The sequence below is a fragment of the Ylistrum balloti genome, unplaced genomic scaffold, assembly GCF_031769215.1.
Source record: "Ylistrum balloti isolate Yb309-2 unplaced genomic scaffold, AGI_CSIRO_Ybal_v1 Utg370038, whole genome shotgun sequence".
Lineage (NCBI taxonomy): Eukaryota > Metazoa > Mollusca > Bivalvia > Pectinida > Pectinidae > Ylistrum > Ylistrum balloti.
Window position 1 is genome coordinate 2,627,502 of NW_026782097.1, and position 288,358 is coordinate 2,915,859.

The window sequence follows — 288,358 nt, forward strand, 5'->3', positions numbered from 1 at the left end:
AGGAGTGAAAGGTGTAATCGAGTCAGCTCAATCTTTTATTATTGCGAAGCTCTAGGTCCATCAGTACAGTATATAAATGCGCATGTCCTATTCTAGTATAATCACCAATGTTCAGTATATTCACTTTGGCGATGTTTCAATATTTTCTATGACAACTAAACAGCTGTATTTGTCACAATCTTACTTCCTATATATATTTGTATTGTTGTACAAAAATATTTTGTATTACTTCTGTTTATAATGAAAACGATAGCGACAGCTTTCCGTTTATAAACATTAGAAGAATGTTAAAATATCAACAAAACGGTCATAAGGACAAAACATGCTAATAACTGTAAGATATCAAAGATATCTCGAAAGACGTTCAACGAAATTAAGACCGGAAAAAGTAAGCGTTTTTCTGCTTAATTGTGGATACGCACCATGTAAATCTAATAAAATCAAAGCAATGTCAAGTATAGACAATGAAAAGCACTGTTATTTTGGGAAGCAAGTGTGTACATATCTTAAAAATAAGTTTCACCTATGGTATTGAAATTGGCGGAAAGTTGTACCTTTTAATTGCGTTGTGGGTTAAGGTCGAGGCTCACGTAAAAGAGTAATGGGTACTAGTGATATCATATCCAATTCTAAAAACATTATAACAAAACGATGGATGATTCTAAATATCATATACCTTATACATTTTCAGCATAACTATTTTCAATTACCTCCACATGAATGGTATGTAGTAATAAGTCTTTCATGCAGGCGAAATGGCTTTCCGGAGGTATACAGGGTAAATATATTTTGATAGATCTCTCATTTTCTACTTTGTTGAGACACTAGACTTTTATAATAGTTTTTATTTTATTTCTTTTCTTACCTTATCTTGGGGGTAATATAGTGTCGTACTTCTATTGAAATTTGACTGTTTTTTACTCGCCAATTTTGACAGCATCCTCATCTGCTCTGTCTGTATCGGTCACACTAAATCTTGTGACATTGTAGTTATTGTCTTGTAGATTTATCAATTTATACAACTCGCTGTCAGCGATAGAGTCCATCTCTATGTGGTCGTTTTCAAGTTATGCTATACGTGTTTAAAATAGTACACATTTGTTGCTAGTCCGTTACAGGAATCTTATCATAAATCTACGATGAAGTTTCAATATCTATCTAATTCTGGTGATTTTTTAGATCTGTATGTTACAGATCTTTAAGTTTGGCATTTCGATAAATCTGTATACATCATTAAGCTTCATCATACAGGTATCCATATACATGTATGTAATCAAATGAGTAATTTTTGCATATTTTTGTCAATGTTATTGTGTTTCCCTGTCTAAAATTGCATTTTTTCATGTGTTATTTGTATCCTTTTGATAATGAACAAAGGAGATAAAAAGTAACATGAAAATATTCCATTTAAAAGAAGTGTGTACTTGGCTATCTTAGATTAAACAATGAACTGCGTCAGGCATAACATAGATTGTTGATTAGCAAAAGTTGTTGGCAACTTTGTCAACTTACAACAAATAGTTTGTTTTTTTTACACAGGATGATTGAAGGCATTTCAATCCTTGTCTGAAATCAAATTAACGATAACAAGGGCAACATTTACCATTTATATAGGAAATAGTATTGGGCGACCACGTTAAGACCAGGTGTTATTATACACAAGGGTGGCACAGAGGGTTTGAACTATAACTGGATTCGTTAACGTGATATTGAATTCCGACTATATGAACATTTTTTTTTTCTATAAACATTGTTATCATTTTCGAAATTAGGCAAACAGGTAATGTGATGATAAATACAACTTAGCATACGCAATGTAAACAATGGTTTTATCAAAACCTTAATTGCATACGGTTTCACGGTTAATATTTTAATAATCAATTCGTTGGTCTTACATATACACATTTTTACGTTAACATTATCATAATTGATATTATCTTTAGTGAATGGAAGGTCAGATACGCATATTGTAAAGTATATAATCAATAAAAAAATATCTCTCTCGCATATTAAAAGAGTTTTGGTACAGGTATACCGTAGTCGATGACAAAGATTGTTTCGTATGCATAATTGCTTGCCAACAATCCACACGAACAAAACAACTGTACTTCAGATTTTTTCTGGATACGAGATGCTATGCCAATGTCACACACATGATACCAATGTTTTCTAGGAGATAATGAAAGTCCAATATATACATATTACCATTATTGGAGTGGAGGTGTTCATAAACACACAATGACATACACCTCGGTGTATACCAAGAGTAATATAAGTGTAAAATCTATCATCATACCAGATAATAAACACCAATAATATTATGGTGAGATATATTTGTTTACGATATAACCGATATTTTAATGAACTACGTGTATTTTCAGACAACTAAGCATTGGCAGGGCAAAGAAGCAAAGAGACAACTGATTTAAAACGAAAGACTACGTCTATTAAAAAAAATATATCTTAGCTGAACACCTGAGACGTAATAATGTAGATACACAATACAAATCGATATACATTATTAGCATCTTACTTATAATGCTACTGTATATTGGTAATGCTCGACACCAACAATATTTTTATTAACCGAGAACTGTGTGTTGTTAACGAAGAATGGCCGGATATTCAAGATGGCAACAAGTGGCAATATCAGATTTAACAATTGTGATTTGTGACCCCTATTTCTACAGAACTGCGTTCGGGATATTTGTGCAACTTGTTTGAAATGATAAGTATAAGCTGAACATGTCGCATTTTGTGGTGTGAAGAAATGCCGAGATCTTGTTCATGCGTTTCTTGGTAGTTGCATTATTTAAATGAACCCTGTTCTTCACACACGATTACGTTGTCTATATTCTCTGAAAGGCCACATCCTATACATAAAACGTTGAATCTCATGGGAGCCAGGATTCTTTAAAGATTAGTTTTCGTTCTCCTATCTCCCTCACCCACCGGAATGCAGCTCTTTTGCTTATAACAAATAATTATAATGCTTTATGTATATATAAAAATGAGTGTCTGTACACTAAGGCTGGTCACGTGTGGCACAACGTAAGCAAAATACTTTAAAATACAAGTATATATAACTATTCCGTCTGTATCTGTTAGAACAAACCTATATATATATATATATGCCTCAGGAAATAAATGTAGTTGTATTCTTAGATACGAAGACAATAAATAAACCCTATCCCACACTTATATAGAAGTCATTACTAAATTCTTTGTATGATCCCTCTCTGCTATCTGAAGAGAAGTACATTAATTCGTTATACAAAAACCGCCGTGGATGACAAGTGATAGTCCGCATCAAATTTGTTAAATAAAAAACCGCTGGAACCAAAATTTGCTACTAAATTTACATAGAAAGACAAATGTGTTTTACCGTAATAACGTTAAATCTATCGGTTTAATCTTTGCCACACTGTACGAGAAAAGTTGAATGGTTTACTGGTTTGTTTTCATACTTTATGAAAGCATCAGCATCATTCCATGAAAGTTCACTTCCCTATATCTGGATCGTCAGGAGTGGGAAATTAAATTAAAAACGTGTTAGTATCAATGAAAAACCGCCCTACAGTTGACAGTGTATAGTTGATCTCGGTGTGGAAGTAATGCAGCGTAATACATAGCTAGAACATAATACATTTCCTACCAGGAGGTAAGGTTTAACAACACAATCGCTTCACAAGCAGGCAAAATCGATACATTTCTGTGGAGAAAACTATTAAAATTATGCAAAAATACTAGTTCTAGGTACATCGAATTACGCATATGTTCTCCCTTTATTTTGTTATTGATAACAACAGCGTGTGTCCAACATATAAACGCCTTAGACACGATATGTAAATATATCGATTTTGATACATACAAGGAGCAGTTTATATTCGATTTTTTAGAAATATTGCTATATTTCAATCATATAAACAACATGATCATTGAAGCCTAAACTGTATATCGAACTTGTTATACTGTAAAAGGCAACTGAAGGGGCAGTGAAAAGTGAATTTTACATAAAGGTTACTAGACCGGTATATTTGATATCATACAATCATTATGTCAGTACATACATGTATAACGATTCAAATGTCTGAAATTTCTCTAGTCAAATTAATACCGGGTAACTTCACCTTAAAATTCATTTATCTTACAATTCACTATTCAAATGAAAGTTTCTGTATTACATGTAAACAACTATCGCATCAATTCATAGTGAAAGTCATCTATCAGAGCCTTCACTAGGCATTGAAAATTCATTCTACCACAATGAAAGTCATGTAACGACATTTCTGAACTATTTTCCATCTGTGAATTTCGAAATTCGTGCAAATGTCCAATGATTTATTGCATTGTTAAGTAGTGCACTTAGTTAGCCACAGTTTGCTGCATATCTTCGTTTTTCATAGGAATTTAGAAACATTCAAAACAATATAAAACATGTTTTTTTTCTGTTTCTGGTATACTGAAATTATATATTTACATAGTCTTTTGGGAGTTGACGTCTCCTTGACTCGTCCTCTTTATGGGCGGTATCTCACCAACAAACGTCAGTTTTCTGGTGAAGTGCAAATGGAACGCTAAACACATCTCAAAAGAAAAAAATTATCTCATCTATTAATGTGGTGCAAATGCAACTACTACCCAATCGCTAATCGATGGCCTGCTTTCATAAGCAGTAGTGCATTGGCATGTAAATAAATCCTATTTTCGAGTCACTATTCTTGATAGTTATACACAATAAACCACTTGTGTCAATAAGGAACAATACGGTTATATGGCATATAAAATGTTAGCATTGCGAGGTTCCTACATTTACTTGCAAAGGTTTTCAATATCAACAATGTAACATTGCATGATTCCTGCATTAGCTTATAAATGTTGTTAATATCAACAATGTAGCATTGCATGATTCCTGCATTAGCTTACAAAGGTTTGTAATATCAACAATGTAACATTGCATGATTCCTGCATTAGCTTACAAAGGTTTGTAATATCAACAATGTAACATTGCATGATTCCTGCATTAGCTTACAAAGGTTTGTAATATCAACAATGTAACATTGCATGATTCCTGCATTAATATAAATGTTGTTAATATCAAAGGTATTAACTTATAAATGTTGTTAATATCAACAATGTAGCATTGCATGATTCCTGCATTAACTTATAAATGTTGTTAATATCAACAATGTAGCATTGCATGATTGCATTAACTTATAAATGTTGTTAATATCAACATGTAGATTCCTGTATTAACTTATAAATGTTGTTAATATCAACAATGTAGCATTATGCATTAACTTATAAATGTTGTTAATATCAACAATGTAGCATTGCATGATTCCTGCATTAACTTATAAATGTTGTTAATATCAACAATGTAGCATTGCATGATTCCTGTATTAACTTATAAATGTTGTTAATATCAACAATGTAGCATTGCATGATTCCTGCATTAACTTATAAATGTTGTTAATATCAACAATGTAGCATTGCATGATTCCTGCATCAGCTTACAAAGGTTTGTAATATCAACAATGTAGCATTGCATGATTCCTGCATTAACTTATAAATGTTGTTAATATCAACAATGTAGCATTGCATGATTCCTGCATTAACTTATAAATGTTGTTAATATCAACAATGTAGCATTGCATGATTCCTGCATTAACTTATAAATGTTGTTAATATCAACAATGTAGCATTGCATGATTCCTGCATTAACTTATAAATGTTGTTAATATCAACAATGTAGCATTGCATGATTCCTGTATTAACTTATAAATGTTGTTAATATCAACAATGTAGCATTGCATGATTCCTGCATTAACTTATAAATGTTGTTAATATATCCACTGCTTTGATAACGATTGGCAATCTCGATTATAATGTCATATCATGACTTGAGATCAATTTTGAACAGTAAGGTAAGAATTTAAAAAAATGAAAAGTGTGATTGCCCAGTGTTTCTTCATCAGAACTAATCCTGATGCATTTTCCAGGCTATATCGTCAAACCACATTTGACAGCATTGTTTCCATGGGAACTGTTTAGAATGCATTGTGGCTTTAAACTGATATATGAATTTCAACTAAACTCGTAGTGGAGCAAATTGACTGATGTATTTATAAGAATTAGAATCTAACTTAACGAGACAGTTCTGCGGATTACAGTGTCCATCGAATGTGAAATTATATTCCAAGAAGGTGCAAGTAATGGGTTTGTGCAGGGCCTAATTTAGTCACCAAATTATTGATATCCAACCGTAAGAATAGTGCGAGTAATGCTACTGTAAATGAATCTGCTTGGTGTGACGTTTTACATCCGGAGGTATTATGTATCACACGGTACATTCGGTGTTATAAATGTGAATAAAATCACGAATTTTAGTTGGCGGTATCAGAAGTTCGAACAAATGAACAACCCAATACAATGGGAGAGGAATTATCATTAATTTGTAACGATAATATCAATCATTCCTATTTTACAAATGCAGGTCGGAGGTCAAACGGTAGGTCAAGGTTTTGTTTACGACACATACATACAAACATTGGTGAAGCCATGACCCAAATATGAAGTTTTGGCCCAAGCAGGACAAACCTTTTATTTGGCGTAGGTCACGTGTCAGAATGTTTATCAAAGTGGTCTAGATTGGTACAAGATAGATCGCCTCACCTTATATAGGTTGACCCATGAACTAGATATGAAGTTCCTGTGACAAGTAGTGTAGGAGATGGAGCGCGAACAAGATAAAGTACGGAATGATGGACACATCGTTAACCTATACCCCTACCCCCGTCCCCACCCATCCCAATCCCATCTTCATCCCCGGGGATCTAAGAAAATTTCATAAATCACAATTCATTAATAAAGTTAGTGCATTCAGCACAAACAGTAAACATGTGACATTGGGATTTGTTTACTTTGTATTCAATACATTTGGTAAAGATCGTTTAATTGTACATGGTCTATTGATTGAACACTAAACTGTCACACAAGACTTGGCACTATCAAGGTAATAACGAGAGGGACTGCTCTCTACAACCGTAAATCCAATATTAGAACGTCACTGGTACCCTCATCGGACGTCAGTATTCTTCTCAGTCACTTCTTCTTTGGCCACTCTTGTTTGTAAGTCTTTTGATGTTGTGGTGAGAAAATCGATCAGATCGATCAACATCTGGAGATCGATGAGGAAAAAGCCATGGAATGGGAAGTCAAGGTCACTGACTACGCAGCAGAGCAGAGTAATGGAGACAACAGTGACAATACACATTGCTAATTCCATTCGGTACGAGTCGGCTTGGATCAGGAGCACACCAAGGAAACTGAAATAACCTAACGTCTCCAGGAAAATCCATCTGTAATAGGTATAAAAAGGTATACGTTATACATTCACCTCAAGTGAATGGTGTCTCCAAATAAGCAATCATTAAAAAATAATACGATGCTGTATATTGGTTTCTTTGAAATTATGGCTCTTTGGTGCCAGTAATGCAAGTTAACAACGAACTGTTTAAGATAATACGCATTAGAGGGCTCTAAATGGTGTTACGTTTACATTTTGAATTACGGTTTTATAAAATTCCAGCATATTCGTTTTAAAATATAAACCAACCCTGTTTAGAACAGGGGCATCATGACAAGCAGGGAGATCACAGGCCTCTTTTATAGGTGATAACTTGAATACTCTAGTGGATAAAGCAAGGTTTAAGGGATCGCTTAATTTGTCAACTATAATTCACATAGGAGAATCTTGGTTGTACTCTGTGGTAATGGCGGCCTTACGATAAAGTAACGCGATGTTCTGGCTTGCAGTATGTTTCAATTGTCCCCACCAGATAAGGTAATTAAGCATGCAATATACTAGTACTCACTTTCCTGAAGAACTAAGGACATAAACCGATACAATCATTTGAATCGATTTGTTATTTCCATACTGGCTGTGAAGCTTCTAGAAACGATTATGCAATTTTTTGACTCATCGGTAAGTAATTATAGAGATTTTCTTACCTTGTGTTCCCGTCGTGGTACGTACTGTCCACAATACCGACTATACGTTGCGATGGGAATTCTCTGATACTTACTGAAATACATGCATATGTTCTGTGACACAGCCACTCTCTGCAGACATGACGTTGAGGTCATTGAGGCAGTGTAACACCTCAGTGAACACTGTCCGGTCCACTGGAGATTGCTTTTTGCGCTGGTCATTGTTCAACGGCTTCAGCAGGCCCCAGATATTTACTGTCAACAAACGGGGACATAGAATCACAGACAAGCAGGAGAAACGATATAACAACGGAGTACAAACTATAAATTATTTGCTAAAACTTTTCGAAAACAAATGCAACTTCTCTCAACAAAAGTTTTAAATGAAGAAAACTTCTACATTAAATTTGATTTTTAAAGTTATAACCTTATGTACAAATAATGATTCTACAAATAACATTCAGATTCACATCAAGTCTAAGAATTTCTAATAATTTCAAAAATCAAAGGTTCAAATTGTGCTAAAATTGAATACTCAACAAAAATATAAAGTGATAAATGGTGTAGAAATTAAAAATAAATATATCGAGGAAAAAAACTCTTACCTGGTACACACAGGTTTTCCATGGACTGTATACGGAATATTATATTGACGATTTCGTCTTTCAGTGTGTACAAAACATGAAGAAACGTCCGGGGAGAAATGGATTCCATTGCGTCTAATAACAGCACCAATTTTCGCATGCTTAACGTCTGACCTTTTAGTTTAACGTCTATACTTGTATGTTTTTCAAACACTTCTTGGAATGCGAAACCGAACATGATAGCATACACCATTCCTGACGGTACTAAGAAACATCCCAAAGAATCGTTCACATTTGGGGGAACTGTAAAGTATGGTTTTGGCCAGAAATAGTTGACAATTGGTGAATACATAAAGAGAGTTAGGGGGCAGAATACAAGTGTGAGAGCTGGAGGCATCACCATGTATAATAAACTGAGGCCGTTGTTCTGGAAATATCGTAGCTTATCAATTGCATACTTATCTCTTTCAGTAATAAAAGAAGGGAGTTGGTCGGCATTACTGTTGGCAAAGTCTTCATAGCTGTACACAAATTTTGATGGATGGACGCTTTTTCGAGTTGGTCGTTTGAATTGTATTCTCTTCCTTTGCCACATAAGATAAAGCATTAGAAATCCTGAAAATACATCAATAACAATTAGGTTTAGACATTCCCGGTGATCATATGTATAGTGCAGCTAATATCATTTATCTGACATCGATAGTATTTGAGATATAACAAAAACTATACAGCAATTTTGTTATGAAATGGTACATGTACATACAGATAAGAAGTGTAAATTCTATATATTTTTGCCTAGCTAATTTAGACACACTTCTAAAAAATACTAAATGTATCATATTAAACTAAGATTCAAATGATATTTAATATAATTCCATTAATTGGTTACACATACAAAGTTTATTTTCCACTTGTACATACCGAGGGCCCCTAACATTAACAAAGCGGAAGGAGGCCACATTATTTCAGAAACGGTTGGCTCTGATAGTGCTTCCGCCTCGGCTTCTACTTCTGGTGTTGTTATTTCAGCAAATGGTACCAAAGTAATATCTGATTCGGGAAACGATACTCCGGTAACTTCTGAAAATATCTCTGGTTCGTTCTCAGATTCAGCATTCACTTCACTCTCATTATTTGACGTTAATTCCGATTCCGGTTCCGACGTGACTTGATACTCCGGTTTCACAGTCATTTCTGTTTCTGGTTTGGATGTTCCTCCATCCTCTGGCTCAGTAATTACTTCTGGTTCTGGTTCAGCCGTTGTTTCAGATTCTGGTTCAGCCGTTGTTTCAGATTCCGGTTCGGCATTTGTTTCAGATTCTGGTTCAGCCGTTGTTTCAGATTCTGGTTCAGACGTTGTTTCAGATTCCGGTTCGGCATTGGTTTCAGATTCTGGTTCAGCCGTTGTTTCAGATTCCGGCTCAGTCGTTGTTTCAGATTCTGGTTCAGCCGTTCTTTCAGATTCTGGTTCAGAGGTTGTTTCAGATTCTGGTTCGGCATTGGTTTCAGATTCTGGTTCAGCCGTTGTTTCAGATTCCGGCTCAGTCGTTGTTTCAGATTCTGGTTCAGTCGTTGTTTCAGATTCTGGTTCAGACGTTGTTTCAGATTCTGGTTCAGTCGTTGTTTCAGATTCTGGTTCAGCCGTTGTTTCAGATTCTGGTTCTGTTGTTGTTTCAGATTTTGGTTCAGCCGTTGTTTCAGATTCTGGTTCTGTCGTTGTTTCAGATTCTGGTTCAGCCGTTGTTTCTGATTCCGGTTCAGCCGTTGTTTCAGATTCCGGCTCAGTCGTTGTTTCAGATTCTGGTTCACTCGTTGTTTCAGATTCTGGTTCAGCCGTTGTTTCAGATTCTGGTTCAGCCGTTGTTTCAAATTCTGGTTCAGCCGTTGTTTCAGATTCTGGTTCAGTCGTTGTTTGTGATTCTGGTTCAGCCGTTGTTTCTGATTCCGGTTCAGCCGTTGTTTCAGATTCCGGCTCAGTCGTTGTTTCAGATTCTGGTTCACTCGTTGTTTCAGATTCTGGTTCAGCCGTTGTTTCAGATTCTGGTTCAGCCGTTGTTTCAAATTCTGGTTCAGCCGTTGTTTCAGATTCTGGTTCAGTCGTTGTTTGTGATTCTGGTTCAGCCGTTGTTTCAGATTCTGGTTCAGTCGTTGTTTCTGATTCTGGTTCAGCCGTTGCTTCAGATTCTGGTTCAGCCGTTGTTTCAGATTCTGGTTCTGTTGTTGTTTCAGGTTCCGGTTCAGCCGTTGTTTCAGATTCTGGTTCAGCCGTTGTTTCAGATTCTGGTTCAGTCGTTGTTTCAGATTCTGGTTCAGCTGTTGTTTCAGATTCTGGTTCTGTCGTTGTTTCAGATTCTGGTTCAGCCGTTGTTTCAGATTCTGGTTCTGTTGTTGTTTCAGGTTCCGGTTCAGTCGTTGTTTCAGATTCTGGTTCAGCTGTTGTTTCAGATTCTGGTTCAGTCGTTGTTTCAGATTCTGGTTCAGCCGTTGTTTCAGATTCTGGTTCAGCCGTTGTTTCAGATTCTGGTTCTGTTGTTGTTTCAGGTTCCGGTTCAGCCGTTGTTTCAGATTCTGGTTCAGCCGTTGTTTCAGATTCTGGTTCAGCCGTTGTCTCTGATTCCGGTTCGGCCATTTTTCATAACCTTGTTCTACAACTATTTTTCATTTGCGATGATTTCTGTTTTCGAATCTGTTTAATCGACTGTGAGAAGTTTTGCTGTCAGTTCTGACATCATTAAAAATGATACTCATGGCTCGTTTAGATTTTTACAGCAAATAGACTTGAAGTTCATTACTTCAATAATAAATTAGTGACTCCCATTTGCACTGGAATTGCTCCTGAAATGAAACAAGGAAAGCAGCGTGTCCCGTTATCATTTTTACTATTTTGCATTAGGATAATGAATTCATGCTGGTAGTATTTTCATCTTTATTTTTGCAGCCAAGTTTCAAGACCAAACACTTTATTTGTAAATTTGAGTCCCACATTGATGAAAAAATGGACATCTGAATGATTCAAAATATTTCTGAAACCTTCAGATGATGAAATCAAGCTTCACGATGGGGAAGGTACACACGTTACACACGATATACAAAAGTACTCACGAAAACGATTGTCAACGATCTTTTTTTCATTATACATTTTCATATTTATTTTATACTCACTCGAGGTTTTCAGAAATGGTACATAATTTAAAGATTTACACTTCATAAGAACGTTATGCGGAGAAATGGAAAAATATCAAATGTTCTTCTGCGCCTTTACAGCTGAAGTGTTGAGGTGTATGTGCTTACATATTTATGTATTTCCAATGTAATGATGCATTTTTGTTATGACGCGACGAAGGGGCGAAGGAATTATTGCAATACAATTCCGTCGGCTATATTTTCTGAATGTAGTAAGCCTACCGCACATATTACGTTACTGTTACTTTTCCTAATCCCTTTATTTCCTTTGGCGTATGGCGTCCGCCAGTTTAAGAACGAAAAGTCGCATGCGCTGAAATTACCTCTTTACAAGAGAAAACACAATTTTTTCCTTGATACAACTGAGTATTCTTATTTGTACATATAAACGAAGTTTTTCTGTGGGCATACATGTATCAGACTCTAAGCTATGGATCTACTTACCAGTCTTTTTTGCGTAAATATCTTGAAAAATAATCACCATTCCGTAATACTCACAAGCATCTGATACCGGATATGACGTCACGCATAAACATTATGACGTTATTATAACGTCATAAAAGATAGACATGTGAAAATAGCTTAAGATGTCTTACATGGTATAATGTGTTTTATTCGTCGTTTAACTACATGACAAACATATCTATCAGGGATTCATCTAAAGATTTTTAAACTGTATTGAAACATTCCGCCGAGGTCGCATGTGCTTATCCAATGGGCATGTATTTCTTATAGGGCTGATTTACATGTACACATACTTCAGCACCATCGAGTTTTGTATAGCAATGGACATACTCTGCATCGATGGTATACGTGTACAAAAAGCCCCAACCCCAGCCCCAGCCCCAGCCCCAGCCCCAGCCCCAGCCCCAGCCCCAGCCCCAGGCCCAGCCCCAGTCCCAGCCCGCAGGAAAATATGTCTTTTTCGATATACAGTGACATTTGTTTCGTTCTCGTGCTGCAAAAAGACGATAATCAACGGCGCAAAAATACATCAGTTATCGTTACATCACAGAATCGAGATTTTGTGTGAAAAAAATGAAATAACAAAACGGCATATATCAGCCACTATTTCAAACAGTAGGTGGCGACATTTGGGCTTCATGGGCAACGCCCATTGCACCAGAACAGTTTCAAGATTAAATGATAGAATTGTTATATATATTTACTGTTTCCAAATATTTATATTCCACGTAACATTACATCTAAATGTCTTTCATGTTTTTCACAAGTTGACAAAACAATAGGATTGTAAAAAAAAAAAAAAAAAAAAACACCGCGCATTAACATACAGAAAAGTAGACAAGGACATACAATGTACACTGTCTAATCGCCTCAGCTTTTTTATTGATACAGACAGGGTTGGAAAGCTTTATATGGAAACTAAGTTGAAGTGTTAATATTATACTACACGTATCGCTAAATGATAGGATAAACAAAGATAAATAATTAATTTTTAAATACTTGAAATGAAAACGGAGGTGACATTCTAAGAAAATGATAGAAAGTACTCGTGCATGTACTGTTTCTCCACGTAGGCAGTTAGTGATTTGACTTAGGTATACAACTTAATTACATAGCCTTGTATGTACATTACAGCCTCACACGTGTTTTCTATTTCCATTACCTACAAATATATTTGTACGTATATAACTTCAATATTCATAAAGGAGTCCGTGGGTTTGAAGACAGGAACTTAAATAAAAGACGGCATGTTATCGTCACATGAAATGGAGAAAAAGTTTTTTAAAAAAATGCATTCATATTTCTTTTCGTAGAATAATGATCTGGAAAGAAGTCGTGAATGCTATAAGTCCTTTGGACTATCTATTAAAAATTAATTTCATGTAGGAAAAAATTAATGCATTCCATAAGGTTGTTAACCGACTGTACTTCTATACATGGTAGGATGATATTTTAAACGGCAACATGGCCACCGGCGTTCCTCTATGAAATAAAACAGTTCTTTGGTTAGTTAGCAGTCAGCAGAAATTTAGAGGTCGCAAAATTAATAGAGAAGCTCTGGTCTGCCTAGCCAAGACATACAATACATGTACTAGTCAATTACAAATATAACTAATGATATAAACATATATGTACATTAATGAACATCAGTCAGATGTACCACGCCCAGGTTACGCGCGTGCATTTGAAGCTCCATCACCATGGAGCTGATGACGCTGAGGTCGACTCTAAGGAAACCATGGAAAGGTGAGTCGAGATCACTGACAGCAAAACACAGGAGACTGATGGAAGCCACGGTGACTACACACATTGCCAGCTGTATATGGTAAGACTGGGCACTGACCAGGAGCACGCCAAGAAAACTGAAATAACCCAGTATCTCCAGGAATAACCAACTGAAACAGAACAAAATTCAAAATAGCTTTTGATACTTGGCTTTTCTATACTTTCTTTATAACTCGCTCGAATATCTATAATCCACGTGCTTTACACAATGTACCTCGTTCTGAAATAATACGCGTGCTTACGGCGACAATAAAATATAGCACGAAAGGTTTCCATCTGTTTGTGATTACCCATTTTTATATAAGTACCTCGGTCATTTCTTGCTCAACATACATTTTCTGCCTGATGTAATCGTAATTCATTAATGCTTTCCAGACCAGTCTTGTGTTTTCGTTTGAATGAAAATCATCTTTCTTTAAAATAACTATCAATTACAGTTTGTTCTTGATTTTTTATGCATGTGAACTACACGATTTCGGAATTAATCTGACTTACTGACGACAAACGGAAGCAGCGATTACTTCTCACTCTAGAATATCTATTGTCGGTGTATATAATGTAAACTATCTGTTATTTTATTTTAGCAGACGTTTTAATCAAACTACTCACTGAAACAATGGCATGCCCGCTTGGGTCAGACCAGAGTCTGTTAGAGTCCGAAGTGTGCGGAGACATCGCATGATTTCCCGGTATAAGGCAACGTCGATTGCGGAGCCCTGCAAATGGTCCATATATGTAACGGTGTTAACCTTTCTTGCCCTGTTGTGTCCTGATATTCTGTCCGCCTTATCCATCGTCTTGTTCAGCAGCGATAAAATCGACCAGGTATCTAGACCCAGAACAAAAACAAGGCCAATAATGTAAACACCTGTCTGTATTTGGTATCAGGTGCTTTGTGAACGTACACACGCTCAAGATCATTAAAAATCCATACACATATGAATAGCATTAAAATACAGTGTATGCTGAAAAGTGAATAAAACGTTATCGTTTTTATAGTATATCTTCAGTGATACAAGACGAAAAAGTTGGAAATCTCTAGAAGAACAGGACCACTTACCCTACAATAGCTCTAAGTGAAAAAACCAATAAAACAAAAAACGAAAAAACGTCATAACGATTATTAAGTAGTATTTCCATTCTGTTCTACTTTGCTAAAGATTGTAAGAAATGGCACGAAGGGTGCCTGGTCCATTATTTCCTGTGACACCGATCAGACACGTGGTAGTTCTCTCTGGCTCATTATTCCCGACGAGCCTTACCAAGCCATTATGTGCCGTAAAAGATTTTTAAATGATTTTTATTCTCCAATACTTCCAATACTTCAAGAATTGTGACGATGCATATATATACTGCGGGCATGTCATATTTATCCACGTGGATACGCTTCAGCTGATGTCATGGTTAACAGACATTACAATTTGTACATGTGCTCTATCGTGGATAAGACAGAAGTACAGACACCAACCGTGACTTCATGGATGATATGGGAAAAACAAATCTGATTAATTAACTTAAAAAATATCAAGATATCAAAATTTCTTTCATTAGACAAAGGACAACGTACTTCCTTAACGATGTAATAGCCCTAGGGAGAAACGATCGTTGGGTGGACATTATTAAATTTAAATCTTTTTCTCACGATGTTCCGATTCCCCACCGATCAAACAAGGGGACAAATGATTAATTTGTATCACCCATAATGATTTGTTTGTTGATATGAATTCATACAATGAAATGGGACCCCCTCCCTAGGGACCCCCTCCCTTAACAACCACATGGTGGGATGGTGAGACAAAGACAAAGAAAACCTGCCATTGTACGATAATAATGAAAACTCCTAGCCTTAAATCTTGAATTTAGCGGTAGGAGAGGGGGAGGATACTTACAAAGTATTGAAAGATTAATATCGAAAAAAAGGGTAATTAAAATTCAGTTACATATGTATATGTAACGGTCTTACCAGTCCTGATCTGGTCGTTTATGCCTTGGACCTGCAAAAGCTCGCTGATCAATTGTTCTTTTAAAATGTCAAGAACTTCGAGCAAGGAAACAGCTGATAAGCCATTCAAGGTCTTTAGGATCCACACAAGCTCCCTCATAATCCCGACCTTCTCTTGGATATTGTCTTCGATCTTGGTATGACGGTGGTATACGTGTTGAAACGCGAATCCAAACATGAAAGCGTACACCATCCCAGCGGGAACAAGGAAACAGCCAATAGCATCATTAATGTTCGGCGGCATTGGGAATTCAGATTTTGGCCAACAGTAGTTGACAATAGGTTCATACAAGAGAAGAGAAAGAGGACAGGCTATTAGAGACACGCTAGGCGCGATGCAAATTTTCAAAAGTCCATAAATATTGTTTTGGAAATTTTCCAGTCTTTTCAGAGCATAAAGGTCACGTGCCGTTAGAAATGATTCATTCTTGTTTGGGATTCCAGTTATATCCTTTTCAATTGATATCACTTCGATTCTTTTGTTGCAGGTAAATACAGCTAATAGACGCTGACGATGGCTAACACAGTAAAGTACCAAAAACACTGAAACAAGAAATACACGTATGTTATCAGAATCATATACTTGTTACCACAAAGTTTTCATTCATTCATGTGGAACATACGGTGGCCTATAAGGGAACGAGACATAAAACAGCGCTTCTAACGATTGTAATACAATGATCAATTACAAATAAGAAAAGAACATTGTTCGCGCTTTATGTTAATAGTTGTGGCAAGTACTTTTATATTTCTACGCCAGCTATAGCACAAATGTATGTACATGGAAGATGACAAACATCGGGCTCCGCAGGTTAACAGCGTCGGTGTGCAGTGCACATGTAAATAGTTTTATTTGAATGACAAAATGCCTGAGAATGGTGTGAATACACATACTTTGTAATTGCTAAAAGAAGAAGAAATAAAAATTATATTAGTATTTTTACTATACGCTGCTGATTAAAACTAAAACTATTTCATATTAATACCAGATACGCTGTTTAATAAGAGTGTATGTTATGTTGATTAACATATCTTGCCATGTTTTGACGACAGAATCCATGTTTTCTATTTCATAAGCAATTAATGAAGTGAGTCTTGTAACACCATACAACAAGATTATACTAAATAATTATGTCAAATAGGCTCACTGACCAAGAAATCCAACAATGAAGAGGGTTAGAGTCGGAATGAATAATTCGATGGTCGTTGGTCCAGGCATTGGTGCCGATTCCGTTGTACTTTCCGGCTCCAATTGTGATGTTGGTGATGTTGCCATGATGAGATTGAAAATTGTATCTATCAATAAATATAGCGATTCAAAATCAACATAGAAATATTTTCAGCAGATATATTGGATCTGAAATAATAAATCATGAAAGGAGTTTATATATATATATTTAATCGCAAAAATTAAAACTTTGAGACGAGTTTCATGAAATATCACATAAAATGAAAAGAATTATAAAATGGTTTCCATCTCTAGTTAAAGTGTTGATAGGTACAGGTCATCATGTAGGTCTAAGTATTTGAAAAGACTGAAAATTTATATCTGTGTGGATTATCTGTCTTATTTTTTGTTTATATTGATTCTGTGTACATATTCAAAATTCGTCATGTCTATCTCGGATTTGTAAAGTCGATTGATAAAACAACAGACACTCATCAAAAGGTATCATTATGTTTCTTTCGAATGGAGATAGGGATATCGTATCATTCTCTAATTTATCCAGTAAAGGAATGAGACAATACTTTGTGATATAATTTTATTAAGATGTGGTATTATTAACGGAAGTTGACCCCTGGATTAAAAATACCACATACTGTAACGGTTATCGTCTTCATCGACATTCTTGCTGGCATAAACGACAAACTTGCTTGATTGGAGAAAAATTAATCGGAATATGTCACAAAAATATCATTATATCTCAAATGAACGTTTTAGCATGTCGTTATAACACGTTTCTCGATGTCGATCATCAGTATCAACCGGAAAGATAGCCGCCATCTATGACGTAACGTCAGAGTTCATGATTATACTGAGGATAGGATCACGACAATTATCCAATTAGTAAAGCCTTACATAACCATTATTACAGAATTCGGAATACATTACAAATGAGGTGTTCTTGTTGATTGTGTACAACGTATGTATTTGTAATTACCTTACTTGCTTGTTGTCCATGATATATGTATTAATTATTATCTACAGTTAATATATCATATGACATAAACAAAAACATTTGTAATAAATTGTCGTATTACGTTGCATATTATATTATTTACATAAAATTTGGAATTTTGGTATTTGTGACACCTGAAAAATCAATGTAAATATTAACCCAGTAATAAAAATGATTCACAAAATATCATGTATTTGTAATTAATTACGTTTTCATTTTATCCTAAGTGTCTATATTTTGTCTATTGTTTAAAAAAATTATATTGAAATACACTGTATTTAGGAGATATCTGCTGAGATGTATTAGCAGATTAACCTCGTTTGTGATAGCTGCCTTGCAGGAAGATTTAACATGATCAGATATACACTTGGTTAAAACATTTCACCAAGATGAGTATCAAACAGTAATTAATGAAAGATTGATCCGTCTTCACCAGCGAAATCAAATAAGTAAATTATACCTACCTGCCGCTTAACGGGTGATCTCTTCCGTAAGGTGATGATTTCTACCTTCCAGCTACAAGTGCTTCCATCCGTGAGGTTGTGGTTTCTTAATTGAACAAGTACTGGGTTTACAGGTTAATCATGACCATTATGTGTGACGCTCATTATAACAATAAGAGGTAATTGATTGGAACAATATGAATAGATTGTATTTAGTCGATAGTCGTTATCACACTTCATCAGAAACAAATATTGATTGGATGAAAAGGTGTGTTCAATAGGAAAAGAACTGTTGTCGTAGACTCTTTAATGTCCACAGAAGAAAAACGATGCTGTCAAAATATTGCTTTTTATTACTTGTAAACACAAAGAACACTTTTATAGATTGTGTAAGGCATCCCGCAGAGCGTCTATCATCTACAATATACCTGTCGTTGTATTACAATAAAATTAATGACCTTTGATACTCGAGCTTAATGTAATTACCACTTACAATGTATTATCACCAGTACTAGTTATTAATAATGTTTTTTTTATTCTATGTAGGTTTAAGATAACTTTATACAAGATTGATTGCTACTTGATATTAATTGACGTGAATTCAGGGTTGATTACTTTTCAGGTATTGTGTAGTTATCGAAATTTTAGGAAGAAAGAAACACGAGGCACATCTGTATTGTATTACAAATAGGAATGGGAATCACTGGTAGTTATATTTTGACTGTATTGAGCGAATCGTATAGGAAGCTACTATAAGCAGCCTGTCCGTCGTTGCATACATATTGTAAGATTAGCTTCATTATGTTTTATTATATTAAATGGAAGGGGATAAACAGTAATTATATTTCTTTACTGTCGATTACAGTAATTCTTTATGCTACGAAAAATCATTATAGTGCTTTCAATTTGCCAGACTCAAACAAAAATATTGCAGGTTAAACAAGTTTAAGTGTATTCCAATATTTGCACAAGAATGCTATTAGCCTTTGAATTTTTGGCACAACGATGTGTTGGAATTGCACTATCGATCACAGTTTTGATACGAAGTCGTTCGGTGTACATCAGTATACTGGTATATTTACCTGGACCTATATGAAACTGAACTACCTTTATAACAGTACTCATGAATTATACCTCAATCAATGCATACAAAAGTAAGTATCTACTTTGAATAATCACTGTCTAGTACCTGTAAAAACTGCAAACGCACTGTCTATAGTAATATATGTTAACATGTAAACATGCATATCACATGTAAACATCCATATTAACTCACAACCATTTATCAAATATAAGATATGATATAACGTACCAATATATATTCGATATATACATGTAACAACCCGAAGATAATATTCCGATATAAATACATTAGAAGCCAAATATGGCATGGAAACAATAATATATATTAACATACATGTTGAATTCCTAGCAATTTATAATTCTGTTTTACAGTCTTATATAACATAATATATATTCAACTGAGACACCTGAAAAAATACAATGAAAATAAGACCAGGTGTTCCGGAAGCGTCTTCAGATTCATCGACGACACCCGCCTTGGACGATCCTAGTAAGTAATGTCATGTTCTCAAATCAAAACAAGGTAAACAACAACTGAACCAACGGCAAACTAACAAGCATCAAACACGTCCAGATTCATATCACGCATAGAAATAGAGTAATGAGATCACTATGGCGACCGTACAACTTCCCCATAATTTTCATCAACCTGCATACTTCCAAATATTTTGTAATACGAGATTGTCCGCCAATTATGGGGCTAGTGCACCTCCCCATCTAGATGTTGTCAATTCTTTCGATCACTTTTCTTCGTCATCCCACGTGCTTCACAATTTATGTCCCTATCATCACCGGCAATTCCTAGAAGGACAAGGGAGTTTCCTGGTGCAACTTTATTAATTACTTGCCTCTACTGCATCTAACTCTAAATCTGTATTAGAAGGTGCCATTCACTTAGGTGTCTTTTATATAATCATTGTAATTGCGAAGCATTCATGGATGCACACAAGATGAACGTATACGTATGTATATTTAGATTTATTTCAGTGAAATATGTACATTTATACACTTAGATCATGTTGTTTTAACTCGGTAGCTTTGAAATATGAGTTTGTATGAAATCAGATGATGCATTTTCGTGATTTTTCGAAAAATACTATTTCGAAGATAAATGCAGCTCGATATGCGGTAATTGTTACAGTTAGTGGACCTAAGATATCGTTGATTAAGACCATCAAATAAATGAATAACAAAAAAACAATTATTGATTTCTCAGTATATTACATCAGGAATAATCCCTGACATATGCAATAATGCATCAATGTATTAAATGTTGATACATCATATTGTAGAACCGAAAAAAAATCAATACCCACTCTACAGAAATGTCAGTTGTGGTTTCTCGGCTCTGATCGAGACACCACAATATTATTTTCTTATGTAGTTGAAAGTCAGTGGTCTTAGTACATCTAATAACCAAGGAAACAATTCTAAGTAATGTTTGAGTTATCAATAACGCATCACATCTTCCATCATGGATGTCATTTATTAGTTACCTTTAAAACTCGAAGATAAGCCGCGGCTTATGTTTGTGTGTTTTCAGGATAAGCTTGTCCTTGAGGTCGGCTTGCTTTCGAGTTGTAAAGGTATTCTTAAATACTATAATGGCTTTGAGAAGTGTGTTCATATGTCATCTTAGATTACAGCTATTTCGAAACTTATGATATTCATCGTCGGTTAAAGAAACTACTTTTTTTAAGTTTTGAGAACTGCAACGTTGTGAAGACTTTGGGAAAGTTGACTTTAAGTTGAATAAAGGAATAAGGTATAATTTGTAACACACAGAAATGGCTCACTACCTATATGTATTATTGAGTAACTTCTTATTTTCAGAGGGTCCTTGTGTCATTCTAAGGATCGATTATCTACCTTTAGACTACTAGAGTGACAAGGTAGATAAGACCTATTGATCTGGTGTATAAACCTTGGTAATATTGACTATGTCACAGATGTGGCGACATAGAACAATATAAATAAAGTCATGTATACTTTACTTATTGTGTGGGGATATAGCTCAGTGATCGAGAGGTCCCTGGTTCGAACCCGGGTGTCCCCTAATATTTTACTTTTGAACACACTAAATTATGTTAGCTAATGTTACTATCGGTACAAGGAATGTTTTGGTGGAAACACTTAATTTTCTTCATCAGGCCACAGAAGATTGTGTATGCTACCTCTTCTAATTTGGGAGTATTAACAAATCAAATACATACAAAGTAATGAGTTTAGGGCTCAGATCAATAACGCATTTCATCCAGTCGGTTGTTGTCTATTTGTCAAACACTTCATGTGAGACAGTCACGCAACAAACTATCTTCATCAAACTATGTGATATTGTAACTGTATGATTGGTTAAATTGCATTACAGGTTGATATCAATATAGGATAGGGTGATCAATAACATTCGCTTAAGGACTTTCTAAAAATACTTTCTGTATGTGCACGTACAGAACATAAACAACAAAGCCTACTTTTACACTTGATAACCCAGATTTTTATATAAGAATTTGAAAAACAAACAAAAAAAGCAAATTATTCTATAACCATCGCTAGAACAACAGCAAATTCAAATTACCTGCCATATTATACCGAAGGTGGCTCCACTTTCACGTCATTGAAAACACCACGATAGCAAAATAGTTCCAAGTGCAAATGATTAGTAACATAGATGAGTGTTTTTTTTTTAATTTATTTATCACGTTTATATAAGATTAAGAGATTAAGCACAACTGGTGCAATGATGACCGTTTACTCTTGTGCAAGCTTAATAGCCATGCATACATATTGATAAATACACACTTTATGGATAGTAAGCTACATCTGAGACTATGCAACGCAGGTGTAAATATATAATTACACTCTCTGAACATACTGCAAATATATCTGTTTGATTATTTCATATTGAATATTAATTGTTTCGGTATTGGAATCTTGCGATGTATATTCAAATCTTTTCGTAAATCACTTTTGAAAACTTGTCTTTTCACAGCTGACTCATTTCAGATGTATATCCGGATTCTGCATTTAGCGTATTATTTGAAATGGCGGTAAACAGAAGTGTTTCTCAAAGTGTTGTGGAATTACGTGATCAGTTTATGGGCTAGAACAAGATAGAGGTTTTAACGTCAAGAACATGTGTATGAAGTAAAACAAGACACGCACCTTGTTACGACAAACCCGGAAGACTTTATCAGTAGAGTAAACCACCAAGCACTTTCACATGCTTGTATGAAAAGCATACTCATGAATAGCACATTTTAATATAATAATATTTAATACTGGAAAGCCAAAACTGTTTCGTCCTTCCTGGACACGGTTAGCGATGTCAGTGCCTACACATTGAAGGAAGCTAAACAACTAAAACCAAATAAAACCTTCCTTGTGTGCATCCAAGTGGGGTGACAAAATAGATCGAATCTACATGTCACAGATGTGACGGCATTTCTGCAGTTCTGTAGAAGTTCTACTTTTATTTGCCTCATATGATCATGCAATGCAATAAAGCAGGCCCTAAGCACTCTTAACGGAAAGCAGCAGAGAAACCAACCTCGACCTACAGGAGGTAACCAACAAGTAATCGCTTTGTCCGGAAAATGAAGTGGCCATTTAAGTTTACTCCTTGCTAGTTCCATCTTTCCACACTCCCTTTAGACCTCAATGAGCTTTTAAATGTAACCTACGAAAAGACATTTCACCACATGTAAAAACCATGATAAACGGAATTTTATGCACAAAACAACTCCTGCTTTGTTCATATATGTAAAATTTTAAATCTACTTAATTATAAATGTAGTATAGAATCATGTATTTGTCAGTACATTTACTGGGGACTATCTTGTCTTCATTTACAGATGTACAATTCCGGTAAATAGTTTTATAACATCATGTCATGAAAAACTTGTTTGATCGTGGATAAAAAACAAGAGCAATCGTTATAAGATTGCTAAAGCATAAATATGATTGAGGATAACTGTATTCCTAAAATCATTCATAGATTCACAATAGAAGGAAAAGAAAACATTGGTGAACAAATACAAAGAGAGTTGGACCAAGTGTTCCGCAAATGTACGCGTCTTCTGCTTCGTCAATGACACTCATGGTATTGGTAAATCCAAGTAAGAAATGTCACATTGTGATATGAGAGCCAGGTTTATGACAACGAAATATCCAGACATCAAACACATCAAACTTCATATCGCACAAGGAAAGACAGGGAAAGAACATATTTCCGAGTGAGATTGTAATGGCAACCATATGCTTCCTCTTTATCGACTCTCAAAACCATGTGTTGTACATCCATCTGCCAGCTATCAATAATATCTGTCACAGAAATCTTGACACTGGCAGCAAGATCTCGAATATCGAAATAACGAGGTTTCATATTCTTGATTTTCGGTTCTGGTTGGTACGGTGGCTATTGCATTTCTTGAAATTTGACGAACTATCATCGAAATATCTAGAAATGAATGTGAAGGATATGATAAGGTTTGTGATACTTATTTTGATAATCTCTTGTACAAATTAGATTAGTTCAGTGCCGTACGAAAACAAACACGAATCAGCCATGAGAAGAACATAGTAAGTCCCTATTGGTATACCAGTTGCTATTAGATTTTTTGACTCCTAAGAAGTTGCAAGAACGCAAAACCCAACTAAATCACCGTTCGACATACTGTATGTTTCAAAACCGATTGGTGTTTTTTTACAACAGATGTTTATTACATAGGATATGTCAGAGCGCGCCCTTCCTTAATAATACAAAAAACATCAAAATTTAGGGGACACCCGGGTTCGAACCAGGGACCTCTCGATCTGCAGTCGAATGCTCTACCACTGAGCTATATCCCCATACAATCCAATGGAGAAACTTTATCAGTGAAATTATAAGGAAATGTAGAATATGTAGGGCATATAATCCACCATCTGTTGACTATGATTAAGTTATAGATGATAGCATTACTGAGATGATAAGAATATGTTCAATACACCAGAGTATAGATTTGTAATGGTTACCAAGTCTTTATCAAATTTCTGTATTGAAATATAAGGTTTTACAGTGAAAATATAATTGACATTTTCATTGAATAAGCAAAATGTTTTATTTTCCACTCATTTTTGATAAATCGGATAACAGCAGTGGCAGGAAAGATATGAAGGATTTCAGGAACGACAACTCTGGTAGAAATAGCCTTATAAAATGGTGAAGGAAACACTCGTCTCACTGGAGTGTATCGATCAGAGTCGATATTAATTAAATCTACTTACTTCATATTGATTTATTTTAAGGATTGTGTTTAGCTGGGAAACTATACCAATACTAAATTGAGTAACAAATCCAAACTGGGATAAATGAAAGGTGTAAAAAATGTGATAGATAGAATATTCCTTGTTTCTTGATCAATAACAGTTAAAACCTATCGGCTGGGATGGAAGTGGAATGTATATTTTGAACCCGTTTCAACCCATGCTGCGCAAAAATATCATCAAAATTTCGACCGCTTTCGATGAAATTGAACTGCTGTTCATCAGGAAATAAAGATACATACTGTTTTTCTGCTTTCCCTGTCCCATCTGACTGCCACACACCTCAATCCTAGTGTATACCCTCCCAAACTCACACCTCAATCCCAGTACACCCCCTCCCACACCCATACCTCAATCCTAGTACACCCCCTCCTAAACTCACACCTCAATCCTAGTACACCCCCTCCCACACCCACACCTCAATCCTAGTACATCCCCTCCAACACCCACACCTCAGTCCTAGTACACCCCCTCCTAAACCCACACCTCATTCCTAGTACACCCCCTCCCAAACACACACCTCAGTCCTAGTACAACCCGTCCCACACCCTCATCTCAATCCTAGTACAAACCCTCCTACACTCACATCTCAATCCTAGTACACCCCCTCCTACACCCACACCTCAATCCTAGTACACCCCCTCCTACACTCACACCTCAATCCTAGTACACCCCCTCCTACACCCACACCTCAATCCTAGTACACACCATCCTACACACACCTCAGTCCTAGCGTCCCCCTCCCACACCCACACCTCAATCCTAGTACACCCCCTCCCACACTCACACCTCAGTCCTAGTACACCCCCTCCCACACCCACACATCATTCCTAGTACATCCCCTCCTACACTCACACCTCAACCCTAGCACAACCCCTCCTACACTCACACCTCAACCCTAGCACAACCCCTCTTACACTCACACCTCAACCCTAGTACAACCCCTCCTACATCCACACCTCAATACTACTACACCCCCTCCCACGCCCACACCTCAATCCTAGTACACCCCCTCCCATACTCACACCTCAGTCCTAGTACACCCCCTCCCAAACTCACACCTCAATCCTAGTACACCCCCTCCCAAACTCACACCTCAACCCTAGTTTAACCCCTCCTACACCCACACCTCAGTCGTAGTACACCCCTCCCTCAATCCTAGTGTATCCCCTTCCAAACTCACGGCTCAATCCCAGCACACCCCCTCCTGCATGAGTCATACCACAGGCCTAGTATCCACCCACACCCATACCTCAATCCTAGTACACTCCCTCCCAAACTCACTCCTCAATCCTAGTACACCCCCTCCCATGCCCACACCTCAATCCTAGTACACCCCTCCCACACTTAAATCCTAGTACACCGCCTCCTACACTCAAACCTCAACCCTAGTACACCCCCTCCTACACCCGCACCACAATCCTAGTACAACCCCTCCCACACTCACACCTCAATCCTAGTACACCCCCTCCCAAACTCACACCTCAATCCTAGTACACCCCCTCCTACACTCACACCTCAACCCTAGTACACCCCCTCCTACACCCACACCTCAGTCCTAATACACCTCCTCCCACCTCAATCCTAGTGTATCCCCTTCCAAACTCACGGCTCAACCCCAGTACACCCCCTCCCGCATTAGTCATACCACAGGCCTAGTATCCAGCCACATCCACACCTCAATCCTAGTACACCCCCTCCCAAACTCACAACTCAATTCTAGAACACCTCGATCCTGCGTCCTCCTCCTACACATTTTAATCCTAGTATCCTCTCACACACTCACACTTCAATTCTAGTACACCTCGATCCTAGCGTCTCCCTCCAACACACCTCAATCCTAGTACCCCCTCCCACACTCACACCACAATCCTAGTATGCCCCCTCCTGCACGAGTCACACTACAGTCCTACTCAAAACCGATAAAAACCACTATACACAAATATCAGTCATGACAAAGTGTTAATCACAGATCATTTCAAAAGTAAACAACATCTTCAATGTTTGACAAGAAGTTGAGTTTAAACAGAGTACATTAAAACAGCCTAATGGGTGTCGTATTGATCCCATATTGTTCACGTTATAAAAGGCAGTGTATATTTCATTTACAAATAAAATATCTAACAAAAGGCAGGATATATAATGTACATGTATAGGAAACACGTGTTCAGTGGCTTAACATGTAAACTGTATGTTGGCAAGGGTGAAGAAAGACAAAACAAAAATGGCGAGCTTCTGGCGAGCAAATTTTGTCATTTTGTCTAGATCAAAAAGAAAATGGTGGGAGGACTTTGGAAAAAGTTTCTCAAAAACACTGGTTACAAAAAAATCCAGACTTCTCAATCAGCAGACGCATGCTCAACCGCTGAGCTACATGCATATGAGCTTTAATCGGGCAACTTTTAATGAAATGTATGAATATAACCCTTTATCGACTGATCACGGTTGATCTTACTGGCAAAATAATCGGATCAGGACTTTAGTTTGCATTGTTCAGTATGTAATAATTTTACAGCGATTACTGAAATGTCCGAGACGTATTTTTTTTCTACTTTTTAGTGTCGTTATGTAGAGATATATAGGGTATGGGTATGACAAGCGTTTAAGTGAATTTGTTTCAGGGTACTGGTACTCATGAGCAAATATGGGCGGGTGCGATTGGGAACCGGAAAAAGGACGTTGGTTCCTAAAAGCAATGGAACTGCTTTGGTGTAGCGGCTATCAGGAACAACCAGGAATATGTAACCCTGGTAAAATACTAGCCGCAATATACCACTCGGCTAGAGAGAACTTCCCTTTAGCTCGATTGGTTGAGCGTCAGACTAGTAAGTCAGGGTCCCGTGTTCGATTCCTAGCGGAGGCATTGAGATGAAAAATGACCTCTGTTACACTTTGAAAAAGCGTTATTCTTACTCTATTATGAAGCTTACATTCTAGGAAAAAATTACCAACATCCTCACAGTAATGTACACAAGCACACGATAGGTTATCAACAATCTTAACACGGAACAAATCACTTTTCAAAGAGCTGCACTGATGTCTGAGTCTCGTATGTAATATATTTAGATTACGTTCGCCAAAATTATAATAAGATGGAGGAAAAGAATTAGCGTCATTAGATAAAGAAGATTGGAGAGTCTGAAAGAAGGAATGATATAATCATGTTGGTTCCGTAAATTACACCGATTGTTGTAACCCACTGTGTTTGGCAAATGGGCCGATAAATAAGAAGGGGTTACATTATTTACCATTTTTAACATAGCTTAGGGAGTACAGCATTCATTTCAATCTGATAAATCCCTGGTTCAAATCCAGGTATCCTCTTCAAGTTAGATATTTTTACACGTCTTTTTAAGAGCGAAACAATAAGACAAAACTTCAACATCTTAGAACTTCAATTATAACATCTCACAACTTAACAGGACATTTTTTATCGTCTATTGCACATGCGGAACTTTGTACTTTAGCAAATATCAGAACGAGATCCACCGAACCGGAAATTTGGTTACCTCCCCTATTAGAAGTACTTTCGCTTTAACGACACAGCTCGGCAGCCTCGGTAAGTGTGCAGGTTACTTCTCGACTACTTTCAGAGTGACGGGTTCAAAGTAAATTGCAGGTATATTTAGGCCTAGTTCATACAGGTAGTGTTCTCGTTATTATCATGGTGTAAATGTGTTCTGTCATTACAGTTCTACAATCTCTTTCCAGACGTTCAATAAATCTGATGAAATTCAAATGAAATAAATGACAGTTCAGGCATAACAAAGGTTTTATACAGCTTTTTCAAGTTATGTCCTGTTCTGATCAACCAGCCCGAGCATTTATTTTTTATTTATCTACTTATTTGGAAACCAACCCAATCAATGTAAATAACAAAGAAATTCATACAAACTGTAGAAGGTGTCATGTCATGAGTCATATTTATCGTCATGTGCAAGTAGATCTACGTGTACTAGTATACAATCCACAGCGTAAATAATATGATTACTGTGCCAAAATTTAGACGTTCTTATTGAAAAATTAAGGCATGAAATTAGATCTAATCATTTCAGATTTTAATTATTATACTATCAAGCCATCTTTTGTAAAACTTGACGTGTGGGGAAAAGAGATCTCTATATTTTTTAAAGAGTTAAGTGATGAACCATTGATTTTTAATTTATTATCCCCTGTCCAACAAAGTTGGTGAAGGATATTCAAATGTCATCCTTCCATTTGTCCATCCGTCTGTTCACTGCTTTCTTCATGGTATCTTTTGAGAACTGGTCGGATTTTTATGAAACTTGGGTGTTATACTTGTTACCTTTGTCCCTTGCCCATGTTCGATTAACGGCAAATTCTGCACATGTTTAATGAGGCTACTATGACCTAATTGACTTATTTTTTTAACCACTCTATGGGAAGTCTTTCTGCACATTATCTTATGAAGGAATGATAAGATTTTTACGAAGCTTGATTTGTAGATTTATTACCTTATTGCCTTGTTCAGGTACGATTATCAGCAAATTCTAACCATATTTTATGAGACTTCTATGACCTGATTGACTGATATCTTTTGACACTCTTACTGAATGCTTAACGCACGTTATCTCTTGAAGGAATAAATGAATTATGATGAGACTTGCTTGGTAGACTTGTTACCTTAATCCCTTGTTAAAGTTTGATTATCGAAAAAATTCTGTGCACATTCACTGAGGCTGCTGTGACCTAATTAGCTGATATCTTTTCCAATTTTCCATGTTGTTCATTTTAAATGTTTATATTTGACAAATTAAAATGGGCGAGGAATCTTGATGACTATGTCCTATATCAATTTTGGAATACTACCTCATCATGTTGGTTGGTTGGTTGACAGGTTTTCTGTCTCTGTGACTCCTCCTTTACCAGTGAAGCATGGTATTGTGAAACATTGGAAAATGTACTGGGGTTAAAATACCATTATGGTGAAGTGAACCAGCTATGTGAATTATGAGATGTTTTTCATGCTGAATATCACATTCTGTGTCAGAACACCTATGCTTTTATTGTTGAAAATGAAAGTTTTTCCTGCACTATCAAATGCCTTATTTCAACGAAATTCCATCAAAAGGTGCAGGAGACTTATGAAGTTCAGGATGGATGAACAGAGGGACAAACAAGATTATTCTTTTATACCCCTCTCAGCCACCCTCGACAATCAACATGGCTGCTAGGGGTTGGGTGTGGTGGGGCGTTAAAAGAAATGGAAAGCAAAAGTAAACAAATAGCTTTTTGGTCAATACATTTTGAAGAGATGCATATTAAAGAGATGCTTACTTGTCCAGAACACATGATCTGACATTTGATGGGTTTTTGTGTAAAAGTTCATGATGTTTCAGGCATTAATTTGCATTCCATGAATTTCATCATCAAAACTGATGATGGCTTGGCATCTGTCATGTTTTCAGGAAGGTGTCAATAGTATATACCAAGTTTCTAAGAATAAGTTTTTGCCAGAATGTTGAAAAAAATAGAGTTGGTAGCAATATCAAAAGAATAAGGACAGTTGTATTTGTCAAGTTATATACATGTAAGTGTACATCATGACTGTGAGATTTTGTTTACAGCCAAACAAAGTCTTGACTTTAGGCATACCACACTATTTGTTTGACCAGATTTGTTTTTGTTTACTTTCAGGAAGTGTGCAGTCACCTTGCTAAAGGACCACGAGGACAAACATGGCAGGAGCTCTTGGTGCAGCTTTTATACCTTATTTTGGTCATCTTGTAGAAATTCTAGAAACCAATCCAGAAATGAAAAAAAGTGCTAAAGGTGTGTTTAAAAGACATACAATGTGAAAATGTGAATGTATGAATACCACATTCAGTTGTTGACTCACTCACCATTATAAAACAGTCACAAAACAAGTTTTATCAACTTGTATCAATAACTATCTCTTAGTTGGCTGCATAATAATGTGAAAGTACCGGTATTTGAGTAGTAATCATTGAATTATATTTCTGTGAAAAAGGTATGGTTTAAACGGCAGGAACATGTATGGCCATTGACCTGCTGAGCCTCTAAATAACATTAAAATATCTATGTCCAAATTTTTTTTTTAAAGATATTATACGAGGGCTGATTTGTAAGTTGTGAGCGTCATATTTATGGGTTTATCATTTGGCAGACATCTTGCATTTTTCAACATAATCTTCAGTATCTATACACTTTTGCCAGCGATGTTTAATGGCCTGAATGCCACTTTAAAAAAGTCCTTTACTTGACCGTTTAGAAAGTCCTCCATGTTATCATCTGACCGATAGTATGTACTCGATATTGCCTTTTTTCAATTTTGGAAATTGATGAAAGTCTGATGGAGCAAAATCAGCTAAAATGGCGGATGCTCAATCAAATCAAAGCCAGTCTTTAATGGCAGCCATGGCAATGACAGACTTTTGAACAGGGACATTGTCCTTTTGTGGAACAACACACCTCTACTGAGTTTTCCATGGAGCTTAATTCTAATATTTTCTCTTCACTGCCTAAAAAGTGATGCGTAATATTTTTTGCAGATAATCAACCATCAGAATACCATCAGCATTCAAGGAAACTGAGGTCATCAATAGTCAAGGAATAGTAGAACTGTGTTGATATTATTTTTCCATGACAGTCCATGTATTTTCTATGGCAGGAAAAAAAGGATCAAATGGTAGATATATAATGTATATCATTAATATATATATCAATGTTGATATTGTTAATATTGATGATAATGATTTTTATTTAAACTTTTCTTAAATTAGGAGTTTTTAAGCAGATGGCATGGGGTGCTGGAGGTACAGCTGTGGGCGGAGTCTTATTGGGACCTGCTGGAGCACTTGTAGGTGGATTGGCTGGTAAGTACAGATAAACTGGTATACCCGGGGGCGGAGGGGTTGGTCCGATATGTAAGGTCCTGCTTGGGAACTTGTAGGGTTACTGTCTGGTAGAAACAAACCTGCTGGCTTGTACTCTATGTTTGGATCAGGTGGGACGCTAGGGGAGAGGAAAGGCATGTCTGATAAGTAAGGACCTGCAGGGGCAATGGTGAGGGAGGGGAGGGACTTACTGGTTTTCATAACAAAAGGTCAAAGGGGCCTGCATTGTTCACTTGGCTAATTCAGCTTTTCAGTCATTTAACAAAGTGGTTCAAATATGACAAATAATTTCTGAAATAATTTCCATGGCCTTTTGTTCAAACAGAAGTCAGATTCGCTATTCATGAAAATTGCTTCAGACCAAACATGGACAATGTCCTAAAACGAAGGATTTTTAATAATTTACATTTCCCCTATGGGCTCCACCTTTCTCTGATGTCGGACTCCTTGTAGACACATAATTAGGTTCCTTTCAACTAGGTATGTGCTTCAGACAGAATCAAGACATTCCAACAAATGGGGGATTTTAGAGAATTTCCGCTATTCACCCCCACCCATATCCCATCCCACATTAGGAGGGATAAAGACCCACCATTTATACAAAATTCAAACTCCTTCACCCAAGTATGTTTCAGATCAAATTAGAACAGAATTCTGATATTTCTACAGAAAAAGTGGATTTTAAAGAATTTCTTTTATTTCCTGTCTTTGGCCTTGCCCCTCCCACCACAGGGAGCCAATATCCATCATTTAAACAAATTCATTCCCCTACACCTCAGATGCTTCAGTCCAAATTGGGACAATTTTAAAAAAATTCTTCATTTCTCCTCTTGCACCCCTCCCTACCCATCCATGGGGAAAAGACCTTTTTTTACCCAAAATTCATTTCATTTCAACAAATTTGGGCAAAATCCAATTATTCCTACAGGAAGCATAGGATTATGTTTAAGAATTTGCTGTGGTTCTGTTATTGGGCCAGCCCGCCGCACCCACCTCAGGGAGCTGATACCAACCTTTATACAAGATTGATTCCTGTTTACCCAAGCATGCTTCAGAAAAAAATGAAACTGAATTCCTTTATTTCTACAAAAATGTTTTTTTGAAAGAATTTTCTATATTTTCATAAACAACCTCAACCATCTTGAACAAGGGGTCAACATCCACTGCCCCTCAGGCCTCTTGGAACTGAGAACAAAACTTTATACAAATCTGGTTCCAATTCCCCACATGGAGGTTTCTATCGAAATTTGGTTAAAATCAATTAAGTAAGTTGATGGCTGCCAAACAGCATCCAACGGACAGCGACGCTGCCCAATGGCATAATCTCTGTGGTCCTTTGGACCAGACTAGCTGAAAATTGCTGTAGAGCTGTTTTTTGTGGTAGCTTTGATAAAGGAAGGTTCCTCTGATTTTGTGAATAGTTAAAGCCCTTTGGTGACCACATGTTAAAGGAAATATCCTAGTGATAAATGTGGTTGGTAGCTACTAGGATGGCAGGATGTTGAAAGATGAAATCGGATCTTGAACCCAAAATATATTTGGTATGTTGTATTTAGTTTGTCATGCGTGTGTCAAGAAGCCAGCTTTACTTTACTTTATTATATTTACATATTTCTATTTAAAATGTGATCGTTAATGACATAGTCTAATGATTGGTGTTGTATGGTAATACACTGCCTATCATAACTACACCATTCGGTCAAAATTGTAGGTTCACTGATTGGCTACATGAAGTCAGATGACTACCAGGCGATGATAGTGGTGATGAAAAACTTAAGTGACAGTGATAAACAGAGGATAGTGAAAAAAGTCCAGGAGTTAGTGGGAAGTGTTGGTGTTGAAGAACTTGTTCGCTTTGTAGGATCACAGGTCCAGCGTGATGCTTTGTTACATCTCCTCCGAGGGGCTCTAAATGACTTGAAGGGCGGATAAGTCTGAACAAATGTTTGAAAATGAATGTCAACTTCTGGATGTGATGATTCTGTGATTATAGTTTTCTGTGTGAAATGTGTAATTAAATGTGCATTTATAAATCATAATTGATAACTGTTAATTGATGTAAAAACAAAGGTAAATGTGTTATTATCTTATCGTACATGCTTGTACATGTGTAGGTATTCACTGTCATGTGACCATGTAGATGAGACATTCCAGATCAGATGAAAGAACAACACAAGATAAAACTTCAGAACAAGGTTGTTATAAACTTTGACTGTTATCAGTTAAACCATTTAATTCTGATAATCACACAAAACAATGAACTAATCATGAACTGGATGTTAAACTGTGTGTCCTTTTAAAGAATAATTCCGAGTCTAGCTTTGACAACTACGAGACTTATGTTATAGATCATAATTGAAATGGAAGCTCTGAAAGTATTCTTTGGTCATTCTAGAATAAAATATGGACACTCCTTGTTCAGTTATGGATATCTACAAAATATGCTATGACATCAGTTGTAACAGTTTAATGAACAGTGACCAATCACCCCTAAAAATGTCTGGGCAGTTGGAATTGTGGATCTTATTCTATATTTGATCAAATATATATATTTTATAGCATTTCAGAATATGTACATTAACTTCATACATGTGTAATGTATGAATGTGATATTGAGGTTGCCAATAAAGATGATTTATGACATATTTTATGTAACTGTGAGGTGCTTTGTTGAAAAGATTAATGATCTTCCAGTAAATCTGTCTCTCTCCATACTTTGTCGTAGTTTGAAAGATTTTATTCTGAAGGTATTTATTTTTTTGTTAATAAAATGACTTCCTAGTCACGTCTAATCATGGACTTAAATATAGATACAAAGGCAACTGCCATTTCACCATGGGAAATTTCTTCTGGGTCATCTCATTTTGCAAGATTTTATGAAGAAGCTTTACGACACTTGTTGTCACTGATAAAATCGTCCCCCACCCCCATCAATGCAGGACCACAGACGTGTTGTGGTTCATCTTCTCTCCTGTGCTGGGAACTGATGAAATGTGAGTTTGTCATATAACTTTTCTTTTACGTTAATTAGAATGTGTTGTGTTATCATTATCAATTTATTTTATCATTTATCAATGATTTAAATGAGGAACTAGTGTTCTTCGAAAAGTCTCTTACTCAACAAGCATATCTTGCAACAATCCATGGCGTTTTTATAATGCACATCTAAAATGACATTTTTCCAAAATGCCATTCGACCGAACCAATTGCGGGAAGGTTCACAAATTTGTGATATATCAATAATAAGATGTAGACATATAACAATGAGAAACTCTTTGATATTTAATTTTATATTGATAATAAGATTTGGGATTAATTTGATTCTTTAGCGGATATTTCAGCAGGTGAAAATTGACTTAAACTCGTCCTTGTAAAAAGGAGATGATGGCAGCCCTCTTGTTAATAACATCATTTAGTTGATGATTTCATTAAGAAACAACTGAAGCATAAGATATGATGATAACATGAAACGATTGTTCTACGAAACATGTTTCACTTTAACAGCATAGCTTGCCTCGATCCATATCTTTTAATGATGCATTTTTATTGATATGAAAATCATCTAAAATTGACATCTTTTCAACATGAAATCTTCGAGAAACTGAGAGGATGTGATGAGTCAGAAATTAAATTCCAAATAAAAGATGAGAACCATATCTACCTTATGAGCTCTGGAATATTTAAACTGTACAAGAAGGCGGTGATTGCATATTTTGAAGACATGCATTAAGATTTGACCGAAATCGAAATAGCTCATGATGCTGTACTACAGCTCCTCCAATTTTGTATAAAAAACGACAAGAATGCACAGGTATATTATGAAGACCATTGCCAAATTATCCACATCATAAACCAATATCCTGATATGGCCAACCTTGAAAAGTCTTTTAAACAGATCATTTATTTACAAGCAAGCTATCAACGATACAAATTGCCAAGACTGAAATGAGAAACTCTCCATCCAACAGAAAGTGTAACAACCAAACTGCTATACACCCACCTAACAACCCCTGATTCAAAAGAATTTACAAGCTAGAATAAGTGCAGCAAATTGAGCCCGTCCTACTTTGCCCTCTGTGGAGGAACAAGACAAAATTACAATCAAATGTGACAAGTGTGGTCTCTGGATTCATTACTGCTGTGAGAGGCGTACCATACACTACTACAATGACCACAGATCCAATATACAAATACCACACACATGTGCTTGTTGCCTGAATCTTAATGATGCTGAAGATTTATCTATCATTGCACCAGCCAAAACATGTCAGGATTCTATGTCCCATACCAGTACAGACACACCGGTCTCAGCAAGCATTTTCACTGCAACCCAAATTATCAATGAACCATGAGGAAGAGGTGTTGATGAAAATAAACCAGAAAAAAAACCGAAGCGTGTAGGATACCCTTCAGAAATTAACTCTATTTGACACACTAACAGCAGAGATTGAATCCCAAACAACCTCTTATGAGGATAAGTTGACCGACAACACCACCACACACACTCAAGGAGTTGAAGCAGTTACACCACTACATAAGCCCCAGGTTCACCAGAGCATCAAATACCTGACTGGGAGTGGAAATTCTGGATCAAAGTATGACAAGGAGACCTTATCCCCTCTACAAACTCAGCACAAACTCCACGAAACACACAATGTAGCAGGGAGGAAGAATAGTCGCAATTCCAAGAACGTCCCACATACAAATCACAGGACAAATGCACCAGGGATAATTCATCTCCAACCCAACCAGTCCCTTTTCAAAAGCATAACAGAAAATGAGTCAAAATCCCAACCTCATGCAGAGCCCACCCACCCAGCCAACCTACATCTCCTCACAAGAGCAACATCTATCCTTATCATTAAAAGGCAATATAAATTATTGTAATACCACAGCATGATTAGCTAGTATTTTGTCTTTTGAACGATTGCATAATGTATAGGTGGGGTATCCTTTGTTATCAAGCAAGCCCAGATCTTTTTGTAGATAAGAAATATAAAGATATTTGCAGATGCCTTATACTGCAGGCACAATAACTGCCATGTAAATCTTGAAATGTGGATTTAACATCAGGATCAAGGAAAGCTTACCTGTTTTGATTTCATTTTCAATTTCAAGCTGGAAATTCTTCAACGAATGATGGACCGAATGGACTTGAACCACTCAGAGAGTAAATATCATGTAGCCTGTTCACTCATTTACTTGTTAAGTTTTCAACAGAATCAAAAAGTGTCTTAAAGTTCATATTCCAGCGGACGGGGTTTCAGGACATATATTAAAATCACATCATCTTAAAACATATTGATGCCAGAAGATCTATAGAAGCTGAAATCTAGAGGTATGATATTAGTTATTTATTACTGTAATTATCTAATGTTCCTTCATTAGAACTAATGTAAATCAAAAAACAAATATGTTGGGAAATATTTCAAACAGAACTGTTCAATGCCATTTTCAAAGATTAAGAGGTTGGATCTAGGAAAAGAAAATTAGAAGGCAATGTGGGTACCGGAAGTAAGGGAATGGGTCTCCTCTCTCTAAGGATTGATGCATCACCCTTAGATGTTTTTCTGCTACTACTGTGTATGTGGTGGAATGCAAGTCAAGTCGCCCCCAAGACAAGTCGCCCCCATATATCAGCACTACTTGGACCCCCGCATCTTGGAGCGTTTACAGACTTTCGATCAGGACCAACAACGACATAGAAGGATGGCACCACCGACTAAACAGAAAGACCCGGAAGTCAAACCTCCCATTCTACGTCCTTGTCATTCTTCTACACAAAGAAGCCATCCTACTGCCTGTACAGATGAAGGTGGTCAGTGAGGGAAAACTAGGAAGATTTCAGCGTAAGACAACCAGACTACTGCAGAGCAGAATCAACGACTTGTGGGATAACTACAGCGATGGCACCATTTCCGTGAACAAACTGAAATGTGGACACATCTACGGAAACCAGTGACAGTGTATAAGTTATCAGTGACTATATACCAGACATTATATGAAGAGTAGAAACAGTGCAGTGTGTTTGCATGTGCATGTTTTATTGTTTATAATATTGTGTTTCTATTTAATTAGAATAAAGCGAGTCCATATATATCAAATCATTCTAAATGTATTACTATTATTGTAGATTTGTTTAGCCTATGGATGTTCTTAAAATAAACTTCATGTATATATTTATTATTATTAGTGCTTAAATTATAAGATATAATATATAATATATGGTATATGAGTACATAATTCTTATAATTGGAATAAATAAAATAGCATCAAACAACAAAATAATTATATTTTTATTCATTATTTTTCTTCTGATGAAGGGGGCGACTTGTCTTGATGTAGGGGGCGACCTGTCTTGAGATAATAGGGGGTGACTTGTCTTGGGGGCGACTTGACTTGATACCATGTGGTGAAAACATGACAAGCTCAAATTCAAAATGACTGTCAAGCAGCCATTGATTGATTTCTGTCAAAAATGTCTAATATCAGATTTATAGTTCAGTGCTGAAATGATCTACATGTAAGCTGGGACACTCCATCTTGCTTGATTTAAGGCTTTGGTTCATCAAATTCCACTGCACTGCATGATAAAACATCTGATTTTAAACTGTCCTGTTCTAATAGATATTTATCAAATGATTTTAAGTGAGTTTGGTTCTTGCAAGAAACACACAAGAGCCAAAACATTTGAAATAACTTATACATGTTTATTGAACCTTTCTAACTTGATAAAGCTGATTGATGCAGGTTCTCTACACTCCGGAGAAGCAAATACATATACATATATCTACAAAACATTAGCTGAAACTCCAGGGATTACACTCACTATATGGCTCTCTGCACCCCTGGAACATGTCATGGCAAAACTGAAGGTTCCTTGTGGACAAGTTTCATTTGATTCTTTGATATACATCTGATGTACATCAAAAGAAACTCCAGATTGCAAACAGCTTTGGAGTTGTGTGTCGCTCTTTTGTAATCTTCAAATCAGTCTGTGATTAGTCAAGTATTTTTTCCCTGGAACCTGCTCTAAACCAATCAAATTACTATACTTGGGCCTCCAATTTTGCCATGACATGTTTCACAGGTTAAGTGTAATAGTGAGTGTAACCCCTGGAGTATCAAGGATGACAACATTGATACATGTTCATTACATTCAATCTAAAAAAAAAGCAAAGCAAGTCACAACATTTTCTGTTCTTCAGAAAATCTTATTTTGTAGAAATAATTAATATATTGAACCTCTATTTATGAGAATAATTGCTTAAAAGTTGAAAACGATGCATTAGTTCACAATGAAGAGTTGCTTGAACCTTTCTGGTCGAGAATGGATCAAATTTAAAGCAGATTTTTTTTTTTTTTTTTTCTAAACGAGGCCCAAGGGTCCTGCATCACTCGACAGTCTGGCCTATGTAGTCATCCTTCAGAGCAGGTGAGCTAAATATTGGTTTATGTGAATCAAATTTGCACAAATCTTCATGTAATAGTAGTTTCTGTGTAGGAAATATCACCAGAAATCACCTTATCATGAGAGAGAATATTACAAAACACAGCACTGCAATCTTTATACAAATTTATAATCTTTATTTACACAATCATGTAAATTATCAAAACCATTAATTACAAAAGACACGTTGTAGATAAAAGCTATTATTAAACTGTTGACTTACTCTCTTTACCATTAATATGAAATTTAGACCCAAAAGCACAATTTTCAAAACAATATATTATAATCCCAGCAACATTTAAATGGAGAATACAGCATTTTTGGATGAAAAAATATTAAATAAGAAATGAAAAAATGGATTTCTACAGTTTAATCTTCATCGGTTGCATCTGCTTTCTCTACTGTGTAACTATCTACTTTCAGGACACCACAATCTACAATAACTACATCCTCTTTTGGTTTATCATTAGTAACAGTTGGATTGTTTTCAATTTTCCTTACGACATCCTGGGGAAAAAAGAAAAAAATTGTATTAAATAATAAAGAATTAATTTAAATATAACTGGCCATACGACCTTAATGCATTACTCTGTGAGGACAGTGTAAAACTTACTATATTTTATAAAAGACTTTCAGTTTACCATAAAAGATGTTGTTTATATATTATTGAAACATTGCCTTTGTCATAAAATCGACTTTCCATACTAATCATTCTAACCAAGTTTAAATCACTTCCATTAGAAGTTAACACAATATGCTCAAAACTTTAAGTTTTTTTATAAACTAAAGTAAACTTTACCCTCTCCATGTGGGGTAATGCGAGGCCCCATGGACATGAAAAAGCCATCATTTCACTTAATTTACTTAAGCACTGTGTCTGATCCTACCATATACCATATCAGGGTCTTGAGATGATTTTTTAAATATGAGCCAATATCAATATTCCGCAGTTGCAATTCCCAATATCCCACACCCACATAAAATGACACTTATCAGTAATTGTGTTAATGACAGCATACAAAAGTTGATATTTCCTTATTAGAAAGTGATCTTACCATTCCGTTACGAACTTTTCCAAAGACAACATGTCTGCCATCAAGCCATGGTGTTTTCTTAGTGGTAATGAAAAACTGAGATCCATTTGTGTCCTTTCCAGCATTAGCCATCGACAACCATCCAGCACCATAATGCTTAAGCTTGAAGTTCTCATCAGCAAATTTTTCTCCATAGATACTTCGTCCTGTAATTTTTTCAGTAAACTGGATTTTAAAAGTTGTTTGTAAAACTTCAATAACTTAAATTCTACTAACATTATTATCTTCAAGATAATGTAGGTAACCACAATGATTTCCTATCTTTCCCCTGTACAGTTGGTAACCACATTGACAACTTACCTCATCCCTGTGCTGTAGGTAACCACAATGACAGCTTCCCTTACTCCTATACTATAGGAAACAAAAATGACACCCCACAACATCCTTCTACTGTAGGTAACTTACAATATCACCCTACATTGTCTCTGTACTGTAGGTAACTACAATACCTCCCTACATTGTCCTTGTACTGTAGGTAACTACAATACCTCCCTACATTGTCTCTGTACTGTAGGTAACTACAATACCACCCTACATTGTCCCTGTACTGTAGGTAACCACAATACCTCCCTACATTGTCCTTGTACTGCAGGTAACTACAATACCTCCCTACATTGTTTCTGTACTGTAGGTAACTACAATACCACCCTACATTGTCTCTGTACTGTAGGTAACTACAATACCACCCTACATTGTCCCTGTACTGTAGGTAACCACAACACCTCCCTACATTGTCCTTGTACTGCAGGTAACTACAATACCTCCCTACATTGTCCCTGTACTGAAGGTAACTACAATACCTCCCTACATTGTCTCTGTACTGTAGGTAACTACAATACCACCCTACATTGTCCTTGTACTGTAGGTAACTACAATACCTCCCTACATTGTCTCTGTACTGTAGGTAACTACAATACCTCCCTACATTGTCTCTGTACTGTAGGTAACTACAATACCACCCTACATTGTCCTTGTACTGTAGGTAACTACAATACCTCCCTACATTGTCTCTGTACTGTAGGTAACTACAATACCTCCCTACATTGTCCTTGTACTGTAGGTAACTACAATACCACCCTACATTGTCTCTGTACTGTAGGTAACTACAATACCTCCCTACATTGTCTCTGTACTGTAGGTAACTACAATACCTCCCTACATTGTCCTTGTACTGCAGGTAACTACAATACTTCCCTACATTGTCTCTGTATTGTAGGTAACTACAATACCACCCTACATTGTCTCTGTACTTTAGGTAACTACAATACCTCCCTACATTGTCTCTGTACTGTAGGTAACTACAATACCTCCCTACATTGTCTCTGTACTGTAGGTAACTACAATACCTCCCTACATTGTCTCTGTACTTTAGGTAACTACAATACCTCCCTACATTGTCTCTGTACTGTAGGTAACTACAATAATACCTTAACCAGTTGTAATTATAGTTTCCTTGATAACATTGACCATCTAGTACTATTGAAAAGAAATAGTGACTACCGAATTCATTAAGTACACAGTTAGTGTTTACCAACCTCCAGTTCCATCACCTCGTGTGAAATCACCTCCCTGGATCATGAAATCTTTTATCACTCTATGAAACTTGCTGCCTTTGTATGTGAGTGTCTTGCCCTGTTTGAAAAAGAAATAAAGTAAACAGTTATTGTTAAACATATAATCAATTTTAATTTACAACTCTTGTTTGAACAAAGCTTTTGTTTTCTTCATTTCTTAAACTTTTATTCCAATATTAAATTTTGATAAAAAAAAAAACAATGTCATATGTAGTACTTTCTGAGATTTATATAATATGTTTACCTCTTCATTTACTTAATTTCTAAAACAAGAATTTATGCACAGTATGCAAGCTGACCTTATGAACTCATGCCAGTAGATAACATTACAAATAGACAACTAATGTATAGATTGTAGACATACCTCTTTTTCCTCAGAACCCATTGCCAATTTCTTGAAATTTTCAGCAGTTTTTGGCACAGTTTTACCGAACAAACCAATTTCAATTCTTCCAACTGGTTTGCCACCAATTTCTATGTCGAAGAAAACCTACCAAGAACAAAAAACAGTAAAACTGATTATTTAACATCACAGAACTAGTAGTGCACAGTTATAAATGATATGTATCTCAAAAAGCAAAGACCTAACCCGTCTCCAGATTGTATACATCCTAGTACCAAAGATATAGTACTTTGACAGGGAATAACTGATTCAGGAATCCTTCTGATTTTTTTTAAGATCTTTTCAACTTTATTGTTTAAAAGAATGTGTTCTACAATGTAAAATTTAGATATTTCCAGAAATTCCTCAAGTCATATTAAATTTCTGTGAAATTAGGACTTGGGCCTCACATGAAGATTTATCACAGTGAAATAATCATGTTTCTATTCAAAATTATTCTGACATTCTAATGCCTTTTTTTATTTGGTCTGGAGTTCTAGTTGATAGGCCATCAGAATAATTTAGATTTGTCATGCTTCATCTTTTAGCATACATAAAGAAACAAAAAGATGAATACTATTAGGAATAATTAGGATTCGTTAATACTGTTTGACTGTTTTATCAAACACTTAATTTTGTATATAAATGAAGTTGCCTTGATCATGAAACAGTTATGAAAGCGTGTTTGCCACATATATGCAGTACATTTACAGTACAAATCTGACAGTAATAACCATACTCCATTTTTTTTTCACGATGAAACATTTCATCCTTTATCCTTCTCGTTGGATGCCGCTCGCTGGAAATAGTCACCTGTGTCACTGGTCTCCCCTTGGCCACAAGTTTAAGGGATTTAACTCCCTTTACACCGGATCTAATTCTCTACTTTCAGTTCACACATTTTACTTTCAGATGCAAATAACGTTTTCTTTTCATGAACATATTTCACTATATTTTGCTATGTTATATCAGTTATTCAATAACATAACACGTTAAAATATTTGTGCATTTTGAAACTAGTGATTAGTGATCACGTGGAACAATGCAGAATCAATCGGGCGAAACAGCCCTGCACGGGTGACGATTTACTTACAACATCGGTCACTTTAGGTCCTTTAGCTTTACCTGCTGACAAAACAGCCGGTAAAAGGAAAAGGAGGACACATCCAATCCCTAGTCCTGCCATCACGACAAATTTCCTCCTACGTAAAATCGCAACAACTTCTCGGGGCGTCAGTTTGTTGTCTTAGCCGGCTAGTTCCGATATACCGGAAGTGTGGTGGCAAACATTGGGCAAGTGACATGTACAAATTTGATTGGTTGAGACGAAGCTGTCTGTTTAAACCAACCGAACTTTTACACGAGTTAAAAAACTGCAGGTACAGGTGGTCATCGGGAAATTTTCCAAAAGAAGTGTTTTGTTAGCAGAGTAAAAAAAAACTTTAGGAAAAGTTTATAACGTTGTTTCTTAAGTCAATCACTGTGCATGTCTTTGAAATAACAAAGACTTTAATTTTATGGAATACAGCCTCAAAATAAACAGATCGAGATACCCCAATCCAGAGACATGTATATGTGATATATGTCTCTGGTTATATATGTCTCTGCCCAATCGAAGCTAAGAATTTTCAACGTTTAGCTTGAGGCTATTAAGACTACTAGAAAGAAATGACCTTGATGATGAAAACAACTTCATTTACATGACATAGAGGTGATAAATTATGGTCCTTTACATGACATAGAGGTGATAAATTATGGTCCTCAGTACTTTAATTCAGATCTTGCACAAAGATCGTGGTATTAAGAATAACTTGATATTTAGTTTAGTTAATTTAAGTTCAGTTTAGTTTAGTTTATTAACAGTGCAGGATCGTTACGATCCTCTATAGGCTACCGGTCTCAGTGATACCATAATAGTGTTTATAATTATTGTCATTTGAGACGTCAGATCCAGGAGAACTACAGAATGTCTTATTTATAATTATATACCGGCTGTTCTTGATTTGCACAGTGTTAATCTAATATATTTTCGAAAGAGTTAGCTGTTGGTGCCGATACAATATACTCCGGAAGATTGTTCCATATTTTGACCCCACGCAAAGAAAAAGAATGTTTCCTGATGTCAAGTTTACAGTGCTGCATGCAAAGTTTTTTGGAGTGGCCCCTTGTCCGCTGAATTTGAATTTTGTCGATCCACAATTTAAGGAAACCAGCAGCGTTACTATCACAACTGTTCGTAATTTTGAAGACTTCAATCATATCCCCACGAATCCTCCTGAATGCCAATGTTTAATTATGCGTTGTCACTATCAAGAAATGGGAAATGCAGAATAGGGATAGAGATCATCACGCTTATCTGTTTCTTCCGTTATATGAAAAGATATAGGAAAACGATCGGTGTTGAACAGCCTGTCGTGACTTGGTGTCCACTTCTGGTGTGTGAATACGGAGGACATGGCCAAGAAATCTCATATCAATGAAAGACAAAACATCGTCTATAAATCTTAATGCGAAATTAAATAACTTGGTTAGGTCTTTTTGGACTGGCTAGATAAGCTCTTAGATAGAGTGAACCTTATTTGAAAAGAAAATCAAGCCAGTCGGTTGAGGGACACAGTTTGTTCATATAGGTAAACCATAGCATGTTGTAGTTCTTGCCGCCAGGAATGTATTCCTTTGACTGGAAGTAACACATAATCCACTATCGATGAGGGCGTGATTCGGTTAATAGCGTCAACAGTTTCAACGTTACTGGTTGCTAAAGGTACTTTCCTATGGAAATCTTAGGTAGATTTCAAGTTGATTTTCATGAATTGTCACCAAAATTCATAGATTCGTGAATTCTGACTTGGTAGACCACTTTACTGGAACAAAAAAGCTATATTTCAGCTTGTTTCTTGATTTTGACAAAACTGGCTATTTGGTGAATATCGCAAGAATAAAAGAGGGGAGTTGTATCCTCGAAAATTACAAGCTCAGTATCCGAAGATGATCAAAGAAGGATTAAAGTCACATTGGAGCATTTTCCTTTTTTGGTTGCTATGCAGTTTTTATAGCCCGTTAAAACAGATGAAAACTTCACATTTCACATCATTCTTTTCTTGACATCCATGTATCCGTAATGAACGACAATAAATTATCTTTATTTTTTTTTTACTTTTTAGGGGAGAACATCCCGAAGCGGGACTGGGATAGGCTGAATGAAAGTCGTATGCATATTGTGACGTCAACAACAGAAAAAAAATGTAGAGTGAGAATATCCCCAATTCAAATTTTGATTAGTGTAATAAATTGTTAATTTCGTGATTTTTTGATAATTAAGTGTCTTAGTCGTATGATAATCAGAATATCATCACATTCATTTCCGTTCCATTTGAGATTTATAAAACTCTCGTGGCTCTTTCATTTGCACATCGGCAAAGATTTCACAGCGATAAAATGAAGAGCTCTTAGACCTGCTGAATAAATCTCAAAGAAATGGAAATTTATGCAAATTTTCTGCATATATAACTGATTTTCCATTGAAGGAATTATGGTTAATAGTTAGTTGAGTTTGGCTTTCCTATCCTTGATAGTTCTGATGTTACATTCACTTTATCACTATCTGCGTCCCTGGAGCATTGATTTCATAACAAGATTGGCATCTTTAATACTCCAGGGATTACGCACCATATCGTTCTGTATACCACTGGAACATGCCAGGATAAAAGGTTCCCTGTGCGACACCTTGTGGATAAGACGAAAAGACTAGTTTGTTCCTTTGATGTACATCAGACAAATCTTGAAGTCGCATAACGGTATGATGTACTGGCTTTGAAGTAGGGTGTCGCTTCATTCTCCTTCAAAGGAGCACGTTAAAGCATGTGCTTTTTTTCTCTATATATATTTTTTTTCCCGGAACCCGTTCTAGACCAATCAGCTTACTTCGCTTGTACCGTCAACTTTGCCATGACCTATGTCAGGGGTGCAGAGAGCGATATTAAGTATTTAACTCCTAGTGTATCGAGGATGCAAAATGAAGGTACAGACAAAGTATTTGATTGGTTTAGAGCAGGTTTCAGTGAAAAATAAACTGACCAATCATCTTAAAAAAAGATACTTACACGGTTAGGGTGTTTGCTGGAATAAAGTCTGTAATGAATGATATACCACGAGTAAATGTAAAGACATATAATAACTATCGTCCACCACTGTAAAACCAAACAAACCATTGAAAACCCGACATGCTGCTGTCCTACATGTAGGCTACATGCACAATAGTTCACGTCGTTTTACCACGGACTTTGATATATGTAACTGGTGCTTCAACGATATATACGTCTTATAAATAAATGACTTCGCCGTAAGACAAGAAATTTAGACTCTAACAATTATATCTTGATTTCTGTTACATATCATGATCAACGATATCTACCTACAAAAAACATGTACATTATGCAATATATCGGGACCGAGACTGGAATGCAGAGTATTTGGCGCTTGCAGTTTGAGGGGATCCAGTCGTTCCTGTCCGAAACTAAATATCGGTATATTATTAATGTTCAGAATTTCATTCACATATTTCCGGGAGAACTGTGCTAAAAATATGAGTGAAATGGATGGCATCTTAATTACAGTTAATTAGTTTACGCTTAACAGGAGTTCTGAAACTGCTTTTTCAGCTTTACATAAATCATTTCCAACATCCGAACAAGTACGTTTGTATATAGTGGAATAATTCAGGACCACCTGAACCGTCTCAACCGGCGCGAATACAGCCTTAGTTTCCGGACGAAATTTCACGAAATTTAGTGTGCGTGAATTATTTCCGGTATAACTTTGTTTTGATTTCGACATGGCTTCGTTTATTCCTTTTGAAAGTATCAGAGTAAAAGACGCTAAGAGGGAGGAAAAACGGAAAGCAAGGGCTGTCGTTTTGGAAAATGTAAGTGCAAATGAGTTAAAAAGACGAATGATATCGTCGGCTTAAATTGACAGACTGGATCATATATTTATATTCGGCTCCAGGTACATTGTACATGTGCATGTACTGGTGAGGTACTAAGTCTATGGGCTCTACTTGACTATCGATGGTCCAGTTACATGTATGTTGCTGATAGCAGACAGACCGACACTATTGCAATTTATATAAGCTGACAGTCGGTTTTACAAGGGCGACTAGTAATATATAAGAACTTCAGAACTTATAATTACCTTTATAATCAGATACTGATAGCTATAATTTAATATTGTTTTATTTTGGTACCTAGTGGCTTTCTTTTCCTTTTACATTTGTACATGTATATATCTTTGTATGGAGTTGGCCAACACCAGGCCGGTATATAAATGTCGATAGAACTTCAAAATAATTTGGACTACTCAAGATCTTTAGGTAGGAATCCAATTTAATAAAACTTTGACTATATATAAACCCTTTTCCTTACTTAACTCAGAAATATTTATTTCATATTTAAGTAAATTTCAGAAAGTGGTGCAGGTAACGAATTGATATTTTCCTATGCTTTTTAAGGCAAAGAAGGACTATGAAAAAGCTGAGTGGAGAAAAGAACAAGCAAAACTACGAGGAGAAGATAAATGGATGTTACCAACAATTCAACAAAGACTTGATAAAGAAGAAAAGGTGATTATAACCACTTCATTTTCAGATGGTAGGATGTTCAAATCACTCTGCATCTGCTGAATGGACAATGATACAGAGGCAGGGCCCTAACTAGTAGATGGGTGGTTCATGAGTTGGTCATATATAAAATTAAGACTTTGTTGCATTCAAGATGACTGCTTCTTCCAACAAGATGACATTTCAGAGAAAGGACCTGTATTGGTGACTATTCCAGTTTCTTGTAATTTAGGGTTAACTGCTCTTGTTATCAGGCATTGAATGTTACATCATGAGTTTGTATGAGAAAATCTTGATGTTTCTAGGATTTCAATATCTTTGAGGTATGAAGGGAGCGCATATAGTCTCCCATTGTCCATCTGTGGTCCATCATAATTTTGTCCAGAGCATAACACAAAAACTATAGGAGGTATCAAAATGAAACTTCATAGGTAGATAGATCTAAACAAGAACAAGTACACTGCACCAGAACAATCAACCTCTTTTGCATAATTTCGAAGTTATTGCCTTTGTTATTTTTCACACACAAATTTTGTGAAGAGCATTACACTAAAACTATAAGAGGTATCAACATGAAACTTCATAGGTAGATAGATCTCAACAAGAAGGAGGGCACTGTACAGGAATCATAACTCTCTTATTGCCCTTTGTTATTTTTCATTCTTAAATTTTGTCCCATTCTGGGAAGATAACCTGTCTCTGATGGCCCTTGTTTCTGTATGTCACTTATTGATATACTTGAAATTGGAAAACATGAAGCACAAAAAGTGGAGAAAGTGGCACAATGTACATGTTCTTCCTTGGTTGTGCTATTTCATGTAATCTGTTTGAAATTGATACAGTGAACTTAGCAGTGCATTCCCCAAATGTTTTGTGGCACCAAATTGTTGTATTTAATTTAACATAGTTGTTACTGATTGTTTGAAATGTTCTCTATTGGAAACACTAAGTATCTTATAACTGCATATCTTATTCTTTTAGGAAATGGGAAAATTTAAAAAGTCGAAGAAACATAAGAAAGAAAAGAAGAAAAAGAAGAAAGTGAAAAAAGAGAAAAACAGAAAGAAAAAAGACTACAGTGGATCTGACAGTGAACAATCATCTGACAGCGTAAGGATGTTGTGGGGTTGAACCTTGTGTTAATGTGAATGTTTTTTTTTCTTTTAGGGATCACTTTATCACTATAAATAGCAAGCATAATTTGATGTAAAAGTTTCTTATTTTATTTAAACTTAAAGTCATTGACCTATCAGTAAGCATTACTCCACAGGTTTCAAACATTACATTCGGAGGTAATAAGCTGATGCCCTGACTTTGAGTCAGAATGTTTTTGGGGGGTTTAGTTGAGGATAAATATGGTTTTAAATGCAAAATAGGTGTATACCACTTAATTTTCTAGATTCAAGTTGGTAGAAAATGGTAGTAAATAAAATAAAGCATTAGTGTTAAATGATGAAAATTCACAATAATTTTTTCTTAATTGTTTCTCAATAGGACAATGATGCAGATATCTGGGTTGAGAAACAAAAGGATAGCAATACGTCTGTAGAAGAAAAGGGAATAGCTGTGAAAGGGCCACAACTCCAGGTGAAAAAATACTTTAAGCATTGTAGTCAGATAGTGTTTGATTATAATGGATACATTGTTCAATTGTTAGTCCCTTAAAATTCTTTTTCAAATTTGTTGATGATATTATATCTGGAATAAAATTTGTTGTCAGACAGAATATATAGAAAAAGAAGGTTTAAAGTGTTGTGTATATTTTTGACACTAAGACAACTGATTTTTATGTAACCCTGTTTATATTTGAAAGCGAGACAGTTGGATGGATGCTCCCACAGATTTGATTCCTTTGACATCACGACAGGAAATAAGGGAGCGTATTAAGCAAGACAAGGAAGAGAAAGAGAAACAAAAAAACCTTCTGGATCAGGTAAACAATAAAGGTCAAAGTCAACTCGATAAAGCCTTCTGGAACATGTAAAAAAACAAGGGTCAAGGTCAACTCAGTAAATCCCTTAAGAACAGTTAAACCACATTAAAGCCTTCTGGAACAGGTAAGCCAAAGTCAAGGTCAACACAATACAGTCTTCTGGAAAGGGTAAAAACAACAAGAGTCAATGTCTATATAGTATAGCCTTTTTGGTCACCTAAAAAACCAATGTCAAGGTCACCTCAATAATGCCTTCTGGAACAGGTAAACAACAAGGGTCAAAGTCAACTCAGTAAAGCCTTCTGGATCAGGTAAACATGAAGTTCATTGCCAATACTTCTGGGTTCGGTAAAAACAGTTGAAAGTAAGCAGCACTTATTTGATAAGAATAACAATGAAGAGAAATATCTTATTTTCCAGTATTCCTAATGATACAATTTGCAAACAGAAGAGTAATAAAACAATTATGGTTAATATACAGAGTTCAAAAGTCTGAAATATATTGTTTGGGCTTTCTTTGGCAGCCAGGGCAGCATGCTTTAGAACTAAATCCATATTGGAAGGAGGGAGGAACTGGGTTACCTGAGACAGAGAAGAAAAAAGACAAGCCTTCTAAAGTGATGGGAGATGGAGGCTTGTCCTGGATACGAAAGTCCTATGATAGGTGTGTCCAAAAGGCCAGGGAAGAGAACAGAACTTTGGAGGATGTTGCTGCTGAAACACATGGAGTGTGTATTCTTTTTTTATTTCAAATTAATTTTCTCAATGATTTGGTTTCTTGGTACCTGAAATAATATACAAGTGACCAATTTCAATCATCCTTTGTCTATTTACATGCATCAATCATACAAAACATATGACATTGACTTTCTCATGTCGCACTGGATAGAGGATGATTTGAAATACCTGGTATAACTTTTGATATCCTTAAAACTTACTTGGAATGGTTGGCAACAAAAGGAAAAGAAACATTGATTCCATGAAACTGATTTATAACATAATATTGGAGAGTTCTTACTTAATATCAGAGGACCCTGCAATGTTCAGAGAGAGTTGATGTCCAGACATTTAACAACGCTATGTTACTTTATAATCCTTGAATTTCAGTTGAGGAGGGGTAGGCGATTATAGTTAACATTGTAGTTTATTGCTGGATGGTAAGATGACAGTCTGCCTGTCAGATAATACAATGTAGATAGGACTTTCAGTTCTTACTTAATCAACAGGTTATGGACAAATTCAAGTGATTGTGTTAGCCAACTAAAAACAGTTCAATACTTAAATTTATAAATTTTGATTTTCGTCTTGTTATGCGAGGCAACCTCTCTATTCTTACAGCTGGCGCTCATGAGCTGGTAATCAGTATCCCAACATATGATCAATGTATAGAACATTGCCCCACTGCTGTGTATTTTATGTGTATATATCCGCCCCACTGGCAGATTGTTTTGGGACTTTTATCTACTATGGGTATAGCATTCCAAATTAACTTTACGGTGCATATTTATTTATATAAGTAGGTATCATTTTGTCCAGGAAGATTTTTTTCCATACTGTACATGAGTGTGGGTATGAAAAGATATTGAAATTAACATCACAAAATCTATAAGAAAGTGTTTTGATTGTTTTAAAATATTTTGTATACAACATGTCTAACCTATGGCAATAACAAAAGGAAGGGATATAATGTGCATGATTGCTTGGAAGTTTGTAGTGTAGAGGTTTAACACAACTTAAATAAATTTTTGCTCTGCAATAATTTTGGTTATGTGACAATAATGGCATTTGCCTTATCTCTGTAACTACTGCATCACGTAAATTTACTTCAAATAACAGATTTAGAAAATCTGAAGTGGTACCCTGTCTCCGGAAGCATGTGACCAACCATCACATTTGTTAGACAATCTTATCTTTAGGAACTCTCCTACAACTTCTGTATGATCCAGTAAATCCTTTATTTTATTTATCAAAGAAATTTTCACTTTTAACAAAACTACTCAACGGCTGCCATCTTGCTGGCATTTCTGATGCAAGCATGAAAACTGAAGTTCCCTAGGCAGATACAGGTCAAACTCATTATTATTTAAAAAGGTAACTAGGACCGAAGGATCTTGTGCTGATTCTCATATTACTGTTTCAGTCCAACTTCGGGTAGTGTGCAAATGATATATGTATATATATCTGTTGCAGAGGCAGTGGTATCTTGCCAATCATATTTGTATTTGGCAGTGCATAGGTGTATTAGAGAAAACATATATAAGTGCTCTTGATGGGATAAGGCTGACTTTGTTAAGGTTACATCATGGCAGTAACGTACCGTGGTAAATATTCCAAGAATCACTGCTTTTACTTCAAAATTTTTTCAGTCATTGGAAGCTTTACAACAGACATTAGCTGCTGCAGAAAAAGCAAACAAAGAGATGAGGAAGGGACAGGAGGAAAATATTAGATCATCTGAATCAAGAGAAAACTACAAAAAGTCACGCAACAGCAACAATAATGGGGATCCAATGATGACTAGTAGGAAAAAGACTTTTTGGAAGCCCGGCAACAGTGATAGTGAACAGACATCAACTTTTCATAGGAGGTCAAGGTCAAAATCAAATGACCGATATAAGTCAAGGAGAAGGCATTCAAAATCTAGGTCGAGATCACGATCAAGGGAAAGGTCAAGAAGGTCAAGGTCAAAATCAAATGGCCCATATCGGTCAAGAAGAAGACATTCAGAATCTAGGTCAAGGTCAAGAGAGAAGTATAGATCAAGAAGGTCAAGGTCAAATTCAAGGGAAAGATACAGATCTAGAAATTTGTCAAGAGAGAGACATAGGTCAAGATCAAGAGATGCAGATAGAACAATGTCAAGGTCAAATTCAAATTCTAGAAATAGGCGATCTGAAAGATCAAGATCACATGAAAGGGAATCGAGGGAGAAAAATAATTTAAAGAAAAGATTTATGAGACCAGGAGATAGTGATGAAGAAGTTAAAACCCCACCAAGGTCAAAGTTTATGAGACCATCAGAAAATGATGAGGAATCCTACAATAAGTCTTATTCAGACAAGAACTCTTCGAGGGGAGATAATTACACACCATCATGGAAGAAAAAGGAGTTCATGAAACCAAAAGAATGTGATAAAGTGTTGTCAAAAATGTCAGACAGTAAACCTTCCAATGATAAACAGCAGCGTTCTTCTTCAGGTATGTGTGAAGTATTATATAGAGAATTTAAAGGGCTACATTTTTGTTTGTTTTTAATTTGGTTTGTACATATTTTAATATCCTATTGGGCTTATTAGGAATACAATTTAAGAATATTTGTCATTTGATGATTTTTTTCTATTCAATATCTTTCTTGATAAATTTCAGTCAGACAGAACTTCAACAGGATATAAAAAAAATGTTAATCTAAATATAATTGAAGACAGTTGGCAAGTCAATCCAATATTAAAAATAGTGGCACTATTAGTTTTTAGTCACACATTAAGGAATAAGAAAAAAGCATTCAAAGAAAGTTTACAATTTGAGAATATATGTATTTAATTTTGTCTCTAGCACTAGCATATTACGCTCTGTTTAGACTTAGAAGATACAATTAAACAAATAGAGCAATAGAAGACAAATATCTATATCAAACATATTCTTGCTTTGGAGCCATGATAGCTCAGTCAGGAGATTGTTGGTTTTCTTGTCTTTAAGTTAAGATCCAAGGTATGTGGTTCAACAATCCCGTCCCATTTCAGTTTGTGAATCTAAATGTGTGTCATGGCTGTGTCCTGATCAATTCATTTACTTTAGTTGTTCTGAATGGCATGCAATGGGCCTCCTGTATGGTGTTCAGTGAGTTTAATTGAGCTGCTCAAATAAGACCGTGCTTCATAATAACCCTAACTATCTAGTATTGAACAAGAATTGTAAAGTTGTTCCCTTGGCATTCTGGTTTTAATGTTGTAGTATCCAGTACATCTTCAGAGAGTAGTGCATCATCTGAATCCGAGTCTGATCAAGAGGAGGCAATAACAAAGAAACCAGTCATCAAACAAGAAATCAAGATTCTAACAGAACAGGAAATGAACCAACTCGGAGCGAAACTAGTCAAAGCAGAGTTAATGGGGAATGAGGTATGTGGGCGATGCAATTGTTAGTAAAAATATTAGCGAAATGGAGATCATAGAAGTTTTCTAAACATTAATTCCTCAAGAAACAAAACGTCTTAAGTGAAAAAGTTACCAAAGGTTAAGAAAGGCCTGTCTGTCTTTTGTTTGTTATCACTTTTCCTGAAAAGTAATGAATGGATCTCTCAAATGTTGGTTTCCCTTGTGCTTGTTTGATTTTGAGACTGATCAGAAAAACAAAATGGATGTCAGGCTGCCATCTTGGATTTTCACAATCAATGTTTTCTAAAATTTTCAAGGCAATGGCATCTAAAATCAAAGCACAGATGGAAGCCTCTCGTAAGCTGAAGGAAGAATACAAGGATAGACCACAACCATCTGTGGAGATGGAAGAGGAAGGGGAGGAAGGGGATAGTGATGTAGTTCTCACCCGAACAGGACGTGATGGAATGGTCCGTCCACTCCCTGACAGCCAACACCCTAAGGAGCACGGCAAACGTAGGAGGAAGAAAGAGAAGGTGTTACATCACAATTGTTCGCTTTAAACAATCTCATTTTGTTGTATAATCATGATGTAAATGAAATTACAATTAATTGAAATAAAACAAGACAGAATAATTTAGTATTTCTACAGATAGTTTTTACATCACTGTATTGGTCAATTTTATTTCAGCTGTATTCACTAGATAGGTTTAACACATTCTATTTTTCCATTTATTGATCTTTGAACTGTTAAGGCCCCGTGTTAAAAATAAATTATCTTTGTGGTATTGTCATGGTGATATGTGTTGTTGCAGGTGGATACTCATGACAAGACCGGAGGCAGACAGAGATACTTTGATGATGATGATAAATTTGATTTGAATACTTTGGTAAGATATCGCTTTGTTATTTAAGTTTAAGTATTTGAAGAAGTTGGACTATTTCTAAGAGTATTATGAGTGCCTGACTGTAGTTTATCGTAGGAATTCCATAGGAAAAAAGTCACAGATATTGTCAACATATAAGTTCAGGGAATTCCATTTCCGAGAATGTCATTGTTTTCCTTTGAAAAATCTCTGCAGACATTATGGCTATTGATCGTGGACAAAGTCCATTGACATTAGAAGACCAAGGCTACAGACATTCATGACAATGTCAGTGGATGTATGAACAATGTTTGTTTATTAACTTTTCCACAGACTTCCATTCCATTATCTAAATTTGTACTGTGTGAATATACATGTAATGTATTTATTCAGACAAATGCTAACATGCAAGAAATGCTGAAAGCTTTGTGGAAAAAAAAAGTACAGGATTGTGACAATGACTTCCAGACACCTTTTACTATAAAATCATTAACTTTGGTTGGGGTTTTATTGTATTTTTTTTATATTTAAACTGATTAGTATAAGTAGATTTGTTGAGCTATATTTATACATGAAGTTAAGTGTATATACAAAAGTAATTTTTGGAAACATTGAGTCCCACAAAGTAAAACATTTTACAGTATACATAGGGTTTGTTTTATCTACAGTTCCATATGGAACTGAAGTATATATATATATATATATATATATATATATAGATTGATCAACATCCCCATACAGTCCATTACATTTTCATTGTTGCAAAATCAGGGAAAATAGACACAAACCATTCCAGCTACATTTCTGTACCTCCAGCTTTTTTACACATAATTGTGTTATCAATATCTTACATTCAAACAGTTAAAGGTTTTATATGTGTGTATATGTACATCAAACTTGGGTATAACTATGACTGGAAGTTTCAAATCTGGAACAGTTGGACATTTGTAACACAATTGATGAAGGGAGGCAATTTTTTACCTGTTCTCTCTCCAGGCCTCAAATTTACTATGCACGACACCAAGTCACTATATAATTGCCTTACCATTACACTGCCACAACATCTCCTAAAAAAGATGTATGGAAGTTGTTGTGGTAGACATCTAGAAATTTTCGACATGCTCATATTAACAAATTGTCTACTACGTGATATGAACACCTGGATCACAATGATTATACATACATGGATACAAATTGTAAAAAAAAATCCGCTCATCAAACTTGGGTACAATTATGACAGGTAGTTCAAATCTTGAACCTTTGAATTAACATCATTATACAGGTATACTTCAGGGCAGTTTGTGCTATCATAGTTTTGTCTTTTGTTTTTTGTACCATTTGAGGGTACTCACACACTTTATTCTCTGAGATAGCCACTCTTCACAGGTACTAACAAGGAAACACTGCCTTAAAATGAGCCTAATTGTACACAAGAGCTAAAATGAATCATATTTTAGAAATTATTTGATGGGAGGTTCACACTCTTTTAATGAAAATGTACATTGCTAATTACTTCACCAATCTTTTCAATAATACCAAAATGACCTCTGCAGGTACGACGGGAAAAAATGGGTACCGCGGAGGATCAGAACTCCATGTTTGCCAGGCTAGCTGGAAGGGTAAGTGTTAAATGTGACAACTAAATGTACACAACTTATACCATAAATAAATAGATAATATCTAGATAATATATCATTTGTGTTGAATAAATTCTTTTCAAAGAAGAAATATTGGTAATGTTTATTATGCCCTAGTCCATAAGATGAAAAAAACACAAGGCAAGAATTTTGGTTTTACTATGCCCCTACTTTACTTAATAAGGTTGGATGTATCAGATTATAACTTTGTCTGTGTGCCTTTTATTAGTCTATGCATACAATGTTTGAGAACAATACATCTTGTGAACCTCTGAACACATTTAGTTCATATTAATTCTTCACCTCATTAGACTTTTAGAGGTCATCAATCAAGGTCAAAGTAACCTTTAACCACTTTTTATAAAAAGCATGTGAACACAATATCTGATAAAACCCTTGAAAGATTAAATTCATATCCACACTGTAACATCAGACCGTTAGGCTGTACACATGTTTAGATTTTGGTGATCATTGATCAAGGTTAAAAGTCAAATGTAACTCTTTACCCATTTTCAAAATAAAACCTTTTGTACAAGAATAGAAATATCTCATGTACACCTCAACAGATTTAGTTAAATATAAAAAGATCAGGGAGTAGAGGGTATACTTATGTGAGCCCCTGCTTAAATATAAAAAGGTCAGGGAGTAGAGGGTATACTTTTGTGAGCCCCTGCTTAAATGTAACAAGGTCAGGGAGTAGAGGGTATACTTTTGTGAGCCCCTGCTTAAATGTAACAAGGTCAGGGAGTAGAGGGTATACTTTTGTGAGCCCCTGCTTAAATATAACAAGGTCAGGGAGTAGAGGGTATACTTTTGTGAGCCCCTGCTTAAATATAACAAGATCAGGGAGTAGAGGGTATACTTTTGTGAGCCCCTGCTTAAATATAACAAGGTCAGAGAATAGAGGGTATACTTTTGTGAGCACCTGCTTAAATATAACAAGATCAGGGAGTAGAGGGTATACTTTTGTGAGCCCCTGGTTAAATGTAACAAGGTCAGGGAGTAGAGGGTATACTTTTGTGAGCCCCTGCTTAAATATAACAAGGTCAGAGAATAGAGGGTATACTTTTGTGAGCACCTGCTTAAATATAACAAGATCAGGGAGTAGAGGGTATACTTTTGTGAGCCCCTGGTTAAATGTAACAAGGTCAGGGAGTAGAGGGTATACTTATGTGAGTCCCTGCTTACTTTACATATGTATTGACTGTTTATGATGAGTCATTAATCTTCAATAAGCAACAGTTCTACAGTGTAAACTTTTGTCAAGACCATGAAGGTATACTGGTGAATGTAACCATCCTTGTCATCGTCAGTCATTGTGTTTACAACATCTGTGACATTGAAACTTCTAATAAGTTGAAACTTGTTTTTTTTTTGTGTTACAATGTGCTAAAGCTTTTCCATGCCATGTTTTCAGGAGAAATGCTTCAAATTTTCATTAAATCTTCAAAGGTTGTGTCATATGTTACCTGCAGGCTATACATGTATTATGTGTTATCTGTAGGCTGCGTTTAGTGTTACATGTAGGTTTTGTTATATATTATTATCTCACCTGGCCCGAAGTGAGCTTGGGGGGGGGGGGGGACTAATATTCATGGTCACAGTTATCAAATTTGTTAAAACATTTAAACAACTTTGTCTCATGGACTTAAAGGTCAAGAGGCATATTTGGCGAGTATGTTTCTAGGATAAATCCTGACAAGGTTTGCAAAAATAAATAACCTTAACTGATATTCAAGGTCACAGGGGTCAGATTTGTTAAAACCTTTAAAGTTCTCCTCATGAATTAAAAGGCCTAGGTGCATGATACTTGACTAGTATATTCCTAAGATAAAGCCCAACAAAGTTTGCAAAAAAAAGGACTTTGACTTATATTCATTGTCACAGAAATCAAATTTGTTAAAACATTCAACACCTCCTCCCCTTAAATAAAAGGCCTAGAGGCATGATATTTGGCTAGTATATATAAACATGAAGTGAGTACTGCAGGCCCATTTGGCCTGTTGCTTGTAGGTTGTGTTAGTCTGTTTTATCAGATACCTGTAAACTATTTTCTTTAGGCTATGTTATCTGTATGCTATGTTATTCATTTTCTTAAGGCCTTCTTATTCTATTACCCGTGTGTTACTATGTTATTTGTAGGCTGTATTTTCCATTTCATTTGGGCTATGTTACTATGTTATCTGTAGGCTGTATTTTCCATTTTCTTTGGGCTCTGTTACTATGTTATCTGTAGGCTGTATTTTCCATTTTCTTTGGGCTATGTTACTATGTTATCTGTAGGCTGTATTTTCCATTTTCTTTGGGCTATGTTACTATGTTATCTGTAGACTGTATTTTCCATTTTCTTTGGGCTATGTTACTATGTTATCTGTAGGCTGTATTTTCCATTTTCTGTGGGCTACGTTACTATTTTATCTGTAGGCTGTATTTTCCATTTTCTTTGGGCTCTGTTACTATGTTATCTGTAGGCTTTATTTTCCATTTTCTTTGGGCTCTGTTACTATGTTATCTGTAGGCTTTATTTTCCATTTTCTTTGGGCTTTGTTACTATGTTATCTGTAGGCTGTATTTTCCATTTTCTTTGGGCTACATTACTATTTATCTGTAGGCTGTATTTTCCATTTTCTTTGGACTACGTTACTATTTTATCTGTAGGTTGTGTTATTCGTTTTCTTTGGGATACGTTACTATGTTATCTGTAGGCTTTATTTTCCATTTTCTTTGGGCTATGTTACTATGTTATCTGTAGGCTGTATTTTCCATTTTCTTTGGACTACATTACTATTTATCTGTAGGCTGTACTTTCCATTTTCTTTGGGCTATGTTACTATGTTATCTGTAGGCTGTATTTTCCATTTTCTTTGGGCTACGTTACTATGTTATCTGTAGGCTGTATTTTCCATTCTCTTTGGGCTCTGTTACTATGTTATCTGTAGGCTTTATTTTCCATTTTCTTTGGACTACGTTACTATTTTATCTGTAGGTTGTGTTATTCGTTTTCTTTGGGCTACGTTACTATGTTATCTGTAGGCTGTATTTTCCATTTTATTTGAGCTCTGTTACTATGTTATCTGTAGGCTGTATTTTCCATTTTCTTTTGGCTCTGTTACTATGTTATTTGTAGGCTGTATTTTCCATTTTCTTTGGGCTATGTTACTATGTTATCTGTAGGCTGTATTTTCCATTTTCTTTGGGCTATGTTACTATGTTATCTGTAGGCTTTATTTTCCATTTTCTTTGGGCTCTGTTACTATGTTATCTGTAGGCTTTATTTTCCATTTTCTTTGGGCTCTGTTACTATGTTATCTGTAGGCTGTATTTTCCATTTTCTTTGGGCTCTGTTACTATGTTATCTGTAGGCTTTATTTTCCATTTTCTTTGGGCTATGTTACTATGTTATCTGTAGGCTGTATTTTCCATTTTCTTTGGGCTCTGTTACTATGTTATCTGTAGGCTTTATTTTCCATTTTCTTTGGGCTACATTACTATTTATCTGTAGGCTGTATTTTCCATTTTCTTTGGGCTCCGTTACTATTTTATCTGTAGGTTGTGTTATTCGTTTTCTTTGGGCTACGTTACTATGTTATCTGTAGGCTGTATTTTCCATTTTCTTTGGGCTACGTTACTATGTTATCTGTAGGCTGTGTTATTCGTTTTCTTTTCCATTATCTTCAGGCTGTTGAGAAGACAGATGATGAATACCAACTGGATGACATGTTCATGTCAAGAGCTTCAAAGAAGCAGTCAGACTCACGTACAGAAGAAAGGGAACGGACTTTAGCTATTGGAGGTAAAGGAACTGCCACTTAAGTTTTACTACATCTTGTTAGTAATCATCAGCAAAAGACGACGATTAAAAATTCTGAAATATTCATGTGTTATAATTTAGTTGATGTTACTCAGAGATGATAGAATTTAATCTTTGTTTTATTTTACAGAGCATAGAAAAATGGCTGCTGCTATGGAAAGATGTGAATTTTGTTTTGGCAGTGTCCCAAAACACCTAATTATTGCAATTGGAAAAAAGGTAATGATGCTCTGTGCATCTATGAATTTTTAAAGAACTATTATAGAGTCTCAGTTTCAAACAATCATACAGACATACTACCTAAGCACTTAATATAGGTATTAAGTCTACAGATGTACTTAAGTTATGAAATATGTGAATTTAACTCATCGTTTTTTTCTTTCTTTATCAAAATGGTATGTCACTTGAGGGTGTTTTGTGACATAGATTCTTAAATAATCCAACTTTGTTAGGTAAGAGGTATTATCATTGAATTGTATTGAAAACTTAGAAAAAAATAATACCGTACTTAACTATATCTTTTGGATGTACATCTGATTGTGTATGTCTAACTATCGTTCCCTGATAGAAGGCCTCTGTTTGGTGGTTTACACTAAGTATATATTTTGTAGGTATATCTGTGTATGCCTAACCATCGCCCCTTGACTGAAGGTGACTGTCTGGTTGGTTTACACTAAGTATATGTTTTGTAGATATATCTGTGTATGCCTAACCATCGCTCCCTGACAGAAGGCCTCTGTTTGGTGGTTTACACTATGTATATGTTTTGTAGATATATCTGTGTATGCCTAACCATCGCTCCCTGACAGAAGGCCTCTGTTTGGTGGTTTACACTATGTATATGTTTTGTAGATATATCTGTGTATGCCTAACCATCGCTCCTTGACAGAAGGCCTCTGTTTGGTGGTTTACACTAAGTATATTTTGTAGATATATCTGTGTATGCCTTACCATCGCTCCTTGACAGAAGGCCTCTGTTTGGTTGGTTTACACTAAGTATATTTTGTAGATATATCTGTGTATGCCTAACCATCGCCCCTTGACTGAAGGTGACTGTCTGGTTGGTTTACACTAAGTATATTTTGTAGATATATCTGTGTATGCCTAACCATCGCTCCCTGACAGAAGGCCTCTGTTTGGTGGTTTACACTATGTATATGTTTTGTAGATATATCTGTGTATGCCTAACCATCGCTCCCTGACAGAAGGCCTCTGTTTGGTGGTTTACACTATGTATATGTTTTGTAGATATATCTGTGTATGCCTAACCATCGCTCCTTGACAGAAGGCCTCTGTTTGGTGGTTTACACTAAGTATATTTTGTAGATATATCTGTGTATGCCTAATCATCGCTCCTTGACAGAAGGCCTCTGTTTGGTGGTTTACACGAAGTATATGTTTTGTAGGTATATCTGTGTATGCCTAACCATCGCTCCTTGACTGAAGGCCACTGTCTGGTTGGTTTACACTAAGTATATTTTGTAGATATATCTGTGTATGCCTAACCATCGCTCATTGACTGAAGGCCTCTGTTTAGTGGTTTAAACCTAGTATATATTTTGTAGATATATCTGTGTATGCCTAACCATCGCTCCTTGACAGAAGGCCACTGTCTGGTGGTTTACACTTAGTATATGTTTTGTAGGTATATCTGTGTATGCCTAACCATCGCTCCTTGACTGAAGGCCACTGTTTGGTAGTCCCTATGCAGCATGTAACCTCTAGTACAGCCATGGATGAGGATGTTTGGAATGAAGTACAGGTAAGAGGAAAGGGTATTGACCTTTGTTGGACAGATGCCAATCCTTATGAACACAAGAATCATGTAATTTATTTTGGGGTTCCTTTTTTTGTTTTTTTTTTTTTTTTGTGTTGTGTTACATCTGTCCTTCAGCATTTGTGATTGGTCTTTAATGGTTCCTGACTTAAACCAAGGTCTTATTATTACCATTGTTAATGTTTTGGAAAGAGTTTAATTTTAATGTTTATGACCTTGAAGTTACCTTTGGTGACTGTGACCTTGACCTTTTAGTGAACAACCTTGATCAGAGTTTTAAATGTTGGTTTTTCTCTTGATGTAGCTGTTCAGAAAGACTTTGACTAAGTTGTTTGAAAACATGGACATGGATGTGGTATTCATGGAAACAAGTATGGGACTGAAGTATTTCCCTCACATGCACCTAGAGTGTGTACCCATGCCGAGGGAGACAGGTGATCTAGCACCTATTTATTTCAAGGTATGTATTGCATGGTTAATGTTGAACTGGCAAATGGAGAAAGACTGATATAGGTATAGATATGTGTATAGTGCATTACTAAAAGGAAATATTTCTAAGCCTTTTTTTCTCTGCCTGTGTGAAACACATCAACTAATTTGGAAACCACCTTATTTAGACAACAGATTTCCCCTGTTTTTAACAGTAGACACAATATATCTGTCCTGAAAATCCTTATTTCTCTCTTTTTTATTGTTTTAGGAATGGTTTGTTGGCTTGTAGATTTGTATTTGTGACATATATCATACTTCATCTCTGAAAAAAATGTGAAAATGAATGTTGGATCAATTTTCAGAAAGCGATTCAGGAATCAGAGACAGAATGGTCACAGAACATAAAGGTCGTAGATCTGAGCCAGAAGAACATCAGAAGGGCTGTAAGTATGTTCTGTATAAATCAACAACTAGATTTAGACAGAATTGTAACTTCTAAAATTCTCTTCTATCTGTAAAGATTTGTACTACCTGAGCAACATATGAACATATAAATCATATGTAATATCAGATTATAGAAAATATTTTAACAAAACCTGTAGTGAAAATCGAAGAGTTTGTTGAAAGTTTATGTCCAGGAGAATTTACATTTTTATCGATAGATATGAATGATGGAAAATTTAATTTGTATCAACAAAGAAACAGTTGTGTTGATGAATATGATTTGAGGAACATATATATAAGTAAGAACACACATTTGCGTTTATGGGTATGATTGAAAGAACAATTTGTAACATAAGTTTACACGTTTTTATCAATGGATATCATAGTCGGACAGGTGGTTTCAGTAAAATCACACATTTTTATCAATAAGTATGACAGGTGGTTTCAGTAAAATCACACATTTTTATCAATAAGTATGATAGTTGGACAGGTGGTTTCAGTAAAATGACACATTTTTATCAATAAGTATGATAGTTGGACAGGTGGTTTCAGTAAAATCACACATTTTCATCAATGGATATGATAGTTGGACAGGTGGTTTCAGTAAAATGACACATTTTTATCAATAAGTATGATAGGTGAATCAGTAAGATCACATATTTGTTTTCATTACAGATACCAAAGGGATTCCCATTCTTTAGTGTGGACTTCGGCCTACAAGGAGGATTTGCTCATGTTATTGAAGATGAGAATGTTTTTCCAAAGTATTTTGGGAAAGTAAGTATGAGAGTTCAATGTAACAAAACACTATTTTGTGTTTAGTCACCTGACTTCAAGGCACCAGTAATATTCCATGTTATAGCATTCTTTACCACGTACCTGATTCTACTGTGATGTAGCTGATCCTTATGTGGTGTATCCGATACCCCAATGACGTAGACGATACCTCATTATGTACATGGTACCCCTGTGGTGTAGCTTATAGTATTGTAGTGTAGCTGAACTCTTGTAGTTTAGCTGAGACTCCTGTGGTGTAGCTATGGTGTGGTGTAGCTGATACTCCTAAGGTGTAGCTGATACTCCTATGGTGTAGCTGATACTCCTATGGTATAGCTGACACTCCTATGGTGTAGCTGATACTCCTATGGTGTAGCTGGTACTCCTATAGTGTAGCTGATACTCCTATGGTGTAGCTGGTACTCCTATGGTGTAGCTGATACTATTATGGTGTAGCTGATACTCCTATGGTGTAGCTGGTACTCCTATGGTGTAGCTGATACTATTATGGTGTAGCTGACACTCCTATGGTGTAGCTGATACACCTATGGTGTATCTGATACCCTTGTGATGTAGCTGACACTCCTATGGTGTAGCTGATACTCCTATGGTATAGCTGATACTCCTATGGTGTAGCTGATACTATTGTGATGTAGCTGACACTCCTATGGTGTAGCTGATACTCCTAAGGTTTAGCTGATACTCCTATGGTGTAACTGATACTCCTATGGTGTAGCTGATACTCCTATGGTGTAGCTGATACTCCTAAGGTGTAGCTGATACTCCTATGGTGTAGCTGACACTCCTATGGTGTAGCTGATACATCTATGGTGTAGCTGATACTCCTATGGTGTAGCTGATACTCCTAAGGTGTAGTTGATACTCCTATGGTGTAGCTGATACTATTATGGTGTAGCTGATACTCCTATGGTGTAGCTGGTACTCCTATGGTGTAGCTGATACTATTATGGTGTAGCTGACACTCCTATGGTGTAGCTGATACACCTATGGTGTATCTGATACCCTTGTGATGTAGCTGACACTCCTATGGTGTAGCTGATACTCCTATGGTATAGCTGATACTCCTATGGTGTAGCTGATACTATTGTGATGTAGCTGACACTCCTATGGTGTAGCTGATACTCCTAAGGTTTAGCTGATACTCCTATGGTGTAGCTGATACTCCTATGGTGTAGCTGATACTCCTATGGTGTAGCTGATACTCCTAAGGTGTAGCTGATACTCCTATGGTGTAGCTGACACTCCTATGGTGTAGCTGATACATCTATGGTGTAGCTGACACTCCCATGATGTAGCTGATACTCCTTGTGAGGTAGCTGACACTCCTATGGTGTAGCTGATACATCTATGGTGTAGCTGATACATCTATGGTGTAGCTGACACTCCCATGATGTAGCTGATACTCCTTGTGATGTAGCTGACACTCCTATGGTGTAGCTGATACATCTATGGTGTAGCTGACACTCCCATGATGTAGCTGATACTCCTTGTGAGGTAGCTGACACTCCTATGGTGTAGCTGATACTCCTATGGTATAACTGACACTCCTATGGTGTAGCTGACACTCCTATGGTGTAGCTGATACACCTATGGTGTATCTGATACCCTTGTGATGTAGCTGACACTCCTATGGTGTGCGGACACTCCTATGGTGTAGCTGATACACCTATGGTGTATCTGATACTATTGTGATGTAGCTGACACTCTTATGGTGTAGCTGATACTCCTATGGTGTAGCTGATACACCTATGGTGTATCTGATACCATTGTGATGTAGCTGACACTCCTATGGTGTAGCTGACACTCCTATGGTGTAGCTGACACTCCTATGGTGTAGCTGATACTCCTAAGGTGTAGCTGACACTCCTATGGTGTAGCTGACACTCCTATGGTGTAGCTGATACACCTATGGTATAGCTGATACTCCTATGGTGTAGCTGACACTCCTATGGTGTAGCTGATACACCTATGGTGTATCTGATACTATTGTGATGTAGCTGACACTCCTATGGTGTAGCTGATACTCCTATGGTGTAGCTGACACTCCTATGGTGTAGCTGATACTCCTATGGTATAGCTGATACTCCTATGGTGTAGCTGATACTATTGTGATGTAGCTGACACTCCTATGGTGTAGCTGATACTCCTAAGGTTTAGCTGATACTCCTATGGTGTAGCTGACACTCCTATGGTGTAGCTGATACTCCTATGGTGTAGCTGATACTCCTAAGGTGTAGCTGATACTCCTATGGTGTAGCTGATACCCTTGTGATGTAGCTGACACTCCTATGGTGTAGCTGGTACCCTTGTGATGTAGCTGACACTCCTATGGTGTAGCTGACACTCCTATGGTGTATCTGATACCCTTGTGATGTAGCTGACACTCCTATGGTGTAGCTGATACACCTATGGTGTATCTGATACCCTTGTGATGTAGCTGACACTCCTATGGTGTAGCTGATACTCCTAAGGTTTAGCTGATACTCCTATGGTGTAGCTGACACTCCTATGGTGTAGCTGATACATCTATGGTGTAGCTGATACTCCTATGGTGTAGCTGATACTCCTAAGGTGTAGTTGATACTCCTATGGTGTAGCTGATACCCTTGTGATGTAGCTTACACTCCTATGGTGTAGCTGATACCTTTGTGATGTAGCTGACACTCCTATGGTGTATCTGATACCCTTGTGATGTAGCTGACACTCCTATGGTGTAGCTGATACCCTTGTGATGTAGCTGACACTCCTATGGTGTAGCTGATACCCTTGTCATGTAGCTGACACTCCTATGGTGTAGCTGACACTCCTATGGTGTATCTGATACCCTTGTGATGTAGCTGACACTCCTATGGTGTAGCTGATACACCTATGGTGTATCTGATACCCTTGTCATGTAGCTGACACTCCTATGGTGTAGCTGATACTCCTATGGTATAGCTGATACTCCTATGGTGTTGCTGATACTATTGTGATGTAGCTGACACTCCTATGGTGTAGCTGATACTCCTAAGGTTTAGCTGATACTCCTATGGTGTAGCTGACACTCCTATGGTGTAGCTGATACATCTATGGTGTAGCTGATACTCCTATGGTGTAGCTGATACTCCTAAGGTGTAGTTGATACTCCTATGGTGTAGCTGATACCCTTGTGATGTAGCTTGCACTCCTATGGTGTAGCTGATACCTTTGTGATGTAGCTGACACTCCTATGGTGTAGCTGATACCCTTGTGATGTAGCTGATACCCTTGTGATGTAGCTGATACTCTTGTGAAGTACTTTTTTATAAATATTTGTCATGTTTTATAACACTTCCTGATCTAACCTCAGGAAATCATTGGTGGAATGTTGGATGTGGAACCAAGGATATGGAGAAAAAACCAGAAGGAAAACTTTGATGATCAGAGGAAGAAAGTTCTGCAGTTTTCTGAGTGGTGGAAACCATATGATTGGACACAAAATGATGACGACTGATGTTTAAAGTATATAGATAATTTGTTAATACTATGTCACTCCTGTCTGTGAATCCATATGTATGTTTCTGGTTAATATGAACCATTAACCAGTATATATATTTCTGTTATAGATAAAAGTGGCTATATAAACCACCAATATCTTTATAATATAAAGTTGTGAAATTATGTCATTGAACAGTGATGTTTAGAGTCACCATTTGTTAAGTGACTTCATAATATGAAAGGTCAGTGAGTGCATCATTGTTGGCTAAGTTTAGGTAGCTTGAGTACTCATATTTTACATGTATATCATACATACATCATTGAGGCATGAGAAGATGTGATATATCATTAATCATCATTGTCTGTCCCAATTGTCTCCTTCCAATCGTGTTTTAACTTGGATGGGGAAGGAGATTACTGTTAACCAAATGTCAGGTGCTTTAACATATTTGTTCAACACAAAGAATAATGTGATGATGAATGATGCTGATGATTTTTTTTCAGAACTAAAAGATTTATGTGGATGTAATCATGTTTTGACCATTTGTATTGGTCAGGATTAGTGATGCTCCAAATGTGTTAGCGATGAATCATAGAAAATAACAATTTATTGAAGTAAATAAAAACAAAAATAAAAACTTCAGTTTTATTCATTATGTTAATGTACAGTGTAGCATATAATACACAGTGTGCAATTTTTGTGCATAATATATATTTGTAACAGTTAAAAAGAAATTTCACAAATGAAACCAGCATTTGCTTATAAATAATTTCTAAAAAATTTCTTTCTATAAATGTTCTTTATCACATAGGTCATTATATAAATATACAGGGGATAGTATGCCTGTTCTTATACATATACTGGAGATTAGATCATACATTTTGTTTATGTTTTCTGTTAAAAGGACAATATACATTATTCCTGTCTCTGGCATATGCATAAAAACAAGCATACCATGCCCATTCTAAAATAATTTCAGTATAAAAACATTGTATTTATCACAATATGAACAAAGTTCAACAAAAACCAAGACCTACACAATTTTGTTCAAAACAGTCCTTCACATTATCTTAGCCAATCAAAATGCTCACTGATGACGAAGAAGCTCCGCCCACTTTCCAGTCATGTAGGTGGAGGAGTATGGAGAAATTGAAATGTTTTTCTACATAGGTTGTCTGTCTAAATTGTTGTTTATGTTGATTCCTGATGTATATACCTGAAATTACATCATGTCTGTCTCTGAATGATAAATGTATCTATTCACTACTGTAGATCAATAAAACTACTGATATCGTGGAGATGCTTTGACAAGAGATCATGACGGAAGACTCATCCAAAGTTGTTGGTGCATTTCTTTCAAATGGAGATTGGGATTTATGTCTCAATTCTCGATATCATTATCCAGTAAAGGTAGGAGACAATATGATACCATGTGACACAATTTTATTTAATTGCGATATTTGTTGATCCCTGGATTGAGAATATGGCTTACTGTTCTGTGTAATGTTTTCAGATTGCAGTGTTCTGTCAATAGATTACAGTGTATTCTCTTGATCGAAATTCGGACATTACCAACAAACTCATTTGAAGCAGAGAAAAGTTCATTGGAACATGAAACAAACATTTTCACCATCGTACATTCCACTTCACATTATGATGACGCATTTTAGCATGTCATTGTAATAAATTTCTCTTGTGTCGATCATCTGCCTCTTTCCAGATGGCTGCCATCTTTAGGCTAGCGTCAGAAATCATAGATATATCGAGGATTAGGTCATGGAAATTATCCAATAAAATTATGCGTGACATAACCATAATTTTTGAATGATGGTTTTACCATCCTAATGTCATCATTGTATACATACACATGATTTACACAATTTTGAACCCTTTTCTTCAGTTTCCCATGATACAAACTCCTTTAAAGTCTGTGGGAGTTCTTTCCCCTTGGTTTCTGGTAGAAGTAGTAGAGAACACAAGGCTAGAATAAATGTGGCACTTAAGGCGACACCCGGGGCCCACTCTGCTGAGGATGCCTGCAGACAAAGATAGGAAAACAATGTTACTTCATACTAGATTACATTAAGTTTTCACTTACATACAAACTCTACTTAAAAAGATTGAATAAAAGAAACACAAGTGGACAACTTTCAATACAATAAGACACAGGGGAGTCAATTATAATGACAGGAGGTATAAAGGCCTTTATGTTCACGTAAGTACTAGATTTATGGACTCAAGCCATATTTGAATTAAGCGGAATTACACTCAATTTTTTTTTTCAATATAAACTAGAGCAAACTTTACCCCCTCCCTAAAGGGAAATGTGAGAACCAAGGGTAATGAATTTCACAATTGTTGTAAAGCAAAATCCTTAAATTATAGGACTATCTACTCCTTATCTAGGAGTTTAGGAGATTGTTTTTGAAATTCGAGTCAATTTGACCCCTTTTGGGCCAGTCCATCAGACTCTGTGGGTCAGCCAGGATCAGTAGGTCTATCAAACCAAACCTGAAATATTTCCTTTTGAAATTAAAACCCTATTGTATGAGGACCACATAAATCACACCTTTGTTTCAGCTTTGACCATGGAAGGTTTATGCAAAATTTCAATTAAATTGGTTCAGGATTTTGCTTTACAACAATTGGGAATTTCATTACCCTAGGTTAAGTCAAAATATCAATTATTTACGAAACACAATCAGACAAAAGAACATTGCAATAAGTAACTATATATTGTCTCATGTGTCCCAAGAAACTGCATACAGTTGTTTCCTCCTTTCTGGACTTGTTAGTACTGGGAGCCTACATACCCCAATTTCTACAAAATTAGCAGAACCAGGAGACACTTAATGCAGGATTGCACAAAAGACAAAAAAGGTGAATGACACATTTTATTACAAATTTAGAACTAGCTCTACATAATGAATAAAACCACATGTACACCATACAGCTACTCTGCCCATCTTGAACACGTGGAAATTCTGGAAATGGTAAATTCAAAATTGACTGTAATTAGACAACATAGTCCCGTTTAAATGTACATGTTCAACAATAGAACATTACAGTTTATGTATTGACAATGTCCATGTTCAGCTGATACTAGCATAGAGTTTGATTTCTAAATTGCATCCATCTGGTTAGAAACATTATTTATGATATCTAGACAAGCTCTCTGCACCTATTCGTTTACTTACTAAAACGCTTAAAAACGGTGCCGCCATGGAACCAAGCCGTGCTGCACACCCGGTTACACCATAACCAATATTTCTGTAATTGAACAAAAAGAAGCATTTCTTAAGAAATGAGACAACTATGTCAATATATGGACCGTACTGTCACATGTTGGTCAGTGAGGTAGCCATCAGTAACTACAAGGAGATATGGCCTCATTAAGACGTCAAGTATTTTCAGAAAGTGCATTGTTTGTGTCGTTATATCTTAAATAAAGCTGTTTATTCTTTCTCTCCACACATTGTCTCACTTTGGCCTTCAGATGGTCATCCCCCGGTGAAGAAGGCTTGGCTAATAATATCTTTAAAAGGTATGTGTCACAGAGATTTGGCTCGATATTATAGTGTCAATATAATACATAAAGTGGACCCTCGATAATCCGGACACCGTTCCTGGCCAAAATCGTCCGGATTACGAGTTTTCCAGACTGCCGAATTCATTCAACTTGTCGAGGTAAATTGGTACAAAAATGTACTGAACACTGCAATTAATTCTCAGGAGTATTTATGTTCACATAGCACTGATTGCAGATAATGGTGTTTAAAATGCGTTATTAATGTGCATTTTTTAATTACAATACATGTATTATGTAAAATTAAAGAATACAGTCGGTTACAACAACCGCATGACACCAGTCGATCTAGATCTGCCCCTCAATTCCGATAGGATAATAATAAAAACTGTTCACAAATTTATTTCCTGTCTTTCTAAACGAATCCATTTAAAATATTAATATCGCCCTTTGTACAATATAGCTACGACATAGGGATCTACCCAAGCTATCTTTGTGATCATTCTTTCTTTACGTTACATAAAGTTTGTTGAAATAATTAATGTAACGACAGTTCACGAATTAAAATGATATTGTCATGCCATGTTCTCTGTGATAACTCCAAGCCAAAAGTCAGTTTTAAATACATTCTGCTCCATTCAAGGTATAAATCTGATAGCACGGAAATTACTAATGCCGTGTTAACTATCTTTAACATGCAAAAGTCGGATAGACCATGTGCCGGGCGTTAGTAAATTTCCTTATAAGTAATTTTTTTTATTTCCTGACTACTTTTATCATGATAGTATGAGAAATACAGACCAATAATGTTTATATATATAAAATTTAAGTTGTTATGCAAAGATATCGAATTACTTAGCTACAAAATAAGGCTACTCTTTACGATGTGTATATTCGGCAGCGTTTACCGTAGTTACAGTTGTACTACCACAAACTGTCACAAACACATAGTGTTTAAAACTGACACGCCCTATTCAGGTAAACGCCCGAGCCGATGACCAGGCAGTGGTCTCGATGAATTGTTTTATTTCCAAATGCAATAACAGCATATAGGTAGCAATGATACATAATTATTTAAATCATATTAAATGTTCAAGATGGCGGAGGGCAATTCCATAGAGAAAGTGAATATAACATATATTGACACTAAACAGATCCAGAAATTAACATATAACAATGTCACGAGAATCAATATTCATAATTATATCATTTGGTTTGTGACGTAATTTATTAATAAAGATGATACGGGGAAGTTATGACGTCACACAGTGTTAACAATGAAAGTTGACTTTCAATCAAAACTCAAAACGACAAAACTTTGGATTATCGGGGTATAATTACCAAAGGCGCTTTCGCCTAAGTTGTTGAATCTTTCATTAACCTCTCCCAAAACTAACATCACAATCACTGAATATAATCTTACAAACGTCGGGAAGTTAACAGCTACATGACGAAAGGAACAATATGGATTACAGAAAAAGTATAGACATTGAACAAGGGAACGGTACATAGAGTGACAGATTAAAATGAAAAAAAGAATTACCCTCGCATGGACACCGAAAAACAGATTACCACAAATACCATACTAACACCTAACCATTAACCTGCAGTCCGTCGGATGGGACTTAAAGTGGTGGCTCGTTTGAGAATGTCCTACTCGCACAATAAAGACCCCTCTGTGGCTTTTCGGAAATGAACAAGTGTGATAACGTTGGCTAAGAAGTTAGGATTAGGTTAGCATTAGGGATTATTTATTAAGTAAGTTTGACGGACTTCCAAAATACTATCAACATAATGGAATTTACATAGTGTAGTACCCCCTTCCTGTTTCTCTCAGTCCTGCTACCGGTCCTCTTAGCGTCGTGCTTACTGTTTGGCTTGGTCTACAATCAGGCCAAGGGGTCGCCTTCTAAATTATAGTTTTAGATAATGTCAAATAACATAGACGGTTCTCTCTCCCTCATCTCTGTATACCACTCTCTCCCATCACTTTCTATTTTTCCTATTTTCCCATCTTTTCTCGTCCGCTGAATGGTCGAAAGGCCGAAATAGTGGACGTAAAACCCGTTAGATAAATAGATAAGCAAGCAGTTGAAATGGTTGGACAGAATGAACCTACAAGAAAAACGCCAGGTTAAGATATTTGGCACTTGCAGTTTTAGGAGTCCATCCATTCCTGTCCGAAATTAATTTTATGAATATCATTAGTTTTCAGAATTTCAGCTTAAAAAGAAGGATAGGATAACTCACATATTCCCTGGAACACTATAATGTATGAGTGAAATGGATGGCATCTTAATTTTAGTTAATTTATTTATGCTTGACAGGAAAATCCGAAACTGTGCGATAGCCTATAGTGGAATAATTCCGTTTCAACTGGGTTAAGAAAATGCAGCCTAAGAAAAGGACTATTCCATTCTCAAAACGTATTTCCGGAGCCGGAATTCGAATTTCCGGACTGATGTAAACAATTAACGTTTCAGAAATGCGTTCTCGAACGTTTCCGTCCGGCTTGCATGTTTTCCGGACTATCGGCATTCTGACTATCGAGGGTCTACTGTCTTCATGTATCATTCGTGCCTAGTCCCTATGGTATGTATCAACAATGGTCTCTCGTAATTAAAGGAGTCTCGATCATTTTATGATTAAGACTTATTAAATTTTTCATGTAAAATCTAAAAGATAAAAACTTTTATTTCCCAAAATTTATGGTTGTTGCCAACATCAAAATTTTAAATGTATATGATGTCAACATGCAGGTTATTGGACTTCTTAGAGTATATGAATTGCATCTAGGTGACAAAGTGTAAGACGTTGGAAAAAGTGACGATGACGACATATTACTTAACATGTCTCGAAAATTAGAATACAGAACAAAGTGTGACATTCATTGAGATCAAAGATAATATTGAAACGTTTTATGTCAACAACTTTTTGGCGTTAAGCCATGTAAAACCAAAGCTATATAAAAATACCTGACGTTGGTCGGATACAGCTCCGGTGTGTATATATACAGCATAGCCACAACACCATATATGAAAAATTTGCCAAGGTAGATCGCAACAGCTCCTATGATATCGGTGGTCTCGTGATGCCCTGTCACAGAAATCGAAATTAATTGGCTGTTTATAAACAGAAGATGTTAATTTAATATGTTAACTATCAATTCTGAACAATTTCATTGCATTTTGCATCATCAATTGGTCATTTTAGTGTTTCGTTAATGATTTCATTGTTGATTTCACTGTTAATTTCGTTGTTGATTTATTTGTCTAAATCGTACTTGAAGTTAGCAGTAATATGCTGACGGCTGCTACTATCGAAACGCCAGCTAGTCCAAAGTATGCCATGGTCAGCCACTTCCTCCCAATTCTGAGAATATAACATGACAAAGATTTGTGATAATGATCATTAAGTCATCGGTTTCAAGTATGTAAGTATGTACATCATTCGCTATTTTTACCAAAATCATGATTTATCTACCTTATTTTCAATGCTTTCATTTTCATTCCGAGTCATCCTCTACCTAACGTAAAATCAAACTCCCCAAAAGTTTCCATCTTAACATATAAAGATATACAGATACTATGTGGTTGACATTTTTGATGGAATGCTCAAACTACATACGAATATTATTTCAATGTATTTGTATAATTCAAAATGCAATAAGTGGATATGAGCTTAACAAAAAATACAGTACAAAAGTGCATGAGACAATTAATTCATATTTATTGTTTACACGTTTTGCAGCTTTGTGTTCTTGAGTTCGATAAAGGTGATATTGTTGAACCTGTCCTCGTCACTAAATCTTCGTCTCTTTTAATTATTTGTTGATACTCATAGTGTTGGATGATATATCGATACACTTTGTAAAAAGTTGGCGCAACAATTCTCATTCCACACACTGTCAAGTGTCAGCATATTCATGATGACCTTGACCCCTATAACCCTGAAAAGGCGTCTAAGATCACCGACAAAGGAGGAGTGCCAATTTGGGCCTTCTGGTGGCCATGACGAATACTTTTTATTTTTTGTCTATTAAAAAATTGAGGTCAGACGGTAATGACGTGGACTTTGATAATTATTGCAATAATTATGAATTTGATCCCCCACTTATCCCCCTATAACAACTGAACGGCCATGAGCTGACCTTAGATTAATGTCATGTTATTACCGTCTGACCTCAAGTTTTTAATAGACAAAAAATAAAAAGTATTCGTCATGGCCACCAGAAGGCCCAAATTGGCACTCCTTTCAGTCTTATGTGCGATAACTTCCCTCCATCCCTACCTACTGTCAGGCATGAGTTTGATAAAAAAAACTTCCGTTTTTTATTTGGAAAACCATGACATTTCAGCTCAATAAAAGGATGTTTTATAGTATAAAGGTAACATTTGTAATGTAAAAAAAAGAAACCAAATACCAACATGTTTACAAAATCTTACATCAAACTAAAAATGTATGAAACGAGAAGCAAAATATGAACAAAAAAATGTTTGCGTGAAGAACCCTTCAAAACCACAAAACCAGGTGTTCTTGAAGAGTAAACGTTTTCTGTTTCATATACATAACTGACCAATTCATATATCCAATATTATCAGGTTATATATATCTGGTGGTACAATAACAGTTTATACCTGTTGATTAATGAAAGCATGATGAAAAGTCCTGGGAACTCGACGATAGCGTTGATGAAATAATTTATATAGATGTCATCTGTGAATGAAGAAGGCACCAGGAACAGTCCCATGTATCCGAAACCAGAGGAGAACCTGGAACCAGCCAAAAGTCCTGATTCATTATTCTATTATCGCATCAACCTTATACCTGGAAATAATGATCATCACACAAAAACAGGAAAATCATGGCTGATCATTTAACAAAACCTTAAACAGGAATGTCATGATTTATCTTCAGACAAAACCTTAAACAGGAAAATCATGATTTTTCTGATGTTTTATTATCACGGGAAATCTTTAAGAGAAAGAAAATGATTTGATTATACCATAGACTTTATTAGAAGCCCTATGAAACGACTTCTCTCAAGTTCATCCAACGTCTGCAGAAACGAATACTTTTTACTTTCGTCTACTTTTTAACGAAAGTTACTGAATCGACTTTTAAACAAACTTTTACTCCAATTAAACGATAGCTATTAAAAAACCCAGAAACATTGATATGAGGAGTTTCGGAAAGAGACTCACCAGCACAAGCACAGAATTACTGTATTGCGGAGTAGTTTTGCATTTCTGAACACATCCAAGTAAGAGATATGTTCAGATTGAGATTTCTTGTCCTGGTGTGAGCGTTCTATCAACAAATCGTCTCTCTCAGCAGAAATCTGAGGAGTATAGGAATTTTCTGTGACTTTCTTGTTTACGGTCTCCTTTTTGAGACAGTGACCATTCCTCGTGCCCTCTGTCAGATTTACGTCATTATAATCATTTGTATCCGTCATTCGTGTATTCACAGTAAGTTCTAGGTCATTGTTATGACCAATCGGCTCGATGGTGATGGTGAAGCCCTCCATTACTTTCTCTAGCAGGTATAGAGCTTTTTCCGGAGGAACATTGTTCCGACTGGCGACCTTACGTACTAGTGCCATGGCTTCTCTTTTCCTGTTGTTGGCCACCAGCCATCTCAGCGATTCGTCCATAGTCCTGTACAAAACACAATTCGGTTGCAATACAGAGTTTACAAGAATGGCTAAGGCACGTGGGCGACTTCTAGGGAAGAGCATATGCACAGCCATAGTTTGTTATAAAACCCAGCTGTTGTTATCTTATGCTGCCATTTCCAGTATTTCTAAGCACAACATTGGTGGAAGGTATGTTTTAATATATGCATTTTTGTGCCAAAATGGTGGGTATTGTAGCCATCTTGAATGCGGATTGGATCCTTATTTAAGTTTGGGCAAACTTCATGCGTGGATCAACGAAATGTAATCAGGGAAAGCTCTGTCTCAACACGTCTTATTTTTCCAAAGAAGTAGTGATAACAAGTTTATTAAAGATGGCGGTTGTGGCGGTAATATCAAATTGGTCCGAATTTTGAATATCAACCGGGTCGATTTTTAGAACACCTGGTCCAAAGGACCGGTTTAGCTTATGACATGGCGCGGCGTCCGTCGTGTGTCCGACGTCCGTCAACGTTTTTACTAAAACTCACTACTAAGTCATGGAAGACTGAACAGATATAGACCAGACTAAGTCAAGAGCATCCTTGGGTGAATGGGAATCAATGTTGTAAAGGCATCAGGTCTCGCCACCATTGGGTAGGAGGGGCGAGGCAAAATAATTGAAATAAAGTAAATTCTTGAAAATCTTGTCCTGTCGGAATAAATAGAAATTGCCAAAATTCGGTCTGAAGCATTTTTGGGTAAAAGCAAATCAATCTCGTATCAAAGTCATGTCTCTGGAGCAGGAGGATAGGGTCCGATGGAGGAAATAGAGTAAATTCTATACTCTAGTAGGAATGAATGGATATCGCCCACATTTGATCTGAAGCATTCTTGGGTGAAGGGAAACCAGTTTTGAGCAAGCGGTGTGTCTCGGTCCTTTGTAAGGGAGGGGCATGGGACCATTAGGGGGAAACAAGTTAATTTTTTTAAAATTCAATCCCTGTAGGAATGAATGGATATTGCTTAAATCTTATCTGCATTCTTTGGAGAAGGGGAATCAGTTTTGTGTTGGCAGTAGGTATCGGTCCCTTGCGATGAAGGGAAGGGGCCCAATTGGGGAAATATATTAAATTCTTTAAATTTCTCCTCCTTTAGGAATGATAGGATTTTGCAAATTTAGTCTGAAGTATTCTTGGATGAAGGAGGATCAGTTCTGCATAAACGGTGCATCCTGGCCCCAGAGGCGGGAAGTATGGAGCACAATGGAAGAAATGTAAGTTCTTAAAAAATCAAAGGAACATGGAATGTGTACATTTTTGGTCTTTAAACAGTCGAATCATAAACGACGATAACGTGAAAAAGATACAGGTTGAATATACGCACATTTGTCACGAAAAGAAATTATGCAAAACAAAACAAATGGTACCCAAATTTTTAAAAATATTTTCTATGGAAATGTTACCTACCAGAATGAGAAAAGACCAAGAATACAAGATAGAGCGGAAACCAGCTGAATATGGCGCCAGGATAGGTCCCTCAGGAAATAACCAAATAAGGTGAGAGAGAGCACAGCCGTCGACCACATGGTGTTAGTAATGATTCCAGCAGAACCCCGATACTCGGTAGGGAACAGTTCCAGACACATCACTGGAGTGGTCGTGTTGAGACACTGCGGGGTAGAAAGCCAGCATTTGTAGATTTCTGCACAGACATGACTTCAAACTGCTTCAGCTATGACAACCAAAGTTAAATAACAGCTGACTTAGAGCAAACATTACAACTAATTCTCAAATTTCAGTTCATCACCAACCGGCACAGAGAAATTGGGTGTAAATTGAGTGGGTTTTTTTTTAAATAAGTAAAACGGCACCAATTATTTTAAAGAAAAAAATCTGGAACAACACAATATAAATTTCACCTGCATCTTCCCATCATACAACTATCAGTTTTAGTTTACTATCCCAATCAAGCTGTGCGCATGTGAGAGGAAACTGATAATTTTCTTGAAGTTTGTAAAGTTCAAGGGCCATAATCTCTACATATATTTTACGAGAACTACTCTCTGCAATAACTCATTTTCGCTAAATAAGTCCATCAGCCAAAGAGTAGATGAGTAGCCAGACGCAATTATATATACCCCGGTCAATTCAAGGTAGGGAAGAAGCGCAAGATTAAATCTTTGCATAATATTGCAAAATAATGAGTAGAACTGCGCCAATTTGAAAAAAAGTGGAAGAAATGACATGATAAGGTTATCAATACCTGTATCACAACGCCGACAAGAAATCGCAGGACACAGAAAACGGCGTAGGTGGGACTAAATGACGCCGAGACACCCAATGCAAAGGCGAGAACCTGTCCAACAATCATGACGGGTTTTCGGCCGTACCTATCGGGTAGTGGGGAGAGAAATATCGCCCCTACGATTTGTCCAACCATGACCAGCGTCTGACTCAGCTCACCCAGACCCTGGTTATCGCAAACAAGATCCCACTGTAACAAATAGTGTTTGTTTTTCATTTTATTGTCTTCTACAGATGGAAATGTGGTTTCGCCAGCTTTTCTAGCAAGACGGAGCGACAGATTAATTATATCGAAAGATTTATCGAATGAATAATATGCTTATTTGTTTTGAGATATTCTTGAATCATTAATATACAGCAAAAGTTCCCGGTTGTTCTTAGTACTAAAATATAGTCATGGAAATGATTTAAATCCAACTTAGAGCTATATCCAGGCATTTCGTAATGAGGGACTGGCCCAATTTGTATACAAAAACCAGGTCACAATGACATGACTGCCCCACTTCGATGACATTTGGCAAATATCTCTCTCCCTCGGTACAAGGAGTCTGATCTACCTCAGTAACAATGTATATTTAGCCAGCTCTACCCGATGGATGATCAGTTATAACAGACAGAAGTCTGCCCTACCTCATTTACAATAGACAGAAAACAAATGGGTCCGATCTCCCTCAGTGACAATAGACAGAAGCCTGTTCTCCTTCACTAACAACGGACAGTAGTCTTCTCTAACTAAATAACAATGGTGAGGAATCTGTCATACCTCAGTTATTTTGGACAGGAGTCTGTTCTAAGTTAGTCAATTAGACAGGAGTCTGCCCTAAGTTTATCAATTAGACAGGAGTCTGCCCTAAGTTTATCAATTAGACAGGAGTCTGCCCTAAGTTTATCAATTAGACAGGAGTCTGCCCTAAGTTTATCAATTAGACAGAAATCTGTTCTAACTTAGTTACATTAGACAGGAGTGTGTACTAACTTAGTTACATTATACAGGAATGTCTCTTTACTTAATTGTGTTGGACAGGAGGATGTTCTAACTGTGTTGCAATAGACAGGAACCTTGTCGTCTAGAACTACCTCAGTCACAATGGTTGAACGACTTTGTTGTGTGCTGAACTGGTACCCGTTCGGACATGACATTTCTGTCTGATTTTCAGTTGTTCCGTCCTCCTTGATCGTAATGTGACATTGGCTATACTCGATGATGTGAGAGCTTTGATTGTTTGAGAGATCGATTCCATATTCAGTCAACGGCTTACTCAAGTTCCGGCATTGGAAATCTGGTGTGTAGCCTACAACATGATAATGACATAGATATTACTTATATCAAAATACAATAATAAGAAAAAGAAGTTAAGAATTTAAAAACCTTTTAGACCTCATTCTAGTTATCAAAACTCTGGACCGTCATAGCTCATTCGGTAAAGCATGGGACCTTGATTCCTCAAGAGAAGTATGTAGTTCGAACCCTAACCGGGGCGATTTGTATATTTCTCTGGAAAATCAAATAACTAACCGTCTTGTGCTGACGTGGTTGTGTCAAAACTAGCAACTATACCACAATTATTTTAGAAAACGTGCAGATGGCCTCTCAATGTTTTGCAGGAAGAAAGCTTGAAGTTACACCTCGAAGTGGCACTTGTAGCGTTCCAGTTTGTTAGAACCTTAAATTATCACAATACTGAAAACATTTGGAAAACATTTGTAACAAACGTGAACGTATTTGACGGGATGTAGAGTGTCAATTTGTTCCAACAACCCAATCTGTTATAGACAATAGTTGAAACAACTTGATTTGCAATAATCGGTGGCGACGGTCCTGTTTTGTTACAAATATTATTACAACCAATTGTAACAAAATGAGTAGCTGTCCGCGAAACAATAAACCTAGTCACCACAGAGATATAGATAATTCTGATGTGATGATCGTACAACGTCATCTGGCTAATTTCACTGTCGGGTACCTGTTAAGGAATAGTCTTTTCAAGACGTCGGACGTATACTATAAGCTACAAAGTCAGTGGTTTTTGAATACAATCTGACAAGTACCACGTCGTCAGGAAATGAGCATAAATAAAAGATAGTTTATAAGCGGAAGTTATTGGAGTGTCTCTCTGACAATGAAAATCAACCTTAGACTGCTTCAATATTTCGATATGAGCAAAACCTAACAGCAAGTCTCACCTCGGTGCTGAATTCAACAGTTCGTTCAACTTTGCGAAGGGCTCACAATTATTTATGACCATACACAAATTGTAATACAAATTTCGAGTATTTCTGAGTTTCGCATGGTACTTGTCTCTGTCTGATTGTATTCATAAACCAATGACTTAAAGTGAACAACATATTTTGTGGCCGTCTACGGCCACCATCTTGAAAAGACAATTCCTTAACAGGTACCCGACAGTGAATTTCGACGTCATAAATGTACATTATATTTAACGTTTTATTGGTTTATACACGTGACTACAAATATTATAATACTGAAAAAGAGAAATATGTCTTTATATGTATTAGCATATTCGTCAAAATACAAGTCGTTATTACATTAGTTTTCGTTTTAAAGTTTTACTATTTGGTGGTATGATGATAAAACTAAACGGAACGTGTGTTATTTTACCAGGGAGTGATTATTACATGTACATCATATCGTGGAACAGGTGGTGACGATTACCCGTACTTAATGTTGTGGTACAGGTCGTGAAGACAGATATTACCCGTACTTAATGTTGTGGTACAGGTCGTGAAGACAGTGATTACCCGTACTTAATGTTGTGGTACAGGTCGTGAAGACAGTGATTACCTGTACTTAATGTTGTGGTACAGGTCGTGAAGACAGTGATTACCTGTACTTAATGTGGTACAGGTCTTGAAGACAGAGATTACCTGTACTTAATGTTGTGGTACAGGTCTTGAAGACAGAGATTACCTGTACTTAATGTGGTACATGCCGTGAAGACAGTGATTACCTGTACTTTCTGTTGTGGTACAGGTCGTGAAGACATACACGTGCTCATGTATTACACGTTGTCAGTATCGTGCTTCTGATCTCGAGAATCTCGGATGAATAGACGTTTTGTGTCACACCTGCTCAATGTGATGTTTCAGCTCTTCTGACGATACCGCATTTGATGTGATGATAAAAGTAATATACAAATCAATATATATGACTCATGGTTTACTCATTAGTGGCAACATATAGGTGGTAGACAAGGCGTCGAGTGAGAATGAATAAAAAAAATGATGATGCTAATATTGCCACCATTCGGAAAGAAGATAACGTCGGAAACAAATTTAGCTGCAAGAAAATGGGGATGGTTGGGTGGCAAATGTGTGTAATAGACAAATATAGTCGTTAATTTGAGAAAATTAGTTTCACTATAAACGGAATAGGATAGGCAAGATTAATGTAAAGTGGAATAAAAGGTTGGGGGATCGGGTCGGTGAGGGCGGAGTAGAAAAAGAAGACCAAGAAAGCAAATAAAGGCGCGAGGGGTTGCAATGATCGATGGATCACGTATCGAACAAAGAAATGTGTTATAAGTAGCGTGAAAGCCAGAGTGAATAGTTTATAACTGTGGGTAATTATTGATACCAGAAACGCAAAGCATCTGGTTTTAGGACATTGTGTGAGCCCTCGGGCGGGATATCTCTATCCTACACCCTGACACATGAAAGAGTCTAGTAATATTACTATTCTAAAAGTCAAAGGTATGAAATCAAATCGAACTAGAAAAATGTGATTAAAACCGTCGAGAACAAAGCAATCCAATGTCCACTGTGCTTGATTTTTTATTTATCTATATTTCGACCTATTATAAGTTAAGTTTGTGCTTTGCTATTGCTTGACTGATTTGCACTTTAAGCTATGTATGTGTAAAGGCATATACGTGTCTGTTTAATTTCTGTTAAAAGTTTTGTATGAAATACCCTATGTATGACCCGAATCTCGATATTCCTTTCGCATGCTCTAGTGACTAGGCTGTCACAGCTAAGATTAATCTAACATCCTATATTTGTTTAGGTATTTATTCATACAAATTATACATACATTTACATACGTCAACCTTTACATTTACAAATCGATAATGATCGGAGATGTACATATATTTACTCAGCATAGAATTACTATTACTACAATTACCATAGGGGTAGACAAGAAGTTATCAAACGTCCTTTACACGTAGTGACATCCGGAAAGAATTTAACCAGACAGGCAAAAATACTTACCAATGAAAACGTGTATAAGGACTGCATGTACCATCTGCATGAAGCCGACTAAGACACATATAACAGTCGTTATTTGATAGCGTCCTAGAGGTTTCAAAGCTAACAATACATCATCCACCGTGGAATTGTCAGTCATAAATTTGGAACGAGATTCCTGTTCGTTTGCTTCCATACTGCAGTTCGTGTGCGAATGGAGTGTGTACGTGCTATTAAACACATGTGTGAACTGTTTGTCGACTCGGTGGCATGTACATGTGTACATATGTAATTTCACACCTTGTGCGTACACCGTTCGTGCCGATAAATTATGGGCAGATGTGTTGACTGCATAAAGAAAATAACCACAGTATGGAGTTTTAAGTTAACATTTCAAGGTAGTTGTCCACCGAAAGGTCGTTATAGTGGACGAAAAGCTTGATAAATAGATAATTGAATTTCAAGAATCCATGGTCAACAACAAACAACATTTCAGGTTCAGCGCTCGTATTTAAATACATCTATGTAAAATGTGAAATTTTACAGTCATTATGAGTATGCAATAAATTATACATCAAAGTCAACAATTAAGATCTGAAACCTTTAAATCAACATTAATTACCGTATTCATAGGCGCGTGTACATACACATCTGTCATCATCGTCTAGTATATAGGCATTATACAAGCTTACGTCGCTTTGATGTTTAAAATATGTAAGAAAAAGACGCATTTTCTGACATCACAAATCGATTTTTTGATATTAAGATTTATTTTCTGACTTCGAAAAACAGTGAATAGATAGTAAAACGACTTGCCTGAAGTTTGACGGATACGGGTAATCGATATAAAACCAGGTGCAAAAATCTCCTTGTAAAATATAATACTGACATACCATCCGTATGTGATATTGAAGTGTCTATATAACACACACGGTAAAGACTTTCTTTGCTACAAGGCACAGGACAATTCGAAGAAATAATATTTTTAATTTTTGACACAATCTTTGTTTTTGTACTGTCTCTTAATTTGTTCAACCTTGCCCATAACCATTGCAACGTACGAGGCGGGGCTTTCATATCTTGCATGTGTGTTCCTTGTGTGACAAGACATTTCCGGTGGTACCAAAATTATTGACCATTTTACCTTGACTATGACCTTTGACCTACATTTGAAAAAACTTAAACATTGGCCTTAACTATTGCACAATGAAGACGTATTTCACAAAGTGTGCATGTAATTAGCACATGCCTTACACAACACAGTTTTAATGTCCCACTTCAGACTTTTGTAGCAACCGGAAACATAGTGTTTCATAAACACATATTGTCTTTTTATCTGTCCGGGTTTGTTACTCAACTCCATCAGGTTGTGCATATAGCCGGTCGAGAAAACAAGGTTATCATGTTACAGATGTTTATAAAATTGAGGTGGTAAGTCAGAATGGTATGTACAAAACACTGTTGAAGCATTTGCACACGATAGACCCTCGATAACGAATTACAAGAGTCGGAAGACGCAGTGAGGTTTTATCAGATTACGTAACATCAAGAGCTTAACACCTACCTTTTCATCGTATCTTTGAAATAGCCTTTTCATTATCCATAAATAGATTTCACTGTATAGGAAAAATTATGAAGTCTCTATGGAGATAATCTCTGCGATGTCCATCAAAAAGCCCCCCCCCCCCCTCATCAGCACGTGTCACGCGAATCACTGACATTCATGACCGAAAGAAATAAAAATCCCATCTTCAAAAGTTGTGGAATTTATTCCTGATATCTTTGTTTAGATAATGATTTGTTGTGTTGGATTGCTTTTGCCGAAATGCCCATCAATTATTTTCTCGCCCATCGTAAACGTTTTATTTGTCGAGATCTCCTCCCAGTTTTCATTTAATCGCTTTTAAACTTGTTAGGATTAATCGCCATAACACGAAATTGTGTTTTCCGGAACGATAGATTGATGCGTCTGTATTTAGAAGAGTTACTGCCCTTTTACGGTTTTCATAATCTTTCCTATCAGTTTTCAATAGATTGCTTTCAAACTTGGTTGCCGTCTTAAATCACAACTTGAAATTGTGCTTTCATGAATACCACTCTGTTTCAAGAATAATTCAAAAAGTTATTGCATTTACTTTTAGCATTTTGATTTTATTTAAAACATTCTCTCAGCAGGTTCCTCCTAATGTGAAAAACATGGGTATCAAAGTAGATTTTAAAAACGACCTTGCGCAAGTATCAACAACAAACTCAATTTCTACATTCATGTCAACCCAAAGGTACACAAGATTATGGGATTCTATGGTATTAAGAACTTTCACGAATATGTGTCCCAGTACACTGTATGTTTCTGCCACATCAGTAAACAAAACACCCATTCGTGCGTTTTTGTGCAGCTTAACCATCGATATCGCTAATTACCATAGGAAATGTCTTCTAGTCTCGACTGGTGGGAATTTCCCTGTACAATACATCTCATAATGGTGTTTAGAGTGAAACAGGGCGACATGTGTTCCAGACAGACACAAGACTCGCAAGACAGTTGTTTCTTTCTAGTCTGTCTAGTCTCGACTGGTGGGAATTTCCCGGTACACTACATCTCGTAATTGTGTTTAAAGCGAAACAGGGCGACATGTGTTCCAGACAGACGCAAGACTCACAAGACAGTTGTTTCTTTCAGAGATCTTCATTGTAGCGTCTGTACCCATAGTAACAAGGCTGGGAGATAAAGGGACACGTTCGACGAGGAAATATTAAAAGGAAAAAGAGACGCAACTTCAACTTTAATAAAAGAAGATTTGTGAGCAATATGCCTAAATGCAGTAGTCAACTTCGAATACTGGACCATCCGTCTTATAATTTTCTGAGATTTTTTTTACAAATTAGGACTTTATTAGGAAGTGATGAATCAGGGTACCCTAATATACTCACAGTTGGAATAACGGCTGTTGTCAGCCCAATCTCTAATATGGCGCGTGCCCTTCCAGAACTTCTCTAACTCTGCGTGGTCTGGTTTGAAAATTGAACATACTTTTTTTTCAATCATTTTTTTTATATTCTAGGGTCCGCAGATATCAGTAACACCTACATTTCCGTGAAGAGAAATGTTTTATTTTCCCAATCAGTGTTTGATGAACGAGATTGACTAAGTTATGACCTGAGGAATTCGAAATAATGGCAGAAATGGCTTGGTAGACATTTCCGTCCGGTTAAAAAAATGCTACTCTGCCGAAATCGCAAAATCTATGCTTGTGGCGGTATACCGTACGAATGATCTTGTCCATACCGTTTGCCCTTTAATGTTGTAAAATTTCCACGTATACATCACGGCGTTCACTTTCTAAAACTTTCACCGCAAGGGTTCCTTTCATGTCGTCGACCACTGACGTACACCGTACGCCGTACCCAATCTCGGTCCGGATCCCAAAACCAAGTCTAGGTTACAGTAAGTATTTCATATCTCATAAAAAAAAATCAAAGAAATTAAACACTTTCTTTAAGAATCTATATCAATATTTTAAAAGTCTTACACATCGAAGGAATTCATTACAATTGATGATTTAGTTCGGCTGTCAAAACTGTTGAACCACTAGCAGTTATTTTAGTAAAGTAATTTTTATACAATAATTAGTTTGAAATACGAATGTAAGAGATGTGTTTGTACACTGTTCCTAGGCCGTGATAAGGTAGGCGATCACATGATCAGCAGTGTTTGTTGACCTACAGCTAATGTTACATTCATCTGATTAATAGTGCACATGTCATGATTATGTGTGATGGGTGTGGCGGTGCTTATCTGTATACTGGTGCCTTTTGTAACATATGTATCACTTGCTTATTCCACTATATCTAATATCTAGCTAAATATGGTCTGCCTACCTGATCTCTATCTGTTATTAAGTATAAAGAAAAGCTCTACCATGGGTATAATTGTCACTCCTCATACATACCCCTGTATGTATATACGTATTAAACTACACCGATACAAGGAAATTGGATTGGACTTAATTACAACTACAAAACTACACAGAAAACATCTCCTTCAAGCTGGCATTATACCGCGAAATTAAACTACACGCTTTAAAAATGAGATACAAATGTACATACTACAAGGTACAGGTGAAATTGTTAAGCAAAATACACAACAATTTCAAACGCATTGATCAGCTTCTATTAAACTGCTCTCAATTGATATTCATGGAAAATTTGAACGTCAACTGGAGCAACGCGTAACTGGCACCTATAAAATTACTTATCTCAACGAAAATTTTGTAAGTGGAATTATTTTTTTATCCTTTCCCCATCACAATTAGATAACGCCAAGTTTGCAATTGAAATAAGTAATCACTCTTGTTTGACTGGGTGGAAGTGTGCGAGAGATCTTATATAGTCTTACACGGTGAAAACTCACGTGGTTTCCGCTCAGGTTTCCAAACTTATCCTTATGTAGATGATGTTACTGGTATGTGCTGTAGTGATTTAAATACAAAATCAGGTTCTACTGTCGTTATATATATTTACATAAATGGCAAAAAACCAAGGACAAACTACATGTATATGAACTACAAAAGGTCAGACTTGTTTTAGATTTGGAGACCGCTCCAGGCATCTTTTTTATTCATTAAAAGGTCTTATGTACGGGGAAATGCATTAAACAAGAGGTTCCAGGGGCCTGTATCGCTCAAGCGCCCGGGTTTGATTTTATCACCATCGCTCTTGATCAAAACAGATGGGGAAGGATTTTCAAATGGATTTGACCCGTGGGAGTCAGACCCGTGATTTATACAAAATTGAAATCTTCCCATTTTTTCCCTCTATTCAGATAGAATCCTGGTATTCCTACATATGAAGACAGATTTTAAATAATTTGCTCGATTTCCCAAATCTGCCACTTCCCAAACACCTGCTCACCCAACCCCTTCCCATCCCCAACAAAATAATTTTCTTTATTCCCCTATTGGGTCTCTTCGGTGCACAGGACGTCGGATGACGGGTGCCACTCCATAACATGACAAAATAAGTCGAAACTACTAAAAAAAATCAAATGGAAATCCATAAATTATACGTTGAAATTGATAAAATATATACACTTTATTGGAAACTTAAAAGTCTTTGAGATATGTCAAGACCGAGGTTTTTTTTATCTATTAAATACGAATAAAAAATATCGCTCATGCGGTGTTTCATAACTATAAAAAAAATTATGAAAAAAATAAAATTCACATATTTCACGTAACAGTGAATTTAAATTGTAAAACTGAACGTGATCTAGAATATCACAATCAAGAAGCAAGTAATCACTTGTTTTCTTGTCAGAAAAAAGACAAATTATACAAATTGGTTTATGAATGGCATATGACAGTTTAAGTGCTTCGTCGCCTTAAAGGGTTGTAAAAAGGGTCGGTATTGTGGCTTTCGTATTGCAATATGATACAATATTCAAATATATAAATGATTTTTTTTTGTAGAACAAACGTGTTCACAATAGAGCTATAACTTTATTTTATGCAGTGACTCATAATTTTGAATAATTTTGAAGCTATAGAACACCACAAGCTTAAGATTACATGAAACAATTTGAATCCGGTTTCCATAACAAAAATCGCTACAAAATTATAAAAATTCTGAGGTTAAATCCCTAAAGTAGCTGGAGAAATTCTCTGCAATATATTACGATACTGAAAATTCATATCAATATCTTGTTACTAGACAAATATTGTGATATGTTGACTATTGCGATATTATTGCCCGTCCTTTTAATCAATTGCTTTGCAACACAATCTAACGTAGATATTCCACAAGCGTTGAAATAGAAGGACAAATATACACAGTTTACGGGTATGTTAACTGGTTTTTACTACCCACGCATATGAACATAGCTTTCTCTATCGAACATACAACAGAAACACTACCCATTCCAACTTGAAAAAGGATGATATGTTAATTGCGAAATAAAGATAAATATAGTTAATGTACATCAATATGTTGAAGCAGAATCGAGTCATTCGTCAATTATAACAGTTAACATATGTTCATGGTCACCTATTTCTATCAATAAACAATTTTTTGATGGCACTCATTCTTAGATAACAGGCATATGGCGAATATCGATATATAGGTCACCAGAGATCACATGTCAAATTTGTCATTAATATCAATCGATATGGTATGCTGTTTATTTGCACATTTATATCAATGTAAAGTTATCTCATAAAGGTCACAAAAGGTCGGAAGTCAAATAAGTCATCAATATTAATCACTATCGTAGACTTTTCATTTGCAGGTCGTATTACAATGTAAAGTTATGTCAAACTTCACTATATTAGTGCCAAAGGTCAATATATGGGTCACCAAATGTCATAATTCCAAAAATAATTATGTATACAAGAATTTTTTTTCACGTCTTATTACGAAGTAATGTTTTACCAAAGGTCAGTATATAGGTCACTAAAGGTCACAGGTCAAACCATACATCCATATCAATCAATATTGCATACTTATTCATTTGGATATTTCATGGTGATAACGTTAAAAACAGTGAATGGACGGCGGGAGTCTACAGACATCAGAAAGTGCCAACCCCATTAACCAAAACATGTGTTTTTTATTTGTAGTAATAGTATACATAATGTCGAAAGGGACTGGGATGTGCCGTCAACAGATGACGCGCGGAACTCTTCAGCAATGAGGCGGCAAACGTTCACACAATATCAACAGCTGTATCAAAACGAATACTTAAAAACTGCTTTGTAACTAGAATTTTACATTATTCCATCCCTGATTTTTTGGACACACTCTCTTTCCGTGAAATTCACATGTCAAACCAGTATTTCCATTATAAAAATGATAGGTTATACACAGGCTTTATAGTAGCTGGCGCCACAAGGAATTATCTTTTATTGAAATAATTTCCTTGTAGAAATTGGAAGTAACCACCGTGTCCGAACATGGAGAGATATTTTACTGAAAAATACCAATTCCTGGATTTTTACTTCTTTTTCAAATTAATATTTTTCTGAAGAAAAACAAATTCGCCGTGTGCGCAGTATGGTGGCAAGTTCATCTTCTATAAAATAATTTTTTTAATAATATATATTTTCATAGAGTTAGCCCCCTGTGACTGGCCTATCAATATCTTCATTCCATAAAGAAGTGCCCCGATCATTTCAGGTGAGCGACCTTATTATCTAGATAAAAATGTATTTAAGAGACCGCTTCGGCCTCTGTCGACCGGAGGGATTATCGGCATATTATCATTCTCGGTTATCGTTTGTAACTTTGTCTTTGTTTTATAGCCTATGTATGAGAATCTAAGTATACCTGTCCTTACTGTCGTTATTACTTCATCGATCATATATCTGTTCCGGTGTTATTCCGATGATTCAGTACAATTATTGTATCGTCGATGTTACTTTCTAGATAATCCCTCTCAGACTTAATATCGTGTAGAAAACAAAAAAAAAATTACTGTAGTCAATCTTAACACATGAATTATTGAACAAGACTCGACAACAATGGGAGCTCTCGACAACGTACAAATTGCCAAAGTTATGGTTCGGTGATCAGGCGAATATCAAGCTGTAGATTTTAACGATATATTATGTACACCTAAAACCCTATACGTATATATTATTTATAGACTTTTTTTTATTCAAGGTTAAAGAGATCTCTTAATTATTTACATCGGTTCCATGTGAATTGCTAAAAGATTGCTGTTTATATATGCCTGGTGATTCTAAAATAGCAACAGAAAGTACATTATTGATATATTTAGCTATATATATACAACATACCTATGAACACGTGTATCAGCATGCCGTACGCTACAGGAAAGAATCCAAGGAGAATGATGGGAAGCTGGAACATCTGATAATAACTCCAAGGTCGGAGAACCCGCCATATATCATCCACCACCACACGTGAAGTTCCTGTTGGATTTATTTCCGACATATTTTCGAAGTCGTCGTCCATATCTGACGTTGGAATATCAATGTACGAGCCTGAATGGACGAATGCTCAAAGACACCAGTATATATACTGGAGTGGTTTGTTGCATGCAACACGTTTGTGACATTGCATATAAAAATTAACGTGACGAAGACATACATACGGATATCTTTTCCGATAATGTTCTGTGGGGAGTGGTTTACAATGTACACGGTGTTCAATTTACAATATAATGTACTCGGGGTTGGAGTTACAATATAATGTACTCGGGGATAGAGTAAAAATATAATGTACTCGGGGATAGAGTTACAATATAATGTACTCGGGGTTGAATTTACAATATAATAAACTCGGGGATAGAGTCACATTATAATAAACTCGGGGATAGAGTTACAATATAATGTACTCGGGGATAGAGTTACAATATAATGTACTCGGGGATAGAGTTACAATATAATGTACTCGGGGATAGAGTTACAATATAATGTACTCGGGGATAGAGTTACAACTCAGGGATAGAGTTACAATATAATGTACTCGGGGATAGAGTTACAATATAATGTACTCGGGGATAGAGTTACAATATAATGTACTCGGGGATAGAGTTACAATATAATGTACTCGGGGATAGAGTTACAATATAATGTACTCGGGGATAGAGTTACAATATAATGTACTCGGGGATAGAGTTACAATGTAATGTACTCGGGGATAGAGTTACAATATAATAAACTCGGGGATAGAGTTACAATATAATGTACTCGGGGATAGAGTTACAACTCAGGGATATAGTTACAATATAATGGACTCGGGGATAGAGTTACAATGTAATGTACTCCGGGATAGAGTTACAATGTAATGTACTCGGGGATAGAGTTACAATATAATGTATGCGGGGATAGAGTTTCAATATAATGTACTCGGGGATAGAGTTACAATGTAATGTACTCGGGGATAGAGTTACAATATAATAAACTCGGGGATAGAGTTACAATATAATGTACGCGGGGATAGAGTTACAATATAATGTATCCGGGGATAGAGTTACAATATAATGTACTCGGGGATAGAGTTACAATATAATGTACTCGGGGATAGAGTTACAATATAATGTACTCGGGGATAGAGTTACAATATAATGTACTCGGGGATAGAGTTACAACTCGGGGATAGAGTTACAATATAATGTACTCAGGGATAGAGTTACAATATAATGTACTCGGGGATAGAGTTACAATATAATGTACTCGGGGATAGAGTTACAATGTAATGTACTCGGGGATAGAGTTACAATATAATGTACTCGGGGATAGAGTTACAATATAATGTACTCGGGGATAGAGTTACAATATAATGTACTCGGGGATAGAGTTACAATATAATGTACTCGGGGATAGAGTTACAATATAATGTACTCGGGGATAGAGTTACAATATAATGTACTCGGGGATAGAGTTACAATATAATGTACTCGGGGATAGAGTTACAAGATAATGTATTCGGGGATAGAGTTACAATATAATGTACTCGGGGATGGAGTAACAATGTAATGTACTCGGGGATAGAGTTAAAATATAATGTACTCGGGGATAGAGTTACAATATAATGTACTCCGGGATAGAGTTACAATATAATGTACTCGGGGATAGAGTTACAATGTAATGTACTCGGGGATAGAGTTACAATATAATGTACTCGGGGATAGAGTTACAATATAATGTACTCGGGGATAGAGTTACAATATAATGTACTCGGGGATAGAGTTACAATATAATGTACTCGGGGATAGAGTTACAATATAATGTACTCGGGGATAGAGTTACAATGTAATGTACTCGGGGATAGAGTTACAATGTAATGTACTCGGGGATAGAGTTACAATATAATGTACTCGGGGATAGAGTTACAATGTAATGTACTCGGGGATAGAGTTACAACTCGGGGATAGAGTTACAATATAATGTACTCGGGGATGGAGTTACAATGTAATGTACTCGGGGATAGAGTTACAATATAATGTACTCGGGGATAGAGTTACAATATAATGTACTCGGGGATAGAGTTACAATATAATGTACTCGGGGATAGAGTTACAATGTAATGTACTCGGGGATAGAGTTACAACTCGGGGATAGAGTTACAATATATTGTACTCGGGAATGGAGTTACAATATAATGTACTCGAGGATAGAGTTACAAGATAATGTACTCGGGGATAGAGTTACAATATAATGTATGCGGGGATAGAGTTACAATATAATGTACTCGGGGATAGAGTTACAATATAATGTACTCGGGGATAGAGTTACAAGATAATGTATTCGGGGATAGAGTTACAATATAATGTACTCGGGGATAGAGTTACAATGTAATGTACTCGGGGATAGAGTTAGAATATAATAAACTCGGGGATAGAGTTACAATATAATGTACTCGGGGATAGAGTTACAATATAATGTACTCGGGGATAGAGTTACAATATAATGTACTCGGGGATAGAGTTACAATATAATGTACTCGGGGATAGAGTTACAATATAATGTACTCGGGGATAGAGTTACAACTATGTTACAAGATAATGTACTCGGGGATAGAGTTACAATGTAATGTACTCGGGGTTGGAGTTACAATATAATGTACTCGGGGATAGAGTTACAATATAATGTACTCGGGGATAGAGTTACAATATAATGTACTCGGGGATAGAGTTACAATATAATGTACTCGGGGATAGAGTTACAATGTAATGTACTCGGGGATAGAGTTACAATATAATGTACTCGGGGATAGAGTTACATTATAATGTACTCGGGGATAGAGTTACAATATAATGTACTCGGGGATAAAGTTACATTATAATGTACTCGGGGATAGAGTTACAATATAATGTACTCGGGGATAGAGTTACAATATAATGTACTCGGGGATAGAGTTACAATATAATGTACTCGGGGATAGAGTTACAATATAATGTACTCGGGGATAGAGTTACAATATATTGTACTCGGGAATGGAGTTACAATGTAATGTACTCGGGGATAGAGTTACAAGATAATGTACTCGGGGATAGAGTTACAAGATAATGTACTCGGGGATAGAGTTACAACTTGAGGATAGAGTTACAATATAATGTACTCGGGGATAGAGTTACAATATAATGTACTCGGGGATAGAGTTACAATATAATGTACTCGGGGATAGAGTTACAATATAATGTACTCGGGGATAGAGTTACAATATAATGTACTCGGAGATAGAGTTACAATATAATGTACTCGGGGATAGAGTTACAATGTAATGTACTCGGGGATAGAGTTACAACTTGGGGATAGAGTTACAATATAATGTACTCGGGGATAGAGTTACAATATAATGTACTCGGGGATAGAGTTACAATATAATGTACTCGGGGATAGAGTTACAATATAAATCGGGGATAGAGTTATACTCGGGGATAGAGTTACAATATAATGTACTCGGGGATAGAGTTACAATATAATGTACTCGGGGATAGAGTTACAATATAATGTATAGAGTTACAATATAATGTAGGGGATCATTTCTTCTCGGGGATAAGTTACAATATAATGTTTCGGGGATAGAGTTAAAAATATAATTTTGTATAACACTTTATAGAGTTACAATATAATGTATGGGGATAGAGTTACAAGATAATGTAAATAGATTTAAAATGTAGGGAAATAGAGTTACAATAGAGTTACAATAATGTTGTCCTTTTAGAGTTACAATATAATGTACTCGGGGATAGAGTTACAATATAATGTACTTGATAAAAGATTATCCATAATAAGTTACAATGTAATGTACTACGGGGTATATATAATAATTAGTTCTGAAATATGTCACGTATTAAATATACGTACAACTGTATCTTAAACTCGGAAGAAGTATGGTTATTCAGAATCAGTACCCTAATTGCTCTGAGGGGCCTCCCGTATGTTGTTCAGTGAGATAGCTACCAGTTAATACAAGGGAATCCCCCTTAACATGGCTTTGCCTGTTCAAGAAATACATTTTGATATAACGTTGGAATTAAACACAAAAGAGCAAAATTTTGAATCAAACTGCTTCATATAGCTGTTTCGTCCTTCTAGGTCTCGTTAAAAAAGTTAATGATTAGATTACTGAAACTTACAGTATGCGACTAAAAAAATCAAAACAGTGATGATAACTGTCAGAAACCAGGTAAGGCGCGGTAATTCCAAAATTCAATCAATTTCTTTCTTTTTTTCAATATTGTATGAAAAATTCCGAGGAACGTCAAGTACATGCATGCGAATTAAAACACGACATGTAGGTTTGCCATGGTAACCACATACAATTTGAAAGTGCAGTTGATATGCGTTTTATTCCGAATGTCATTAGTAGTACGTGGGTCATTCCTTCCGAGATATTCCGGAATATTCAGAGTGAACACATTGTGAGGTGATCCTCCAGGAGTGAAAGCATTGTGAAATGATGCTGTTGAATTGAAAAACACGATGAGGCGACCCTCCTAGAGGAATCATACCGAGAGGTGAACCTCAGGGAGTTCACATATTATGTGTCCATGCGGGAGCGAACGATGTATGGTAACCATGTGGCAGTGAAGACATTCTGAAGAGACAGCGTGAAAGTAATGTTTTCAACGAATTTCGTCAACTGAAATATTTGGTCCGCGTTTTCGCTTTTTCCGTTGTATATCGAGTCTACGCACTAAAACTTATAGATATATTTTTCTACATCCCGCATGCGCCAATTTGTCACACTTGCAAAAGTCGCGTCATCACCAGATGTGATGTAGCAATGCAAGTCTTTTACTTAAATATCAAAGCTGACAATGCAAGTTAAAAAGAATTCATTTTGAGGTGAAAACAAAAGTCCCCTTTTTTCCAGATTCTTCGGAGATGCCACCCCTTGACTAGTAAAACACGTGCAAAGTGATGACCTACCACAGATTGTGTAAATTTGACCACGGAACTTTTTCAAAATCAAATAACTGGAAAATAGTGAAGCTCATAACAAAGGAATTTATTTCTGTACTGTGAAAGAACAGCTGACAATATTCTCAATTTAGATAAATTGGTTTTGTCTCATAGATGATAAACTTTATTAAAAGTAATGACGTAATTATTTTAAGCCTGGCTTTACAAACGTTGAAAAAGACTCTGGGGACTTTATATTTCACATATGAGGACAAACACAGCGTGGTCAGCAACTCCACACGTGGTCAATATAGTTTATATAGACAGATTCTTCGGCGTCTGTCTTCCCTAATCCTCTATATCTTGTCTGCCGTTTTCGGTTTTTGTTTAACCCAATCGTTGTAATCTTCGACAGTCTGTGGCAGCTCCTTCCCGTTCGTCTCGGGTAGCAGAATGGTAAGAAAGGCGACAATGATACAACAAATACCAAAAACCACACCTGGGCCCCAAATCACGTGTGACGCCTGTTGACAAAGAAAATCAACCTGGACTAAAATCTAGTAGCAAAGTGGTGTCTTCTCACTAAGCCAACATTTTGATTTTTGTGAAGTATACCTGGATGCCAAATGACGCTTACGTCTGTATTTACACGTTACAAGATTAAACCTGTGACGGAATTTATACGAAAGCAGGTAATAATATTCTATCGAAATCAGAAAATGTTGAAATGGGCAAACTAAAGAACAGAAAAATCTGGATTACTAGGGAAAAAATGTCAAATTTCAGAGAACAAATCCGAGATTGTTAGATAGATTGAGTTACAGTGGAAGAAACCATAAATGGGTATATTCTGAATAAGACTAGTTCATCGACGCCAGACCCACATTTGATGAACAATAGAACACGCGAATAATGAAGAGGCCCGGCATCTTTCTTCTACTTACGAATATGTTGGAATATGGAGCAATCATTCCCCCGATGCGAGCTGCTGACGAACACAACCCCAGACCAACATTTCTATAATGAATAAAGTGTTGACATCAGCTGAACTTCTATAAGCAAAGCTCATAATTTCAACACCGAAAGATTCTTCAGGGAAAAAATTCAGAATTCTGAATTATTCTTTGAACATCGACATATTGTCCAGCTTTGGATGCAAAGGATCATTTGAGTTGACCAATCATTATAGTGAATGTGAATTATCCTATTGACATACAGGGAACTATTGAATTTTAGCGGGATTTTATTTTCATTAATTTCGAGGGTACTCTTGATCCATGATTTTATAATACACAAACTGTTAAAACTAGTACACGTTTGAAGTAAATTTATTGAGCTATCATTACCCAAGAAAAAGAGTGTCTGTGATTTCTTCAAACACGAAGTCTGAGCCCATCGAAAATATATGATTTCACAGCAAGTTTGCATACTTTTAAATGTTAATAAGAATGACACTTTTACCTGAGATTGGTCGGGTAGAGTTCGGGAGTGTAAAGAAATAGCAAGGCGAAGGAAGATGCAATTCCAAGTTTACCGACGTAGTTCAGGACTGTTGACAGGATCGCAAGAGGACTGTTTACATTATCACCTAATTCATATACAAAAACACCATTTAGATCACGAACCAATCTTATCGGAACAAGGGTGTCCTGAAAGAAGTCAATGAACCAGGTTTCACAAAAGCAAAATTTGACACCGTGTCTAATAGTATTTCATAATATGTAGTCATTTTCACGTCCATTCGAGGAATCAAACCCTGGACGTTTAGGTGAAAGGCGATTGCGTTGCAACTGCATTACCCAACAAGCCCTGTATACTAGTATTTGGATAATTCCAATTTGAACGAGATTTACCGTTTATAACCTTTGAAGAAAACTTCCACTCAATACGAATTGAACATTTTACAGAGGACAAAACGATCTGAAGAATTGAAAAACTGCGTCATATAAAATGATTCGTCAATGTAGAACACATTTTTTCAGCAAATAATTCTGCTTCCTGTAATTGTATGTGTAAAATGTCTAACTTCGTTTAATTTTTTTTCTTTTACTGACATATAACATTTTTAAACAGTTTCTTTACACTTCTAGCATTTGGCGAGGTAAGGTATTTATCATACTTAGCGAATTTTACGTCCACTATTACGCCTTTCGACTTTTCAGCGTTTGAGAAAAGATAGGAAGGGGAAATACATATAGTATGAAACGACGGGAAAGAGTGTGATAGAATAATGTGGTAAAGAGGGGCCGTCTATACCACCAAATCTGTTCTTAAATTCTAATTTTGAAGACGACCTCTTGGCCTTATTGTAGATCTAACATGAACTTGGCGCGTCGCAGCAGGAGGACCGGTTAGGGACAGATAATGACTTTCATTATCTTTGTAATATTTTGGAAATCCGTCAAAATTACTTCATTGATAATCCCTTTTGTTAATCTAACCCTATCCGCTGGGTCGGCGTTAAACGCCAGATCTTTTTCGAAGAACCACAGATGGATCTTTATCGTGCGAATTGGACATTCCCAAGCAGGTAACCATTTGAAGTCCCATCCGACGGACTGACTGTTATTAGTTAGTTGTTGGTAAGGTGTTGGTGCTGATATATTGTTGGCGTCCATATGCAAGTCTTCCATCCATTTCTTCTGTCTGCAACACTGAAAACTGTTCGCTTTAGCTATGTCCATACTTTCTGTTGTTAAACATCGTTCCTGGTATCAGGTAACTGTTCGCTTTTTCGCTTTGACAATGTCAATATTTTCTGCAATTCCACACCGTTCCTGGTATCAGATTTTTGTTCCCTTATCTTATAAGGGAGGTGTGATTGTCGTAATTATTTGTCTGGTAGTGTGCGTATGCCTTTACAGGGTTTGTTTTATGTGATAGTACAAACTAAGAGCACCTGACGAGGTGACGAAGCTGTAAAATACATGCAAAACCATGTGTTGTACGAGTGTGATGTTATCTTATAATATTTTGTTTTCCAATAATATGCGCCATGTGTGTTTTGTATGGCGATACAGATCTTCACTTTACATGGTAAAGTCCTGACGAGATGACGAAGCTGTAAAATACATATAAAACCATGTGTTGTACGAGTGTGATATTGACTTAAAGTTTGTTTTCTAACATGTGTGATGTACGTGTTGTTACAGTGTATAGTTTCAACAGAACGCATTCCTATCGGAACCTCCGGTAGACACAACTGTCTTCGCTGTACTGTATGAGTAAACTATATTTACAACGTATATGCGGGAAATGGGGCACAAAGAAGGACACCTTAGACCTCCTAAGATACAGTCTCCCTGGATATCCTGATACACCAATCTATTATGCATTGTATTCCGCAAGGTTCTGGTAATCAGAAGAGGAGCCCTATCGCGTCCCTTAGAGCGCCCTAGGTATGGGCCCGAGTCTCCAAATCCTGTATCATCACCTTTGCAACTTATTGTTTAATAGTTTGTCTGGTGTATATTTTGTTGAGAAATCGATAGTTTCAAATATATTATTAAGTTGTGGACAATGCCCTGCCTATCTAGTGATTGGTGGAATTTACAAGGATTTTATTACTATTTAATACATTATTCATTTCTGCTTTAGCTGTTCAATGCTTGGGACTGAAGAAGGTGGCATGACCGATTGTTCCCACATAACTCACTATTTTAATGATATGTGTTTCATCGTGATATTGATGTTTTTTATCTTAATTTTGTTTTAGATTTAGATTTAGAATTTTTGACTTAGTGCTCTCCTGGCTAGTTTGTCAGCTCTTTCGTTGCCGGGAATATCAACTTGGGACTTCGTTGTCTATAGATTGTTGTGCCGAAAGATTGCCTGAGAGGATGACTGTCCTGTTTAGTTTGATCTAAAAGCCTGATTGGTAAGCCTAAAGCTAATGCGTTCACTGGATTAAACAGAACAGTAGTTCGCCATTCAACCAGATATCGTTATGCCGATGTCAGGGGAGAGAACTCCAATACCTACTCTACCTGTTGTTGGAATGTTGATCAGTATAGTAATTAACATAAACATTGTACTTGTTTGTTATGGCTGCAATGAATGTTATTTCGCTCCTGTTGGGTTCAGTTTCTTATTGGAAGAATTAACAATTTCGTTATTATGTTTGGGTTTACTGAGAAACCAACGTGGTGAGGGATTTTGGAACGTTTCGTCTATTTGATCATTGTCTTAAATCAAACTCCTTTAATAATTTAACTACCTGACGATCGTAAGCAGATTTCTTTTGTTGTTTTAATTTGTCTCTATAAACGGATTTCCTGGCTTCTTTTATCATTTTATCAGGTGGAATATTTTGTCCCAATGTTTTCGTCCTAGTCGAATATTTGAGAACAAGTTTTTTCTCTTCTGAGATTTAGAGGCAATTAGTCCGATTCTGCCTATAGACTAAATGATGTGCATCTTTAATAGCCCCTTATGCAATTCTAAGTGCCTTGTGTTGAATTACATCTAGTGCACTGAGCACATTATCTGAGGCTAAATTGTGGTTTCCATTGAGGTATGCGCTTGTCATCTAGATAAAGATCTGGTTTTTAAAGTCTGATATCGAAGGACATAACTACAATGTTTTTCCCTTTGAGATTTCAAAAGCCCATTCATTAGCCCAATCTTGGAGTGTTCTGTATAGTGTAACCGTTATTTATAATAACCGTCATTTGTGCTCCGTATTTTAGTGTCATCAGCAAATTGTGCCATATTAGCTTTCTTTGTTTTGCTGTGAATACTTCTGTAGATTTTCGTAAAGTTTATTCATAAAGATATTAACCAGTGTAGGCGAGATAACACTACCTTGAGGGACTCCATTATCTAGTGGTTTTTTTCTTTTGACATGGGGGTATTTCATCTGATTTTATTTTCCTATCTTTTAAGAATCGAGTTATGAATCGTAGGCGGTAAATTGATCCCCTGCATGTTACGTGAGATCAGGCCGGTGGGTTGAGATAAAGCAAGTTCATCATCCGTTTAGTGACATGGGGAGAGTCGGTTTATCACCTGTTCAGTTAGATAAGGTGAGTCGATTCATCATCTGTTCAGTAAGATAAGGTGAGTCGGTCTATAACTTGTTCAGTAAGATAAGGTGAGTCGGCCCATCACCTGTTCAGTAACATAAGGTGAGTCGATCTATAACTTGCTCAGTAAGAGAAGGTGAGTCGATCCATCATCTGTTCAGTAAGATAAGGTAAGTCGATCCATCATCTGTTCAGTAAGATAAGGTGAGTCGGTCAATCACCTGTTCAGCAAGATCAGGTGAGTCGGTCAATAACTTGTTCAGTAAGATAAGGTGAGTCGGTCCATCACCTGTCCAGTAAGATAAGGTAAGTCGGTCTATAACTTGTTCAGTAAGAGAAGGTAAGTCGGTCCATCGCCTGTTCAGTAAGATAAGGTGAGTCGATCCATCATCTGTTCAGTAAGATAATTTGAGTCGGTCCATCACCTGTTCAGTAAGATAAGGTGAGTCGGTCCATCACCTGTTCAGTAAGATAAGGTGAGTCGGTCCATCACCTGTTCAGTAAGGTAAGGTGAGAAGGTTCATCACCTGTTTAGCGAGATAAGGTGAGTCGGTCCATCACCTGTCCAGTAAGATAAGGTGAGTCGATTCATCATCTGTTCAGTAAGATAAGGTGAGTCGGTCTATAACTTGTTCAGTAAGATAAGGTGAGTCGGCCCATCACCTGTTCAGTAACATAAGGTGAGTCGATCTCTAACTTGCTCAGTAAGAGAAGGTGAGTCGATCCATCATCTGTTCAGTAAGATAAGGTAAGTCGATCCATCATCTGTTCAGTAAGATAAGGTGAGTCGGTCAATCACCTGTTCAGCAAGATCAGGTGAGTCGGTCAATAACTTGTTCAGTAAGATAATGTGAGTCGGTCCATCACCTGTCCAGTAAGATCAGGTGAGTCGGTCAATAACTTGTTCAGTAAGATAAGGTGAGTCGGTCCATCACCTGTCCAGTAAGATAAGGTAAGTCGGTCTATAACTTGTTCAGTAAGATAAGGTGAGTCGATCCATCATCTGTTCAGTAAGATAATTTGAGTCGGTCCATCACCTGTTCAGTAAGATAAGGTGAGTCGGTCCATCACCTGTTCAGTAAGATAAGGTGAGTCGGTCCATCACCTGTTCAGTAAGGTAAGGTGAGAAGGTTCATCACCTGTTTAGCGAGATAAGGTGAGTCGGTCCATCACCTGTCCAGTAAGATAAGGTGAGTCGGTCCATCATCTGTTCAGTAAGATAAGGTGAGTCGGTCCATCACCTGTCCAGTAAGATAAGGTGAGTCGGTTAATCACCTGGTTAGTAAGATAATTTGAGTCGGTCCATCATCTGTTCGGTAAGATAAGGTGAGTCGGTCTATAACTTGTTCAGTAAGATAAGGTGAGTCGGTCCATCACCTGTTTAGTTAAATCGTGCAGGTGTGTAGGTTCATCACCTGTTCAGTAAGATAAGGTGAGTCGGTCCATTATCTGTTAAGTGACATAAGGGAACTAGGTTTATAGCCTGTTTAGAGAGATAATGTGAGAAGGTCCATTACCTGTTTAGTGAGATAATGTGAGAAGGTCCATTACCTGTTTAGAGAAATAATGTGAGAAGGTTCACTACCTGTTTAGTGAGATAACGTGAGAGGTTCACTACCTGTTTAGTGAGATAATGTGAGAAGTTCCATTACCTGTTTAGAGAAATAACGTGAGAAGGTCCATTACCTGTTTATTGAGATAATGTGAGAAGGTCCATTACCTGTTTAGTGAGATAATGTGAGAAGGTCCATTACCTGTTTAGTGAGATAATGTGAGAAGGTCCATTACCTGTTTAGTGAGATAAGGTGAGAAGGTCCATTACCTGTTTAGAGAAATAATGTGAGAAGGTCCATTACCTGTTTAGAGAAATAATGTGAGAAGGTCCATTACCTGTTTAGTGAGATAACGTGAGAGGTTCATTACCTGTTTAGTGAGATAATGTGAGAAGGTCCATTACCTGTTTAGAGAAATAATGTGAGAAGGTCCATTACCTGTTTAGAGAAATAATGTGAGAAGGTCCATTACCTGTTTAGAGAAATAATGTGAGAAGGTCCATTACCTGTTTAGTGAGATGACGTGAGAGGTTCATTACCTGTTTAGTGAGATGACGTGAGAGGTTCACTACCTGTTTAGTGAGATAATGTGAGAAGGTCCATTACCTGTTTAGTGAGATAACGTGAGAAGGTCCATTACCTGTTTAGTGAGATAATGTGAGAAGGTTCACTACCTGTTTAGGGAGATAACGTGAGAAGGTCCATTACCTGTTTAGTGAGATAACGTGAGAGGTTCACTACCTGTTTAGTGAGATAACGTGAGAAGGTCCATTACCTGTTTAGTGAGATAACGTGAGAGGTTCATTACCTGTTTAGTGAGATAATGTGAGAAGGTTCACTACCTGTTTAGGGAGATAATGTGAGAAGGTCCATTACCTGTTTAGTGAGATAATGTGAGAAGGTCCATTACCTGTTTAGTGAGATAACGTGAGAAGGTCCATTACCTGTTTAGTGAGATAACGTGAGAAGGTCCATTACCTGTTTAGTGAGATAATGTGAGAAGGTCCATTACCTGTTTAGTGAGATAAGGTGAGAAGGTCCATTACCTGTTTAGTGAGATAAGGTGAGAAGGTCCATTACCTGTTTAGTGAGATAATGTGAGAAGGTCCATTACCTGTTTAGTGAGATAAGGTGAATCCATCATCTGGTCAGTAAGATAAGGTGAGATATTCATTACCTGTGATCTCCAGTAGGGTTACTGACACAATCAGAGCCACTCCCGTCATAGCATGGAACAGAATGCTGCATTTCTTCCGGCCTATTCTGTTATAATGAATCGTTAAATGATAAAGCAAAAAAATGAATTTCTTTAATTAAAACAGAAAATAAGGAAACAGGAAGAGCTGATACTCGATCTAATTCTAATTACTTTTAATTTTGTCGTAATTCAACGTTTTCCATTGACCCGAAAGGACACGTGTGGCAATGTATCAAACTTCGTATAGCATGCCAGGAGAACATTTTAAACCAGATGTACCATAAATAGGAATTACTTCATCAACATGCTATTACTGTATAATATTTAATATCAAAATATCATCACGTTGGTTAGCTGTGTTTTTGGGAAATAAGAATGAAACCAATAAGACGGTGAGAGTCGTGTTACAATAATGCGACCTGATATAACACGATGGCAGAAAAATGTCTCTACACCACTTACCTGTTAACAAGAATAGCGTACAAGAATCCTCCCGGAAGCTCCACCAGTCCGTTAAGAAAAAAATTCAGATGGCGATTCCCGGTTAGAGATGTTGACGTCAGATATAAACCAAAATACGTCATACTGTTCGTACTCCTAGCGAAATAAAGGGAAATAACTGTTTCTCTTAAACCTGAGGCGAATGTTTACTGTTTGATATTTAACATGGGCTTATTTCTATGACTTTTAATCACGTATTTATTTGTCAAGAAATCAGACATCATTTTCATTTCTAGACACGTTAAAACGGTGTCAGTTTCTAAAAATGTTTTCATAAAATAGGAAGCCGTCCAATTATTTTCCCCTGGATATATTTATTTCAAAATGAATTAACATCCTTATTATGAAAATAATTAGTTTTAATTGATTTACAAAAGAAGTTCCTAATTGTAATGGCCTATTGTCATTAAACCCATCAAATGTCTTATTTACGTCTGAAGTATTTCTTACCAGATAAACCATAGTATCAGGGAATGTTTCAGTAGCAGTTTGTGTCGGAACAAGTCTATAAAAGTAGGTTTATCAACACTCTCCGACAGCCTCGTCTCCACGGTGTGTGTATCGTCCTCGTTTTCATCGAAATTGCCTGCATTCCCATTTAAAGGCTGAAGGGCAGGATGTGCTCGGTTGTTACAAGACACAAGATTGGTCAATTCCTGGTCATCGGAAAGTAGTTGAGTCACCCCCGCAACATCAGCTTCGCTAACTTTGTTAAGCCTTGCTACTCTCCGAATTACTTTCAAGGCTTCGTCTTTTCGTTTGTTTGCAATCAGCCATCTTAAAGATTCATCGATTATCCTAGATACAACAAAAAATGGAAAACATTTATTTATTTATTTATTTAATTGTGTTTATGTTTAATGTTATAGCATGACGAACATAATGTTCCACTATTCACTCCTTTAGATCTAGATCTATAACTGCAAGTATTTTCTAAGATGTTCTACATGTCACAAGTTCCACCTGTCAACTCGACGTCAGTTACCGTAATGTGTTACAGCCGAAAATGGACAACTTTATAGGTTTCGACAGTTTGATACTAAGCCTCCATTTTCGACACCATTCCGAAAAAATATTCGATAATTTCTTAAGGTTCCTTACATTGAGTGTCCAAAATGTCTGCGCAGAGCACAGAATTCGGTGTCAACCCAGCAAAAAAGCTTTAGTTAACGTAGAGTGGTCGAGGACGAAGTGAAGCATGTTTGATACTGTTTATTCGTGTTCTTATGGAAAATATTAAATTTGAGCTAACAAAAACGAGTCTTAGCTGCACGTCGAATCCTTTCGCTTTGAAATTCTGCAATTGGTTTATTTGCAATACACCGAAAATCAAGGGCTTATACATCCTACAGATTCTATCAGTGCCATGTCACCAGTAACTAATAAATAGGTGCGCGAGGAAAACATCACCTATTTACGCCCACCTGGACAGGTCCATGGGGTTTATGTGCTCTTACGTCAAGGTCAATTGTCTTAGACAACCATTGAATTTAATGGAGCGTAAAAACTAGGTTATTGGACAGAGTGCACAAACCATTAGTAACGTGTACGACGATGTTAAAGTTGGTAGTGTCCAGGCTACAGCAGCTGTTACCGATATTCAACACGAGGTACAGGTTTAGCGGGAAGAGCGTGATCAACTCACGTTGTTATTTGACCTTCTGTATAGGTCAATGATTTTTTTATTTTTTTTATGGGCTGAAAGGGGAACACCTAGAGAAAGACACCAAAGCGAAACTTCGTGCTTTTCTGGAACATGAGTTTAATGTTGACTTTAGAATGGATTTCGGAAGCGTACACAAATTTGGAAAATTCAACAAGGACAGGTCTCGCCCAATTACAACGCGATTCATATATTAGAAAAACTTGACCTTTGTAAAAAAAATAGTGCATTCCGTCTCCGAGATTCTATTTTCAGCATTAGCGAGCAGATTCCCAAGGCCGTAGAGGATAAATAAAAAGCGCTTTACCCTATCACGACGGATTGGATTGTAAACCAAAGCTAGTGCGGGGCAAACTTTATGTAAACAGCAAATTATATCTGGCCAACTCTGCTAACAACCCTAGTGGTAGCAATGTAAACGAATGCGTCACATCTCTGTAACGCCCAACAGAGCCGGTTCATCCAGTAGTTACGGTTGTCAGAGGATGAACTTTTTAAAAATTAGTTTGTGGAATGCAAAGTGATTTGGATTTTAGCAATTTTCATAATGAACGCAAGTGCCTAACCGTCTATCTACTGATGTCACTGTCAATATCTTGGGTCGCAAGCTTATATAATTATGTAGACGTTCTGGTCAACGAGTCTGTAATGGTAGAACGCTTAGCGATAGTAGCGGTGAATTCGCATTTGTTTAATGATTTGGGTTCAAGTGTAATTGACTTTGAAAATAATGCAGCTGATTAAAAAACACATTTTACAGAGCGACTTTTTAACGAATGTTTTATCATGCGCCTATTGATTTTGAATTTTGTATTACAACTAAATCGACTGTGGATTCTGATAAAAATGACATTTCTGATAATGCTGAAAATTGTTTTATTAAGGTACAGATGTATAAATGGAACGATGGCAGAGAGCAACAAATGTGAAATCATTTAGATAACACGATCGATATATAAAATGGCATTGTGAACGGTATTCAATCCACTACAATAACAGTAGGCCACAGGATTGATGATTACTCATCATGTGTGAAGTATCTCGTCCTTGTAAAATCCAGCCCGTTACTCATTCTGCTAATAAAAGGAGGCGTCAACCTCATAAGCCCCGGTTTGACAATTAGTGCCGACGTCTGTGTACATCTTATGGACCAAATCTAACCTCATTTAATGCTGATATCTCCATCTAACATCTCTTGTCGAATCAAAATGTAAATATAAACATCATCAGAGATTGTCTATCACAGGTACCTCCAATCAGAGGCTGACCCTCTAAGTAAGTTACGAAGGAGAAATTCGAAATCATTTTATCAATATTGCAAGAGAAAATCTAGATCTTGTTGCGGTGACATGAATTTCTCCGTTTTTTTTAAAAACAATTTAAATTTGTAAGCGGTTGTGTTATTGACGATAAGAACTCAGATATTTTGTTTGTAGGAGATAATGTACATGTTTTTGACGAATTAGACGATCCCATTAGCCAAGATAAAATCAGAGATGTTTTAAAAAGGGTCCCAGCCTTGGCACACCTCCGATCTCTCGCGTTTGTTCAGTTGGACTCTCCTACTGGCTACGTCACGTGATGAATTTCATAAAAAAATTGTTTTACTCATACATTACGCATACATCATAGGGAGGAGTAGTTAAATACGAATGAACTTCATATGTTAATCCGTTTCTCTCATGATGAATTTATGACATCAGACGAATATCAGCTGATAATTAAATACTAATTCAATGCGACAATAATTATTTCTTTATTTCTTAAAACATCAGGTGACATAGTTTAATTATTTTTTTTCATTTGTTCCTTTGTCATATATGTAAGGGTTAAAATGAGTAAATCTTTAAAAAAAATCATCAAAGTACCGTTTAACTTATAAACGTCTTTGAATAAAACCCGATTCGCAGCCTTGGTTAATTTTTTTGTGGGTTGATAAAACCATGTATCGATCTCATGAATAAGTTATATAAGTAAATTGTAGGGACCTAAACAAGCCCCTTGAGAAATTTCAACTATTTTTATGCTAATCTAGTAAATTGATTGAGAAAGTACATTTCTGAATATATAGAGTCAGAGACGTATATAAAGTTGATTGCGTATTTAGCGAGTGTGAGAAGACACTTTTTAGAAAGATACGTGGCCCTGAAAAGGGCCATTTGGCCAGAATCTCTATCCAAATATGGGGCTTCTTCAACCATATAGAGCTAGTCGACGGAGTCAATGGATGTGTCTGAAGGCTCTTCAACGTCATCGGCGATGATTTCAACGGTCTCGCCGAACAGGTCTCGTCGAAGGTTGGCAACCATCTTAGCCTTGTTGTGAGCGTAGTCGTAGTATACATTGCGCATGCCTTCTACGATGGCCAGTTTCAGTCTCAGGTTGTACCTGAAAGCACGGTTCGAACTGCGCTTCGCCATGTCGTATCTGATCTGTAGCTGGTCGAGGCGCTGGTTCAGTAGGACGATCTGTTCACAAGAACGACGAAATCGGCGTTCAGCGCCTAACAAAGAGGAGCGGGTTTGCATGTCCCTTTCAATGGCGACTCTACGGTTCGGGTTGGCTCGTGTGTTCATCTTCGCTTGTGTTTGGAGATATGATTTGAGCTGTGTTTTGTCCCCTTTTAAAAGGACCGAATTTGGTATATGACTTCCGGCACCATATGACATAACAGTATTATCATAATACTCATCTACCTGAATTGATTGGAGTGACAGGTGTCTACTCATTAAGACGAGATGCTTAGCAATTTACCTGTTGAACAGGTGAAACCTGCCGAGCAACAGGTTGTACTTTTGTATCCAATTAACCTTTTAATTGACCGTATGGGCGATAATTACCTCGCTGACACCGGGCTACGGCCTGAGTGCAGATTGCTTAGGTAAACAACTTAGGGCTATCGGCACGTGTCTTTATTCCTTTATTTTCCACAAAGATAAACAATTCGATCAGTAATTAATTTACACGGCATGATCATTTGTAATGTATCGACATTTTTGACACTCGAAATAACTATATACATTGTTTTGATTACAGCGTTCATTTTTCTCTTTGCCGAATTATACGTATATTTTAAATGATATGCTATACCACATGTAAGGTATTCCCGAAAGATAACTTTCAAACAATAACGTAAACGGAAATAAAGCGAATAGGGGGAATTCTGTTTTATTATTAATGCTGAAGTCCTCAATACTTTTAACAATAATTTCACTCTTCACTTTAAACATGCATATGTTTCATACATGAATAATCGTTAAACTCTACGGAAGTCTTACAGCTACATGACGAATAATGCGAGTGTCTTTTTACTTCGCAGTGTATCCGTAACCGACTTGGATTTAGAGTTAGATGGAAGGCTTTTCCATCTCAACTTCGAGCAAAAATAACTTGTTTAATTAGATAGATTTCAGAACTTTACTTCTGACCAAAAATGTGCTAAAATCCGTGACTCTTTAATATTTATCACGATGAAATATATTGGATAAGACGGTGTAATGTTATGTATTGTAACGCCACGCTCCAAAATCGTCATTTTCTTGGAAAATTTAGTTTAAAGCTATATTCGAATAAACATCTTACTTGTTATCTCGCTTTGTCTATGATTTCGTTACTACGTTACAACAACAACGTATCAAAACTAGACAGACGGCTTCTGTGGTTACGATCTGACAGTGAGAGTTCTTCCCCCTGGTTGTTTTTATTTGTATGAGAGGGAAAAGAAATGCCCCGAGGGACTACACAAAGCATATGGATTTAAGGAACTTCTTTGTTCAATGTTTTCAAAGACTCGAGGTATTCGACGCGCATCAAGAATAGCGAAACACGGGTGTTCTTTTTTACAATGTGATTGTTTCCAGAAATGTACGCACATAGTCTGTTTGTTTGTATTTATTTATATATAATGTTTCTCGTATATTACGACTTGTTGAGTATATTTTAAAAGAAAAACCAGATCAGTACTAGACATTTAGGATATATCGTATAGATATAATATATTAAATGGCTAATGGGTGTTCAATGGACTTTAACGGTCATCTGACTAGAGCGACTTAACAATGTGCGTTGTAGACATGTATAATATATATACCCGTTTTAGTGGTGGGAACAGTTATTTAATAATTCAAACAATTCTGAACTTTCGCAATATAGGTAACAAAAAACAACCAAGCTTTCTTATTTAAATTTTTTTAACGTTTCAAGTTATTTTCAGTTTAATACCAGTAGGACTGGAAAATACAAAATTGTTTTTCAAAATGACAACCATAGTTAGAGGAATTCGGACTGACTCGAAAGATAAAAATCATCTCAGGATCATTTAGACAAGTTTCAGGCGTGTTTTTGAATTTCAACAAATTTCATTGCAAAAAATGGCAGCAATCATAGCCCACAGTAGTTTTTTCCTAAGGGTCCGGTTTTGTTTGATTGAATTTGATGAAATTTGACAACACAAACAATGAAAACATCCATTAAACTAACTGGAGTGTCACTGATGGAAACTGAGAAGAAGTTTAAAGGCGAAAACCTTTACAGACCTGATCACATGACTTTAAAATCACAAACCGCGAAACAACTGTCTGACCACACCACATTTGCATGTATTTAATACTCTTCACTACATAAGTATACCAGAATAAAATCGTTATCATTGTCACTGCCAGTGATACGTCCTCCTAACAGCACAAGAATTCATTTGATGTATGTAAAAGGGACTGATTTGTATGAAAATGTATGATTTTATTGTCTTTGAAATGTGTGATGTAATTGTCTGTGTGTTGTTCTAGGTCCTTTTTGCACTATTTTAAAGAGGCCCCGTTTTTGTGCACGTAAACGATGCAATGCTCTAAAAGCACAGGCACTCGAGGCCAGGATACTATTTTTAATGACCGTGGACCTCGGATTTGTCAACCGGCATATAAACTTGAATTCTGCTGGTATTTCCTTTAAATAACGTCAGTTATGAGTGCTAAAACAAAAATCAATGTTTAAAAAATAATATCCTGGCCTCGAGTGCCTGTGTCTAAAAGCAAACAAAATAGGGAAAATGTATTTATCTAGAGAAGTGAAACTTACATTTTTAACATAGCTAGGATACTGAAAATCAAAAGACAACAATAATTTCTTTTTGTTCGGTCCTAATTGCGAAAATAAATCCCGTCACCGAATTTGAATAGGTGCATGAGCAGACCAGTTATTAGAATCATTGGACACAAAACAAAAGTCTGAACGTGCGCACGTTCATCGATAGTAGGGAAAACTTTAAGTATTTTAGGTATAAAACAAAATAGTAGAAAACGGTAAACAAAGCGGTCCAGAAGCCACTAGACAGTCATTTGTAAAAAAAAAAAAATGTACATAAAGCACGATGCTACACTCATTACCATCCAGACATTGGATAGTTTCATTTCAGCTTCGATTAGAAACAAAATGCGGATGATAAATTGATCAGTGACGCCGAAATTTAAAGTTATCTCTGATAATTCGACAAATACCCGGATAGGATTACGTCAGAAGATAAATCGATAAAACTGTGTGTTGCTGATCTCCCCTGATAGGTGTCAATTGTTGAAGCATTTTGATTGGTCAAACTGAAGGAAGAGTATAACCCGGTACTATAATGCTTTTAAAACTCAAAATACAATATACAATTTTATACACTGTAAGAGGAGATGATGATGATGATGATGATGATGATGATGATGATGATGTATACTATGTGCGAGTGCGAATGTGTTTCTATATTTTAATGTCTGTATGTGCTATAATGAAAAAGTTGAAAAATAAAGAAATTTATATCTATTCATTGAAACCTCACCTAACGACCATCTCAAAATAACGACCACCCCGCTTATTACGGGCAGTTGTTTTCAGTCCCGTTTTTTTGGCGATACACGAAGTAAACATCATTATCGGATTAACTTGTGTGAAGCTGCATGCCAGACACGTGCTATTGTTTGTTAATTATAAATTGATAAATCTGTAGGTATGCTGTTCAACACTTTAGAAGCCCTGCATACCCAAAGGTGAATTATGTAGTCTTTTTCGGCCGAAATTCTCTTGGTCGCATGCACACACATATGTTCCAATTTTTTTTTACGACATATTTTCACTGTCAAAAAACTTTATCAAGCAATGACGAAACCACGTAAACGAAACGAGCTATCGCGATCGCTAAAAAGGACTTGTGGAAGAGGAGGCTGTCCAGATCCGTAGCTCTTCGCAACATTGTGCACTGGACTCTTTTTTTTTAAGTAAAAAGATATTTTTTTTGTACTGAGTGATACACTGACAGAGTTAATGTTTTTGCGAATTTATGTGAAAAATAAAGCGTTGAAAGACTTTATAGGGACTTCATTAATGTTGTTACAAATACTGAGTAAATGTGTTTATTAATTTATGTGAAAAAAAAATTGAAAAATTAACGTTAAATTCCTATTGAACTTAAAATTGACTGGTTTCTTTTATTCAATGGTTACAATAGGAAAAATACATGTATTTTATGATATAAACTAAAGAATATATACATGTAAATTCTTTAGTCTATTCACCAATTTTATCTTTTTTACATTTATTTAATGAAATTCAACATTTTATATACAGTTTATTTATTATTGTTGAATAATATACATGTACATTACTTAATTATATATATATAATCTTTATTTCAAGCGGAGATACGGTTCTTTGCGGTCAATGTTATCCACCTCACTCTTAAGACCACCTCGCTATTAAGACCACTTTTGTCCAGTCCCCAAAGTGGTCTTAATAGCGAGGTTTCACTGTATATTATCCACACGTAACTATAAACATGGACTCATACAGCATCATCACATCAAACGTTTGCTGCAAACAATACCAATATATATCCTATGATTGTTACTTACCAATACGATGCAAGAGCGTGGAACGACATCAGAGCGGTTGCAAGTTGGATGTACCGCCACGAGAGGTTCCGCATGAAGTATCCTATGCCAGCTAAGATGACAACAAACGCTGTCCACGCGAACTGCCCGAGAGCACCAACCAATCCTCTGTATTGTTGTGGTACTATCTCAAGTGTGATAATTGACATCGCCAGCCCCATTCCCTGTTTACAATCAACATGAGCTTAATGATTAAGTCATTAGAAACATGTTCAGAGGTTACCTTTCGGATAATGTCATTAGAAACATGTCCAGGGGTTACCTTTCGGATAATGTCGTTAGAAAAATGTCCAGGGGTTACCTTTCGGATAATGTCATAAGAAACATGTCCAGGGGTTCCCTTTCGGATAATGTCATTATAAACATGTTCAGGGGTTACCTTTCGGATAATGTCTATCTGAACATGTACAGAAGGTGCTTTCTGAATAATGTTGTTTTTTTCCGGATAATGTCATAATGGATATGTAAGAAGTGTTTTACGGATTATGTGATATGTGTCATACAATGATGGATATATCGTGATGCGTGTTTTACAATGACGGGAGTATCATGACATGTGTCATACAATGATGGAGATATCGTGACGCGTGTTTTACAATGACGGGAGTACCATGACATGTGTCGTACAATGACGGAGATATCGGGATATGTGACATATATTGACGACAGTATCGTAATAAGTGTCGTAATTGACGATGGTATCACGACAAGTGCAGTACAATGACGACGAATGCATCGCGATATGTGTCGTGCGATTGTGTAGAGTATCGTAATACGAGGCGTGAGAAATATGCCGTGATACGTGTCAAAACGGTATTCAAGGTAACACGTGTCGCACAATACCTATGAACGGTAACAAGGGTCGTATCATGATTAATATATAGTTGTACCATATTTACAAATTTTCTGTTCACATAGATGTAAATGTTTACATTCAACTATTTGTGAATGAGGAAACGAGTAATTCTTGGTTTTTATTCTAGCGAGCCCCTGACGAAATTCAATGAACAGTACGTGACAAGTGTCATTAGAAATTGAGACGAATGTAAGATTCTGTTTACCGCATAACTCAGATACTTTGCAAGTATTCGTGGAAACGACATTTTAGCAGACTGATATAAATTAACGATGAGTGAAGTCAACCGCTTTACACAGCCTCGAGAGTTTATTTCTGAAAGAAATTCCTAGAGCCTACGATGGCCGCATCTGGCAATGATAATGGATTTTGACCCTTTTATGGAACACTAGAAGTCTGATTTCATTGAAATGTTTACGAACTCTACATTCATGTAAGCATTAGAACAATTATAGACGAAGTTTGCAACCCCTGGAATTCCGAGGATAGTCCGTGGTGTTCAAGTGATCGTAACCCTTGAAATTCCGAGGATGGTCCGTGCTGATCAAATGATCGTAACCCCTGGAATTCCGTGGATGGTCCGTGCTGATCAAGTGATCGTTACCCCTGGAATTCCAAGGATGGCCCGTGCTGATCAAATGATCGTAACCCCTGGAATTCCGAGGATGCTCCGTGCTGATCATTGATCGTAACCCCTGGAATTCCAAGGATGACCCGTGCTGATCAATTGATCCTAAGCCTTGAACTCCGAGGATGGTACGTGCTGATCAAGTGATCGTAACCCCTGGAATTCCGAGGTTGGTCCGTGCTGATCAAGTGGTCCAAACCCCTGGAATTCCGAGGATGGCCCGTGCTGATCAAATGATCGTAACCCCTGGAATTCCGAGGATGGTCCGTGCTGATCAAGAGGTCCAAACACCTGGAATTCCGAGGATGCTCCGTGCTGATCAATTGATCGTAACACCTGGAATTCCGAGGATGGTCCGTGCTGATCAAGTGGTCCCAACCCCTGGTATTCCGAGGATGGTCCGTGCTGATCAAGTGGTCCTAACCCCAGGAATTCCGAGCATGGTACGTGCTGATCAAGTGATCGTAACCCCTGGAATTCCGAGGATGATCCGTGCTGATCAATTGATCCTAAGCCTTGAACTCCGAGGATAGTACGTGCTGATCAAGTGATCGTAACCCCTGGAATTCCGAGGATGGCCCGTGCTGATCAAGTGATCGTAACCCCTGGAATTCCGAGGATGGTCCGTGCTGATCAAGTGATCCTAAGCCTTGAACTCCGAGGATGGCTCGTGCTGATCAAATGATCGTTACCCCTTGAATTCCGTGGATTGTCCGTGCTGATCAAATGATCGTTACCCCTTGAATTCTGTGGATGGCCCGTGCTGATCAAATGATCGTAACCCCTGGAATTCCGAGGATGGTCCGTGCTGATCAAGTGATCCTAAGCCTTGAACTCCGAGGATGGCTCGTGCTGATCAAATGATCGTTACCCCTTGAAATCTGTGGATGGCCCGTGCTGATCAAATGATCGTAACCCCTGGGATTCCGAGGATGGCCCGTGCTGATCAAGTGATCGTAACCCCTGGAATTCCAAGGATGACCCGTGCTGATCAAGTGATCGTAACCCCTGGAATTCCGAGGATGGTCCGTGCTGATCAAGTGATCGTAACCCCTGGAATTCCGAGGATGGCCCGTGCTGATCAAGTGATCGTTACCCCTGGAATTCCGTGGATGGCCCGTGCTGATCAAGTGATCGTTACCCCTGGAATTCCGAGGATGGCCCGTGCTGATCAAATGATCGTTACCCCTGGAATTCCGAGGATGGCCCGTGCTGATCAAATGATCGTAACCCCTGGAATTCCGAGGATGGCCCGTGCTGATCAAATGATCGTAACCCCTTGGATTCAGAGGATGGCCCGTGCTGATCAAATGATTGTAACCACTTGGATTCAGAGGATGATCCATGGTGATCTACTGATTGTAATCCCAGAATTCCGAGGATTGGGTATCAAATGATCGTTACCACTGGAATTCCAAGGATGGCCCGTGATGATATGTATGAGTGTGTCGACTTGACATTAAGAACACTTCACGCAAAATATTTGATAGTCCATATTTTTACCAAAATTACATATGCTTGGAAAATGTGCCAAAAGTTTACATACCTGTTGAAGTGCGCCAATAACGAAGCGCATGATGGCGAACACGACAAACGTTGGAACAAATGTGAGAGAGAGACTCATGATAAATAGGAGCAGATGTGTGGATACAAACACCGGTTTTCGGCCATAACGGTCAGCAAGGGAGGTGAACAGAGTAGCCCCGACGATCTGACCAGTCATGACAAGGGTCTGACCGAGCTCGCCAACTCCTGACTGGTCACACACAAGGTTCCACTGGAAGGAAACAGTTCACCAGTCAGTTTTATTTATCTCAGATTATAAGGCTTTTGTTGCTAGGGAAGCATCAATAAACTAGTCAAAAGACAACATTTTAAAACGGCATTGGATCAACAGCATCTTAATTGATCAGAAGGGGCATGGATAGTTTGAAAATCAGAGGAAACTCTTTTATTTGTTGACTCAAAAGGGCCGCGCTAATATGGTGGACTAGAAGAACTATGCTTAATGGCCTCTGCTAACTCCGATCGGCCGCGCTTACTTGTTGAATCTAAAGAATCAAGCTTACTTGATGACTCAAAAGGGATCATGAGGACTGCACTTATTTGTTGGATCAAAAGGATCATGCTTATTTGGTAGATCAGAGAGAAAATGTAAATAAAAATACGTGTATCAGAAATGCCACACTTATCAATCAGTGGGTGTGGATTTTGTGTCGGTTAAAAGTCTTACACCTAAGTCAGCCGAGTGGTTTGGAAGGTTCATATGTCTTTGTTGGATTAGGAAATACATACCTGAATACTTCAGGAAAAAATACGCTTTCATGCTGAAAAAAAACAATATCTGACATCCCAACTCTACGGGAACAGTCAGACTGGAAACCGATATTTGTCCTCCAAATTCAAAAGGATTAGAAAAATTGGTAAACCAAACTCGAAACCTTCAAACTCTACATAGACAGCCAGATTAGAATTATTTTCCGTTAAAGCGAAAGGTAAACTAGTATACAAATCCAGGGACCTCCAAACGGTGCAAGGACAGCCAGACTTGAAACCAAAATTTGTTCTCGAAACTATAGAGAAACAGGAAAGCTGGTGTACAAAGCACGGCATCTTCAAAGTCTACAAGGACAACAAACCGGGATAGGAAACCCGGCACCTTCAAACTCTTCAGGGACAACAAACCGGGATAGGAAACCCGACACCTTCAAACCCTACAGGGACAACAGACCGGGATAGGAAACTCGGCACCTTGAAATTCTACAGGGACAACAGACCGGGATAGGAAACTAAGTACTTTCAAACTCTACAGGGACAACAGACCGGGATAGGAAACTCAGTACCTTCAACCTCTACAGGGACAACAGACCGGGATAGGAAACTCAGTACCTTCAACCTCTACAGGGACAACAGACCGGGATAGGAAACTCAGTACCTTCAAACTCTACAGGGACAACAAACCGGGATAGGAAACCCGGCACCTTCAAACTCTACAGGGACAACAAACCGGGATAGGAAACTCGGCACCTTCAAACTCTACAGGGACAACAAACCGGGATAGGAAACCCGGCACCTTCAAACTCTACAGGGACAACAAACCGGGATAGGAAACCCGGCACCTTCTAATTCTTCAGGGACAACAAACCGGGATAGGAAACCCGGCACCTTCAAACTCTACAGGGTCAACAAACCGAGATAGGAAACCCGGCACCTTCAAACTCTACAGGGACAACAAACCGGGATAGGAAACCCGGCATCTCCAAACTCTGCAGGGACAACAGACCGGATAGGAAACTCAGTACCTTCAAACTCTACAGGGACAACAAACCGGGATAGGAAACCCGGCATCTCCAAACTCTACAGGGACAACAAACCGGGATAGGAAACTCGGCACCTTCAAACTCTACAGGGACAACAAACCGGGATAGGAAACTCGGCATCTCCAAACTTTACAGGGGAAAAACGGGATACGAAACCCACGTACATGTATTACCTTTAAATGGAAATATTGATAATGATAATTATTATTATTACAATCTTAACGGCCCGTCAACTCATAATAGGTCATTAGGGCCATCAACCGGTGAAACACACAGCGATCCGAAACAAACTAAAAGGTAAAAGACAAAAGCTAAAAATCTTAAATGTTAATTATCGAGTTATACATGATACAAATGGCCCATCCTTCAGTCAGTGATTTCAGTCCGATGATATCGAATAATAATCTATAGACATACTGACAGCATTTCTACGAGGCTAAATATTTGCGAATTGTTAATACATGCAGCCTTGTTAAACAAGGCGGTATATATAATCGACTTCATGTTTTGTATTTAAAACTTGTTTAAGATTAACAACAACAATCAATGGCGAATCAAATATTATATTTTTTTTCTTTATTAAAAATCCATCAATTCAAGTTACCTCGGAGATAATTGTCGTTCCTTCGTTTTTATCGAAGGAATATCCCTCCCTACAAGGGAGAATGTATTCGTCCTGGGAGGTACCATTGGTTGTGTTTGCTAGTACAGAAATTTCACACTTCCCATAAGTAATCTCGTATGTACTGCTGTTGTCTCCAGCATCAGTAAACCCATACTGTGACAACGGTTCTTGCAGGGGACTGCATGTAAAATCAGGGACGTGTCCTTATAAAAGAGAGAGAAATATAAAGGTGTAGTACATCAGCATCTTGATTGTGGCTTTATAAAGTTGATCTAATTAGAAACACTAGTGAGATAAAATAAAAGTTTAGTCCCAGATACACCTGTTCAAACAAATATCAGCAATCATAGGTCGCCAAAACTGATGTACAGTACACTTACCTAGCGATAGAAAACGTCAAGGAGACGGAAAACCTGCAACGCTAATTTTTTCGAGTGCTGTCGCTACACATTGGGGAAAAAAGCAATACTTAATTGTATTAGGCATAGTTCATACCGAACGTTGTCTACTAGATTTTACTTAACAGAAATACAGTGAAACATTAAAGTTGTACATGTCACTAACATGGTAAATAAATTGGACCAAGTTCGAACCCTCAAAAGTTTTCTTTCAACGCAAATGATGTAAGCGACTTTCCTCTTTTCAAAAATCTTACCATATAACACAAAATTCAGACCCACACAGGCGAACTGGAAACCGGTCACCAATAAATATGCTACGATAAGTTTTTGGTATATACTAAACGATTGTAGACTGTCCCATACATCATCTGCATTTACAGTAAGCCCCATTTCTAATTACAATTCTGTGCGAGTGGAGTGGTTTGGGACTGAATATGCATAAAGGATTGCTTACTTGTTTTTTTTTTTCACCCAGAAAATTAAAGCCTGCTATAGTCTGTTTTATGTTAGCCAGTTCTATACAAAAGCAAACTAGCTAACCTTTTATTATATTTTGTCGAAATCAATCAGTAATGGAGTTTAATGTTTACAAATAGTTTCATTTTTCATTATTTATCTGTCTCTGTATCTACTTACTTCAATCATCTTAAACATAAAACAAAAAACATAACTAAAACTGAAAACGCGACATGACTACGGTTAGTACTGGGTGTTAAATGAAAACATCAGATCAGAAGTGTTTTGAAACGATTTTACAAAAGTACAACGTTGATTTCATAGTTTCGTTACATATGTATAATGTAGTGTTGCTACGTTACATGTTAAGCGTGTACTCTAGATATATTTAACTAAAAAGTTGATTTCATAGTCTCATTATAATCAAATGAATCTCCACGGTAACTACTGAGAACTAACATGCTCTATAATCTTATACTTTGTATGTACACTCGTGTACAAATGTATTGTCTATTATATAATAGTGAATATACGTTCTGAATGCTTTGTATTAAATGTTCCATTTCTGTTGTACTCTTCATTTGGAGGTAATGAAGGGAATAATAATGATAATGATAATAATTAATAATAATGATAATATGAATGATAAAAATAATAAGTTTTTATGGGTGTGTAACACCAGTGTATACACCCCGGAGTAAAACATTAAATTAATATGTTATTCAACCGAGAAACGGGATTTTTCTGTCATCAGCACAAAGGACTTGAAAAGGGTTTAATGATATTAGTGAATATATATATATATATATTTGAAAATAATAAAATCCACACGACAAATGAATTCCGCTTAAGTTTTCAGGCCAAACGGCCATCTTTAGGCGATACATTTATTATAATGTCTAGGTAACGACATTGTGACGTTAGGCCTGAAAACGTTAGCGGAATACATTTGTCGTGTTGATTATATTCTTTTCAAATATTTTTTTTATACACAAAGCATTTTTAAGTTACATATATATATTGTACTCCTATCTAAATAATGATAGAGGTCATACCATAAATGACAACAGGCAAAATGTCCCATACTTTATTACCATACTATAATGTATTACATGAATTTCTTACGTTGATTAAAATCTTGCTTTTATAAATACAACAAACACTAAAATGAATGAACGAACAAAAAGAATTAAACAAATGTTTACAAATTACATATTGATAATAATACATGTTTTTAAAGATAAAAAAATCTTAGTATCATAACTATTTTTATGAAATAGACTATAATAAAAAAAAAAGGGCAGGGGGAGGGGGGGGGGGGGTGTTTGTAACCGAAATATAGTCCGGAATGCTGATCCATGTACTTTAATTTAAATAGGTATTCTAGTTTGAGAGCAAAGACACAGTGGAGAGAAAGGCTTAAAGTATCAAATACCCGATTTACAACAAGCAATGCAGAGTAACGATAATTTGAAAACAAGAGCCCCCTAGGTGTTGTCATCAGCTATTCAGAGCTGATATGTTAAGGCTTATTGTAGCCTGTCGAGAGATCCCTTAGTCCAACTTACCATACAAAACGAAGTTTAATACCACTACAGCAATCTGGAACATTGACATCAAAAGCAAATAGGAGAGCTGACATAATTGATAGGTACCGAAAGGTCTTAATTTGTTCCATATGGCGTCAACGTGTGGAACAACATCCATTTTGGATTTTTAGTGTGTATTGTCGCAATAAAAAATAATTTATTCTACCTATGTTTCTACTGAAAATCGTGCCCTTACATATATTTTGTATGTATGCGGGCATGTACGTGAATCAAATAATCGAGATATACATATATATTTGTTATTTCTTATAACAAGTCGTGATGATGTATCACGGGGACATAAGGAAGGGCAAAACCGATTTCTTGTCTTCATCTTTAACATCGATGGTTCTGTCAGGTATAATATATTACAACAGAAGTCAATGTTCCTGTCAGGTACATATATATTACAACAGACGTCAATGTTCCTGTCAGGTACATATATATATATTACAACAGAAGTCAATGTTCCTGTCAGGTATAATATATATTACAACAAAGACAATGTTCCTGTCAGGTACATATATATTACAACAGAAGTCAATGTTCCTGTCAGGTACATATACATTACAACAGAAGACAATGTTCCTGTCAGGTACATATATATTACAACAAAGACAATGTTCCTGTCAGGTACATATATATTACAACAGATGACAAGTCCCTGTCAGGTACATATACATTACAACAGAAGTCAATGTTCCTGTCAGGTATAATATATATTACAACAGAAGTCAATGTTCCTGTCAGGTACATATATATTACAACAGAAGTCAATGTTCCTGTCAGGTATAATATATATTACAACAAAGACAATGTTCCTGTCAGGTACATATATATTACAACAAAGACAATGTTCCTGTCAGGTACATATATATTACAACAAAGACAATGTTCCTGTCAAGTATAATATATATTACAACAAAGACAATGTTCCTGTCAGGTATAATATATATTACAACAGAAGTCAATGTTCCTGTCAGGTACATATATATTACAACAGAAGTCAATGTTCCTGTCAGGTATAATATATATTACAACAAAGACAATGTTCCTGTCAGGTACATATATATTACAACAAAGACAATGTTCCTGTCAGGTACATATATATTACAACAAAGACAATGTTCCTGTCAGGTACATATATATTACAACAGATGACAAGTCCCTGTCAGGTACATATATATTACAACAAAGACAATGTTCCTGTCAGGTACATATATATTACAACAAAGACAATGTTCCTGTCAGGTACATATATATTACAACAGAAGTCAATGTTCCTGTCAGGTACATATACATTACAACAAAGACAATGTTCCTGTCAGGTACATATACATTACAACAGAAGACAATGTTCCTGTCAGGTACATATATATTACAACAGAAGTCAATGTTCCTGTCAGGTACATATATATTACAACAAAGACAATGTTCCTGTCAGGTACATATATATTACAACAGAAGTCAATGTTCCTGTCAGGTACATATACATTACAACAAAGACAATGTTCCTGTCAGGTACATATACATTACAACAGAAGACAATGTTCCTGTCAGGTACATATATATTACAACAGAAGTCAATGTTCCTGTCAGGTACATATACATTACAACAAAGACAATGTTCCTGTCAGGTACATATATATTACAACAGACGTCAATGTTCCTGTCAGGTACATATACATTACAACAGAAGACAATGTTCCTGTCGTGTATGATATATTACAACAAAGACAATGTTCCTGTCAGATCATAGATGTTACATACATGCGTCAATTGTTATGCTGGCAATATAGATTATACATGCAGATGTCAATGTTTATGCCGGGTACCTAGACACTACATACAAACGTCAGAGGTTTAGTTTAGTAAGTAAACACTTTATACAGACCCATACAAACAAAGTTCATACACTGACATCGATGATGACGGGGATTACATATATTTCTCGTGACACCGGCGGGAAATGCACACGGCACTGAATAAATGCTGTAAAGCAGATATGTAGCGCTATTGAGACGTCATGCATGGCATTGGCGCATGTGGTACAACGCCACTTACTTTAATAGAATTCAGCTTACAACATCACTTTTTAGCGAATTTTATCACATAAAAATGTTTGACATGTGCACATTTACATGAACAGTTTCACGTAATTTTCATCATGTCTATTTATCTACGTCCGACCGTCCGTATGTCCGTATTTATGGGGAGCACGTGTTTTTTGCAAATGACAAAAATGAAGTGTAAACCATATTTATAGACGAGTCCGTACCTATGATGACGTAGATCAAGACGACGGCGGCTATCTGACCCAGACCGGTCAGTACGTACGCCAGCTGACTGACCTGGTAAAATCCGCACGGTTTCAGCGTCTGCCATATTTTATCCACGGAGTCGGGTAACTTTTGCATGCCGAAGATGGTGGTTTTCAATATTTTCCTTTTCTCGATAGCGTGTCAATGTTCTTTATCATTAAGATGTAATTGTTAGCATGGCTCATGTCCCGAAACTTCAACCAACATCGAGTAGAACTGACGGGGTAATTAATTCTTCCGGTAAATGGAAGTGAGAAATTACATCAATATAAGGTATAATTTCTATCTAGCATATTAATAAATTGTCATTTTGCTATGACACAGGCCAAACAGGTATTCACGGGAGGGTGTGTATAATCTGCTGAATCAAAATTTGTAAATGACAGGTCACGACCAGTGACCGACTGACCATCGATATTGACCATCGATAATGTAATTCATGTACGAATATTCAAAGACGCGTGGTCATGTTTAATCCACAGTTTTAATGACTGCCTGACCACGGCCCTGTGAGTATAATTAACCAATTTATATATATACTGAAAGGATAAAGAAACGCAGGGTAATATTTATTCCGATATTTTGATAACGCGTTCTCCAAATAAAGTGAAACTTTGTAGATTGAGTAATTAGATCATATTACACCTTGTCATGTATCGAAAATTTAGTCACGCTACAGTGCGCAGCTCTGGTAAATGGCGGAAGGAAAAAACAAGAATCTCGTGCACCGTGTTGTTCTGGTCTCATGCAGCGCTGGTCAAGTCACTCTTCGTTAGTCCTTATACAGACCAACTGCTTCCCTAAGATTAATTGAGAGTTTTATTCGTTTTAAGAATGGCACGACTCACAGAAGTTCAGAGGGGTCAGGCCATTCAGATGCTGATGCAAGGACAGCTGCAAAATCAGGTTGCTAGGCACTTTGGTGTTAATGTTTCCACCATAAAACGTCTTGTAAGACGTCTTCGGGAAACTGGGCGATTGGCCGATCGACCTAGGTCAGGACGTCCGCGCGTAACGTCACGACGTCAAGATCGCTATATCGTCGTCTCTCATGCGCGTAATCGGCGCCTTACTGCCGTTGCCAGGTTCGAAAGTGCCAGCTACCCCTTGCTACTCGAGAGCAGTTGACCAGAACTCTGATTGAAGAGTGGGACAACATCCCCATAAGACGGATTAATGCTCTCATGAACTCTATGACCAGAAGAATAAGGGCCGTGACCACAGCAAACGGCGGACACAAGATATTGATGACTCGGTTCAATTACAATATCAAAATCCTATGGGTCCATTCAATTTAATCGTTAGTACCTCTAAACCAATTGTCAGATGCAAAATACAGACTTTGGAAATTTTTAAGCTTTAATTTATCTGTAAGTATACAAAATTTCGTTTTAAATTAAGCCCGATATCATACTTAATTTCTGGTTTAAAGTTTACCCTGCGTTTCTTTATCCTTTTAGTATATATATCTTTATCTGCTGGCCTCATCACAATGTAATCGTTTATTTACTGAGATAGCAGACCACCTCCCCTACGTCTTTCTTCTTATTGAAAATGACATAGAGCATAAGAACGGTCATGTCCATTTTCTATGTTAGAGACACTCGTACGGGCGGAGACTTAAACACTCTTCGAATGTTTTTTTCTTCGCAAATTAAGCTTTTTCGCCCATCTAGATTACAAGAGTCACTCATAAAATGTTGTCAAATGCATTAACTACATTTCAAATGCGTGTGCTTTTGTTTTTGTTTTTTTGTTTTTTTTGTTTTTGTTTTTGTTGTTTTTGTTTTGTTTTTGTTGTTTTTGTTTCAAAATAACGTTAAAAGTGAATTATATCCATCCACTTGTAAATATGATATGTAAAGTGTCTTCCGTTATATGTATCATTATATATACATAATTAATGTCTGGTATTATATACATATACATATGTCATGTCTGATATCATATACATATGCCTATGTCATGTCTGGTATCACTATATATACTTGCTTTATGTCTGATATTCGTGGCACAAGATACTGTGTACTCATAAACTCATTACTTAACTATTTATTTTACAAGCTATGGTGAACTGTCCGTGGTATAATACCTTGACCACGGAACGTATATGCTTTGTTTATATGCCTTTGCTGTATATTTCGGTTTATTCATTTCAATCAATCCATTGTTCTTAAACACACACCAGTTCCGTCTAGCCCACATTTTTTACCTGTAAAGAAAGAATGTGGGCTAAGTGGGAATACAGGTATATTTCATCCCATATTACCTTTTACCTACCCTATCATGACCTCTTTTTATTTTCCCCCAGAACTGCGCGTTTTGACTACTACATGTATATCTTAACTATGGTATATTTGACCGATGACCTCAGTTATTGTTTGACGACCATGGGTAATGATCTAGCTCAGTATCGGGTGGCTCTCGGTTGCTTCTACCAGCATACTCTTGGTTTATCTATTTATCAGTAGTTTTTCGTTTACATAAATATATTTTTTCAATGACTGCAGATTTAGAGTGATGTCTATCTTAACTAGATTATGGTTGTCCATTCATGTCTTACTTTCCTACATAACTAGTAATTCAAACGTTCTATTTACACTTCACCTCCTGCTCCTTGCCTTGTTGTCATTCTAACCCCGGGCCCCCTCACCGAAACAATGACAGATCTATCTTTCACCCTAACATTCGTTGCCTAAGAAATGAATTATAACAATTAAACAATATGGCATCTAATCATGATTTTGTCTGTGTCATTGAGACTCACTTTGATATTTATATATGTATGTATATATATATATGTATATAGCTGATGCAGTAGTATTCCTAGATGGTTGTGAAATGATCGGGGGCCCCGGGAGGGGGGATAATTGCTTATACATCCAGTTCCATGTGCACTCGTTGTAGAGCTGACTTAGAATTTCTAGTAGGTGAAGTTATTTGGACAGCGGTCCAGTTTCCAAGGAAAGCTACCTATTATGTACTTTATACAGATCTCCGAATACTACACATTTCTTTTTGGAATCACTTTCGTCTCTTTCAGGAATCTGCTTTTCATGAAACTCCACATATATTGATTGTTGGTGATATAAATGTTGATCTCTTAACCGTAGAAAACACGCATGTACTGTTTCATATTATCCACTCGTGTCATCTGACTGCTGTAATAGACAGCTCGACATGCATTGGACGCACGAGCACTACACGAGAAATGTTGTTAAAAGGATTTTAGTCTGTTTCATACTATCCTACCTGTGTTTTTTACCTGTGGTTACCCGTGTTCTATACTAATATTAGCAAAGAAAAACTGAGTGACATGTATTATTGTATGTATAACATCCTGCAATGATGTATCAAAACACAGTATACATAAATGTTATTTATTCCAATTTTACGTTATTACTGTTTTCATCTCATCTAAAAAATCTATAAATATCATTTATCATAAAGAAAGCTTAAGCACATTATTATAACGGCCATTATTACCCAAGTTATGGATACAAACGTCGAGAAGTGGTGTAAGCCATTTATATAATCAGTGATGATGACTAATATAGGTGAGACGTGATGTAAGCCATCATCATTACATGTATAGATGACGACTACTGCAGGTGAGAAGTAAGTCATTTATTATTATCACTATTGGTACGTGTATCAGTTTTTACTTGTATCAGTTCACTTTAAGCTCTGCAATTTGATGCTTTGCCAGCCCTCCAAGCTAAGTCAGATGTATATAATGCTGATATTTTTTTTCACTACTACCATCTTCGAGACAACTACTGCCATCCCCGTTAGAGATGGCCAGCATCAGCATACTCATCCACCAGACCAAGCCAGCATTGTTGCAGCTAAGATCATGAACAGCATTAAAGACAGATGTGAAACAGAGTTTACGCCAATACCAACCATCCACAACGAAGAAATTACCAAAATCAGATCCGACGAGTGGGATGACTTCAGCGAGAGAATTGTCCAGAAGCTGCCAACTTTTTACAGCGCCCATGCCAAACTTTACCGTGCCAGATGGAAACAGACACCAAAATTTCCCATTACCACCAGAGACATCAACCTGGACGGTATGTGGACGAGGACAACTGCCAGTGAACAGTTTCCTCTATTCGACGATGGAGAAGACTCTCGCATCATCAGCGATGTATAATATGTAAAATTCTATATAAGAATGTTTTAGAATACTCCGATATAGTTTGGGATAACTGCTAAAAAGCCGAAAATTATTTATTTAAATCTATTCAAATTGAAGCTATGAGATTTATAACTGGACCAAGAAATCACATCACACAGAAGTCTTTCCTCTGAAACACATTTAGAAACATTACACACTAGAAGACATAATCACAAGCTTACACTAATGTTAAGATTATCAATAATTATGCACCCAAGTATCTTTTAAATATCATTCAACTTTCCATAAATACAAACCATAATTATGCATTTAGACACGAAAGATTCTTCAATGTACCTTCTGCAAGGACTAACAATTATAAAAACAGTTTTTTCCCTTCCACTATGAATAATTGGAACTCTCTTGATGATACTATTAAAAACTCTATTTTAATCTCTAGCTTCAAATCAAAACTAAAAACTGTATTTCCGTTTATAGTTTCTGATATTTTCTTAGAAATCTAAATATTATTCTTTGTCAGTTACGAAACAGTGCTAGTGATTTAGATTTTGATAAATTTATGGATCAATGGTTGATGATGGTTCTTGTGCATGTGGTGCTGCTACAAAGAACTCCGTACATTACTTCTTCCAATGTCCCCTTCATGTAAATTACAGGCATCACATTACCACTATTTATAATCTTCTCGGGTTTGTGAATCTTCAAGTTTTATTGTATGGTGTCATTGGTATGACGGACGGGGTGAATAGAATTATACTTGAGAATACTAGCTACTATCTTAACGATTTGTAAATTTCAAGTAAAATATCATTGCAAGTTCTAACTGAATTTCATTTATAATACATGTATGAGAGTGAGTGAGAATGTGTTTTTATTTTCATATTTATGCTCATTATTCTTCTTAGCTTCCGTCCTCAATTTATATTAAAATAAACAGTTCTGGCAAGTAACTTGTAACTTGTAGGAAAAGACTTGTATAGGCTATAAGCCTGTTGTCCAATTCCTTTTGTTAATACATGTATACTGTACTTTCTTTTGTAAAATCAATTATTGTACACTGTATTGTATATGTATTAACAATAAAATATTTTGAAATTGAAAATATAAAAATATATTGTGCTGAATAACTTTTTATGAAATGTATATTGCTAAATAATATTATGTATGTAACATGTTAGTGCTTAATAAAATAAATGTAAATTATGCTGAAGTTCTGTATGTAAGGTGACATTTTGAAATAAATTACATCAAATTAATAATTTTGTCTGTTTTAGTGTTACAGTAAAGTTATAAGGTAAATAAGTAGCACAGGTAGAATCTCAGGTAAATGAACTCAGGTGAAATTTACCTTTAGTGTGAAACTGACTATAATTGCTATTCTTTTGTCTTCCCACAGCAACGTTTTCTATCGTTTTCTAAGAAGTGGACAAATCGAGAACCCACCTTCTTGACCTTATTGTACTCAGAAGCACGTGCATTTCTGAATTCTGTGACGTAATTGACGTAGATAACCACGTTTCTGGCCACAAAGCGACGGCTGTTGAAGTGACTGTCATGACTTCTTCTACAAGGACGAAAGAAAAATGTTATAGTGAAGCTAATTTTGAACTTTTAAACTACAGACTCGACGATACTGACTGGTTAGATTTGTTTTCGACGACGCATTCCCCGGACGATAGGTATGAAATATTTACAGATAAATACTTTTGCAGAGGAATGCATCTCGACAAAAATTGTTACGATTCGACCGAATGACAAGCCCTGGAACAATTCAGACTTACGACGATAAATAAGGAAGAGAAACAGACTACTTAAGAAATTAAAAACTAATCGTTGTCCAGATAATCTGACTAATTTCCGGAAAAAACGTAATCATGTAAATAATGTAAAGAAACGTACTAAAGGAAACTTCTATGCGGACATAAAGGATATTCTGGATCGTTATTCTGATTCGAACCCCAGGAATTTTTGGAAAATTGTCCGCAAATTACTAAAAACGTCTGACACTACCAATACTTTACCTCCCCTTGTAAACAATTTTGATGATATTGAAATTTGAAAACAAGGTAAAGCTAATATTCCAAATGATTGCTTAGTTTCCATCTCTACTATTGACAACACTGACATACCAGGCCCCACTTGTATAAAACATCTCAACTTGAGATTTCCTCAAGTCGAGACTTTCCTAAACTGATATCTCCTCAAAAACGGCTTGTATAAAATTTTCTCAAGAACAGGAGGAAGGCATCGGCTAGGATGTCCTGAATTTCCTTGCGTAATTTTCATACAAGATATTTTCAAGGAGATATTAGCTGAGGAAAATCTGGGCTTGAAGAAATCTGAAATTGAGATATTTTATACAAGTGGGGCCAGGAATAGAGTTAAGGACGGACGCTACTTTAACAGATGTGTACCTTTTTAATTAGACGACATTTCTGACATTCTTAAATCATTGCATACTTATAAAGCACTCAATATATTGCTGTACAGCGTTGCATACACCTATGTTTATTTAATTTATCAATATCGGGAGAGCCATATAGTAGTAAGTCAAGACTGGGGGCAAGGTGCATATCAACTACTTGGATTTCATAAAGCATGAGGTTCCTCAGGGGGTCAAAGTTCGGACAGTGCAGCAAGAAGTGGTCAGCGTCCTCACAGGGACTACCACATGAACATGAGGGGTCTAGAAAATATATATGTAACAATGCATCCAAACAGGTAAGTATTCTCCGTAAACTTAAATACATGTTGAATAGACAAACTTAAGTCAAAATCTATAAAGCATACATACTTCCATGATTATAATATCGTTGTGAAGTTTGGAATGGGTGTTCTCTCAGTGACGCAGACAAACTGGAAAAACTTCAGTTAGAATCCGCACTAATTATTACAGGTTAACCAGCACATAGCAGTACAGAATCTCTCTATATCGAAAGTTGTTTAGAACCGCTATCAGAACGACGTTCTAGAATAAACTCACACCTGATTATCTATCCTCTTTATTGCCTCAGTTAGGGTCAGAAAACTCCATATATAACCTCCGCGATGCACAAAACTTTGCCAAATTTCCGGGTACAACTAACGAATTTATCTTTTTTCCTTCTTCTATGTCTCTCCTCAAAGTGGGATAAGATACGGGATGTGATGAACTTTAGAATAGCTAGAAGGCATTGAAAAGTGTACAGTGTAACTAACACTAGTGTTGTCCGGTATAGGAGAGACTTTTACTCTTAAAAACATAAATTGTATATAACACACACACACACACACACACACACACAAACCCTCACATACACACATACACACACATACACACACACACACACACTCACACTCTCTCTCTCTCTCTCTCTCTCTCCATGTACTTTTGTATTTAAAGATGTGGTTATGACTGATCATTATGTATTTTGTCAAACTTTACGTTGAAGGGGCTTCATATAAGTTGGAAAACTCGTGCCCAATCCCATTGAAATTGTCCAACAAAATATACTTAAACCAAAAAATAAACCGAGTAGGTATACAGTGCCACAGTTTAACATTAGACAGGACAGGAAACTCATAATTTTTTATACGAGTCTTGACACAGAAGTTCATCCGAACGCTACATCAGGGTAACCATCGTAGAAGACTTACATTTGAATCTATCATGTCATTTTGTTCCTACTGAATTCCAACTCGCGTGATGAAATTTATTTAAGGAATAGGGGATTTTACATTTTTCATGGATATCTTGTTTATACTGGAACCTTTGTAAGTTTTCTTCTCTCCGTCGTAGACTTCGCTTCAACTCCGTAGACTTCGCTTCAAAGAAAAGTTGTACATAGGGAACTCGAAGCAATCCGATCTTATGTCTTGTCACGGTTAATAATTTCACAATCTACTTGGTACGCTTGTAGAACATGCCGGTCGTTCCGATTCGTGTCTTGTGTCATATTTCCTCTCCATATTTTTATGCAATGTATTTAGTTTTTGTTTATCTTCAAGTTTAATTTGTCTTAACTAACTGATAACACCAATGCCTAAATGACATGTACCACACTTTGTGAAAAATATTTTAAAAACTTCAATTTTGCCCATGCTGGGGGTCGAACCCAATTTGCAAAATGTTCCTAGAACCAAGGACATATATAACATATATATATCGTCCCTGCTAGAATGAAGGGATGTAACTCTTATTACTTTGACATGCGCAGTGAGGAAACAAGTATGGCTGCCGAAATTGGTTGAGTTTTTTCGAAGACACCAGTTGTCCTTCATTTTTGGTACGCTTCTGTTTAGCTATGGCTTCTGAATATACACCAGATGTTATAAAAACGTTGAAACAGAAGGTATTCACTTCAGCTCGTGATGGAATGGCTATTAGCATTTTCGCTATGTTATGGAATGTTGAAAGGGAGATCGTAAAAGAGGTGCTGGAGCATCACTCCGAGGAGGATGGACAGAAAACGACACCACTTATCATTGCCGCAAGAAATGGCGAAGAAAAGGTAGTGGCTGTGTTATTGACTAATTTTTTGGTTGACATAGAACAAACAGGTGTTGTGAAATTTGACGGATTTGTAATTGAAGGGGCCACATCATTATGGTGTGCTGCGGGAGCTGGTCATTTCGGTGTGGTCAAACTGTTGATTGACCACGGAGCAGATGTCAATCACCCAACGTTGACCAATTCAACGCCCCTCAGAGCTGCGTGTTTCGATGGGAGACTAGATATCGTGAAATATCTAATTGAACACAATGCTGACCCAAAGATATCCAACAAATATAATAATACATGTTTGATGATATCAAGCTACAAGGGACACAAGGAAGTTGTACGCTACCTGTTAGAGAATGGAGCCAATCCAGACTGCAGTGCTCATTGTGGGGCCACAGCCTTGCATTTCTCATCAGAATGTGGACATTTAGAAATTGTTCATGAGTTGGTAAAGTTTGGTGCCTCCAGATTGAAAAATGATCACAACATGACACCATTAACAGTGGCAGCTGAATGTGGAAAGTCAGAGGTGGTAGAATATTTAATATCCCTACCTGAATGTAAGCGTGAAGAAAAGATAGATGCATTAGAACTATTAGGAGCTTCTTATGCAAATGACAAAGAGAATTATGATATCAACAAAGCGTTTCTATACCTCCGAGAAGCAATGCATGTTCGATACAGTGACCCACAAAATATTATTCAAAAACCACATTGTGACCCAGTGCAAGCATATGATAACCGTATAGAGTGTAAAGCTCTTGTGGAACTGGATGCCATTCGACAGGATTTTGGAGCACTTCATATGGAATCTCTTGCCATTCGGGAAAGAATTCTTGGTGAAGACAACCCAGAGGTACCCCATCCTGTTATTTTTCGTGGAGCTGTGTTTGCTGACAGTGCCAGATTTGACAGATGTATTTCCCTTTGGCTGCATGCTATGAGGCTTCGACAACGAAACAATAGAACAATATCAAAAGATCTTCTCAGATTTGCACAGGTTTTTTCGCAAATGGTGCACATAGGAGTCAGTTTAGATTTCAAAAATGTGGAAGAAGTCTTCCATCATGCGGTGATAGAACTGCAACGTGACACTGACAGAATTGCTAAAGGGGATGAAGACAAAGATGCCCTTGTAGAAATATATCAAAGCAATATACACACCTGTCTCTACTTACTTGTGATAGCACAGAAAGTGCCAAAATCAAAGGAGAATGATGAACTACACAAAATGGTATATAAATTCCTGAAAAATAAACCAGTCTTGAAAAACAACTATAGCCCTTTACATATGGCTGTTGACAGTGCCACATTAGTAGATGATTTCCATGTAAATGATGTGGTGAATTTCCCAAATATTAGCCTTACCAAGTTGCTCATCGAATGTGGGGCCGATCTAAATGCCCTAGACTGTCATAGAAACAGTCCTTTGCACATAATTGTCAAAAACTCCCATCCAGTCAGTGACTTTGATACTTTCTACCACATCCTTATGGCTTTGATCAATAATGGAGCTCACCTCGATATTTGCAATAGTGAAAGGAAAACGCCCATTGAAATAGCAACATCAGGAGTAGCAGTTGTCTATCTGAGGACTAATAGCAAGCTGTCTCTTAAGTGTATTGCTGCCAAATGTATACAGCGTAGAAACATAAAGTACCAAGGAGTTGTTCCCCTTGTACTGGAGGAATTCATCAAACTTCACTGAACATGGATTTAGATAAACATATTGTAATATTGATTGTATTTGGTGTGCTTTATCTTTAATGTATATATTTTTTCTGGGATAGACCTATATAACGAAAGTATTTTGTAAGTCAAACTTTGTAAACACTTTTGTCCTCTAATGATACGCCTACTACTAGCATTTTTCCTGCTGTAAGCACCAACTAAAATATATAGGTCATATTACTTCTGACTGAGTGTTAGAGGTGGGCTTATTACAACACAATGAAATATTTTGTTGATTTTCTTTGGGAATGAACAGACATATGCCTGTGTGTATATATACAGTTGTGGGATAGCACAACATTATATAATGTGCAATATGTGCACGATGTTTGCATGATGGGATAACTGAACAAAATAAACTATTGCACACCTGTGCCCATGATATGTGGTTCTATCACACAGATGTGAAATTCTATCATGGTTGATATAAATTCAGAAATGGCCGATAGAAAAGTGTGTGATGTTTTTTTTTTTATTTACTAAATATATAAGAATACAAAAGAGTATACAGTTGAAACTCGTCTCGGAATCATATCAGTCGAAATTCTGTTTGAGTCAAAATAATTTTCAAGTCCCGATATTTTTCCTTCTATACCTTTGTAATTTTAGTTTGAATGACTCAAATTTCATTGAGTTGAAATTTTGGTTTGCAGTTCCTTCCAATTGTAAAGCAAAGGAACAGTCATTTGTTGTCTCGAAATTGTCAAATTGTCAAAACATCGGCACTTCTTATGACAAAATTGGTCAATACATACACAGAGTAGAAATAAAAATAGTAATAAAAGGAGAAAGTAAAAATAAATTAACTTGAACTTGTTTATTTACTGCCATTTTTAATAACAGATTTTTGTGTGCTGCCATAGCTCTACTTCGTTCAACCATAACTCGATTTTCGGAAACTGATATCGCCAACCTTATTTACACACTTCATTTGAGTCAAAATTTGGATAAGTTGAAATATTTTCCACAGTCACTTGAATTTCGAGGTAACAGGTTTGGATTGTATCTCCTAATCAAGCCATAAATCTCTAGGTTGGATATACTCTGGTAATTTAAAGTGTTATGTTTACAAAGTGTCACATATGACCAGCCTTAATGTATGGGCATTCAGTATATATACATTATATATGTAAAAATAAAATGGGCATCTCTTTTTGTCTTGGCAATAAATCTTCTAAAATCTTGTACTGTCAGAAAGGAAATTTTGATTTAATTACTGCTGTATTATTCTTGTTAATTTTATGAGTTTGTAACAAAAAATATGGACTCCGGTAAATCTTAAGCAATTTGTGTTTGTTACATGGAAAAACCAACCGGTACGGGTCCAGACTGTCAAGTATACACCTAATACAGGTATTTTTTTGTTGCCTGAGACACACTTAATTGCAGGGTCCAGTGTTATTTCGAAAACTGTCGAATTAAAAGTGACTTTTATAAACACTTACCAATTTTAATATGCCTATGATCAGTATTTAGTCCTGCCACAAGAGTTTTCCATTTGATTTCAATCCATGATATTAGTCGAGCATTTTTACCAAAAATGTGTGATTCTATTACACAGTTGTGCAGTAGATATACTAGATGTATGCACAATGTTCACATTCAATTTTTGATGTGTTGTGCATTACCACAACAGTATTTATTGTATGCCAGGAAGTTTTTGCCCTCATTTAATTTTTGTCTTTTTAATCCATGAACTTTGGGGCAAATTGAAGATGGGGGTAAGATGGGGTTGAAAATTTGTTCAACTTACATAACCCTTTTATATCATTCTCAGAGGGCTAACTAACCATGAGGGGAATTTGTATATACTGTTACCAGGGCAAAATATCCTTTAACTGGTATGCAATGTATATTTGGTTTGGCTTATGATTATAAGCCCATTGATAAATGTAATTTTCTGTTATAAATGCTGTCATACTGTTACACAAAATATATATGTACTTTGACCATGATGTTTTCTGGTTGAATGTGAATTCAAACAGTTTGATATATACCTGAATGGAAAGTGTAAAGCAAAAGTTGATACATGCTCCTGGACCAGTAAATGGTGCAATGGTAATTTGAAATGGTGGGAAAATCTGCCTTAAAAGCAGAAAGCAAGTTTAATTATTTCATGGAGACTTTGAAATAAGAATTTTATAAAGTTTGGTTTTGAACAAGTTCAGATAATGTGTTGGTTTAACCATCTATTTCTTTGACGTTTTGATATCTATTTATTATACATGTATGAAAATAATTTTACTCAGGTGCTAGTTTTCAAATGCCATTTATTTCAGAAAAAAGATGTCCCTGTGCAGAAAGTCAGAAAATATACCAGCAAGGTATGTTTTCCACAAATCTGGAAAATACTATTGATGACATTCAAAACTCAAAATATATTCTTGATAAACTGGTGTATTTGAAAAAGTCTAGGGTTAAATTTCAGTTGTATTCAAATAAGAGCACCTGTTATCAAAATCCATGTTAGGGTACATGTATATATTTCTTTTGTGAGATAGAAATTTTTTATGAATGATTTTGTTTCTGAGAGGGAGAGAGATCTGATGGAAACGTAGTGAGGGGGGTGGCATTTCTTTTCCAATTTTTACTCGCATTCTGGGGACACTCTTTTTTGACTGTGGACATTGGCATGTCACCACTATAAAAGTTGCTTAAATTGTACTGCTATTGCACAAAATGCCAAGAAAGTACTGTCATTAGATCTCCCCACAGACATTTTACTATCTCAATAGTGTCTGCAAAATCACATTTTCGTCTTCTCTCTTCCTTGCACCCATGGATATAAATATGTGCCAACAAAAATTGTCTATCAAATTAGAATGTGACCCAGATTTATTCAGTATTCAGGAGATAAGTTGGGCTGATCAGTGAATTATGCTTGTTACCACCATATCATTGACATTGCTATTGGAAATGACTTTCCCCAAAATGTCTGTGTGAAACCCATATTTTCCCATAGTTGCAGTGATTTTTTTTTTTTTTTTGTGGAGAAATGGAGCTGAAGTTTCTATCAATGAAAATATTGAGAGAAAAAAATTTAAAAAGTATTTAAGGTCACCAAAGATTTGATAAATGAAAATGTCTCTGACATTGTTGCATATATCATTTCTCATTATGAAATGGAAATGTTGACATTCCTGTGCCAGTTTGTGATGTATACTTTACTGAATGTAAAAGGATGAAATTGAAATGATAGATGTACAGGGATTTAACCTTATGGAGTATGTACATGTCTTCAAGTCCATGAATTTTAGTACTACCATTTTGGATTTTGTGCAATATTTAATGCAATGCTGCTCCAACTTCCGGCTTTGTTGTGGATTTTGTTTTATTCCATTTTACCTTGAAATAAAAAAACGTCCAAGTTCAGAATGAAATAGTCTTATTTGATAACTTTTCATGTCCTGTCCAGGAAACTAACGTGCCATAAAGTGTTACCATTGGCTGCGATTCTTTCTACCTCTCCTTCACTCTTTCATGGATAAGATATTGAACTGTGATTTGGTGTATGGTTGTAAATGACAAATTGGAGATGAAGATCGAATTTTTGGGTGAACTTCTTTTTCTAGTCATCCTTTAACTTAAAAAGATGGAAATATTAGTTTAATTTCTGCTAATTTCTCAGGGCTTGATTGAGATTTTGTTCATAAAGAGTATTAGTATTAGTATTATGAACATTACATATGCAGGTCAAGGCATATCTGATTTTTTCCAGAGTTATTGCTCTTGGATTTGGAGAATTCAAGAAACCTTCATTTTCTGCTCTTAATCTCAATGCTGGATGGGGATATTGAACTGAAATTGCTGTAAGTACAAAGGTGATGCCATTGTTTGCATCAAAACAGCTGCTGGGTTACTCTGGTTATCAGCTTGGGTCAAACCAAATACCTGACACAATCTAAAAAGTCATTATATAAAAAGCAAATTACACAAAAATCCCCATATTTTTCATTGGTTACTGGTGGTTGAGAACATGGATGGAGGACTCCTTGCTTGCCATTTGATGATGGTGGACTAAAAAGAAATAGCTTTGCAATACAGGTCAAATAGTTCTCAAGGTATATGAATGGCTTTCTTGGGCATGTTCATTAATTAGCTGGGCGTATTATCTTTAATTTATAATATAATACAACCAAGAGACAAGATTAGAGCACTAGCTCAGCAATGTTAGAGTCCCATATATGGTAATGTGGACAGTTGTAAAGTAAAGCGTGTTCAATGTTGCAAATCTAGAATCTAAGAGATGGTGGCAATATAAAATGTTGACAAATGGAGTGGAAAATAACCTGGAAATAAGAGGACCAGGCTTCAGACATATTCCATATTTTATTTGGCAGACACAGTCATAGATATTGGACTTGGTGTACATGTTACAACATTTTTGTGAACGTCGCACTCTGCATACAATAAAATACTTCAACATTCCAACAATCTGAGCAATAGAATTCTGATACTGATCGCAATAAAACTAATAGTGTAGTGTAGAGAGCTTGACATTTCTCCAAAAGTGCAGGACAAGTATTTTTCCCCAACCCTTCAAAAGTTTGAAATGCTATAAAGTATCATCAGCTAATCAAGCATCTTAGCACTGTCAGTTTTTGTTGGGCAATTAAAATCAAATTCTAGTCATGTAAATTTTTGAATGGGAAGAACTGCACAAAAAAATAAAACAAAATAAAAACTTGTTTTCGCAATGAAGAATTGCACAGAAATTGACAAGAGGCTATTGCGAACCAGTTCACAATTTTTGCACTTATTCGGTTAATACAAAAACCTATACTGTATTACAAATTTTGAAAAATTGAAATACAAAGTTTTTCACCTTAATTTAAATCACACACATATTACACACACATCTAAGCCATATATCACAGTTTGTTTTAAAAGAATATATAAATTACCTTAGTGCAAAGTCTCTTAAAATAAATTAGCTAACTATAATGTACACAGCGCACGAATATTATAATTTATGACACATAACACAAATACTGATTGTGTTATCCTTGTTGCATTAGTTTCGGACCCATACAATTGTATCATGCTAGCTATGCTACTTCGATAACTTGCAACTAAATAAATACACATTTGAATTGAAATGTGTTATACTTCTAAGATTTATCAAATAAACACCAGCATTTTCCATAATATCTTCAGCTGCAACCTCAAATTCTCTCACCTGAAATAACTGACATGTGTATCAGAAACAAAACTTCACATCTGTTTCTGATGACATCACTGAATGGCAGAGACGTTGGATTGAGCCTACAGTGGCCCACAAGTGCACAATTCACAAATTTGCCTTTGAAATATATACTCGTACTATTTCATGGTGAATAGATTTAATTTCAATTTTTTTCCTGACAAAATGGCTGCTTTGAGATACTTAATGGTGTGGAACTGATGTCAAGATGATGTTTCTTATTATGCATATACAGAGTACACTTAGAATATATTGTTTTGTAATATACACTTTTCAATCACACACTAATATATCAAGTGTACAAAACAAATCACATATATAACCATTTCTTTTACACCGATTCTGATTTTAATTTCCAGACCCATCCCTCACTCATAACCATCAGACTTTAAGCCATGAATGCCCCCATACAAACTAAAATCTAATCAGATTAAGCACTTGATGGTATGATAGTATATGTGAATCAAATCTGTTGAAAGGCTCTCCAGATATGACATTAACATATGACAGGGCTTGACAGCATGGAATGGCAGATGGACAAAGGTAACACTACATGTCCCCAATATTGGGACAAATAAACAATACAGTATACAAGCTGATATTGTCAAAAACCAAACTTGTGTGCTATTTTTTATCAACACTGTAGGCAGGATGGGCAAGTACAGCATTATAAAGTTAAACGTAGTGAAGCAATTTTTTGCTACTCAGTTTGAATCACCAATAAGATAATTTTCAATGTTGGAAATATCGTCAGAAACATACTTATGAAAGTTGGTCTTTAACATAAGAACTTCATAAATTTCCTTCTTTCTGTGGAAAGGTATTTGATAAGAAATTTAGGTCTGGATGACTTGTTGCATATTGTTCCTTACATACATCCAAGAATACAAAGAAATAGTTTAAAGACTCTTCTATAGGGAAACATTCCTGTAAGTTGCAGACATCTTTGTGCTCTCAGTTTCTACATGTCTACATATATTCCATTCCTTCATCATCAGACGGAACATCATTTTCCACATTACGTGCCAACATGTAGTTGTCCATATCAATTGACCGGCAATTGTAAATGGCGTAGCGTAACTTTTCTGCCAGAACTTCGCGACTAGGATAAGATGGTAGACGAAGCTGGAAGAAACAGGTCTGTGATGTGGGAAGACAGTCTACACCCTACAAATGGAAAAGACAATTTCAAGTAAAACTTTGACAAAAAAAATCAATTATTTCATTGCCTACAGCAAGAATGTTAATGAGAAATATGCACAGCCTATACAACAAGCCCTGTCCTGATAATGGCAGCAATAAACAGAATGTAAAAGCTGATTTTTTCAAAAGTTCAAATTTCTGCAGTTTTACTGACACTATCAACAGGCCTTGCAACTTTGATGGTCACCTGAGATAAGCAATATTGAATATAAAGGTTAAAGAATAGTTATCAAATGTTGTGAAAGAGAAATTGTGACACTGAATATAGACAGTGTCAATACATGCATACCATCAAAACTGTCATCCTATACTAATAATTCTTACCAATTGGAAATAATCAACATTATGCTTAAAAATGCTATTTCCTATGACATGCCTAAAAAATAGTTCCTGGGGGGTCAACCAGGATCAATATGGGCATATCATCAAGCTGTCATCATCCATTCATAATTCTAACCAAGTTTGAAATATTTCAAATGATCATTAAACAAATTATATTAAAAAAATCCATTTTTCCTATTTATACAATAGTAAAATTACCACCCCCCCCCCACCAACCCCCCCACCCCCCCATTTGTGAAGTAATTAAATTATTCAAAATTGTGTTCATTTAAGACATGTGTCAGAATTTTAATCATAATTTATCTGCCAGAATGAGACTAACTTAATGTAGTTGACATCTATCGACCAGTGGTGAATTATGTATTGACCAGTGGCCAGAAGCATACTGTTGATACTTAATCTACTACACATGATCAATGTTATCACTTCATTTTCTGATTGCACAAGTTCTTACCTAAGCTCTATCAGGGCAGTTCGCATGAAGGTCAGTGTATACTGATCTTGGGGAAAACCCTGTTTATCTATGGTGTAAAATACTTAACCAACAGTTTCATAACAGTTTAGTATATATATAGACCAGAGAAGAGAAGATCGGAGGCTAGATAGGAGAGAGGCTAGTCTCCACTGGTGGGACACCCCTTGCTCGGGCATTTGTCCGAGCAAGAACACATCCACTTCTTAACTTTGTTATGGTAAAGGATGGTTATTGTATATAGCATACCTGCATATTATACATAAATATAAAGAAGAAGAATAAAACACTTTCAACAAGAACTGGACTTCTTCATTATCAACCCTACAACATCTACATCTGAAATTTAACTTTATTTTGTTTTCATCATACATGTCATTGATTTTATAAATTATTGGATTAACATCCATGAGTGATTGAACAAAATCTGTCTAGTGAATGATGGTGTATGTAGATAGAAATAGTCACGGAAAAACAAATGATGAAGGAAACAATTTCTGAAACTTCATGGGTCTCAAATTCTTTGGCACTAAACAGTTTAGCCCTGAAACAACCAGATTATTAACCAGTCACCATACTTATACATGAAATGTACTCTTAAGATGAGGGCCAAGAATTTCTGACTATAGCACGTTTACTGAACTCTTAGCAACAGTAACAATAACTGATACTAACCCTATCAGAATTCATAATCTGGAATCGCTGTGATATATCCGAGGGGTTGGCTGGCAATCGTGTCCTTCCTGAAACAAATCGCAGGAACTGGATCCGTTCGTCATTACTGAAGGCCTCCAGAACTTCCCAAAACCAACGCACCACTTCATTCTTCTCATCTATACCTCGGTATCTGTTAAACATTAGGAAATACAGTCGCTGCTTATTTAGAGAACGTCAATCAGAGTACAAAAAGGAAAAACGCCTACTGTCATGTGACTGTACCACTGTACTCTGTAGTCCCCAAATACCTATTTGACAAATCACAGGTGTTTCAGTTATCCAGATATGCAGTAATGTGAGGTGGAGTGGAGTTGAGGGATACATTTTTGGTGTGAAAACAAAAAAATGAATGGTAACCTTCGAGATAAGAAACAGTTTGAAATTCTATGCTTTTTTTAAACCAATATACTTGTGAAACATGACTAAATCTTTTCCCATTCTGAATTGGTGAAAATAGTGGATGAAAGTTTACGGCCCATACAACACAATATCTGATGTCATTTCTAGCCGTTACTCAAACACAGTAGGTGTGATATTACAATATTACAGCAAAGCATATTGTAAATATCTCGGGGGGAAAATGCTGACAGATTAGCATTCTGAACCCCTTGAAAAAAATAAGTATACAGTGAAACCAGAAGCCCACGTCATCTGATGATTCATCACTATACATATACGTATATATTCAACAGGCAGTGGGGGTGGCCAAATGTCACAATATCCATGTCCCATATGTCTAACAAAACTTATCTACCGTTTACCCGACTGAACGTCCAAATCTCACCTGACAACTTTACGAAGGATATCCACATTCATATCCTCCATTCCACACACCATCTGTTCCAGGACCCGAGGGGACAGTAATGTCAACAGAGGTACAGGTATAATCCATGCCATACCCTCTCTCACTGCTGCAGCCTGTACATAATCACAAACATCACTAGTTACAAGGCTTACATTTGGAGCTAATAAGTTACTTGCTGTTGCTAGGGTTTTGTTTTATGTTAAATGACCTATCAATAACTATGTCATGTAAGGACAGACACTGTTGTATCCTTGGTTACTAGGGCGATGTTTGTAGTTAATATGGTTATATCAGTAATAACAAGGGTTATATGTAGTCACAAGAGATACATCTTTAGTTACTAAGGTTACATCTACAGTTACTAAGGTTATATTTGTAGTTACAAGAGCTACATCTTTAGTTACTTGGGTTATGCATTTAAAGTTACAAGGTTTACAAAATTTGATGTAGTTACTAGGGATACAAAATTAAGTTTTAAAGTACTAAGATAACAAATGTAGGAAAAGAAAAAAAAGAAAAATTTAAAGTGACATCTTTAGTTACCAATGGTTGTTGAAAGCTTTTCAGTATCATAAATATACATAGTTACTAGGGATATATTTATGGTTGCTGTATGCATCAAGAGAAGGAGGAGACATATTTCTTGTTTTCAGCATCAGAAAGAACTGGTTAGCTAGCATTTCTTATCATGCAATACCTCGTCAAAAAAAAGCTTCGAAAAATCAGTTTTTATTGTAACACATAGAACATACATAGTATTGATGTTTTATATATAACCACATATTAAATACTGACTAAATTATTATAACTTAAACATCAAAATAATAAAAAAAAGATAGCCAAATTAGTTCCCATGTGAATATAACAGATCATAAGAGACTAGCCAGCTGTGAATCTTGAAGGTAACCACTCACTTGTCTGTCCATCTCATGGAGTCTGTAGGTAAGGACAGCCTCAACATAATCTCTCCTGTTGTGGAAGTGGAGACGAATCGTACTTCCACCAGGAATCACTGGAATTAGTCGGCCATCTGAACTCTGTCCTAGAAAGCTGTCCAGTGGAATGAACTGTGGTAACGAGAAAATAACAAGCAAGCTATATCAGCTTAAAAGCTACATTTTGACATTTATTTTAACCAATCTTTATTTTCCTTAACCACTCAAGTTTCCAACACTTAAGACCCCTAGTAGCATCACTGACATGTCTTAAAATGATTTTAGTAACGATGCAGTTTTGATTCATCATTCTTCACCATTTTACCAAAACGATGAAGCATCACAGGACATATTTTAAAGAAATATGACAACAGTGGTTTATTCTTCATGGTATCTACTTGAAAATAACAACCTGTACAGTGTAAGAAGACAGTTTGTACTGAAACGTCTCAAAAATTACCACGAGATGACAAAAAATAGGGCAGGTAAACTGCAGTGTATACCTCATGGAAGTTAGTCTCATTGACTCCACTCTTCTGTATGTCAGAGATACCAATCAGACTCTGGATGTAAAGGTGATCTACCTGTAAATAACAAATATAAAGTTCATTAACAAGTAATCTCGTCTGACCTATAGGGTCTACATACAGAGGTGATCTACCTGTAGATACAAATATATAGTTCATTAACAAGTTATCTCGTCTGACCTATAGGGTCTACATACAGAGGTGATCTACCTGTAGATACAAATATATAGTTCATTAACAAGTTATCTCGTCTGACCTATAGGGTCTACATACAGAGGTGATCTACCTGTAAATAACAAATATAAAGTTCATTAACAAGTTATCTCGTCTGACCTATAGGGTCTACATACAGAGGTGATCTACCTGTAGATACAAATATATAGTTCATTAGCAAGTTATCTCATCTGATCTCTACAGTATACATACAGAGGTGATCTATATGTAAATACACATATAGTTTCATTAACCAATCATCACTCCTGACCTCTAGGGCCTGCAGACAGAGGTGATCTACATTTGGGTACAAATATATAGTCTTATTCAATACATCATCACACCTGGCCTCAGAGAGTGGAAGGCTGACCATCCTCCTCCACATCCTCATGTTTAAGAATAATTCCCACAAGTAATTGCCACACCTACTGTGACCTATTTCATCTGCCACACCTACTGTGACCTACCTCCTCCAAGTCCTCATGTTTGAGAGGAATGCCAACAAGTAATTTCCAGACACACGGTGCTAAGTGTAGATCAAGCGGTTTCTTTGTCCGAATGGCCACTCCAAACAGGACTCCCAGAAACTTGAACATAGTCAGGTCCTCATCAGAAGTCAATGACGGATTCAACAACAACCTTCAAGGGGAACAAATTCAAATAGAACTAGAAAATGTCTGTAAGCCACATGAATCATCTGCCACCCCCCCCCCCCCCCCATGTGAAATAATAGTGAAAGGTCCAAATGAAGTTGTTAGGTGGTATATACTGATTTGGGACGCGACGGGACGGGACGGGACGGACGGACATGGGCAACGCTATATGCCCCCGGCCATAAATGGCAGGGCATAAAAAAAATTGCTGCATCGCCAGTAAAACTAATTTTCTGACAGATGAATCATGGTATACCACCACAAATTTTCAAAACAGAGATTTTCCTCTAAATATCTTGTTCTTCGGGTTAATATGTACTGGCACTTAATCATCAATAACAAATTTTTTTGGAACAGAAGTGAAATTTTGTTGTAGTCACAGTTATCATACCAAGGAATTATTATACCAAGGCATCATATGTATCTCAGTATGCTGAGGCATTGTTTCTACAACTCACCTGTCTCGGTTGTTTCCAGAATCGTTCTGAGCATTTGGTGTTTTAATTAGCACTGGGACCACTCCCATCTCTAGCTCCTGTCAAAAAATCAGCAAAGTTTAAGTGTATTATAAACCCATAAGCTAAACTGAACCAATGTAAAGCACTATGTATCAGTACTGCCACCATTATCAGCAACTCTTGGAGAAAATCCTAACTATGAGACAGTCGCAACCTCTTCTGGCTATGAATTTCGTAAAGCATTCTTCAGGAAATCAAAAGGACCCTGTCTTGATCAGGTAAGTTTTTGTTTCAATTATGAAAAAATTAAAATGTCATGGTGTGGTCAAAGTGATCCCAATCTCATGTTTTTACATATTTAGTGTGTTTTTTCTTTCATTATTTTGATCCACTAACCTGACACATCTCCGTAATGGTGTCATCAAACACACCACCAGCGTCGTCTGCTCCTTCCCCAATCAGCTTCACCTTCCAGGCCCGTGCAGGCAGTCTCAAATCATCTGCCTTCAATTTAACCACCTGCTGGGCTATCTGAGTAAACACAGGCTTGCACTTCTTCCCCCTAAACAAAACGTAAAAACATCAGAAGCTAAATATTACATGCATCTCATTGGAAACTGTATGATGATGAATGTCAAGTATGAGAGTTGCATCTATGTGGTCCCTGCAAACACATATATATTACCTTGTAGAGAGGCGTTTGACAGTAATCTGTGGTCCATAATTTTTTCCCTGGACCATGGTCTTGCCGATTGCCCTGACAAGGGGAAGTGTGTAGACCCTCGGGGAGAGAAGTGGACGCAATCTTCCATCCACGATTCCTGCCATGCCAGCCTCGTATTGGGTAAGGGTCGACTGTAAACATTATCTTATACTTAGGATCAGGATGAAGTTAGCAATAATAAAAGTTCCTCAATAAAGGCACATCCTATATTAGCTGTACTTTGGATTAATAATAATAATAATAATAATAAATCTATTCAGGATAAAGATGTACATATTTGTATACAAAACATATGAATATATGGCACATATAACATGTTATACATAATCATGAATAAGTTGCTTGCTACATCTTTAATGTATCAACTAGTGATATTTATAAATAAAGACAAAAGTACATATATCCTAGGATTTCCCAAAAAAGCATTGAAAAGCTTATTTCCATTGGGGCCTTTAGTTTTTTTTTCAATAAAACCAATGATATAATTTATAATTTGTTTAGTTTCTCTATATGTCTTGACTAGATACTTAATACAGAAGATACAAAACCAATGCAAGGAAAATTTGCTTCAGGCATTTGATTAAACTATGAAAAAATTAATCATATGAGTATTTAGATGTATTGTAGGTTACTCACCTGGATACAAGTCAGTGGGAGTAGTCTCCAGGAAGAGTATATGAGGTCAGAGAAGTGGTGCAGAAGTTTGAAGCGTCCCTGTATATCCTCCAGGCTCACTCCTGTCAAGGCTGTATACTGAGGAGGCACACACTCTGGGATGCCCAGCTGGAGGGGAAGAGGTACTCCTGGTTTTCTTTGAGGAGGAGGCTGTGCTGTCCACGAGGCACTGTGGGTCCTACCAGCTGATATCTGAAAGTCAAGGAAATATTTCATTTCTTATCATATGATTAACAAAAGAATTTTACACTATTACTGTACAGTACATTCAATTTTTTTAAAACTCCATAAATGAAAAAGCCCTTCAGCTAAAGTATATTCCTTCAACCTTTACCTTACTAGGTAAACTGCACAGGAGTCTTCAGCAAATAGATACACTTCCAGACAGAAAAAATTCAAGATCCATAGCCACGTTAACAAACACAGGAAAAATAAATCCTAGTTCAAGTTTCTGGAATTTTACAAATTTTAATTGATTCCTCTGAAGCTTATATTAGAAAGTTTCTCTCATCCGATGCTTTTGACCCACAGTCTTTCATCTTTTGAAAGGTATTTTAAAGTACAAAATACAATTTATTGTCATAAATTCTAGTAAGATGATATCAGGTTCAAGCATCAAAATTCCGATACGAAAGTAATCCTGACAAGCCACAGACTAGACCTATAATAGGTTTGTGATGCATCAGATTCTATAAAAAACTCAACGATATCAATTTGAGCAATGCATCTACTAAATGTGACCGGACTGCTGATATTGATAAACAAGAGAAGACCAGGTAAGAGTGATTATGAAATTGTTCTAATGAGAAAGAAGTTTTGGTCAGGACAATCCTTTGACCTCTAACCATTATGTGACCTTGACTTATGAACACAAAACTGTACATAACACAATGCCTTAACACATGTACCTACCACATAAGTATGTGACTTCAATGACCTACCTTCAACTAAGATTTATAACCTCAAACCTTGATGTGACCTCTGAATTATGTGTACAGACATGGGAATTGAATATGCCATACTGCCGTGCTATTTTCTATCCTTTGCATAATTTCAGGAAATCCTACATTCAAGTGTAGAGACATTTCTGTTTGATGCTTTTGCCAGTCAGACAAGGCACCAGTTATGGCTCCTCCACAGGTGTACAGACTTACCTGTTTGACATTTTTGACAGTGAGACAGGGCACCAGTTATGGCTCCTTCACAGGTGTACAGACTTACCTGTTTGACATTTTTGACAGTGAGACAGGGCACCAGTTATGGCTCCTTCACAGGTGTACAGACTTACCTGTTTGACATTTTTGCCAGTGAGACAGGGTACTAGTTGCGGCTCCCTCACTGGTGTGTTGGTATGGCCAATCCCTAACTGGCCCTCACTGTTATTGCCCCATGCCCAGACATCCCCTGTACAGGTTAGAGCCAAAGTGTGTTCTGCCCCACACACCACATCTTCTACATAATATCCTGACAAGGCTGTCACCTCTTGAGGCTTCATGTGGCCACGCCCTCTGAACTCTGGCTGACCAATCAGGCGATCTGTCACAAATGATACAATCATGTAATCAGATTCAAAGAAAAGTTGAGAGCTTTTACACTATATCAGTCTAAAACTATTTTATGTCAGCGCAAAGAAGGACCTCCAAATCATACAACATCATGACCCTTTCACTGCAATAAAATCCAAGTTACCTTGTCCCCAGGTAAACACTCTGCCATCTTTGGAGAGAGCTACAGAGAACTGAGCTCCACAAACCACCTTTTTAATGGTCTGACCCTGGAGTGCCTCTATCTTGGTTGGGAGATGTTTACCCGTGGTGTTCCCCAGGCCCAGCTTGCCATAATCTCCATCACCAAAGGCCCAGACATTTGTCCCATCTGTAGACACGCACAGGGTGTGATTCAACCCACATGCCACCTGTACAGCACCAAAAATCCTTTTGTTAAAATATACTCCAAAGTGTAATATCAAATTTCCCTTTTATGTAAGTAATTAACACTTTCATATCAAGATAAAGGAAGAGATAACTGGACAATATTAATTAGGAAATATGAGCAAAATTTATTAATTGGCATGATAGGTAGGCGGGCTGAATCATACCAGGGTATGTTGAAACAGGTCAACTAATAGATTTTGCTGATATTTTTTGACAGATGTTGTCCAATCATTTAGAAATTTTAGTTTCCTTTTTTTTGACTAGACTCTGTTTTCCTTAGGAATCCATCTGCAGAAGACTACCAGAAACATTGAGAATATTAACCCCTACATTGGATCTCTTTTTTTAGTACTGTACTTTTATAATAAGTAAGAACAAAAAAATATCTATATCTGGTTAGTCAGTATTATTTCTACACCAAGAAAATTTGATAATATAACATTTCTGTTTTAGGAGAATAAGTAATATTTTTGAATTAATAAAGAAACTTACTTGTCCAATCTGGTAGCTGTCTAGTGCTGTGACTCTGTGTGGTATCTTCTTGTTGACGATATTACCCAATCCTAGACGCCCATACTCTCCATTACCAAAACAAAATAATTTTCCATCTGCTGACACCACAGCACTGTGCTTAAATCCACACGAAAGCTACAAAAAAGTAAGAACAACACTGTTATCTAACTTCTAGATGATGCAGCAAAAACGGCTGAAAGTATTGAGCAAGGTACTAAATTAATACAAGAATATCTCTTCTGAAATCAGTGGTATGCAATCACTGACTACTTTTGAAGATGTTGCAAAATGTTTTTACTTTAAAATTATTCTGCAGCTACAGCAAATTTGTGGGGGCGGGGGAGTAAGGAAAAAATACAGGTAAACAAGAAATTATCAGGAAAACCAATGCAAGATGCCCATTAGGCCTGTATCGTTCATCTGGTATAGCTTGCTGAAACTGATTAATTTCAACTAAAGAAAAATATTTAAAACACTTGTATCCGTTTCCCTAATTAAGACACATACTCTTCCCAAAGGGCCAAATCCAGTTATTCCTACAAAGAAAGAAGGATTTTGCTCTATCCTGACCCCTATTTTGGTCCCATCCGCCCCACTTCTCCCAACCTGGGGTCCAAAACCAACCTTACATACAAAACTAATAATCTTCACCAAACAATGCTTCAGACCAAATTTGGGTGAAATCAAAACATTCCTAAAGGGAAAGTTAGATCTTAAAGTGTTTGCTCTATTTCCCTTAATGGGCCTAACTCTCCCGCCCTGTTTCCCCTTCACCCAAGCATGCTTCCAACCAAATTTGGACAAAAACCTGCAATTCATGAAGAACACATACCTGGTAGATTTTTTAAGAAATTGATAGATTTTCCCCCATCAGGCCACGCCCCCTCTATTGTCCGTGTGGACTGAGACCTAACAACTATATAAGATTTAGTTCCCTTCACCATGCTTCAAACCAAATTTGGACAATATTCTGCAAATCCTGAAGAAAGGTGTGATTTAAAGAAATTGATAGATTTTCCCCATTGCACCTTGCTCTTCAGGCCTCAGGGAGTCAAGACCCACAATTTATACAAAATCATTTCCCCTTCCTCTAAGGATGCTTCAGAGTTTAAATCTACTCAGTCATTCATGAGTAGTAGCGATTTATAGGAAAAGTTGACAGAAGCTTGACAATGGATTGATGCCAGACGCTGCAGCATCCCTATGGCTCACTTGGTCCTTCAGGCCTGGTGACCTAATAACCATGGGAACATAACCCTCTGAAAAACTGGCAATAACATTCCTCACCTGTACAATTTCCTCCCTCTGTAGAACTTCAATCTGTCGTGGGCGGCGCTGTCTGTCACTATTGCCATGTCCCAATTTGCCATAGTCACCATCACCCCAGCTAAACACCTCTCCACTCTCAGTCAGAGCGAGGCTGTGACCATCTGACCCCACCGAGGTTGCAAGCTGTATTACCACAAACCCTGGGGAACGAATGAAATGTTTAGCACATATGTGACAATCAGCTGAAAAAAACTTTATCAGAAGAAATCATTAACTGGTAAGACTTTGTCTTCAACCTAGTACATAAAACAATACATATGGAGTTGTTTTTTTAATAACAGATTAGAAAATGCGTGACAAGAGTGAAACAAAGTAACACATAGCTTAGAATAGATGTTCTTATAACAACCCCGGTAAAGGATTTAAGTGTGACATTTGGATGACTTCATGGTCACCTTCAATAGATGCTGCAGTGGGCCAGTACTATACAGGGAAGAGCTGGAGCCACAGACTCTCGCATATCAATGACCAAATATTAAACAAATTGTAGCCCAACTGACTACAGTACATTGTTATTATCTTGTGTATTTTTTGGTCTATAACCAGTTTATTTCCTTTACCCCAGGGATTCTAAGGACACAAATAGAATCTCTAAAAAAACATTGGCCTCTAAAGTATGAATTAAGACACATTGGTCAGCCAGTATGTAACACATCTATTTGAATGCTTTCATTTTATTTCATTTTGTGAGACTTATCACACAGACAGCTTGCACAAACAACATGGAATTTTCATAAATTAATGATTCTATTCCTGTGATGAAAGTAATGTAAAAAATCATGAAAAATCACAATGACTGGAAGTAGGACCCCGTATAGTTATCAGATACAAAATACCCAGTAAGATAACCACATTAGTAATCACACTTAAAAACAGAATTTACAATTTTGCTTAACAGAGAAAAATTGCAAAAAAAATGATGAAAATATTCAGAATCAAATCTGAATGTTTGAGATATAAGATTAATACTGACCCTGTAGTGATGATATGGCTGTAAGGGAATGATGATCATCCGAGTTCCCCTGTCCCAAGCGGCCATAACTTCCCTCCCCACAGGCCAGTACTGTACCGTTATTCTGGATCACAAACGTGCAGTTCTGTCCACATATCACCTGTAAAACAGAAATCTCATCCCCATGTATATGTTATTCCACTCCTTTGACTACTGCTATCAATCTGGATACCATTTAATGCAGATATCCTAATCTTGCTATAGACTTTAATTTAGATATCTTCAGACATGTGCCTCATTAAGTCTAGTTTCAGATCTTGATTTTAATCATTAATGCAGATATCCTACATGTATGTCTGCTTCCTTGATAGTAGTTATTTTTCTATGTAAATGTTAATTGGGAGAATGTGTAAATAAGTTGCAATAGTTTGTGCCTCATTTCCTGTTCTAATGTTGACAATAACTGTTATAATCATATGTCTATTAGCTCACTATACCATAAACCAACAAATATTCATTAGCAATGATTTTTATTATACATGGGTACCAGAACAGTCAAGAGAGTATATTATCGCCATGGCAACACAATAATGATTTTCAAAGACTAAGATTCTGAAAAACATACTCAAGGGAAAAGAACTGCAGGGTGACATATTTGCAATACCTTGCGAACGTGTCGTTCAAAATCAATGAAAATTGGTGAAGCAACTCTCTACGTTACAATGCAAATGATCATGTATTGAATGTTTCTGATTGATGTTATGAATGGCATGGCTGATGGAAGTTTAGAGGGGTCAGGTCATTGCAATGATTATGCAAGGTCAAAGGCCAATATAGGTTGCCACACATTTCGGTGTCAATATTTGCCTTATAGAATGTTTTGTAAGACGTGTAAGGGAAACTGGGCAGGTTGCTGACAGACCTAGGTCTGGGCATCCACACATGTCATCACACCATCAGGACAGGTTTATTTGTCTTGGGCAATCAGCACCTAACTGTCACTGAATCTGTTCTTTATGCCACAGGTACTCATGACCTTCTTATCCATGCAAAAACTGTAAGGAAACGATTGCAAGAAGTTGGTCTGCCGGCACGTCACCTGTTTGTAGCTCTACCCCTTATCACTATTTGCTGCCAGCGTTGTATAGTTTGGGTGGTGGCACATGCCCCCAGAATATTCCCATTGAGGCTTTGGAGGCAGGTATTGTTTACTACTCTGTTTTGAGTAGATGCTCGACATCATGTATACCGACGTCATGAAGAAAGTTTTGTCGACTGCTGCGTAGTATGGACCAATAGGTTTGGGGGTGGATCAATTATGGTGTGGGGAGGAATCTCACATGGAGTAAAATCACCACTGGTTTGGGTAGCGTAATTTAACTGCTATTAGGTATAGAGATGAGATCCTCCAACCCCATATTGTCCCATTATTGCAGTAAAACCTTACATTCCAGCATGATAATGCTCGGCCCCATTTTGCAAGGATCTGTCGTGACTTTCTCACTAACAACAATATCCCCCCCACTGGACTGACCCATACAGTCTTGACCTGTCCCCTATTTAGCACTTGTGGGACCAGTTGGATAGTCAGATTCGATGACGCCAGTCTCCCCGTGTTATTCTTGCCAAACTGAGAGCACCCCTCTTGGAAGAATGGGACAACATCCCAATAAGGAGGATTAACCCACCAATGAACTCCATGCCTAGGAGAATCAGGGCTGTGGCAAGAGTAAATGGGGGACATACCCAGTATAGACTAGCCAGCTCCCACTATCAGTAATTTTCACTTTTCATGTTACAGAGGTATTTTTCAATTCCCTTCAATTACTCCTAAATCACTTACCAGATACAAATCGTTGATTTCGCAGTTTGTTATGTATGGATTAATCTTCATTCTTACTTAAAAATATTGAACATTATACTCGACGTCTTGTCTAGAATCATCTTCAAAGTTTACCCTAAATTTCTTTATCCCTTGAGTATATAATGTTTATATATATTGCTGTTCAATCTTAATTACTGCTATTTCACTGTCTTGAGATAATCTCACTCTTGGACTTTGAGTTTGAATTGGTATGTTGACCCCCAGGACTCCTCGCAGAATTGTAATTAACATCTAGTATAAGGCACGGAAGGCCAGTTTTCATCACCTGGATTGTTTCAGCAATCACATTAACACATTTGTTCATATCAGTAAATTGGCAAAATGACATATTTCTTCTGTACTTACTTTCTGAGCACATGAGAATGAGGAGACTTTTGAGGGTACAAAAGACGCCCTCCCACCCTCACATATCTGGCCGTGGCGTCCACTACCCCAAAGGAATACCTCACACTTCCCCCCTAGCTGCCAGTCCTCTGGGCGTTGTAAAGCCCACAACATGATTTGGGTGTCCATGTTTAAGTCCCAGCAGCTGTTATCCTGTGAAGTACAACAAATGTAAATTTTGTGATATTTGCTATTACTGCTAATAAGTACATGATATTGTGTTTTATTTTTTCGTTTTATTTTAATTTTGATTAAGCCCATTTTCTTACTAGTACATCTATTTATCATACTGCATAACACCAATAATTCCATCCGACAAATATAAATTTTACCTTATGACCATCTGTATCTAAGATGTTTGACACATTCTGAAACAACTCTACATATTCTTTCTTTCAGTACTTCTGAGAAAAAGCAACAACGTTTTCTTAATCTCCAAAATATTCATCTATCTGCATTATTATTTTCTAAATAGTCATAATTCAACTATCCTACACAACTAAAGTGACTATGGAGAACCTGTATGTAAAATAAGTAAGGCTTTAACAGTCATCTGGCATAAAATACAAGATTTTAAATTTTGAACTCGAGAAGAAGTCGAAAATGTGTTTTCAAGATGGTGGCCATGTTGGATTTCGGACCAACCCGAAATTAACAAACATTGGTCAGGATCATGTCACGATCATTTCAGGTAATTTTCAGCTAAATGAGACATGTAGAACTTGAGAAGAAGATGAAAATGTTTACGACAGACGACATACGACGCTGGACAAAAGGCGATCGCAATAGGTCAACAGACCCTTCGGCCAGATGACCTGAAAATCAAAGGAGACTACCACTTTAATTGAAAGTTAGAATTCAGTACACAGAACATGGGACCATGGAGAATCTTTATACACCTATGACCTAGGAATTTCATCAGAGGAATAAAATTCTAACAAAACTGAAAGTTCTTCATCCCAACATAAATACAAAATTCTACTGGCAAAGATCTTGTCACTACACCTGTTTCTCAATCAAAAGGTAATTTCTTTAATGCTAAAATAATTTATTGGATGAATACATAATTGTGACACTATTTGAGTTAGTCTGCAATAAGTCAAGATGCCAAACCATTTCTGCTGACTGTAATTTAGGGGGTGGGTAGGGTTTATCAAAGATTATTGACATAATACTTGTAAATAATGTTACTTAAAAGCTATAGCAATGAGTGGGCTTATTACAAGGCACAGACTTATTGCTTGATAAATCTGGGAAATGAGAAGCGTTACCATTGGAACAGATCCTCCATTCCTGGTGTCCTTATTCAGGATTTTGAAGGAGTCCGGGAACTGCATTCTTTGAGTTAATGCATCAGCTGACTTGATGGCAGCGGAGAAAGATAGAAGCCATTGCCATTCTGGTACCAACAGATCCTGGTCTGTAAAGATAGTATGATGAACCATATATTAAATTGCATGGAGTTTTATCACTCGGAATGGATGAATAATTATTTGCAAAAAGACATTAGACAGGGACAAAGATACAGTGTTTGAAAGTAAAAGTAGGCAAAAAGATGGAGGCTATGGGAAAACAGAACAGTCAGAATGTCTTTGAACATTCTGAATAACTCACTGCCCCATTTAGGATACATCACAGCTCTTTTGGATAACTCACAACCGCCCTTGAGGATAACACACAGCCCACCTTTTAGATAACTCACAACTCACTTTCAGGATAAATCAAAGCCCATCTTTATGATAACTGACAGCACATCTTTAGGATAACACACAGCCAATCTTTTAAATAACTCACAACTCACTTTTAGGATAACTCACAGTGAATCTTCAGGCAAAATGACACTTTCCATCTTAATTTAATATCCAAGTTGATCCTCGGGTATTTTACAGGAGTCCATGCCCAAACCCAAATTAGATTTACATCCCGACATGAGGATAATTCAGCATCTATCCTAATGTTTAATCAGGATTACCCCTTACCTTCTGTATTGTGATGAAGTAGTGTCTGGTTGTGACACAGTACATACTCCATAGACAGTCCCACCCCGAGGGTAGCCAGACACTGTAGGTAAGGGCTGTGCACCAGTTGCTGGCCAGACACAACGATTGGCTGAAACAGAGGCAAATATTTATATATGTATCTGACACTTAATTAGGTCACTTGTTGTCAAATCAGATCATTTGTCTATCTAGTCACTCGACATGCAAGATGGTATTGGATTTGAAGGTTATATGCAGCAGAATTTTGCATTTTTAACAAATTTTATTCATGAGAATGATATTTAAAACCAGTTTTTCCCCATATAATCACATTTTCATGATTAGAAATAAATTATACATAATTCTGCTTGTTTGACAATTGCAGTTGAGTGATATTTCATAAGCATTGCCTTGTTTGTTTATATTGATGACAGTTTATTGAGCAACCTCTAGTGATTGAACTTTTTTCAAGAAGATGTTTGTATATATTATATAAAAATTAGGCTTGCTGACTTAGACTAACCTGGTACAAGCTGGAAAAAACCCCTATGTACTAGATATCATGTCACCACAGCCATCAGTTATAATTTGAAAGTATTCCAATGCAAAAGTTGATGTCATAAGTTTGTTCTTGACAATTATTTGATAGTGTTATCAAGTGAAGTGACTACACTGTATTGCGGAAACTAAAAAAAGTGAGAATCATCACTCTACACGTCTAGGAAAGCAGCATGTTCCTAGTACTGCGTTGTATTCAATAGAGATCCTTGCTATGTAATTAACATATTAGTATGATAAAGGATTGTCAACAACCAGGAAGCTGTTCTTTTATTCCTTTATATGTATATTTGAGGAGTCACCAGTGATTACCTTTTCGTACAGGTACTGGTCTTGAAGCATGGTCGGCAGCTGTTGTAGAAGGCTCAGCAAACAGGGAGCCTGGTTTAATCCCACAATGCCTTGCTGCTTTAGCTTCTTTCTCGCCATGGCGATACATCGGGACTTCTGATGGAGCTCAGCATTATAGTGTAGTATAACCACATCCTGTTAATTATATAGGGTTTGTTTCGTTATATTGATATTAATTTGGTGCAATCTAATGTTATCATGTTATCACATTTTTTGTAAATTAGCATAATCATATCAGATGTCTAAACCTAGAAGTTAATTTCCTCATACGCCAAACTGATATGTATCTACATAATGGAAAAAAATGGATTAAAATCGTAACGAGAGGCAAGGTTTTTATAACATTCAGATGTTATATAATGGTGTCTGTAATATACAGAATGCCTGCATCACTTAATTTATATCATTATATACATGGTAAAATACTCTTGTCTCTCTATTATAATAGTAAGAATATTGCCCCATGACGTGATTCTCATTAGGGGAAAATACCTTTTTAACAGATCAGGTTTTTGCTATTTCCAAAAATGCATTGCATCAATGAAAGAAAAAGTTTGGTTGAAAAGACTCAAATTTTAATTTGTTTGAAAATGCTAAAATTTTAATTTGGTTGGTAACACCAAAATTTTAGCATCTAGTTGCTTTAAATCAACAGAAGGAATATTGGTTGAAAACACTAACATTTTCACAACCAGTTCTTTATTATTGGCCCCCAGGGAGATTAGATCCTTCTTATACATAGTATAATACCAAGTTCTCTTCATCAACCATATTTTATATTGAATTTGATCATAATCCTTTTGTCAGCACAAAGATTTCCAGTATTTCTGTTATATTCTGTATTAGGCTTCACCAGCCCTCTGGCTCCAGCTTGATCCATCTGGTTGTCCATCTTCTGATCCCATTCATGATGAATGCTCCACAAAATATTTTGACAATATTCTGCATCATTTTGCTGCAGGGGATGATCGAAATATTTTTCTTTTTACTTCTGCTTTCAGGATTTGTTTTGCCATCGGGAAACATCCTCTGTTTATTTACCACAAAAAAGTGTTCTACTTAACCTACAGAAATTTTACAATGAATGGTCAAGATCTTGAGGACATTGGGTATACATTTTATATAACCATAGAATAACTTCAAGGATTTATCATCAAAGAGCCAATACACAAACTATAATTTTGTAACATTTGGTTTCATTTCTTTAATCCATTTGTACTGACTGACCTTGATCCTGTTGAAACAAATGGCCAATCCATAATCGGCATACCAGCAAAGGTCATTCACCATTCCATTCTCAATGTGGGTCTGCAGTAAACAGCCATCCTGTATAAAAAGTCAGGTACACAATCTGATTTATCATCTTAATGACCACCGCTGATTTAAGATCCCAGTTTCAATGCAGGCAATTTAATGCTGTGCTATAGATATAGAATTTTGACAAAGAGCAATACCTCTGTAATTAAGGGGTTGCGGGTCATGAATTTGGTACACTGCAAATCATCTTAGTTAAATCAATGTTTACACACAGTTTTGTTATCCAAGTTTAAATGCAAAGTTACACTCCGGACAAGAAATTTTAACATAGGGCAAAAACTCTATAATTGAATGGTTGAGGGCCCTGAATTTGGTACATTGCACTTCCTCTTAGTATGACCAATGTATACACCAGATTCCGTGATCCTTGCTTAACTGTAGTCAAAGATATGCCTCGGACATGAAAGGACTGACGGAAAACAAACGGACTGATGAGGTGGCAATAATTTTTAGGAAGTATAATTAATGTACACTTTACTAAAAAAAAAATGATTAAAAAAGAATCTGTGAAAATATTAACAGCACCAATGCAAAGCCATTAAAGTATACATCAAGCAGAAAAACCATGCCTGGTTATAAACCTGCCCATGTATATCACCATTCAATAAAAATATTATGAGGCATTAATCCCATCCTGTCCTTTTAGTCAAATTCATGTATTGGCCTCTTGGACTTACTACAGTACCCATATATTGTTTTATCTCCAGCAGAAAGCATACTGGTATCAATAGTGAGTTTAACTTGTCAATGAAAAAAGGGATAGCAACCATCAGATCTGAATGTCATTCATTTGTCACCTGACTTTATTCAACCCTTCAAAAATCCAGCACAGAAAATGCCTGTAAGATATGAATACCTTTTATTCTTGTGCAAATATGTATCCTTATGGGATGAATATGCAGATATTTTTTACATTAAGATAAGATGAGGTACTGTAAAATCATTCAATTTGTTGAGTATTTTATTTTTGTTAAATTTGAGCTTACTATTAATCCACAAACTAATATGTCCATGAAATGATGACCATGAAAATTGACATGAATTATAGTACTTGTGGGATTATTGGCAAGAGTTATCGATGAAATCAACTGCCAACAAAAAGTGCACATTTTTGTAAAACCAAGAAACCAAGAAACAAAAAGATGTGATTCAACATTAAGTACAAGCTAAATATATTGAGAGTCTCTAAAGACATGATATTAGCATGGATAAGGACAGGATACCATGGATGGACATCGGTAACATTATATGCTCACTGATGAAATAATGTGTGAATGAAGATACTCACAGACAGACACCAGACGTTGACCCATCCCCTTGTACATCCAGAGGCCAGCATAAGACCATCAGGACTGAAGGTCATGGAGTTTACAGAGGTCATATGCCCCTGTAAAGTCCTTACAGGTTTAAGGGTAATCACCTCTTCCATGCATTCCATGTCTTGGTTCTGTTTAAAGATTGGAGGCAGATATATAGGATTACAGGCATAGCAATCTTTCATCTCCCACCTCAAATAGGAGAACAGTTTCTGGAAGCAATCTCATTCCCAATTCATAATTCATTCTTGTCTTCTCACTCTCACACAGTGTCTACATCCAAACTGATCCAGGAGACACTTCTCACACAAACGCTCCCCCACTTCCAACAGAAAGATTCCCTTCACACTGATCCAGGACACACTTCTCACACACAGCTCCCCCTACTTCCAACAGAAAGATTCCCTTCACACTGATCCAGGACACACTTCTCACACAAACGCTCCCCCACTTCCAACAGAAAGATTCTCTTCACACTGATCCAGGACACACTTCTCACACACAGCTCCCCCTACTTCCAACAGAAAGATTCCCTTCACACTGACCCAGGACACACTTCTCACACAAACACTCCCCCACTTCCAACAGAAAGATTCTCTTCACACTGATCCAGGACACACTTCTCACACACACACTTCCAACAGAAAGATTCCCTTCACACTGGTCCAGGACACACTTCTCACACACAGCTCCCCCTACTTCCAACAGAAAGATTCCCTTCACACTGGATACACTTCCCTCACACAAACACTCTCTACTTCCAACAGAAAGATTCACACTGGTCCAGGACACACTTCTCACACACACTACTTCCAACAGAAAGATTCCCTTCACATAGTCCAGGACACACTTCCTGATTCCCTTCCAGGACACACTTCTCACACACAGCTCCCCCTACTTCCAACAGAAAGATTCCCTTCACACTGATCCAGGACACACTTCTCACACACAGCTCCCCCTACTTCCAACAGAAAGATTCCCTTCACAGATCCAAGCTCCCCCCCTACTTCCAACAGAAAGATTCCCTTCACACTGGTCCAGGACACACTTCTCACACACAGCTCCCCCTACTTCCAACAGAAAGATTCCCTTCACACTGGTCCAGGACACACTTCTCACACACAGCTCCCCCTACTTCCAACAGAAAGATTCCCTTCACACTGATCCAGGACACACTTCTCACACAAACGCTCCCCTACTTCCAACAGAAAGATTCCCTTCACACTGACCCAGGAGACACTTCTCACACAAACGCTCCCCTACTTCCAACAGAAAGATTCCCTTCACACTGGTCCAGGACACACTTCTCACACACAGCTCCCCCTACTTCCAACAGAAAGATTCCCTTCACACTGACACATCACAGGACACACTTCAGGACACACACACAGCTCCCCCTACTTCCAACAGAAAGATTCCCTTCACACTGGTCCAGGACACACTTCTCACACACAGCTCCCCCTACTTCCAACAGAAAGATTCCCTTCACACTGGTCCAGGACACACTTTCACACACACACTTCCAACAGCTCCTTCACCTTCACACTGGTCCAGGACACACTTCTCACACACAGCTCCCCCTACTTCCAACAGAAAGATTCCCTTCACACTGATCCAGGACACACTTCTCACACACAGCTCCCCCTACTTCCAACAGAAAGATTCCCTTCACACTGATCCAGGACACACTTCTCACACACAGCTCCCCCTACTTCCAACAGAAAGATTCCCTTCACACTGGTCCAGGACACACTTCTCACACACAGCTCCCCCTACTTCCAACAGAAAGATTCCCTTCACACTGGTCCAGGACACACTTCTCACACACACAGCTCCCCCTACTTCCAACAGAAAGATTCCCTTCACACTGGTCCAGGACACACTTCTCACACACAGCTCCCCCTACTTCCAACAGAAAGATTCCCTTCACACTGATCCAGGAGACACTTCTCACACAAACGCTCCCCTACTTCCAACAGAAAGATTCCCTTCACACTGATCCAGGACACACTTCTCACACAAAGGCTCTCTTTACACTGATCCAGGACACACTTCTCACACAAACGCTCCCCCACTTCCAACAGAAAGATTCCCTTCAACACAGTGTCGCGACGGATCCAGGATTTCACACACTGTCCAATTTGTAACAGACAGTGTTCTAATGGCTGATGCGCTCACAGGCACCATCCACAAGGAAAACACTGCAACAAACCAATAACTGTATATAAATTTGTAATTGGTATTGTTCCACTGTTTACCAAATAGATTTCACAAGCAAATTAGAATACTGACCACATGAAAACAAGAATCCTCATTAAACGTAATCTGACCGTCCTCATTAAACGTAATCTGACCGTATTGTAACATACATACCCATGAACAGCAGTGCTGGTAGTGAGATCAACAATACAGATATGGGCAGAGTCACATCTGAGTGTTTCTATTTGAAAAAACCTCTTGTATTACCTTGCCAACAGCAGTTGCTTATTCTCTCCTTTGCCTTGAACACTGCACCACATGACTGAGCAGACAGGGTCAGAGTCTGGTAAGAGGTACAGTAAGCACAGTCCCTCTCGTCCTGGTCGCCACACCTTCACACAACTGTCTTTCTCAGCACATGTCAGCAGTAGGTGACCAGTAGGGTCCCAGGAAAGACCATTGATAGAGTTCTGAAAATAATTATGTCCATGCAGTCCTAATTTGTAATGTTGCACTAAATTCTTTTTCTGGAGGACATTAGTGTCTTAATAAGCTCCATCAACATCAGATGTTGTCTCAAAAGAAATGACAACTGCTATAATATCATTGTTCAGTAATAAGCCTACCCCCTTCTTTGAGTCCAAGGTAAATGCAAAGTCTTCTAAGCTTCAGGGTTTTGCATAATTTTGTTAGTAGTAGGCCTGTGTAGTGAAAGTAGGAGGCTGGCCTGCCGTGTACGTGTAGTCGTGTACGGAACATTATTACGGAACTGGATTGGTGTAGGCGGCCAAATGATCAAAGTTGCCGGTCAAATTGGCCGGCAACCGACTCTTATGGAAAACCCTGAAGCTTACAAAAACAGATGTCATTGGAGAATTCAGAAGGGGTAATTCATTATCACATAAATGAGTGAGCCCAAACATAATTTTTTATAAGATAAATGTCAGAACTGCTCAACACCAAGGTAACGATAACAAATCTGCCAGGAGTAGGGAATCCCAAGTTAATCTTTTTCAGAAGGCATATCATTCTATCTAGTGAGGTTCTGTGATGAGTTTCCATCTACCTACCTGGTGAGCCTCAGTTGTGACTGGAGTTTTGAAGTCTGAGCGGTTACCAATAGTAACCACACCATCACTGTAAGCTGCAGCAAAGTTTCTGTCCTCATCATACCATGCCAGCATAGTAACAGCCACTGAATCAAAATAATCAGAAAGGTCAGCAACATTCCACCTACATGAGTTTGAGATATTTGAATGAAACATCAAAACTATTCCATTAGAAATGAATGCATATAATAATGGTAACTATGATTGTAATTATCCTTGATGGGTTGATTTTGGAGTCAACATAAGTGTAAAAAGAACTACAATAACTCTATATTACATGCCGTATTTAACACCATTCCATTATAGTATTATATATGCACAATAATCTAACATACAATATGTCTTTCAACTACTGTATAATGTATGAAAATGCTGGAAAATGTATATTATCATCCCGGTGTTGGAAACAATGTATAAACATAGCCAAATTTAATGCTTAAGAACTTGGGACATCTTTAAAATATAAGACATCCATAAAATATTAGCCTCGCGAAGACATCTGTAAAATATTTCCCTTGCGAAGACATCTATAAAATATTAGCCTTGCGAAGACATCTATAAAATATTAGCATCGCGAAGACATCTGTAAAATATTTCCCTTGCGAAGACATCTATAAAATATTAGCCTTGCGAAGACATCTATAAAATATTAGCATCGCGAAGACATCTATAAAATAATAGCCTTGCAAAGACATCTACAAAATATTAGCCTTGCGAAGACATCTATAAAATATTAGCTTCGCGAAGACATCTATAAAATATAAGTCCCACAAAATCAAGCAATTATACAGTTCCAGGAAGCTTTAACCAATATTCATCTTATTAGAGGAGGATGAAAAAGTAACCACGTAGCAACCATTTCTTCACTCCTTACTGTTAAGGTGTCATGTATGTTAAGGATAAATTTTAGACTGGTCAGAATCAGATCTTTTTGTCAGAAGGTAAAAGTTTTCCAGAGTGACATTTCCTTAGATACGGTATACCTAATTAATTCAACAATATGTACAACTTTTACCTGAGGTGCGCCTGCAATGATCCAGTTCTTTGCGGTTGAAACTAGAGCCACCGAGAATCTCTACAGCAGCCAAGGAACCATCCAATCGCCCCACAAGAAGGATGTCGACTGTCATACCCAGACACCCACCAACCATACTCCTGTGGCTGGGCCAAGTCAGGGCAGACACCCAGTGACTGTGTACATCTAGAATACCCTTAGAGCCTATGGACAGTCAAAAGCATGTAGTGTCTGTCATAATAATTACAATGAAAAACCAATGCCAAAATAGGGAACAAGATAATATACACGTGTAATGTAAATAAAGAGAGTGCTTCTGTCAAGCAAAATATATTTCAGAAGAGCCACAATTACATTCTTCTTCAACTAGTGCCTGTTTAAACAATACAACTGCCCTTTAAAATAATTGATTCCATTATCGATGGAACTGAAGAGCACTGTTGAAGCTAATTTGAACTCTTTCTGACCTCCTCCTTGAGTCCCTAGAGGTCAGAAAGGCATCCCTTGGGGTGAGTCAAGTAAAATGTTTAAAACTGCCATGCTATACTGATAATTCTTATCAAGTTTGAATTATTTCCAATACAAAAATAAGCCGATTACACTGAAAAATGTGATTTTATCAAAAAGGATGTGATATATTATCCCTTTCCAAAGGACAAATGTGAGATCCTAGGGTCATGAAATATCGACTACAGGTACAGCATCATAATACACTTCCCACAAAAGGCCATAAAATCAATAACTGTACGTCATCTGTAGACCTACCTCCAGTGCTCCAAATATTAACAAGGTTATCCATTGAGCCAGCAAGTAAACGGCCATTAGCACTCCAGCAAACATTGTCCAGTAAATGACCATCAAGGTCTTCCCCAGAAAGATCTTCACCGCGATTAAATACACATGTCTGTTGTAGGAACTGGTGTGTTTTGTTGGGCAGGCTCCAAATACGTAATGTACCATCATAGCCACTAAATAAAGGAAAGTATAGAATATACAGGCTTCAAACACAAAGTACCTGGATATGCAATCCCATGGAAGTCAAGTTTGATATCAACGTCACTAACACAGGTAAGCTTGACGAAAACGACACAAAAATAAAAACAATTTGTGAAAATATTACCTGGTAGCTAGCATAGACTTTTTCTGGCTCCATTTACATATAGCAAGTCTATTCTGATGACCTTCAAGCTTCGACACAGGACAGTTGGGTAGGTCACCACCAAGGTCAACTTGGTTGACAGGACGTTCTGATGTGTCAGCATGCGAGGACAGAGACTGAAGGAGTTGTTTAATGGCCCATTCTTTGTGTGCAGGAGGTACCTTGGTGGAGAGCACACATCCAGCTAAGGCATTGATTAGTTGAAGGGGATGGATTCCCTCATCCTCCGGGGGTGGTGGGACTCCCCCAGGGCTGTCTGGATTGGCTGAGGACTCCACATTTACACGAGGTTGCCTTGGGTCTGAAATAAAAAAGTAACATAGATGTAAAACAGATATTGACTGATCAAATGACTGTCCTGATATCAGTATCCTAATATCAGTTAGTTTTATGTACACAGGTAAACACTTTAAGAACTGTGATTTTACAGGATTTCATTGTCCCTATCAGAATAACACAATACCATGTTGCCAAGTGTAGACAACAAAGCAAGCAACAAAGAGACTTCACATCAGCCTAAGAGAATGTGATTTATTGTGAACAACTAAAATTTTGGTTTTACAAAATCAAACTGCTGACAACTGTAAGTTAAAAAGAATTCATTTTGTGGTAAAAACAAAAAAATTTCTATTTCCCAAATATTTCGATGATGTACTCCGCAAGAAAAGGTACGGTTTGCCATTGTTACTCATTTGCTGATATGATGTTTGTCATGTGCTTTTTCCTCCAAAAAGCACAGCTCAAGGTGTGTAAATTGTAATGGAAATAAATATGTATTTCTGTTACTTGGCTAATATTGTGTCTGTCATAGATACATGTTCAATGTCCATTTCCAGGTTCTTCAGATACTCTGAAGCAAAAATGGAAGCCAGGAAATGTATGTTTTTATGCAATGTATTTTATCAGTTGCGTTGCATCAATAATGATAACCGGTTTGATTGGTTGATTGGTTGGTCGACAGGTTTTCCATCTCCGCAACTCCTCCTGTTGCTGGGAATGGTCTTACCAATAAAATATATTCCCATTTTTTTCACCTCAACATGGAAATTTCTCTAGTTTGCAATGTCAGCTTTAAAGATTCATTTTCTTACAAGACTTATTTAACTTGTCTAGAATTTAAAAGTTAACTGAGACACTTTAAATAATGAATTCTAAGTCATATCCTTTATGGTATATGAGCTATCCTCTATGAATTAGATGAAATAAGTGATGATTCAGGCAAATTAGACCAGTGTGTAAAACCTTAAATGTGGACAGCAAGCACACCAACAATACTTTCCATAGTAAATTTTCGTATCTCAAGTTATCAGCTAACCCCTCCTCCCCATCACAAAAATTAATTTTGTTGCAGATAATATATATATATGATATTTACATTTTGGTCCTCTGGCCAACATCTCTGACATCTTGTGACCCCAACCATTCTTTGTGAGAAGTGACACGAGAGATTGCGTTACAGTGAACATGGAAGGTTCGAATGGGGCCAGTTTGGATGTCCCAGGGATCTTCATGCGAACCACTCCAGCACTGCTGCGATGTCCACTAGACTTACCCATGGAAGCATACAAAAGTTCCTAAAATAAAATCATATCTTATCTATCAATTATGTCAATTTTAAAAGAAAAAGGAAGATCTTTTGTGAGATTTTGTCCTCGTCATCATTTGATTTCTAAGTGTTCATTTATTTTAAATATAATAGATTAGAGCACAGATCCTGTCACTAGAAGAACACATCTTATTTGTTGAAGGAACAAAGCTCACTTTGAATACAAACCTGATCATTTTTGTTCATAGAGCTTTTCAATATTAAATTCACTGTCAACTGACAGTGTGCATTTTGATATTTCTACTACAATAAAAGTACTTTATGTAGAGTATTTGCAAAATATGAATCAAATCTATGATTAACCAAATCAGCCAAGAACAAGGTTGCCTGTGGGATTTTTTCCCACAATTTTAAATCTTGGTATAGTTTTACAGTTTATGAAATGACTTTCTCACCTGTGTACACAATCTGACAAGTTGTTTCATGGACACCTGGTTGTCCTGGACCAATGAGCCGAGCGCCTTGGTAAGATTCTGTAGACTGTCTTGTGTCTTGCCTGACTGTGGGTAGCTGATCTTACCAGAGGCACACAGACACATCAACTGTACAATCACCATGATATCAGACAAGCCAATGTACTCCAGGGCTGCTGGTAAACTACAGGATGAGTCACTGAAACAATCACATATCAATGTACTCCAGGGCTGCTGGTAAACTACAGGATGAGTCACTGAAACAATCACATATCAATGTACTCCAGGGCTGCTGGTAAACTACAGGATGAGTCACTGAAACAATCACATATCAATGTACTCAGGGCTGCTGGTAAACTACAGGATGAGTCACTGAAACAATCACATATCAATGTACTCAGGGCTGCCTGGAAAATTACAGGACAAGTCACTGAAGCAGTCATACTCTCTCACCAATGGACATATATTTTGCACAAAAATCCTTGAATTATACCATTAAAACTTTCAGATTCCCAACTTTCGAAATCTGTTTCTTAGTTTGAAAGGATCAAATCTTTTCATCATGTATCATTTGCTTCCCTGGTCAGAGTTAATTTGGCTGAATAGCACTCAATTTGTCAAGTGATATAGGTTTTTAGGAATTTAATCTTTCCTTTTTATGCCTCTTGGAGAAATTTTGGAATTTTTTTATCAAAAAATCCAAGGACCAGGTATGTTTAAAGTAAAATTGGTTGATATATAATGTGTATGAATATGACTGTACCACATCTGTGGGATTGTAGGAGCATGTATAAAGTTAAGGAGCCTGAACAAACCCTGGCTTTTGAGCCGATCTTATAAGCTTCACATGGTTAAAGCAATGCTACTGCAGCCAGATATCAACTTTTGGCATTGATCTAAAGGATCTTGAGAGTGAATCAATGTCATTCATATGAAAAAATCTGATAGTACTTCATACAAGCATGTTATCATGATCATGACGTCTTGGTTATTCAGGAGTTATTTTCAAAATATTTATTTTTTCAGAAACTAATAAAACATTGTAATTCATAATGATAATTCTCAAGAAATGTATAGCTAACCTGCTGGCCAGGACAGAGAGAGCTTTCATCACAATACTGCGGGCCAACATCACCTGTAAAGTTGAGGTGATCCTCTGAAGGGCAATCTGACGGTCACGTGGGTTCTTAAGGTTGGTTGCCTGCTCCCCCAGAGTGCGATACTTACTGTCGGGACGTGATGCTGGAGAAGGGCTCCCTGTAACAAATCCAGGCTTACTGCACTTTTATATGTATCATTGACAAACGTAGTGTCAGCAATACTGTTAAAAAATGACACCTACTAACAAGACTTCAAACATTATTTCTTATGATACTTTAATTTTGTACCACAAAATTTCAGCTGACAATGACTACTGGAAAACAATGACGTATGTATTATTTCTCTTGAAAACATGGTAAATCTATATATACATAGTGGCATCTTAAATTAGTGATGGAAATTTTCACAAGGTTTGAAAAAATTATCAATCTTAGACTACCCATAACAAGATGGAAATCATACTACATAGGTAAGTAATATGGTGCCTTCTTACAGAGCCATGAAACATCTCTGAAACATTTAAATAAAACCAATTCTATAGATTGATATGTTGTAATTTCTATTTCTTTACATAATGCTTTAAAGTGTATGTACATGTAAATGTGTATATGTAAGTAATAATGCGTATGTACATGTATGTATGTGAGTAATAATGTGTATGTACATGTATGTGTCTGTAAGTATAAGTAATAATTTGTATGTATGTGTTTGTGTGTGAAATAATGTGTATGTAAGTGTTTGTGTAAGTAATATTGTGTATGTACGTGTGTATGTGTGTGTTTGTAAGTAATAATGTATATGTATGTGTGTATGTATAAGTAATAATTTGTATGTATGTGTTTTTGTGTGAAATAATGTGTATGTAAGTGTTTGTGTAAGTAATATTGTGTATGTACATGTGTATGTGTGTACATGTGTATGAAAATTAAATAATAAAAACTATTAAAATGTCTTTCCAAATCATGTTATGAAACTTTTGCATCCACATTTTATGCCAAGAAAATAAAATCACCTTTTTGAAGGCAACTGAATATTTTTGATTAATAGAATAGAATACATTTCCAAAGCGTTATGAAAAAAAACCATTGATATTGCAGGTTTTTTGCCTCTAGTTCGATCAGCAAGAGACTTGTAAAGACATCATACAAGGATATTATCTAGTGAACAGCTGATTATGACTTGTTACTCTACATACACAAAGATGATCCAGCATTTGTTACAGAAGCCAGCACCAGTTTAGATCCCAGTGGATCCATCTCTGTAAACTTGAGAGGGTCAGGGCATGGTTTCCAGTCTGTGATGCCTAATTTCGGTAGCAAGTTATCTGTCTCATCTATATGAGTTCCTCCTCGATACCCCATCTGTAATTCTTGCTCTGTCAGCAAAAAACAATGCATGTTTGAGATAATGTTTATGTTTAAAGAAGACACACAGGATATCGCCCATATTCTCTTTTTTTTCATATGGATTTCTCCAACAATAACATTTCCATATTTTTATAAATTCAACACAAAATTACCAGAATGTGAATGAAATATGTACTGTAATGTAAATCGTGACAGAAACAGAAACATCGAGTAATTGATTTCAATGGTCCAAGCACCTATTCTGAAGTTCAAATTTATTATTGTCTACAATGTAGAAAGTCACTAACAAAAGGCTAGATACAGCTCAGGACATTGTTATACTGTTACAGTAGTCGTTGCTTTTTATGGTTCAAATTTTTCAGTTTTATCAACAGTTGGATGCAAAATATGATGTACTTTTAGAGGAAATTATGACAGGGACTGTTGTTTTTCTTTTCCATTTTTATTTCTATAGTATCTAGCTTCCATGAATCAATCCTACCATTGAACTTGGTGAAATATAAAACTTGTCAAAACTAACAACCTGTACAGTATATAGAATATATCTATATCTTTTTTAGTTTCACTTAATATTGATAAAAGTACAGACACTAACTATATAGTAGTTCTGATCCTTGAGTAAACTAAAGCTGAAATAATTTTGGTCCCCAGGTACAAATATTATATTTTAAAGTTTTTAATCTGCATTTTAATACCACTAATTATGATTCCTGGATAAGAACAAAAATTTCACAAGATGTTAAGTTTGTGACTTTGACTGATGACCAAGACTGTAAAGAATGATATCACAACTTAAAATAAACCAAGATTACAAGCTTTTCATAATGTATAGCCTGTTTGTCCTGGGTTTGGCTAGTTTGACAGGGATTAAACTTTATGCTAGTCCTCTTTTAGCAGAAAACTTGAAAGCATATCTCTATGATGGTTTCCATGTTTACAGCGATATATAACATACAATTTCCATTTTTTTTATTCAATGTAAAAATATTTCCTTTGCTGGATTTTCAAAAATTCTTATGACTGCAAACATTTCAAATGAAATCCCTCTGAATAACACAAACTATACAGGAATGATAGAAAGCATACCCAAAGCTGTGAAGTCAACAGAGCTAAGGAGATCTGGAGCCTTATGTGTAGAACTGCTCAGACTTTCTCCCTGTTCCTCTGTTCCCTCTGTGTTGCTCCCTCTGTTGTTATGGAGTTCAAGGTGCCGATCCCGACAGCCTCTACACATAGCATAGCTGGGATAACCTGTGCCACAAACCACTGACCACGGACACATACTATACACACCATTACTGTTGTATACATTGTAACAAGATATCCCTGAAAAAAAAGTGTTGTCAGGTACCATCAAATATTTAGGGCAATTTCAAGACATCAGAGTATGAAAAAATACTGTTTGCAACATCATTGAATCTGCATACATTGATGTTTATCAATGCTTCGAAGAGAGTGAAACTTTAAAACAAAAAAGTGAGACTTACAGAATCAACTATCTAACAGAGTAAATGAATACATTTATTTCCAATATGACACCTTGGGGCCACAGAAGGTCAGAAAAGTGAAGATTTGAAATATGTGAAATAATCGCTACTTGGTGGTTTAGGTTTATATATGTATCATTTGCTGATTCATTCAAGTGTAGCTGCAAATAAGTATGAGATATGGTGGAGTAGGTTTATTCTATGGTGGAGTAGGTTTATTCTATGGTGGAGTAGGTTTATTCTATGGTGGAGTAGGTTTATTCTCTGGTGGAGTAGGTTTATTCTATGGTGGAGTAGGTTTATTCTCTGGTGGAGTAGGTTTATTCTATGGTGGAGTAGGTTTATTCTATGGTGGAGTAGGTTTATTCTATGGTGGAGTAGGTTTATTCTATGGTGGAGTAGGTTTATTCTATGGTGGAGTAGGTTTATTCTCTGGTGGAGTAGGTTTATTCTATGGTGGAGTAGGTTTATTCTCTGGTGGAGTAGGTTTATTCTATGGTGGAGTAGGTTTATTCTATGGTGGAGTAGGTTTATTCTATGGTGGAGTAGGTTTATTCTATGGTGGAGTAGGTTTATTCTATGGTGGAGTAGGTTTATTCTATGGTGGAGTAGGTTTATTCTATGGTGGAGTAGGTTTATTCTCTGGTGGAGTAGGTTTATTCTATGGTGGAGTAGGTTTATTCTATGGTGGAGTAGGTTTATTCTATGGTGGAGTAGGTTTATTCTATGGTGGAGTAGGTTTATTCTATGGTGGAGTAGGTTTATTCTATGGTGGAGTAGGTTTATTCTATGGTGGAGTAGGTTTATTCTATGGTGGAGTAGGTTTATTCTATGGTGGAGTAGGTTTATTAGATATGGTTGAGGTCATATTGACAAGGTAAATAATTTTTCTGCTTCTAAAATTGTAAGAAGGTTATCAAATACATATTCAGCAAATCAAGAAAAATAGAAAAAATATTGTCTGTAGATATCTGTGAATCTTTTTTTTTTTTTTTTGATTATTATTAAATTTGGCTGAAATCTATAGTTAGAAATGCAAAGACAATTTAGTGTTGAATCTGTGACTTTGACATGTAACCAGTCTCAAGACGACTGACGACAAGAATACTTTTACCACATATTATATATTTTTTATTATTGTTTGTAAAATTATAGACACACAGATGGATGGACAGAAAGATGGATGGACTGATAGAAAGGGCATGATTTATGTGGCTTTTTAATAAAAAAAATGTTGGCACTTCATTTTAAGAATAAATAGTTCTCAAAAGATCTAATAATATTGAAATTCAGAACAACTTTGGACTGTTTACAAAAATCTGCACTGCATGAAAAATAGTCATTTTACAGTATCCCAGATGGTTTGGATTATCTGTGGTTAGTAGCAAACACTTACTTCCACAGCCGGGGTGGTCAAGCTGCATGTGACCTAGTAAGTAGTCTGTTTCTTGTTGGCACAGTTCACACACCACAGAAGGGTCAGCTTCAAACTCCATTCTCTGTAAATAGCAGTAAAATGATTACTTCTTTGCATCTGTGGCAAAAATAATTACTGCAACGGTGTTGTTTCTGTGGTAAAAAATAATCACAGTAAGGCCATTATTTCTTTTGCAAAATAATAATAACAAGGGTGTTATTTCTCAAAAAAAAAAGAGGCCCAAGGAGCCTGCATCATTCACACGAATAATTCAGCTATTCAGTCATTTAACAAAGAATTTCAAATATCACAAATGATTTTTGAAGTAATTTTTCAGCCTTTTGGTCAAACAGAAGTCAGATTCACTTTTCATAACTATTGCTTCAGACCAAATTTGGGCAATATCCACGCATTCTTACAAAAGGAGTAAGATTTTAAAGAACTTGCAAAATTTCCCCTTTTGGGCACCATCTTTCAAGCTAAGGGGGCTAAGAACCAATATTCATTTCTGCAGAAAAATCATCACAGCAAGAGTGTTATTACTGCAGTAAAATAATTACTTATTTTCACTATGGAATAAAATAGAAAAAAATAGAAAATTTGAAAAAAATAAATTAAAATCTATTTCATGACTTCAGTGAAAAACAGTCCTCTAGCATTGATAAAACTGCAAAAATTTCAACTATCAAAAAACACAACCTCTTAAGCATTGCAGAGGATCATGGAAGATACTGCATTATACTAATGTCATTAATAATAATTCTTAACAATTCTGGTTGCTCTGGATACCATATGATGGTCCTCCTGCAATATGTTCAGTAAGGTAGCCACAAGAAGACTACTGGTACATAAAAAATGCTCCTGTTCATAGTAAACCAAACAAACAACAAATCACTTATCCCTGCCAGCAACCTAAGTACACAGAGCAATACATTACGTCATCATTACTGGATACTCACAATTGCATTCATGAGGTCCCAGGTGGACTCAGTTTGTGTTGGGAAGAGGTCATCAATACTTTCCAGGTTCATGTTACCACAGAGGACATCAAATGCATCACTAAGCCCATGATTCTCTGACACTCTCTCATACAGGTCTGATGGTCTGCTGGTCTCCATGGGAATCTGTAAGGATTCTGACCGCTCCAACTCACGATCATTAGCTGTAAATATTTAATACAACACTAGCAAATTGTCAACTGAAATTATTCCAAATCATACATGATGATATGATAGGATTTAAAATCAACATAGTAATTGTGATCTTGACATTTCTACTCGAACATGAACAGCAATCATACAAATTTGGGCAAGGAAGCACTGCAGGATGTTTGAAATTGATGTGTTCATGTAAACTGAATTATGCAGAAATCAATTTTCTTCCTAACAGTAACTGTGAATTTGCTTTTTGACCTTTAGGCCTGACAATTATTTCAAAGCAAGCACTTTTATTAGGGAATATGTAGCTTGAAATTTGAATTTAATTGGCTCATTGCTCAAGTTAATATGCTGAAAATCATTTTCTGTGTCCAGAGTTACAATAGTGACTATGACATTTGAACTTCACAAATTGGTGTTAACATGATGCAGAAGTAACTATTTGCTGTTCATCTTAGCAAATGAGGTTAGATCCTGTAAAAGACATTGGGTCACCAGCCAAACCATGAGGGCACTCAAGTGTCTTTCCTTAATTTCATAAAATAAATATTTTCTTGAAAGTACATTAAAGATAATTAAAGAACATCTTTAAAGCTGACCATGGAAGTTAAAATATTTTCATGTTTAGGCAAAGAAAATATCTTTTTTAAAATGCTTTCAAGATCTCCTCCCTAAGCTTACGTTAGTACAAGCTTTGCTTGGAAACTTTTATGGGTATTCAAGAGCACAAAAGTCTTATAACCTGTCAAACTAGTTATTGTTATTTCAATGACTTTGCAATATGAAAAATCTAAATAGGTACATTTCATCAGAATATACAATTCTTAACTTCCATTTTATCTTCCGAGTAAATGGAAGAACCTAGAAATGGACATTGCACATGCAGGCCTATCTATGACATACAGATACAATATTAGCCAAGTAACAGAAATACAGATTTCTTTACATTAGAATTTACATACATTGAGCTGTGTGCTGTAGAGGAAAAATCAGGGGCAAAATCCTCCCTTGTTCTTCCAAGAAATAAATTCCTGCATTATAACCTTTATTATTTCCAGTTATTTCCTTCAGAAAAAAAAAACTTCACTAGTCCAATTTTCACAATCTAAGACCAATCACCACTTTGCATATGTTTACTAGTCAAGCATTTACACAACCAAGATTGAGAAAACATTAACCAATACTTGCATGTTGCATTACAGCATTTTTCAAGTGCTCAAGTGACAGTAAAATTGAAGTGAAGGTCTGTAGGGATCTTGGCTGTGTTTTCAGTTTTATTATTTTCATTATATTTTTATTAATATAATTTTTGGATAGTACTGACCATCTTCACACAACTTCAAGGACCTCAGAGGAGTGAACATTTTTGGGATGGGCATACGTGTTATCACAATACACTGGTAAATTTGACTAAAGGTGACGTTGAAATGATAACCAGTTTGACAGATTGTATGCCTATCATACCATGGTGTGCCTGTACTCGATTCTAACCAAGGCTTGAACTCACATAATGACCACTTCCTTAGATATGCTAACCGGAAGATATTGTTATCATAGGGGGCATCTCTGAAGCATTTGGGAAATAGAAACTTTTTTGTTTTTTCAAAAAATCATTCTCATAAACTTGCATTGTTAGCTTTAATGAAATTATCTTGAGACCTTTATGACAAGTTTTGACAAAAAGCATTGTAAACTTGAAATCGGAGATGAAAGTGACATTACAGTTCCACAAAATCTTAATTAGCTGTCTGTCAGCTCTTCAGTACCTGTATTAGAAAGAAAACTTCTGATGTCCACATGACGTGTACGTGAGATTGGTCGTGGACTTCTGATGTAGCGTGAGCGACGAGTGTCCGGTTCCTCATTAGAGTCATCACTAGATTCGTTCAATAAACCCTCTAATGATATACGTCTTGACAGCAACATACTGAAACAAATACCAGAAAATCATTTTTATCATATAACAGAGGATATTATGGTGCTTTACTTTCTACCTAAAAACTTCACAACACACAGAGTAACCTTATTGTGAGGGAGCTTGTGTGAGCTCAGTCTGTGGAGCATCAGAATTCTCATCCTCAGGTGAGATCAGAGATATAAGGTTTGGAGATAACTTGGTTTATGTTCCTCAGGGAGTCAAGATCATGGATTGTCCTCTGATATCATGGTTGTGTCCTTGTGCAAGATACTTCACACCAAATGCTTTGATAGCATGTGGTGGGTCACCCATAAAATGTTCAATGAGGTATGTAATCATAACCTGCCACTAGGCCTACAAACTGACCAGAGTGCTCATAGGTGAAAAAATGTGAACAATTCATAACTCTGAAATGTCATAAATAAATGTCACACTTTTTTTCTTATATCAACTCTCAATATACTCAAAAGAATTGAAAACAAAGCTGTGAGCTTAATTCTGAAGTTACAAGATATAAAGAATCTGTCACATACAGTCGTGACAGGTCAAATTGATGAAAAAAAAATCAATTACATAAAAATTGAATCATTTAAGCATATGGAAATTTTAAAATGGGCCAGCAAATATGTATAGATATGATACCTGTATGGGTCTCTGACATCATCCTCAGATGGCTGTGAGTCACTGATGATATTACTGGCAGACTCCTGTCCTGGTATGGTGTCACGAGTATTTTTTGTGGCAGCTTCCTCTGGTTCCTGGATGTCAAGAGGGTGTTCCAACATCCACATGGCTAAAGTGTTAATGCCATGGGCAGACACTTCATTCCTATTTACACCTAAAGTTCAATGATATATACAATTATATTTTTAATACTGAACTTTAACTTTAATGAGAATCAAATTAGGATACATGTTATTGCTATTTAACAAGGTTCCAAAATGGCATTTTCAACAAAATAAACAAAATTTATTTCAAGATTTAAACTTTTTTTTTTATATTCATGATTTTTGTTTGCTGGCATTGTTGGCTGTATGTGAGTCTATTTGACCAAACAATGTTTCAAACCACAGGTACTTTAATTTTCTTCAGCAGTTCTGGAAAATCATTTTTCAAGATGAAAATTTCATCCTTCCAGAACAAATGTGGTCTTATTTTCTTCAGTATTCTGGAATACTAGTGTTAAAGCAAAAATTTACACTTGAAGTCAGATGACGTGTCTCAGAGTAAGTTTGCTTAAATGATTTTAACAACATCTTACATGTCTCTGTGAGTGCTCTCTTGATAGCATTAAGAGTGAACCCCATCTCTAGAAGTGACAGGGCTATGGGGGGAGGTGGTGGAGACGGTGATCTGGTCCTGATTGGAAGATGGGGAGGCTTCCTCTGGGGAGGGGGAGGGGAGGGCCTGAGGGGTGGTGCAGCTGGTGGGACCCGCACTACTGAGTAGCGAGATGCTGTGGTGGACTGTGAGCGCTCCCTCCTTGCCCGACGACTGAACAGATGACGTGAGAACGAACTGTGGGGACTATCAGACCTGTACAAGAAAACAACCTTAATAAACACAAACAATAACAATAGACTATCATCATTCTAACTCAATAAAATCACTAAACCTCTTAAGACATAACAATTCTGAACATAATTACAAAATGCTGTTTCATATATATCATATTGTTCACTGAATGATTCTTCATATGTTTACAAATTAAGAGCTGAATCAGAAAGTGATTGAAAGAGTTTTTGTTTATTATCAAAATTCCATCTATTTCACTCCAACAGGGGGTCCAGAGAGTCTCCCTTGCTCACCTGTGAAAATGTAACTCTGTAGATAGGGTCCTTACTCTTTACTCCTATGGAAGTGTTTGTTTTGATGAGGATAAATACAATTTGTTTTCACTTTTTCATTAATTCTGCACTTGTAAGTTCTAAATGATCTCCTTACCCTCGTCTAACATATTGAAGGATTGATGTCTGCTGGTAATTTTCCTGGTCCTCTTCCTGGTTGGACAATTCTTCTGGCGTTACATTTGGCAGCTGGGTAGATGATGGTGGCTGGTTTGCCAAAACCATATCACATGACTCCTGTGGTTTTTTCTTGATATTGAAATTTTTCTCCTTGTCTTTCGTCATTGTTTCATACTTTTCTGTCATAAAAATTAATAATGTTAAAAGACATGGGCCTGAGTAAAATGATAGATTATGCTTTCTGAAAAGGCATTGTAAATAAAATGTGTAATCTTATAATCTTGTAACAACTTAATATCCCGCAAACTGAGTGAAATATAGTTTGACAACTTTAAAAAATAGCTTTTTGACAGTGTATACAAATTTTATAATTCGTCAAAAATTTTTGAAGAAGTTCTTTAAGTCAGTTATTTTCCGAATCCTTCAAATCCACCTAAATTTTATGTTTTCATACAAAACTGAATTACAGTAATCTGTAAGAGGTTATGGCTCAAACAATTATTTTGGCCTTTGACCTCAACATGACCCTAACATTTGGTGTACTGACCCAAATGACACATGATGAACAATAAAGGAAAAAGTTATCAATTTCCTGAAGTTTTTCTGTAAATATGATCACCAGACTAAGAAATATTCATTGAAAATCTATGGGAACAGATCAATCCAGAACCTCATTACTATTACCTTTGACTTCTGAAATACAGGTGACTTCCTCTGCTTTTGATGTAGTTATCATCTTGTACAGAATCGCATGTGCCCTTTCCAGTTCTAACACTGAAAACACTCTCAATAACCCTGACTGACTCAGAGCTAACCGAACCATCCTCTTCATGAATGACCTCAAAGTGACTTTGAAATCTTCATCCCTGCGGATTACAGTACCGTCAACTAAAGCCTTATTCCTTTCTGACAAAAGGTCTGATTTTGGCACAAGAAGCATTTCAATAAACTTGTTGTTTAATAATATAGTGTGTAAAGCTTTTAGAGCAGTGACCTGTACATAGGATGTTTTAATTGTGTGCAATTCATCCGGTACAAATGCTTCATCAACGGAAGTCTTTTGGAATTCATTTGGATGTGGATTTTTGGTTTGGAGTTTTTCTGAAGTTGAAGGAAAAGAATCTTGAGGATTCTTTGATGACAAGGAATCTGGATCACAGAATTCATCATCAAGATTTAACGTTCCTTCCGTTTCCTGGTGTTCTTTTGTCTCTGGTAACAGATCATCACGCGGCGACAGAACTGGTGGCGAGGCCGTACAGGTGCTTGCTGACGAATCATCAAATGTTTCTGCCGTTACCAATGGGGCCTTGCGTTTGTCAGCATTGTGGTCCATTTCCGCCAGCTGCTGCATCTCCATTTCCAACACACGAGCTATATCCTCATCAAGTTTTCTCATTAAAGCATTAGTTTCATCGAGAACACTTTGTTTCAGTTTCTGAACTTTTGAGACAATCACTTCCTCTTTATTGGTAGAAATTTCTGTTGTGGGTTGTCTAGATTCTTGTAACATTGATGGTTTTTCATCCATCAGTAGGGAGAGTTTGACCAGAGTTTCCAAATGACTAGTGGTCATTCCTACAAGACGGTCTGCATCAAATGAAAGTGGTTCTTTTGATTCTAACTTTGACAGCAGAGCATCACTATGAAAAAAAAAAGAAGATAAAGACTCATCATTTTGAACAAAACACACAATTTTATCATGTGAACAACATTGTCAACAAAAAGATGTCTATAATGAGGAACTAATTTTTGTCGACAAAGAGAAGCCCTGGAAGGACAGATTCACAGCTCTTAAAAACAATCTTCAATCATCTACATTAAAACTTTGTTGGTAATATGACAACTTACCTTGAGGAAGAGTCACCATCATCCCACTGGACTTTTGCTGTGTTTGCTCCATCCCTTGCTACCCCCATCAATGTCCCTACCTTGAATGTAGTCTGGTGCATGCAGCGACCTCCAACGCGAAGGCCTGGGTCAAGGCCACCTATGAGGACAAGGCTTGGCCAAACCTATGCAAAAATATCAGGTTGTGTTCAGAAGTGGAAAATACATGTATCGTTGGGACTGTAAGAAGTGGTCGTAATAAGGAATAGCGAGGTGGTCGTAATACTGAAGCGACCAATACAAAGATATATAGTGAAAAAAAACGGGACTGAAAAAAAGTGCCCGTAATAGCAGGGTGGTCGTAATTTTGAGGTGGTCGTTAGGTGAGGTTTCACTGTATCAGCTTTTGATGGGAAGTGAAATATATCAGCATGTGTTGGGTAATGGAAAATATCAACTTGTGTTGAGGAATGAAAAATATTAGTTTGTGTTTAAAAATGGAAAATATCAGGTTGTGCTGTGAAGTGTAAAATATCAGGTGGTGTTGAGAAGTTACAGCACTGACACAACAATCATTCAGATCAATCAATCAAGCTCGTTGAATTTTGTGAGTAATTTTAGCTTTTCTAAAAATGAAATGTATCTAAACTAAAAGTAAAATTAAAATGTATCGAAAGACATCCCAAACCTAACACAAATGTCTATCTATTCACTCACCTCATGACACAGTAAGTGTAGTGTATCTTTGTTTTTCAAATCCAACAACGGAGTTCCTGTAGATTTTTCATTCTTATCTTTGTCATCCATTTTTTCTGTTTTATCTTCCTTCTCTTCTTCTAGACCTTCCTTTGAATCAGCACTCTCTTCTTTCCCTTCATGTTCTTCACTTCTCTCAACTAAAATAAGAAAATAAATAGATCTCTTGCTGAAACACTTTCATGTTTTTCATCTTGCTACTCACTGTTAACATCAGATTGAGTTTTCAAATGATTTCAAATTGGCTTTTATCATTCATTTTGTATTAAAAACATCTTTTTACATTTATAAACTGAAGATTTATTATCCTGATTCTATGCCATGTGAACTGTTGTTTCTTTAATCAAGCTTATTTTGCTGATGTATATTCGCAACATTTGAAAACCAAACTTTTCAATCCTGCATGTTGTCAATCTAATATTTATTTCTACAATCACTGATCTTGATTTTGGACTAATAACAATGAAATTTCACTATTAAAGCTATGTCAAGCTACATGTTGTCAATCTAATATCTATTTCTACAATCACTGATCTTGATTTTGGACTAATAACAATGAAATTTGACTATTAAAGCTATGTCAAGAAGCAAACTATTATGTTTCAAGTATATTTGGTTTTATTGGCCATATCAGTAGCAAAGTCTTGACACTGAATCAAGCTCATAGCTTTGCCTCAAATCCAATTATTCTTTAAAAGTCCTTAGAATTAAACAGTCTCTGGGATATGTAGTTACCATCTTCAGTTTGTCTTTTTTCTAGATCATTCACCATGCTGAGCTGCTGGAGGATTTTTCTGTTGATGTGGCTATTCCAGGCTGATGTTCTGTGTAGAGAACGCAGGAGTTTAAGATTGGCTTCCACCATGACAACAGATTCCGGAGAACATAATGGATCCCCAGGCAGAAGGTCCCTTGTGTTCTCACAAAGCTGCATGTCTGTCATTTTGACCTTCTCTGTTGGGTTATTACTATAGAACATGACGCAGGGATACAGCTCAGAAGCTTCAATGTCCTCAAAAGCAAGCTTCACATCCTGCAAAATAAACGAAAAATTAAATTTACTTTCTTCTGCATATGAACTTTCAGATTATTTCTTTAAAAAAGTTTCAATGGATGGGCATTTATCTGGATACCTGTGACCCCAGGACTCCAAAATAAATAAATTCTATCCACGTTTAAGTTTCCTTTACTTCAAAGCAAATGATCAATAAAATTACATTGGTGGTACCCCTAAAACAGACTGAGAAAAGATAAATGTTTCATTGGAATATTCCTAACCTTTTAATTGTTTACAAACACATTACATGATTCATTTTGTGACCTTTAGACTGGGTCAAATACAAAATTATTCACTCTATATCAAGACAGCAATACAATGCAACATTAGAGATTAAATATCATTATTCTATATAACCCTTAAGGATCTTTGATAGGAAACCTCAACATAAAATGGTTATAGACACATGAATTGAGTTACAGTAGCTTCTTGTGATATGTCACAAAATTAAACATGCCCATAGATCGGTCAATATCCAACTTTATATGAAATTAAAAAAGTATAAAACTAAATGCTTTCTCAGAAATAGCTATAACACTATGTTAAAAGTCTGTCTGTCTGTCTGTATATATATATATATATATATCTATATATCATCTACCTCTCCATTTTTTCCAAAAGATAGTGTGCGAGCATCCATGTCGAGGAGAACAGTGATGTAATCTCCCTGAGTGAATGGTGGTAATGTCTGGGGGGCCTCTCCGCCGTGGTACAGGTTGCCACTGTAGGCACGGTACAGCCACATATCTGATGAGTTCCTGTGAGTGTAGTCGCTGACCGGCCAGCGTGATACTCCTACACATGTACCCTCATTGTTCTTACATTCCTTCACTATTAGTATCTGTCAAGAACAATGCAAAATAAAGATATAGCACCAACTTTATTTATATCACAACATATGCAAAATACATTATTTCAGCTTGTACTAATCACTCTTACTGGCCAAGATGTAAATGTACGAGGGGTCTTAATGTGGGAGGAATCCAGAGTACCTGCAGAAAAACCCTGATGGTCATGCAAGTGACTGCTTACCTTTTCATGTCCATTCTGGGAATCAAACCCTGGCCGGCTAGCAAAAGGCAAGTGCGTTACAAATACGCCAGCTGACCCGATTATAGATAAATAATGTACCAACACTGATGCTACAATCCTCTAAAGTTTCATGTCTTTCTTTTTTTTTTCATGAAAACTGACGAAACATTTCTGAAGTAAATTCTGCAAGTGCTCAGGTTGATAAATCATCTTGCGATAATGCAGTAGATTTTGAATAATTTTAAGCATAGCATTATCAAAATAGAATATACAGGTCAGTGGTCCATGGGAATTTCTGAACTATGTGTTGGATACAATACAGATCTGGAGATTTAAACCAGTCTTTTGTAATATACTACACTGTCAACTACCAGTATACAATGAAAAGGTACGAAATACCTGTTTCATATTATCAGTCTGAATAACAACATTTATTTGTGAATGAGTTACAAGTCGTCATTTCACAAAGCTTATCACATATTTCATTCAACACAATATATAAAGTATGTGCTTCATACCTTCCACTTATAGCAACCAGATGTCATAGGGGTGACACCAAGACCATAGCCCTTGCCTGCTCCACTGTGAACCAAGGTCTGAGAGTTTTCAACAGTACAGTTCAGACATTTCTCACTGTCAAAGCTTGCTGTCTGTAAAGTAGCTGTGTCTGTGTCCTCCTCGAGGCTCTGGTTGAATGCATTTCTTTCACAGTCTGTAAGTTTCTGGAGAAGGACTTCTTTCTTCTGTTTGGCCTGTTGGAGTGCTTTACATTGTGGAATAACCCACATATTGAGTGCAAGGCCATGGAACATGTCCTCAACAATCTGTAAATAAACAATTATTTCCTTTTTGACAATAATAAAATATGTTGGTAATGCTCTCACTTCAGAATATTTAATCACTTATTGATCCAAAATTGGGCAAAGGATTTGTCTCCCCTTGGCTAGTCACCACCAAAGTGCCTAGGCACCCTGATCCATCTGATGAATGTATGTAGTCCTAATTAGGAAGCGTATAATGTGAACCTGACCAGACTATGAATTTGAAAACCAATCCAAGAATGTTGTTGAAACTGAGTTGTTTATTTAAGCATTGGATTTAGCTACAATTCAAACAAAAATATCAACTTTACCTGTTTATGATCTTCGTTATCATTACTCTCCTCACATGACAGAAGAACAGACTCCAGAAGGTTAACAGCTATGAGTCTAGTCCTTAGGCTGTATCCTGTGTCTTGGTCTGCACATAAATATCATCATTATTTGCTTCGTATAATAATCTTTTTAATTGTATAAAATATACTTTGAATTTTCATCAAATTTTAAGTAAAATGGCAAGCCAATGGCAAATTATAATATAGATCCTTCTTCATTCAGAAAGATCCACCTAACACTTCATTTGAATAAAGATAGACTTACCCGAATTGACCATCACATGTTTCTGTTGGGCAAGATTAAGGAACATGGAAACCCAGCGTTTGGCAGACAGAAGCTTCAATATTGTTTTAGTAGAGGCTACTCGCTTGAGAAACAGTAGGAAGTTGGCCAGCTGAACATGTGACTTCACTCTGTATGTAGTCCCTGGACAATATCAATGATGTACAAGTACACTAATGTGATATTTTGCTGATGACAATATTTTCATCGCATCTGATTCATCTATATTCAAGACGCTACTCTCATTACAAACAGGTTATTTGTAGAAAACCCTGACATTTATCAGATCCTACAACTGATATCAGATTAATAAATTTCAGAGCAATAGATTTTACTGTAGCAAATCTTCTATTAAAGTAGAATACCATTGTCTATACCTGTGTCCTGCTGAAGACAGGAATCATTGCAGGTTACCATACTGGTCAGTTGAATCCAAAGAAGGTCCACAATTCCTTGTACAACACCAGATCCCAGTTTACTGGCATACACCCTGTAACAGCAAATCACACACTCTGTGATAACAGCTGATCATAGACACATTACAAATATATACTAAGTCATTTAATGATAGTTAATGATAACAATTATGTAATTAAGTCAAAGGACACAGTATATACCCTGATGTGAGTGTGATGAGCCTAAGGAGGTGAGAACTAGACATCTTAACAACCACTTGTAACTGGCTGTGCTGTAGGTCCCGATTGGTCAAAGGCAGGATGTATGATGTTGGAGCATCGCTGTGGCTAAGAGTCAGGAGGCGGGGCAGCAGACCACAAGACACAGCCAGGGAGATATCTGCAGGTTTGTACTTCATACTCAGGGAGTAGATGGTCCACAGTAGTAACTTCAAACGAACTCCTGAATAAATGGAATTGTGCGTAATTGGACAATACAATCTTTAAAATCATGCTTTAAAAGGTAGTCCCAAAAATCAGATAATACTCTTCAGTGAACTGTATTTGAGAGGTCACATTGGCATGTTCTACACAATGAGAATAGAAAAATTTCTTCACTACAGGAAAACTTCAAGCTTTTTGTTATTTGATTTAAAATAATTTTTATTTAAATTCTTTTGTAAAATTATATCTTGAACTTCTGAAAACACAAAGTCATTTACATAACAAGTAGTTCATATCAAATAATCAAATAACTCTAACACAGAGTTCATATAAAGTTTAGTTACTGAAGAGTAAAAATCAAATGTAGTTGGAATATCTTTGTGCCCACATAAAGTCTAGCTACAGTAGCTCAACACCAGTATGTTGACTGGACTCAAAACTTTTTAAAGCATTTCAATACTTCAGAAAAATTGGGCAGCATTTTGCTATGTTTTTGATGTACCTTCTCCAATGCTGTCTATGTTGTCTGTATGATGGAGTGCCTTGACTAGTAATTCATAGATCTGATGTACTGCCAGCTGGATCTCCTGCTGTGTCTTGGCTTTTGCAGCTTTAATTTCATCCTATAAAACAATTCATCATATCACATTTATGCTATCTTCCCTTTGCTATTTCATATCACAAATATTAAGTTCTAAACTCTTTTAAAACTTTTAACATAAACAACGATTCAAAATTGTTTCCCATGTAATTTGAAAGTGTCAACATCCTTAAAGAAAAGATTTACAGCGCAGAACTTTTATGTCCAATAAATTCACTCTGTGGGGATCAACATATTTGTTGGTGACACACCCACCACAGAATAAATGGTCAGTAACTCAGCTTCCTGAAAAACAAAAACCTGCCACAGGTAGGCGAGGTAGGGATTGAACCATACATTTGCATCTCTCAGATTTCTCTTGAGACAGCCAAAACTGATCCTCTACAGAGTGATATATATGGAGCAGTTTTAATTGTAGTTAAATGAACTTGAGGACAATTATAACCATCATTTTCAATACAATTGAGTTTACCATTGATACAGTTTAAGTCATTAGATTACCTGATAGTGGTAGAGTTGTGCCCCTTGACCAGAGCTCTCTACAGGTCCACAGAAGCTAAATGAACCAGTGAGGAGCTGAATATGAGCCGAGCAGAGTAAGGTTGTTGGTGTGAGGTCAGACACTACCTTGCCAAGCTGTTGATTGTCTGTTCTTGTAGATAGCAATTCTTTAATTTGGTTCAGTGCATAAAGTCGGGACTGTAATTGAAACAATTGACAAGAACAGTAAATATGAGGACCACAAACAACAAATTTTCCACTTAAATTTTATTATCCTTTTGCATTTTTTATCTTATTTTTTGCTTCATTTGAACATTCATTCTATTCACACTGAAATATTAGTGTGATCTCCACATATTTCTCAAATTATAAAGAATACAGTACTTAGCAATACAACATTCCAGTAATACAAAAATGAGCTTATAGATTAACATACTACTGTGTTAATCCTACAACAAGGGCTAACAAATGACATTCGACCTAAAGTCTGGGCGTGGGCTTATTACAGGACAATAAAATAGCAAATTTATTAGTTACATTATAAAATGGCAAAATATATGGGCTTATTACAAGGCATATGTTTATTGCAGGATAAATTTAAAATTCTACCTCTGCCCTAGACTGTTGGTGCTCCAGTGCCACTGCTATTTCCCTGGGATCATTGTTTCTGTTTGACTCTCCATCAGTTTCTCCCGTCCCGGTTGGGTTTTCCAAAATCTCCCCAGTGACAAATTTACATACATCTGAAGCTACTTGTTCAGTGAAGGTTTTTGCAGGATCTTTTATGGAGGAACTGGTGATATCAGAACCTGTGGCTCTTTCCTGCTGCCATCGTAACCTACGGAGAATTTCTTTAACTCGTTGTAAGGAACCCATGTTGAAGCTTGCTGAAATAGACAGAACTGGTTCTTCCAATTTTATGCTTCAAAGATAACAGTCTTTTTAATAAACTATTAACTCTATTAATTGTCATAATGAGTTAGACCCCCTGATTCAGAATAAGAGAGATTAATTATTGCAAATATTAAAATGAAAATTAGGGTAAGACAAACCTTCCATTTAGTGTAAGTTTTTTTATTGTGGCCATTCATATCGCATCTAGTTGTAGGATAAGCTTTATTTGCTTGTTAACTAAGTTTATTATCTTGTAAAAAAGCCAGGGTCATTTTGAGGTCAAATTTCCTTGTAGAAGACATTGGCTACCACGCTGCACAACTGAACAACCTCACTAGAAGGTTCATCACATGTTATCCAGAGAAATAATGAGACAAACACAAACACCACCTACACTGACATTGAGATTGGGTAGCTTACCATCAACGCTATAGACTGGGGTTGATGTACCATCCCTTTGTCGTGGGATATCCTCCTCTGTCTAAGAAAGCAGAAGAACAAAATTACCTTTCTATTATACTTGAAATATTCACGGAACATGATGATCTGACTTTATCTAATACACAATTCTGTAAATAGAAAGCTGAGAATTGCAAAACATTGTAAAATTGAAGTTAAATTTTATAAGGTATACTTTGAAGAAATTCCTTTCACAAAATTTTCATAATCTTTTTATAAGGTGGTCACAATATCTTAATTTTGGACCATGCAATATTTCAAAAGAAAATAATAAATTTCTCCTCAATTCAGATTTTTTTTAAACAAAGTTAGTATCTTCTAAATTCAGAATTTGTTTTTACCAAAGTTCCCTGGGTGGCTGATGAAGCACTTAAATCAGGAACACTCCCTCTCCTAGGTATGACTGGCGTGGTAGTGATGCCAGTCTCAGAACAGTTCGTTTCTATAAATAGAAATAGAAAGTAAAAGAAAATTTGTTGTTCCTCACAGATCAAATCTAGGCTTACCTTTTCTCACAAATACCAAGGAAGGACAAAGGCTTAAGTTTGAAGGCTTGCTTGTAGATAGCTATGTTTATAAATGTGTGAAAAACATCAAATTGTTCAAACTACGAAAAAAGATTTTAAAGGCAAATCCAACACTCAAATTATACATACTCAAATTATACCAATTTGACATATATGAACAAATAGATGGAAATGATACAGGGTGTTCTAAGTTTTGAAATATGAAATTTGAACTAATCCCTGGTTAACTTGAACCAAACTTTGAGAGCCTGAAATCTTTTGGTAAATAGTTGTTAACTCAAAATCTTTCTTGGCTAGAAGTTAATTAGGTGAGTTCTGATGATGAAGAGGGACATAAGGACAACAAAGGGGACACAAGGACAACAAAGAGAAGGGTCACCTTACACATGCAAAACTTTCTGTGAGACCTTGATGATCAATTTGTTAAGAATACCCAGGTGTAAAGCTTCATGACAGAGAAACAAATCGTAATCCAACACTTCAAATACCACACGGACAACAAACAGTACAAAGAGCTATTAAAAACATCATCAGCATCCTGAGAATTGCACTTAAAACCATGGAAAAGGTAGACTCCAGCACAGAGTCATCAATTTAAGGCTGGAAAATGAAAACGGAGAGTTGGATAAGATAATAAGATAAGATACATACTACTGGAACGTGTATCTTCTTCCTCAGAGAACGTATCGTTATAAGACAGGGTTGGTGTGTCTGTAACCAAAATTAATACAATAAACTAGTTTGCAATAAATGTTTTCTACAACATATAATGAGATAAAGCAACTAGAAAATGTCTCTAAGACATGAATGCCTTAGCTCCAATGCATATCAATGTTCAAAAAAAGGGTATTTTAACCTTTGACCTTAGAACTCATTGTCAATATTGAAAGGAATTCACTCAAATTGAAAACAATAACATATCCCCATGTGATGCCACAGATGGACGAACATGTCTGCTCTCCTACCCCTTATTCTCTTTCACCTTTCTTAAAACAGTGTGGCTATAAAAGTGAACAAACAGAGAATATTTTAACACCATAATATATGGTCTAACACAGTATATTAGATAAATTTAAAGTTATTGATATATATAGTAAATGACATCTTATAAGTTATATTGTTAAAAATACATGGTTGATGTTGAAAAGTAGAAATGTTTTTTGACCTGCGACTGCAGCCCGGACCCCTAGCAGCAGAAACAGACATCTTTGTTGGTAGTCCAGACAGGCATCCTCAAAAGATTGTTCCCGTATTGTGTGTGGTAAATCTTTTATTGTCCCCTCATCATCTGTAAAGTTAATACATTTGTGAAAATGACGTCAAATCAATTTCTGATTTATCTTATTAAAACATGAGTCTTAACGGGCCTGCATCTCTCAAACTGATATTTAAACATTTATGGCAAAATGTTCTCATTATCATAAGTAACATGCAATTGTTTTCATCTGCCTTAAATACCAAAAAACAATAGCAAATGGTACAATACTCCTGCTTTAACAACAGACCAAAAGACCCTGAAAAACAAGCGGTTATGAAAATTGCTAATTTGACTTTAAATGTCTTCAATGACTAAATTATTGTGATACTTCAAACCTGGACTTACAACTGGATAGATATTTTAAAAAAATGCAGCTTATACAATATTGAATTCCAAACAATAGATAACTCACTTGCTTTCGATTCCATTTCTGTGATTTTTCACAAATGATAAAACATTCATTCAAAAGATAATAACTGCCAGTATATCCTGAGTATTATGCCAGATTTCTATGTTCTACAGCAATATAGATTGTACATATGACATTCTGCTATTCATACATGTTTACCATGATGGCGAACAATTTCATATTTTTTATGGACATTGCAGGACAAACTTTTTACAAGAAACTGCACACAAGCCTTGGCTAATAAACAACTTATGATATGATATGATAATATGATACTTACGATACCATATGATTTCGATTTGTACTATACAAAGTGCTCTAGATTTCTTATCTACAACTGCTTGTTAAAACCAGACATTATTGCATGGTCCAAATTTAGACCTGTCACCTATCTTAGTGAGATCAATGCTAGGCACAACTTCGCAATGGAAAGGCTATCTATTTTGAGTCAGCTTAAAAGCAGTATTTCTGAAGTAAGCTAATAGTTATACAAAATCAGTGTATATGAATACGTATAATGCATGTCTCACCTGACAAAGGTTCTGAGCAATCGTCTTCTTGTTCCTCTTCCTCTTCCAAGGTTTCAGACCATTCTTTTGCAGCCTCTGACCTTTCTGGCATTTGCCCTGGTGACAAGTCAGAGGTTTCATGTTTGGGAGTTTTATCCGACACTGGTGACTCCAACACCTTGCTGCTAGACAAACTCTTCATCTGTTTGATTTCATACAGCTGACTTCTAACTTTAAACACATGCTGGAAGATAGTTTCTAGGGTTCCAGTGATACTGCGACAAAAAGCACACTATTTATTAACAAGTAATGTACATACAAAAACTTTTGTAGACACAATCATTTTATCTGAAATCAGAAATAGCTCAGGAGAAGCAAAAAATGCCCAAAATACTGTGTACACATAATCAGCGAATACTGTGAACATCGTCTGTAAAAATCACAATACAAAATCATGGTAAAATCCCAAAATTACATGGACACAACTACATGGGATCCTACATATAAAATATGAGAGAGATCCATATCTTACTTTTCAAAAAAAAAAAAATGGGATAACAGACTTCATTGTAAAAGTTCAAGATAGCTGCATGTCGGCTACTTTGGATTTTTTATCAGACTCAAAATCAAACAGGCACAACTAGGGAATAAGGGGAACCTACATATGCAATTTGAAAAAGATCCATCCTGTACTTCTCAAGAAATAGCGATAACAAAAATAAATTATTAACTGATGGATGGACGGACGATGGCCGGATGACCAACGACGGACCACGGATGCAGAGTGATTTGAATAGCCAAACATCTGATCACACTTTTTGTCACATAACTAAAAAAAGTTACATTTTGACAGGTTTTAAAAATTCAAATGATGAGAAAAATCAAACATAGACAGCCATTTTCATTTCATCACACAACATCATTGTCCATATTATGACATCACAAGTAATTTCTGACTGGCACAGCTGAATTATATACTATTAATGTACAAGCTAAAATGTAAATGAATTAATTAACTGGATAATAGGCAGATCCAGTAAAAAATATGGTACTGAAATTGGTTTAGACGAATTCTGTACCACATTGACATTTGACAATTACATTAAGTATTTTTTGGACACTTGATTTCGTGGATAAATATAGCTCAATAACTTCACTGATAATTATTTAACAGGTTATGAACAGATGAAATCATTGATGAAATATATCCACAACATCAATGTAAATGAATCCACTGTAAAAATGTTTAACAAATTTACAGTATTTAATGAAATTCTTCAGATTCATTTCTAAAAATAATTTTTAAGATTTACAGTTGAAACTCATCTCAAAAATGCTTGAGTAAATATTCTGCTTGAGTCAAAATACTTTTCAAGTCCCAATGTTTTCTTTCTGTATCTTTGTATATCTTCATAAAAACTGATACAGTTTTTAAATAACAGATTAAACTATGCTGTTTGAGTGCTATCATAGCCTACTTCTTTAAACGTAACTCAACGTGAGGAAGCTGATATCGTCAACCTTATTTATACACATCGTTTCAGCCAAACTTCGGACAAGTCAAAATATTTTCCATGGTCCCTTGAATTTCGAGATAACAAGATTCGACTGTATATGTTAAATAGACAAACCTGCGTTTGTGCAGAGCCATCTTAGTGAGATTACAATGCTTCAGTAAGACTGACAGAAGACATCTGGAAACTGTATCAAGCTCTGCTTCATCAGACAGTTCACTTGTGTGCCAGTCTGAGGGTGAAAAATAAGCAAACATATCTACACAAGAGACTTTTAATAGAAACATTACGGACCATTGATAAGATTCATTATACCATGTAAATATATCTAGTATATTTTTTTCACTACTGAAATACTTATATCATTCTATAATTAAATCATACATTATCTGTGCAGTCACTAATTGATGGTTTACTCTGTAAGTTTATATCACTTAATATTACATTGTTTAGCACATATTAAGAATTTCCAATATCAACAAACTCTGTCAATGATGAATCACATTACCTTTCAAATTTTCAAAATATCCTCATGAATTATATGATTGAAACTTCCTACTGATTGTAAGTTAAGGTACATAAATCGACAACAATTTTGGCTTCAGTGATGCATTTGCAAACCATTGCATTGTTTCTTCTTAAGACTATTCATGAACATTCATACTTGTAAAATATTTTAGAATTTTCATGGGAGATTTTATATGTTCAAAACTTCAAGTCTCAGAATAGTGATTTTATAGGCCTCCTTTACTTGAATGTGTAATGGTATTTTAATTCAACATAGTTTAAATTACCATTTGGTGGAAAAATTTGAGTGTTGAACTTTAAAATACCCAGTAATTTGAATTTACAAATAAATTATGCCAAAAATTTGGGTAAAAAATTGGGATGTCTCCCTCCTAATACGAAAGATTGGCAACTATGATCAAACATTAAATTCCTTAGTTTTCACTGCATCGATAATAAGTAAACTGGCACTGAATATCAGGATAAAACATTTAGATAATTATCTGTTTGACAAACATATCTGGTTATCACCCTAGCATTATAATTACAAACTAAGGCACAATTCAAAACTTTATTTGATACTTGTGACTAAAACCTTGACAAAAATCAATGCTTGACACAAATGCAGATAGCTATACCTATGCCTGTACTTTCTAATTTGTCCTTTTTGAAGAGGCAAGCTACAATCCAAGGGTTAACTGTCAATAATCTTGAATCTTGTAATAATAAGACTGACATCTTTACCTTGACTTTTACCATGGTCCATCATAGTCTCCCATAGAATATTATTAACTTCACACTTAAAACCACAGCACAATTCTACCAGCGAGATGGTGTCAGCATCAAGATCAAGCTGTTCCAGGGCGGTAACCTCTGTCCGCCGACCCTGACAACACTCTAGTATACTGCTGATAAATTTCTCTATAGAAAAAAGAAAAAACAGGAAGAATTCAAAGGTTTTGTTCATTTTTTGTTTGTTTGTGAAATATCAACAAAAAGTGTTACAACGAAACATACATTCAATTGTGCCATTCTCTTTAGTGACAGGTATTCCACAACAGACATCTTTGACAGGAATTGTTGTGATCAATGCAAATTCTCAAGAGATATACTTTACACTACATTCTTCTAACAGCTTAACATTTGGTTTCACATTAATTTGTTCTTTACTGTACATAATGGCATTGATCAAATCAATTCTAGGCTCATCTGTGATAGTAATGTATTGATTCTGTAATGTGTATTTAATTATTTCATAAATCATATCTATTATGCACAGTAAACTTTTGATATTTAATTTGATTTTTAGTTTTTTTTTATGCAACCGAATGATGAACTGTTCTTATCCATACTTCCTGAGGTATCTTGTTTAATACATTATGTATATCATGTATTGTTATGTCAACATGTTAATTTTTTGTACTCGTCTGTAATGTGCTGATGTAAATATGTGTTTCACAGGGACCTATTGTAAACTAGTCGCAAGTCTAGATATGCTACCCTGTTTAAATAAAACAATTTATTATTACTATCACTGATAACCCTTAATTATCTGCCAATACATATTGCTGTTGCAAATCAACTTTTTTTGTTGTCCTGTATAAAGCCCAATCAATGACTTTGCCTTGGTCACCTGGGTTTATAGTTTGATGAATACAATAAGTTTAGTTTTGAACTCTTTCGAAAGCTCTGATACATTACCAAGTTGAATAGAGGAGATCTCTGGTCCATTCCCAAACAACGTTTTCTCCAGCCAGTAGGAACAGTTCTTCTCCTGTGTGGACAGAGCTACGCCAACAAGCATCCCTCCAAGGCACTGGCCAATCAGAGTAGCACATGTCCTTTCCATGTCAACAAGCCACACCCACTTGTCCAAGTCCCCTTTGTCCTGATTTGAATCTTAGGGGTAAAAACAAAGAGTATTGATCAGGCAAACTAAATGATAAACAAATCCAGCAAGAAAAATCTAATGAGGTTTAATAAAACTGAAAATCAAGATTTTGTTTAAACAGTTTGAGAAAACTTTAAAATAATAATAAAGATTTTGGCTGTCATAAACATCAATAGTCATACCATAGATTATGTCATATTCTATTTCATGGATATTCATGAAAACAGTAATGGCTGAGACATAAATCACACAGACTAGTGACTAGGTCTGCAAATCTTACCTTCAGAAGTTCCTTCAAGTTCTATAGCCTCCAGTACATTGACTATTGGTAACATTTTACACAGACGATCCAGTATTGGCAACAAAGCCATGAGGTCATGGAGGAGGGGATTAACTCGCTCTATTGGCAGCAACAGCAGAGAGTGCACCATGTGGTACAGCATGGCACCAGCCGGAGAATGGTACAGGATGTCTGTAATTAATCACACAAACAATGATTAACATAGATTAAAACCACCACTTCTATTACTGAAATAAAACACATAACACACTACAGCCTGACATACCTGCTACAGAGTTGAGGAGTTGTGGAGAGTTGGTGTGACTGGTCAAGACACTACAGGATTTCTCCAGAATGTTCTCTGCCACCGGTAACATGAGGAACATATGCTGGTGTAGCAAGGAAATAGCTGGTGCAATCTGAACACAAAACAAATTACAATTATACAGAGTTGTTTCAAGCTTCACATCAATTCTTCATTATCTGTCTTGAAATAATTCAAGTACTTAAATTTTACTAGAAAACCATTACAATTATTTCACATATAAAAATTCTGGTCAAAATGAAAAGGACTAGAAAATTTCTGTTAGATATAAATGCTTCTGCCCCAATGTGTATCATTATTCGATGAATTTGCAAAAGACCTCTGATCTCTTCAAACCTGACTGATGACCATCTCAATATGATCAGATGTAGAACTGTGTGTTATGATACTATGGAGTAAATATGAAACAAATCCATTGAGAGGTTCTCAAGATATGACACTGATTCAAAACAGGACGGGACTGACATGGGTAACACTACATATCCCCATAAAATAGCCCGGGCATTAAAAACTCTCTCAGTAGGAAAATACCTACCATGTGATCGTTGTTGGCCTTGCTGTAACAGTAAGCCAGTAGATGTTTATGTAGTGAGGATAACAGACTGTGTAGGTGAGGAGGTGCCAGGCGCTGACAGATATTTCCATCCAAAGGTTTATCCAAATTCTTTTCATACTCGTTCAGAGATTGTTCCTATAAAGAATATGTTTAATGAAATATCACATTCATTCCTTAATATGAAATTCACTTTTGTAATATCAGAGTGAATATCGGATCTGATATTATTTCTTTTGAAATTACTGATATGTACCATTGTCTAATGGAATACTGAAAAATCTTTCATTTGAAATGATCAACAGTAAAAATATCTCATGGCCTTATTTATTTATTTTTTTTTTTAACAAGTAGATTTCATGAGTGCATCATTAATCTACAAAATTCAGTGCCGAGAAATAGTTACCATACATCCTTGAGCCCCAATAAAAATACCTGATTTTACAGTACTAGAACTCTTTTGGTTCTAAAGACCTGGTGACGTTATCACCTAACTTCTTATGTAGAAACTTACTGTTTCATGTGCCAGGTTTCTGAGGATGGTCTTCATCAGGATGGCAGCCAACTGTAGGTCAGACATGCCTGACTCTCTAGGACTAGCTACCACCCCCGTGTCTGATGACTCGGTGAAGCCAAGCAAGGAGGCAATGTGACCATTATCCTGTAGACTAGTTAGGATGATACTCAGCTGCATTTGCTTTGAAAGAAAATTGAAAATTTTCGATTCGTACAAAAATTACATGGTATGCTATCAATATACGTAATTTTTTATATTCTACAAGAAAAAAATCAATGTGATTACCGGTATGCTAAATGAGTGACAAAAAATCAACTAACACAAATCAGTAGATATGTGCTCTAGATACAAAATTTTAACAAAGGGCAATAACTTTGTAATTAAGGGATTGTAGGCCCTGAATTTGTAACATTGCACAATGTTTTTTCGAGTAGCATAATAAACTGAATTCATTTTACTACAATTGCAAAACAAGTTTTTCCATCTTACATTAATCACCCTTGTTGGCCTGGATGGAAGCACACGATGGGTCTTACTAGGAATATGGAGTATCCAGAAAAACCATGTGGTTGACAGGTGACCCCATACCTTTTAATATCCATTGCAGTAATCACACCTTGGATGGCTAGTGAAAAGCAAGTGTGTTACCATTGCGCCATCTGACCACCCTACTACACAGTATACATCAGACTGATTTTTGTAATTTAATGAAGCCTTACCTGCCCTTGTGATAGACTCTCCCATCTGTCTTGTCCTTGAGGTAAAAGGGAGTGGAGAAGTTCCATTCTCTCTCTTAGAGGAGGTAGAAGCAGTGGAGCTCCTACAGACAGTGTCTCTGTTACGATCTGTAAAAGAGTCATCACCTGTACTTCTAGCAACGACGTAGAGGTAATTCAAAATCCATGGTAACATTAGCTCACCAACTGATCTAGACAAGCAAATAAGTTTTGAAATGTATGTAAAATGTTTATGGAACTCTATCATTGCTCAGGATTCACCAGAAACAAAGACTCCTTTTGGGATTCAAACAGTTCAAATGCCTTCCATTTTTCAAATATGTTTAAATTGGAATTGCTGTCAAAAACTTAAACTGAATTACTGGTAATATGCAAAAAAAAACCACCATTTTGAAAATTTATGCATTTGTATTAACATACCCCATGTATGGTGGCTGGCATGTTTGTATCTATGAGTCTAAAAAGAAGGTTTCTGATTGGTGCAGCTTGCTGCCCGAGGAACACATTGGTCATCCCTCCAGCTACAGCTAGTGACAGATGGGTACCCAACATCTTCAAACACAGCTGGACGAAGTGATGATGATCACTGCAATGTAAACATTGACATTTATTAAAAATCATAACACTAAAACCAAAAGTTTGTCTTAGTAGGAAAACTGACTTTAATAAAGAAATACTCTAATAAGGTACAGAACAATGATTCCCTTGAGAGACATTTACAGGAAGAATGCTCAAAATCTGCTTCCCTGGAGAGGTGCGTTTAAATATGCTTCAATACAAGTTTTCCTGGGGAAACAATCAAAGGCATAACATTGTATAAACTTTTGTGGGATACCACATCACAATAGGAATCTTTTGTACCAAAGAAATTAGTGAAGTTATTATCTAATGAGCTAAATAACTGTGTTTATCTGTTATAGGATGATCCAAATTTACCAGGGCATAATAGAAACCAGCTGTTTCTTGTCTTTGTTATTTTCCAAATTAATTCATTAACACTATCACTTAGACGTGTTTTAACACTTACTGTTTGGTTGTAAAGGGTTTGGGCGGTTTATCCTGATCAAAGCCATCACAGTAGTGCTCTAGGAATGATCTCAATGTTGCAAATGTGGCTTCCTGCAGGTCCACACAAAATGGCCTATGCCATGCAACCACATGTCTGTGAACAAAGTGCAGCATAATATAGTGTTACTCAATTTTTCTACAGCTTATAAAAAGAATGGGAGACTTGCACAGTTGATGAGGATGATATATAGCTTTAGTTCTTTTAATGTAATCATCCCTCTTTCCAGAATAATACTGGTCAAAACTCATAACCCTGGGCCTTAAGGTTATTCAGAAGAATGTGTGTAAAATGTAAACCATATTTGATCTAACAATGATACTGGTGTCCAAAAGAACATGATTCCAAGGGAAAATACTGTCCTATTTTTAAACTAGCAGATTAGGAAAAGATATAATAATATCAAATACTTTAAACAAAATACGTTTATTTTGTAATGAGATATAAAGAAAATCAAGATAGCATGAAACAAAAGATTTGTATATTTACCTGTCTGTAGGGAGGGAGGTCCAAGCCACACTATGGGAGGTACCAGCAGATATCTGGTGAACACTGACTCCCTCTAGACCTAACACCTTCTTAGGGCGCGTGATCGGACTCTGGGCATGACCCTGTCCACATTGGCCCATGGCATTGTTACCCCAGGCAAATACCTCACTATCTATGTATATAAAACAAGAGGCCTATAGGGTCTGTATTGCTCACCTGGTTTTGTTTGGCTGAAACTGCTATGTTCAAACTACAGGAAGAGGATTTCTAAATTTCCCAGAACACAACATACATATCTATTTCCCCATTGGGCCCCACTCCTCTGTCAGGGGGTCAGACAAACAATTCATGCTTCATACCATTCCTATAAGTGTTTTTAAGAATTTGCCTTAATTCCACTCAAATAGGCCCTGCCCCTCCAATCCCAAAGTGCCTAGACCCATCACATATACAAAAATGACTTGCAATTACACAAGGATGCATCAGAGCATATCTGGGCAAAATTCATTTATTTCCACAAAAGTAGTCAGATTTTTAAGAATTTCCTTTATTTTCCCAATTGGGCCCTACCCCTTCCAGGGTCAAGATCCAGCTTATACAAAACTGATTACACTTCACGCAAGAATGCCTTAAACCAAATTTGGGCAAAATTCAATCATTCCTACAGGAGGAGTAAGTATTTAATGGAATTCCTCTGTTTTCCCTATTGGGCCCAACCCCTCCCACCCCTGGAAGCTTGAGACCCACCATTTATACAATTTCCCCATCACTAAAGAATGTTTCAGACCAAATTTGGGCAAATTCTAATCATTCCTACAGCAGCAGTGGAATTTTAAAGAATTAGCTCTATTTCCCCTATTGGGCCCCATCCCTCCAGCACCCATAGGGTCCTGACCCACTGATTGTATAAAAATTTGCTCAACTTCCCACAAAGATGCTTAAAACCATATCTGATGAAATACACTTGGACGTTCATGACTAATAGCGATTTGTAGAAAAAGTTGACAAACAGACAGACAGACGACAGGCATTTTGCCTTTTGGTATAAGCTCACCAGTGCTTTGGACCAGGTGAGCTAAACATCAGTGCACATGACTTGTTAATACAGATTCATAGTAATATATGCATGGAAAAATCTGTGTTAAAAGCTTTCAATACATGAAATGTAATCAGAGAAAGTAAGGGAAGCTGGACTTCTTTGGATACAGTATTACCATTTATGGATTAATATTGAGTCACAAAAAAAATCAAAATATGAACAAAATATTAAGTTTCATCATATAACATTTTACTATGAAATTGGTTCTCTTTTTCTCTATTTCTTCATTTTGCGTCCTATAAATGTCAGATAGTCCTCTAACAGACTTACCATGTGAGAGTGCAAGACAGTGACTGTCTCCAAAAGATATGTCTACTATTCTCTTTGATTGAAGGTCCTCCACTAGACGTGGGCGAAGGGCAGTAAAATCTTCAGATCCACAACCTAAACAGGACCCACAACCCCAGGCGTACAACTGAAACACCAAAATAATATAACTAATGCTGTTACTTCAGATATAACTATACTTTTATATATCAAATTTATTCTTTGTCTTTACCTTAAAAACTACTAAAATCTGTATTGAAGTAATTTTGATCCTTAATCTATTTCATAACAACTCAAGAAATTTACTGAATTATGGGACTTGAGCACCTCTCCATCTAGATTTTGACATTTCTGTAGATCACTTTGCATTTTCCTTAGTTACCTTCTAGGTTTAACATTTAGGGCCCTTAGCACAAGGATGAATCTTAGAATGATGAAACCTGTATGATACAGGCTAATTCAGTGTTTGACAATATTGTAACATGTAAATTATCTAAATTTGTATTAAATCTTGCTATTCTCTCATGTGTCTTTTGCACCATCTTTGAATTATACAGCATCATGTGGATTTCATGGAGATATTTTCTTATCTCTGTGTGATTCCTGTGCCTGGATATTCCCCCTTTTTCTGCTGTGTAATATCTACACATGAAGCCTCTATACAGAATACAGATAAAAACATTTGATTACCTGCCTAGCCATCTAACAGTTACCCACCTGACCAGTCGAGGTAAGTGCCATAGAGGCCTGGCTCCCACAGGCCACCTTCCTTATGTAAAGACCAGCCAAGGCTTCAATCAGTTTTGGCTTGTACTGCTTGTTGGTGTCTCCATGTCCAAGTTTTCCTACAAGACAAACAAACCTCTGACAGAAATGGCGACTGAATATTTATCTGATACATAACAAATTGGTTACTTTGGAGTGAGCGGTTAAAACAGCTTGAACAGCTGAATCTTCAAAGAATTGGGAGGCTAAAATCAGAAATGAGGCTGGATTTGGCACATGCAATTTGAGGAAGAGAAGAGGGGGGCAGCCAGCTATACCTGTTCAAATCTCAATAGCTTAATATCATTAGTTTCCAGAATTTCCGTATAAAACAGGGCTGGTGCATGTACATGTTTCTGAAATGTTATAGTATTCAGAATAGGTTAAATTGGAACATATCATTAATGTTTTTCCTTACTTTATATTTCACAAAAAAATTTGGAAACTGTGCATTTCAAGATTTACATGTGTAACATTTTCAACATCAAGTGTAAGTATGATTGGTTATAGTGGAAGAATTCCAAGCTGTCTAAACCACTTCAACAAGTTATGTGAAATCGGCCTTACACTCTGACAGTCACCCTGCCAGTGCTGACAATAATTTGAGCAATAAATGATTTAATGAAAGATAACAACATCGATGTTTTGATATGACCAAATGAATTTTCAATTTGAATTCCATAAGATATGTTACATACCCATTTCAGAAAGATGATTACAATACCAGCAAAGGCATAAGCAGCCCCATGAAGCTTTTTGGGGCATGTTTTATATATGTTTTTATATCTAATTAATTCATGAAATTTCATGAAATTCAAATTAAGTTGTTTTAACATCATCTTAAACTTTGTATAGGAAGTGTGTTGACGGAAATTTAAAGTGCCACTCATAATGATGACATTGACATGCTGTGGTTTGGTGTCCCTTGGGTCATTGTAAAAAGAAACAAACACAATTTAAAGTAAATTATTGCTCATGTTTGATTACTTTCTCATCATGTCTTTTGAAAAACAAGCTTTTTCGTTATAAAATTGATCCAAATATGCATACCAAAGATTCATTTTCAAGACATTTCGTTTAGCTGCATGGCGCCCTCTCACACAATAATCTAACCATCATGAAAAGTTCCAAATGACAAAGGATTTTTTAAACAAATTCTAACACTTGGTTTGCACTTGTCAATCAAAAAACAAATGCACCAGATTTCCCTGAACCTAGCTGGATCTGAAGAGTAAAAGTTGGTTAGTAGGGCAGTGACAGTGTTTACATAAGTTGTTCAGGTGTGATGCATGGCCTTTAAGGCATAAATCCATAGTTATTATCCTCACTAAACTGTGATTTACCTGTAGGTGTTTTTGTGATAGTTGTCAAAATGAAGTGATATCAATGATATTAAGCAATGTCCATGTGAAAAGAAGTGACATCATCAAATGTTGGATTACATACAATATCATATTTTCTGGATTATAAATTGCATACCCGACCCGCGAGGAAAAAAAGTGTGGTTTATATGTGGACGAAAAATAAAATCAGCAAGATGGAAAAAAGATGAAAAAAACCAGGAAGCGTACCGGTACAACCAATACGAGGCTGTATTTAGTTTTTTTATGAGTACCTGCCTATCTTGTGTTTGTGACTGAAACAGATCATCTAGAACACTCATTGCAATCATATACAGGATGATTTGAAAATTGAAAAAAATATAACATTCTTGTGGATATAATTAATCACTGATCATATCTTCTGGACTTTCAAGGTTACTTCAAAGCTATAGCGGTTAAACCAACCAACTTTGGTCAATGTAATGGTTACCACTTTCTAATAAGGGTGTGGCTTATTTGTGGATCAAATCGAAAAATTCGGCTCTGCAGCTTATATACTGGTGTGGCTGATAACCTGAAAAACGAGTATATAGGAAAACAAGTGTTGCTCAGAACTGTATGTGTCACCTGCATGAAGTGTCACGGTCACCCAGAAACTGAACTGGATGTGCAACGATCAACCATGAAGTTGTAATACCAAATTTCATTTCTATAACTTGAAGCATAACCAAAGAAAGTCAAGAAAACAATATTCCCAGAGAATTTTCTAAGTTCAAAGGGGCAAAACTCAGCCAAGAAAGGTCACAGACAGCCAGGAATCAAACTTAATCTGTACCCTTGCAACAAGAAGCCACATACCAAATTTCATTTCGATAACTCAAAGCATAAGCCAAAAAAGTTAGGAAAACAATATTCCCAGGATATTTTCTAAGTTGAAAGGGGAATAACTCTGCCAAAAAGGGTCACAGACAGCCGGGAATCAAACTTAATTTGTACTCTTGCAACAAGAAGCCATTTATCAAATTTCATTTCGATAACTCAAAGCATAAGCCAAAAAAGTCCGGAAAACTATATTCCCAGGAAATTTTCTAAGTTGAAAGGGGCATAACTCTTCCAAAAAGGGTCACAGACAGCCGGGAATCAAACTTAATTTGTACCCTTGCAACAAGAAGCCATTTATCAAATTTTATTTTGATACCTAATTCCATAAGCCAAAAAAGTCCGGAAAACAATATTCCCAGGAAATTTTCTAAGTTGAAAGGGGCATAACTCTTCCAAAAAGGGTCACAGACAGCCGGGAATCGAACATAATCTGTACCCTTGCAACAAAAAGCCATATGCCAAATTTCATTTCGATAACTCAAAGCATTACCTAAAAAAGCCCGGAAAGCTTTCGTAAAAAAAGTGACATTAACTGACATGACATTATGTGGTTTCAACTGTATAAACTTATTTCTCAATAAATACACATTATTTTTGTCTGTTCACTATACAAACCATTGTCTCCTCCCCCAAATGACCAGACATGTTTGCCATCCTGAGAGACAGCCATGGTGTGGGAGCCCCCACAGCTGACCTGACCCACGCTGGAAATATCTGCCACTCGTGTAGGGAAACTTTTACTGTTGCTGCAACCATGACCTTTAAAAGTAATACAGACATCAAATGTGATGCAATTTAACCTAAATGTATCTACTTCATGGTAAGACTGAATTTTCAAATTTAAACTTTATCAAAATTAATGAGTTATCAGCATGATAACATGACACATTAATTTCCACTACTCAGACACCGGTCCAAATAGACAGTATCACAGAAGTGAAAAATAGGACAAATTTGTGTTGCAAAATGGAGGTAGAGACAAGGAAATCACAACGCCTCTGGTCAACATAAAAACAGTAAGAACTGGATTTTGTCTACTGGTAGACTTGTTTTAAGACCAATATATTGCAGTATACATATATCATTGTAGTACTTAATAAAAAATATCAAACTTTGACCATTAAAGAATCAAGAAATCTTATTACTTCACTTAATTCCCTAATACTGATTCAACACTCCCACAAAACTGCTTCTTTCATGAAGTGTACACAGTTTTTTTTTTTTTTTTTTTGTAACTTTGAATTGTCTTTAGTCACTTCCTAGGCTTCAAAACTTAGGGCCTTACATCACTGATCATTCCTAAAAGGATGAAATGGCTTTCTGATGCAGTTTCATTCATTGTTTGGCTCTAATGTATCTAAATTTATCTTAAAGGGTGCTATTCACTTGTGTGTCTTTCATACAATCTTTTGGAAAATAGAGACACCCAATAATACTTCTTTGTGAAATTAAGATGATAGTGGGTCATAACAAATGATTTGATAATTACAAAGTAATCTGTAGTAATTCCAATTTAACTAAATACCTGTGAGTGAAGAAGGGAAAGAGAAAACTTGCTATGACTTTCCACCTCCTCCTGCTTATTTTTACCTTGTAAGTGGCACACGAGGGGGAAAGTCTCTTCTCAAGCATCATTATGCTTTGGTGCTTATTTTCATTTTTTCTTACTTTACATTTTACATATATTGGTAGAGAAGAAATCTGAGACACATACCCAGTCTGCCATAGTCCCCTTCACCCCATGTGTAAAGTTCCCCATCCTCTGTAACTGCAGCACTGTGTCTATAACCAGCTGCTACACACTTCACAATCTGTAAAATTGGATACATCCTATGGCCTTAACACAATGTAAATATCTTAATCTGCTTAGGTATTGTTATAAGGTTTTGTATTCATTTCTTTATTTTTCTTTAGGAGGGACTCATCTTTCCTATTCTAGAAAAAAATCCATAAACATTTAATCAACTCAAAAAATTCAAGATAGCTGTCTGTAACTTCAAATTATGTCTCATGTGACCTAGAAAACAGAAATTATTGTGATACACAAAACTAAGATTTACATTTGGTACATAGAGAGAACTAGATATTTATTTTTTTTTTATTTTTTTTTTTTATCGAAATCTGCAGCCTTTACCTTCCCTGCCAATGGTCCTAGGACAAGCTTAGGATATTTCACTGTACAACTTGAGCCATGACCAAGCTTGCCATAATCCCCTGCAAAATCAAAACACATACTCAATTATAGAATCCAACTACTGGAAATCCAAAATGCTGTAATCTATAGCAGACATATTAGATATATTAGAAAAATACCTGTAAACAAAGCCAAATAAAGTGCAAGATCACTGTACAGAAAACTATAATCAACATTTTGTTATTACAAGCTAACCTTTACATAATCTACAGTATGTTTCTTCCTCTCCTGTACAAAACATACAATCAAATCATGGTTAAGATTTTGGGCTACCACAAAGAACCTGTTGAGCAGACATAATTATAAATACAAATTCTTCCCACCTTCACCAATTCTATCTCTGTCCCAAGCTTTATTAATAAAAAATTATCTCAACTCTTCTTAAAAATTTGATACCGACAACCATCTCCTGAGCTGTACACTTGCAACACCATTTCTCTCCAATATCACCCAAGCTTTATCCCTACAACACATTTTTTCTCTCCCCTACCACCCCAGTTGTGTCCTTGCATCAAACACTTTTTTTCTTTTACCATCTCCCCAGCTGTATATTTCTCCATCAGTTGACAGAGCCAGTGTGTGTCCGTCAGATCCCTTCGATGATGAGACTTTCTTTATTTTCCTGTTGGGTTCAAAATTTAATCTTTTGGGTGTTGTTTGGTTGTTGGAGTCTCCCAAACCTAGTCGTCCATAACTGCCTTTGCCACAAGCACTGATAGAGCCATCAGTGTGTATTCCAAATGAACAGAACTGACCTGCCTCGATCTGTACAAAAACATTAGATGTGATAATTGCAACTGCAATTAATATTTCAACTAGATATACTATCCCTATGGAAAACTATTTAATACTGCCGACAGGTATCATCATAAATAATCAACCAGAAGCCTCTATTCTGACAATCTGAGGTTTATCATAAACAGAAGAATTTGGTTCACTTATTACTTTATAGATTCATGAAATCATATCAAGATAACACAGATCTAGCTAAGTCGTATGGTATTAGATAACTCTCCCAGCCAAATATTGTTAGTTGGAAAACAGGTACATACTTGTTGACACTCTTTAAAAGATGTGGCTTGTTTTGGTGCTAGTATTTTTTCCTGTCTGTCCTCAGCCAGTTGATGACTGCTGTTGCTGCCCCAGATGTAAACCTCACAGCTACCTCCAGCTCCAGTGCCCATATTGTTGTTGCTGTTAGAAGTCAATGAATTGTTGGAGTTCTCATCAGGGCCCAGACAGCAATTACTCTCGTAATCTGCAGCTAAACTGTAAAGCTGAAATAAAAAGAAGGGGACAGGACCTATCACCATATACACATGTACTCACGCCATATGGACACCATACGTTTTCTGAGAAACAACAATACCATGAAAAAGCCAAGATCTCGAACCAGCATGCGTTTTGGTTGTGACCTTGGTCATACTTCCAGGACTCTTTATCCTATTTGATTAAGATAACATATTAAGAACCTCCAACTTATTCAGCAAGGTAGAGGCCACTAACTACTACTAGGGAACACAATCTCAAAATGACCCTGGCTGTTCACACGGTGATAAATCTTAAACAAATAAGCTACTACAATGTTGAATCTATTGCACCAAGATCACAATAGAGAGACAATATCAGATTACATAGCAAATAATCAAATATAATTGTAAATAGTACTGCTATTATAAATCTATGGTTGTATAAATTAATATTTTCTGTTACGTTTTTGGAAATGTTACCAGTTATTTACCAATTTATATCAAAAAAGGGGATTTTTTCACAAGGTATAAACTTTGTAGATTGAACAAGGGGAACAGAATTCACTTCTGATCACTGCATCTGAGGCCAGTAATTTTGTGTTTGAAAGCTAAAATCAGTTTTGTTGGTCAAAAATACTTGCTTTTGACTACTAGCACTTAAAAAAAAAAGTTCACGGCCAAACCAAAAGGACAACATAATTCCATGCAATGTACAGCATATGTTCACAGATCATTTAGACTAGGGGAAGTAACTCAAGTCCTACCTCTTCCAAAAGTACAACTGCAGCTAAGTAGAGAGGGACTAAGCCATTCTGGTCTACTGGTGGGTTTCTTGCAAACATTGAAGTCAATGTCGGTGGTCCTCCCTTTTAAAAATAATTAAAGTACACAGTAAATTATTCAATGCTGTTAACCTTGTGCGCATACCTAATGATACCTTTAGACAATAAAAATATATGTGTTGACATTACAAATTTCAGAAAAACATGAAGGGTTCATTGAACAACGATATGCATACAAAATATCTGAAGGAATTTCTGCTGTAAGTACAACAGTATGTGTAAGTTTATTACCAGACATGGGCTATATCTAAATAACAGATAAGTATGGTAATTAATGTATTAAAGTATATGTTAATACAACTGTACTTGTGAAATTGTGACAAAGAAAAGTTGGACAGAAATGTTTTCATTAATACCACTGATTTGATCATCTGCGTCACAATATCGGTAAAGAATTTCCAATTGATTTTCCCAGCTTCTGTTTTTTCCTCTCCTTTCTGATCACAGAGAACTGTTACAGACGTGTGTAGTGCCATATCCACCCAATCAAGCACATAACAAAGTGAGCCGCGCTGAGCAGCCAGGGAGATCATAAGTTCTGATGCAAGACGCTGTCCTTCTAAATCTGCTCCAGACTGTGGACTAGCAGCTTGTCGTAAAAATTTGTTGACTTCGTTCAAAGATTCAATACCTAGATGAGTAATCTTTGCTTCATTAGCAAGAGAAAGGGGTGGAAAAGACGATACAACAGAAATGGCAGTTTGTAGAATATCATTACATATACAAAAATGCTGCAACTTTCCAGCTAACATCCAATTTTGCTTTAATAGTGAAAACAGCAAACTCAACCCTGTTTTAACACCAAGTTCTAACAAAGCTGTATTTCTCTGCGACTCTGACACACATGAAGCAACACCTTCTGTTTTTTCAAACACTTTTCCTGATCGCATCCCTCCAATAAGTTCAGATTTATCTACGCCAGACGTGAGGCAAAATTTGTTGTGGTGTTTGACAGACACGGCTGTGTATATTCTCTGTAGAACCACAAGTCTTTTGTAAAGAGACTTTGAAAAATTGGATAAACTACATACAGTTTTAGCTAAATTAAGCTGGGATCCCAGTAAAGCATTAATCAAATGTTCTTGTTCATCTGCACTGACTCCATCATTGTCAAAGTCTGGGAGAGTTGGACCCCGCAAGTTGATAGCCTGCAGTGGCAATTCATTAACCTCCTTGTTGGTGATAAGTCTTTGGTAAAATCCATCCATGCCACTAGGCATTGCTATCATTTCACAGTCTTCTAGCACCCAACTGGAATGGAAGTGCTCCCCAAACTTGGAATGTATGTGTACATTTACAGCCATGATGTCTGAAAAATTAGAAATAAAAATAAAGATAATTATCTATACCTAAATGTTACATTTATCAAAATAGGTAGTTTCATTCTTAAACTTGTACATATGTTCTAGAACTAAGATACCTGTGATTTATAAGTATAATGGGTTTCTTTCTTTCTTTATATATTTCAATCCATGTTGGAAATTATGTAGATGCTGGGTAGGGAGAGGGTTTGATTGCTAAATGCGGGGGATTCCATTTTACTAATGTTATATGTTTGAATGTGAAAGGAGGCACATGTCTAGAGGTCTGTTTGTGTAATCAGACAAACAGGTCTGTTGTAACTATAGATGTAACATTTCAGTCATAAATCTGAATTGATCTGCAAATATCAATACAGGCCTCGATATGCTAAGTCGAAGCTCTTCAGAAAGCAAACTGAGATCAGTAAGTCCAACCTTATTTCAAAAACAAACAACCTTTATCCAATCAGTCAGACAGACAAACGAAAATGGTCTTGTTCTAGCATCTGCTGGGATGAGTGTGTCTTTTGTCAATTTTATAGAGGAGTATTGTAGCAGATGTCATTTTTTTAAAATTTCTATGTCTCAATAAAAACCCGGGGCCTCAGACTTACTAGTCAAAGATTAAACGATTAAGCTAAAGAGACGTTCTCTCTAGCAGAACGGTATATTTAGGCTAGTGCTTGCTAACCCCCTCCCAAGTCCCAAAAGGGATTATGTACTTACAAGACTTACTGATCAGTGTGTGTACCATAAGTAGGAATACATCAAGGAATATTTTATCATGCACAGTTTCAACTACTATCATGGACTTAAGCATATGATTCATTCCCAACCGAGGACTCTGTTACATATCATAGTACATCAGGGCTTTCAGTAAACATACACTTCCAGACAACTGCAAAACACGAGCGTCTGTACAGACAGTGTTGTTAGTGGGGTGGAGAAATTAAAATCAGTATATCTACCTGCCGGTCCTTGTTATTGTCCTTTTTAATTCCTCGAGTAATGAACTTTCCAGAATTCTATTCCGCGATTGTCAGTAACTACTTCGTCAAAAGCAGGCCATTTATGGCAAAAATATGGTATTCGCAAATCCATACTCCAGAAGTCTGGAAGTCAGACAGTTTTTTTGTTACTTGGGTAGCGCTAATATCCGGAAGTCACGGCCCAATAATACAGGCAGAGCCCAGGACAGCGAGACAAATAACGGTATTGAGTGAGAGTGACTAATAGGGTTCATCGAAACAATATCAATATGCGTTAGTGATACTAACATAAGAAAATGAGGTAAACACATCCTTGAGATAACAGTGGTAAGTTTTATGCTTAGAAATGCATGAACGTATGATATATAGGCATAAGAAACTGCCTTATCTTTTTGTAACACTGCAGAAGAAATTCAAGTTAATTAACCTTGCTGTCTTTTCAAAATAAACTGTTATAGAAAGCAAAACCATTTTATCAAATGCTCACTTTTGTGACAAGTAATTTCTGTTAACTTTTGATAGTTGTCAAACAAAATGTATGTTTAAGCTATATACAGATGAAATACCATCCTCAACGTATGCCACTATCTGTCCGAAATATAAAAAAAGACAAAAAAATCTTTAAACAGATGGAATTAAAAAGCCGAGTAATTTTCCGATTGATTCATGTAACTTTTATTATACATGACTTTAGTTCATTGGTATCATTTTTGTTGAGAAAATGACCTTCACTTCAAGCGGCCGACAAACACTCTCTGGTCAAGCCCACACAAACTATATCGTTGAGGCACATGCAGATAAGATTAGATAACAGCAGTAAGGAGAGGAGACTTCAAGGCTTCACGGCTCAGTGAACAAACACACTAGCTAAAACCAGAGGAGTCACCACTCACTGGCGTAGGCAAGGGGGGGGCAACTGTCCCCCCTCCCCCCAATTGAGTTGCCCCCCCCCCCCCCCAATTGTCCCAGAGGTGACTTTTGTGAAACGTGTAAATCCGTTATTTTCCTTCAAAATACGCTCAAAATGCAGGAAATGGAGCCAAAATTTTCAAAATTTTCTGGGGGAGGGCCCCCAGACCCCTCGGCAAAGCTTCGCGCATTCGGCGCTCGCGACGCACGGCTTCGCAGGCGTTGCCAGATTTTTGCCCTCCCCTCCAACTTTAGATCCTGGCTACGCCACTGTCACCACTGGGCCTATTTTCTTAGTTTCTTATCCCACTCTAATACCACAGAATTAGTTGTATATCTTTATCCAAGTCAGTTGTATCATAAGTCCCTAGTAAATGGTACTGTTATTTTGCACATATTTGTAGAAAGATTGCTGTCACGTATGTTTTTCTATGGTTGATTAATGTATATATTCAATAGAAAATACCTCACGAATTTAAAGGTTTCGTTTCTTGGTTGTTTAGTTATAGTCATTTACAGAATGTCTTTTTATTGTGTTGAGTCATTCTGCAATCGATGACTAGGTGATACTTCAGAATTTCAGAGACACCGAACTAGCCAGATCGGTGAATTACCGCTGAAAGTGTGTCTAGTATGTGTACTTCATATATAGTATTATAAGTTTTTTTTCACTATGGGTTTTGAAGGGAACATAGCGTTTAGAAAAAAGTTTCATCACACAATACGCTTGTTATTCAGTGAAGTCGTTGTTGTCATATATCCGGGAGCGATTTTCATTGGATACGCCAGCCAAATATCGATTGTAATGTCCTATTACGGACATAAACGTTACACTCTGAATTAAAAACGGCACAACCAAAAGGTTTCCTCCGTTAATACTGTCCTCTATATTTTCACTTTAAAACCTCACAAAATGTTGATTTTGGACCCCGCCAAACCCGGGCCCCGCCCAGTCCCGCCAAACCTACAAAATTGATTTCCTTTCACAAATAATAATGCTTAGATCAAATTCGGACAAAATCCAATCATTTCTTCTGGAGGAGTAGGATTTACAAAAAAAGACTTGCAAAGTTTCACCTTTTTGCCCCCAGGCCAATGGGGGTCGGGTCCCACTATTTATACAAATTTTGTTCCACTTTCCCCCTCCAAAGGACACATCATACCAAAGTTGGTAAAAACATTTTGTTCAGTCGTGCATGACTATTAGCGATTCGTAGAACAGGTTGACGGACGGACCACAGGCACTCGAGGCCAGGATATTATTTTTTAAACATTGATTTTTGTTTTAGTAAACTCACCAATTAAAATCTTTGTTGGAAATTTAAATATATTAGTTATATAAATATTTAGGATACCGGGTCCAAGTAAGCTAGAAAACCGTTCGTGGTCGTCATTTTACGTGAGGGATATTACGTGCCGGTTGACAAATCATTGATTTTTGGTCCACGGTCATTAAAAATACACCTTTTTTAATGACCGTGGACCTCGGATTTGTCAACCGGCACATAAACTTGAATTCTGCTGATATTTCGTTTAAATAACGTCAGTTATGAGTGCTAAAACAAAAATCAATGTTTAAAAAATAATATCCTGGCCTCGAGTGCCTGTGGACCCAACAACATATTATCATGTCCATTCGTCACAAAACTCACTCGGATTTTGGCATGAAATAAGAATGAGACTCCCGTGATTTCATAGGAGATTCTATATCTTTTCTTCTTTTTCACTCTTATCGTTTTTAAAAGCCACTGATTTGTATTATCTTGGTCAGGTGAGATGGACTTTAGTAGTGCTCAGTCAATTTTGAAACAGACCAGACAAACAGAATGAAAGCCAGGATGTCGTCATTCTGACAGTTAAATTTTGTTATCGACATTTCTTGCAAAGCATTTAATGGATCAGTCTTAAAATTCGTATGATGGTTATCCTGATTCATTCTTGTGACGCTCCATTTTCAGACTGACCAGAAAAAAAGTATATCTGAAGGGCGGCCATCTTGCATTTCGAAAATTAAAATTTGTACTTGTTAGTGCTTGTTGGATCTTGCTCAAATTCTGCCTTGGTCCTGTTGGTACCTGCTTACTTTTTTTAATGAAATGAAAAAAAAATGATTTGGTTTTGTATATTGTCAGTTGAAGATCAAAACCAGAGTTTGAATCAATTGTTACGGTATTTTATTTTTTTTAATCACAAAGAAAGTGATAATAATTTAGTCCGTTAGAAAAAACCTTTTTTTCTCCCTGTCTGGATTTAAATACAGAAAAAATCATTGCAAGCACAAAAGCTTAAGGGCTTTCATCCTAAACCTTCAGTGGCTTAACAACAGTAACAATAAAGTTTATGTCATAAATACTTGTTATTGTGACAAATTTTGTTATTGTGCCTGTCAAATACACCCTAATTTTTATTACAAATGTGAATGTAGCAAACTGGGTAGATGTAGCAAATTGGCATGCTATATCCCGTCAAATATGTCCCAATTTCTGACAAATGTTAATGTAAAAAAAATGTTGTGCTGGTCAAATGCATTCTAAATTGTTACAAATGTTATGGTAACAAATTTGAACACAGTATCCTGTCAAATACATTCCAATTTGTTACAAATATATTATTGTAACAGATAGGATTGTTGTTATAAATTGGCATGCTACACATGTAGTCTGTAACTTTGGTGGGGGCTGGTATCACAGGAGGAATGTTCATAAAATACAATATACTAACAATGTTTGGGTGACCTATGACTTTCCAGAGGATGATGCAGAGTGAGAGAGTGTTGATATTTTTGTTGAGTTCGCCTTGTAAAGACATGCCAGGACGAACAGCCAGGCTTCCGAAAAGATCACTTATGCACGGACCACATCGCATCCATGTGTATCACCAACAAGCAGTTCCTGGAGAGTCAGACCCCTTTGTACAGTCTTTGTGGATTTTCAGAAGAAAGTTGACACCATCATGATGGTGGTTGACTTGGTCATGGGACAGTCTACAGCAGGCTGGAGAGTCGGTATCCAGTGGCCCCTCACGAAGCAGCTAGAAGACCTGGCTGTCGCAGACAACATTCAGCCTTCTCTGCCAGAAGCAGGGAAGACTTGGCTCCAAATCAACATCAGGAGGACCAAGGTCATTAGAGTGAAAAATGGACAACATGATCTAATGCAACTACACCAAGAAAACATTAAGGAACATGATAAGTTTGTCTGCCTGGGCAGTGTAGCCAGTAAATCTAGCTCTGCAACAAGATCCAGATCTTCAACACCAATGTGAAGTCAGTCCTACTCTTTGGTTCAGAAAGGTGGCAAGTGACCTGGACCAGCATGAACAAGCTACAGACAATCATTGATAGATATGTTAGAAACATCCCCTATATCAAGGGGCCAGAGGTTATCTCCAACAGACAACTTAGGGACATGACAAAACAAGCCCCAACAGAGAGAAATATCAAAAAGCAATAATGGGGTTGAATAGGTCACAAGCTACGACAGCCTGCATCCAACCTCACCAGGTAGGCCCTTGACTGGAATCCACAAGGGAAGTGGAAAGTGGTTTGACCATAGCAGACTTGACGGAGTAGCATTGATGTCAAGATGAAGGCTGCCAGAATGACGTGGACCAAGCTAAAGAGGACCAGTCAGAACCGAGTGCATCTGAGGAGTTGTTGTGGCCCTTTGTTCCCCATGGAATCAAGAGGCATAAGTCAAGTTGTCTTGTAATATAACCAAAAAAACATGAACACCACGCAAAATGTATAATTTTGAAATCACATGGGAGGGAATTGCTTTTCAGATGAAAATACCTATATCAAATTTTGTTTGATTACACCTGCTTTTTTGGCCTGATCTATCATACATACAAAAATATCAACAGTAAACATGTAAGTAACATTACATCTACACACAGTTAGGTGTGTCTTTACTAGTTTTGGTAATCAAATGATAGAAATCAAAGGGAAATAACTCCCAAACCTTGTATTCTACAGTTTGTTTGCTGAGTTTAACAACCTGTGAACTGCCAAGGTTATTTTGAGGTGGCCCCTTGTAGTAACCACTGGTGGCTACCTTATCTAACAACATACAGGAGGCCCATCACAGGCCTGATTAATTTATTTTAAACCATGTCAGAACATATCAGTCTCTTTTCCAGATTCCCAAGAAACAGAAAACAGCCACAGGTAGAAAGTGTCAAATCATGCAAACAATCTACTAGCTGAGCAAGGATCACACCTTCTTTAAATATCCCTGTCAGAATTTAACAGTACATATAAGCATATTCTTCACCACATTTATCATCATTTATTATTGAAAAAACACACACAAAAAAAACAAGGAAGAATAAAAAATATCATACAAAGTTTATAACAAGATCAATACTATATCATTAACCAGCATACTATTCATTGCTGGTTGGGAATCACGTAAGTTTCATCACATCATAATTTATCATATACTTGGAATCTAACAGTCCACATCAACGTCAGCTGCTTGACTGTTCCAAGCGATTCAGTTTTTCTTGTTCTCTCTTTTTAAGGAATTTTTTAGAGAGAGGTTTGTTCCAAAGTCCATTTTCAATTTTGTATGTTTTACTTTGATGCTGAACTGCACCAAATTTCATCTGGAAATTACACAGTGCTTCAAGTGGCCTGGTCAGCATCTGAAACAAAAAAAAAGTTCTCTCAACACCAGTTAACAATTTGTAAAGGTATGGGGTCACCTGTTTGACTATGTAGACTTTTTCCCCCCAAGTACTCCTTTTTTCTCTTAAAGTAAGACCTTCCTGTGCTGAAATGTGGGCTAGCAAGCCTGATTAATTCAAGTTCTAATGTTTTGTTTAGCAATTATTGTTATATGAATTAAAGCTGCATTTTTTTTCTCTCAAATAGAGACCTTCCTAGATATATATTCTTATAATCTAAGATCCAACAATTTCATTTAAATAACTACCCAAATATGTAAAACTAAAATTTTAATTTTATACTAATCATACTTTTTCATTCTTGCAATTTCATCAAACAAAAAATTAAAGTAAAATACTAAATATTTCTCTCTATTTCTGTCTTGTTTTAGGTCTACATTGATCAAATGAGAAAAACAAATCATTACTTCCTGTAGACTTGTTGAAGATGGATTGCTGAAAATGACCATAAAGCCATATGCTAACAGGGTACCATAATCATATAAATAACATATTAACAATAATATTTTATTTATCCAGAAAGCTTTATATCACTAAAGTATCCTAGCAAATGTACAATCACAAACTTTACAGGAAGTTAAGATGAATTACCTCAAATATTTCTGGACGTTTTTCCAAGATGGATATAGCTACAGCGGCAGACTCGAGTGTAGAGAGGGCTGTGTCTGTAGGCTGAGTCCGGATCACATATTTACTGATAGGGTTATTGTTTATTTGCACCTGATAAACATAGCAAGCAGATAGGAGATTAATGCATTTTTATCTTGAAAAATATCTGAATGAGATTTTAAAGAGGCATCAACAACAGACATCTAAGTAAACTTTTACATCACCAACCAAAAAATTAATTATCTTGACTGATACATAGAACTTCATATTTATAACAACAGAGTAAATTATGTTTTGCATAAACTTTAAATTTCTTGCCAAAAAATCAAATAGGAGAAAACTCTATTGAAATGGAAAAAAGTGTATGAAAGTCGTAGATGTGTATCCATGTGCAAGACCAAATACGTGGCAAATTCTACGAAGTTTGAAGATTGTACAAAAGACAGAAATACATTGCACCTTTTGATACAAATTTTTAGTTAGATACAGTAGAGTAAAACAAGAGGCCCATGGGCCTTAACAGTCATCTGACTACAAAATCTTACAGCAGAGAGAAGGGTTATTTTTTTCCACTTTGATTGAAATCTTTCTAAGAAGCTGTTTTCCATGATGCAGATGGTAGTTTTGGTGAGGAGTAGGTAACTGTAACAGGTGTTACCTATTATGTGAGAGTAAAGTTGGGGCTCAATCCAACTAGTGAAACTTAAGAAGTTTTGAAATAGGTGTTGCACAGGAAAACCATGATTACACAATCATGTAACAAAATGGCCTCCCTGACTACTGTATCAAAGATTTGACAAGGTCGAAAAATAACAACACAACACATTGTTGGCTACCTTTCCTTGACATTCCCATCAATTTTAGCTCAATGGCACCAGTGGAACTGGAGAAGTTTAAAAGATGTTTTTCAAGATGACGGTCATCTTGGATTTCAGACGTACCCGAAAAATAACAGCCCTTGGTCAGAACCATCCCAGCTTCATTTCACGCAAGTTTAAATAATACCCCCGGTAAATCAAACTGCATCATACAGCTCTTTTGTACTTCTAGGAATCCAAGTTTGAATTTGTGCAAATTTGTACTATAATCCTATGTACATTAAGGTTGAAAATAGTGTAATGAGATGGTGAACAGATTATAGGGGAAAAATAGACAAAATGGTAACTATGTACTGTAGTATGCACAGGATTACATACTAGCTGAAAAGTTGGTAGATTACTAACCATCTCATAGACGATTTATGTCAATGCTTGTGCACTTCACACTGGTCATTTCTCTGCTATAGCACAGGGACTTGGCACAAATTTCTGACCCCCGGACCATGGTTCAGGAATTTCTGCCAAGTCCCTGTGTGATGAAGGAGGCAAAGAATTCATAGAAACATTAAACCCAATTTTCTACTGATTGTTATAAGATCTTTTATTCTAAGAAAAGTGCACATTCTGATGTTATACTCATATTGTGAACCAAATTTAAGTAGATGATTTCACAATAATTCTTAACTTAATGGGGTTTAACATTACTTCACCGTTAATTAAAATGGGTTTGAAAAAGGTATATTTACCTTTCTAGGGTAGGACAGGATCTTGTTGGCACTGTAAAGGTTTTTGGCCTGGGCCCATGTACCGTCCAGCATCACAAGATTATAGCTGTGATGGTGGTGAGGAAGATCTTGAATATCCATTGCATCTTCACCAGGATAAAGTAAGAGGGTGTTTGGAGCTTTCAGAATCTCATTTACCTGGGGATACCTAGAAAAGAAGATTTTGATAAAATTTCCTTAATCAAAAGTATATATTTAAATTTTAACAATATTTATTGACATTTGCAATTTACAATTGACATGAGCATCAAATATGTCAAGTTGTAATGATCCCCTATCTGTGTATGTACGTGTGTTAGAGGCCTGGTACCGTTATAGTGGTCAGGTTACAAGTTAATCTTAAGTTATCCAATGTATTTGGTATGTCACCCAGGGGTCAATTTCATGGATGCTGGCCTGCCAGACAGACCACCTAGATAATGGCTAATTAGGTGTCTATTCATGATCATGAGTATGTGGTGTCTGGGGGGGGGGGGGGGATAGATTTAGGGGTTTGACACAGGACAGGCACTGATAACGTAAACATTTACACAGGGGTTTAACTAGTGCTGTGTGAGCAGATGAGTCAGTCGTGTATAGAACTTTCTACTGTTAACATCTTTCAATGAGAATATAAAAGTAACATCTGCATAAAACTGTTGTGTTGTTATTGAGAACTTGCACGTGACAAAGTGACTATTGACATCAATATATATTTCTGTGTCGATTTTGTAACCACTTTATTGTTTATTTTATTTTTACTTTTCTATTGATTTGCTCCGATCTTCAGCTCTACATGCATAGAGATTACAATTTCATCACACTAATATGGTAGCCTTATTCTAAGCTGGGTTTTATTTTCACAACAAGGTAGACTAATTAACCACTTACTTAATTGCAAAACTTTCTAAGTAAATGATTACTAAATCAAAACATGTTTGACATGTAGGCATGAGACTAGTGGGACTGAAATTAGGCAAAGATTCAGTTTTCGAACCACTTAATGTTAATCTGCCTTTACATTCATATATCTATTCTTACCTATGTTCTGAAAATTTCTTGCCAACAATTATGTGACATTTTCCAGGCACTAGTCCTTGATATAGCATGGGAGCAGTCTTCAAGCGTCTGGAAGTCTGAAGGAAAAGTGATTAAACACTTCTTACACTAAGGATCTATTAAACTACCAGAAAACAGGAATGTAACTTTTAATAAATCTTTTTCAATAATAAAACAGAACTCTTCTTGACAAACTCTATTATCATCTGAACAAAAATATCTAGAACTGTTTGATTTATCTTTGAACCACCATGTTCAGATCTCTAAGCAAAAAAATATGTGATTTTTGATAAATGAAAAAATACCTCATATGGATGCTGTAGTATGTAGATATTTGTTTTCACATCCAGTCGTTCTTTTGGTAAGTAAGGACACCAGCAAACAGTTATGGGACGACTGCAAGAAAAAGGTTTTGAGTAATATAATTACAAAAAAGGATTTGGCAAGATAATCAGGATGGGTATCATAGTTTATGGGAGAAAATGAGAGACAATATCTTTGATAAGTAGGTAATGATACACTGGGAAGGATCTAGTTTTATTCGCAATCAATTTCATTAAAACAGTAAATGCATATAATGGGAGTGTACTTTCATTGTATCTAATTGTAGCAGATCAGATCATCAGAGTTATTCCAACTGTATTATTTCTGAGATTTCCTGAGAGAGAAAATGTTGTATTATAGGGATTAACCAATGGGATAGAATTACAAGTTTACGAAGAAGGTGGTAATAAATTTTATCAACTCTGATGCTTTCTTAATGCAAACTATGATGAACATGCAATATTCATAATGTCACGTCCAAATTTCATTCAAAGAAAAAGTATAAGAAATCATGCATATAAAATCAAGGATAACATTTACTTCTTCAACATCCATATTTCAGTCATGAAAATGCTTCATATATATATCTCCTTTGCTTTAATTATAAGTTTTGTAGAAAGTTTAGGAATAATATGAGATGGAAAATTATTTCATTTTAGGTCAAACTTAATGCATGGCACGGGCAGCGGAAAGGAGCGTGGCGTCCTTAAAACTTTGACTTTTATACAGTATTTTAGATGGACCCAATGGTTAGATCATTCCAATGTGCGTTAACCCCATTTCAGAAACTCAACAAAACCATTGTATTTCATTTGGTTTCCATCTTCAACAAATTCGGAATCATTCTGAGAAGTAGTGCCATTTCTTATTTTCTTAGCTGAAGTGCCTGGAAATTTCCGATTCACTGTTGGATTTAAAAGAAGATTATAACTGATTGGAACTGTTGATTTCTCTCTTCTGGTCCTTGTACATGTACTGTAGCATGTTTTCTCCCCTTTGATCCAATCTCTCGATGATCCTTTACCTGTTGTACAACGTTAGATATCTATAGGAAATGGCATATGCGGGGCACAGTGCCCGACATGTCTTCCTTTACCGTAATCATATCATCAACAAAACCACACTATACACTTTACCTGCATCTGGAACACATCGATCTCCTCTCTTGTTCAGCTTTTTCGTCTTCAACGAAATAATTACAAAATCCTAGCAAGTCATTTTCACTATCATCGTCAGCGGAGGCCATTTTGATTCTGTGACAAGAAAACGCTTGTAAGAATCGATTTCTACGGTAGCTTTTTGCGTAACCCGGGGCCCTTTGGCCACAAATTGTCAAAGTGAAGTGTCTTGGAATTTGTCATTGGCCGCCATATTGGAATGAAAACGATACCTGCGTCCCGTTACTTCCGCATAAACGAGAGCGGCCTCGTCGTGTATCTTGCAAGTTTAACCGGTCCAACCGTCTCAACGTGATAACACGCCGGACTAATGTCTAATTTGTGCATGTATAATTTATCTGTATGTACCCTTTCCCATACAGTCCTGCTTTCTAACTCATTAAAACGCTTGTCAAATTAGGCTTTCTCAACATGTAAACGGCCTTTGGAACATCGTTACACATGTTAACCTGCCCCCGTCTCTGGCAGGGCATCACAAGAAAACTAAGCACAGCCAACAGGTGAGACTCTAGCCATGTCCGTGCGGCTAACAAATCTTAGAATTGTCATATTGAAATTGAATGGTCCGTGGACCATGGGCAGTAGGATCACAGTATAGCCTTATATGATAATTACAAAATGTTTGACAGCTCGATCGAGCTCGACGCTGAAATTAAAAAAAAAAAAACTAAGTTGCGTAAAATAATGTGTGAGTCGATGTTTTTAAGCTGGGTAATATGCTGATGTCATGTAGCTATAATACATATGATATGATTAGGACCGTTTTACTTCAAATATCAAGACCTCTTTCAAATTTAGCTAGATTACCTGGTACATGTACATGCAATCATGTATGCTGAGCAGCTTGGGGAGGGGGGGGGGCATGTCAATGCAGTAATTGAAATAACAATATTAAAATACATGTAAACATGTAAATAAGCCTATATGTTGGTCTTAGATGAGTTTTCATTTCGTATGAGGTTGTAGGAAATATGTCTAAGAAGTTCTTACTTGTGAAACAATAAATAGAACTTTGAGATAGGTTCCATACAAACTCATATAAAGACAAGTTCCATACAATCTTATGAAGACAAGGTCCATACAAGGTCCATACAAACTCATATAAAGACAAGTTCCATACAATCTTATGAAGACAAGGTCCATACATCTCATATATAGACAAGTTCCATACATCTCGTATGAAGACAAGGTCCATACAATTTCATGAAGACAATATTCATACAATCTCATGAAGACAAGGTCCATACAATCTCGTATGAAGACAAGGTCCATACATCTCGTATGAAGACAAGGTCCATACATTTCATATGAAGACAAGGTCCATACATTTCATATTAAGACAAGGTCCATACATTTCATATGAAGACAAGGTCCATATAATGTCATATGAAGACAAGGTCCATACATCCCATTTGAAATGAAAATAGATTTTAAAATTTTTTTATTGCTCTTAAAAGTTAATTTTGACAGGTTTTAATCAAAGTCAAAACAACAAAAACATTTTGCCTCATTTTCAATTCAGGATGTTATTTTCCCATATTATGACATCACCATAGTTTTATGACTGTGCTACATGTGGCAGTCCCACTACAGTAGCAGAGGGGGGTTACAAACGCATCTGTTATGAAATATGTACAGTGGTAGACTCTTTTCCAGATTAGCTGTGATGATGAGCAGTGATAGGACAGGGCCATCAGATACTAAAAAAAGCTTTGAGGAAAAATACTTTGACTATGCTGCAAATGGAAATGTGGAAGAACTAAAATTCCTTTTACAAGGTACAGTAAGGTCTTTGTTTGATGAAATAGATTGTATTTCTTGGACTTACTTCTTTATGGTACATGTCAGTACATCATGTCATTGGTATTTACCAATAATTATGCTCAAGCATTTTCACAATGTAAAGGAAATATTACACTGATTTACAAGTATCCTAACACAAAGTTTTCTTTGACTCAAACTTAAACAAAATTGCTCTTCAGGCTCTTCAAGCTGTATTTATACAGCAATGAATCAAAGATAAGAACAGAGGCAGGGTGTGGGCTTATTACTGGACAGTGAAATGGCATTACATGACAATGGAACAACTATATTTACAGCAATAAATTTTGGAAGATTAATAATCTGGGTTGGGCTTATTGTCCGGTCAATTAAGTAATAACAATAAGCTGTGATGATGTTGATTTAGCGTTTTGAATTGACAGCTACTTTCAACTCTGATCATCGTAATGACAAAGGGTGGACAGCATTGATGTTTGCTGCTCGTAACGGACAAGAGTCTGTGATTGAAGCATTGCTACAAAAAGGGTAAGATCACCTTATAACATCTGTTGAGGGAAGGGGTGTGGGGAGTACAGATGTTGGCCTACAAAAGGACAATGCTATGACAGTTGTTTTCATTTCTGTTGAATCTGCACTAGATGTAGGTGAGCTTATTAATACAGAATCAATTTGGTAAGCATTATATTATCAGTATAAAACAATAGCTCCCTTACATTAAAATAGATTGTATATCACAACCTATTAGATAATCTCTGTGTGATGTTACAGGGACTTAGTAACATATGAAAGAGTGAGAAGACTAAAAATTAAGTTCAGGTGATATTTAATCAAAGGAATCATGAGAGTCAATATGGTGATATTTTGTTCATAGTCTGACGATATATGTCGTTCCCCATCCTTTACTCTTTCCATCTGAGCATTCATAATGTTGTCTTTAACCTTATCTTAAAGCAAACTGTTAATAAAATCACTTGGTTTGTTACCTGAAAAATTTCAAATTTCAAAAAATTTAACAATCAATTTCTGAAACAGTTCAAAATACATTTTACAGGATTTTACATCCTGTGGCAGTTTTTAGGCGACTCATCAATTCTGATACCAGAATATCTGGGGAAAGTTATTTCACTGACAGTAAAGCATTCAATGTCAAATGTCATAGCTTTTCACTGAAAGGTCAACTCATAGGTCAGGAGCAAAGTGGAAGGGATAAAAATGGTTTATAGGACAAAGTATTGAATTAGAGATCACAAATTTCATCACTCTTACAATGCAATGAATTAGCAATAGTTGGTCATTCTTCTGTAAAGTATTAGATATGGATAGGTTTGTTACAAGGAATGGACTAATTAAGGGGAATGTTGTAAATGGAGTTTTCTTGATAGAATATTATTGACATCTGAGATTTGTCTTTCAGGTGTGATGTGAATTTGGTGAACAAGACTGGACAGACTGCTCAAGATATAGCTGTTTTTTGGGACCAAAAGAACGCTGCTGATATGCTTACCAATTTTATTAAAAAGGAAAATCCCGATAAACAATTACGTAACTACTTCTCTCTGAATAATTTGGATCGCAAGGCAGAGAACAGGAAGGATAATGTCTGGCTCGATAACAAATTAAAGGAAGATAGCACCAGATTTATTGTCTTTTCAGACCTGAAACCTCTTGTTGTCAATAATGGTGATTCTACAAAGAGATACAAGTTTACACTGGTCCGTCTGCCTTACAGCGATGTGGAATTTGTGGTAAGCACCAATCCTCTGCTTGTTTTCCTTGGAGTAGATAATTGTTCTGAAGAGAAGGGTACTGCACAAAGTCAGGCATTATTTGCTCTGGATGTAACCAACACAGATGATTCTAAAGTCAAAAACCTAGTCAACGAATCAGAATTCATCCCAGGTTATCCTGCATCAATGCAGTTGGAGCCGAGCGATGCCGGAATTTTTGCAGAGGCTCGCTCTATGTTGGACTGGTTGGACCGGTACAAATTCTGTGCTACATGTGGCAGTCCCACTACAGTAGCAGAGGGGGGTTACAAACGCATCTGTGACAACAAATCTTGCCGCTCAAACAAAGGTAAGCAAAATTAGTGGAGGTTTTTTTCAATATTCTCTGGAAATTAATCAAAGGATTTGTCATGTCTATTTTTTTTTAAACTTCTGAAAGGGTTTTGTTGAAAGTTTGGGATCTTATGTGTCTGTTGTAATTCTGCACACCACATTTTGAGCATTTTTGAATGGATGTCAGTTTTCATTTTGGTCTTTGAAGTTAGTGTCTTATACTCTCGTTCCTGCCCTGTCAAATCCAGTTCTGAAATAATGTCATAAAAAGTCGAGAACCTCTCAACTGAAGTTCTACATCTTATCATATTAAAATGGTCATCAGTCAGATGGTCAAAAGGTCACATAAGATATTTTGTGCTCTGTCTTGCAGATTATGTATATACATGTATATATTTTCTAGTTTCTATTAACAGATAGATGTTGAAGATTGTTTTTTTATCTAGAAACATACAAACTTCTGGAAAAGTAATCAACAAAGTCTATTGTATGCTATATTTCTAGTTAAATTGGAATTTTATTTGTGATGGTTGCCATCAATTATTTTGTGTTTTGACTTGAAATTGTCATTAGTGTTTGGTACACATCAGGAATTGTTGGTAGATGAAGTTATTTTGCAATCCTCAAAGGAGATGTTTTAACACACTTAATAGTAATTTTTGAATTTAAAACCAATCAAAGGCATTTCTCTTTACTCTTACATTTTCCAAAACCACTAGACCAAATATATACCGTAAATTTGCGGGTATAGTGCGCAGGTGCTTTTTTGGGGTCAGATTCATGAAAAAAAAGAAAAGGTTTTCTACAGAAAGATATATATATATATACATGTCTTGTGTCTTTCATCTTGTAGGCACATGATTTCCTCAATATCTACGAAAGATTTCTATATCTTTGAATACTCTGTTTATTTCTTGTTAAAATTTCAGGTATCCATAATACATGCTATCCTCGTACTGACCCATCTGTGATAATGCTGGTTGTCTCCCCTGATAAGAAAAGATGCCTGCTGGGAAGGAAGAAGCAGTTTCCAGCCAAGATGTTCTCCTGCCTTGCCGGATTTATGGAACCAGGTAAAATTTACGTAACAACACTTTTTAACCCCAGATGTCCCCCTATCATATCATTTGTTGGACCTCCCCCCTACTGTTCAGAGAGGTATTCACCAGCTTCTACAAGATGATCTTGTCTCAAAATGACTGCCTATTGGCAAGGTGATAAACCTATCGAACACACAAACAAGGAGTCTTCCCACATAGTACTTATTTTCTTTCCAGGTGAGACTGTTGAGGATACTTGTCGACGAGAGGTTTTTGAGGAGAGTGGTGTGCGAGTTGGTCGAGTTGACTATCACTCATCACAGCCGTGGCCTTTCCCTTGTTCCCTGATGCTGGGCTGTATAGCTCATGCTATATCTGAAGACATCAAGGTGTGTTGAAGTCAGGTTTTATTGTTGATAAAAAAATCTGAACTGCAGTGGATTTGCAGTCCGTTGGTAAAGTATATATATGGTGTTATGGAATCAGTTAAAAAAAAAAAAGCTTTCAAGATCTAAACTTCCACTATTTTTGCATTTTTGCTTTAATATAGCTTTCTCAAGTTACTGAGCAAAGAAAAAGAGAACTATTAGAAGTTTAAAATTGTTCTTGCTATTTTTTATTCATTAGCTATTTTAGAGTAGGTGGCAGGGTGGGGGTATCCACATTGATGGAAAAATACTCCCTATCAAACACACTTTCAGGAAAGTTTTACCAGCTATAGGTTAACTTGTAAGTGTTTTGAAAAACAGTTTCAGTTTGACTCTATTTATGCTACAGGTTGATAATGATGAGATGGAAGATGTGCAGTGGTTCCGTCGCTCGGAGTTAGTCCAAATGCTTACAAGGCAGCATCCTCAAGGACTTTTTGTTCCCCCGGATCAAGCAATTGCACACCAGGTCATCAAAGCCTGGGTGAGGATGACTGCCAATCTATGATACTGTACATTCCTTGTGACACAAGGTGCTTTAAATTTACATAAATGGAACTAATAGGTTTGTTTGACAGCCAGCAAATTTACTCTCTCAGGATTTTGTAAGAAGTCCATAGGGAATGGTAATTTTCTTAAATTGTGGATGTTAGAATAAAGTTGAAAGGAAATATCATTTTCAGTCCTCTATGTTCAGATGAAGATGGGTTTGAAATCTGGAAATTCTTGTTATGGTTAATCTTTAGAAGCATATGATGTCCTGTTCAATTTTGAGGCCTCATCAAAAATATAACGACTGACAGGCAGTAAATATGTAGTACCTGCATAACCAATTATGTAGAAGGAAAATGAGAATTTTGGCAGAACCAATCAAAATCAAGTTATGCAGAGCATCAGTATTCCTCAGGGATAAGAATTTGAATATGTAATTTTGATTGACGAGAGAGAGCAGAAAGAGTAATGTATTGGATGATTGAAAAATCACGTAAATCTGTATGTGGGTTGATTTTTAAGCTGTCATGTGACTTTCAAGGAATTCTCACACATTACACAGATATTTCATTATGTATACAATTCCATTGTTCGATACTGTGATAATTATACAGGCTGATGGGATAAATCAGTGTTCTGCCAATGTGATTGTAACCTGTATGTTTTTTACGTTTCTGGAGAATCACTTGCTCTCATTTTCTATGCAATCTAGCCATTTTTACATATTTGTCTTAAAATTGATTATAAATCTGTGATGACATTGAATTAATGAAGTATATTTTTATTTAAAATTAATTTTGTACGTTTGAAATTTTGCATGAATAAAGAAATGTTCTTATATTAAAAGGAATCAGGATTATTAATATCTAACTTCAGGGTGATCAGGAGTGTTTGTGTATACTTTGAACATACTTGTTTTGGCACAATGATATTCAAGCACAATATCACATTAAGTACAGTGACAAATTTTTGCATTCACAGTCACTGCTATATTGTTGACATACAGAAACTTCAATGCTATCATATTTTAACACAGTACGGAAAGCACTAAAAAAGTTTACCTCCAAAGTATGTATGTTTACAGTACCTCACTTGAGAGTGATCATGAATCATTGTGTATATCTCACATTAGGATGACCATGGGTTATTGTGTATTGTATGTCTACAGTGTTTCACTTAGCTGTGGCCATTGGGTTAATGTGTAATATTACTTTTGGGTGACAATAGGTTATTGTGTATGTGTCACTTCTGGTTAACCATGCAGGGTTATTGTGTACATGTCACTTCTGGGAGATGTATCTCACTTCAGGGTAACAATGGGTTATCATGTATCACACTGAACAGTAACCAATTGTTATTGTGTATATCATCAGAGTAACCATGGGTTATTGTGTATATCCCAATTTAGGGTGACAAAGGGTAAGTATGTATAACTGCAGGGTAACCATGGGTTATTGTGTATATCCCAGTTCAGGGTGACAAAGGGTTAGGATGTATAACTAGAGGGTAACCATGGGTTATTGTGTATATCCCAATTTAGGTTGACAAAGTGTTAATATGTTTAATTGCAGGGTAACCATGGGTTATTATATATATCTGGCTTTGTGGTAACCATGAGTTATCATGTATATCTGGCTTTGTGGTAACCATGAGTTATCATGTATATCTGGCTTTGTGGTAACCATGGGTTATTGTGTATATCTGGCTTTGTGGTAACCATGGGTTATTGTGTTTATCTGTGGTAACCATTGGTTATTGTGTATGTCTGGCTTTGTGGTAACCATTGGTTATTGTGTTTATCTGGCTTTGTGGTAACCATGGGTTATTGTGTATATCTGGCTTTGTGGTAACCATGGGTTATTGTGTTTATCTGGCTTTGTGGTAACCATGGGTTATTGTGTATATCTGGCTTTGTGGTAACCATGGGTTATTGTGTAAATCTGGCTTTGTGGTAACCATTGGTTATTGTGTTTATCTGGCTTTGTGGTAACCATGGGTTATTGTGTAAATCTGGCTTTGTAGTAACCATTGATTATTGTGTATATCTGGCTTTGTGGTAACCATGGGTTATTGTGTATATCTGGCTTTGTGGTAACCATGGGTTATGGTGTATATCTGGCTTTGTGGTAACCATGGGTTATTGTGTATATCTGGCTTTGTGGTAACCATGGGTTATTGTGTATATCTGGCTTTGTGGTAACCATGGGTTATTGTGTATATCTGGCTTTGTGGTAACCATGGGTTATTGTGTATATCTGGCTTTGTGGTAACCATGGGTTATTGTGTATATCTGGCTTTGTGGTAACCATGGGTTATTGTGTATATCTGGCTTTGTGGTAACCATTGATTATTGTGTATATCTGGCTTTGTGGTAACCATGGGTTATTGTGTACATGTATATCTGGCTTTGTGGTAACCATTGGTTATTGTGTATATCTGGCTTTGTGGTAACCATGGGTTATTGTGTATATCTGGCTTAGTGGTAACCATGGGTTATTGTGTTTATCTGTGGTAACCATAGGTTATTATGTATATCTGGCTTTGTAGTAACCATGGGTTATTGTGTATATCTGGCTTTGTGGTAACCATTGGTTATTGTGTATATCTGGCTTTGTGGTAACCATGGGTTATTGTGTATATCTGGCTTTGTGGTAACCATTGGTTATTGTGTATATCTGGCTTTGTGGTAACCATTGATTATTGTGTATATCTGGCTTTGTGGTAACCATTGGTTATTGTGTATATCTGGCTTTGTGGTAACCATTGGTTATTGTGTATATCTGGCTTTGTGGTAACCATGGGTTATTGTGTATATCTGGCTTTGTGGTAACCATTGATTATTGTGTATATCTGGCTTTGTAGTAACCATGGGTTATTGTGTACATGTATATCTGGCTTTGTGGTAACCATTGGTTATTATATATATCTGGCTTTGTGGTAACCATGGGTTATCATGTGTATCTGGCTTTGTGGTAACCACGGGTTATTATGTATATCTGGCTTTGTGGTAACCATTGGTTATTGTGTTTATCTGGCTTTGTGGTAACCATGGGTTATTGTGTATATCTGGCTTTGTGGTAACCATAGGTTATTGTGTAAATCTGGCTTTGTGGTAACCATGGGTTATGGTGTATATCTGGCTAAGTGGTAACCATAGGTTATTATGTATATCTGAGCTTCAATTTTTGACTGAATTGACAAGATGTCATATTTCAGATACCTGTCTGACCTTTTGTATTTTCTAGGAAAACTAAATGAATATTTTGCAGGTGATTCAATCCTGGCCTACAAGAGTGAAAAATCCTATTGCACCTTTTTGATAGTGTTACTAAGCAGCGAGAGAATGAAGAACATGAATACACAGCGTGATCCATTAAGAACTGCATACTGTACTTTATTTTCTTTGTAAAACAATACATTAATTATCATGTAACAATATCTTTAACCCATGTTTACAAACGTGACGTCACAACTTGATGGTAAACGTCCCTGGTTAAGGGTGAATATGTGCGTTTTTCAGCGTCTAGATAATACAATGGGTCTGTTATCTTATCTAGGTCAAAACCATCATTCACCAAATTTAGCTTGTTGTGTTTCATTGTTTGTGTGATTGCAAGTTCCGTTTTAAAGCGTAAAAATAACGGACGTGCATACGTTGGCAGTTCTTTTTCACAAATGCGAAATATGGCTTGGAGCATTTCAGGGTGTACTTCTTTATCACCCTTCACAGAAATAGCCGCCATTCCGGCACGTCCGTCAGAATCTGAAAGTCAAAATCAAAATTGTGTGAAATTAGTGAGTTTACAATTAAGATGCATATATTTGCTGAATACATCTCACAAACTGTTTCTTGTAAATTAATGGAGGTGATTCCTGTATCGGGAAGATTTGTGTATCTCTTTGTTTGCAACGTAGTAATGGGCGTCATCCGTGTACAGAAGCTCAAAATTTCAATTTGAATAGCCAACGTAGGATATTGCAAATTCCTCACACACCAGATCGACGGAGTAGCAGACCGGAAAGCTATTATTTTAATTTTTGTTTTTAAGACGTGTAAGGAAAACTTCATTAAGTATCATGTGAGCCTTTTCAATCCGAATCCACTCAGAATAATTGTAGGTCGTAGATTGTTGCTTAAACGTTATCGCAGTTTAACCAAGAAAACAGTATTCCTATGTTTTCGCATATTGTAAAAGACTTTCAATCATAAGGCAATTTACCTGGCATGCGCACTCCGTACACATTCACGTCCTGTGTAAAAGAAAGCTTACTGATGACGTCACAGACTTCTCTAGTGGAAACGTTTTCTCCTTTCCACCTGAAAAATAGATAAACTACATCCAAGCATACTATGATCTATAGTCTCTTAAAACAGAGTTAATATAACCATGAATGTGTGAGCGACAAACAGTCGAACATTTGTAGAATACCTCGTTTTCTTCAACCTTGTCGATATATATATACTGATAAGTATTTTTCAAACTTTTTTTTGCGGGTTTAACAAAAGATTGTGAAGGAAAATTATTCATTTTTCAAAAAAGTTACGAAATTCACAATAGTCCTCCCCACAGAGTTATTTTCAATGTATTCGGCTGAGAGAATTTTGCTAGTTAGCAATGTCAGTCGGAAGGAGCTTCTCCTGTGCATTGAGTGCAAATGTAACTCCGAAGGACTATTTAAGAATCACGCTGACACCAGGCCTACAAATATGTCGGACATTAAACGTTCGTACGCTTTAAAAATGATGACAATCGTTAAATTTTTTTGATAAGTGTTGGAATGCATGATGGTAGAATGAACCCATTTTTCAGTTGAAAACGTTTGAAGTCGATTGTTCAGTATTTTTACAAGCTGAATTCTGGGAAACCCCTACTGCACGCTGGCTAGAAAAACTAAATATTACTGAAATGTGCATTCTGAGGAAGTCGGAGTTTTATCAAAGATGACGAACAATAGTAACTACGCAAGCCTTTTGATAAATAGTGTATATACTTGATATTTGAAGTCGAAATGAGGAAACTTACATTTAGGGACGCAGTACTTAACAAGCACTGCATTGGTCTGAATATTCATTGGAAAACATCCAAAAAGTCCCCGTACTTGATATAAATATATTTGTACTTGCTTAAAAAATAACACAGACAAAACCAACATGGCAACAAAATAAGACCAGATGTTCTGGAAGAGTAAGCATCTTCTGCTTCATTGCCCGCTTTGGAAATCTTGATCAATCCAAGAGAGTAATATAACTTTCCTAAATGAGAACACGGAAAACGACAGAACGGAACCAACAGGTTTGCTAAAGAACACATAAGAAATAGAATGCTTCCCAGTGAGACTATTATGATCTTAAAAAACCTGAGTCTCTAAAACTCCTGTGTCTGTGTTGAGCCCTTTAAACTTCGCTAGTTCTAATACACAAACTATCACTCTCAGATAGAGATGTCAACAGTGTTGAAAACCACGTTCACGACCTTCAAGTAATTCTTTGTAAATACATGGAAGTTGGGATTTATATTCGTCATGCAGAACAGATTCGGCCATCTGTAAGTTTGAGAGGAAACGCACTGAAAACATTATTGTCCTTTTAAACAGTAGCCGGTTGGTATGACGCTCCCTTTCTGTTTGCGTTCTATGAAAGCTGAGCTCAGAAACGGATCAGTCTGCACTAATGTGGTTGTGTTCTTGAGCAAAACGCTTTTCTCTTGTTCCTATAGATAACATGCTACAGACTTTTCGTATGTACAGTGATTCAGTCATCGCTTACTACAAAGAGTCTCAGCCTCAAAATTGCCCTAGCTGGTCACGGGGCGATGGACCACGCAGACAAACAGGTTACTATATTACATCCTAAACTTTCTGAAAGTTAAGAAGTGTTGAGTGGCAGTGGAAAGGTTCCTTGAGAAAAGTCGCCGATCACGGTCAGTATATGGCGTCAGCCCGATGTAGGCATCGAACCCGCGACCTAAAGGTGGAGGGCTGGTGATAAAGGTGGCCAGATGCCTTAACCACTTAACCACCGTGGCCCCCTCCTCTAATGCTGAACATTACCGTTTCCTTATCTACAAACTTAGTTCCTCTACTCTGAACGATGCTCTTAAACTCCAGATGTTATTTCCTGTCACTGTTTTCGTAGTGGATGTCAACGAGTATCTACTGTACAGATGTATAGAACCTACCTGAATGTGTCTCCGACCCTGTCTCTGAAGTAAATGTAATAGTTCGAGTCCATGTAAACTACATCGCCGAAGTTGAAGTATCTATCGCCTTCCTCAAATACATCACGGATGAGTTTCCTCTCGCTAGTCTCGGGATCCCCCTTGTAGAAGCCAGTATACGAGGGCGGGATTCCGGCAATAAGAACACCTTCTTCTCCTGTAATTCCCACAATTCAATATTGAAATTTGAAACTCTTCAATTCAAATAAATTATATATATAAATCTAATGTATATTTATAAATAATTCTGACTAAGGAAACATGCTTTATGATTCGACTGAGATAAAATGAAATGAAATTAAGTGCAATTTACATATACATTTAAATCTAATCTTACCTTTTTTGATTGGAATACATCTTCCTTTGCTGTTTCGGACAGGTAAATCATTGACAACGTCATACTTGATGACGTGACTCGTGACTCCAAATCTTCCTTTAGACGCTATTCGCTGAAAATGTCGTAAAAAAGACGCACAATCGGATACAAATTTGGAATTACAAGTTATGTAGATACAGAACGGTCATACTATTTTTAAACTGCGTCATGCAGCTGTTTCATCTTTCTGGACGGTCAGTGATAGGAAGAGCCTGAATTGTTGAAGGATATCGAAGATTGTAAAAACAGATATTTTCATGAGCTCATTTTCGTGGTTTCTTGTGTCCAATAAATCTGCTTACACTAATACATTTGTATTTTCAGTTTGTAGACTCATGGTTTCGTTCATTACGAGTAACCACGAAATGAACGAAAATAAAATCCCCATGAACATTAATGATTTCACAGTATTGACCAAGAGCTATGATACTTAATAAATCAAATCGGAAGCGAAATATCATAACTGTAATAAGGCCTATGTTTCGTAGTCTGTTGATATTTTGTTTAAGGTTTGTTCTCTTTAAGATTTTATGAAGTTTTACTGCAACACATGCCAAATTTAATTGACCGCAAAGAAAATGACGTAACGGTCACATTTGTTTTTATTTTTGGTTGTTTCATCGATGTATTTAAGTCAGTGTGATAGTGCTTAGAGAAAACAACGAGAACGCCACTGAGGGCCTTGCCGTGGATCACAACTAAAACATCACAGAGTAGCCTCATCTCTCTAAGAAAAGCTCGTCGTTCCGAATAGAAATCGAACCAATGGATGTTTATGGGTTTTTTTTTCGAAACATACAAAACGCCTAATAAATGCTTAATACTTGCCATGAAGGGAGACCATCGGCCTATGGACCCCACTTGGCCGGTGACGTTGATGAAGGTTGTCGTGCCCTCAGTGGCACCAAAAAACTCCGCGATCCAAGGGATTCGGAATCGCGTCTTGTACTCATTCCAAATATCCGGCCTGAGGCCATTTCCGACGGCTACACGGACAGTATGGACCCCATCCATGTCACTCTATCAAGAGACGAAAACAGATATGCCTAATCATTCTTTAAAGCACAGAATACTGATTAAAATACATTCTGTTTTATTTTTGAATATCACTACAACCGGTTTCAATGGCCATCTGATTCTAAAACAATGCGGAAACAATCATCAAATAATTAAACCAATTTGTATCAGTGTCTCAACATTTCCGGAATATTTTAGCCCAACCCTTTAATTGTTAATACTTGGTGGGGACCATTCCAGGCAAGTTAAAGGTTAATCTTGCTGGTGAAACCTGTGGGGATAGGGTGCTGTTCAGGAAAACGATAATTGTACAACCATGTTGCAAAATTACCACCGTAGCTGCCGTGTCGAGCTTTTGAAATTCGAATGAGATATAACAACACTTTTCTTAGCATCCCCACATTTTATTTAACTTTATGCTACCACTTGATCTGGAGAAGTTTCAACATGGCGCACATGCAGCCATATTAGATATCAAACCAACCCGAAACATAACAACGCTTAGTCAGGGTCATCTCGGGTTAATTCCATTTGTTTGAGTAAAATTCAACTAATAGAATTTACGAAGTTGGAAATAGATGTTGTTCTAGAAACTATAATTTTGCAATCGATCATGTTTCAAAATTGCCTCCGTGAGTGCAATATCGAACTTTCGACGAGGTCGAAAAATAACAACACTTTGTCGGCTTCATTTCTTTATCATCGAATCTTCGCAAATTTTCACCTCTATGGCACGGATGAAGCTGGAGAAAACGTATTAAATTTGTTTTTCAAAGGAATGTAATGAATATCAGGATGACACAATCACATCGCTCTCTCTAAATGGCTTTGTCAGAGTTCATGCAATGAAGGATGATTCGATGTTTGGGTAAGTGCACACGTACATGTAGGGGTCAACTTTAAACCTACTTAACGTAATAATGGAGAACAGCAGTATGCAATTACGAAGCCATAACACATAATTAAGCTACATGGTGTTATTATGAAGTAATTTTAAACATAAAGATAGAACCACTCATGATATAATATGCCCACAGCATGCAATTAAACACCCACGTCATATCACACTGAAACCATTATATATAACTATAAAACCACTGTATATAACTATAAAACCACTATATATAACTATAAAACCACGGTATATAACTATAAAACCACAGTATATAACTATAAAACCACTACATATAACTATAAAACCACAGTATATAACTATAAAACCACAGTATATAACTATAAAACCACTGTATATAGCTATAAAACCACTGTATATAACTATAAAACCACAGTATATAACTATAAAACCACTGTATATAACTATAAAACCACTAAATATAACTATAAAACCACGGTATATAACTATAAAACCACCGTATATAACTATAAAACCACGGTATATAACTACAAAACCACTATATATAACTATAAAACCACTATATATAACTAAAAAACCACAGTATATAGCTATAAAACCACTATATATAACTATAAAACCACAGTATATAACTATAAAACCACACATATATATAACAGTATATAACTATAAAACCACGGTATATAACTATAAAACCACTATATATAACTATAAAACCACTATAAAACCACTACATATAACTATAAAACCACAGTATATAACTATAAAACCACTATATATAACTATAAAACCACTATATATAGCTATAAAACCACTGTATATAGCTATAAAACCACTGTATATAACTATACCACTATATATAGCTATAACACCACTGTATATAACTATAAAACCACTGTATATAGCTATAAAACCACAGTATATAACTATAAAACCACAGTATATAGCTATAAAACCACAGTATATAACTATAAAACCACAGTATATAACTGTAAAACCACAGTATATAACTATGAAACCACTGTATATAACTATAAAACCACAGTATATAACTATAAAACCACAGTATATAACTATGAAACCACTGTATATAACTATAAAACCACTATATATAACTATAAAACCACTATATATAACTATAAAACCACTATATATAACTATAAAACCATAGTATATAACTGTAAAACCACAGTATATAGCTATAAAACCACTATATATAACTATAAAACCACAGTATATAACTATAAAACCACAGTATATAACTATAAAACCACTGTATATAACTATAAAACCACAGTATATAGCTATAAAACCACTATATATAACTATAAAACACAGTATATATATAAAACCACAGTATATAACTAAAACCACTGTATATAACTATGTATATAACTATAAAACCACATTATATAACTATAAAACCACCGTATATAACTATAAAAACCACTATATATAACTATAAAACCACTGTATATAGCTATAACACCACTATACATAACTAAAAAACCACTATATATAACTATAAAACCACTATATATAACTATAAAACCACTATATATAACTATAAAACCACTATATATAACTATAAAACTATATAACTATAAAACCACTATATATATATAACTATATATAACTATAAAACCACTAAATATAACTATAAAACCACTATATATAACTATAAAACCACTGTATAAAGCTATAACACCACTGTATATAGCTATAAAACCACTATATATAACTATAAAACCACTATATATAACTATAAAACCACTATATATAACTATAAAACCACTATATATAACTAAAAAACCACTGTATATAACTATAAAACCACAGTATATAACTATAAAACCACTTTATATAACTATAAAACCACTGTATATAGCTATAACACCACTGTATATAGCTATAAAACCACTATATATAGTATATAACTATAAAACCACAGTATATAACTATAAAACCACTATATATAACTATAAAACCACTGTATATAATTATAAAACCACTATATATAACTATAAAACCACAGTATATAACTATAAAACCACTTAATATAACTATAAAACCACTACTGTATATAACTATAAAACCACAGTATATAACTATAAAACCACTAAATATAACTATAAAACCACTAAATATAACTATAAAACCACTATATATAACTATAAAACCACAGTATATAACTATAAAACCACAGTATATAACTATAAAACCACAGTATATAACTATAAAACCACAGTATATAACTATAAAACCACTATATATAACTATAAAACCACAGTATATAACTATAAAACCACAGTATATAACTACAAAACCACTAAATATAACTATAAAACCACAGTATATATATAACTACAAAACCACAGTATATAACTATAAAACCACAGTATATAACTATAAAACCACTATATATAACTATAAAACCACAGTATATAACTATAAAACCACTATATATAACTATAAAACCACTAGTATATAACTATAAAACCACTATATATAACTATAAAACCACTGTATATAACTATAAAACCACTATATATAAAACCACTATATATAACTATAAAACCACAGTATATAACTGTAAAACCACAGTATATAACTATAAAACCACAGTATATAACTATAAAACCACAGTATATAACTATAAAACCACTATATATAACTATAAAACCACTATATATAACTATAAACCACTGTATATATATAACTATATATATAAAACCACTATATATAACTATAAAACCACAGTATATAACTATAAAACCACTATATATAACTATAAAACCACTATATATAACTATAAAACCACTATATATAACTATAAAACCACAGTATATAACTATAAAACCACTATATATAACTATAAAACCACAGTATATAACTATAAAACCACTATATATAACTATAAAACCACTATATATAACTATAAAACCACGGTATATAACTATAAAACCACAGTATATAACTACAAAACCACTATATATAACTATAAAACCACTATATATAACTATAAAACCACTATATATAACTATAAAACCACTTTATATAACTATAAAACCACACTGTATATAGATATCAAACCACAGTATATAACTATAAAACCACTATATATAACTATAAAACCACAGTATATAACTATAAAACCACTATATATAACTATAAAACCACTATATATAACTATAAAACCACTATATATAACTATAAAACCACTATATATAACTATAAAACCACTATATATATATATAACTATAAAACCACAGTATATAACTATAAAACCACTATATATAACTATAAAACCACTATATATAACTATAAAACCACTATATATAACTATAAAACCACTATATATAACTATAAAACCACTATATATAACTATAAAACCACTATATATAACTATAAAACCACTTAATATAACTATAAAACCACTATATATAACTATAAAACCACTATATATAACTATAAAACCACTAGTATATAACTATAAAACCACTATATATATATATAACTATAAAACCACTATATATAACTATAAAACCACTATATATAACTATAAAACCACTTTATATAACTATAAAACCACTATATATAACTACAAACCACTTAATATAACTATAAAACCACAGTATATAACTATAAAACCACTATATATAACTATAAAACCACAGTATATAACTATAAAACCACAGTATATAACTATAAAACCACAGTATATAACTATAAAACCACAGTATATAACTATAAAACCACAGTATATAACTATAAAACCACTATAAAACCATTATATATAACTATAAAACCACAGTATATAACTATAAAACCACAGTATATAATATAAAACCACTAAATATAACTATAAAACCACTAAATATAACTATAAAACCACTATATATAACTATAAAACCACAGTATATAACTATAAAACCACTTTATATAACTATAAAACCACTGTATATAATATAAAACCACAGTATATAACTATAAAACCACAGTATATAACTATGAAACCACTGTATATAACTATAAAACCACAGTATATAACTATAAAACCACTGTATATAACTATGAAACCACTGTATATAACTATATAAACACATGATAATGGAATAACAGCATACAATAAAACAAACATAATTTATTCAAAGCACATTTGACAGCTGTGACGTTCTGTTCAAAATCCTGATTACCGTAATTTCCGACATTACAATGTACTTGACCCGCGGTTACCCGAGCTGCTGAGTTGTTCTTAATGTATGCTATCGTCACGTTTGTCAAACATGTTGATGCATTCATATAACTGTATACTTATTCTATTATCACAGACAAATGATGCTTGACACTAAATCTGAGTTTTTTGTTTTGTTTGGTTTCATTTTTTTTAATCTTTTATTTATCTATTTTTTTTTTTTTTTTGTTATTTGTAGCTGTTACTGCCTTTACCGTTATTTCGTAGTTGTAAATTTCTCGGTGTGTCCTACAAATTATCTATAGGGTTATGACCTACTTTTGGAACTCTGAGGAGATACCGACAAAGCTCCCCGATATATTGCAGTACTGTCACGCGGTATTTCCGAACGTCTTCCCAGTAATGGCGAGCTGAGAACTTCCGGCGGAGAACTATCGTTGCACCTGGCGAGTAGATGATATTTTTGATAAAGAGAGTTTTTTCAATATTATATAATGCAAACGAAAAACGAGTCTAAAGTTTTTAAAACATTGTCAGAAAGACATCAACTAAATGTTTTTTTTTTTTTTTTTGGAGAACAAATGCGTGCTTGACCCGACATATATTGGAATGGAGTGTTACAACCAGAAATCCAACGGTTTAAACTTAAATCCAGCGGGGCCAAGTTGTGCTGTCCGTATGTCTCACTTGGCTAGCTGGTTTCAGCGTAGCTTTCGACACAAGATTTGTGTAAGATTGCCAACAGGCAGTGATAATGAAGCTATGCTGAAACTTTGCCTTGTTATTGTCAAATTGTATGTTTTTAAGGAATTCATAGAAAACTACACTGCATATAGGTCAGGAAAACACAAATAGTCACTGCCCTAGTCTGACCATATTACGTACCAACGTCGATCGTGTTGAAGAGTCCATGTCCACAGGCGGCACTGTGATACAATGGTGTCACGACATAAGCTATATCATCCTCACTGTACCACACTTGTTGGTAGAATTTGGACAAGCCGATCGCCTTGGCTTGGCTCACGAGAGCTGGCTTAGGTAAACCTGTTACATGTGAAAGACTCTTTAGAAAGTATGCCACTTCCCAGAATATAATTTTTAAGTACAAATTGTATTGTCTTATTTGACACAATAATTGAAAACGAAATTTTAGATTTGTATCAAAGCGAATTTATATGAAGGCATTATATTCGCTTTGAGTAACATTCAGCGCCAGGATATGATTCAGATTTTTTTTATCTGTTGGGCAATAATACCGATACAGTACAGCTCATACAGTAAGGCATTAGCCAATATAATCGTCCTATGAACAGTGTGATTTTGAAGTGGGATCTGCATGAAATAGTTGGTGGCTACCGTACGAACATTACACGGCGACCAACTGCATGCAATCCAAAACAATCGGGGCAAGTGCGGAGTGAAGCACCTTCCTTCCTCACGGTCAAAATTGGCTCTACTTAGCAGCGGTCAAGGGCAAATAACATGTTTGTGGAATAATAAATTTAGGTACGAAATATATATCAACAAATCTCCATGATGATTAATTTTGTACATTTTTGATGCATTTTCACCTGTAGTTCCCGAAGTATAGATGTAGCAAACGAGAGATTTCAAAGTCAACTCAGAGCGAACGTTCCTGCAAATCTCAGCATTATGAACTCTTAGAAGTTCCGAATCCATCGATATATATCCTCTTGGAAGCTCGGAACCACCTTTTCCATACACGTAAATTGGGATATCCATCGGAAGATTGCATTTGATGGCATCTACAGTCTCAAAGAGTTCGTGACCTAGGAAGATATTTCGGCAAATGTATTTCACCACATATTTCACGATTTTGGACTTGTCTGTGTACTCTTCAGAAGTAAATTATGCATAACTGAGAAAGTAGCAGCTATTCTTGGTAATAAAATCAGTTTAGAAATCAAAAAAATAATTTGAGCTACGTACAGTTTTGAAAAATATCGCAAATTTTCCTGTTTATCTTTTAGCTGTCCGATAGTATATACTGCTTACCAGTCAATACAATCAACTATGAGAAAAAAACGTTTATATGAAGACGTACTTTAAAAATGCGAATATTAATGTCACAAACGCATAAAAAGGCTTGTAATTCTTCAGTGGTCACATCAACCATTAGTGATCTCAAATATTTCCTTCCTTACTGTAAATGTTATTTTTTGGCGGTTCAAATTTTCGCGGTTAAAACAAAACATCTTGAGGCAAAGAGACACGCTTATATTATCAATATAATATTAATATAAGCTTAAATTAAGAAACGGACTGTGATTTTGCTATGCATTTTATTTTCAAATTTTCTAATACAACAATTTTATCTAATCTTCCAAACGAGCGATGAATAAAATTCGTCGACAACACTCTTTATTTTATACTGCTGTGATAATTTCGTCTAGACTCACCGTTGCCTACAATGATGACCTTGGCCTCGCTGGTTAGGATAGAGTGACAAAGTGGACCGGACTTGTTATGGTAGTTGATGAAGGCGTCCACTAAACCCACCTTAAGTAGGCCTGATGACGAAGCATACCAAAATTACACGAAAAATCCTCACATAGAAAGACTGTATTCGTACAAAAATATAAATGAAAATCATCAGAAATGTAGTTTGCTGGGAATTTTACTATCGTCTTCACTTGGACATGTCTCTCTGTTTCTCTCTCTATCTTTGCTAGGATTTGTGTTTCTGTGTATGTCTCTCTCCTTCTCTTTTCCATCACCCCCATCCCCTCTCTCTATCGCAACAGACCTTACCTTACCATAAGTCATTGTTGCACATACCAAGAAGAGTCCACACAAACGCCGGTTCGTTGTAGATAATGGTTGCCACGGCATCGCCAGGCTTTAGACCCCATGTCAACGCCAGATTGGCCACTCTATTAGCCATTTCATTCACAAACTCGTAAGTGTAAATTTTGTCCTCAAAAAATATAAATGGTTTCTTAGGCACGCGCTTCACTTGCTCCTCGAACATGTCTATTAGAAAACGTTTGTTTTTGGCATCTCGTATGCTCTTTGATGCTTGTCGATTTGTCGATCGAATTGTCGTCAGGTCATCTCGTAACCATGGAAACCACATTCTCCAAGCCAAAGTGGCAACCCCAGTGGCACCGGCAGCGCCAAGAAAGATATCTCGATTGGACATATTTCTACGTTCCTTGGTTTAAGTAGTGTACGTTCTGTGAAAACAAGAAAGAAACACCTGTTTCGGTTTGCAGATCATTCGGAAAGGGTATGTATACGGACTTTTGAAAACTAATTCGCGTCATTCTAGATTGTGATCAAAATTGACTAGGAACCTACTAAAATTACATACAAGTCACTCATTCCTCATTATAAAGAAGGGAAAAGACATCATATATCCCACGATGTATTGATTTGTCACAGGGGATTGTTACGACCCGTTTCATGCTTTAATGACGTATGTGATATAGTCATGCAAATTGAGGTAAAGTATTTTGTAGAGAAACCAACATGCATGCTTTTTTATTGCAAACGTGAACAGATTACACTGACCTGCAGGTGAGACCTCTGGAAGTGCGCTTTAATAGAAGGCCAGATATTAATATGAGTACAGTATTAACTGAGCTATCTCTGAGCGGCCCAACTTGATGCATTAGACGAGAGATATTTGAATGAAGAAGAGAAGAGTTAAACTGTTATTGTGCTGTAAGCGTGGTAAACTAAACGGCACAAATATAGGATATCTCTTTACTGCAGTTTTGTTTATTTTAATTTATTTAAGTTTACGTGCATTTGTCATACTTTCATAGGAATATCTACTTACATAGCATTGGTGTTTATCACCTTCTTACCATGTGGAGATTTCGATCGCTCAACTACACCGCCAGACTTCCTAGCGTTACTTGGTCGAGTTTATCACTAAACTGTACAGGTGACAAAGCGGGTCCTTCTGTACGTGTCTGGTTATGATAAGCAGCAGAGCAAGAGACGAATATGGTGTCTAAGGGGTCGTCTCAAAACCTATAGAGCACAGAACAAACGACCACTCTGTTTAAATCCGTTTTTAAGCATAATTCTGATGTATATCTCCGCACTCGACACACGAATGAGAAATTTAGGATCAGATGGTACATTTTTGTACCGCATGATCAAACATTACGTTTAGAAGGCTTTGACAGTTATTGCCAGTGAATACCATATTTATCTATGTAACATATATATTTTTTAAAGATAAATTGCACAGTTGGGAGTTATAGTTTTTTTTTGTTACAGAAATACTGTTTGGGTGACTGATGATAGTGTCATTAGTAGTAAACATTCTGCTTGTGGATAAATATTAAGATTTCGAATTTATCAAAACCGGCGGAGAAAATTGTTCATTGAGAATTGTTGTTGTCAATAAAATCACTATTTTCCCTCCTATGCATGGTATACATTTGGTTTGATAGTACTGATTAGAACTCAGGACAATTCATAATAATTATTTAATTACATTGTCGCCCAAGTATATCACATCTTTCTACAGTTTTATTAAAAACAGCCCTTATTGAAGGTCTGCATATTTTTAACATACAACCACAAAACGAAAGATTTCAGATATAAACAATGGATGTTTCAGTGTTTTAAACGGCAACTACATACGTAAGAACGAGGCCGAAATTTGCCACACAAACATGTTACATAAATATGTTGAGTAAATTGATTAAGTCTTCGACAAGTTTGGTTATCTCCCCTTACATTCATTACAGGTACAAAATTGTGACATTTTTATTGTTGAAATGAATGAAAGGGCTACACAGTCTTGTCAGCACCGAAGTCCTGTTAGCATCCACCATTACAATACAATTACAACAGAGCACACCGCAATACAATAGAATTACAACACAGCACACCACAATAGAATTACAACACAGCACACCGCAATACAATAGAATTACAACACAGCACACCGCAATACAATACAATTACAACACAGCACATCGCAATACAATACAACACAGCACACCGTAATACAATACAATTACAACACAACACACCGTAATACAATGCAATTACAACACAACACACCGTAATACAATAGAATTACAACACAGCACACCACAATAGAATTACAACACAGCATACCGCAATACAATACAATTACAACACAGCACCACAATAGAATTACAACACAGCACACCGCAATACAATACAATTACAACACAGCACATCGCAATACAATACAACACAGCACACCGTAATACAATACAATTACAACACAACACACCGTAATACAATGCAATTACAACACAGCACACCACAATAGAATTACAACACAGCACACCGCAATACAATAGAATTACAACACAGCACACCACAATAGAATTACAACACAGCACACCGCAATACAATACAATTACAACACAGCACACCGCAATACAATACATTACAGCACAGCACACCGCATTACAATACATTACAACAAAACACACCGTAATACAATACAATTACAACACAGCACACCGCAATACAATACAATTACAACACAGCACATACAATACATTACAACACAGCACACCGCATTACAATACATTACAACACAACACACCGTAATACAATACAATTACAACACAGCACACCGCAATACAATACAATTACAACACAGCACACCGCAATACAATACATTACAACACAGCACACCGCATTACAATACATTACAACACAACACACCGTAAAACAATACAATTACAACACAGCACACCGCAATACAATACAATTACAACACAGCACACCGCAATACAATACAATTACAACACAGCACACCGCAATACAACAGAATTACAACACAACACACCGCAATACAATACAATTACAACACAGCACACCGCAATACAATACAATTACAACACAACACACCGTAATACAATACAATTACAACACAGCACACCACAATAGAATTACAACACAGCACACCGCAATACAATACAATTACAACACAGCACACCGCAATACAATACAATTACAACACAGCACACCGTAATACAATACAATTACAACACAGCACACCGCAATACAATACAATTACAACACAGCACACCGCAATACAATACATTACAACACAGCACACCGCATTACAATACATTACAACACAACACACCGTAATACAATACAATTACAACACAGCACACCGCAATACAATACAATTACAACACAGCACACCGCAATACAATACATTACAACACAGCACACCGCATTACAATACATTACAACACAACACACCGTAAAACAATACAATTACAACACAGCACACCGCAATACAATACAATTACAACACAGCACACCGCAATACAATACAATTACAACACAGCACACCGCAATACAACAGAATTACAACACAACACACCGCAATACAATACAATTACAACACAGCACACCGCAATACAATACAATTACAACACAACACACCGTAATACAATACAATTACAACACAGCACACCGCAATACAATACAATTACAACACAGCACACCGCAATACAATACAATTACAACACAGCACACCGCAATACAATACAATTACAACACAGCACACCGCAATACAATACAATTACAACACAGCACACCGCAATACAATACAATTACAACACAGCACACCGCATTACAATACATTACAACACAACACACCGTAAAACAATACAATTACAACACAGCACACCGCAATACAATACAATTACAACACAGCACACCGCAATACAATACAATTACAACACAGCACACCGCAATACAACAGAATTACAACACAACACACCGTAATACAATACAATTACAACACAGCACACCGCAATACAATACAATTACAACACAACACACCGTAATACAATACAATTACAACACAACACACCGCAATACAATACAATTACAACACGGCACACCGTAATACAATACAATTACAACACAGCACACCGTAATACAATACAATTACAACACAACACACTGTAATACAATACAATTACAACACAGCACACCGCAATACAATACATTACATAAAAAAATAACACAACACAGTAAAGTACAATAACAAATAAAATATGATGTAATACATTACAATATAATACAATATAATATAATGTAATATAATATAATACAACACAACACAGGTGTGGCATGTATCAATGTGAATGGTGGACACACGCAGTATTAAACTTGTGAACCTGGACAACGATCAGGACACAAACAACTCGAGATAGAAGTATCGCGGTAGCAGCACAGAGACAATTAAAGCTCACCAGCAAAGAAAATAAAAAGTTATTTTTTCGAGAAAAATATTCAGATATTTTCTTTAAAAAGTGACCGGTGTATTGCACGATATACAGATAGCGCTATTCCCACTTGTAAACAACCTAGGAAGTTAAAATGTTTAGAGTTCCCCTTCTGAAAATAAAGGATTCTCATTTGTCGATCAGTTGTGACGTCACATACATTAGTAGTTTCTATGTAGACTGTGTACGTTAAATCGGCTATATTTGATTAAAGCAACAGAAAACGACCAAGAATTTTGTTACCAAACCATAACAGTTTGAGCCACAAAGTAGCTAAACGATGTCCAGTAATGATAATTCGGACGATCATTTGTATCCTTGCTTTATATATATATATAATTATAGCCATACAGTATTTTGATGAACGGTAAGGTATGTTTAGCTTATTTTAACTTATACAAATGTATTTGTTTACTGCACAGCTATATTTACATATAAGTGACAGCTTTCGTGTAGGTGAAGACAATATCCTTCCATAGAAAGGACCTCTTTCACGGTACACGGAATTTTGCCCACATCCAAATTTAATCTTTAATGTGTGTTATTTGTAGTACCGCATTGAACTCCTCAGAATGGAAGTCTAAAAAATCCAAAAGTCACTAATGGTTTGTACTATGAAATAGTTTATGATCACTGTCATGTGTACGAGCCAGGGTACACATCTTACCCCAAAACTTGTTCAAAACCTATGATCAATAATTAAATTGTGTCAAATACTCTTCAATAAAGTGTGTTGCATGTTTTGAATTCAAATATAAAGTATCACAAATATAAATAAACTTATGGAAATTAACTGAGAAAAAAATCACAATTTTTCATGAAAATTTCAACAAATTCAGTTTTTGGGTAACAGTTATACAAACTGACACATTGTTTGGCCACATATGTGTACTTATGAGTACCGAAATTCATCGGATTCCGGGACAGTAAAATTGTTCCAGGAAATTACCACACACAACACCCCTTGGTAGGAAATCTATAATTGGACAGATAGGGAGCAGCCTGCTGCCAAGAGGGTGAATGTTAATTGCCCTGTGTATAGCAATTCTTACTTACGTCCAGGACACATATAGAATTGATGCTGATAATGATTAGACTAACTAAACACGACATACCAGATTACCAAAATATGCTTTATACATGATGACATATTACTAGGAGTCCCGCCAAGCTTCACGGATACCGGTCTGTATGGACGCTCTACAGAGTTACAACTACCATGTACGGGAGTCGGTGGGGAGTTCAAAGTGTCCAAGTGCAGGCTGGTGATGACACTCCAGGACTCAAAAGATTCAAAGATCAGTGAGGCGGGGATACAGACAAGAACGGGACGGAAGTAGTCTGTGACTGCTACTGTAGAGGAAGCGGAGAGCTGAGGGATATTAATGGGAATACATTTGTCGGAAGACAATGGTTTAGAAAGAGGTACGGAGAATAGAAGAGGAGAGAGACGGAAGCAGAAATCTGTTTAACTGTGAAAGCAGGGTTCATGGACCAGATGGAACATCCCGGAGAGAAAGCTTACATGGGGTGAATTGTGGAGAATGGAACCCTTCAGGATCTCGTTCATGCTTAGATCAGTATATGACATTCTTCCATCGCTCGTCAATCTGCAACAGTGGTGAATGACAGAGGACCCGAACTGCAGAGTATGCAATCAGAGAGGGTCAATGTCTCACTTCCTGGCTGGATGCAAGATGGCACTTTAACAAGGAAGGTATCGATGGAGGAACGACAATGTACTGAGAATATTGACTGATATCCTGGAGATGGAAAGACGGAAGAAGAGGACAAATCGGCCAGTAGCAAAATCCGCTATTCTGTTTGTCAGGCAAGATGAAAGAGGGAAAGGGATGACAAGAAAGAACTCTTCTATCTTGGACAGGGCTCAATCATGGGAGATGAAGGTGGAGTTGGACAGAAAGCTTGTTTTCCCGGATGTCGTGCAGACAACGCTGAGGCTTGACATCGTGACGTCATCGCATCAGTCTAAACTCCTCGTCGCAGGGGGACAGGGACATGCGTTCATGGGAGGGGGTGTGCATAGAGTAAATAGTGAATTGTCAGTTTAGAATATCTTACTTGAGTTACTCAGTATCTCCCTACATAGCTCTCTAGGTATACGTACAAAGGTGTGTACAGTTGACTATTTTCATGAAAGTGGGATATGAAATCAATTTCGACTGATAAGATGCTCTATATACAATTGAAAAACAAAAAAGTAAACAGACAACAAAGTAATTAGCCATGACTTGTGCATAACCACTTCCATACACCTTTTTCTGAAAATCTAATCGAAAAGCTCTTACGTCCAGTGTGGTATTATGTGCATCTGAAAGCATTCTGGACCCAGATCAAACTAATTCAAGAATGTATATCTCTGTTATAATCATGGCTGCATTGTGCACTTCTCGTTAAAACTGTACAATGCGTACTTCTTCAATAATGTGTGCATACTCCGTCATTATTATTTTTATTTGCTGTTAGTGAATGCTGTTAGTCAGCATGTGCCTTTGAAACTGCATAGGATATAGACAAACGAAATGAAATGTATAAAGTGATAACCTTATGAATAAAAAAAAAGAAAAAACAAATAAACAAAAACAAAAACAAAACAAAATTTTGCCGCTATATGGAAATGCCGTTCATATTTCATAACTCACTTTGTCGATTACATATAAAATCCTTTATTTCGAAGTTATCAAATGTACTCTGATCAGAAAACAATATAACTATTTCCCTTATATAAACAGCAGTCCGTCTTAATGACTCTGCGATACACATAACATTGATGCCGTGTTTACTTGTACAGCGATGGGACTTAAAATAAAATCCGTCAACTAAATTATTTGGCATTTTCACCTTAAAGTTCTACAACTAATTTTCAATTAAAGTTTGTCAAAGTTATATCAATGTGTTGGAAAGTTACTATACTTGATCAATGTGTTGGAAAGTTACTATACTTGATAGTCAGAGGCACACATCTGGAAATTGATCTGTGCATAATATTGTTTTTATTTCAAACTGAAGTTGTCAAAAGAATCGTTTTGTTAAAATGTTGGTAAGACTATGAAGGACATTCACGTGTAAGTTACTTTTATTGAATGACACAACTAATTTTCATCTAAAAAATAAAAATGATATGTCTGTAACGGAGAAATGTTAAATTTACTGATCAGAGTCCTGCATTTTGGATTTTTTATTTACAAAACGATATATCAGTATTTTTCTGAAATGCCGTTATGTAATCTCAGGGACTTGGTAATCTATAGTAGAAAAAAATCGTTAACCTGAAGCGAGAAATCTGCGCATGCGCGATGCGATCTGACCTCATATATAAATTACCGTCTGATCAACGCTGTGTACAGAACTTATCCGAGGAAATTATTTTCGGTCTATAAGCATTGACTTCCATACTACACCTGTATATGGAAATAACTTGGACACGCATTGTATTTTGGTAGTTCTGTAAACAAGGAATGGATTTTAAAATTGATTGGACATAAATTCATTTGACGACAAATGATACAATTCAAAATATGTTCCTGTTGCAATCTTGGTTCAATTCAGGGAATCAGCTTTTAAGTAATTTGGGTTTCGTTTTCCACTCTTTACAAGGATCAGTGGTTATCGCGAGCTAACCTACTAAATTTGAGCAAGGCTTAACGAAACAGACTTGGTTGGACGGGAGAGTTATGGGGAACTGCTTGTCTATCGGAGAAGGAAGGAGAGAAACTTCCAATGAACTGGTTTTATCTTCTGTTTTAACGCCTTCCACCGATCCCGTGCCGGACACCCAACACGTACCCCGAGTATGTATAACGTGTACAGTCTTGTCAAACAACATTATATAACAGCTAAAGTTTACATAATTCTACTTTCTTAATATTAATCAACTCTCTTTTAAACTTCATTTGATTCGATATTTTGATTTATCGGGAGTCCAGTATCCTGTCACTCACTGTAAATATTCATAGTCTGCAAATCAATCTGGTAGTCATAGTCTAAAGAGAACATCGATAACACAATTTACTACGTAGATAAGGTTCAGGTTAACTTGGGTGCAGCTGTACAAACGTATCGACTGTAATTTAATATTTCAGAATGTTATATCGGCGTTTATAGGCTAGACATATGAGGACATACCGCGACGCGCATGCGGATTTCTAGCTTTATGTCTTCGATCATATAACAAAGAAGCATAGGACAATACTATCAGCTGTATTCGAAGTATGATTCACACATAGATATACACGCTCTCACACACACATGCATACATGGCCCCACTTATTGACATGCTTATTGAAGTAAGGCTACTTCTTTTTAATTTTGTTTACACTAATATTACTCACGCACATTTGCATAAAAAATAAAGTGAAGAAAGAAAGAAGGTGAAATGAAAAGATGTGAAGTTAATTTCATTTCTATATTCGCTAATTTGCCACCCAAGTTTGTTATTATATATTTCTTTTATATATAAAAGCACAAGGTAAGAAAGAGCTTGAGATGTGAAAAAACATCTTCAAAGACAGATATGTAAAGAACTTAAAAAGTTGTTATTAGATACATATTGCGCAAACAGTTAGGATTTGGTATTTACTATTAATTATCAAATTGAAAGAAATTTCTCCACTTACTCCAGGTATTAGTACAGTTTGCTTTTGCAAGATCGTTTTCAGCATTTGAGAGATATTTCTGTATTTTGTGATAATCTTTTCTGCTACTGGCTAATGCTTTTATATTTTAAGATTGCTAAATTAATACAAACTTTCCTCCAGATGACCTGGCCCCACTTGTATAAAACATCTCAACTTGATATTTCCTCAAGCCCAGATTTTCCTCAGCTAATATCTTCTTGAAAACATCTTGTATGAAAATTCCTCAAGAAATTTCAGGACATCCTAGCCGAGGACTTCCTCCTGTTCCTTGAGAAAATTTTATACAAGCCGTTTTTTGAGATGTCAGCAGAGGAAAATCTCGACTTGAGGAAATCTCAAGTTGAGATGTTTTATACAAGTGGGGCCTGGTTCTATAAATGTACTGTTTAAAGATAAGAATTACTTTATTGTCAACCTAAGCATTAATACTATTATTTGTGATCCCGAAAAGGTAGAGTGATTATTTATCGAAAAAAGGAATAGAAAGGACATTTAAAAGATATTCAAACCTTTGTAATAAAATGTGCACTTCCTGGCATTCACACATCAAATGAATTATCGTTTCACTTTCGGAGTTACAGAAAGTACACATGGGATTAAATTCTTTATCTAATTTTAATAATTATGAGTTTTCGTAAGGATATGATAAGATATAAACCATTTAAGTTTAGTATTTTTCGTAACTATATGTGGAATTTTGTGTATTTTATACCATTCCTCTTCGGCGAAGACAGACTTTTGCGAACTGCAGATATTAGTCCTTGGACCCGAAGGAAATTTGTGTGCAAAGGATATTTCTGTGGAAGTTCTTCAAATGATAAGAAATATTGTCCGAATCTTTTAGGAGATCAGCAATCGTATGTATTCCTGTACTACATCGTGATTTGTAGAAAATAGGTTTACTGCAACAGTTATATCTTTATCATGCCAGATGCACTTTGTCAAGAATGATCTTTTTTGTATTTTTTTTTTAAATTTCACTTGAATTACTTACTTTGTACCTGGCAATGAAAACATCCTTCCAAAAATTATTTGTACATCAGCTGCTTCATTTTGATATATATTCACTACCAATATTTAATAAAAGTTCAATATCAGTATTCTCCCTTTAAAAATATTTCCATTTAGTCTCAGTGCTGTATAATCTTCTTACCCGTCCTAATTTAAGAGAGTTTATGAAAGCATTTAACTTTTAACATTTTCAAGCCTTCCTTACAATTATCCAAACAAAATGTTGCTTTTCACTTTGTCAGTTTTACTATTCCATAAAAATTCATATAATAACATATTCATTTCCTTTATCACCTTTTCACACGGATATGGAAGAGATATAAATAAGTGGTTAAATTAGGGTATTATCAATGACTTGATGATATGAGTTTTACTCAAAGGCGTTAGTTTATTTTTCTTCCATGTACTAATTAAAACCTTCCATTTTTCAAATTTAGTTTATTAATGCTGACTAAGTTCACATCAAATTCAATTCCATGTTGTATAAATTAGGTTTTCCCCCAATTATGATTAAATTCTAGGAGCATGGTCCTTTTTACTATAGATTACATAGCGGCATTTCAGAAAAAATATTAATATGACGTTTTGTAGATATAAATTCCAAAATGTATGCCTCCGATCAGTAAATTTAACATTTCTTCATTACAAATATATCATTTCTATAATTTCTCCTTCATAGTCTTATCAACTTTTTAACAAAACGATTCTTTTGACAACTTCAGTTTGAAATAAAAACAATATTATGCACAGATCAATTTTCAGATGTGTGCCTCTAACTATCAAGTATAATAACTTTCCAACACATAACTTTGACAGACTTTAATTAGTCGAAAATGAGTAATTTTAGGTGGAAATGGCGCTTCATTTGAGTTAACGGACATTTTTTACGTCCCATCCCTATAACACAGGTAAACACGGCATCAATGTTATGTGTATCGATGAGTCATTGAGACGGACTGCTGTTTATATATACTAAATAGTTTTCTGATCAAAGTCCATTTGATATCTGCAAAATTTATTTCACATTTATTTATCTATCAGTTGAACACTCTATACATTCCGTTCGTGCATATATATCTAAAATGCAATTTCAAAGACATATGTACAGTTTACAACTGACATTTGTAACCATTGGTGCAAATATATACTGACCGATTCACTTACAGTAAATAAAACAACAATGACGAATCATGTGAGCATTGTTGAAGAAGTGTACAATGTATATACTATGTTGAGGCTGATACTTATATGTATAACGAAAAGTATACGATGCAGATATAATCATAACATAGACATTCATTCTTGATTTCGTTTTATCTCGTCTCGTCCTTCCTCTTTAAAATTTTCTAAAGTATATGGAAACATTCTGAACCCAGTCCATATCATACAATTGTATTGTATTGTTTATTCACTTTAAGCCTTACGGCTCATAAGTATACAGAGTACATATATAACATTCTTGTACAGCATATACGCATTTAGTTTAAATACAGTTAATTAATATTGATGTACAAGATATACAAATTAATGGAAGATGAGATGCTGAGAATACAATATATTAATATAATGGATCTAACAAACTGAAGTCGGACGACAGAAGACAGACAAAGTTGCATTATCTGAGCGTTACATAAGCTTGGGCATAAAGCTTATTATAACAGTTACAAAGTGGTGTAGTCAGGAGATAGACGACAACAGTAAATGTAACGAATAGAAACCTAGAGATAGAAACAGTAGTAATTTAATGGTAGAATCTAGACCTAGCTAAAAAACTTAATTGCAAAAACTTCCCTAAATTACACAGCTCTTTTCTATTTTTTACAGAAAGCAATTGAATTAACTTATAAGACGATGGACGGTTCCAGTAATACTTCTTTATACATTTTTTGCGATTATCTACCATAATAGGTATAATAGCTATTCGATTAGATTTTCAGGGGAAAAGTGTACGGACGTAATTACGTACACGTCACGGTTAACGCTTTGTTGTCTGTTTGCTGTGGGTTTTTTTCAATTGTTTCTCAGTCAATATCGATGTTTCTATAACTAATTTGTATAACCAGTTCCGTGTCAATAACTATCGGACGAAGTGATCTTTAGGTAATGGCTGTCATGACAACTATTGTACCGTACAAAGTTATACAGTACATATTCACTTTCGAAACTTATTTCATACCCTTACTTTAATAGTAAAGTGCACACACATTTGTAAATATACCTACATGCAGGGATATACCTAGTAACTCCAGTAAAGTCTCATATTTGAGACGTTTGTTTATGTTTTCCTAAAATGGCCCATGTACAACTTAGCTCATCATCATTAAGTTTACCCGTGTCTTAGACCCAAGTACTAAATGCTATTTAAAACTAGACTCTAATTGAGATTGAAATTGAAATATGCCATTTATTAAAAATAACAAATGACGATAGAAAATATGACAATTACAAATTCCTGTTCATTAACAGTACAGTAATCAACTGTACTTAATGTTATCCAATCAGAGATATCCTAAAATATACCCAGGTCTACAAAGATGGGGATCAAATTACGCCATCATATAGCCAAGCAATTCCATTAATGTTGGAATAAATTGTTAGCTATATCCCCCATCTACATTCTCTTTTACTACACTCAAAATTATGTACTAAATAAGGTTGGTTGCTCGACCAAGCCAGTCAGAATTTTGATAACCTACATGATGTTGTTTATGGAAAACATTAATTATACAGACAAGTACAATCACAGTGACTAGGTGAAAAGGTAGTTGCAAGCTACTGCAAGTTTACACAACAAACATGGCAAAGAAAAACAACATGATAAACGACTGAATGACCAGAAGCCTCTAACCACATGGTCAACATATACCAACAGACATGTAAACGTGGTTAACCCAAATCATTGCACGAATGCATATAATGGACCGAAAGTCACTAACACTATGGTCAGACGTGTCCTAACTCCAAATATGGTAAGCATATAGACATAATACAGTAGATATAAATGGGTCTAGAAAAAATTCATTGCAAAGGAAACCACATCATAAATGCACCTAATGACCAGAAGCCGCTAACTCCAAGGTCATGCATGCTAAAATTCAAATAAAATATGCATATAAACATATATATACAAATATGTAAATGGGACGAAAAACAAAAAAACAATCATTACATAAAATAGCAAAAGTTCACATATATATAATGAGTAATAAGTCAATAATTCTTAGATCTGTGCAACAGGACCAGATACCATTAACCCCAATGCCCTAGGAACACACCAAAGAGAGGCTGCAGCGTGTATGATACGAAAAAGAACAAATACAGTCACACATAGCAAAAATCTTGTAACTTGTTAACACATTTGCATGATTAGAAGCCGCTTACTCCAAAACCATGCAAATGCCATACTACAGAGTGAGACTGTGCACATACCCCTTAAAGAGACACCATAGGGATTCGGACATACTTTTTAAAAGCACCAGATTTCTATCTACCCTTTGTTTTAAACTTTATTTTATTTTGGCAGTGGCATTTCATTCAAAGCATGTTATACAAAAAGGATTCAGAAAGAAGTTATAAACTTCTGTTAATCTGTCTCCTTAGAAGTAACAAGCAGGCAGCGACTGATCGAATTTGGGAAAGGGAAAGTGAAAAGAGTTTAGGAGAGGGAAATGAAGTAAGGAAAGTGGATAGAATGAGTAGTATAGTATGTATACATTATGTAAGATCGACAAATACAATATGATAAGGAATGCAAGTTCATCCATAGTAACATATGGGTATCTTAATAAATTGTTAATTATACATGTAGTACTACAAATTGCTGTACTATTAGTTAATACAGATATACAAAAACTCATGAAAGTAAAAAGTTTCGCGTATATGGAAGGAGTACAGATGTCTACTTCTGTTATGATTAGAACAAGATAAAAAGAAATGTTCGGTTGTTTCGTTTCCCATACCACAATCACATATAGGACTATCCACTAGATTTTTACTGAAAAGGTGACCCTTAAGTGAACTACATTGCATTCGTAATCTGGAATGATAAATTTGTCCTAGTCTAGAACCAAAATAGAAATATCCTCGAATATTGGAATTAAGGCCATTTAAGTAATTCTTCAGAGTATAAAGAGATGTTTGGATGTCACTCTCGTGCTATATACGCCTCAGGGCAGCTGATTTCACACCTCGGCGACAGGCCTTTTTTATCTCCCGCTCCCCATCCGTCCTATCAGTAATTTCCAAATGTCATTATTGCTACATTGTTTCAATCATTGAAGTATACCACGCATTATCAAGCGGTACCTTTTCCGTTTCAGTCGGCCAACATAATCAAATAGAGACATTTAGGTCTCAGATTCAAACTTTTAAAAAGGCATTTTCCCCAGGGACATATTACAGAGGGTAGTGGATATCTTTCTGGTGTAAGATTTTGTGTCTGCTCATTCAGCCCTGAAAGCCTTCAATTTGTTAGTTACGTGTGCCCCGTTCACTACAAAATATATGCTGTCTTTGCACTGACTGGCCTGATCAGAGTCAATTTGTCCAACAGTAAAAATGGAATCCCATTTTCGTAACAAAAATAATACTAATAAATCAAAATGAGGAATCATAAAAATGACATTGGTTAGACGGGATGTTATTGAGATTTTTAGTGCAAATCACTTTCTTCGATATTGCTCAAACTCGTTTTTTGTTTTTAAAAATCTAAACAGAAAGTATTTGTCACAAAAGTTAGCGAGATCAATTCGAAAATTGAGATTTCTACAATACCCTTTTTTTTTTTATTAACTAGGAACTTTTGCTGAAAAATGGTAATCCTACACAGCAACGCTAATTAACTCTAATTGTTACAGCGTTTCAATTCAATATTTTCCATATTACAATCATCGTACAGAAATTATCAATTTATACGTTATAATTAGCAGGTCAATTAGACAATCATAATATTCAGATATCAAAATAGAAACAAACATGCATTTTCTAGCATTTGAAAGAAATAGGAAAAGGTAGACAAAATCCCTCTTTTATACGTTTCTGAATTTACCTGACATAGTTGACATTCAAGACATGGTTAAAAGAAGATTTAACTATGTTGGCGTGCTAGTATCGCACTTAGTACATTGTATATCATTACATCAACTTGCAAAATTAAGACCATGGTTTGATGTTGTAACAGCAAAGCAAATGGATTACAAAAAATGACCTATTGACTGCTTTTTATAAATGTGAGTCATAAATCTTAATGAGAAAATAACACCAGTTCAATGGATTCGAGATTTGTTCTGTTTTATGTATTTGAAATGGATAAAAGCATGGCCACAGTAGATGGAAAAGGTTAAAACGTTGTGGTTAATCAATTTCTAATCATTGTCCTTTTCCTCAGTGTAATGGTTATTTTAAGATATAGTTAACCGTAGATATTGCAGATCTTTTCCGATCCGAATCCTTGATAAAGAATTTTCAGTTGTTAGTCTTCAAATTTTAATTGCTACAGTAATAATCAATCGTTCTGTTCAAACGTATTTTCAAATTCTAGATCTTCTCGTAGTTTTATTTGTTTAACCAAATCCTGGAGTGTCTTTATCATACACACCTGACCAAATCAGATGATTTCTTCGTATATTGACTATGGTAATGCTTGAAATCATACAGGACATAGAGTCAGACGATGAGAAATTAGCCCATAAAAGAGTTTACACCTGTCCAGTTGAACTACATTGGTTCTCAGATGGGGGTTTACTGCCGCGTCCTTCCAAATAACTGACCATATACACTCAAATAATAAATTGTTATGTTTTCATTCAATAGATACTGTTGAATTGAATTGAAGGTGTCAATTTTTATTATTTATGCTTTTGAACATGGATAGATATGTTATCACGGATTTAAGTTTGAAATATGTCCGACATGTTAAGTGTGTAACCTCTATGTCCACTACAACACAAACCTATATAACTATGGCTGTACGGGTCTCCGAGTAAAACGGTACCTACAAAGTTGGATAAAAACACTCATACATGGCTGGCCCCATTCTACCTGTTGGCTCTCGTGCCTACGACTCGATAAGCTCTAAGGGGACGTAACCCATGGTATCCCGTAGAAATAGCTGCATATGTTAAAAACTGGTGTGATTAATGTCTTCTTCTTTCATACTAATAATATACTACTCTCTCCACTGTAACACTGTGTGTCGTGCCAATATTCATGATTTGTATGTATATGCATTGTACTGATGGGCCGGAAGGCCAAAAGTCAATAAAATGAATTGAATTGAATTGAATGGATATTTATTTTTCGAAGAAACGACATTGATTCCTCACTTTGTTCAATCAATTATGACCACCTCGACCACTTAAAAGTCAGTATATATAAACCTTTTCTTTCAGGTCTGGCATATAGCGTGCCAATTATCTCATAAGTTAAAACAATAAACGTTGAGCATTTACTCAATTTTGTGGTAACATTTATGAAATTATTGTGAAAAATTATTGCTGTATAAAGCATTTACCGTATCATTGTGCCTCCAACTTGTTTTCCCTTATATTCTTATTCTTTGTTGCCTAGATTTGAAACTCGAAAAATAGGAACATTGAAGCGTAACGAGAGCAAAGTTTATTAAAGGTTATATACTAGCCATATGATAATGATCTTGATAAAATTGCGCTTGCTTGAAGATTGTGCTTATTTGACATTAATTCAACCGATTCGATTTGCTGCTTTACAGCCAGAGGACCATATCGATCGATTTTTGGTGGTCGCAATTGACTTTGGTACAACATACACCGGGTATGCCTTCTCCTTCCGGCATGAATACCTTCGGGACCGTCTTAAGATATCGACAAATATGTGGACTAACACCGTGGGATTGTCTGAAAAGGCACCGACTGCTGTACTGCTTGACAAATACCACCGAGTGGTTTCATTTGGGTAAAATATTTGCCACACGATAACACATTATAGATCAAAACCAGACTTGTATATTTATTTTAAACAGTCTTGTGACGGCGTTCATGGTTAACACTTAATGGATAGTTTAACTGATCAACGGAGTCTAGTTGGATGTTTGACTGTTTTCACCATGTCTTAAATCTTAATGCCCTTGTCCTCCCCGTATTGCATATTCAGGTCCTACAGGATCTCACATGTCCTAATTTACGTTCAATCTCTACAGAAATTACACGCGATTGTTATTTTCTATCCCAACAACCTTGGATGTCAAGCCTTCCATCTATGCTCAAGTTTGAAACTCATTCATCCGAATAAAGCATTGTCTAACAATGTCACAAATTTATTGTTTTCACGTAAAAATGTTGAATGGCGATGGCGATAGTGTGTTCCCTCTATATTCATCTTCGTTTTCTTTATTTACTTCAAGAATGAATGCGACGAGAGAACAATCCATTGTTTCTATATACGTGAATAACAGGTCTCAGTGACGGATCTGATATCTTGCTTTTCAGCAAATGTCTAACGTGAATCTATACAGAAACTGAACAACTTGACCGACCAGGCTGACATTTCAAAATCTGGTTTTTGATAGTTGGTTGGAAATTGGAACCATGTAACAGTTTTTCATGGCTGATTTTGAAATGTGATGTTTGCCATCTGCAATCCTCTTATATTTTACCTGGATATAGTCGTTAGTACCTCATCAAAAATACCACTTACGAGAAAGTTTGTTATTATTAGGTGTGGCTTTTTGTAACTGTATCCGTATCAGTTTCTGAACTATCTTTATCCTGTTTGAATATAAAATTGTGGAATGAATATGTCCTTAATACTTCGTATGAATGGTAAAACCACCCTGTTTGGTGGTCATAACAATTATCACTGGTCAATATGGTTGCGATGTGACCAATGTAATGAACGTGTATACCTACTTTCCACATTCCGCTATAAATATCAGGAGTTTTACCTGCTGGACTATTTCATCTCACATCACGTATCAAACTTTTGAACAGTTGAATATTGTTTGTCATACATTAGGAGAAAAGAAATGAGAATGATGTTTTAAGTAGGATCAACCTCACGTTGATGTAGAATAAGTATGAGAAAAGACCCCGATCGAGGGATGCGTCCTACACATGTGCATCACCATCCATACCTCGGTAGCTATGGTTGCTAATGTACTGAGAGTAAAATCGGTGTGATCGAGCGTGAACTTCAGATCTCTCTCCCCTAAAGCATGGGTTTGAAACGCAATGGCGGCGAGGGTTGTTCATGTCTCTTGTTATTTTCCTATCGATGACAAATTGGGTTTCCCATGAATTTTTCTCCAACACCTCAAAATTGTTCCCTTAACTGCAGCGTAATAACAACTCTACAGAATGAAGGATCAAGTTTGTAGAAAGAATTTCAAAACGATTATGTGTGTATTTGTAATGTTGGAGTTGTCTTCCCTTTGTAACTCGTTCATATTACTGTCAAGCGAGTTTTAATACCATGCAATTCTCCATTACACACATCCTGTACACAATAATTGCACTTGTTGCAAACACCAAATAATAAACAGATTTAATGTTGTTATTAACATAATGAAAATAATAGTCATAACGGCGTGGTGATGTCAAGAACAACTTTTTCAGAAATGAATTACTTGATGATCTTTTGAAATAATTTCTGATATTAGAGGTCTGTGTAAGTATGATGGTTATTTGTTTCACCCTGTGTGAAAACATCATCACATTATCCAGGTAACGGACTCGTGATTTGTTCCGAGATGAATTTGTTTTGATAAATTCAACAGGTACGATGCTTTACGTGACTATGCTGAAATCACAGAGGCCGGAAATCAATCCAAATGCTTCCTCTTTCATCGTTTCAAGATGAATCTATACACAGATGAGGTACGTGGCATTTTTAAAGAAGAGGCACATTACAATATAAAAACACTTATACGTCCACAACATACTTTACCTGTGTGAAAGTAATATATCTTACACTAGAAGGAAACCAATGATATGATAATTAGCATTTTCTCCCGTCAGTGTCAGTGAGTTTTGGGACTTCTATATTTGAGTCCTGTACTCATGATTTTCCTATGGGACTTCGCTCAATTTTTTAGGACCTACTATATTTCTTAGAAATTTGGAATAGTGTTCTAGACTCGACAGGATGAATCTTACATCAAATATATATTCTATATGAAATTGATTATTTGCTTGTTTAACACGCCGAACGATATTGGCAAAATTAAATGATTTTAATGAAGGTTCTCTTTTTATGTATTCAATGAATCTATAAATTGCTACTTTTCAATGTTATATATTTTGTCAGAACTTTTTTTCCGAAATAAAATGCCAATAGAAAAGAACTTTTCCGAAAATAAGAGTACCATGAAAATATGTGATTTTCCAGTATGCAAGTCATATATATTAACTAAAGAGGGAAAATGAAGCATGATATTAACTCGAACCTATTACTTGCATTATTTATCTATTGTCACAACTTTGAATATGAAACTTTGATCACAAAACCCAATTATTAACTTCAATATCAAATTTATATAAAATGATATCAATGTTATTTGCTGTTGCTTACATTTAAGAGACAATATCGTTCGCTGTCTTATCTGTACGTTCTTCCCTCGATGAGTATTCGTAACAAGAACATCCTTGTACTGTGCACCAGTAATGTAGAGTATCATTTTTTAAAAGATTATCAAATATCATCATTGTTATATTTTTATTTTGTTTCAACTTCATAAAACACATTTTCTGTATTTGATGACGCTGACTACAGTTGCGACATAATACCATGCTTGCCGACGTCAGAGGGAAACACATTCCTGCCATTGTTGTATTCTCAGCAGTGATTGGTTATCTACGAAACCACGCTATTGAGCGTATTAAAGGAATCGACAATCAGCTGAGTCTAGAAGGAAAGCACGTGCAGTGGGTGGTAACGATACCCGCCATTTGGCACGATAAGGCGAAACAGTTCATGAGAAAAGCAGCCGAGATGGTAAAAACACTTTCTATTTGATATAGAAATATTTGTCATCATAGTAATATGTCAGTTAAATGTAGAAGTCGTTAATTTTGGTACTGTTAATATATATACAAATATTGTGGCACAAACTACTGGGGAGGACGTATTTTGTTTTTACTGTAAATTGCAGAGAAATCTTATTGCCTTTTTGAGCATAGCGTTGGTTATTTCCCACAGGAAATACTTTTGTAAGAATTATTAGTCAAGGATAAGTTTTGATGGTATGCATGTATTGACACTATATTCTGTATCACAATTTCTGTTTCATGGCCATTGATAACTACGCTTTAACCTTTGTAATCAATATTGTTTATCTCAGGTGACTATCAAGGCCGCTTGGCCTCTTGTGTTTTTTTGTTCCCCCCCTTACCAAATCGGACATAGACTGGCAGGAATGGTCTTAGGACATGTCCTTGTGGAATATCACAGCTCAATCATTTCAAGAAATGTACCAGCATCGATGATTTTTTTTCATGCTTAAGTGACAATTTTACATGTATTTAACAATGTTTCTTTTAATTGTTTATTTTTTGCACATTTTCAAGTAGAGTTCGACCTTTGAATGACACCTTTTACTTCCCACGTTACAAGAAATGTCTTTTCTGCATTTGAGCCTCAAGCTGTCGGTAACAGATATCAATATCATCCAAATATATGGGTTATAAATATATCCATTTTACAGAAGAGCTACCATCGTCGTTTCGAATATGATTGCCAGAAAATTGAAACAAAAATAAAAACGACAATCAAAATCTAAAGTTGGTGTCTGTTTCTGACAAAAAATCTCCGTGAATTTCAATATGGGGAAAACAGTAAACTTTTAGTAGCCTTAATTATACTGTCTTAGACATCCTTAGTCGATTGTTGTAAGAATTCTCAATCTTTCCAAGTGTGAACTACGGTCCATATTTTTGATAAAGCTGTGCTGTCGTAATTACTTTCGCAGGCTGGGATTGAGGCCAACCGGCTAACTCTCGCTCTGGAGCCTGAGGCAGCGTCATTATACTGTCGCTATGTTCCTGCGTATGAACATGGCACAACCTCTCAAAGCTGTGAGGACCTCACTCGACTGGGAACGAGTAACGCCGATCACTTCAACAACTTTGGGCCAGGAACTAAATACATTATCCTTGACCTTGGAGGTAACAGATACAATTCTATAATGGAGTCGAAAGCTCAAAATATGAAATCGAATATCAAATGCATAAATGTGGCGTCTGTGATGGTCACTTCGGTGCATAGGGTGCTAGTAAGGGGCGTATGTTTCGCATAATCATCATCATCATCATCATTATCAAAGAGCGTGTGTGAGTGTGTGTCTGATATTCCTTGTATTCCGAGTCAATCTGTAATAACACTAACCTTTCTCTTCAAAAAATGAACGGTTTTTATTCTTTTGCTTGATATTTTGACCGTAATGAATGTTTAATGAATCTGTGTTATATTTTCATGGATAATTTCATATCACATTCTAATTGTTTACATCAACGTAATTTCAGGCGGTACAGTTGATGTCACGTTTCATATCATCCGGGAGGACGGCAGCTTACAGGAGCTTCATCAGCCATCTGGGGGATATTGGGGAGGAACATTGGTTGATTCGGAGTTCTCAAAGCTGATTCTACGTGTTTTGGGGGACTCAGTTATGATGCGAGCGCATATTGAATATCCACAGGAAATGCTGGAGTTTATGTCTGAGTTTGAAGTGAAGAAACGTACGTTCAGATGCGGTCAAACGAATGGCGTCCTTATAAAGATTCCCACTTGTTTAGTTGACCTTTATACCGAGGTGCATCAAACAAATCTTGCAGAGGGACTGGCCAAAAGCGAATTAAAAGATCAATTGAGTATGAAGCGAGATAAGATTGTGGTCACAGCAGAGCTATTCGAGTCTCTATTTGCCCCGTCACTCTCGCACATCGTTGGACACCTCATCAAGATGGTGCCCATGACAGGCATAGATACAATACTCATGGTAGGAGGGTATTCGGAATCAAAGATTATTAAAGACAAAATCCGTCAGGTTTTCCCTCAGATCCGGGTAATTAATCCTACTGACGCTTCTTTGGCTGTGCTCAAGGGTGCTGTTCTGTTCGGACACGAACCTAATGCCATTGCTAGTCGGGTGTGTAGAAATACTTATGGTATCGCTATGCAAGTTCCATTCAATCCCGAACAGCATTCACAAGAGACATGCAGAATCGTCAATGACATGGTTGATGATATATTTGATGTCCATCTCCGGGTCGGTGAAACAGCTGCTATAGGAGCCAACATTACAGAGAAAGTTTATAGTGTTCTTCCTAGATCGAAATATGCTATTCTAGATGTGTACATGTCTTCGCAGCAGACACCACAGTTTGTCACTGATACCGGATGTACTAAATTAGGAACGGCTACTATTGAAATTGATTCTATTAGCAAAGAAACCAGTACAAAGATAACTGTAAGGCTGGTATATCGTGGAACAGAATTAGATGTAGAGGCACGCGAGGTCACCTCCGGGAAAATTACCAAGACAACAGTTGATTTTCTTGGTTGAAAAATACAGGGAACATGATGTTGAAGTTTGGTTTCTGTAAAATGTCTTTGTTACGGATCATGTGACTTTAGTCTGCAACTGAACATATGTCTTCTGTCTGTATATGACATCCTGACTGAAGAGTTGTTTTGCATTAGTTTTTCAGTTTTCCATGTCCACCCTAGATTTCAACACCTGAGGACCATAATGTTATTGACGAGCCCTGGAATGACGAAACAGCTTCGAGGTGCATTTAAATGAATTATTTTGCCATACAATATCTAGTTACAAGTCTTGGTTAATGAAAGCTTCAGACTGACCAAGAAACTATACTCTCCACCTGGATCATCTGAAATATGGACACTTGACACTGTTTAATATTTGAGGAAGGTAGGGCCGGCAGGAAGCAGAGCATCGGAGAAACACCGGGCGTTAAAACCAGAGGAGTGGACAAGAATATTGAAGATAGACTTCAAGAGATTTCATCGCTCTTAGCTACACTAGTAAGGCTGATTTCGACTCGAAGGTGAGGAAACTGAATAAAAGTATTAGAGAGGAGAACAGAGAGTTAATTGATGAACTTCCGACCTGGAAACGGAAATAGACCATCTTCGTCAAACTATTGGAAATTATAGAGACACGGGTTAGTGATCTGCAGTTTTCCAAAGACGCCATGGAAGTTCGTCACAATTATCTTGAGCAGCATGGACGCAAGAACTCACTCCGATTACGTGGACTCGAAGAAAAGTCGGATTCCGAAAGTGTTGAGGATTGCGAAGTTTGTGTCTACGAAAGTGGATGTTCAGCTTACTAGTGCTGATATAGACATTGTCCATCATCTTGGAAAGTTCAATAGGGAAAGACCAAGAAACATCATCGTGAAGTTTACACACCGGCCGTGAGATCATCAAAGCCCGAACGAAATTGAAGAAGACAGGCTACACAATCTTTGAAGATCTCACGAAGGCTAACCAAAATATTCTCAAAGACGCATATAAACTTCAGTGTGTAACGAACTCTTATAATTCGGATGGTAAATTCTTTGCTATTTTGACATATGACAAGAAGAGAATACTTTTTTGTATGCCTCTCACAAACAAATGCCTTTTGGATAATTCCAATTGTGAGTGAAAAAGTCATTTACATAATTTAGCAGTTATGATCGGTAACGGCCTTTGGTATTTTTTCTATTGGAAATAGTTTTTCTTGTGTGTGTCATTTCTCTGGAAATTTAGCAGCGAATGACTTGTATAACTTTTTTGGATCTAGATTTCTTTTATCACAGTAAGTATGTATCCATACAGAGTCGTCTTTTAATATTCTAATTCTATAATATTCTACTATTAGATTGGGAAATCTTGCTTTAATATAGAGTTCTTGTATTCTTATTTGTTTAATGTATGATATTTGTGAGAAAAATCAGTGTAAGATTCCGGAATTCATCACAGTGTTTTACCTCCAACAGCTATAATGCTACTTTTGGTGTCTTGATGTTTACTTCCTGTTCAGCTTTGATATGTATGATATGCGTGAAGTGATGAAAAAAAGCAACAAACATATGCTGTCGATGGTAGTCTCTGTAGAATGACCACTGTAGTAATGTCTTTTATTTATCACCCATTCTCTCAAATCGCTCTTTCTCTTCTTCTTAACTCTGGGATGGTCCTCTTATACCTGTTCTTGATCAACAACTATGGCTGAAACACAATTACTATCGTCAAATAACCAGGGCCCCTGGGGGATAAGTATAAGCGAAATCATGTTATTTAATGTTATAATAGAAACTCATGTAGAATTTGCTAATAAATAAATTAGAATTAATGATAAAATTAAGGATATTGATATTGACAACTATCCGATACGTCTGTCTCAATATGCGGATGATACGTCACTTGCATTAGACGGTACAGAAAGGTCACTTCGAGAGTTAATTAAAGAACTTACCTCTTATGCAAAGATATCAGGATTAAAAAAGAATGTTTCAATTTGCACGAGAAAACCATGTTGAATTTTGATAAGAGACTGATTGAATTTAAATCGCTCATCAGAACATGGAATAGAAGAATATTGACCTTAATTGGTAAAATCGATATGATTAAATCGGTAGTAATTTCTGTTTAATCATTTGTTTATCTTGCTGCCAAATTCAAATGAAAATTTTCTTTCCACAGTTAACTTCATAGTGTATAAGTTTTTGTAAAAGAGATAAAGTTAAAAGGGATATAGTAATTCAACACTACATTGATGGTGGACTAAAATGAATAAATATTAAGGCTTTATAGATTAGGTTGGATAAGAGTTTTCCAAAGTACATCCAATTTAAAAAAAAAAGCATATGGGAACATAAATTTGTTGGTTAATTGTGGAACTGATTGATATAAAAATTGGCCAAAGTAAATGAAAAAATAGGTTCGGGGTTGAAGTTTTTAAAGCTTGTAAGAATTTGCATGCTGCAAATGAAATCAGAGTGCAGATTATTTGAAAGCAATAATAAAATCATTATTGATAGAAAATCATTTTTACGAAAGATTGGTATGAAAAAGGAGTGTAATTACAAATGACCCGATAAAAGATTACCAATCTGGTACATTCTATACTGTCAATGAATTGTCTCAAGCATATTAAATAGAGACCAATTTTCTCCAATATCATTGTATTCTTTCTGCAGTAAAGAATTCAAATCCTAATGCAGTTTTTCCTAGTGAAAAAATTACATACCCGGTTTTCCCCATACACTTGGAAGTATTTTAAGGAAGTCAAGAGGTTCTAAATACTTCTATAACATTCTTCTTTAGAACAAAATAGCACAAAACGGACAGAAAAATGGAGTGAATTATTTCATTTGGCATCATATCTTAATCTTCCATTTGCTATCACGAAAACACAAAACATCAACAGTTGCAGTACAGAATCCTCGTAATCTGAGTACAGATTCCTTGAATTTAAAACTTCTTAAGTTATATCTCCTCTATGTATACTTTGTAATTCTGAGACTGAAACGATTATACATATTTTATGAGAATGCCTAGATGTTCAAAATGTTCTTCATAGTTTTGAATTTTTATCAGACGCACTTGTTATTCCCTTTTAATTCAGTGAAGACCCATATCTTTTTGGATTTCTAGCACAAAATATAATAAATAGCAGGATTGATAATGGAATTCTCATCATTATAAAACGATACATCTAAAAAAAATACGATGTCTTTACAGCTCCTTCAATATAAATGCACTAATTAACACAATAAAAGACCATTAAACTATTCATAAGTATATAGCAATTAGTAACGAGGTTAGTGCAAGATAATCCTTTGAGTATGAATGGAAGAAATGCAAAAACGCTAGTTGTTCTATAGTAATGTTTTGCTTTTTGTTTGTTTTGTTTATGTGTATTTTTTCCCAAGGCCTTGAAATATAAGGCAAATTTTACAAGAAATTTCTAAGATATCAGTTAGGTTCTATGTTCTGTTTGTTCTGTCTCTCTGTGTAAAAGTAAAAGTATGTGACAAGTGGTCTTTACTAAATTAAACAAGTTAAGTTTGAGGTTATATATATATATATATTTATGTAAGCAAATGATGATCATGGTGATGATGACGATGATGATGGCGTGAATGATGATGATGGTGATGATGATGATGGCTAAGATGACGATGGTGATGATAATGATGATGTTGATGACGTGGTTGATGATGATGGAGATGATGACGATGATGATGGCGTGAATGATGATGATGGTGATGATATAATACTGTTGCTGCTGCTACTGCTAATGCTGCTGCTGCTGCTGCTGCTGCTGATGATGATGATGATCATGATGGTGATGATGATGATGATGATGATGATGAGAATGTAATTCACATTACGTATGTAATGTGTGGGCGAGTTACTGAGAAAAAAATTTATTGGGCGAGTGATGTTGATGAAGCAGAAGAGAAGGCACTAGTTACAGTGTAAAAATTCGAGGGAAATACGAAAAAAAGATGCGGAGGTATATTGTCATGTTAAAGTATTTTACTCATCATCATATTTTACTTATCTATAAAACGTTATTTACATTTCATTTGTTATGGTCGTGTGAAAAAGCTAAGATACTAACAACTATATCAGTACTAATTGTAGTGCAGTTTTAACTGAATTAATTACATGTACCAAGTAATGAAATGATGTTGCAGTTAAAAAAACACGGCTGGTACTTAACTAGATCTTGATTTTTATTGAATGGCTCGGATAATGGAGCTTCAGGAACTACAATAAGATCAATATCGTCTCGTTTACAAATTTTGTTCGAGTGTTCCATCTTTTGATAATGACGTTCCAACTTCCTTCATAATATTCTGCCTTTAATGACGTGTATGCTGACCTAATTTTGCAGGTTTGTTTGGTTCATTGCTGCTTTACATCTTTTTAACAATAGCGTAATTTAAGGATGTGCCAGGTTTGGGTGGAGGGGGAAAGCCAGAGTTAAACCACTGACCTGCCCTACGTAAACTCGATCCCGTGAACAAGAGGTGGATTTAAGACGGTCAGACGCCTTAACCACTTGGCAACCGCGGCCCCTATTTTGCAGTTACATTGATATCATTTAAATATCGTTCAGTGTTCCTCCGGATCATACGGCAGTTTGCCGATTGATCGGTATTTTTATCAAATTGATTCTGAAATCGTAATGGAATAATTATTTTGTCTTTTTAATCTGTTGATATTCTGCAGGGATCTGATGCAGGTCATCCTTTGTTTTTAAATTACATTTACAATTATTAAAATGAAAATTGTTGCTAGTGAACAATAACACTTTTGCACACTTACACCAATAAAAAGACATCATCTTATAAAATTGACAAATCATAAGTCCAGTACTAAAAACACAAAACCACACATCTGAAGGGACTTTTTACATGTGACCTTTAATTCCATGGTAAACGTTCATTTCCATGAAAATCAGCAAACAATGCAACACAAATTACTTTATTAGTGATCAAATCTAATCCCCAACCGAACGACATAAATTAGTAACATTTTCTTATAAATATGAAAAACATAGTCAGCATCCTCGTTTTCATATATTTTACCTGTGTGTCTAATATAGTTCGTATCTTTCACTCGTGCTGCACGCTTGTGAAAAAAAATATTAAAATATTAGACAAGCTTGTGAAATATGTTTGTTATTAATGAAGACACTTTTAAATATCTATTTCTCATCTGCATTATAATTATTCACTATCTCTACAGTTCTTTTGTTGAAAGTGCTTACCATTTCTGTTAGAACGAGCATCGTATATATTGACATCATTTATCCCTCCTGCAATTGCTCATCGAAAGCACTTTTTGAAAGGCAAATATGTTATGTTTTTCATCTACATAAAATCACTCATCTCCTCTACAATTATCTTATAGAAATTGCAGTAAGAATTAATAGTAAGAAATATTAATTTATGATCTGTCATAACTTGTCCTATGAAAAGTACTTAACAATATGTTGAACATATTAGTCATTTTTAGAATTAATACATTTTATCAAATTTTTATTTTTAAATTCTATTCCTTATACAATTATCTTATAGAATACTGTAGGAAATTCAATTTGGAAATATCACCCGTACCTTTTGTTCTATCTAAGTATTTGAACATTGGTAAATAATATCTGATATCGATGGGTCCCTTTAAAACCAATTTGACATAATTGTAGATCTTTGAAAAGTAGATGTCATTCGTCTATTTGCAGTAATAATGTTATAAAAAGCGGATATGGTATCTATTTCATTATCCGCGAACTACATACAGGATTTCATTGTTCCTCAATCTAGTAATCTTAGTGTAATTTATTTATTAAAACAACGGAAACATTTTATGTACTTTGAAACTAATTATTCTTTTGTTTCGTTACCGTGTCATTATATATATAGTTTGGAAGGGAATATTGGTAAATTTTTAATTGAAGAGCTTTTAACCTTCATTACTGTATTTCATCATGCTTTTGTGTATGTCTCGGTAATATATTTGTATATAAGACTTGTTATATTTCAAGGCATTTAATTGACACTGCGGGGATTTTGTCGACAATCTTTTTGTGCTTCAATAAAGGCAATGAAAACAATATGTTTTTACAGTTCAATGTTTTCTACGCACAGCATTCTTTCCAGTGCCTTTTGATTTGTGTCAAACTGAATAAAAACTTCAGCGGAAATATGTATTATCTTTACTCATTGTAAATATTAAAACAATGTGTCCAATCCTTTTGAATTGCTCTTTATATAAAATGTTTGAATGAACAAAATGAATGTAAGATTGCACTATATTGCGGGATATTTGATGCGTGCAAACATTTTGTTGTTTACAAAGTCGTTGTACTTTTCAACTGTTTCCTAACTCGAGATACTAACAGCCAGTCAACCTCAAAACTTGATACGTGGTTTTTTTTGTGCTGAGTAACTGGATACATTGTGGACTAAATCATTCATTTCAATCCTCCTGCAAAATCAGCATTTCCATTGATTACAAAATATATTTAAATCAAGTTTCATTTATGAATGTTAAAGATAGAAGTTTGTGTTCTTTTAAATACGGTACTGATGATATTTATTCTCTTTAAGCAAGCAATCTTAACTGAAGTCTTTTCATACGAAACGTGCTTCTTGAGAATTTTCAAGAATTACGTTCAAAATCCATTTGGGCACCAATGGCATTTTTATGTGAAGTTAAAAGGAAAAGTTTAATTTTCATTATAAAAATCTACTATCAAATGTTATATTTATTCACCAATTATGACTGCCCTTCTTTTGACCACCGTATGCGGGCTATATAAGAGACATGGTGATTCTACGTAAAGATTTTCTTCCCTTCACGGTAACACATCATATCTCATGTCTCCCACTTGCAGTATTTATAGTATTATTATGCCGCAGTTGATTCTAAATTCAGTGTTGGTTTCTTTGTTTAACATTGTTCTGTTTTGTGTTTTCAGACAGATGATGAACTTAAAACTTACACCTTTAGTTAATCCTAACGATTTAACCCAAGGAAGAAATCACGAATGCTACACAAAGTTTTAGATCAACACATTTCAGCAAATCTTCATTGAGCGTTTACGTTAATTCAATGTGTTTTCTGCTAGTGTTTCTTTTCTAAATTTCTAACAGTCAATGGGTCGCTCTAGCTTGTTGGTTACTGTTTTCCACCTTCATGAATCGTTCTGCCGGCACCTTAGTGTTCTAGTCGGCGTATATACTGCGATGCTGATCCCTTTCTTATTTGTTACTGAAGGTAATCTGCGTCACATCTGTGTTTAAACTGCCCAGTGCAGATCTGTTTGCCTCAAGCAAGTAACTTACTCAGCCAGCCCGGATTTGTTTCATCGCATTACTGTTACAAAATTCTCCTTGGCAAGTAGGATCAAAATCCCACATGATCAAGAAAGATGACCGACACAGCACCGGTATTGAAAATTCCAGACACACAGCTTAAAAGGTACATATAAAATATTGTGTGTTATATCACAAATCATAGCACGTTCGTTTCAAAAGTAGGTTGCTGATAAGAGGATTTGACATATTGTTGATCCGAGAACTGTGTTTGTAGATCTGACGTCACCGATAACACGTTGGGGGTCATACCAACAGGTATAACTAAACAAGAGGGGAAACGGGGTGGGAGATTATGTCCTTGTGATAAATATTCTCAATGTCAAACAGCACAACAGTTTGTTGTTGGTTTATTGATTCTCTGAAAAGTGATTGTAACTTAAACTACTGTGGATTCATTTTATTTCGTGGGGGTCCAATTTTCGTTGTTTTCGTGGATGAGCAAATCCACGAATTTAAAAACACAACGAAATATGAACTACTTACTAAAGTAATTTTGAAATTTGACCAAGTAATCTTTGCCGACACCGGAAACGTCCACCGGTAATGACAGAAGCCCCGTAATTAGTCGGGAGTCGGGTAGTCTGAGGCTCGACATGGATACGCTAAATTGGTGTCAACGATATATAATTATATATTATTAAACATAACAAAGGGTAAGTACCCATTGTGATGCTAAGTATGATGGGATCGCAGTCGTTAGCGACACTGTGGACACTAGGCTTGATCGGACCATCCTGTCGATTGAAGATTGGATCCGTATTTCTATCCGACTACAGGTTCACAATAATTATTAATAATGCAGATCTTGTTTACACACCTGTTTACACACATGGTCCCATCGATACGCGTGGTGTTTTCATATGACTGCGGTACACCGACTGATCAGCACACAATGTTTATCCACTGAAAACAATTGTTTCTGATAATTACCGATTGATTACACGCCAGGATATATACTGATTTGTGGTTTGATATTAATGCGAGACTGTTGTAAACAGCGTTATAAAAACACAGGACGCCATCTTGAAAAAAAACGTTCTTTTATTCTTGTCATTAGTGTTAATTCCTGTGAACATAGCCTTAATACAAACAGAAAAAAATTCGACTGGAAGCAAAAAGAGAAAATTCTAACGTTTTTATTTTTTTCCCACAGAATCAAAAATCCACGAATTTATGAGTCCACGAAACTGTCTAATTTGTAGAAACAACGAAAATTGAACCCAACGAAAATAAATGAATCCACAGTATAACACAATAAGCCAGTGATACAGGTATTATAGGACTCGTCAGCATTTGTTATACGATCGGTTAATCTAATCACATACTCATTCCATCAGTAAAATCCGACTATCTGATATCTGGGACCGCGATAGCGCAGTAAGTCATTTACCGGATTTTATGTGAAGTTTCGAAATGTGTCGTTCAATCTCTTCAGTTTCCTGGTCTGTAAATGTTTCTCAGATCTTCGTGCTGTCGTTTTCTGTTCTTTTGGGAAGATGATTTACCTCAATTTAAACTTTGCCCCAATTTGAGAGCAGTCGGTGGGCCTCAAGAAGACTTTTTAGTGATGGAGCCACCACATATATCTGCTACCAGGAGACCCGGTCTTAAAATTGCAATGACCGTTCACGGGACGGCAAACAAATAATGAATTAATAAATAAAGCATAGTCCATTGAAAGCATTTCAATAAATGCAATGGATTCTATAAGATATTCTTTCTTTCGGACATTTAAGATTCTACTTGTCATCAGTACAGTATATCTTGCTCGGCGACTTTTTATAAAACATCTAATCATAAACTTACTTTTCAATTTCAAACGTTTGATTCGACATATGAATTTCAACAGATATGACAGCCTCACCAAGACGTTCATTGACAGATTTGGTCATCCTCCCAAATTTTTTGGCCGAGCTCCAGGCCGCGTCAATATCATAGGTATGATTCCTTGTGTAACGAATGTGTTTTGTAGGCGTCCAAACATTTGACAGGTCAGTATCACAAAGTTTTACATTGTAACACACAGCAATACCACAAACATGTCGATTTGGAGAAATAAATGTATGGCTTAATAAGGATTTAATTGCCAACGAAAATGGTGACTAAAGGTAATTCAAGGGCTCTCAGCCTCCAGATTTAAGCAGAACCCCAAAAAATTCTTAATCTTGCTGTGTTTGATAAAAAGGTCATTAATTTATATATACAATGATCGACACAAGGTGCGACGCTAAGGCTTATAACTAAGAATTAGCGAGTTATTATTGAATCCTTCTAGTGGAAATACTGGTAAGGGTAAGCCAAAGTGTAAAGCTATAGACTTCTAAAAGTTAATCTTTTATCACGATATCTGAATTAAACCGGAAAAGGTGATTTTGATAGAGTTTCGAGAGATGCAGGTGAATGGAGAACAAAGTTTTGTCGTCGTTAATGATTTCTTTGGAAAGAATATTTTTGCACTGTATGAAGTTGCTTTACTGTTTCCATATTGCCAATCTTGACCCCATTTTTGAATATGACATTAATGAATTCGATTGAAAAAGATGTACACATTGTCGAAGAAGCATAGTACATGCCACCTGAAGCTTTTGGTTGCGTACGTCCCATAGTCCATGAAAGGTTTTGCGCGAAGATCTTTTTTATGTTAATGAATTTTATTCATTGTTTTATCGATATTGAGTTTGCTTGTAGACCTTGTGAGTATCTTGGTATTTTCTCGTTTTTTTTTTTTTTTAAAAAAACCATTTCAAACATCAGCTGAAATATCTTAATTGACTATCTACTAGAGAAAGAAGAGAAAAATCTTAGTACAAATTCCAAAGCAAGATTTTGGACAAAAATGGACACTGACGATGTTTAAATTTTAACCAATTGCTCAAACCCCAAATATCCTAACACCTAGTCGTCAGTCTTTCAAAATTGCCGATCGCATTTTTAGTAATGACCAGCAAGTATTTAGTCCATTCAAAATATCGATATCGATATTCTACTATACTATCAAGTGAATATTTACTCAGTCCAGAATGTACTCATGTGCTTGACGCTAAAGACCTGAAATTTGGAAATTTATCAAACGTTCATGTATGTGCATCTCCCCTTCTGAATTCGTAACAATTATTTTCACTTTTCTCAGTCGTCCGTCGACAAGTCCTAGAATAAGGAAGCACCTGTATGATGCAAAAAAAGTAATTATTTAGTTCCATTCTATCTAACTCTTAAGCATCGGAAGGTATCATTCACTTGTGTGTTCAATGTACAAACTCGTTAAAGACGCTCCTCCTATGCCTTAGATACGAATGACATGATTGTGTGTTAAACATGGCAGGTGAACATGTGGACTACAGTGATTATGGAGTGTTACCGATGGCGATCGAACAAGATGTCGTCATTGTAGTCTCACACGATCAGACGTTCAACAAAATCGTCGTTACCAACACAGACCCAGCTTTCAGGTAACTTCAATATCGAAAATTATGATTTTTTAAAAATTTTTCACCTCTCCGTTTTATTTATTTGTTTCAACCAGTTTGAATTTTCACTTCAGATAAATTTTACAGAATTGCATTTTTTCTCTTCAATTAGCAACAATTTCTTGAAACGCAGTCTCACAAGTCAAAGATAATGAAGCCATTTTTGGATCCGGAAAGCATTGCATATAACAGCATACACATCACTGTATGTGTGCACAAGTGAAGGTACTCAGATATTGTTTTGTCATGACAACCGATAACACAATCTATTGTGCAAAACAAAAAATCACACGAGATCCACAAACATTCATTTTTCAGTGACTTCGAGTGTGATAAAAGTGAAATAAAAATAAACAAAAAACATCCGGAATGGTACAACTATTTTCTATGTGGTGTAATGGGTATCTGCCGTCATCAGGGGTTTCCAAGTGAACTGCTACACGGCATGTGCTGTATGGTATCTGGCTCGGTGCCAACGAGTGCAGGCTTGTCGAGCTCTAGTGCTCTGGTATGCTGTTCTGCTCTCGTCACTATGTATGCAAACCAGCTGTCCATTCCAAAGGTAAATTCTTGTGCATCACTCATTTCGAATTCGCGAATGAACTCTCTGCTAAATGGAGCCTGAAACATATCTAGGACATCAATGAAATGTTTATGGCAAATTTCTGTTTTTTGTTTTTGTTTGTTTGTAATTTATTTATTTATTTTTATTTTTGGGGATGATATACCGAAATGAACAAAGAACCAGTATTACTTCCGGAACGATTTTGACAGTTTTTTTTTCTTCATCAGTATTATTAAAATTTCTTGTCACCAATTCAATCGTTTAAGTGAATTCCAGGCAATAAAATAATCATCTTATATCAGAAAACATTATTTCGATTTCTGCCTTAGGATTATCATACTATTTCTTTGTGCGACATGAGGCTGGACGTATTTGATGCTCATTAGTTGGTTCCGTTGTTGTATACCTTGTTCTTATTTGAGAACGTGACATTACTTGGATTGACCAAGGTTTACATGCCAGGTGTCTTCGATGAAACAGAAGTCACTTATTCTTCCGGAACACCTGGTCTGGTTCTTCTTGTACTTTTTCATGAGATTACTTGTAAATCTTTATTTTGTTCATTTTTTTCCCTAGTGTAATTAAAGTTTGAATTATGATTGTGTTGTCATATTGGTATATTCTTGATGTTTTCTATACCGTCTTGCATGGCGCGTCATATCAGTAAGTCAATCATATTGGGTTCGGTAGAATTAGTTTTACTGAACAGCAGATCGGTATGACACTTGAAAATTCTTAAACAACGCAATCAGGTATCATTTATCAATAGTTTGTTTCTGTGTATTGTCTACTCTGTAATGTTTTATTAAAATAAAACATTTTTAATTGCCACTATTGAAATCATTAAGGGGACTCTGGTCGACTTGAGTGCTGATTGTGAAAACTTCTTGGCGACGTCAACAGAAGGAGGGAATATGGACCAAGCCATAGCCTTTATGGCTGAGGAGGGATTGGTATGTATCTATATCATATCAATGTATATTTGGATATATCGTATACATGTATAGAATGTCCCTTCATGTGTCTGTAAATGCAGTTTCAGTCCCTCCACCCAATCCCGTCCGTCACCTGGTTAATTAGACTTGTTAAGGGAGTACGATATTCAACGTTCACTTTTGGTTCTTTCTACATCAACATGCCAATTTTGCGACACTTTTGTATCAGTTGTAGATAACTCCATATTTTGTCTTGGCATATGTTGAGATCCTGTGCTTTCTTCAAATTTGTCAATGTAGGCCCAGTTGATTGAGTTCTCGCCATTGCGCATTACACCAGTAGAGCTTCCACCGGAAGTTGTCTTCGTAATCACACATAGTTGTACTGAAATTCACAAGGGAACAACGGCCTGTTTCAACATCCGCGTGGTGGAATGTCGCCTTGCTGCACAGGTGGGCACGTTGGGATATTTTTAATGCGTAAAATTTGGTATAAATTTTGTATCTACCGTAACATTAGCTCCATCGTAAACATTATTTTGGGTTGTTTTAAATGCACACCAATGGAACAGTAGGATGGCAAGCTATTTTTTTTTGCTAAATATATGATTCCGGATGATTGAATTTCATTAAAAGACTTTAAAACAGCTCTTCATTTGCGTCTCTAAGAATTTGAACCAGTACCTCTATAACGTTGCGTGCTTTCAAACTTCCATATATCAATGAAATATTAAAAAGCAGTTACAAAATTGGTCTTTTATCAATATTCACTTAATACTAAAGGACTTAAATAAGTTTATTTCCTATTCTGAATGACAGGTTATTGCCAAGAAAAAAGGTTTAGATTGGCGTCACGTGACAACTCTGCGAGATGTACAAGAGAAACTTGACCTTGCCCTCAAGGATATATTACTCGTTGCCAAGGAAATGCTTCATACAGAGGCTTACACAAAGCTTGAAATTTGCGAGGTATTAGGAGTGACAGAGGATGAGCTATCCACAACTTCCTTGATAGCCTTTACTGAAAATGGTACATATTTTCAGCAGAGTTTTCAACGAAACCATTAAAACTGATACAGGTTTGATAAAGCAAAGGACAAAGTGCCATTTCTGAAATGCTGTGTAAAAAGGTTCGAACAACCTTCTAGTTTTAGGCTTTGTTGTTTTGGGTTCCCAATTTGGAGAATGATCTCACAAAGAGTGAAATATGACGATAAAAGAACGACTTTTAGTGAATTGGTACTAAACTGAGTCGAACTTATAGCAACAAACCAGATGCGGAACATGTCTTGTAGAAAGCACAAAGAATGTTTTGTGTAGCTGTCGTTCTATCTTCATCTTTTTTGCACTTGTTACATCGCTTTGATTTTCGAATGCAGTCTGTTTTCTATTCAGCTACGTGTTCGATGAATTTTGCTGCTTAACATAACCTTTATCCTGGCGAAAGTTGGTTACGATTGATGTCATAAACAAATATTTCAGAGACCGTCTTTCAACTACACGACCGGGCAGTACACGTGTACAGTGAGACAGAGAGGGTCTACCAGTTCCAGCGTATCTGTGAAAGTAAAGACCCTAATTGTCTACAACAGATGGGCGATTTAATGTCAGCGAGTCACTGGAGTTGTGACCATTTATTTGACTGCAGCAGTGAAGAGCTCAACACTCTTGTCCAAACATGCATGTACGTATGAACTTTTTGGATAGCACCTTTGTCTCCACATTAGTGTGTATTTCCAATCTCCACACTTTTGTGTATTTCCAGTTTCCATACTAATATGTATTTCTAGTCTTCACACTAATGTGTATTTCCAATCTCAACACTACTGTGTATTTCCAGTCTCCACACTAATGTGTGTTTCCAGTTTCACACTAATGTTATTTCCCACCTCCACACTAATGTGTATTTCCAATCTCCACACTAATGTGTATTTCCAGTCTCCACACTAATGTGTATTTCCAGTTCCCACACTACTGTGTATTTCCAGTCTCCACACTAATGTGTATTTCCAGTCTCCAAACTAATGTGTATTTCAAGTCTCAACACTAATGTGTATTTCCAGTCTCCAAACTAATGTGTATTTCCAATCTCAACACTACTGTGTATTTGAAGTCTCCACACTAATGTGTGTTTCCAGTTTCACACTAATGTTATTTCCCACCTCCACACTAATGTGTTTTTCCAGTCTCCACACTAATATGTATGTATTTCCAGTCTCGAAACTAATGTGTATTTCCAGTCTCAACACTAATGTGTATTTCCAATCTCCACACTAATGTGTGTATTTTCCAATCTCCACACTTTCGTGTATTTCTAGTCTCCATACTAATGTGTATTTCCAGTCCCCACACCAATGTGTATTTCTAGTCTCCACACTAATGTATATTTCCAGTCCCCACACTAATGTGTATTTCCAGTCTCCACACTAATGTGTATTTCTAGTCTTCACACCAATGTGTATTTCCAGTCTCCACACTTTTGTGTATTTCCAGTCCCCACACTAATGTGTATTTCCAGTCTCCACACCAATGTGTATTTCTAGTCTTCACACTAATGTGTATTTCAAGTCTCCACGCTAATGTGTATTTCCAGTCATCACACCAATGTGTATTTTCCAATCTCCACACCAATGTGTATTTCTAGTCTTCACACCAATGTGTATTTCCAGTCTCCACACTAATGTGTATTTCCAGTCTCCACACTAATGTGTATTTCCAGTCTAAACATTAATGTGTATTTCCAGTCTTCATACTAATGTGTATTTCCAGTCTCCACATAAATGTGTATTTCCAGTCTTCACACCAATGTGTATTTCTAGTCTCCACATTAATGTGTATTTCCAGTCTTCATACTAATGTGTATTTCTAGTCTTCACACCAATGTGTATTTCCAGTCTCCACACTTTTGTGTATTTCCAGTCCCCACACTAATGTGTATTTCCAGTCTCCACACCAATGTGTATTTCTAGTCTTCACACTAATGTGTATTTCAAGTCTCCACACTAATGTGTATTTCCAGTCATCACACCAATGTGTATTTTCCAATCTCCACACTAATGTGTATTTCAAGTCTCCACACTAATGTGTATTTCTAGTCTTCACACCAATGTGTATTTCCAGTCTCCACACTAATGTGTATTTCCAGTCTCCATACCAATGTGTATTTCCAGTCTCCATACTAATGTGTATTTCCAGTCTCCACACTAATGTATATTTCCAGTCTAAACATTAATGTGTATTTCCAGTCTTCATACTAATGTGTATTTTCCTGTCTCCACACTAATGTGTATTTCCAATCTCCACACTAATGTGTATTTCCAATCTCCACACTAATGTGTATTTCCAGTCTCCACACTAATGTGTATTTCCAATCTCCACACTAATGTGTATTTCCAGTCTCCACACTAATGTGTATTTCCAGTCTCCACACTAATGTGTATTTCCTGTCTCCACACTAATGTGTATTTCCAGTCTCCACACTAATGTGTATTTCCAGTCTCCACATAAATGTGTATTTCCAGTCTTCATGCTAATGTGTGTATTTTCCAATCTCCACACTTTTGTGTATTTCCAGTCTCCACACTAATGTGTATTTCCAGTCTCCACACTAATGTGTATTTCCAGTCTCCACGCTAATGTGTATTTCCAGTCTTCACAACAATGTGTATTTCCCAATCTCCACACTAATGTGTATTTCCAGTCTCAACACTAATGTGTATTTCCAGTCTCCACACTAATGTGTATTTTCCTGTCTCCACACTAATGTGTATTTCCAGTCTCAACACTAATGTGTATTTCCAGTCTCCACACTAATGTGTATTTCCAGTCCCCACACTAATGTGAATTTCCAGTCTCTATACTAATGTGTATTTCCAGTCTCAACACAAAATGTGTATTTTCCTGTCTCAACACTAATGTGTATTTCCAGTCTCCACACTAATGTGTATTTCCTGTCTCCACACTAATGTGTATTTCCAGTCTTCATACCAATGTGTATTTCCAGTCTCCACATAAATGTGTATTTCTAGTCTTCACACCAATGTATATTTCCAGTCTCCACACTTTTGTGTATTTCCAGTCTCCAAACTAATGTGTATTTCCAGTCTCCACACTAATGTGTATTTCCAGTCTTCACACCAATGTGTATTTCTAGTCTTCACACCAATGTGTATTTCCAGTCTCCACACTAATGTGTATTTTCCAATCTCCACACTAATGTGTATTTCCAGTCTAAACACTAATGTGTATTTCCAGTATTCATACTAATGTGTGTATTTTCCAATCTCCACACTTTTGTGTATTTTCCAATTTCAACACTAATGTGTATTTCCAGTCTCAACACTACTGTGTATTTCCAGTCTCAACACTACTGTGTATTTCCAGTCTCCACACCAATGTGTATTTCCAGTCTCCACACTAATGTGTATTTTCCTGTCTCCACACTAATGTGTATTTCCAGTCTCCACACTAATGTGTATTTTCCTGTCTCCACACTAATGTGTATTTCCTGTCTCCACACTAATGTGTATTTCCAGTCTCCACACTAATGTGTATTTCCTGTCTCCACACTAATGTGTATTTCCTGTCTACACACTAATGTGTATTTCCAATAATATCTTATAGCCCGTGTATGACCTGCCAGCACTAGATAACAGTGCATTATATATCATATTCATTTAAACAAATATGTCAGGACGCAATTCAGTAGAAAATATTGATACAAAAATCACACTGGTCAACTGATAAAAACTGATCTCTACTCAGAGTTGTCGTCCCTTACAACCACAAACACCTCCGATCATGCTCAAGATAATCGTTTATTAAGCTGCATGGCATCAGTTTTGTGTACAATAATTTTAGAAATGTCTGAGAAGTCGATATAGGTCGAAATGAATGTAAGGAATGACAAATGTGATGAGATATTGCTTTGTGAAACTGAATGTATTCACTATATATATTTTGGCAGGCACGCCGGTGCCCTGGGATCACGCTTGACTGGAGCTGGTTGGGGAGGATGCGTTGTTTCAATGGTGCCATCCAGTCAAGTTCAAAAGTTTCTCCAGCAGGTCAAGGACAGATTTTATGCAAATGAGCCATCAAGATCTGGCAGAACGGATTCTTCCATCTTTATTACCAAGCCTAGTGGAGGAGCGGCTATTTATAAAATTTGACCAACAAACATTGACAACTGACCACAAAAAAGTTTTTGAAAAATATTGCTAAAAATGCACCTACTGACACAGAAAATGAATTCACAGTAAAAAAACACCGACAATATATAAGAACGTTTACAAGAAAATAAACAAGTCTTCTTTAAATTTTCTACGTGATATGTGAATGCGTGGTAAATGGAACTTGGTGTCAGTTTTTTTCTCTGTTCGTTCTTTCATATTACGTTTGACAATGATAAGTGATACAGGTTGCTAGTAATTGCTTTCAGAATTTTAATTTCAGACCTTGGTACATTAAGTGTGTGGGATTGAGTAGGTTATAACGAAGGAGAGAACAAAAAAACATCTGCCGTTAATGTCCCAAATATAAGTAACATTGTTTGATGTGTCTGTAGAAATTATCAAAGAAAACGTCTGTTCTTAACGTTTAACCTTGTAACCTTGGCGATGATCACTTTATACGATGAGAAAGAGAAAACGAAGATTTTAGGAGTTTATCACATATATGACATTGTTTCGCTTACACTACATGTCATATCCTCAATAAAAAGACTGTGGCACAAAATAGATTTTTTTATAACGTTATCTATTTCATAATCATAACCCACCTTACCGCAAAGCACAACAGAAATACATTGTCTAACATTTAAAATCTGTATACCCGACATCTTGTTGGAGGTCGCGGCATACAGGCATAGCGTAGTAATGAATCAGAGTTTGTTTACTGGGTTTATCGCCCCGTGAACAATCATACTCCATTCGTGGAGGGTATCATGGTGACTACATCACGGAACAACATACGGGAGGTCCATAGCATGCCATACAGAGTAATTAAGGTAATCTGCCCAAGGACACATCCATGACACAAGATCGGCTCATTTCCCATGGTTTGGTGAAAGGACATTACAAATTTTTTTTATAAACACTGTTATAAAAAACTTTATTTTTTATTCGACTTTGGTATATGAATCTGGTTGAGCACTAATATATATATATAAGGATCTTGTTTTCTCTTTAAATTGACTACTGATATACCTTTCTATTAAAATGCTTACACTTAGTGTACATTATGTCTAATTGATCTTATATTGTCAGACTTAAATAGTTGTGTGGTAGTAGTGACCAGTCCATTAATTGCACGATGTGGACTGTTGGTAAATCTACAATTATCTGTTCCTATTCATTGTACACTATATCATAAATGTAATCAATAATGATAGTGTAGATGTTGTCCATACCTGTGTCTGTGTGTAAGAGTGTGAATGACGGTGTGTGTTTATATGTTAGAAGTTGTAAGTTGTGAGTTACCTCCCTTGATTGTGTTGTGTACATATGTTAGATGATCGTTATGTTTATTGTTAATCATTTTTTCAATTCTTTGTTTGTTTGTTTGTTTGTTTTTTTTTTTTTTTGTTAATCTAATGTCTTACTTAAGTTACTAAATCAATATATTAGTATTGTTATACTCCATTAACCATCCGTGGAGAGAGTTTATATAGGCTTTGTCTGTTATTCAACCATTTGACCATACCATATGTTAATAAAATTAGTTGAAATGAAAAAAGGATAACATTTTCAACTCTAACCAAGTCAAAATTATCACCTAGGATAAGAACATAATAAAGCTTCTGGTGTTTTTCTACTTTTCTCTGTTAATATTCCATGATAGAAGTACAATACCCCTATTTCTTTTAGAGTTGTCACAATTTAAAAAAAATAAGTCTTTAATTATAAAACGTAAACAAATTTCTTTTTAAATCTTATCTACACGAGCGTAAACGATATCTCGTAAAAGAATTTATATAAGAAAAATACAGATAGTCCTAAATAGCTGATTACACCAAAGTATCAATATGTTACTTCCCGGACGGTCTTAGTTGTAATTACTACTTGTCTTAACTTGACCTTACCACGTCAAATTATCCAGGTCACGCGCTAACGATTAACAAACAACACATGTCAACGTTTAACATTGAATTAAATATTTCTTTATGTACCCTTAGCTAATGGTGTACATATATAGCTTTACGATAAGAGGTTATCTCATGTAGTCGCGACAAAAGGTGTTTTATTTTGTAAACTATCGACCGGTTCATTTGAAATGGGCTTAGCGACATGCCCCACTGGTTTTAGGCTCTGTGTAGGTATACACTACAAACATCAGCCAGAGCTAGTCCCGGAGGCCTTGAAACGCCCTAAGACGTGTAGAATCAGGCAAAGTGTACAGAACCAAAGTGACACCCAGCTGTACAGTCGTAGGACCATATGTACTTGTGTGCAAGGAGGCCATATAACCTCGAAATCCAAGTAAGTAGATTATCAAGCCAGCGAACTAGAACATTATGATCACAAACATTCAGCCTGCACAAGTGTATGTGCTCCTGCCGACATTTTCCTTCTGTATACAAACAGAAAACCACATCATCCGCTCGAAAGGATTACCCGGTGACATTTACACGGGTTTTTAAAATGTAAAAAAAATGCAAACGTATGCGATGTAATAAGAGATAACACGCGTGCGGACGACAACGGGTTATACACATTTACATGTGACATTCGCTCATATGTCGCTGGTATCAGGTCGTCGGCTGTCGGTAAACAATGTTACATAGGCACAAAGCTTAGTCAGTTTACGATACAAGTGAAAGGTAGTGTTATTAATCCAGTAATATTTTTACATACAGAAAAAAAAATGAAATGTGCAATGCATAATTATTGGTGTTTCGACAATCGTCGTAACTGATTCAACAAGCTTCCAGGTACTCGATGAAATTGCAACCGTCACGTTAAATCATGTGCTGCGGCTGCCAGGTCGTTGGCTACGTACATAGCCACAAAGCCTAGTCAGTTTAAGAAAAATGACCGGTAGTTTTATGAATCCGCTGATATTTTTCGTACAAATATAGAGTGAAATGTACGATGAAGAATTTTAGGAAATCTGAATTTTGAATATAAATCATTGATGTTTCTCATTTAGACATTCTTCTTAACCAATTCGTTAAGTTTCCGGGTACTCGCTGAAATGGCTACCGACAGAGTACTTCGGTGGTGATATCAGTGAAACGGGTTCACCAGAGCAAAACGATTTGTTCTGAGTTACGCTGGGTGTGTAGAGATATAGACATTGTTGCTATTTGATGCTCGTCGCATAACTTTTAAAATGTAGCGTCACTGTTTTGTGACCTCTGGAAAACGTGAAATGTCTCGGATTAAAGTACTGGTACAATATAACAGCTTACTATTTCGACCTGTTTTGTAACAACATATCCCGACCTTTTTTGGAATGATTATGTTACTGCATAAAACGCGTACAAACATTCTGAAAACCAGCAAAAATTGATGCCTTTTTCGGCGTTATTGTCGGCTTCAAAATTCTTGTTACAGTCAATGTCATATAGGGGTCGCCATAATGCAATGTCTTTACCTGGACACGACAGTCTGACATCCTTTTTGGTCCACTATTTTGACACACAAACATATCCATGAAGGTTGAGTCGGGACCAAGTCACGACATGTAGACATGATCCATTGACTTCTCCGCATTGTAAAAAATTACTGGAGACATTAGGTAAAACAGATAAACCCAAAATTTCGACGGTTAAATGATACACACCTTTTTGAGGTTAATTGAAATTACACGTGAAAAGATTAATAGAAAAACAGTCCACCAGAAAAACTGACGTTTTAGGGACATCAAAGACAGTCAACAGAGTCCATCGCCAAAGAGACTTAAATCCGTGCCAAATGTAGCAGTGTATATCATTGAAGAAAGCGATTTGAATTCAAATTGATATACGTGTCAATATTAGTAACCAAAGTGACTGTGTATGACAAGAGTATCTTAACCACTTTCCACGCTTCACCATTGCTCGTATATTATTTACTCCGGCTGAAGCAACAGACTGTAAATTTCCGACAGAATCCGTGGAAAATACCGCCTTAGTAGTTTTTGTTCATCAATGTCTAACCGGGACAGTCAAATGTGTTTGCCAGAAAGCTGGTGTCACGGATCTTCTTGTGTTGTTGCATTATCGGGGAAGACAATTTACTAAAATTATTTTCATTAGTATGAAACTGGCCTCCCGCATGTTTTCCAATTAAGTTGTCACCAGCCACTTTATGAAGACCACCGCCTTAAAATGACTGACGATTCCCGAAGTGATTAACCTTGCATACTGTGCTGTATGGACAAAAATATTGCAATCGATTTCAGAATATCCCGATGCTCATACGTATGTAATCATATACCATTTCTAAGCTTATGATTGATTGCTTATCTTATTACTGTTTTCCTCTTTCAGCAGACAAGATGTTTCTGATAGCAACGGGAATACTCGCCGCCCTTTCCGGCACGATATATTTAGGAATAAAAATCTTTGCGCCGTGGCTACGTTACGATTTGTTCTACCTACGCAAGGCTATGGCGAGCGTAAATGAATTCAAATCGGCGGCAAAAAGCAAGAAAACATTGGCAGATTACTTTGACAGAACCGTCGCCTTGTACCCGAACAAAGTCTTCTTAGTGTTCCAAGAGAATTCCTACACTTACCGACAGGTCGAGGAGAAAGCTAATCAGGTAGCACGTGCGGCACTGGATATGGGGCTTAAAGTGGGGGACGTGGTGGCCGTAATGATGTTCAACCAACCGGATCTTATCTGGACTTACATAGGTATATATATATATAGATGTGATATACATAATGGGTTTACTTAAGTCCTGCGGACTAGGAATATCAGCAAACTGGGGATGGGAATTATATGGTAATATTTTCAGCTTGAATGGTGGAATGTTACAACTTTCACTTGTTTAAAAAGCAGGCACATAATCCATAAGAATATGGAACCAATTTCCGCTTTTATCAAAACCCCTAGTGGTCAGTTGTAAGCGTACTTCCGTGTTTGAAACACCTTATACTCAAGCTATTTGATATTGTTATTACAGGCCTTCAAAAGATTGGCGTCCAGCAGGCGTTCATCAACCATAACTTACGATCAAAATCTTTGGCGCACTGCATCAACGTGTGCGAGCCCAAAGTGCTCATAGTAGGCCAAGGTAGGTTCTGTAGCCCTTTTAAATGTTCATATATGTGGGGGACTGTGAATCCTTCAGTAACAATAAATACGAAATGATTTATTGAAGTTACTCCAGAGTATCATCATATTAGACATGAAAAGAATCTCAAGGAATCTAAGTGTTAGAATTTAATGTTCTTTATATGTGTAAGTACTAGGTATTCGAAAACAAACCAATTGCAAACTATATAATATCATACAAACGCGGTGAAAAGTCATTGGAAGGAGATGAATTGTAGCTGCTTGCTAGATTTGGCAAAAATGGAGTTCCCTAGATAATCATTTTATTTCGGAAGTTCTGGGTATTAAGGAATGATTTAGATATTGTACTTCACGACTTCGTATGGACTAATTTAATTCTCTTTTGACAGGGATAGATTTACTGGATGCTGTAGTTGACATTCAAGATGACCTCGCAGGAATTTCATTTTACTCTTACGACACGTCACTTCCGGCCACGTTCAAGTCGTTTACAGAAGCCTGTTCTTCTATGTCAACTAATAAAGTTGACGCATCAGAAAGGTCCGAGTTGGATCTCTCCTCTGTCAACTGTTACATTTTCACGTCTGGCACAACAGGTATACTTCATTTGTAAACGAAAAAAAAAAAGCAAATTGCAATATATGGTATAGCAATTTTTTTTCTGTGGTTTAAAATTTCTGGGACGAACCGAAAGTTTTGAGGAGAAGAAGCGATTTTTGCAGATATGGAACTGATATTCTTTTTTTTGTGTATTGAGTGAAGGAATATATTTTCGAGATTTTACTCTGTCCTCGAAAAAACTGACATGTGTCACAAACAAAACTGGTTTTATAGTCGATGATGTACACTGTTTAAGTAAAACTACTGATTATACAAATGAAATATATCATTATAGTGGATTCAACTTCCTTTAAGTTGTAGGTTACAGTCAAACTGTTTAAATTATATTGATCTGGCATAGCGAGATTTTCATGTAGCAGCATATTGTCATTATACCATGGAGGTAAACCATTGTAATATGAATTGGTAGAAATAAGTAATTTTAGCATACTGGTTACAAATACAGGTAGAGCTTTGAATTTCGTAAAAAACAAATGAAAACCAAAGAAACGTTTATTCTCACTTGTGCATGGTGTTGGCCAAATATAGTTTTACAGCAATATGGGATATACCAAGGTGATTACGGTAACTGATATCCAGAACGTATTAAGATAGTTGGTGATGGATTTAGCTTAACGTCGCCAAGGCCATACCATAAGTAAACAGAGGAGGGTAAAATTAACCCTTATAGAGTATAGTTCGACATTCTATTGATTTCAAATATTTTTTTTCGTTTCTAGTATCACAAGAAAAAAATTGTCAGAATGATTAGTGGGGAGTATTTTAGTTAATAGGGAGGGACACTGATCATTGAAAACTTTATGAAATTTTATTATTTCATGTTTTCTTTCAATAAAATGGTCCCAGCCAGTTTCTAAATACATAACGTCTCTCGACTAGTTAGTCTAGTAACCATAGTTACAATTCTGACTGCTTCGAGTTGAATACTTTTAAATTTGGCCTATCGTTATATGTTCTCATATACTATCTCCATATTCTAACAAAGGTCCTATACAAATCAAATGGTCTGAGGAGTTTTCTGTCGGTAGAAAATTTCGATTTTCAAAAGGTCTATCTCTTCGACGCTTTGCTAAATTTGCACTGAACATGATCAGTCCACCCTGCATAACACAAAATAGATAGACTAAGGTGTTTGTAGCATGTTACCTCTGCTTATAGGGTGTTATTGATAGACAAAGGGACGAAATGGATGGTTTATATATTTATGTCATATAACCTATATTGAAGTATCTGAAAGAAACTCCATTCATATTAACACATATGGCAATTGTCTAGTAACGTTGTGAGAGTCCTGTTAGATCGTTATGTTCATTTTGTCCTATTCAGGCCTACCAAAACCAGCCATAGTCACACATGCAAAAACCCTGAGGGGTGCCTACGTCATGTGGATGTTTGACATAAGTAGCGACGATATTCTTTATGAGCCTTTACCGATGTACCACTCCGCTGGACTTCTAATGGGCATCGGCACAGTCATAACAAAAGGTATGTAAAACATTAAATTTTCCGATCAAAAATATGTTTTGGCAGCTTGACCAAAAGATTGAAGCAAAAAGGATATTTTTTTCATAAAACGGACTAAACGAAAAGCATTACCGTTAATAAGAAACACATCGGTTAAACACAGTCCATCAATTATCCTTCATATTGTAAATAGAGAAATATTGGCGTGTTCTTCTGCTGAAATTGGAGGATTATTACCAACATATATTTAAAATGAAATTTTACATAGAAAAAATCTCTGACTCAAATATTCAGGAGTCGTGTTATTTTTACAGGCGCAACGGTTGTATTGAGAGAGAGGTTTTCAGCCACACGTTTCTGGGACGACTGTCGGAAACACAACGTGACCATCATTCACTATGTTGGAGAATTATTGCGTTACCTGGTAAACACGCCAGAGGTATGCTAGTTTATTTAACAGGGCTCTCGATCTGACAGATTTGGGCCGAATATGCAAAATAGTATCTTTTTTACCTATTTAGACCCCAAGTTTTCCCAATTATAAGGAAAACGCCGCTATTTTTCCCAATTCTAAGGGCCCCGGGCCCCAGTCCCAAAATGGGGTGTGAGAGCCCTGAGTTAGGAGTGATTTCGGTATAATACCAAGGATTTATACTATAAATGATGTCTATTTGTGATAAATAATTATCCTGGTGACGACTTGTATGGTCCGTTTGAATGGTCGAGATTTCATGAAATATAAGACATCGCCAGGTTGCTCGAAACAAGCTTGTTGAATATCGTTGACCTTGGGTGTCGACCAGCTATGGTTTTCAAGATGACCGTGTTTCAGCAATATCATTTCGTCAACTCGTTACTGGTGGCGGCACGTTTTGCAAAATAGTGTAGTGATTATTTAAAGAAAATCCTGATTCTAATTTAACTAGTGGTTTGTATTGTGTTATTTTCAAGGATAGGACAACGTGTTTTCAAGCATAAGTGTCATTTACTGTCTGTGGTCGTGAAGAATGTTCGTTTGATGCCTAAAAATTGAAACAAATCAGGTGACTGTCATGTCTTTAATCAGAGAAAACGTTTTGAATCGTTATGGACGCTAGCATTTTAATGAGAAATGTTTTTTGTATTTAAGTTTGATAATCAATTGAAAATCTATAGGGTAGGAAATTTTATTACACTGGTTTATATTAGTACCAGCTGACCAAATACGCCATCGATAATAATCTGAAATATGATGAAGCAGAAGACGCTAAATCTTCCGAAACACCCTTCTTTTGTCCATATTAAACCCAAGTCTTATGGAGTCAGAGTTTGGATTATGATTGTGTTGACATGTTGGTATTTTCTTTATTTTTTTTCACTCGCTTCTGTCCCATTAAAATTCTTCTGTCAGAGCCAAACCTATAATAATTGCAAATACGAACCATATTTTATAAAGCATTTGTATATAAAAATATAACTACAGAATAAACATATAATGCTTTTTAGTCGTTCAATGTAAAATATGGAATTCCGAGAATTAATGGCAATATCATATTATTTGTGTCTGACTTCCTAAGAGGGAAAATGAGTGACTAGTATATTTTTTTTCTGTTCTTGCCTATTTGGAGAAGCTATCGTACGATGTATATAAAGTAATTGATTGGGGAAAAATATATTAAATTTTGAATGATTTTGTGCGAAAAAGCAACAAGTCTTTTGTTTTTGCATCTTCTTACAGTCTGCTGACGATAAGAAACACTGTGTGAAGCATGCTATTGGTAACGGTCTTCGACGTGATGTATGGGCGGAATTTCAGCGCCGATTCGCTGTGCCCAACATGGTGGAATTTTACGCCGCCACTGAAATGCCTGTCGGTTTCATCAACCTTTTTAACAAATTCGGCGCCTGTGGAAGGAGTTCACCATTGCTGGTAGGATATGTAAAAGTCCTTTTAGATGACCAAAGAATGTTAGATTCTCTCTA

The 288,358-nt window shown here is 36.2% G+C and overlaps 15 protein-coding genes and 1 non-coding gene across 18 annotated transcripts in view; 7 read left to right on the top strand and 9 right to left on the bottom strand.

The window, feature by feature from the left end:
• Positions 1 to 7,078: 7,078 nt before the first annotated feature.
• LOC132548975 (proteoglycan 4-like) lies at positions 7,079 to 11,205 on the bottom strand. The gene is made up of 4 exons (XM_060212877.1): positions 9,498 to 11,205; positions 8,598 to 9,191; positions 8,088 to 8,247; positions 7,079 to 7,361 (listed from the first exon to the last, which is right to left on the bottom strand). The coding sequence occupies exons 1-4, from the start codon at positions 11,203 to 11,205 to the stop codon at positions 7,079 to 7,081; spliced, it is 2,745 nt and encodes a 914-aa protein (XP_060068860.1).
• Positions 11,206 to 12,466: 1,261 nt separating this feature from the next.
• Positions 12,467 to 16,204, bottom strand: LOC132548976 (uncharacterized). Its single transcript, XM_060212878.1, has 4 exons — positions 15,973 to 16,204; positions 14,619 to 14,838; positions 13,899 to 14,119; positions 12,467 to 12,717 (listed from the first exon to the last, which is right to left on the bottom strand). Exons 1-4 carry the CDS (start codon positions 16,202 to 16,204, stop codon positions 12,467 to 12,469), a joined length of 924 nt encoding a protein of 307 aa, XP_060068861.1.
• Positions 16,205 to 24,493: 8,289 nt separating this feature from the next.
• Positions 24,494 to 24,565, bottom strand: Trnac-gca (transfer RNA cysteine (anticodon GCA)). The gene has a single exon. It is a non-coding gene; the product is annotated as a tRNA-Cys (tRNA).
• Positions 24,566 to 30,686: 6,121 nt separating this feature from the next.
• Positions 30,687 to 34,544, top strand: LOC132549012 (uncharacterized). The gene is made up of 3 exons (XM_060212924.1): positions 30,687 to 30,814; positions 31,786 to 31,878; positions 33,611 to 34,544. The coding sequence occupies exons 1-3, from the start codon at positions 30,721 to 30,723 to the stop codon at positions 33,829 to 33,831; spliced, it is 408 nt and encodes a 135-aa protein (XP_060068907.1). The 5' UTR covers positions 30,687 to 30,720; the 3' UTR covers positions 33,832 to 34,544.
• A 4,921-nt stretch (positions 34,545 to 39,465) lies between these two features.
• LOC132548989 (peptidyl-prolyl cis-trans isomerase 5-like) lies at positions 39,466 to 43,665 on the bottom strand. The gene is made up of 5 exons (XM_060212891.1): positions 43,493 to 43,665; positions 42,382 to 42,507; positions 41,979 to 42,075; positions 40,405 to 40,589; positions 39,466 to 39,856 (listed from the first exon to the last, which is right to left on the bottom strand). Exons 1-5 carry the CDS (start codon positions 43,583 to 43,585, stop codon positions 39,719 to 39,721), a joined length of 639 nt encoding a protein of 212 aa, XP_060068874.1. The 5' UTR covers positions 43,586 to 43,665; the 3' UTR covers positions 39,466 to 39,718.
• A 3,568-nt stretch (positions 43,666 to 47,233) lies between these two features.
• On the top strand, positions 47,234 to 67,885 carry LOC132548977 (CWF19-like protein 2). Its single transcript, XM_060212879.1, has 18 exons — positions 47,234 to 47,323; positions 47,909 to 48,019; positions 48,998 to 49,126; positions 49,511 to 49,603; positions 49,830 to 49,949; positions 50,474 to 50,677; positions 52,316 to 53,147; positions 53,901 to 54,067; positions 54,361 to 54,579; positions 54,859 to 54,933; positions 56,463 to 56,528; positions 60,225 to 60,339; positions 60,488 to 60,576; positions 62,003 to 62,119; positions 62,439 to 62,594; positions 62,929 to 63,009; positions 63,686 to 63,787; positions 67,137 to 67,885. The coding sequence occupies exons 1-18, from the start codon at positions 47,234 to 47,236 to the stop codon at positions 67,278 to 67,280; spliced, it is 2,910 nt and encodes a 969-aa protein (XP_060068862.1). The 3' UTR covers positions 67,281 to 67,885.
• Positions 67,886 to 67,960: 75 nt separating this feature from the next.
• Positions 67,961 to 90,885, bottom strand: LOC132548993 (solute carrier family 22 member 7-like). Of its 2 annotated transcripts, XM_060212896.1 has the most exons (10): positions 90,714 to 90,885; positions 79,792 to 80,006; positions 78,674 to 78,904; positions 77,878 to 78,080; positions 75,996 to 76,451; positions 75,429 to 75,563; positions 74,075 to 74,163; positions 73,767 to 73,887; positions 70,463 to 70,535; positions 67,961 to 69,301 (listed from the first exon to the last, which is right to left on the bottom strand). In XM_060212896.1, exons 1-10 carry the CDS (start codon positions 90,868 to 90,870, stop codon positions 69,116 to 69,118), a joined length of 1,866 nt encoding a protein of 621 aa, XP_060068879.1. In that variant the 5' UTR covers positions 90,871 to 90,885; the 3' UTR covers positions 67,961 to 69,115. The 2 variants fall into 2 exon arrangements, with proteins under 2 accessions (XP_060068879.1, XP_060068880.1); XM_060212897.1 differs by lacking the exon at positions 74,075 to 74,163.
• A 5,263-nt stretch (positions 90,886 to 96,148) lies between these two features.
• On the bottom strand, positions 96,149 to 122,946 carry LOC132548978 (solute carrier family 22 member 3-like). The gene is made up of 10 exons (XM_060212880.1): positions 122,808 to 122,946; positions 118,063 to 118,286; positions 115,685 to 115,915; positions 112,616 to 112,818; positions 104,519 to 104,866; positions 104,030 to 104,164; positions 103,547 to 103,632; positions 97,254 to 97,380; positions 96,737 to 96,809; positions 96,149 to 96,316 (listed from the first exon to the last, which is right to left on the bottom strand). The coding sequence occupies exons 1-10, from the start codon at positions 122,944 to 122,946 to the stop codon at positions 96,149 to 96,151; spliced, it is 1,734 nt and encodes a 577-aa protein (XP_060068863.1).
• An 8,296-nt stretch (positions 122,947 to 131,242) lies between these two features.
• LOC132548984 (protein fem-1 homolog B-like) lies at positions 131,243 to 136,585 on the top strand. Its single transcript, XM_060212885.1, has one exon. The coding sequence runs from the start codon at positions 131,278 to 131,280 to the stop codon at positions 133,180 to 133,182; it is 1,905 nt and encodes a 634-aa protein (XP_060068868.1). The 5' UTR covers positions 131,243 to 131,277; the 3' UTR covers positions 133,183 to 136,585.
• Positions 136,586 to 137,519: 934 nt separating this feature from the next.
• Positions 137,520 to 206,477, bottom strand: LOC132548979 (probable E3 ubiquitin-protein ligase HERC1). Its single transcript, XM_060212881.1, has 75 exons — positions 205,530 to 206,477; positions 205,096 to 205,197; positions 204,134 to 204,358; positions 203,615 to 203,846; positions 203,022 to 203,101; positions 202,602 to 202,698; positions 201,503 to 201,646; positions 198,636 to 198,763; positions 197,922 to 198,066; positions 196,553 to 196,724; positions 196,025 to 196,159; positions 195,418 to 195,583; positions 194,980 to 195,105; positions 194,258 to 194,440; positions 193,726 to 193,881; positions 193,152 to 193,284; positions 192,866 to 193,057; positions 192,396 to 192,575; positions 191,439 to 191,615; positions 190,305 to 190,419; positions 188,695 to 188,948; positions 187,663 to 187,785; positions 186,312 to 186,412; positions 185,932 to 185,992; positions 185,227 to 185,504; positions 184,618 to 184,815; positions 184,018 to 184,138; positions 183,294 to 183,534; positions 183,054 to 183,166; positions 182,659 to 182,820; positions 182,373 to 182,473; positions 181,759 to 182,064; positions 180,810 to 181,049; positions 179,887 to 180,184; positions 179,113 to 179,291; positions 178,417 to 178,580; positions 177,250 to 178,208; positions 176,543 to 176,744; positions 175,860 to 176,134; positions 175,241 to 175,436; positions 174,447 to 174,607; positions 172,483 to 172,685; positions 171,503 to 171,605; positions 169,706 to 169,945; positions 168,450 to 168,627; positions 167,581 to 167,595; positions 167,234 to 167,404; positions 166,134 to 166,350; positions 165,508 to 165,706; positions 164,094 to 164,397; positions 163,739 to 163,941; positions 162,974 to 163,177; positions 161,920 to 162,044; positions 161,117 to 161,319; positions 158,623 to 158,842; positions 157,245 to 157,343; positions 155,979 to 156,152; positions 155,109 to 155,238; positions 154,401 to 154,549; positions 153,091 to 153,282; positions 150,882 to 151,020; positions 149,867 to 150,048; positions 148,559 to 148,714; positions 147,822 to 148,047; positions 147,421 to 147,668; positions 146,094 to 146,324; positions 145,419 to 145,588; positions 145,130 to 145,295; positions 144,734 to 144,810; positions 144,090 to 144,261; positions 143,386 to 143,466; positions 142,862 to 143,014; positions 141,927 to 142,060; positions 141,101 to 141,272; positions 137,520 to 139,575 (listed from the first exon to the last, which is right to left on the bottom strand). Exons 1-75 carry the CDS (start codon positions 206,475 to 206,477, stop codon positions 139,378 to 139,380), a joined length of 14,403 nt encoding a protein of 4,800 aa, XP_060068864.1. The 3' UTR covers positions 137,520 to 139,377.
• A 6,169-nt stretch (positions 206,478 to 212,646) lies between these two features.
• On the bottom strand, positions 212,647 to 217,970 carry LOC132549013 (tRNA-uridine aminocarboxypropyltransferase 2-like). Its single transcript, XM_060212925.1, has 6 exons — positions 217,772 to 217,970; positions 216,617 to 216,707; positions 216,294 to 216,388; positions 215,235 to 215,421; positions 213,653 to 213,781; positions 212,647 to 213,019 (listed from the first exon to the last, which is right to left on the bottom strand). Exons 1-6 carry the CDS (start codon positions 217,879 to 217,881, stop codon positions 212,843 to 212,845), a joined length of 789 nt encoding a protein of 262 aa, XP_060068908.1. The 5' UTR covers positions 217,882 to 217,970; the 3' UTR covers positions 212,647 to 212,842.
• Positions 217,971 to 218,239: 269 nt separating this feature from the next.
• On the top strand, positions 218,240 to 224,426 carry LOC132549010 (NAD-capped RNA hydrolase NUDT12-like). Of its 2 annotated transcripts, none has more exons than XM_060212920.1 (7): positions 218,240 to 218,313; positions 219,470 to 219,591; positions 220,018 to 220,120; positions 221,010 to 221,671; positions 222,585 to 222,728; positions 222,933 to 223,084; positions 223,473 to 224,426. In XM_060212920.1, the coding sequence occupies exons 1-7, from the start codon at positions 218,255 to 218,257 to the stop codon at positions 223,629 to 223,631; spliced, it is 1,401 nt and encodes a 466-aa protein (XP_060068903.1). In that variant the 5' UTR covers positions 218,240 to 218,254; the 3' UTR covers positions 223,632 to 224,426. The 2 variants fall into 2 exon arrangements, with proteins under 2 accessions (XP_060068903.1, XP_060068904.1); XM_060212921.1 differs by having other exon boundaries at positions 218,293 to 218,313; positions 219,458 to 219,591.
• A 2,641-nt stretch (positions 224,427 to 227,067) lies between these two features.
• Positions 227,068 to 239,458, bottom strand: LOC132549025 (long-chain fatty acid transport protein 6-like). The gene is made up of 10 exons (XM_060212936.1): positions 239,095 to 239,458; positions 238,716 to 238,826; positions 237,867 to 238,085; positions 237,181 to 237,339; positions 236,614 to 236,738; positions 231,038 to 231,229; positions 230,171 to 230,282; positions 229,795 to 229,990; positions 227,836 to 227,933; positions 227,068 to 227,378 (listed from the first exon to the last, which is right to left on the bottom strand). Exons 1-10 carry the CDS (start codon positions 239,456 to 239,458, stop codon positions 227,068 to 227,070), a joined length of 1,887 nt encoding a protein of 628 aa, XP_060068919.1.
• Positions 239,459 to 247,267: 7,809 nt separating this feature from the next.
• Positions 247,268 to 261,776, top strand: LOC132548982 (heat shock 70 kDa protein 12B-like). The gene is made up of 6 exons (XM_060212883.1): positions 247,268 to 247,375; positions 255,969 to 256,171; positions 257,991 to 258,090; positions 258,986 to 259,207; positions 260,181 to 260,376; positions 260,734 to 261,776. The coding sequence occupies exons 1-6, from the start codon at positions 247,268 to 247,270 to the stop codon at positions 261,774 to 261,776; spliced, it is 1,872 nt and encodes a 623-aa protein (XP_060068866.1).
• Positions 261,777 to 269,171: 7,395 nt separating this feature from the next.
• Positions 269,172 to 279,345, top strand: LOC132548980 (N-acetylgalactosamine kinase-like). Its single transcript, XM_060212882.1, has 9 exons — positions 269,172 to 269,221; positions 270,968 to 271,056; positions 272,441 to 272,567; positions 272,904 to 273,147; positions 273,999 to 274,103; positions 274,386 to 274,538; positions 274,905 to 275,115; positions 275,568 to 275,769; positions 279,052 to 279,345. The coding sequence occupies exons 1-9, from the start codon at positions 269,172 to 269,174 to the stop codon at positions 279,254 to 279,256; spliced, it is 1,386 nt and encodes a 461-aa protein (XP_060068865.1). The 3' UTR covers positions 279,257 to 279,345.
• Positions 279,346 to 281,483: 2,138 nt separating this feature from the next.
• LOC132549021 (long-chain fatty acid transport protein 2-like) overlaps positions 281,484 to 288,358 on the top strand; it is a 12,525-nt gene continuing 5,650 nt past the window's right edge. Inside the window, exons 1-7 of the mRNA XM_060212931.1 lie at positions 281,484 to 281,563; positions 283,558 to 283,926; positions 284,199 to 284,309; positions 284,701 to 284,907; positions 286,259 to 286,417; positions 286,711 to 286,835; positions 288,114 to 288,305. Of these exons, the coding sequence (XP_060068914.1) occupies positions 283,566 to 283,926; positions 284,199 to 284,309; positions 284,701 to 284,907; positions 286,259 to 286,417; positions 286,711 to 286,835; positions 288,114 to 288,305 (1,155 nt within the window). The 5' untranslated portion in view covers positions 281,484 to 281,563; positions 283,558 to 283,565. The remainder of the gene's footprint in view (positions 281,564 to 283,557; positions 283,927 to 284,198; positions 284,310 to 284,700; positions 284,908 to 286,258; positions 286,418 to 286,710; positions 286,836 to 288,113; positions 288,306 to 288,358) is intronic.

What these genes read in the sequence shown, in the direction of transcription:
- LOC132548975 (XM_060212877.1), bottom strand. Translation starts at nt 11,205, where the DNA reads ATGGCCGAACCGGAATCAGAGACAACGGCTGAACCAGAATCTGAAACA. An exon ending in GTTAATGTTAGGGGCCCTCG is followed by an intron (nt 9,192 to 9,497) that starts GTATGTACAAGT and finishes ATGTATTTTCAG; the next exon opens with GATTTCTAATGCTTTATCTT. An exon ending in GAACATATGCATGTATTTCA is followed by an intron (nt 7,362 to 8,087) that starts GTAAGTATCAGA and finishes TACCTATTACAG; the next exon opens with ATGGATTTTCCTGGAGACGT.
- LOC132548976 (XM_060212878.1), bottom strand. Translation starts at nt 16,204, where the DNA reads ATGGTGTACGCTTTCATGTTTGGATTCGCGTTTCAACACGTATACCAC. An exon ending in AAACGACCAGATCAGGACTG is followed by an intron (nt 14,839 to 15,972) that starts GTAAGACCGTTA and finishes TTCTGGGTCTAG; the next exon opens with ATACCTGGTCGATTTTATCG. An exon ending in GCGGGCATGCCATTGTTTCA is followed by an intron (nt 14,120 to 14,618) that starts GTGAGTAGTTTG and finishes GTTCTGTTTCAG; the next exon opens with TTGGTTATTCCTGGAGATAC.
- LOC132549012 (XM_060212924.1), top strand. Translation starts at nt 30,721, where the DNA reads ATGGCAGGAGCTCTTGGTGCAGCTTTTATACCTTATTTTGGTCATCTT. An exon ending in AATGAAAAAAAGTGCTAAAG is followed by an intron (nt 30,815 to 31,785) that starts GTGTGTTTAAAA and finishes TTCTTAAATTAG; the next exon opens with GAGTTTTTAAGCAGATGGCA. An exon ending in ACTTGTAGGTGGATTGGCTG is followed by an intron (nt 31,879 to 33,610) that starts GTAAGTACAGAT and finishes TCAAAATTGTAG; the next exon opens with GTTCACTGATTGGCTACATG.
- LOC132548989 (XM_060212891.1), bottom strand. Translation starts at nt 43,585, where the DNA reads ATGGCAGGACTAGGGATTGGATGTGTCCTCCTTTTCCTTTTACCGGCT. An exon ending in TGGGTTCTGAGGAAAAAGAG is followed by an intron (nt 42,076 to 42,381) that starts GTATGTCTACAA and finishes TTTTTCAAACAG; the next exon opens with GGCAAGACACTCACATACAA. An exon ending in ACGAGGTGATGGAACTGGAG is followed by an intron (nt 40,590 to 41,978) that starts GTTGGTAAACAC and finishes AAAAAATTACAG; the next exon opens with GACGAAGTATCTATGGAGAA.
- LOC132548977 (XM_060212879.1), top strand. Translation starts at nt 47,234, where the DNA reads ATGGCTTCGTTTATTCCTTTTGAAAGTATCAGAGTAAAAGACGCTAAG. An exon ending in ACGGACTTTAGCTATTGGAG is followed by an intron (nt 60,340 to 60,487) that starts GTAAAGGAACTG and finishes TTTATTTTACAG; the next exon opens with AGCATAGAAAAATGGCTGCT. An exon ending in ATGTTTGGAATGAAGTACAG is followed by an intron (nt 62,120 to 62,438) that starts GTAAGAGGAAAG and finishes CTCTTGATGTAG; the next exon opens with CTGTTCAGAAAGACTTTGAC.
- LOC132548993 (XM_060212896.1), bottom strand. Translation starts at nt 90,870, where the DNA reads ATGTCGGAAATAAATCCAACAGGAACTTCACGTGTGGTGGTGGATGAT. An exon ending in CTTGGTCTTTTCTCATTCTG is followed by an intron (nt 76,452 to 77,877) that starts GTAGGTAACATT and finishes TGTTTTGTACAG; the next exon opens with GACTATGGACGAATCGCTGA. An exon ending in CACCGTTTTTAAGCGTTTTA is followed by an intron (nt 69,302 to 70,462) that starts GTAAGTAAACGA and finishes CTTTGTCTGCAG; the next exon opens with GCATCCTCAGCAGAGTGGGC.
- LOC132548978 (XM_060212880.1), bottom strand. Translation starts at nt 122,946, where the DNA reads ATGCAAAAGTTACCCGACTCCGTGGATAAAATATGGCAGACGCTGAAA. An exon ending in CTGATACTATGGTTTATCTG is followed by an intron (nt 104,165 to 104,518) that starts GTAAGAAATACT and finishes TTATTTCGCTAG; the next exon opens with GAGTACGAACAGTATGACGT. An exon ending in TACGCTATTCTTGTTAACAG is followed by an intron (nt 103,633 to 104,029) that starts GTAAGTGGTGTA and finishes TCATTATAACAG; the next exon opens with AATAGGCCGGAAGAAATGCA.
- LOC132548984 (XM_060212885.1), top strand. Translation starts at nt 131,278, where the DNA reads ATGGCTTCTGAATATACACCAGATGTTATAAAAACGTTGAAACAGAAG.
- LOC132548979 (XM_060212881.1), bottom strand. Translation starts at nt 206,477, where the DNA reads ATGGCTGTAAATGTACACATACATTCCAAGTTTGGGGAGCACTTCCAT. An exon ending in ATTTGGGGGAGGAGACAATG is followed by an intron (nt 198,764 to 201,502) that starts GTTTGTATAGTG and finishes TTTGTCTTGTAG; the next exon opens with GAAAACTTGGACATGGAGAC. An exon ending in AGAGTCTATCACAAGGGCAG is followed by an intron (nt 194,441 to 194,979) that starts GTAAGGCTTCAT and finishes TTTCTTTCAAAG; the next exon opens with CAAATGCAGCTGAGTATCAT.
- LOC132549013 (XM_060212925.1), bottom strand. Translation starts at nt 217,881, where the DNA reads ATGGCCTCCGCTGACGATGATAGTGAAAATGACTTGCTAGGATTTTGT. An exon ending in TCGATGTGTTCCAGATGCAG is followed by an intron (nt 216,708 to 217,771) that starts GTAAAGTGTATA and finishes TTTTTCTTGCAG; the next exon opens with TCGTCCCATAACTGTTTGCT. An exon ending in TCCTGTCCTACCCTAGAAAG is followed by an intron (nt 213,782 to 215,234) that starts GTAAATATACCT and finishes TATGTTTATCAG; the next exon opens with GTGCAAATAAACAATAACCC.
- LOC132549010 (XM_060212920.1), top strand. Translation starts at nt 218,255, where the DNA reads ATGTTAACCTGCCCCCGTCTCTGGCAGGGCATCACAAGAAAACTAAGC. An exon ending in GAAGCATTGCTACAAAAAGG is followed by an intron (nt 220,121 to 221,009) that starts GTAAGATCACCT and finishes TTTGTCTTTCAG; the next exon opens with GTGTGATGTGAATTTGGTGA. An exon ending in CTATATCTGAAGACATCAAG is followed by an intron (nt 223,085 to 223,472) that starts GTGTGTTGAAGT and finishes TTTATGCTACAG; the next exon opens with GTTGATAATGATGAGATGGA.
- LOC132549025 (XM_060212936.1), bottom strand. Translation starts at nt 239,458, where the DNA reads ATGTCCAATCGAGATATCTTTCTTGGCGCTGCCGGTGCCACTGGGGTT. An exon ending in GTTTGTGTGGACTCTTCTTG is followed by an intron (nt 238,827 to 239,094) that starts GTATGTGCAACA and finishes CTTCGTCATCAG; the next exon opens with GCCTACTTAAGGTGGGTTTA. An exon ending in GCCGATGGTCTCCCTTCATG is followed by an intron (nt 230,283 to 231,037) that starts GCAAGTATTAAG and finishes CGACATTTTCAG; the next exon opens with CGAATAGCGTCTAAAGGAAG.
- LOC132548982 (XM_060212883.1), top strand. Translation starts at nt 247,268, where the DNA reads ATGGGGAACTGCTTGTCTATCGGAGAAGGAAGGAGAGAAACTTCCAAT. An exon ending in CACCGAGTGGTTTCATTTGG is followed by an intron (nt 256,172 to 257,990) that starts GTAAAATATTTG and finishes TAAATTCAACAG; the next exon opens with GTACGATGCTTTACGTGACT. An exon ending in CATTATCCTTGACCTTGGAG is followed by an intron (nt 260,377 to 260,733) that starts GTAACAGATACA and finishes ACGTAATTTCAG; the next exon opens with GCGGTACAGTTGATGTCACG.
- LOC132548980 (XM_060212882.1), top strand. Translation starts at nt 269,172, where the DNA reads ATGACCGACACAGCACCGGTATTGAAAATTCCAGACACACAGCTTAAA. An exon ending in GATAGCCTTTACTGAAAATG is followed by an intron (nt 275,116 to 275,567) that starts GTACATATTTTC and finishes CAAATATTTCAG; the next exon opens with AGACCGTCTTTCAACTACAC. An exon ending in ACTCTTGTCCAAACATGCAT is followed by an intron (nt 275,770 to 279,051) that starts GTACGTATGAAC and finishes ATATTTTGGCAG; the next exon opens with GCACGCCGGTGCCCTGGGAT.